We start from the raw sequence: 251,791 nt of genomic DNA, 5'->3' as shown, positions 1-251,791 counted from the left end.
CAAACCTTTGTTGGCAAAGTAATGTCTCTGCTTTTGAATATGCTATCTAGGTTGGTCATAACTTTCCTTCCAAGGAGTAAGCGTCTTTTAATTTCATGGCTGCACAGCAGGTGTCAAAGTTTAGCATGCAAAAACATCACTTATGGTGCCTACCAAAAAGAGAGATTCTTGAACCTCATATGAGAAATATTTTCATACTCTAGGTTCAGAGGAGCTGGAGAACCTGCTTTTTTTAAAAAAAAACAAAAAACCATAGGTGGTTCTAATGCAGGCAGAGTAGGCAGATCTTGCTTTAAGAAACTCTGACCGAGAAGGATCCTGAGATAATCACCTTTTCTTGACCTTTCATGATTTTAAATAATTCAATCATATCTGTTCTCATCAGTACTTTATATCGCATTGTAGGGCTGTGATATAAAATATCACAGACTGGGGAACTTAAACAACAGAAATTTATCTCTAGCACTTGCAAAGGCTGGAAATCACAGATCAAGGTGTCGGCAGGGTTTGTTTCTTCTGAAGCGTCTCACCTTGGCTTGTGGATGCCCATCTTCTTGTGTATCACCACAGTCGTCTGTCTGTGCGTGCAGGTATCTGGTGTCATTCTTGTGTCCCAGTCTCTTCTTTCAAGAACCCCAGTCCTTATACTAGTCATGTTGGATTAGCACCCACCCTAATGACCCCATTTAATTTAATTACCTCTTTAAAGGCCGTCTCCGAATACAGCCAGGTTCAGAAGTACTGAAGGTTATGACTTCAATATGTGAATTTTAGGGGGACAAGAGTCACCCATAACATCCTCCTTCTACTCTTTGGTGGTGGTGGTTTAGTCACTAGGTCGTGTCTGACTCTTGTGACCCCATGGAATATAGCCCACCAGGCTCCCCTGTCCATGGGATTCTCCAGGCAAGAATACTGGAGTGGGTTGCCATTTCCTTCTCCAGGGGATCTCCCTGACACAGGAATCGATCTTAGGTCTCCTGCATTGCAGACAGATTCTTTACAGTGGCTTTATGGGAGGGATGTGGAAACCCTAACCTTGATTATTTCAGCTGGTCCCCTCTTGACTGATTCCAACTTCATTAGACTTATCTTGAAGCTAAGGATATAGAACAAGACATGGTGTTCCAGGTGTAGATATGCCCTGTTTTATTGCCCAGGGTGATTGAGAGGGCTTATCTTTTTAACATTTTTGACCATAGTAGTGTGTTTAGCTTCCAGACAATTCAGTATCTACAATGGATAATTTGGGCTGGCTTCTTCAGGGAACAATTTCAGATGATGCTTATATTTATTTCTTGTATTTCATATTTCCTTTAAGATATATGTTTTGTATTCTCTTGAAAAGTGAAAGGGTTAGTCACTCAGTGGTGTCTGACTCTTTGCAACCCCATGGACTGTAGCGCACCAGGCTCCTCTGTCCATGGGGTTCTCCAGGCAAGAATACTGGAGTGGGTTGCCATTTCCTCCTCCAGGGGATCTTCCCAAACCAGGAATCAAGCCTGGGTCTGTATTCTCTCACCCTACATATAATACTTCCCTCTGGCCTACATTTTTTTCTCCGCCATATTTCAACTTACTGATGCAGCCTCCTGAGATGTTTCTGTAGGTTATTTCCACAATACCACAGGCAGACAGATGTGTAAAGGCTCTGAACAACTGTAACAAGAGGATTGGGATGACCAGTTCTTCAGGACAGAAGATCTGTAGAAAGCAGGGACTTTCTTCAAAGATTAACTAGCTTCCAGTCCCCTCTCTAACTACCTTAGAGCTGGCTTTATCAAAACACAAACATAAATTGAGAATTTTACAACCTTTCTATATAGTACAGCCCAACAGGGGAAAAAGGAAAACATAGAGACCCCACCCTATAGCCACAGGAGTTATAGTTTCAAAACTCACATTTGAACCACAAGAGGATGATCCTTTGAAAGAGAAGTATGACATCTTACATTTCCAGGAGTCTCCAGACATATTAAAATGATTTAACCATGACACCCAAGAAGGTTTAATTCCATCCATCTGGTCCACATGCACACAGCAAATTAGGTTATAACCAAGGAGGGGCTCCCTTGGGCTGAAGAATCCTTCTGGGCCCTCTCTTTTTCCTGGTGGCAATTAAAAAACATTTCAGCTACCTGTGCCAGTTTCTGCACTAAAGCTTCACTGAACTATTTCTCTCTAGGGTAAACCCAACCAGCAGCTCATAAACATTCAATGACTTGACAAAGGCCCCCCCACACACACACATCACTAGGCACAGTTGCAACCTAGAAATTAGCCCCTAAGACAGTCATGCATTCTGAGCATTGTCAGATTTAACTTCAGACAAAAAGGGAGATACATACGTATCGTGAAAAAGAAAGCGAAGCTTGAAAGGGTTAGTCGCTCAGTGATGTCTGACTCTTTGCGACCCCATGGACTGTAGCCTGACAGGCTGCTCTGTCCATAGGATTTCCCAGACAAGGATAGGAGTGGGTTGCCATGCCCTTTTCCAGAGGATCTTCCAAACCCAGGGATCGAAGCTGGGTCTCCTGCATTGCAGGCAGATTCTTTACCATCTGAGCTACCAGGGAAGCCTGGCACACATATATCTGCTGCTGCTGCTGCTGCTAAGTCACATCAGTTGTGTCCGACTCTGTGCAACCCCATAGACAGCAGCCCATCAGGCTCCCCGTCCCTGAAATTCTCCAGGCCAAAAATAAATATGAAATATACCGTATATAATTTTTCTTCTATATTAGTATCCATAATCATTTTACATGAAGTATGTTAGGGCTTGTAACCTTAACATTTTTTAGATAAGTCTTGACAGCAGCCTTATTTAAGCCATTTCAGCAACTCTTTTTATTAACAAGATTGACTTTAAACGATACTGTGAAGTAAACAATTCTCTTTTCCTTCCTATGTCCCTCTCCTCTTCGACGAATTTCCTTTTCCCCTCTTGATACTGAAACGGTCCCTAGTTTCCAGGGGGCACTGAAGACCCCATCTAAGAACCCCACCCCCAACAGACAACACTCTAAGCTAGAACCTATTTTCTCACCTATCCAACATTGCATTTCAGCCCTGTCTTTCTTGCCTAGTGGGGTAAACTAATCCCTGCTGAGTTGCTAATGGCTGAAACCCACATTCCCTCTTCCTAAAAGTATTAACGTTTTAAAAAGGACTTCCTAATGAGGTGGATGAAACTGGAGCCTATTATACAGAGTGAAGTAAGCCAGAAAGAAAAACATCAATACAGTATACTAACGCATATATATGGAATTTAGAAAGATGGTAATGATAATCCTGTATACGAGACAGCAAAAGAGACACTGATGTATAGAACAGTCTTTTGAAGGACTCTGTGGGAGAGGGAGAGGGTGGGATGATTTGGGAGAATGGCATTGAAATATGTATAATATCATATATGAAACGAGTCGCCAGTCCAGATTCGATGCACGATACTGGATGCTTGGGGCTGGTGTACTGGGACAACCCAGAGGGATGGTATGGGGAGGGAGGAGGGAGGAGGGTTCAGGATGGGGAACACATGTATGCCTGTGGTGGATTCATTTCTATATATGGCAGAACCAATACAATATTGTAAAGTTTAAAAATAAAATAAAATTAAAAATAAATAAATAAATAAAAAGGACTTCCTTAAAAGCATTTCTATTGGTAGATTCCCAGGTACTATTGTGGAGAAGTACTCCTGTAAGATATTTTGGAGAGTCTATTTCAGCAAGTTCCTAGCTGACAGAAGCTATAACACCATGTAGTACCCGTAAGAATAAGACAAATCCAAATTTAAAATTGGCTTTTCCTAACATAACTGAAATAACTTGATATTCATGATTATGTTACAGTAGTAATAATAGTTGACATTTATTAATCACTTTCAACACTGCCAGCCTGTTCTCAGTGCTTGCTTTCCAGGCATCAACTCATTCATTCTTCACAAAGACCTTATAAGGACCATATTGTCACCCACATTTTCAGTTCAGCTCAGTGGCTCAGTTGTGTCCGACTCTTTGCAACTCCATGGACTGCAGCAGTCCAGACCTCCCTGTCCATCACCAACTCCCGGAGTTTATTCAAACTCATGTCCATCGAGTTGGTGATGCCATCCAACCATCTCATCCTCTGTCATCCCCTTCTCCTCCTGCCTCAATCTTTCCCAACATCAGGTTCTTTTCAAATGAGTCAGTTCTTCGCATTAGGTGGCCAAAGTATTGGAGTTTCAGCTGCAACATCAGTCCTTCCACTGAATATTCAGGACTGATTTCCTTTAGGATGGACTGGTTAGATCTCCTTGCTATCCAAGGGCGAGTCTCCTCCAACGCCACAGTTCAAAAGCATCAACTCTTTGGCACTCAGCTTTCTTTATAGTCCAACTCTCACAACCATACGTGGCTACTGGAAAAACCATAGCTTTGACAAGATGGATCTTTGTTGGCAAAGTAATGTCTCTGCTTTTTAATATGCTGTCTAGGTTGGTCATAACTTTTTTTCCAAAGAGCAAGCGTCTTTTAATTTTATGGTTGCAGTCACCATCTGCAGGGATTTTGGAGCCCCCAAAAATAAAGCCACTGTTTCCCCATCTATTTCCCATGAAGTGATGGGACCAGATGCCATGATCTTCGTTTTCTGAATGTTGAGTTTTAAGCCAACTTTTTCACTCTCCCCTTCCACTTTCATCAAGAGGCTCTTTAGTTCTTCTTTACTTTCTGCCCTAAGGGTGGTGTCTTCTGTGTATCTGAGGTTATTGATATTTCTCCAGGCAATCTTGATTCCAGCTTGTGCTTCCTCCAGCCCAGCATTTCTCATGATGTACTCTGCATATAAGTTAAATAAGCAGGGTAACAATATACAGCCTTGATGTACTTCTTTTCCTATTTGGAACCAGTCTGTTGTTCCATGTCCACTTCTAACTGTTGCTTCCTGACCTGCATACAGATTTCTCAAGAGGCAGGTCAGGTGGTCTGGTATTCCCATCTCTTTCAGAATTTTCCATAGTTTGTTGTGATCCACACAGTCAAAGGCTTTGGCATAGTCAATAAAGCAGAAGTAGATGTTTTTCTGGAACTCTCTTGCTTTTTCAATGATCCAGCAGATGTTGGCAATTGATTTCTGGTTCCTCTGCGTTTTCTAAATCCAGCTTGAACATCTGGAAGTTCACGGTTCAAGTACTGTTGAAGCCTGGCTTGGAGAATTTTCAGCATTACTTTGCCAGCATGTGAGATGAGATCAATTGTGCAGTAGTTTGAGCATTCCAAAGGCATTGCCTTTCTTTAGGATTGGAATGAAAACTGAACTTTTCCAGTCCTGTGGCCACTGCTGAGTTTTCCAAATTTGCATATTGGAAATTGTGGCATATTGAGTGCAGGACTTTCACAGAATCATCTTTTAGGATTTGAAATAGCTCAACTGGAATTTCATGACCTCCACTAACTTTGTTTGTAACCATGCTTCCTAAGGCCCACTTGACTTCACATTCCAGGATGTCTGGCACTAGGTTAGTGATCACACCATCGTGATTATCTGGGTCATGAAGATCTTTTTTGTACAGTTCTTCTGTGTATTCTTGCCACCTCTTCTTAATATCTTCTTCTTCTGTTAGGTCCATACCATTTTTGTCCTTTATTGTGCCCATCTTTGCATGAAATTTTCCCTTGGTATCTCTAATTTTCTTGAAGAGATCTCTAGTCTTTCCCATTCTAGTGTTTTCTTCTATTTCTTTGCATTGATCACTGAGGAAGGCTTTCATATCTCTCCTTGCTATTCTTTGAAACTTTGCACTCAAATGGGTATATCTTTCCTTTTCTCCTTTGCCTTTCACTTCTCTTCTTTTCACAGCTGTTTGTAAGGCCTCCTCAGATAACCATTTTGCCTTTTTGCATTTCTTTTTCTTGGTGTTGGTTTTGATCATTGCCTCCTGTACAATGTCACGCTGGAGCGACTATGAGGAGATACCCCATAGCCAAGGGCAGAGAAGTGAAGCCCCAGCAAGATGGTAGGTGCTGGAGCAGTGGCTGTATGGCGCTGGAGTGACTTTGAGGAGATACCCCATGTTCGAGGGCAAAGGAGAAGCCCCAGCAAGATGGGAGGAGGGGTGAAATTGCATTTAGAATCAAACCCCATACCCACCAGAGATGCTCAGAGGGCTCAAAAATACCTTGTGCATACCAGGACCCAGAGATCCCACAGAGACTGAGACAGAACTGTGTTTAAGTGTCTCCTGAGGAGGTCCGGGTCAGCAGTGGCCTGCTGCAGGGACAGGGGCTCTGGGTGCAGCAGACCTGGGTATGGCATAAGCCCTCTTGGAGGAGGTTGCCATTAACCCCACAATAGAGCTGCCAGAACTTACACAGGACTAGGGAAACAGACTCTTGGAGGGCACAAACAGAACCATGTGCACACCAGGACCCAGGAAAAAGGAGCAGTGACCCCACAAGAGAGTGACCCAGACTTGCCCATGAGTGTCCGGGAGTCTCTGGGGAGGCGGAGGTCAGCAGTGGCCTGCTGCACGGTCGGGGGCACTGAATGCAGCAGTGCATCATGGGACCTTTTGAAGGAGGTCCCCATTATCCTCATTACCTCCACCATAGTTTGGCCTCAGGTCAAACAACAGGGAGGGAACACAGCTCTGCCCATCAACAGAAAATTGGATTAAAGATTTACCGAGCATGGCCCTGCCCATCAGAACAAGATCCAGTTTCCCCCTCAGTCAGTCTCTCCCATCAGGGAGCTTCCATAAGCCTCTTATCTTTCTCCATCAGAGGGCAGACAGACTGAAAACCACAATCACAGAAAACTAACCAATCTGATCACATGGACCACAGCCTTGTCTAACTCAGTGAAACTATGAGCCATGCAGTGTAGGGCCACCCAAGACGGACGGGTCATGGTGGAGAGTTCTGACAAAGCGTGGTCCACTGGAGGAGGGAATGGCAAGCCACTTCAGTATTCTTGCTTGAGAACCCCATGAACACTCACGTTTTACAGGTGGGGAAATTAAGCATTCGGTCCCAGGTCACTTAGGCAGCAAATGGGGGGGGTTGCAACTCAATTCCCAGTTCTCAGACTCCATTGCCTTGACCACACACTACAGTGCCTCTCTAGGAGAGGCTGGTAGAAAAGTTGTTCTCCACCGAGAGTGTGAGAGAAAGAGAGACAGTGACAGGAAGTTTCAGAAGATGCTACACTTCTCTAGCCTCATCTCTTATCATTCCCTTCTCACACCTTCCCCTCCCTCATAGTGTGGCCACACCAAAGTGCTCACCATCTTGAAAGAATGCACTGTGCAGCTTCACACATACAAACTCATGCATTTTTTTTTGTTAGTTTGCTTGTTTGTTTATGCTTTTCCCTTCTCTGTGTCTTTCTGATCCTATTCATCCCTTGTGGTCCAGCTAAAATATCAAAGGATCCATGACCCCATCCCCACCCCCAGAATTCATTCTCCCTCTGTGTCCATTCTTATATCCCAGTGCCTATCATATTGTAACAGGCTAGGATATTTTATATTTTAGGTTGTCTGTTGAGAATAGAGGTTCCGTATCACCTGTCTCGTTACTTTTTTTCCAATGTCTAGCTTATTGTCTTATATTTGGCAGGAAAAATTTTTTTGAATTCAATGTTTATTTAATCTATTCAGACTGAATCATTTCATTTTTTTAGGTTAACTGGATATCTTGAATGGTGACATCATTATCATCCTCACCCAAACCATAGCCAGAAGAAATAAATGTTGCTAATACTTCATCTTAAGATGTGTTTCAACTTTTAAAAATGATTGTTTCAGTGACTAGAAGCACCTCAGGTGAATCACTAATTGTACAAAATAATATTGCCCCTTTTAATATTAATATCTTCCTCCATTCTCAAGCTGTTCCCTACTCCCAATCAATCCTGGAAGATGTGGTTGTACTATTTTTCTTAAAGTGAAAGTGAAAGTCGCTCAGCCATGTCTGACTCTATGGAACCCCGTGGACTATACAGTCCATGGGATTCTCCAGGCCAGAATACTGGAGTGGGGAGCCTTTCTCTTCTCCAGGGGATCTTCCCAACCCAGGGGTCGAACCCAGGTCTCCCGCATTGCAGGTGGATTCTTTACCAGCTGAGCCACAAGGGAAGTCCATTTTTCTTAAAGTTCCATTTTTAACATTTTATTTTCCTGCTCAAGTTTTGCCATTGTTTTTCCATGTCCTAGCAAACCAAGGGTGAATGTCTCTGGTTTACTTCAGGACCTTACATTCCAATTTCTCACTTGTTATCTCGGAGCCTATCAACCAATGGCCATGCATGCTGCTGTGTCTCAGTGGGGTTCCCGCAGCAGAACCTAGTACTCTAGGGTAGCAGACTGATGACCTCCATTTTCAATGAGGGCCACGAAATTAAAGACTGGCAAACATTGTCAAATTCTACTTCAGTTCTCATTTACTTCCCAAACAGCCTCCTCTCCCTTTAAACAAACTCATTCCATACCTTTGCTTTGGCTGTTCCCGTACCTGGAACATCATCCTTCTTTCTCTCTGACCATCTTTTTACAACCACTGGAAGCCCATCTTCTTGTCCAGAGTCCCTTGGCACTCCAGAGTCACTCCTCTGGATAACTACTGCGTTGATAGAGAACGAACACAGTTTTGATTTCCTGATTTGCTCTCACACATCCCTTCTGCATGCTTGTTGACGTGAGTAGCCACAACTAACTGCCTGGTTCTGAGCCTGCAGTACAAGGTGATCTTGACATATCAACTGAACACATTGAGAAATTCTGGTCCACAGTTTCAGGGTACCCCACTCAAACTGCAGAAGTCCCATCTCCTCCTCCTCACGTCTTTATCTGCTGGCCCTTCAGCAACTTGATCCTTTCAATCACCCTGTCCTTCCAAGCTCCATCCCCCAGTTTAAAGCTAAATCTTACTTCACTCTGTAGCCTCTCAGAAAAGTTAGCTCTTTTCAGGATTGTGGATTCCCCTTCGTTTCCAGACAAAACTGCTATCCATAAATTCCAGCTTGGCAGTTTCCCTAGACTATGTCCACAATATTTCCCAGCACTGACTTATTTCTGGAAAGAGTACCCTGACTAACTGCTTTGAACTCACTTCTTCTCCCTTTGCTCTGCTCTCATTTTTATCCTCAAGAGACACTATGAAATCTCATATCTCAAGCTTTCTTTCACAATTCCCTGTCCTGCCACTGTCAACAGACTCTGAGCTTGGCTGGAAGCTTTTAATTCACAAGTATCCTGTGTTTCTGGGTTTCTCCACAAATATAAAAAGAAAACCAAACAACAAACCACTGCAGCATCTTTGTTTTGGTGTCGGGATGGTGAAACTCAGTGACGTTTGATAAGGAAGAGAAATTTCCCTTTTCTTGTGGAAAAGGAACACAGGATAATTCCACTTATGAACAGAGGAAAGAAGGTGTGAAGAAGTTACACGGCTTGTTCATCCCAGAGTGTATCACAAACAGAACTGCTATGGTCTTAAGGTGACCAGTACCTCCCAGTTTACCCAGGACTTTCATCATTCTAGCACTCAAAGCCCCACAGCCCAGGAAACTACTCAGTCTTGGCAAATAGTTGGTGATCCTCTATGGCATCTGGGTCCTCATGCAGCCCCTAAGCCAGGTTGCAGAGGTCCAGCTTCCCCATGCAACCCACCTTTCCTCTGCCACCCCTGCTCCTGGACAACTTGATACGTTAAAAGTCAACAAGCTTTCAGAGTTGATAGTGTGTTTAGGGTTTCCTCTAACGTGTATCATCTGTCCTTTATCTAGGTTAAATTTCCCCTCTTATCCAAGCCTTCAGCAGTGCAGCTTGGCTCTTTCCAAAGTTTTCAACAGCTTAAATCATAGAAGGTTGGAGCAGAAATCTCCACCCTGCTCCTTTTCAAACTGTGTGTTTAAGGATGATTTTTCATCTTGAGGACTGAGCCTGTTGCCTGAGACTCTCTTGTAATGAAAACCATGCCATTTTGCATTTCCCCAGTGCCATATGGTCAACAGAGAGCTCTCCCTGTCTCTGTCTCTCTCTCACACACACAGACACACACACCTTGCTGGGTATTACTGATAACCCCCTGAGGTAGGCAGGTACTTACTGGTTGAAAGAGGTAAGAAGGGTAAGGAAAGAATTTCTTTACAACTGGTTTTCTTTTGAAGTGTCTTCAAGAAACAGTTTATAAAACATGCTTTCAAAGGCTTTGTTTCTTTTAATTTCTGTCTTCAAAGCATAAACTGAAGTGGAGATCTGAATTATTAGGAATCAGCTGCTGGTAGCCACACAGCCTGGAGAAACTCCTGAGTGGGGCTGGGGGGATCCCAGCTTCTCCCTCCCAGCCATCCCAGGTCCTGCAGGGAGAGAGGGTCCCACTCAGGAAGGGCCCACCCTCCATCACCCCACATTCTGGCAGGCCCTGCCTCCCTACTTTCTCTCACCCAGAATATTATTTCTATGGGGAAATGCTCATGTACATTCTCTTGAAATAGAACCTGATTGTCAATTGGGAACCATCAACAGAGTCCCTCATCCCTTGGTTTACTATTATAAGGTCTTCTAGGCACAAGCTCCTGTTTCAAGAACTGTGAATTAAACAAGCCTTCAGGCGAGACTTCCCTGCTGATCCAGAGGTTGAGAATCTGCCTTCCAATGCAGGAGACTCGGGTTCCCTGGTCAGGGATCTAAGACCCCACATGCTGCCGGGCACCTAAATGGGGGTTCCTGCAGCTACTGGGCTCACAGATTCTGGAGCCAGTGCTCCATAACTAGGGAAAGCCCTCGCCCTGGGGTGAAGACCCAGCAGAGCCCAAAGAAAAACAGAAACAAAGGAAACCACAACAAGGCTGTGGGCAAAGGGTGAGGCTAGAAACACTGCCTCTTAACGTGTGGGACTTTGAAAGTCTGCAGCCTTTCACGGTGTTGTAGTTCTATAGTTTAAGCTCTTACATGAGGTTTTGGTAATGTTTCAGCACTCCACGTCATGTTGAACTGAATGACTTTCTTTCAAAAACGTACCTGCTCTATTTCAGTGTTTTTAAATGTGCCTATCATCAGAATCATCTGCAGGTCTTTTTAATTTGAGACTTTAGTGTATATAATCATCTTCTGGTGAGTCTGTTAAAATGCAGATTCCCGGGCCTCCTCCCTGAGATTCGGATTCAGGGGGTCTGGGGCAGGGCCTGGGGATCTTCAGAGTTAAAAAGCTCCTTCAGGTGATCTGAGGCAGGTGCTCTGAAGAGTGCTATAGCCTTACTATTTCCTGTGTGGGCTGCCAACGTCGGTGTCACCTGGGATGGATTAGAAATGCAAACTCTCAGGCAGCACCCTGGTCTTCTGCAGCAGGATCTGCATTTTAATAAGATCCCCAGGTGGCTTGTGTGTACATAAGGTCTGATAAGCAGTGCCCTACAATACAACTAACACCATCGCATCAACCCAAAATCTGAAAGCAAGTGAGAGCTATCAGTGAACAACCTGCAACAAGCCTTCTTTTCCATGGGGGCCTTTAATGTGTACTCAACAAATATTCATCGGACTGATATGTTTTCATGGAAGAGGGACCACGGAAGTCTCATTGTGCAAACTACCTTGCGTTGCCACAATCCTGAATAAGCCAGAAGTCTAGATAAGGGTTAAAAGTATACAAACGTGATCATTTAATATATTTTGGGAAGCCCCCATTAACCAATGGGTATTTACTTATTAGGTGTTTTCCAGTGCCCAGAATTTTGCTTCTCCCATTCTATTTGGGAGAAAGAAAGATAATACAGGGAAGACTTATAGAAGATAATGAAATGCCTTGCTGCTGTGTATGTGGGCATTCGATGTTGGCAATTGGAGTTCTAAGAAAGGGGAAGATACTGACTGGAGGAATCAGTAGAGCCTCCATGGAGGAGGAGTGAGCAGGTTGGTAAAGTGTGGTGGGTGTTATGGAAGCTGACAGGAGGCCTTCCCAAGAAGGAGAGAGAGCAAAGAGAGTAAAACTTAAAATGAGCCTGACTTGTCTGAGAGACAGAGAAATAAACAGTCCTATTGTGGCAAAAGTTTAAGGGCAATGAAGAACAGAAAACAAAAAGGTTATGTAGGATGAAACTAAGGGCTTCCCAGGTGGCAGTAGTGGTAAAGAATCCAACTGCCAACGCAGGAGACACAAGAGACACAGGTTCGATCCTTGGGTCGAGAATATCCCCTGGAGGAGGGCATGGCAACCTACTCCAGTATTCTTGCCTGGAGAATCCCATAGACAGAGGAGCCTGGTGAGCTACAGTCCACAGGATCACAAAGAGTCAGACACGACTGAAGTGACAGCATATTGTATTATTAGGATGAAACTAAATTGTAGGTGTATGAAGGTCAGAAGTAGAATTGCTACAGCATGTGTTTGGACAATGCTTATTTTTCTCAATCCATTCTCTCTTTCTTCTTGATAAAATTTTTTAAAAATTGTAGTATAGTTGACTAAGGGCTTCCCTGGTGGCTCAGAGGTAAAGAACCCACCTGCCAACGCAGGAGATGTGGGTTCAATCCCTGGGTCAAAGATCCCTTGAAGAAAGAAATAGCAACTCACTCCAGTTTTCTTGCCTGGGAAATCCCATGGACAAAGGAGCTTTGTGGGCTACCGTCCACGGGGTTGCAAGAGTAGGAAACAACTGAGCAACCAAACAATAACAATAGATGACTAAGGGGATTTTTTAAAGTTGGTTACATAGCCAACCAAGACAAAGACTACACATCCCAGCCTCCTTTACAGAGCAGTGTGATCATATGACTTTTTGTCCAATGAGATATAAACAAAAGCGTATGTGTCAGCTGTGACCTCTCTAAGTACTTTTAAAGGATGGGGGCACACCCTTTATGACATCTTCCACTTTCTCGGTAACTAAAGAGGGATGAGGATAACTGGAGCTCAAGTAACCATTTTGGACCGGAAAGTGAAACTCACAAGCTAACGTGAACAAACAGGGACACAGGGGGAGTCTGGGTCCCTAAAGAGCAGACCATGCTAACCCCAGGCTGCTGTCCTCTGGTCTCTTTAATATGAGGAAGATGTAATTTTATATCTTCCTTAAGTCACTAACATTATATTTTGGCTTTTCTGTCACACACAGACAAACCTAATTCAAATTCATAAAACATGTAATTGAAAGCCAAAAATGCAAGCACTTATGCATCAGGCGCCATCCTTGTTCCAGGTCACCAGCCCTCTGACCCTAACAGATTATTACCTAATCTCCCCAAGCCTTTGTCTTCTCACACGTAAAATAGGGAAAACATTTCTCAAGGGTGGTTGTGAGGAGCAAATTAGATTAACTATATAAAGTATCTAGTGCAGAGCTGGTGTATAGCACACTCTTAATAACTGTACTCCTTCTAATTATATACAGGGACATAGCAACAGATCACTATGGGACACAGTGGATGTAGAAATTCAGAGGTTGTCTGTATCTAGAAGATTCGCATGGCAGTAGTGGGCTTCATGTTTGCAAGGTGGATAGACTAAAAGCAGGAAAATGCTTCAGATGTACCCTATGGCATTAGCAGTGGAAAAGAAGCAGATATTTAATGAGCCCTTTTTCTGTCCCGGGCACATTCTAGGAGTTAAAATTACAATGAAAAACAAAACCACACATCTTCTTAACACTCACAGAGTTTACAGCCCGGGAGTCAGACATTAAACTATAATGATTAATCGTATGACCATGTTAGTACTATGGAGGAAAGAAGGAGAATGTTCTGAGAGCTTGTGTTAGAAACACTTAGAGTGATAGGATTCCACTGAGATATGAAGGATGAACCTGAGTTAACTAAGTGAAAGGAACAGAAGGTACAGCCCCTGCAGGGAATTGAAAGGCAAAGGCCCCGAGATGGAAAGGAGCAGGATATGTTCTCATAAATAAGATAAAACCAGTGTACCTGAAGTAGAGAGCCCACAGGGAGCCCAGTATGAGACGAGCTGAAGAGGAAGGCAGGAGACAGGTCCTTCAGGACCTTGGAGACCATCATAAAGGGTTCTGTCCTAAAGAAGATTGGCTGCCGGCCATCCTAGGATGACGAACCATACCAATTTGTCTGGGACTGAGGGATATGAGACTTTCAGTGCTAAAACTAGCACATTTCTGGGCAAACCAAGGGGCTGGTCACCTTAGTGATCTAATTTTTTTCTAAAGACTACAGTCTGGCTGCCATGTGGAAAACCGAGTGTAGGAGTTCAGGAATGGAATTAGGATAATAGTCAGGACATGGTGAGAGGTTGGAAATGCTATTTCCAAGACCACATGAATTAACTCAAATATAGCGATGGTATCTGGACTCCCAATCCCACATAGGAACTACTTTGACTGTATTCGTCTAAGCACTGAAGTACTAGGGTAGACCCAAGAGGACATCACCTTAGCCAAAGTACAAACTATCTGGTCTAATCCTTGGTTTCAAGAATTATGGCTAATTAGCCTGCTACCTTTAGGCAAAGATCATTTAAATCACATTAGACCAAAGTGTTCCCCAAGGAAAACAATCTTGTTTTGTTTTGTTTTGTTTTTTTAATAGCCCAACAATTACACCTAATTGCAAAAGAAAGCAGGAATTCTTTCACCTCTTTCGAAATACTTTTCCTCCTGCTAGAAAGTGGTACAGTATTTACCAGGAGCTACTGATCTAGGTTTTATTGGTATGAGAACTGTGTTTTTGATAATATTTTCAAAGAATCATTTGCTTCTCTCTTGTTTCTTAACCCATGTTTCTAAACTGTTGTGGCAATTTTTAAAAAATTTTACTGGAACACAGCTCCTCCCACCCTACCTGATTATATTTTGTCTGTAGTTGCTTTCATGCTATAATTGCAGAGTTAAGTGGTTGTTTTTTATTATTTATTTACTTTTGACCACACCATGTGGCTTTCAGGATCTTAGTTCCCTGACTGGGATTAAACCCCAGCTCCTGGCATTGGAAGCTGAGTCCTAAACACTAGACCACCAGGGAATTCCCAGGGAATTATTATTATTGTTAATTATTATTATATAATTCACAGACAATTATTATAATCGTCACTGTAGTTTAATGATAATTTTAACATTCTTTGCAAAATGTTCTACCTTTTTAGTAGGAATAGCAAACAGTATGTATAACTTAATTACTGCCTCTTTTTTGCACCATAAAACTAATCAATAGCTTAGGAAATGAAAGATTAGGATTCTGAGCCAAGCAAACAATGATGAAAAAAGCTTGATGTTGTAGAATCAAAATTTGCACTTAAATATAGATATGGTTTTTTTTTTCCATTTATATTTAATTTAAAGTTTCTAAAAACCTGCAAGAACTCAAAGGTCCGTCTAGTCAAGGCTATGGTTTTTCCGGTGGTCATGTATGGATGTGAGAGTTGGACTGTGAAGAAAGCTGAGTGCCAAAGAACTGATGTTTTTGAACTGTGGTGTTGGAGAAGACTCTTGAGAGTCCCTTGGACTGCAAGGAGATCCAACCAGTCCATCCTAAAGGAGATCAGTCCTGGGTGTTCACTGGAAGGACTGATGCTAAAGCTGAAACTCCAATACTTTGGCCACCTCATTTGAAGAGTTGACTCATTGGAAAAGACCCTGATGCAGGGAGGGATTGGGGGCAGGAGAAGAAGGGGACGACAGAGGATGAGATTGTTGGATGGCATCACCGACTCGAAGGACATGAGTCTGAGTAAACTCTGGGAGTTGGTGATGGACAGGGAGGCCTGCTGCTACTGCTGCTAAGTCACTTCAGTCGTGCCTGGCATGCTGCAATTCATGGGGTCGCAAAGAGTCGGACACAACTGAGCGACTGAACTGAAACTAGAACTGGACACCTATGCTGCTGCTGCTGCTGTTAAGTCGCTTCAGTCGTGTCCAACTCTGTGTGAACCCATAGATGGCAGCCCACCAGGCTCCCCAATCCGTGGGATTCTTCAGGCAAGAACACTGGAGTGGGTTTTACACCTATAATGTATATAAATATTTTCTTTGCAAAGTAACAATTAGCATATCTTAATATTATTATTAATATGGGGCTTCCCAGGTGGTCCAGTGGTAAAGAATCTGCCTGCCAATGCAGGATACTCAAGAGACGAGGATTCAATTCCTGGGTCAGGAAGATCTGCTGGAGGAGGAAATGGCAACCCACTCCTGTATTCTAGCCTGGAGAATTCCATGGACAGAGGAGCCTGGCAGGCTACAGTCATTATTAAATTATACTCTGCAATATTTAACACTGTTAAATTAATTTCATTGTAAAAACATTGAAAATAATGTTAATAAAATAATTCTGAAAATCTTATAGCAGTAACCAGGATGAGTTTGGATGATTTGGGGTTCAAATGCATGTGTAGCAATCTCTCTACCTATGACTATATATCTGTAAAGCTGTTTTACAAATACATGTGCATATATATGGCACCCCACTCCAGTACTTTTGCCTAGAAAATCCCATGGATGGAGGAGTCTGGTAGGCTGCAGTCCATGGGGTTGCTAGAGTCGGACACGACTGAGCAACTTCACTTTCACTTTTCACTTTCATGCAACGGAGAAGGAAATGGCAATCCACTTCAGTGTTCTTGCCTGGAGAATCCCAGGGACGGGAAGCCTGATGGGCTGCCATCTATGGGGTCGCACAGAGTCGGACACGACTGAAGTGACGCAGCAGCAGCAGCATATATATATATGTATATTATTGCCATCCTAATGGGTGTGAAGCGGTACCTCATTGTAGTTTGGATTTGTATTTTTCTGGCAGTTAATGATGTTGAGTATCTTTTCATGTGCTTATTGGCCATTTGTAAATTTTCTTTAGAGAAATAACTATTCAGATGCTTTGTCCTTTTTTAATTGTGTTATCTTTTTACTTTTAAGTTGTGAAAGTAATTTATATATTCTAAATACAAGTCCTGTATCAGATATGTGAGTTGCAAATATTTTATTTCATTTTATGGGTTTCCTTTTTCCTTTTATATTTTTGCAGGATCTTAGTTCCCAAACTAAGGATTGAACCTGGGCCTTGGCAGTGAAAGTGCCAAGTCCTAGTCTCTGGACCACCAGGGAAGTCCCTCTTTGTACTTTCTTCATGATGGAGCACAGACATTTTTTATTTTGATGATATCTACTTTTTCTTTTGTATGTTGTGCATTTGGTGTCATATCTAAGAAACCATCGCTTAATCCAAGATCACAAAGACTTATACCTTTGTTTTGTTCTAAGAGTTTAAGTTTTAGGTGCTAAATTTTTACTTAATTTTTGTGTGGGGTAGAGGTCCAACTTAATTCTTTCACATGTAGCTACTCAGTTATCCCAGGCTATTCTTTCTCCATTGGATGGTCATGCACCCCCGTCAAATCAACTGACCTTAAATGTGAGTGTGTACTTCTGGACTCTCAGTTCTGTCCATTGATCGTATGTCTCTACTTATGCCACTACTGTGCTGTATTATTTACTGTAGTTTTCTAGTAAATTTTGAAATTGGGAATTGTGAATACATTATCTTTGCTCTTTTTTTTTTTTCAAGATTGTTTTGGCTACTCTGGGTCCTATGAATTTTCGAATCAGCATGTTGATTTCTGCAAAGAAGCCAGCTAAGGTTTTGATAAGGATTGTGCTGCGTCTGTAGAGCCCTGGGAAGTATTGCCACCTAAACCATATTGTCTGTTTATTTGTTTAGGTCTGTTTTCATTTCTTGAACAATATTTTGTAGTTTTCAGAGAATAGATTTTGCGTTTCTCATATTAAATTTATTCCTAATTATTTAATTCCTCTTGATAATGTTGTAAATAGAATTGATTTCCTGATTTCATTTTCAGATTTTTCATTGCAATTATATAGAAAGTTGTTTTTGTATTTAATTGTATCCTACAACCTTAGTTATTAATTGGTCATAATAGTTTTTTAAAGTGGATTCCTTAGGATTTTCTACACATGAAGTCATGTCATCTGCCAACTGAAGGTTCTTAAAGACTGCAGCAATCGCACTGTGGTAGGGCTGGGCTGGGGGTGGTTATTCAACCCCTCCAAAATAGTGATGCTTTTGCTGAGGGTTTCTCCTCTTTCTAGCTAGAAAGGATGAGTTTCTTAATAACAAAATGAAAGTCGCTCACTTGTGTCCAACTCTTTGCAACCCCATGGACCATACAGTCCATGGAATTCTTCAGGCCAGAATACTGGAGTGGGTAGCCTTTCCCTTCTGCAGGGGATCTTCCCAACCCATGAATCGAACCCAGGTATCCCACATTACAGGCGAATTCTTTAGCAGCTGAGCCACAAGGGAAGCAACAAAATGCACTACTAATTCTTTACACATTATATCTCAACTAGATGCAGCTGAAAAATTCCAGTTTTGCTTTGTACCCCAAGGCTTGCACTTATCAACCTACATAAATATATAAGCTCCTGATTCCAAAATAGTGTCAGCAATGGTCTCTTTCATTCAGAATTCAGTATGGCTTAATGGAAACATCTCAGCCTCTGGAACTGGAAGACTGGTTTCCAGTCCAGCTCTGTCCATATTAGCAGTGAGACTAATGTCTGCCTACCTCACTTCACATGGTTATTGTTGAGAGTCCAGTGAGCTACTTCATCATGCTTCCTTCTGCAAGCTGGCTGCTTCCTCTGCAGAGGACTGAGCCTCAGAGGGGTGGCAGTGCCTGAGACCAGAGGAGGCAGAACCAACTGAGCTGTACCTTGGGGAAATGCCTACTTCTTTTTAGTCCTTTCTTTTTCCAACATTTATTTTGTGTCAGTCTCTTTATTTTTTCAGTCTCCAGACACAAGTGTGCATGCATATGTACACCACAAATTGGTTAAGCATTATACACAAATTTTTATAGCTTGCTTTTCACATAAACTATTTTATGACTATTAAGCATTCCTATTTATAAAAAAAAATTTATTGGGGTATAATTGATTTATAAAAATGCAAAATGGCTGTCTGGGGAGGCCTTACAAATAGCTCTGAAAAGAAGAGAAGTGAAAAGCAAAGGAGAAAAGGAAAGATAGAAGCATCTGAATGCAGAGTTCCAAAGAATAGCAAGAAGAGATAAGAAAGCCTTCCTCAGTGATCAATGCAAAGAAACAGAGGAAAACAACAGAATAGGAAAGACTAGAGATCTCTTTAGGAAAATTAGAGATACCAAGGGAACATTTCATGCAAAGATGGGCTCGATAAAGGACAGAAATGGTATGGACGTAACAGAAGCAGAACATATTAAGAAGAGGTGGCAAGAATACACAGAAGAACTGTACAAAAAAGATCTGCATGACCAAGATAATCATGATGGTATGATCACTCACCTAGAGCCAGACATCCTGGAATGTGAAGTCAAGTGAGCCTTAGAAAGCATCACTATGAACAAAGCTAGTGGAGGTGATGGAATTCCAGTTGAGCTATTTCAAATCCTGAAAGATAATGCTGTGAAAGTGCTGCACTCAATATGCCAGCAAATTTGGAAAACTCAGCAGTGGCCATAGGACTGGAAAAGGTCAGTTTTCATTCCAATCCCAAAGAAAGGCAATGCCAAAGAATGCTCAAACTACCGCATAATTGCTCTCATCTCACATGCTAGTAAAGTAATGCTCAAAATTCTCCAAGCCAGGCTTCAGTAATACGTGAACCATGAACTTCCAGATGTTCAAGCTGGTTTTGGAAAAGGCAGAGGAACCAGAGATCAAATTGCCAACATCCGCTGGATCATGGAAAAAGCAAGAGAGTTTCAGAAAAGCATCTATTTCTGCTTTATTGATTATGCCAAAGCCTTTGACTGTGTGGATCACAATAAAATGTGGAAAATTCTTCAAGAAATGGGAATACCAGACCACGTGACCTGCCTCTTGAGAAACCTATATGCAGGTCAGGAAGCAACAGTTAGAACTGGACATGGAACAACAGACTGGTTCCAAATAGGAAAAGGAGTACGTCAAGACTATATATTGTCACCCTGCTTATTTAACTTATATGCAGAGTACATCATGAGAAATGCTGGGCTGGAAGAAGCACAAGCTGCAATCAAGATTGCCAGGAGAAATATCAATAACCTCAGATATGCAGATGACACCACCCTTATGGCAGAAAGTGAAGAGGAACTAAAGAGCCTCTTGATGAAAGTGAAAGAGGAGAGTGAAAAGGTTGGCATAAAGCTCAACATTCAGAAAACGAAGATCATGGCATCTGGTCCCATCACTTCATGGGAAATAGATGGGGAAACAGTGGAAATAGTGGCTGGCTTTATTTTTTGGACTCCAAAATCACTGCAGATGGTGACTACAGCCATGAAATTAAAAGACACTTACTCCTTGGAAGAAAAGTTATAATCAACCTAGACAGCATATTAAAAAGCAGAGACATTAATTTGTCAACAAAGGTCCGTCTAGTCAAAGCTATGGTTTTTCCAGTGGTCATGCATGGATGTGAGAGTTGGACTATAAAGAAAACTGAGCACCAAAGAATTGATGCTTTTGAACTATGGTGTTGGAGAAGACTCTTGAGAGTCCCTTGGACTGCAAGGAGATCCAACCAGTCCATTCTAAAGGAGATCAGTCCTGGGTGTTCATTGGAAGGACTGATGTTGAAGCTGAAACTGCAATACTTTGGCCACCTGATGGGAAGTGCATTTGAAAAGACCCTGATGCTGGGAAAGATTGAGGGCGGGAGGAGAAGGGGACGGCAGAGGATGAGATGGTTGGATGGCATCACCAACTCAATGGACATGGGTTTGGGTAGGTTCTGGAAGTTGGTGATGGACAGAGAGGCCTGGCATGCTGCGGTTCATGGGGTCGCAAAAAGTCGGACACGACTAAGCAACTAAACTGAACTGAACTAACCAATGAACTATCACTAATGTTTTACCTTATTACTTACATTTCCATGAAAAATCTCTAACATTCTGTCTCACTGTATTAACACCTACTTCATCAATGACTGTATAATTCTCCTGGCATTCCTTCATGCATGCGTTCTTTCTACAAATAGTTCGAAAACTAAGAAATAATGTGATTTATGTCTTAAGGAAGCTAGCATTTATTGGATATCAGCTTTATGTCAGCTACTACTACAGCTTTATGTAGCTACTACTACTCACAACAACTAGAGAGGAATGTTTTTCTTACCAACATTTTACAGACAATGAAAATGAATTAAATAACTTAATTGACACCAAACCACTAACATGTGATAAAACTTAGATTTAATCCTACATCTGACTAAATATTCTTTTCAAGGTGCTACTATGCTGGGCCCATAACCCAGAGGTCGATGGATCATAACCATCCTCTGCTAGTTTCAGCTTTAGGGCTTCCCTGGTGGCTCAGACGGTAAAGCATCTGCCTACAATGTGGGAAACCTGGGTTCTATCCCTGGATTGGGAAGATCCTCTGGAGAAGGAGATGGCACCCCACTCCAGTACTCTTGCCTGGAAAATCCCATGGATGGAGGAGCATGGAAGGCTACAGTCCATGGGGTCACAAAGAGTCGGACACGACTGAGTGAATTCACTTGACTATAAAATTGCAATGGTAAAGATAGAGCAATCCAAATTAAGTTAACAGATTTGAGAAAGCCTCTCAAAATTGAAGGTGAGACTTCAGGTCAAATGAAAGAATTACTTTACAAAATGGGTAGGAAACTTGAGGAACTTTTACTTCCTCGGGGCCCTTTAGGAGAAAACCAGAAGCTTCATGATAGATTCCTTTAAAAACTTAGACAATACAGTTGTCTTTTTTCTCTCCTTGTCCCACCCACCCTTCTTCCTTTCCATTTGTTACTATTATTTTTTAAAATTTTGAATTAAAATAATGTGAGGAAAAATATAAATACAAGTTAATGCAAAAATAGCAAGCTATATGTAATACTGAGCAACTTAGTATTGTCACTAAATACGACTTCAGGTTCTAGCATTTCAAACAAACATTTGTCATGCATGATGTTTAAATATACATTTCAAATATATTTATTTTAATGACAGCAGAATATGAATATGCCAAATGATATAAATTTTTACAAGTTATTTATGTATCCTAATGAAAAACATTCGGGTTAATAATGGGTTATTAGGGAAGTTAAGATTGATTAGAAAATGCCTTCAGGTCCCATTTGTTTATTTTTGTTTTTATTTCCATTATTCTGGGAAATGGATTGAAAAAGATGTTGCTGAGATTTATGTCAGAGAGTGTTCAGCCTACTTAAACTCAAAAGCTTTTACACAGCAAAGGAAACAATAAATAAAATGAAAAGACAACACACAGATTAGGAGAAGATATTTGCAAATGATGTGACCAATGAGGGATTAGTCTCCAAAATTTACAAGCAGCTTATGACATTTACCAAAATCAAAACAAACAGCCCACTCAAAAAAAATAGGCAGAAGATCTGAACAGACATTTCTCCAAAGAAGACATACAGATGGGCAATAGGCACATGAAAAGATGTTCAACATTACTAGTCATTAGAGCAATGAAAACCAAACCTACAATAAGATGTCACCTCACACTGGTCAGAATGGCTATTGTCCAAAAATCTGCAAACAACAAATGCTGGAGAGGATGGAAGACAAGGGAATGCTCTTACACTTTTGGTGGGACTGTAAATTGGTATAGCCACTATGGAGAACAGTATGGAGTTTTCTTTAAAAAACTAAAAATAGAGCTACCATATGACCCTGCAATCCCACTCCTGCACATATACCTGGAGAAAAACATGATCTGAAAGGGTACATGCATCGCAATGTTCATTGCAGCGCTGTTTACAATAGTCAAGACATGGAAGCAACCTAAATGTCCATTACCAGAAAGTGAAGTTGCTCAGTTGTGTCTGACTCTTTGCGACCCCATGGACTATAGCCTGTCACGCTCCTCTGTCCATGGGATTTTCCAGGTAAGGATACTGGAGAGGGTTGCCATGCCCTCCTCCAGGGGATCTTCCTAACTCAGGAATCGAACCTGTGTCTCTTACGTCGCCTGCATTAGCAGGTGAGTTCTTTACCACTAGCGCCACCAGACCCCATGGACTGTAACTGGCCAGGTTCCTATGTCCATGAAATTCTTTCCAGGCAAGAATATTGGAGTGGGAAGATCCTTCTCCAGGGGATATTCCTGACCCAGTGATCAAACCTGGGTCTCCCTGATTGTAGGCAGATTCTTTACCAACTGAGCCACCAGGGAAGTCCCAATCAGCTGTGTGTTCTTGCTTAGTTACTCAGTCATGTCCAACTCTTTGAGACCTCCATGGAATGTAGCCTGCCAGCCTCTTCTGTCAGTGGGATTCTCCAGGCAAGAATACTAGAGTGGGCTGCTGTTCTCTCCTCCAGGGGATTTTCCTGAGCCAGGGATTGAACACAGGTCTCCTGCATTGCAGGTGGATTTTTTACCCTCTGAGCTACAAAGGAAGCCCTACCTCAATACAAAATAAAAAGTTTAAAGTTTGGGAGAAAAATAGAAAATGACTTTAACTTGAAATTAGCATTTTGAATAAAGTCCTCAAGTCAGAAGACAAAGGATGCCTGGCATTTGGTGTTAGGAAGAACCTTTGGCTTGAGTCTTAAGATCTTAAAGGTGTCTCAAATTAGACACTATTTCAAAAATACCTATGTATTAAGAAAAAGAGACAAATGTTGAAGTGAATGGTATGTTAAGGATGAATATTATATGTCTTCTTACGTGTACATACTATCTTTTTTATTTAATTATTAACAAACTTTTTTTAGAGCAAGTTTCAATTTCCAGCAAAATTGAGCAGAAAGTAGAGAGTTCCCATATAACCCTTATCCTACACATGCCCAGTCTTTCACACTGAATTTTTAATCATGAATTGGTGTTGAATTTTGTGAAATTTTTTTCTGCATCTATTTACATGTTCATATGATTTTTCTTTTTTGAACGGCTGATGTGATATATTAATTGATTTTTCAAATGTTGATCCATCCTTGCCTACCAAGGATGAATCTGTCTCAGTCATGATACATAAATCTTTTTGTACACTGTTGGATTCAATTTGTTGATGAGTTTTCATCTATGTTCATGGCAGATATTGGTCTATGATTTTCTTGTACTATCTTTGACTTGTTTTTATAGTAAAGTAATACTGGCCTCATAGAATGAGTTTAGAATATTTCATTGACTTCTATCTGTTGGAATAAATTGCAAAGAATTGGTATAATTTCTTCTTTAAATGTTGGATAAAATTCCCCAATGAACTCAGCTGGGCCTGGTGCTTTCTTGTTTTAGAAAGTTGTTAATGATTGATTCAATTTCTTTAATGGCTGTAGGCCTATTCACATGGTCCATTTCTTTCTGTGTGAGTTTTGGCAGATGGTCTTTAAAGGAATTGGTTCATTTCATCCAGGATGAGATGGCTGGATGGCATCGACTCAGTGAACTTGAGTTTGAGCAAACTCTGGGAGGTAGTCAAGGACAGGGAAGGCTGGCGTGGGGTTACAAAGAGTTAGACGTGACTGAGCGACTGAAGAACAACAAGCCGCTAGCACTTAGCCTAAATCAGCCATTCCCAACCTTTTTTGGCACGAGGGACCAGTTTCATGGAAGAAGACAATTTTTCCATGGAGTGGGGGAAGGGAAGATTCAAGCACATTATATTCATGGTACACTTTATTTCTATTCTTACATCAGCTCCACCTCAAATCAACAGGCATTAGATCCCAGAGGTTGGGCATCCCTGATCTAGACATTAGAGAGCTCTATGCTGTCTTTGGACATCTGAAGAACATCATCTGATGATTGGAACTGACCACTGAAGGCAAATCGGAGAACTCTTGATCAGCGACAGGCCCAGCTCCCTGTGTTTCTGCTGGATCCAGGCCTGGCTGGTTGGCCCCAGAGAATATACAGTCATTAAAGGTGACTCTAGAGCCCCAACCCAGAAGGACTCCAAGAAACTGTTTTTTGTCTCCTGTCCACTCTGGGATGGAAGGTAGTTCAGTTAAATTGATGAAACATGGGAGAGAGGAACAAGGGAGCTCTGGGCACAGAAGCATGTCCTCTTAGTAAGGACTTGCAGCATCTCTCCTGGGTTTGTGATCCTAATGCAGGATCAGAAGCAGAGGCTGATGGGAAGGACTCCCCTGGAGGGTGCCACCACTAGGCCCGGGGCTTATTCTACCTCAGAGGTCAGAAGGGAACAGAGCAGGCTTGGGGGAATGTAGCATGCTGGACATTTATTCTTGATTCTTTGCTGCATGCGAGCTCTCTGGAAGAGACCTGATATTTGTGAGTACATCGGGCACTTACCTCACAACGTCCTCCAGGCAGCTGCCTCTAAATTCATTCTTTCTCCAAGAGGATAGCTTTTACTTTCTCAGCAGAGGCAGGCTCCTCTAAGGAAATGCTTGCAATACCTGGGGGGTCGGGGAGGGCTTAGTACACTAGCTTACCTGGCCATCTCCTCAGGGGCACAGCTATCCATCGGGAGAGATACAATGCATAATGGTCTGAGGTGGATTGATGAGTAAAAGTGAGAACACATCTGAGACTCTGAGCCAAGATGAGACTCTGATTCATAGTTTTGCCCCAGGCTCCCTCTGTAACCTTATGTAGCCCTCTCTCCCATTCCCTTCTGTGGTAGTTTGAATTACATCCACTCATCCTCTGACCCTCCACCCTTCAGCTGGTGATGGGAGCTTGATCCTCATTTTCTCGATTAGGAGCCAGAGTTACTGACACCTGCTAATAGACAGAATACGGCAGAAGGATCTGAGTTACTTCTGAGACTGAGTCATGTGACTTTCATTTGGCCACTGTGTCTTGGATCACTGGCTCTGGGGGAAGACAGCTGCCATGTCATGAGGTCCATGTGGCATGGGATGGAGACCTCCTGCCAATGGTTGTGTGAGTTCAGCCATCTTAGAAGTGGGTCCTCCAACCCCAGTCAAGCCTTAAAATGGCTGCCACCCATGCCAACTTCCTAACTGCAATTTCATGGGATCCCTTGAGCAGAACTATCAACTGTTCAGTTGCTCTTGAAATCCTGACCTAAAGAAATTGAGATGATACACATTTGCTGTTTTAAACCACTAAATTTTGTGGTCATTCGTTATGCAGCAATAGGCAACTATTAAACTTCCAATGGATCTCAATCAGCTGTTTCAGGCCAAGAAAATTCAATGGCTCTTAGTATGGAAGGACCCAGCAAACAAAGGTTATTAAGACTAATTTCTATTTTATGGGCTTCCTTAGTGGCTCAGATGGTAAAGAATCTGCCTGCAATGCAGGAGACCCAGGTTCGATCCTTGGGTTGGGAAGATCCCTTGACGGAAACTGTATTTTATAGGTAGAGAAATGAGGCCAGATCTGGAATAGGACTAAAGTGCTTTGTTTTGTTTAATTTTGCCTACTTGAATAATGGTTTTAAACTTCAGCATATAAAGTCATATGTTGGAATACACAAATTCATGCAAAGCACTGGGTGGGAAATAGTACACTTTTTCCATCTACTCTGATCCCAGAGAGGTGGCTTTTAGGCTCACTGGTCTTGACATCCATGCTTGAAAAAGAAGTGGACAATCTGGCTTGAACAACAACAAAATTTTGAAAATGAAAGCACTATCCTGGTTAAAGTGCCATCTAGACACAGAATCCTGGGGTGACTTTGGGCTGGTTTATTTCTGGACCAAAGAAGGATTGCTCAGTCAGGGAAGTCAGCCAGTGGGGCAGTCAGTGAACAGATCTGAAAGGCCCTTGCACCATTTTAGAAACATCTGTGAGGACAAAGCGTATCACCTGCCATTTTAGTAAACAAAGGATGTTGCACCCTAAAGCTGTCACCCACTGCAGGGCTCCTGACAATGTACCCATGGGGATTCAAGATGGAGAAAAACAGGATACTGGCCCTAAAATAGTTTAGGTGCATATTGAAGTAATGATTTCAGTCAGCCCAAACTCTAGCATCTTCCCAAACATGGAAAAGTACTAAAATCATTCATTTGAGATACGTTTTGTGATTAGCAGTAATCAACTCATATATACCCTGGCTCTTCCATTACCTCTTTGGATGAGTCCCTCAGAGCTGAAAGGCTGTCTCCCAGGCTTAAGTCCTCAGAATAAAACATAATGTTCAATTTTCACATTGTGCTTCTTTTTTTTTCAGTTGACATCTGCTTACCTAACCTTGTTTAGCTCGTGATAATTTTGGCTAAGTGCCTATCAGTGGTGGTGCTGTAATTGGGGCTGTATTTCTACTGTAAGGTGTCCCAGTTACCGTTCCCAGAAAGAGGCTGTAAGGCTGTGGACCCAGGACCCCAGGTGGATTGGCATTTCACTCCTCGAATGGCTTCTGCTCTGCTCAATTAGACTTGTGCGCCTCTGTGTTATACCTGCCCTTCCTAACCCCCTGGGGGACGCCAGCAGACGCTTGTTTGAACTGGATTATAGATTACACAGATCCCGAGGTTAAGGTTCTTAGTCAGACTGGTTGTTAACATTTATTTTTGTACCTCCAGGATTTAGCACAGGGCCATGGGGCTTCCTAGGTGGCTCAGTGGTTAAAAAAAAAAAAAAAAAATCCATCTGCCAATGCAAGTGACATGGGTTGTATCCCTGGGTGGGGAAGGTCGCCTGGAATAGAAAATAGCAAGCTGCCCCAGTATTCTTGCCTAGAAAATTCCATGGACAGTGAAGCCTGGTGGGCTACAGTCTATGGGCTCACAAAGAGTTGGACACGATTGGGTGACTAAACAAACAACAAGAAACAAACTGGCTCAAAAACACCTGAATGAATGAATGAACGGACAAAATGATGACTCCCCCTCCCTGGGATGGTGACACCCCAAAGGCAGGCCAGTCTGGCAAGTGTGATGCCTTTCCTGTTCTTTGCAGACTAGATGTACCAGTCAGAGAGCCTTAGTTCTTCACTCAGAGCACAAGGATCTTTACAGATTTTCTTTCCTGTGCTTTGTCCTTTTTAAATGCAAACTGCAACACTAGGTTTCACAGAGGCAGAGGATTCTTACCCTGAATCACTTTATTATAGTTAAGTACTACCTTGGTGCTGCTTCCTGGCCGCACAGGACCCAGATGGGCTCCGGGGTTTACTTCCTGTCAGAGACCTCCCAGGAAAATCTGATATCTTCATCCCCAGTGTGGGCACTCTTAGCCAGGCTCAGCTGACAAAGGCACCTCAGTCCTCCCTTTCCTAACCAAAGTCTCCAGTTGACAGTCCCCACTCCCCTCCTCAGCCCCAGGAGAACTCATTCTGTGTTGGGTTATGCTAACATATTTATCAAATAAGATTCTTGCTTTGTATACCCAGAAGCCTCTCCTTTTTTTTTTTTAATCTTTACTGGGCTTTACATATCCTTGCTCTGATTTATTGATTGTAATTTTATTTCTCCTCCAGGGTTTTCTCACTGCCTACTTGATGGCGCCCCCAAAATAGCATGTGAGGTGGACTTCCCTTTTTTTTTTTTAACATTTTGACTTTTCTTAATTAATTGATTAGCTAATTAGTTAATTTTGCTTCACTGGGTCTTCATCGCTTTGTATGGGATCGCGCAGGTTTCTCGTTGCAGCGGCCTCTCTTGTTGCCTAGCACAGGCTCCAGGCACACGGCTTCTGTAGTTGCTGCCCATGGCTCAGTAGTTGTGGCTCACGGGCTCAGTTGCTCCTTGGCAAACGCAATCCTGCCAGACCAGGGATCAAACCCATGTCACTCACATTGGCAGGCGGATTCTTATCCGGTGTGTCACCAGAGAAGTCCTGATCTTCCCTTTAAGTGCTCATGGGCACGGCCGAGGCTACAATGTCAACAGTGAGTCACTTCTTTTTTAAAAATTGCATTTTTCCCAGCTTTATTGAGGTGTAACTGACACATAACATTGGGTAAGTTTAAGGTATACAGCGATGATTTAATACATGTACTTACTGCAAAATAATTATTACAGTAAGATTAATTAGTACATCCATCAACTCACGTAGGTACCATTTTGTCATGGTGGTGGTGGCTGTGGTAAGAACGGTTAAGATCTAGTCTGTTAGGATGAGATGGTTGGATGGCGTCACCGACTCGATGGACATGAATTTGAGCAAGCTCTGGGAGTTGGTGATGGACAGGGAAGCCTTGGCGTCCATGGGGTTGCAAAGAGTCAGACACGACTGAGCGACTGAACTGAACTGAACTGAACTGACTCTCTTAGCGACTTTCATGTATATAAATTACAGGGGGGTTTTTTGTTTTGTTTTTGCTTCGAGGAGCCAGCTTTGCAGACTGGACACGTGGAACTCTCAGGGTTTAGGTGCCGGCAGAGCTACATAAACAGAGGAGCCTGGTGGGCTACAGTCCATGGTGTAGCAAGAGAGTCTGATGCAACTTAGTGACTAGACAACAACAGCAAGAGCTCCATCAGAGTCCGAGATGAGGTCACAGTCACAAAGGTCCCTTGAGTCCCCACCGGCTTCGTGGTCCCTCGCTCTTGTTTCCAGCACTCAGTCCCGCCATGACTCGCACATGGAACCACCTCCATGGTGCCACAGCATCCTAAGGCCAGGATCCTTGACACCACCAGATACTTGTGGACACTTTCCTGAGTTTCCTAAGGGCAACCCATTGAACATCCAGGAATATGACCATTCTCCCATCACCATCCATCTCTTCCTAAGTCCCAACTCGTCCTCAGAGAGTCCTGTCCAGACAGAACCTAAAGTCTTTCCCGGACCAGTGTGGGATCTGGCAGCTCATTTGGCCCAGTGTGTATATACCGGTGTGTATATCTGGCATCCCTCACAAAGCTCCTTAGAGCCGGGTTCATAAGATAGTGTTGTTAACTATAGTCACCAAGCTGTCCATTTGATCCCCAGAAGTTATTCTAACTGGAAGTTTGTACCCTTTGACCAACATCTCTCCTTATCTTCCATCTCCAAACCTCTGGCAACTACCATTCTTTTCTGTTTCTATGAGTTCAGCTCTTTTAGATTCCACATGTAAGTAAGAACATACAGTATTTATCTTTCTCTGACTTATTTCACTAAGCGTAATGCCCTCTAGGCACATCCATTTTGTTGAAGATTTCAAAAGTTCATTCCTTTTTTATGGGTAAATTGTTTTTAAAAAAATTTTATATTGGAGTATAGTTGATTTACAAAGTTATGTTAGTTTCAGGTGTACAGCAAAGTGATTCAGTTATGCATATATATATATTATTGTTCAGTTTCTTTCTCCACAAGGTTATTTCAGAATATTGAGTAGAGTTCTCTGTACTATACAGAAGGCCCTTATTGATTGTGTGTGTATATTTGGAGAAGGCGATACTCTTGCCTGGAAAATCCCATGGGTGGCGGAGCCTGGTAGGGTGCAGTCCATGGGGTAGCTAAGAGTCGGACACGACTGACCAACTTCACTTTCACTTTTCACTTTCATGCATTGGAGAAGGAAATGGCATCCCACTTGCCTGGAGAATCCCAGGGATGGGGGAGCCTGGTTGGCTTCCATCTATGGGATTGCACAGAGTCGGATGCGACTGAAGCGACTTAGTAGCAGCAGCAGCAGTGTGTATATTGGAGAAGGCAATGGCACCCCACTCCAGTACTCTTGCCTGGAAAATCCCATGGACAGAGGAGCCTGGTAGGCTACAGTCCATGGGGTCGCAAAGAGTCGGATACAGCTGAGCAACTTCACTTTTACTTTTCACTTTCATGCATTGGAGAAGGAAATAGCAACCCACTGCAGTGTTCTTGCCTGGAGAATCCCAGGGACGGGGGAGCCTGGTGGGGTGCCATCTATGGGGTCGCACAGAGTCGGACACAACTGAAGCGACTTAGCAGCAGCAGCAGTGTGTATATGTTGGGCTTCCCAGGTGGCACTAGTGGTATGGAAACTGCCTGCTACTGCAGGAGACGTAAGAGATGCAGGTTCGATCCCTGGGTTGGGAAGATGCCCTGGAGGAGAGCATGGCAACCCACTCCAGTTTTCTTGACTGGAGGATCTCATGGACAAAGGAGCCTGGCAGGTCACAGTCCATGGGGTCACAAAGAGTTGGACACGACTGAAGCAACTGAGCAAGCACACACACGGTGTATACATGTTAATCCCAACCTCCTAATTTATGCCATCCCTCTCCTTGACATTTCCCCTTTGGTAACCATAAATTTGTTTTCCATATCTGTGAGTTTGTTTCTGTTTTATAAATAATTCATTTTTTTTTTTAGATTTCACATATCCACCTTTTTCTGATATTATATGTTATTCATCTTTCTCTGTCTGATTTACTCCACTTAATATGATAATCTCTAGATCTATCCATGTTGCTTCAAAGGGCATTATTTCATTCTTTTTATGGCTGAGCAGTATTCCATTGTGTGTATGTGTGTGTGTGTGTATATATACCACATCTTCTTTTTCCAGTCGTCTGTTAATGGGTACTTAGGCTGCTTCCATATCTTGCCTATTGTAAAAATAATGCTATGAACATTCAAGTGCCAGTGTATTTTTCATTAGTGTTTTCATTTTCTTCTGGAATATACCCAAGGGTAGAATTGTTAGATTATATGGTAGTCCCATTTTCAGTTTTTTGAGGAATCTCCATACTGTTTTCCCCAATGGCTGCACCAATTTACATTCTTGCCAGCTGTCTGCAAGGGTTCTCTTTTCTCCACATCTCCTCCAACATTTGTTATTTCCGTCTTTCTGATGATAGTCATTCTGACAAGTGTGATGTATTATCTCATTGTGGCTTTGATTGGCATGTCTCTGATGATTAGCTGGTCATCTGAATATCTTCTGCTCATTTTTTAATTGGTTGTTTGGGTTTTTTTATATTGGGTTGTATGAGCTGTTTATATATTTTGGATGTTAACTCTTTGTTGGTCATATCATTTGCAACTATTTCCTCCTGTTCAATAGGTGATCATTTTGTTTTGTCAGTGGCTTCCTTCTTGTACAAAAGCTTTTAAGTTTAACTAGGTTCCATTTGTTTATTTTTGCTTTTGTTTCCTTTGCCTTAAAGTATTGATACAAAAAAATATTACTACAATTTATGTTACAGAGTATGCTGCCTATGTTTTCCTCTAAGAGTTTTATAGTATCCAGTCTTACACATATTGAGTTTAATCCATATTGAGTTTATTTTTGTATATGGTGTGAGAAAATGTTCTAATTTATTCTTTTGCATGTAGCTGTCGGGTTTCCCAGTACCACTTATTGAAGAGACGGTCTTTTCTCCATTATACATTCTTGCTTCATTAACCATAAGTATGTGGGTTTATTTCTTAGCTCTCTACTCTGTTCCATGTATCTGTGTGTCTGTTTTTGTGCCACTACCATAAAGTTTTGATTATCGCAGCTTTGTAGGATAGTCTGAGTTTAGGGAGCTTGATACCTCCAGGTCTGTCCTTTCTCAAGACTGTTTTGGCTACTCAGGCTCTTCTGTGTTTCCACACAATTTTTTGAAATATGTGTTCTACATCTGTGGAAAATGCCATTGGTATTTTGGTAGGGATTATTCTGAATTGGTAGATTGACTTCGGCAGTAGTAGCAGGATCGTTTTCACAACGTTCATTCTTCCAATCCATGAACACAGTATATGTTGCCATCTCTTTATGTTGTCTTCTATTTCTTTCTTCAATGTCTTATAGTTTCCTGAGAATAGGTCTTTTACCTCCTTAAGTTAACTTATTTAATTCCTAAAATAATTCTGTGAGGAGGTAGCAAAGTCTCCTTGGCTCTGTTGCCCCCTGTATTAACTTGCCAGGGATTCTGGCGGCTGGAAGTCCGAGACTGAAGTGTTGGCAGGCTTGTCTCTTTCTGAGGCCTGTGAAGAAAACATCTGTCCCAAGCCTCTCTCACTGGCTTGGCTTTTCCCTGTGTCTCTTCACATTTCGTCCCTCTATTTAAGTCTGCTGCTGCTGCTAAGTCGCTTCAGTCGTGTCCAACTCTGTGCAACCCCATGGACTGCAGCCCACCAGGCTCCTCCATCCCTGGGATTCTCCAGGCAAGAACACTGGAGTGGGTTGCCATTTCCTTCTCCAATGCATGAAAGTGAAAAGTGAAAGTGAAGTTGCTCAGTCGTGTCTGACTTAGCAAACCCATGGTCTGTCTGTCCAAATTTCCCATTTGAAAATGACTCCAGTCTTACTGGATATGGGCCCACCCTATTGACCTCATTTTAACTTGATTGCCTAAAAAAAGCCCTATCTTCAAATAAGGTCACATTCTGAGGTACTGGGGGTTATGGCTTCAACACAAGGATGGGGGGGCACAGCTCAACCCATAGCAATCCCCCAATTACTGAACTGTAGGCTTCATAAGAAAGAGACACTCAAGCTGGTGCTGGCTGCCTCAGTGAGGTGGAGTCAGGGGACAGGCTATGCTATGCACAAGTCACTCACAATTCATAAACCCACTTACTGGGATCATCATCCAGGAGTGAAGGCTTCTATCTAACTCACTTATCAAAAACAATACAAACAAAAAAAACAGGACCCAAATGGAGTCACTTGTGCTGAACGCACATCACCAAAGTAAAACTCAGTACCTATCTAATTGCAGGTTCAGTCCATCTGCAATTTCCTGGTCAGCAGTAGTATGGAAATCCACCCAATAGACCCTTTCCATCCCCAAAGAAAGATGTGGTAATTGTTATTTCTTTTCCCTGCCCAAATCTACCTATAAAAACCTTCTATTTGGTATGATCTTTAGTGTTCCTTTCTAATTACTGGATGGGCTGCTATCCAATTCATGAATCCTTGGATAAAGCCAATAGGGTTCTTAAATTTACTCAATGAATGTTTGCTTTTTAACACACTGAAAAGTCAAATATTTTGATTTTTTAAAGAGATACCAAAAGATCTAGATTGAATTAGACTTTGATTCCAGGATCAGCCACCTCTTTAACTCTTAATGACCCTGGGAAGTCCTGTAGGTTCATTTTAAGAGTAAGCAAGGCCTGGGCCAGCTTGTAAAGCAACCTCTGAGAAACTGAGCAGAAAGAACAAGAAAGAAAAGCTATATTAGGAAGGATGTGAACTCAAGGAGAAGGAAGTAGAGTGTTGGAGGAAAAAGGAAGTGAAAAGGAGGTCAGAAAGCTGCAAACAGCCTCCAAACACCTGAGATTTAAATTGCAGCCTTCACTGGAGATCAAAGTAACATATGCAAATATGTTTTCAAAGGTTAAAAGTGTTATGCGATTGTGGAGTGTTATTTTCTAAGGCAGAAATACCAAAGCATTGTACCCTTTGGAAACTGGTACTCTGTGTTTTCTGGCCAACTACTATCTAGTCTTTCCTTGACTTAATTTTTTAGCCACAAATAAATCATAACTCTTCTGTTAGTCACCAGCATCCATCTTCAGTGCTTTGAGGAGGTTTGTGTTATAATCAGGAAACGTGAAAAACTTCCAGGTCACATTAACCTCTGAGCCAACTTAACTGGGAGTGTCAGCTTGGAACACTTGTGTTCCTCCTATTGTTGTTTCAGTCACTAAGTTGTGTTCAACTCTTTTGCAACTGCATGGACTATAGCCAGCCAGGCTCCCCTGTCCATGGGATTTCCCAGGCAAGAACAGTGGAGTGGGTTGCCATTTCCTTCTTCAGGCCCCTTCCTCCTGAGGTCCTGGCAAACTCTTATTATAGAAGGCAAGAGAGGTGGAATAAATGTCCCTGGCTCTCAGATCTCATATTTTGCTCCTGGTGAATAATAATTCAGCTGTTTTCCAGAGCCTTCCAACCGCTGATTCTCAAAGTTACCCAACGCCAACCTCAAATGGACCCAAGAAAGCAAGTCTTTCCTTTAGTCCTTTCAGACAAACTATTTACAAATACGTACACTCAGGTTTTCATGTACATCTAAGACCTACTCTCTAGTAGCTTGAAAAGTGAATTATTAAAAGATAATCTAATTTGGAATTCATAACCCAAAATCAATGAGATACCAGTTCTTATTGAGGATTTCTAATTTCTGAGTTAGCATCTCATCATCTCATCTCTTGAAGCCTGGCTTTCAGGGAAAGCTCTGATGGAGACTTGTCCGCGCCTGACCATCTCTGGACCAGTGCTTTGTCATTAGCCTACTGCTTATATTGTCACATTTGGGTCAAGGTCTTCAATTGTTGTCATTCTTGCTTTAATTATAATGTACTGTTAACTTAGTTTCATCATTATCATGTTAATTGTGATTTGTTTGGTTAGCCTTGAAGCAATTATTGTCGCATATTTGCTTCAACTACATGTTTTGGCCTCTAATTTTCTAATAATTACACCTAAAAACAATTATGCATTGCTATTTGAATATGAATCATGTATGCCCTGATTGCTAAAGCACATTGACACTTAATTCCCCAAAATATACTTCACAGTGGCCCCTCAATAGTATCCCTGAATTATTGTACCATTGGTATGTGAGAAAGAATGGGGTCGACTGGCTATGGTCTATTTTGCCCAGCCTAGAGTGGAAAGAGAAGGTTGAAAACCACTGTCTTAGCCTTGAAGAATGAACAATTGAATATACAGCACATTTTGCAAACAGCTTACAAATGGCACGTGCAAACTCATTTCCCTTGATCAATGCCTGGAAAATAAATATCCACGCTTACCTTCTTTCACTCCCTACTCAGCTGCAGCCTCACCGTGGGTGTAGCAGAAAGTAATGGCGACTGACTTATCAGGCGGCCAGGCATCCGTAAGGAATGGTAGTGGGCGGGGCTGTTCCCAGCAAAGGTTTCAGGGCAACTGTAAATACGAGTGGGCAGAGTCACAAACAAAACCGAGTTCTGCAAACTGATCGAAGCTTGCAGCTTTAGGTTTCTGTTCAGGGTTGTGATAAGGGTGGGTTGTACCTTAGTAAATGGCAGTGACCATGAAAGCCCAAATGGACTTTGGAAGACTGGGCATTAATTCACAAACTGAAGCAACCCTCAGAGGTGGGTCTGGATTGACCTTGGGCACAACTGTGGTCTCTCCTCTCCTGTGGATCCCGCAGAATTTTATTTGTATCTCTTTTGTATCCTTGTTTTCTGTCTTTTTTAAAGTGGTTTGTAAAGGTCTCATTTTCTTGCAGACTTTATTTCTTTGAGGGTAGGACCAGGTTTTACCCATCTTTAGGAGAAGGCGATGGCACCCCACTCCAGAACTCTTGCCTGGAAAATCCCATGGACGGAGGAGCCTGGTAGGCTGCAGTCCATGGAGTTGCTAAGAGTCGGACATGACTGAATGACATCACTTTCACTTTTCACTTTCATGCATTGGAGAAGGAAATGGCAACCCACTCCAGTGTTCTTTCCTGGGTAATCCCAGGGATGGAGGGCTGCTGTCTATGGGGTCGCACAGAGTTGGACATGACTGAAGCGACTTAGCAGCAGCAGGAGGCAATTTGGCAGAGTGCCAGGAGTGGAGTTGGGGGATCAGCCTACTTTTAGGATTGTCTCTATTCTAGTATCCAAAATCACTGCAGATGGTGATTGCAGCCATGAAATTAAAAGACGCTTACTCCTTGGAAGGAAAGTTATGACCAACCTAGATAGCATATTCAAAAGCAGAGACATTACTTTGCCAACAAAGGTTTGTCTAGTCAAGGCTATGGTTTTTCCAGTAGTCATGTATGGATATGAGAGTTGGACTGTGAAGAAAGTTGAGTGCCGAAGAATTGATAGTTTTAAACTGTGGTGTTGGAGAAGACTCTTGAGAGTCCCTTGGAATGCAAGGAGATCCAACCAGTCCATTCTAAAGGAGATCAGTTCTGGGTGTTCTTTGGAAGGAATGATGCTAAAGCTGAAACTCCAGTACTTTGGCCACCTCATGCAAAGAGTTGACTCATTGGAAAAGACTCTGATGCTGGGAAAGATTGGGAGCAGGAGGAGAGGGGGATTACAGAGGATGAGATGGCTGGATGACATCACTGACTCGATGGACGTGAGTCTGAGTGAACTCCAGGAGTCGGTGATGGACAGGGAGGCCTGGCGTGGTGCAATTCACGGGGTCGAAAAGAGTCAGACACGACTGAGCGACTGAACTGAACTGGACTACAAGGAGGTCCAAACAGTCCATCCTAAAGGAGATCAGTCCTGGATGTTCATTGGAAGGACTGATGCTAAAGCTGAAACTCCAATACTTTGGCCACCTCATGCGAAGAGTTGACTCATTGGAAAAGACTCTGATGCTGGGAGGGATTGGGGGCAGGAGGAGAAGGGGACGGCAGAGGATGAAATGGCTGGATGGCATCACCGATTCGATAGACATGAGCTTGAGTGAACTCCGGGAGTTGGTGATGGACAGGGAGGCCTGGCGTGCTGCGATTCATGGGATCGAAAAGAGTCAGACACGACTGAGTGACTGAACTGAACTGAACTGAAGTATTGAAAACCCAATTAAAGCTTACATAAAAAAAAAACAAGCAAACAAAAACAAAACAAAAAACCAAAACAAAATGTTGATACATAGTGGTATTATTAGTTTACATTATGTCTTAATCCAAAGACTATGTGACTTTCAAGTCTCTCTTTCATAAACAGAAGGATGGGTGGAGAGCTGGACATGTAGAAATGGAGATACATATCTCAATTTCTCTCTTTATTTCATACACACATTCAATTCTGCTTCTTTCTGTAATTGTTCTCATGTTTTCCTACAACACGCTTCCTCCATACAAGTGGTAGTAATGCTCGTCGATAGTTTATTTCATTTCTGCTTAGCAATCCACAGGGAAAAAGGACTTCTCTTTCCCTGATCAGAATAGACAAGTCCAAGGAAGTCTCTGATTGGCCAGATCTGAGTTGCAAGCCTACCCCAGGGAGGGGATATAGGTTTTGTGAAGGACAGTCCCACCAGAACATTCTGGTAGAGTGGAGAGAGGAAATTCCCTTGAGCAAAGGGTATTTTGTAAATACTGTCACCAAAAATAAGGATTTGGGTGGTGGGGATGGGGATGGAGCTGAATCTGGGCAGACGAAATAGCAACTGTCCATTTCTATCAATAGGATGCTGTATATAAGGGGACAGTGCTTTGTACTAATATTAAACTGAACCATCCACTTCTTCCTTCTTCTGGCAGCTCTCAGTCCCTCTGTTCTTGGAACCTCCTACTTCCTTCCTTAAATATCCTTGTCCAAGCCACACCCAAAGTCACTTCTGAGGCTGTTGGGGAACTGAAGCTGAAAGGGGTTGAAAGGACCCTGCCCTGCTTGACTCTCTCCAGGAGAAGGAGAGAAAAGATGCTTGCCATCTAGAATAGAAGGAAGGTTCACAGGGAGATCAGAAAGCTGTAGTAGAAAAAGAAAGCTAGACCCCGAGGCTATGATCAGGCCTGTTCTCTCAGCACTTAGGAGCTGAACACAGCATGTCCCATTAGAACTGGTGGCAGGGTTCAGGGAGGTGCCATTCAACTGCCAGGTAGGGCATCTTCTCTCTGTCCTCTTCTCCCTCCCCTTCTCTTTTTTCTCTGCTCTGCTGCTTCCACATTTTTTAGAGAACTCCAGTAGTTCCTGCCTTTGCTGGAGGCTCAGCGGGAGGAATGCTACCATCCAGAGCTGAGGCGTTATAGCAGGAAGCAGAGAGTGGTTTAAACTCAGGCCCCAGTGAGGCCTATAGGTGGGGGCATAGCTGGTTTCAGTCCAGTAACCTGCTCCATGGGACTTTTCTTGGAGTTCAAAGTAAAGAAGATACCAGCGGAGGAGGAGGTGGTTGACAGACCAGGGTCCTGGGCCCATAGCAAGTGTGGCCCTGGCAATGGATTCAGTGCCAGTGGGGATCTGGATTGGGGTGGGGGCATGGGGGACGACTACACAGGCATGGGGGTTTGTGCTGAGTCCTTGTTTGTTGTTGTTTTTATATAATTTTAGGCTTCCCTGGTGACTCAGACAGTAAAGCATCTGCCTGCGATGCAGGAGACCTGGGTTCAACCCCTGTGTCAGGAAGATCCCCTGGAGAAGGAAATGGCAACCCACTCCAGTACTCTTGCCTGGAAAATTCCATGGACTGAGGAGCCTGGAAGGCTACAGTCCATGGGGTGGCAAAGAGTCGGACGAGACTGAACGACTTCCCTTTCTTTATTTTCTCTCTTTATATAATTTTATTTATTTACTGGTTTTGGCTGTGCTGGGTTTCCTTGCTGTGCACGGGCTTTCTTAGCTGTGGTGAATGGGGGCTACCTGGTGCACGGGCTTCTCACTGGGGTGGCTCCTCTTGTTGTGGAGCATGGACTCTAGGGCGAGGCCTTCCGTAGTTACGGCACACGGGCTCAGTAGCTGTGGCTCCTGGGCCCTAATGTTAGGGGAAGCACACTGACCGAAACCGTCCACCCTGACCAGGCACCATAGTAACCATTTGACGGGAAGTTTTACGACAGGAAGTCCTGGTAAGGAACACCAAACCAATAAGCCACCACCCACCGGAAGAATTGGGGAAAGGTCAAACAGAGACACCACATGTCCGACCACCTCCCAGACTCCTTCTTGCTGGCATCCATCTTGGCTGAACAAGGCGTGCACCGCCAGGATGGATTCTGAGTCAGAATGATGGGCTAAAGACAACCCAGAAACTAATCCCAAACACCATAAAACTGCGAGCCATGTGGCGGAGCTGTTCTCCTGGGTTCCCTTACCCTACTGCTCTCCACCTGGGCGCCCTTTCCAATAAAATCTCTTGCTTTGTCAGCACATGTGTCTCCTCGGACAATTCATTTCCAAGTGTCAGACAAGAGCCCAGTTTGGGGCCCTGGAAGGGGTTCCCCTTCCTGCAACACTGGAGCACAGGCTCAGTAGTCGTGGCACATGGGCTTAGTTGCTCCGAGCCATGTGGGATCTTCCTGTGTCTCCTGAACTAGAAGGTGGATTCTTTACCACTGAGCCACTGAGGAAGCCCCCCTTGTTTGTCTTTTCGTTTTGCCATTGAAAGCATATTCCAGGAAAATCGGAGGTATGGGGACTTCCCTGGTGACCCAGTAGTTAAGACTTGTTGCTTCCAATGCAACACTGCAGGCTTCGTCCCTGGTGAGGGAACTAAGATCCCACACACTATGCGGTGCTGCCAAGAAAATGTAAAAAAAGAAGAAGACTGGAGGCACAGAGAGAAGGGAGTAATATGTGGTTTCTGAAGTTCTTGGCCTTGGCTGGGGGCAAAGTGGCACAAGAGGTTAGGCACAGGAGAAGTTCAATGATTGAAGTTTAAAAACCATCTTGAAGGGCACTTTTGATGTACAGGAAAGAGAATGGGATGTGGAATCAGAAAATCTGAACTTAAAGCCTGATTCAATTCCTCATTCTCTGTGTGATCTTGGGCAGGTTACGTTGCTCCTCTGGGCCTCCGTTTCCTCATCAGAAAAAATCAAGACAATAATACTTCACAGGGTGCAAAAGGATGTCGTCAAGATGAAAAAACCCAAATACTGTCAATACGCCATTCCACTTTTCTGGGTCTACTACCTTCTCCAGGAAGCAACAGAGTGTAATTGTTAAGAGTTCAGTCTCTGAAATTTGACAGAACTGGGTTCAAGCCCCCATTCTCAATTACAAATAGATATTTATATATGAAATGGTGAGATGTCTGGGATTTGCTTCAAAATAGTGCAGGAAGGGGAGAGTCAGTGAGGGTGCTATGAAGCAAGATTGGCCATGAGTTGATATTGGCTGAAACTGGGTGATGGCTACATGGGGAGACCTGGGTATCCATGGACACGTGGATACATCTGCCTACCTTATGTATACAGGAAGTCCTCACTTTGCATGGTTCTGATATGCATGGATTGTAGTTACCATGGTTTAGTTAGGTAACACCAATCTCCCCACAACACAACTCAACTTTCAGTTGCCACAGGATATTAAGGAAGTTGTTACACAAAGTACACACTTTGGTCACAAATCACTGCATAAACACAGATGTGCCTATCATCAGTGACTTACCACACCAGTTCTTTCACATTCTGTCTCTGCTGTTGGTAACTGCCCATCGGTTAAGGTTTACACACAGACAGAAAGCTTGTGCTGAGTTGCCCCCTTATCTCCTAGCAATAAACCTACGTGGCATTTTGCAAAGATAGATAATCGAAAGAGGGAATCAGCCAATAGAAATGACAATGCACTAAAGAAATGAAGCGTGATAACACTGAATACAGGTGAACTTGTAGATAAATAGCCAACCATGGGGAGGTCAGCCTTGCCGCCATTCAAGACTGTGGATGCAGTCAGAGGATTCAGTGAAGGCAAAGTAGGAAAAACAGTGGTTGTGACGAAAAGATGATGATATTCCAGAGGAAATGACTCTGGGAAAAATCCTCACATTGAAGATACTCTTGGAAGAGTTTCGCAACATGGAAAGCTCAAAGGACCAAGTGCTGGAAGCTGATCTACCCTTAGAAAGAGCATGACAATTCACCAAGGCAGAGAAAAGGTGCTCAGCTGCTGTGTGACATGAAGGCAAGCAGCGTTCAAACTATTCTGCATCTTTTTCTTACAAACAAATAAGCACTTTTTTTTTAATGTTTTATTTTTATTTTATTATAAATTTATTTATTTTAATTGGAGGCTAATTACAATATTGTTTTTAATGTTTTAAATAACAATGTACTAAATAAATATTAGCTTTACTCTTTTTTTATCTCCCTATATATTTACAACTGACAGTAAGAGAAATTTTAAAGTTTTGACAAAAATGTTTAAAGTCACAAAATGATTATAATTTTTCATTGTTATTAAAATTGCATTGTGTGGTTTCAGCTTACATTTTTACAGTCCTGTGCTACTGTGAAAGTTTTCCATTTTGTTATTTTCAATACTGAATAGTTTTTTTTCTAATCCCCACTCAACCGCTTTCTTATGAAAATTATTTAATCTTCCCATGTCTCAGTTTCCTCATCTGTCACATGAGAGTAACAATAGCATCCATTTTGCTAGACTGTTATGAAGATTTAACAAGTTGATACGTGTCAAGTACTCAGCAGAGTGAATGACATAAATAAAGATTCCGTGAACAGTGGCTGTTATATTTGTAGACCTGGACCAGAGAGAGATAGAAGGCCCTGAGAGGTTACAGAGTATCAGAGTATCATTGCCTTCTGCCACACAGAAGGATTTCAGCACAACTTTTTCTCAAGGAGCCTCTAATTACTTTTTTATAATTAGTTTTATTTTATTGTCGGAGTATAATTGCTTTACAATGCCGTCTTAGTGCCTGCTGTACATCAAAGTGAATCGGCTGTATGTATACATATATCCTTTCCTCTTGAGTGGAGCCTCCAGTTCTGAATAATGACACAGTGATATATCTCAGTGTCTGTCCCTTTTTTTTTTTCCACTATTACCACCCTACTCCTGCTCCACAGGAGCCTTTTTAGAATCTACTCCCACTATGAAAAATTAATAGCATGCGTTAGTTGCTCAGTCCTGTCCGACTCTTTACGACCCCCTGGACAGTAGCCCGCCAGGCTCCTCTCTCCATGGAATTCTCCAGGCAAGAATACTGGAGTGGGGAGCCCTTTCCTTCTCCAGGGCATCACTCAGACTCAGGGATCGAACCCAGGTCTCCTGCATTGCAGTCCGAACCACCAGGAAGTCCATTAATAGCATAGCAGATACACTGTATATTCATGTGTTTATGGACTATATGCATACTTGTGTTTTACACAGAAAAGGAATAAAGTCCCACCCCAATCAATATTTTACTCTCTTGGGAGGATATCATTGCTATTGAGAATGCATGATGTATTACAGATGGAGACGTAGCAGACATGTTGATTGGCTATGCAAGGTCCTTCTTGCCATCTTCGTCTTCCTACCTCTAACCCCTGTCCCATCCTCCACCCTCTGCTTTCTCCTTTCTAAGGGAGCCCTAACACTTAATTTATTTATTTATGGTAATCCACTGTCACAGATGGGGTCGTGTACTTCATTAAGCCAGTTAGGTAACCCTGTTCTCTTTGCTAGTGATTTCACTAGTGATTGGTTAGGAATGGGTGTGTGAAACAGTTCTGGGCAAGACGTGAGGACGAATCTGACAGGTGACTTTGGGGAGAGGTTTCTTCATGACTAAAAATGGACACACCAGAAGAGAGGGCCTGACTTTTCCCCTTGGGTGTTGGCAGGTCTAGATGTGTTACCACCTCTAGATCTTAAACTCTGAAAGGTAGCTTTTCATCTTCCAAATGAGTTAGCTTAAGAACCCAACTGACGTGCTTTAGATACACAATGAATGGAAATAACCGAGGTTCTTGATGAGATAGAGTTGCTGAACTAATCAATCCTGGAGCTGCCCTACCTTGAAACTTGTTGTTATATGGGATAATACTCACACTTTTTCTTATTGCTTTGGCTTGCTGAGCTGCTTGTAGTCAGAAGGTAATGTTGGGGGTGGGGGGAAAGCTATGACAACAAAATACTTTAGAAAAAATATATTACTAAAAAGTCAAGGTATCTGTATAAATTGAGGATCACTGCATTTGGAGATGAGGACTGGAAACACATTTCTGAATAACCTCATCTATATTCATAGCTCCAGCACCCAGACCCCTGAATTATCTGGGTTTGAATCCTATTCATCTATTGATCACATGGATGGCCTTGGTAAGTTACTCTTTTGAATGTCAGTTGCCTTCTTAGTAAAATCAAGACAAGAACATCTGTACTAGATTGTGAGAATCAAAAGAAATAATATCAACAAAGTGTTTAGAACCGGTCTGACAAATATATAATATTTAATATATAAATAATATATAATAAAATAAAATATATATGTAATATATATGCGGGCTTCCCTGGTGGCTCAGACAGTAAAGAATCTGCCTGCAATGTAGGAGACCCGAGTTCAATCCCTGGGTTGGGAAGATCCCCTGGAGAAGGGAATGGCGACCCACTCTAATGTTCTTGCCTGGAGAATACCATGGACAGAGGAGCCTGCCAAGCTACAGTCCACGGAGTCGCAAAGAGTTGGGCATAACTGAGAAACTTACACACACACACACACACATATATGTAATAAAATGTACCTCTTACTTTCATTTCTTTTATACTAATGGCTTCCAACACAACCTCTCCATCCCTGTCTGGTCCCAAATTTTCTCCAGATATTTTTACTTGATTGTTTCAATGTACTATGACTCTAACTAACTTCCTGCCTCCTTCCTCTAAACCACACTTGCCTTCCTACGTTCTGGATCCAACACCCTTCACCTACACGAATTTCTACTTCAGCATCCTTAGAAAATGCATCTCTGCAAAGCCAGCTCCCTGATAGCTCAGGTGTTATCAGGATAAATGGTCTCCTCTAGTCTCCCATTGCACTTTGTGTCTCTCATATCATTTTTCATTATGAGTAGATAATAATCCTGCCTTCCCAAAATGTAAGCTCCTTGCAGATGGAGACTGTAATAGAAAGATGGCACAGCATCCTTTCTGCCATTCCCTAACTGCGTCCCTATTTTTAATCAAGCATTTACTCTCTGGTCCATTAGCTTAGGGGAAAGATGACCCCCCACCCTCTAGCTAAAGAGAGAGACTTGTATTGCCTAGTTGTAATCCTATCCTGCTTAGGCCTGGGTTTTAGAACCAGTCAGTGCCTGACATTTCTTTCCATATGGGGATTGGTTTTGAAAGGAGCATGTGACCTGATCTCACCACTGGAAAATAAGGTGAATTTTGCTAGGTAATTCTGGGAAAAAAGGGTCTATGCTTTTAAAAGCGAACCTTCATAAAAGCTGTCCCTTCTTTCATAAGTCCTGGTATCTAGAAAAGTCATTTGTCACAATGGGGGAAGACAATCTGAAGAGGAGCCCCTTGCATAGAGTGGAGGTGACTTGGGAGCCACTGAATAATTCAACCCCAAAGCCTGCCCTACCTCTCAACTTCCATTTGCATAATCCAAAAAAAATGCTTATTAAATTGGGGTGACTTGTAACAGGAAGAGTCCTAACTGATACAGGGACTCTGTCTTCAACTTTGTATCCACTGGAGTATCTGTCACATGGCAGGCATTCAGTAAATGCTTGTGTGTTGGATAAACCCGTGATATGCTGGCTCTCTGGATTTTGCCCACAGAGCAATTTTCTCCACACAAGTCCCCATCAGCTCCCCTCCTTGTCTGAACTTTTGGTAGGAGTAAGTTATTTTCTAAAACTAAACAAAGCGTCCTGGGGTGACAGGAATGTTCATGTCCACCAGTCAAGTTCTCTCTTGGAGATTTCCTGAAGGAACACAGGCGAATCTGAACTCACTGACTCTCATTTTTCTAGACTTTGGACTTCTACCTTTAGATGGCAATTGTAGTTATCATTTCAACATACTTATATGAAAGGTTAAGCTTATTACTTCCTGGCTATAACCCTGCTGCTGCTGCTGCTAAGTCGCTTCAGTCGTGTCCGAGTCTGTGCGACCCCATAGACGGCAGCCCACCAGGCTCCGCCGTCCCCGGGATTCTCCAGGCAAGAACGCTGGAGTGGGTTGCCATGTCCTTCTCCAGTGCATGCAAGTGAAAAGGGAAAGTGAAGTCGCTCAGTCGTGTCTGACTCTTAGTGACCCCATGGACTCTGGAGTCACATAATTTAATCAATAAGCTCTCTATAAACCACATTTTTAGGATGGATTATTATTATTATGTATTCAATCACCAAATAATTGAGATACACATTTCCGTAGAATGATAAAATTTCTGTTTTCTGTTATTTTCTCATTTCTAGATGTATATTATTAACAGTTCTGTTGTCAGTGAGTAGTATTTCTTGATTTGCATGTTTATCCTGTGTCTAATTTCCTCCTGTTCCCATCACTTACTGTTTTAAATGGTACTCCCTATCTTAGGGACGGCAAATGGGCCAGAGATCGGCACTGACCCTCAAGCAGACATCCATGGGTTCCCAGAACCTAAGAGATGGTCTTACCTGAGAGGACCATCCGACCGCACTGCTTTGTGCTGTGCTTGGCCAACTAGGTGAATCATCTCTCAGAGATTCTGAGTGGGAACCATAGATGGAGAGGGATACATAATGAGGAATGGAAAAACCTTAAGCTCAACCACATTAAAGTTAAGTACCTCTGTTCACCAAAAGACCAGATAAACAGTGGAAAGATAAGCCATAAAATGAGAGAAAATATTTGCAACATTATGTAAGTGATTGTTACAAAGAAGAATTCTTAAAAATTAACATGAAAGAGATAGACAACCCAACAGCTCTATGGAAAAGTTTTGGTGCCCCTTTAATGGACACCAAAGGGAAAATCCAAATGGCCAATAAACAGTATGCCAAAATATTCAACCTCATGTGAATGAGGCTGAAGGCCCAAGTGTGACTGAAGCCCCAATAAGACACCATTGAACATCCAACAGATCAGCAGATCAGTTAAAATATCTGAAAGTAACTGAGACTTCCCTGGTGGTCCAGTGATTAAGAATCTGCCTTGCAATGCAGGGGACATGGGTTCGATCCCTGGTGGGGAACTAAGATCCCACATGTCTTGGAACAACTGAGAACATGCGCCACAACTGCTGAACCCACATGCCACAACTAGAGAGCCCAAGGGCCGCAAGGCAAGTCCCGCCCACATGACGCAAGGGAGATTCTGCCTGCTGCAACTAAGACCCAACACAGCCAAATAAAGAAATAAGTGAAATTTTAAAAATATCTTAAACTAACAAATATAGACAAGCGTATGAAACAAAGGGAACACAAATACAGTGCGGGAGGGAGTATAACTGTACAACTACTTTGAGAGAGTTTGGTACTATTGAGTACTATATGACTCATCAACTGCACGCCTAAGAATGTACCCCAGAGAAATCTGTCCACATGTGCACCAAGAAACATGTAAAAGAATGTTCCAAACATAATAGCAAAAAACAAGAGACAATCTAAATAGCTACCAATGATAGAATGGAGAAATAAATTATGGCATATTCTTACAACGAAACACTACGGGGCAATGAAAATGAATGAGCAATGGCCAAGCTGGCAGGAAGTGGTAAAAGAGTATGGAAGAGATGTGGCCATTTTCCTTCAAGGCTGATGCCTTTGTCTTCTAGGAGCTTCTTCTTTATCTATTCTCCTCTCTCATAACATCTGAACTTTGGATTGAGTTTTGGGGTAAGCCCTCTTTGGAGCTAAGCAGATTTCATAGTCAGCTTCCTGCTGGTGCAGACATTAGGGACCAAGGGTTGCTTTATGCCTTCAACACTTGACTCTAGGAGGCTTCTCTTTTTTTTGGCAACGCTTATAAAACTGAGAAGGTTTTGGTCAGTTCCACAAGCCAGTCACCATTCCCAAGTTCTTCTCTGAACGTAGTTCTTCAAGCAGCTTTATTTCTTTGCTTCCTTGGTCAATAAGTGCTTTTCTCTCTCATTTTAATGATGGCTTCCTCAAGTCCAGGGCTTCCCAGGTGGCTCGGTAACAAAGAATCCACCTGCCAATACAGGAGACACAGGAGACTCGAGTTCAGTCCTTGGATTGGGAAGATCCCCTGCAGGAGGAAATGGCAACCCACTTGCCTGGAAAATCCCACGGACAGAGGAGCCTGTCGGGCTACAGCCCATGAAGTCTCAGAGTCAGACTTGACTGAGCACACACATAGGCACCTTGAGTCCATCTGAAACAACAGGCTGCATTACAAACCCTTAAACCCTCAGTCTCATCTTTGGCACAGTCCTGGCGTTTGGTTTGGCTGAGAAGTTTTAATGAGCCTTTGAAAAATGCTTTGAACAACTACAATTTTCTCTTCTTGTTTTGAGTAAAGAAGCAACTGACTTTTCTAACTCTGTAACAATCCACAATTCTGGTCATACTCGGTAATCTGGCCACTTCTTGCCTGCACTTGTAATATCTTACAGGAAGGAGCAACTGGTACGTGTTGACAATGGAATTTTACACAGTTACTTCCTCTGGAATTAGGGGCTTAGTAGGAGAGTGGTCTGTCCTTCAAAGTATCGCAGATGACAATCTTGTCAAATATTTTTGCCTCTGCATACAAGGACACTGGCTTTCCAGTAAAGAATGTCAGTTTTCTTATCTCTTAACCACTGAGACAATGACATGTATTTTGAATTTTTATAATGGCAATACCATGCTTTTGGAATCAATTTCTGTATTACTTAGAGTAAGGCTATAGATGAGTAACAGAGAGACCCCTCAATAATCCCATATGTTTAAGAAGACCGAAGCTTAGTTCTTTTTCAATTAACAGTCCAGGTTGGTTCTGCCTCACGTGATCACTCAGGGATCCAACTTCACTCCATTTTGTTGCTCCTCCATTCCCGAGGCCTTGATACAATCTGCTTAATCAAGGTTGCGTCATTGCCTTGTCAGGGTCTTGGTGAGTGAGAAGGGAGAGGAGACTGGGGAGGAGACAGACCCAGGTCTTAAGGTGCAGGCCTGGCATGGCACACAGCACTTCTGCTCACATTCCTTTGGAAGACATTTAACGGTTGGCCGTATCCAACTCCAAGGAAGGCTGGGAGACATGACAAGAATAAAGGTAAGAACAGAGCTGGGTGGACCATTAAGGTTATTTTACCCCCAAATTTTCAGTCTCAAGCCTTCAACTTAGTTTGCAGCTCTGGAAATAGATTGAGACTCAGGATACTGGTGACAAAACCAGAGCTTCATAGAAGTCCAAAAATACCAGAAGTCCTCCTTTCATGTTTAATACCTATGAAAAAGCCATGTAATTTCATAAGCATCTGGCTAATGCCGTGGAGCCCTGAAATCTTAAACAACATTTAGCAGGCCAGATAAAGTAAAAAAAAAACAAATTGTGCAGGTCTCATTATTACTAGTTTCACATCTATAAAATTTCATAGATATGTTCTTCAATAAAAAAAGAATATGAAGATGATGAAGGAGAGAGAAAAAGGAAGAAAGAAAGACAAACTCAGAGGAATGAATAAAGAAGATGTGATACATATATACAGTGGAATATTACTCAGCCATCAAAGTGAAGTCGCTCAGTTGTGTCCGACTCTTTGCGACCCCACGGACTGCAGCCTACCAGGCTCCTCCCTCCATGGGATTCTCCAGGCAAAAGTACTGGAGTGGGTTGCCATTTCCTTCTCCAGGGGATCTTCCTGACCCAGGGAACAAACCCTGGTCTCCCACATTCCAGGCAGACGTTTTAACCTCTGAGCCACCAGGGAAGCCCATAAAACAAAACTGTGCCATTTGCAGAGATGTGGATGGACCTAGAGACTCATACAGAGTGAAGTAAGTCAGAAAGAGAAAAACACATATCATATAATATTGCTTATATGTGGAATCTAGAAAATGATACAGATGAACTTATTTGCAAAGCAGAAATAGAGACAGAGACATAGAGAACAAACATATGAATATGAAGGATGGCAGGGGTGTAGGATGAATTGGGAGGTTGGGATTGACATATACAAACTACTATGTATAAAACAGATAATTAATGAGGACTTACAAAATTGAAAATTAAAAAATAAAAAAGAATGTGACTTCCATCTCACAGAAAAAAAAGAGACAAACCCAGCACCACACTTGCCATAAAATAAGCACTTAAATCTCAGCTCTTGTCCCTTGTGAGCTTCTTTTCAGAGTATTCGTCTCCTGGGGATGTCCTGGCTCACTTTATAAAAAGATGATGTGATCCAGGACAGTGGAGGGAGCTGATGCAGCCCAGAGACCCTAGAGCTCAGAGATCAATACCATGAGGCCGTGGCGGCCAAGAGAACACATGAAGGGCCCCTCACCAAGACCTCTCCTGGCTGTCAAGCCCCTTCTCACCCCTGTCCTCTCTAGCCTCATTGACTGTCTGCTCCAATCCCATCTTGTTAGGCCACTCTCTCTGCCTTAGCGTGGAAAGAAAATGCAGCTTACAGTAAAGCCTACAAGGGCTTACAGCAGTGGGGGGCAAAGGCAGGGCATGCATGGCCTGGGGGGAGCTCACCCACCTCGCTCTGCGCACACGCTGCCCAACTGGCAGGGACGGTCTGATCTCCTAGCAGCCACTCAGGTTCCTGATTGCTCCATTTAGGTGAGCTCGAAAGTGCAGAAAGGTGATGTGATAGATTTGCCCCCAAGTTTCAGTAGGATTAGTAAACAGATGCCTCTATTGCTAAATATCTGAGTAAAGTCCTGTATGGGTTGCTTAAGCCAAAGTTCACTCAAGTTGACTCTAAAGCCCTTTGTTGGACTATGTCCACAGTGAGGAGGTGGCCGGCCACGTGGAAAGGAGGGGACAGAAGTAGATGGTGTTGGCATCTGAGAAATTTCCACTGGAGAATAGGCACTCAGATTATTGTTTTGTGCTCTGTAAAATAGATGCAGCACACACATGCACCGTGAATCAACACACCAACTATTTGCAAACCCTTGTGCCAGTTATGAGAAGGAAAGGGGGAAGAAAACCTTCGCTTTACAGTCCTTCAGGTGGACAAAGAGAAAAAGAACCAGGGAGGACAAAAATGGTCCTAAAACAAACACCATTAGCGAAGTAAAACATAGCATATTTGGTATGTCAGAATGGAGAAAGAAAGAAATGCCGATGATTTGATGATTCACGTATTCAGTCATTCACTCCACGAACATTTAGGAAATACTATCTCCGTGACATCCATTATGATAGCAGCTAGAGACACAAGAATCAGGTAGGACACAGACCCTGCCCACACAGGTAGAAGTGGGAGCCAAGTTGCTAAGTAAACGAAAGCCCAGGTATGTCATCAGAGCTTTCGTAGACATGGGTACTAGGGTCAGGGTGATTCTAATCAGGTGGGGAGTCTGTGGGCAGAGGTCAAGAGGAGACTTTCGAGAAGCGGTGTCTGGGGTGGCCAGAGCGACAGTTGTGACGGGTGAGGGGCAGCAGCATGTGGAGGGCAGGCTCGGGGCCGGGGTGGCAGGGCAGCCGTGTCTGCGTCCATCGGTCTGTGTCCATCGACACCTGGGAAGCAACGTTATGGGAAAGGTGCATGTTCTAGGGACAACGTGATAATGGCAACTACCGAACCTCATGAACGAGTTGGACTGCTGCTGGGAGACCCCTGCCCTCAGCAGGCAGCTGGTTATCAGCCTGCTGACACCTAAGTGGCACCGGAGCCACCTTGACGAAGCAAAGAGCCAGCTGCCCCACTAAACCTCCTTTGAGGAAATGTTACCCTAAAATTGCCACTCTGGAGCAAACAGAAAGCAGCTGAAGGGCCCCAAGGATGCACTCTGGAGGTATACAAAGCTAAGTTCAAGGGCCTCCCTGGGGGTCCAGTGGCTAAGACTCTGTGCTCCCGATGCAGGGGGCCCGGATTTGATCCCTGGTCAGGGAACTAGATCTCATATGCCCCAACCAGGAGTTCTCACGCTGCAACTGAAGACCCCGCGTGCCACAACTGAGACCTGGTGCGGTCAAGTAAACCAGTGAACAAACAAGCAAACACAAAGTTAAAAGCCTGGCTCTTTTTTTTTTTTTGGCAATTTCGGGATCTTAGTTCCCTGACCGGGGATTGAACCCTTGCCGCTTGCAGTGGAAGCGCAGAATCCTAACCACTGGCCTGAGGAATAATTCCCAGAAGCCTGGCTCCCTATTTAACAAATGGACAAAACACCTGCATTAGTAAGAACTTATTAGTTGTCAATAATATACACTCAAGCTGCTGCTGCTGCTAAGTCGCTTCAGTCATGTCTGACTCTGTGCAACCCCATAGATGGCAGCCCACCAGGCTCCCCCATCCCCGGGATTCTCCAGGCAAGAACACTGGAGTGGGTTGCCATTTCCTTCTCCAATGCATGAATGTGAAAAGTGAAAGTGAAGTCGCTCAGTCGTGTCCGACTCTTCGCAACCCCATGGACTGCAGCCTACCAGGCTCCTCCCTCCATGGGATTTTCCAGGCAAGAGTACTGGAGTGGGGTGCCATTGCCTTCTCCGAGACACTGAAGCTAGGATAAGTGAAAAAGGTCAATGTACCATAAAGATATAAGGCTGTCTCTTAACACCAGAGGGTGGCAAGGCATCCAGGTCCCAGGAAGACCACACCTGATGAGTGGCTGCCCACCAGGGACCACGCTCTCTGCTGCTCTCTGGGCAACTGCGTTCTCTGTCTGTCTGCCTGTCCGCCCCTCCCCTTCTCTTAACACAGCAGAACATGGTCGCCCACAGTGGCCTTCCTTCCCATCTCACAGCTCCCACTTCATGGAAAGCCTGGACTCTGCGGATACAGTTCCAGATGCCTGGGGGAGGGTTCTGACTCGGCAAAGTCCAGGAGTGCAGTCAAGCTACACAGATGGCTGCTAGGAGCCAGCGCTGGGGCAAGCGGTGAGGGTTCCTGTGAGCTGGGCAGGCTCCCCAGAGGAGATCAGCCTTAGTTCTTCAGGGCCCCTGAACCCTGAAGATAATAGTCATGGCCTCACCTGGTCATCAAACAAATGTGATGAGTTAATACGTGTAAAGAAATGGCCACACAGTATGTCCTTAGTAAATGGAGGTGATTATAATTATCATAATTTTCAATAAAGATAGCATGTGATCTATTTTTAGGAAAACCCAATCCAGGAGGCTGGCATGCAGCTTCTTTCCTCCACCAAAGACGTTCACATTAACACAAAGATGGGGGGCAAGGCCTCTCTTCCTTGGCCTCAGCCCCCATCCCTCTCATTTCTCATATCATAGTCACAGCCTAAAGCTCCCATCCCCACTTCCCCCACAAGCTTTCTAGGCTATTACAAATCAATCATTTACTCTTTGGGCCCTTGCCACTCCCACTGGTAATGGCTGTGTTTAGGAGTGTTAAGTTTATACGGTGATTGTATATCTTTCTTCTTTATTAAACTTTAAAGCCTTAGGTTGAGAGACCAATGTCCTGAATACCGAGGACATTGCCATGCATCTAGCGTTCACTTGGTAATATTTATTGATTCATGATGTTTTCACATCAAAGGCAATATCCATTTATGGACCCATGAAAGGAATCTCAAGAGCTCATGTATTTCAGGCCACTGCCTTCAGGTAAGGTAAGGTTTAAATGTCTGTGTGTTTAATTCCCTCTCCTGTAGGCCTGCTGCTGCTGCTGTTGAGTCGCTTCAGTCGTGTCCGACTCTGTGCGACCCCAGAGACGGCAGCCCACCAGGCTCCCCCTCCCTGGGACTCTTCAGGCAAGAACACTGGAATGGGTTGCCAGCCTATACCCACACAACTCGGGGTTTGGAAAGGGCCTGGTGGGTCTAGTTCATGCATCTTCTCAAAGCAGGATGTGGGCCTCTGGCCTCCACATGGAGAGCTTACCTTAGCCATCCTAGAGGCTCACTCCAGCTCTAACTTTTATAGTCTAGGGAGTTATTCGTATGAAAAATCTCAAATCTACCTCTGTGTCAATTCCAGTCAATGTTCCTAACTCTGTTTATGGGTCGCCAAAGAGTCAGACACGACTTAGCAACTAGACAACAACAAAAGCAGAACTGACGGGTCTGCAACGGGCCTGGGACTTCACCCTTTGCTGCAGTGCTGCAATAAAGCCTCCTTGAGCAAGAAAATAAAAAGAAACAATAAGGGATTAAAAATAACTGCTGTGCATATAGGAAGTCGGGGAAAATTCTGGACAAAAGAGAAGACTAAAAAGCCTAACAGCCACTTCTGAAGAGCCAGGAGCAACAACAGGGGGTTGGGAGCAAAAGCAGGGTACTGCGCCTGCCCCTGCACACAGCACCACAGTGGGGTGGGCAAACCACCTAAGCCACCCCTCCAGTCTGATCCCTGAACACATTCTTACCCTCACCCCATGTAAGGAACCAGTTCACCCAGGCTTGGGGAGCAAGCAAGCAAGGGGACGTGTTGTTTGTTCTTGATCCCTCTGCTGTAGCAGGGACCCTGATAAAGCCTTTCCCGAATTTCTTGTTCAGCCTCTGATCAGTTTCTGTTGATTAAGGAGATCAAGAACCCTGGTCAATAACACCCCTCCCCCATGGCAGCCTTCCTCACACACAGAGTATTGGCCTGGTTCATTCTCTCGTGTCCCCTCTGAGCCTCTTCCCTTCCACCCAGTGTCCTTACATCCATCTTCACCAGAGAAGGTTTACAGACACTTGGTCAGCCCTTTGGCACGTTGATATGCTGTGTTTCTCTTTGCTTCCCTTTCTGGGGGTTCAAAACCCAGTGCATAATCCTCATTGTGGTCTAATGGCTGGGGGATTGGGACTAGAACTTTGCTCCAGATTTAGCTATTCTGATTTTTTTAAGACTGTGTGAATCTGAGCTAGGTTTTTCTTCTGGGGGTAGAACCATCACCATGTTGGCTCATATTAATATTGAAATCATCATATTGTTTCAAAAAATGGAAATTACTTTTAAAAAAATAATATACACTCATCATGGAAAATTCAGGGAAACAAACAAGCAAAACAGGAAGGGAATAACAACAATATTGTAACCCTTCCCTTTAAAAGATAACTATTGTTTACATTTGGGGATATATTCTTCTAGACATCACTTTCTATGCATAAACACACACACACAAAGTTTTACAAATACACACACTTAGTTTTACAAAAGTGGGATTGAGTGATAAATTAAAGATGGTTGCTAAGTCTTTGCTATTCTTCTCATTGAAAGGTGGGGTCTATTTCCTCTCCCCTGCTTCTGGGTTGGGTCTGCAGCTGGTTCTAAAGGTTAGAATATAGGGAAGTAACACAAGGTAATTTCCAAGGCTGGGCCTAAAGAGATCTCAGTTTCTGCCTTCATCTCTTGGAAGACTCTTCTTGGGGGCCAACCATCATACCATGAAGCATGGCAGCCCCTTGGGGAACTGAAACTGGTGTCTGAGAACGCACAGTTGGTTTTCAAACCTAGCTGTCATCAGAATCATATGGAGGGCTATTAGAATGGAGATTCATGGGCCCCATTTTCAAAGATTCTATTATGCCAGCAGGTGTCAATGATCAACTATTGAGAATGAGGTCATTTTGGTCCTTCCAGTTATCCCAGAGTCCCAGTCAGTACCAAGGGATAGAATCCACAGGATCATAAAAAGTAATAACTTGTCATTTTAAATCATTAAGTTCGGGGGTAGTTTGTTGCAACAGCAATAGGTAGCTGAAACAATTACATATAATGACACCAAATGGAAACACGGTGTTTCCTGTGTGCTGGGGACAGTCATACATTCTTCATACATGTTAGTTCACAGATCCTTACAATAAACAATCCTATGAAGTAAATACTATGATTACGTATTATTGTCCCTGTTTTACAGATAAGGAAACTGAGACACAGGGAAATAAGACACTTGCTCAGGGCTACACACTGAGTAATTGATGGTGCTGGGATTTGAATACACAGAGTCCATCAGGTTCCAGAGTCTGTGCTCTAAACCACGATATCCCACTGCCTCTCTGCTGCTTCCTATCATTTAACCTTTTCAGTGTCAATAAATATCAATCTACAAAGTCATACTTAAGGAGTCACATGTTGAAATCCTGAGTCGATTATCCAAAGTATTAGCAATCTCTCCTAGTTTTGAAATTCTCTTTATTGGATATATATCCTATTAAAAATTGTCAAGTTGTTGATAAAATGTGTTGAGTAGAACAAAGATTAGTAGGAATCCCCTTGAACCCACCTGAGAGCTCCATCCAGAGGGACATCATTTAGTAATAATTTTAAGTACAGATTATTCTACAATGTGGAATCTACCCAGGGCTCTGTTATCTTAGCCACTGGTCCTCAAGCACAGGCTGGGAGACAGACTACATAGAAATTGGGTAGGCACCTGTTAAAATACAGATTCTTAGGCTTTGCTCCAGCCACTCCAGTAACTGAATCTTTGAAGATGCGGCCCAGGAATCTGCATTCTATTAGCCCTCCATATAATTCTGATGACTGCTAGGTATAGGAAGCACTGATTTAATCTCCATTTCTCCTCATCTGTATTAATAGCTCTGTCAAATCCCACACCGTATTTCATGTACACTAAGCCTATGGGAATTTTCTAGTTGTCCTTTGAGAGGTGTCCTAACTCTGTTCTTACCAGATACAAGATTTTCTCTCTGGACAGTTTTCATTTCTAAAATGAGGACGTTGGATTAATTTTCATAGTGGACGCTGTGGTATACCCACACATCTTTCTTCAAGACTAAGTCACTCCTTCCCTCAACCGTTGGGCCGATTGACAGTTCACAGGTGGCCCAAGACCACATCTCCCCCAGAAGCATAGCCTGTATCCAGCAAGGAGCTGATGAGGAAGTGTGAAGACCCAGTCCCCCTGTCCTCAAGGTGAGCCAGTTCTGAAAAACCATCCCATAGGGTTGACCTGAGACATTTATTACATCTGCATCACAGTTCAATTCATCTGCCATTTCTACTCCCTCCAGTTACCCACTGGGAGAAGGAAATGGCAACCCACTCCAGTATTCTTGCCTAGAGAATCCAGTAGACAGAGGAGCCTGGTGGGCTGCTGTCCATAGAGGCACACAGAGTCGGACATGACTGAGCGACTTCACTTTCACTTTTCACTTTCATGTATTGGAGAAGGAAATGGCAACCCATGCCAGTATTCTTGCCTGGAGAATCTCAGGGACAGAGGAGCCTGGTGGGCTGCTGTCTATGGGGTCACACGGAGTCGGACACGACTGAAGTGACTTAGCAGCAGCAGCAGCCAGTGACCCATAGGTGTGGGTGCCAAGGGCACTCAGCAAACTTCCTGCCTACAACCTCCATCTTGGTCAGTTTCCTGAGGGACTGATTGCCACAATGACCTCCCGTTCCCAATTCAGAATGAAGTGACGGTGCAGACTCAAGACCCTTTCAACCATCCTGGGCTCTCTGTTAAGCTCAAGAAAAGCCTTCTCCTTGTCATACTCCTCCCATTCCTTCTCCATTTATGGAACAAACCTTCACTGTACTCCTACGACATGCCAGGCCCTGAGTTCAGAGACTTGCCCATGTCTCCAGCAATGGACAGAGAGCAAGCACTTAGGAGCTGAATGACTCCTCTGTCTTTTTGCCATTTGTCAACACTGTGCTCTTTCCCAGGCTATAGGACCAGCCCTCTTCCTGCTCTGAACATGACCCAGTGGGCCTTTTTATTGCCCTGATTGTGGTTGGCAGAGCCCTTCTTTGTAGGGGCTTTAGGCTTTCTGACATCATTCTCATGAGTTTATGTCTGTCTTTGAATTCCCCGTCTTAGATTTTGAGTTTATTCTCCCACCTCTAGTAGCCAGGCTGGGCAAGGACCAACATACGTGCTTCATTCATTCAGGACACTAACGCCTATTTTACGCTTACTAGGCTTGCAGTTGCGGAGAAGGCACTGGCACCCCACTCCAGTACTCTTGCCTGGAAAATCCATGGACAGAGGAGCCTGGTGGGCTGCAGTCCATGGGGTCACTAAGAGTCAGACACGACTCAACGACTTCACTTTCACTTTTCACTTTCATGCATTGGAGAAGGAAATGGCAACCCACTCCAGTGTTCTTGCCTGGAGAATCCCAGGGACGGGGGAGCCTGGTGGGCTGCCGTCTATGGGGTCACACAGAGTAGGACACGACTGAAGCGACAGCAGCAGCAGGCTTGCAGTGGAAAATCTAGGGGAAGTGAACTTAAGCCTTTCCAGAAGCGCTGAGGCAGAAGGGATTCGAGTTCAAATTTTCATCCTCAGGCAACATTGGATTGAATCAGCCACATTTACTGTTGCCACCCCTGTCTTGTCAACACCAGCCCCCGAGGCACCCTTCAGCAGCATCCGCACTCCCTTCATGGATTTCCAGCCTCCCACCTTCTGTTCTGCACACTTCCCACTCCCTTCGCTGTCTATCATTTTCATTTTTCACTTGAGTCACAGTCATAGTTTACTTGAGTCATAACGCATCTTTTCCAGGGATCACCATATTTTACTCTTTTTCTCATATCGTATTGCGACATAAAAAGTTTGCCCAATGGACTTTACGAAAACAAAGGACTCTTTCAGCTCTTTACAATCACATCGTGGCTCAAGGGCTCTTCGGATATAACAATCAAGCCCAAGAACAGAAAGGAATCAAGCCTATCATTCTTAGTGTATAAATGAGGAAACCAAGAAGCAGTGAAGTCAAGCAGCTTTCCAAAGGTCACACAGCAGTAACTGTCAGAACAGGAAAAATGGCACCTTCATTCAGCAAGGAAAGAATCCATGAATATTATATTTTAGGAAGGGCTCTGCCTGTCAGACGTGCTAATTTCTGTATATTACCTAAGACTACTATTCAGTTCAGTCGCTCACTCGTGTCCGACTCTTTGCGACCAGATGAATCGCAGCACGCCAGGCCTCCCTGTCCATCACCAACTCCCGGAGTTCACTCAGACTCACATCCATCGAGTCAGTGATGCCATCCAGCCATCTCATCCTCTTCGTCCCCTTCTCCTTCTGCCCCCAATCCCTCCCACCATCAGAGTCTTTTCCAATGAGTCAACTCTTCACATGAGGTGGCCAAAGTACTGGAGTTTCAGCTTTAGCATCATTCCTTCCAAAGAAATCCCAGGGCTGATCTCCTTCAGAATGGACTGGTTGGATCTCCTTGCAGTCCAAGGGACTCTCAAGAGTCTTCTCCAACACCACGGGGTTGGCCAAAAAGCTCAATTGGGTATGGAAAAACCCAAATGAGCTTTTTGGCCAACCCAGTTGCCCAATTACTGACAGAAGTAGACATATCCTTATTAGTTAGGCCTCTTTTACTCCTCCTTAGGGGTCAAGACCAAGCCCTTGGTGCCCCGTTTGACTAGATCAGGACCAGAAGAGTCCAGGTCCCAGTCCACTTGGTTCCAGAATTTACAAGTTGTCTGGCCTTAAAAACACCATTTAACAGCTGTATCCCTGGACTGCTGGGTTCCCAAGTGGCGCTCGAGGTAAAGAACCCACCTCCCAATGCAGAAGACCCAGGAGATGCCGGTTTGATCCCTGGGTTGGGAAGATCCCCTGGTGAAGTGGCAACCCACTCCAGTATTCTTGTCTGGAGAATCCCATGGACAGAGGAGCCTGGTGGATGACAGTCCATGGGGTCACAAAGGGTCGGACACAACTGAAGCGACTTAGCCACACGCACATATCCTTGGATGACCGCCTTGCCTTGCTCCCACAGTTGTGGGGCTGCTGCTGCATCGCTTCAGTCGTGTCCGACTTTGTGCGACCCCATAGACAGCAGCCCACCAGGCTCCTCCGTCCCTGGGAGTCTCCAGGCAAGAACACTGGAGTGGCTTGCCATTTCCTTCTCCAATGCATGAAAGTGAAAGGTGAAAGTGAAGTCCCTCAGTCGTGTCTGACTCTTAGCAATCCCATGGACTGCAGCCTACCAGGCTCCTCCATCCATGGGATTTTCCAGGCAAGAGTACTAGAGTGGGGTGCCATTGTCTTCTCCAGTTGTGGGGCATCAGGCAAGATAAAGGGACAGGGAGCCCTTTGCCCCAGGAGGAGCTGTTCTCTTTCCTGCTCACTGGAATCCTCCACGGAACTCAAAATTGAGGTGGGGGTTCGCAGGGGGAAGAGATGGGGGGGTGGAGGGGAACAGGGGCGAATGAGGGTGGGACCTGGTTTCTGGAAAGCTGTTTTTTTTTTTATAAGCTTCTCAGGTGATTCTGATATACAGTCAAGTGGGGAAGCCACTGACAAAGTATAAAAGACAAGTAGAAGAGGGAAAATCAATTCTACTGTTAGCTAATAAGATGTCTTAGATTATCTGCACATTTTAAATTCTGTTTAGAGTTGATTAGGCTTCCCTGGTGACTCAGATGGTAAAGAATCTCCCTGCAATGCAGGAGACCTGGGTTTTATCTTTGGGTCAGGAAGATCCCCTGGAGAAGTGAATGGCAACCCACTTCAGTATTCTTGTCTGGGAAACCCCATAGATAGAGGATCCTGGTGGGCTACAGTCCATGGGGTTGCAAAGAATCAGACATGATTTAGCCATTAAATAACAACAACACACATTCTTGAGGTGATTTTGTAGAGTCATTAAAAAGGGGAAGTGTTAATCATGCCTGGTAAGGAGGAGAAAAGATACAGCGAATGTGAAATGAATGGGCTTCCCAGGTGTCACAGCGGTAAAGAATCCATCTGCCAGTGAAAGAGATGCAGGAGACTTGGGTTTGATTTCTGCATTGGGAACTTTCCCTGGAGGAGGAAATGGCAACCCACTCCCGTATTCTTGCCTGGAAAATTCCATGGACAGAGGCGCCCATGGCTACAGTCCATGGGTTGCAAAGATTCAGACACGACTGAGTAACTAACAGAGTTGATAACTAATTGCCTGCCTTTTTCAGGTTATTCAAAACCCTAATCTCAGGTCCCTTTCCTCCTAGAAAAGATGTCTATTACTTCAGAGACATTCCTCTTACCTTGCAGTCTACACACACACACACACACACACACACACACACACACCATGACTCATCTCCACCAGCCTCCATTCTGAAGTCAGATTCTAAGTCATGTCTTTTATCCTTTGATCTCTGAGTAATCACTCTGGACCCAGTCTGTTCTTTCAGGTCCAGGAAAGCAATCTGATTAGGTTCTGGAAAATGGTCTCACAGTAGCCCCAATCTCCACAGCGTGCTCTGTAAACCAGGCCCCTGATGTACTGCTTGGGAGAGGACGAGAGTCCTAGTTCTCCTTTTTAAGTAATTCTGTGGCCTTGAGCAAACCGCTCAATCTCTTAGGTCTCTGAGTTGATTGTTATTATCTGCTCATAACCTTTTACAAGCTAATATTTCCCTCCTTGTACAAGTGGAGAGTAAGCAGAAACTTGCCGCAGTGGCCTTCACGTTAAAGGAAATGGGTAGGAATGAGAAGCATAGATGTGAAGAGCATTTCATTCAGTCCCTGAGACGCCAAGGTTACTCCTGTCTGCCCAGCACCTGCTTCCTCTCTCGTGGGGGCCGAGCTGCCTTCCTTGGGGGACCTGCTTCTTTCCCCCTCCATACACTAATAAGAGCACCCTGGCCCATTCCTCCGGGGCCCCAGGGGTGGACATGTGACCCCAGCGTAACCATAACAAGAGCCTACTCATCCAGCCACAGCAGTTGGTATGGGGATTCATCTAATGACCAATCTAAAACAAAGCAACCAATGAACAAAAAAGCCAGGGATTTTTCCAAATAAAGCTGGTGGGGTAACTCTCTCCTTTCTTGTCAACCTGCTGTATAACTGCAACACCAGAGCTACCGCATGAGAAGGCTGAGAGGGTGAGGCCACCGTGCAGAGAGGTGAGGCTGTGAGAGACAGACATGGAAACAAGGAAAGAGAGCCTGGGGTCAAGTTCCCTCTGATTGCCCTGGCTGTTTTCCTTCGGATTCTTTGAGCTATCCCGAGCTTTCCACCCCTCTCCAAAGCCTCAAGATTTCTTTTTTCACTTAAGACAGCTTGTTTTAGAGTTTCTGTCACTTGCAACCCAGAGTCTTAATGAACAGAAGTATTCTGTCAGCTTCCTTCTCTACATTACCTTGTTTGTTTTTTTAAAAGATTTTTTGATATGGACCATTTTTAAAGTCTTTCTTGAATTTGTTACAATACTGCCTCTGTTTTACATTCTGTTTTTTCGGCTGAGAAGCATATGGAATCTTAGTTTCCTGACCAGGGGTTGAACCCCCAACCCCCTGCATTGGAAGGCAAAGTCTTAACCACTGGATGGCCAGGCAAGTCCCAACATATGCTTTTTTGAAACTTCAAAAATGTGAGGCTCTGTGTATCTGTGAGCTGAGTGTGTTCCTGTCTTTTCTAGACCAGAGTCGGAAGCTTCAGTGGTGACCTTGGATACACCGGGGACTGTATTTCCCAGCATCCCCTTGCCTGTTTGATTCTAGAGAGAGTTGGCCAAAAGCGAGGTTGTGTGAGCTGCGGGAGGCAGCTGTGAAGCAGTAGCCACTACACTCCCAAGGCCACTGGTGGCTGGAGCTCATGAGGGGGCACAGGTGCAGCCAGGCTCAGGTGTGTCCCTGCCCTTCCCCACTCCTCTGTGACCCCCACCACACACCATGAGATGCTTCGTCGCCAACTCACAGAGGCGGTAACTACGAAGAGCCAACATCCTCCAAAGATTCTGCACCAGCCCCTTGGTGGCCCCAGGCCAGCAGCCAGACTCGCCTTGTTCTTTCTTGTGAGCTCTGCTTTGCTCACACACACCAGGGCTGGTGAATGACTGTTCGGTGATTCTCCGCTCAGATCTTTCCTTATCCAATTCCTCCCACAACTGTGTCTGATCTGACTGTTATAGTAAATTCCTTATTCCATAATACTCATAGTGGTTCTGCTTCCATAACTTAACCCTGACTAAGACAAATGTCGCCGGGTGAACCGTAGGAAGCTTCCTGCCTCCTTTGTTTCACACCCACACTCAGTCCTCCTATCTCCACTGTGCTGCTCCCCGCTGGCCACTCATCTTTCCCCACCTCCATGTGTTCATGGGAAAATCTGATCCTAGTCCTGCTCATCTTACTGCTGTGTTCTTTGCTGTCTCAAGCTACTCTGGCCTCTGGCTTCCGCCTGCTTCACTTTTACATGATTTCCTACTCTCCAGTCCAATCACAAGACTGTCTGGCAGGCAGCCTAGAGATTTGACACGGACTGGCACCTGTGAAGGCGAATGTTGGGACATGCTGCCCAGAGCCTCTCACTCCTGATTTCCATTTAGGAAATGTCATTAGAGAAGGAAATAAATACTCTCCAAGATGACTTATTGGGCACTGTGTGTTGCTTACAGTAGAGGCCAAAGAAACATCTTAAAAATGAATTAACAGCAAAACTATATGATACAAGAATTGTCAAGGAATATTTTAAAAATCAACATGGTATGCTGTTGACTCATTGGGCACTGCATGTATGGGCTTGAAATTTCCACTGGGACAGGCTTAAGATCTCTGCCAGCTTGTGATAATGGTTCACAAGCTAGAGCTATTCATCTCAGCCTGGCCATTGCTCAATGTGTGACCTTGGCTGAGTCAGCTGGTGTCTCTAGGACCAGTCTAGGCTGGTCTGTATGGATTAGTGAAGTACACAGAGAAAGATTTAAAAATCATGGTATCTTGGGCTTGGAAGCACTCTTACTCTTTTCATTCAGATGATTTTGAGGCTTTCTTTTCTGAGAAAATGAAGCAATCATTGCTTCCTAACTTCATTCTCTTTACCTGAACAGTTTCTTTAGTCATACTTTCTCTTCCCTTTTCATTTTAGAAAAATAAATACAGTTTTTGGGGGGTTAAACGTCCCACTTACAATCTTGATTCCCTCTTCTGTTGTGGGCTTAAGACTCTTGCCTCCTTAATTATCCTCTTCTTATCTTGCATCTTCCTCATTTCTGTTCTACCCACTCAATCCACTGAGAGGTCAAAGTTAAAAACACAAAAAGCAACAAAAATCCATTTCATTAGTCCTTCAAGCTCTCCTTCCACCGCTCGGCAAATGCGTGGAAACAGTAATAAATGCTGCTGCCTTCAGCGTGTGCTCAGTTGCTTCAGTCGTGATTTGACTCTGCCTTCGTTACCTCATCCTTAAATTCTTACAATTCTAATTTTGCCCTGGACTGTTTGTTGTGAGTAAGGTACTTCTAGGACTCCAACCTCTCATCCGGTGTTCTAGGCAAGGCAGTTGAGCCATGCTTCCTTCCTAAAGTGATATTACCAGTTTTCCAGAAGGACTAACTTGCAGTCGTCTGCCTGCTCTATGCTTTGCTGTGGTGCCGTATGCTCTAGCGACTTGCAGCCTGGCTTTGACCTCTGTATCAGTCTATGTCTTCAGGATTTTAGGGATATATGAATTCTTCAAGGTCCTTTTCCTTGTCCTAAGTGATTCTTTAAATATCCCTATTTCTCCTAATACTGTTGCTTTGTAAGAACTGAAAGAGAGCCTTGGAAATTAGACTACAGGTTTACGCAGGATGCTTATTGGGCTGTACAATATTCAGTACGATTGTTGCACACTTCATATTCTCGATGCTGTCTTTTTTGCTCATAATGACAGTATACTTTTCCGGTTCTCCTGTTCTTCTCTAACCACTGCTTCTTTAGTCGTTGGTTTTTTTTCCTACCACCCCTTGTAGGTGTTCTTTGATGGTTCTTGGCTTTCTTTTTGGCCTCTCATATGGCATTGGCTTCCCAGTGGCACAGTGGTAAAGAATCCACCTGTCCATGCAGGAGATGCAAGACATGTGGGTTTGATCCCTGGGTTGGGAAGATCCCCTGGAGGAGGAAATGGCAACCCACTTCAGTATTCTTGCCTGGAAAATTCCACAGAGAGTGGAGCCTGGAGGGCTACAATCCATGGTATTGCAAAGAGTCAAATATGACTGAGTGACGAGCATGTGCACACACACACACATATCAGGCTTGGAAGCAACGTGAGGAGTCAACCCTAATTCAGGCAACTGACCCTTGCTTGTCTCCATCAACCCACTGACTTTACTTGGCCCCTCCCTCCGCGGGGCCCTGTGCTGTGTACCGCTTGTCCCATCACTGCAGCCTGAAGCTGGGAGTGGTGACTCAGGCCTCTGTTGGGACTCTGCCAAGAGCTGGGACAAGTGTCTAACAATATGATTTTCTCCAGACTTGCTGCTGCTGCTAAGTCGCTTCAGTCGTGTCCGACTCTGTGCGACCCCATAGATGGCAGCCCACCAGGCTCCCCGGTCCCTGGGATCCTCCAGGTAAGAACACTAGAGTGGGTTGCCATTTCCTTCTCCAATGCATGAAAGTGAAAAGTGAAAGTGAAGTCGCTCAGTCGTGTCTGACTCCTAGCGACCCCATGGACTGCAGCCTTCCAGGCTCCTCCGTCCATGGGATTTTCCAGACAAGAGTACCAGAGTGGGGTGCCAAACAGAGTTAGGCACCCTAAATTGTTTCGAATTATGATGTGTCTTTTGGTGTTTTTTAAAAATGGAATTTCATTTATTCATTCTTTTGTTTCATTTTTGGGTCACACCTTACAAAACAGCATGTGAAATCTTAGTTCCCTGATCAAGGATCAAACCTGCGCCTCCTGCATTGGACGGGCAGAGTCTAAACAACTGGACTTCCAGGGAAGTCCCCGGCACACTAAATTTTTAAAAGGACACTGCTGCCCAGTTTGACAAAAGACATGGATAGTGGGGACGATTGAGAGAACTGGGGACTTGCAAGAGGAAGGATATATTGCAAACAAGAATCCATCAAGCCGGTACTGGGCATCTGCTACGTGCTCCATACTTTCTCTGTGTTGACATTTAATCCTCACAGCAACTCTGTGAGGTCGTTGTATTTTCTCCAATTTACAAATGAAGGAATTGAGACCCAGTAATCTCCAGGAATGAGCCTTGAGTTGCACAACGAGTAAGTGGCAGACTGGGGATGCCAGACACTGTGGGGCACACTCTGACCTCTGCTCTTTTTCTATGTATAATCCTATACCTCTCTACCCGTCTCTCAGTCATGCTTGATTAAGTGGCTTTTCTAATTTCCTAGTCAGAAGAACACTGGCCCCTGGTGGTCCAGTGGCTAAGACTTTGCACTCCCAATGCAGGGGGCCCAGGTTCAGTCCCTGGTCAGGGAACTAGATTCCACACGCTGCAACAAAGAGTTCACGTGCTGCAGTGAAGATCTGCAGGCCACAACTAAGACCCAAGGCAGTCAAATAAAAATAATTAAAAAAAATTTTTTAAAGAATTGACAGTATTATTTTCTTTAAAAAGGAAGGAAATTGGAAGCCAACACATCATATTTTATCACCTATTATCCCATATCATGTGTCACGTCATGTCACATCACATCAGTGTTTGGTTAGGTGAATTTATGATTAAACAATGAAGGTTTCTTTCAGTCACACAGATTTAGTTATTCTCACCTCTTCCTTTTGTTGCCCACATACATTTCCCAGGTATATAACTCCTCTGGGTATTTGAGCTGGTTGGATTTTGCCAGGCCATTAAAATCAAGGGCAGGTGTCCTGACCAGGTAAATCAGGTAAGCAGAGGTCTTCACTTGAAGTTGCTTTGACAAGGATTTTTTGGTTTTTCTACACATCACACCTGTCCTACATTGGTCTTCAGAACCTCCTGGAGCACCATGGGCTAAATCGGAAAATGACCTGCCCTGGTTGGTTAGTAGCAAAGCCTGCCCCAGAGGCTAAGTTCCTGGATGCCCACTCCCATGTTTAAATGCTTCTTTCATGTATATACAGGATGCATCTTTATCCATGCCTAGTGCTGACTTCCAGAGCAGGGTTGGGGGCTTCACCCACCCTCTCTTCACCTCCACCAGCACCCCATGCCTGCACACATTCACCTCCTTCTTTCTCAGGAATAGCTGAGGTTTTCCCAGTTCAGTTAAAGTCTTGTGCAAACACAGCAAGCAGGTTCCCACGCCCACCCCTTTCAACCATCAGGGACCCTCTGACCTTTCTGAGCGGAAGCCCTGGAGCCACCAGCCCAGGGGCCTATCTCTTCCAGGAGCCATCATCTGTGTGTGTGTGTGTTTTGTTTTGTTTTGGTAGATTCTCCCTTCCTACTGTCAGAGCCATGTTTAAGCATAAGTTTTCCACTCCAGAATGACCAGCTTGCTAAGGTGAGTTTGTTCTTCATAGACACAGGGTGTCTGGCTGTTTTGCCAAAGTTGCCGACCAGAGGCAGCAACAGTGGATCCAGGTGTGACCCAGATGACTTTTCTGCTGTACAGATTGTAGAAGCAAAGGTGGTGATGACGTTTCCATTGCCTGGAGACCTGGCCTCATCCTGCTGCTGCTGCTAAGTCGCTTCAGTCGTGTCTGACTCTGTGCGACCCCATAGAGCCCACCAGGGTCCCCCGTCCCTGGGATTCTCCAGGCAAGAACACTGGAGTGGCTTGCCATTTCCTTCTCCAATGCATGAAAGTGAAAAGTGAAAGTGAAGTCGCTCAGTTGTGTCCAACTCTTAGCGACCCCATGGACTGCAGCCCACCAGGCTCCTCCATCCATGGGATTTTCCAGGCAAGAGTACTGGAGTGGGGTGCCATTGCCTTCTCTGGTCCTCATCCTACAGATAAAAAGTGAACTGAGCTATGCTCAGGCCAAGTCTTCACTTCTTATGCCAGGGGTGTGGAAGTTAACAGCCACTTCTCCCCGGAAGCCACAAATAGGCTGGGCTCCGTCCAGCAGGGAAATTTCACCCAAGTGAGAACACCCGAGGGACACAACCGGCCGCCAACCGTGACCAAATGAACTCTCCTGCGGGAGCCTGGCATACGCTCCCCTCCCACAGGGCTTGTTGATTGCTCAGGCTTTTTACAATCCTCAAGCCCTGTTCCAAGGAGCTTTTGTGGTTTAAATCAATGTGCTTCTGGGAATAAGTGCCCTTATTATTCCTTGCCGTGCTCTTCTACCACTGTGACATAATACCCTTTGTGCTGCTAAACAGTAACAGTCCTTCCAGGAACCTCTAAAAGCTTTCTAATTAGGACCCACAACCACACAACAGACAGAAACTGAAGACCAGAGATAGTGACGATAAAGCTTCGCCTTGGTCACAGAGGAGCCCAGCCCAGGTCTGACAGCTCCTTGGAGGCTGTAGGGTCTAGGTGAGGCCACTAGTCTAGGAAGGGCATCCCTGTGACGGTGGCTGCAGAATTCTTAGGCTGCCAGAGTGCTGCATCCTTTGCAGTATCGCTTAGAGTCACCTAAGCAGCTGAGTGATTCAGTTGAGGACCAGAAATGTCCAGCACTGGTTTTGCTTGAATTTATGATTAGTTCTCAGTGGCTAGGCTCCTAGGACCAGAAGCTATAGTTAGGCTACGTCATTAGAAACTGAATTCTGCATTAAGTAATTCAGCTTGGTTGACTGCCGACTGTGTGCTGGGCACCATGCTGGACAGCAGGCATGCGAAGATAAACTCCCAGTCCTCCTGCTAGTTGTTCACAGTCTAGACAGAAGAGAGGACAGCTATGTAAGCAGGGAGGTATATATAAGTAAGCAGAGAGTAGCCCAGAAGAAGGCTAGGGTAGCGCCCAGCCCTGTGGGACTTTCCAAGCTTCTTGGAAAGGAACACTTTCGAGCCGGGTAAGTCTTCAGAGGTGGACTGAGCTTGCTAAGCAGAACCAAGGGGAAAACAGCATCACACACTGAGTGCCAAGTGCTGACAAGGGCCTGGAGGTGTGAAATGCCTTGGGGTTCAGGGAACAATAAGAAGGTCAACAGCAGCAGCCATGGTTATCTCACTGTTCTTTCTCCCTTCTATTTTTATAGCCGAAATGCTATCCCTTTTTATTCTCAGTATCTCATTTTGGATGTTAAAAAACGGAACGTTGGGTTGTTTTGTTTTGTCTTGGCATATTGCTTTAACCCTCCACTTCTCCTTAGGGCACTACAGATCCCTCTGAACACTGGGCAATGTTCAGAGAAAGAAAAGTACAAAGATGAGTATTTCACTGCATTGAGAATGTAAGGGCAGCTCAGGGAACCTTGGGCAGGAACTCAGCTGGGCTGTTCTTTTTTATTGTCGGTACTTATAGCAAAAAAAAACATAGTCTTGGATGACCCCCAAGGTTACTTACCACAGGTCCAGCCATCTGAAGGGAGTCTGTGGTCCAGAGCCCACAGGGTAGAAGCTGTAGATGAAAGCAGATGGGGGCAGGAGGCCACAGGAAAACACGAGCTGGCAGAAACCTCACAGGTGACCCGCAGAGGAGTGACGGCACCGGCGCGGGACTTGGCAAGACAGGTCTGCCCGCCGCTGGCTCCGGAGCCAGGCTGGATCGGAGCAGTGAGAACCCACGGCCGCCTCCGTGTCCTCTCCTAGCCTGTGTCTTCCGCGGCATCTTCCGTTGCCCCCTCCGCCCCCAGGGTCTTTCTTTCAGGCAGCGCTTTACACACGAGCTCAGTCTATTGGGACAATGCGGTGGACCGCTCAAGTCTCACCTCGGTGGCACCTCAGTACCTTGACCCTGTGTACGGGCAAGGATCAAGCCAACACACGTGACCACCACCGACCAAAGCTTCCTTAGAGCCAGGATACTCCCTCTGCAGTGCTTTGCATATAAGGGGTACTCAGTCAGACCTGCAAAGAGGAAGGCAGAGGGAGAGAAAGGGAAGGAGTGAAGAAGGTGGACAGGGAAGGAGTTGGCTGGCAACGGTGAAACCCAAATCCCCCAGAGCAACAACACATTCCAAATTCTGATCAACAGAAGGCTGGTGCTGGAGGAGAGTGGAGGTGTCTAAAGACAGATGAATGGTCCTTTTATTTTTTTTTCTGTTTTCTTTCTAGTGAGTCTAGGCTCTGGTTCCATACCCCTGCCTCAGATCAGAGCCTGAGCTGCACTCCAAGCCCTCACCAGGCCCCTGCAACGCCAGTGGGTTGTGCTCCTACCTTGACACTGCGCTTGCCTACATGCCTTGTCTCTGGGGTGAACACTGAGTCAGCAGGCAGAGTAGTCAGGATTGCCCCATGCAGGGATGTGAACCAGGGCTGGAGGCCGGAGGGTAGTCAAGAGGGGTGGGACTGTGAAGGGAGCCGTCATCCTCATCAATAGGGCACGGTCACATTGGCCCCTATCTGTCCACCTTTATGCCGGCCCCGAGGGCCAGGCAGCCTAACTGTTCCCCACAAGGCTGAACACGATACAGGACACGGGGGAGATCTGTGCCTGGCTGGAGAGCCAGCACACTCAGGGACGGACAGGGGTGTCAGTGATGCAGAAGGGTATTCAGGTGGTGGGAAAGTATGAACAGTCATGATGGTGAGAGTGTGCAAACCAAGCTCGTGGGAGGCCCAGGAAGCTAATTTTATTACAGGCCAGGATATACATGGAAGTATGGCAAGAGGTGAGGCCTGGCTGCCTGGCTGGGGTCTCACCATGGAGAGTCTTCTCAGATATATTGAGGGGCTTCCCTGGTGGCTCAGTGGTAAAAAATCTGCCTGCTAAGAAAAAGATGTGGGTTCGATCCCAGGGTGGAGAAGATCCCCTGGAGAAGGAAATGGCAACCCACTCCAGAATTCTTGCCTGGAGAATTCCATGGACAGAGGAGCCTGGTGGGCTACAGTCCATGGGTTTGCAGAGTCGGACACAACCTAGAGACTGAGCACAAAGCCTGAGGAATCTGGGCTATTTAGGGAAGCCAATGGGAATAAAGATTTTGGAGCAGATGGGTGAACTGGGAAGCAGTGGGAAGTAAGGATGACTCAGAGGAGGCAGACCCTAGCAGCAGGAAAAACAGGAAGTGAAAGTGATATTCCAGGAAGATTCAAGGAGGCTGTGAACTAGGACAATGGTAATGGAAACAGGAGGGAGGGAACACCGTGAAGCATAGTCTCCCCTCTTCTCTTCCCTCCTAGACACACATCTCACATGAACACACAGAGACACACTTAGGAGGTGAGAGAAAACAACCTCTTTACCATCCCTCTCCTCTCCGCTGTCAAGCCCGCCCCGTCCCCATCCTCTCCCCCAACTTTCTCCCACTTCTCCTATTCTGTTCCCTTGATCCCATGCTGGACAGTGGCCAGAGGCATTTGCTCAAAGAACAGAAAGAGTCATGAGGGGGTTATTTATATCTGCAGCCACGCCTGAGCCCTCTGTCCGGAGGGCATGTGCTGGTGGGGAGTTGGGCCACACCTCAGGTCCCCCAGGCAGAACCTTCACAACCCCCCGGGAGTCTGCCTCTTGTAAGAGATCCCGCTGATGGAGTGGGACCATCACCCTGCCTCCAGTGAGGCTGTTGGCTGGACAGGATAGTCCAAATGCTTTCTTTAGTATTTATTTTCACAGTTCATCAAGTTCTTCTTTATACCCAACCTAAACATCTTCCTGCTATTTTATCCATAAATCTCCTAGCTTCATGTTGCATGTTTGTGGGTGATGATAAACTCTCGAAAACCTTGTGAGTAGGGAAGTCTGGGTCGGGTGGGAGGTATCTGGTGAATTATGGGGTTTATGCCCAATAGTTGGTTGGGAAGAACTCAATCTGGATATAAGCCCATTTATTTTGCAATCACTAAATAAGTCTGAATGACAGAGAAGCCGGAGACACGTCTCCAATTTTTTCCCTCCCCCAGGGGCTCAAGGTTTGTGTTGACAGAGAAGCCTGACAGGTGTAAATGTCTTCAAGTCCTCCCACATGAAAAGTATAAATTCATCTTGAGTCTGAGAAATTTTAGTCCCTTTAAGTCCTCATCATCTTTAAGGCAGAAATGTTTTGAAACCTGTTTTTATAAGGCTGACGTTTCTTTCCCTGGTATTCTCAAGGCCGCCAGGCAACACCAGCCACTCCATCATAAATGCAGAAGCCAACCAACATTTGGTGGGCCTTCCAGCAGCTGGTTTTGTCCCTGTATTATTTATTACCATTAGTCTTCATAACTCTTCAACTGGTAAGTATTAATCCCATTTCACAGATGAAGAAGCCACGGCTCAAAGAGATGTTATGAGAGTCAACAGACACAGGATAGCCAGGGGGCTGATGTGGGGCATGGAACAGTGGAGAGAGCTGTGTGTTCCCATTAATGGGACATGCTAACTTTAGTCACTGTTTGGTCATGTTCATGCCAGCCCCGAGGGTCAGGCAGGAGAACATACACGAGACTGGGTTTGATCCTGGTCACAGACGGGAGGCAGAGAGAGCACCAGGTCTGGCTGGAGGAATCAGGGCTGGGATTTCTGCTGGGTCTGAAGGGGCGAATGGGTTTTTCAAAGTGGTGTAGTTGAGGTCAGGGAGAATGCATTTTGATTTAAGTTTTTTCCCCATGACCAAGGTTTTGGGGAGCTTTCCATCCCCTCCAACACAGAGAACTGAAGCAGGAGGTTAAGACTGCCATGAGAGGCTTAGTTGGGATGTAAGGAAAGGCTTACATCCTTTCTTGACAAATCCAGAACTTGGAAGATGGTTAGTTAGATGCCAAGAGAAGACACTCAGGCTGAGCGAGCTTTCCCAAAGTCCACACAGGAAAGAGCAGTGACTCTGACCTGGATGGTCGTGTCTGAACACCTTCTCTCCCCCTGCACTGGAGAAAATGACCGACCACCGAGGAAGCGCAGGCCCATCCAACATAATCAAGGCCAGAGTGGGTTTCCCGCCACCTCCCCTCCCACGGTCTGTGCAGAAAGAAGGAGTGGCATGGCCGTGAACCCAGGGAGGTTGTCCATGATTGTATTCCCAGTTCCTGCTGCCCTGTATGTGTTCAATCAACATTTGGTGACTAAATAAAAGGTCCCATTTCCAAAACTGTTTGTCTTTGTTGGCTGTGTCTTTCGCATAGATTGGGAAATCTGAGTTCATGAACTCCAGCTCAGAGAAATGGACAAATGTTGCTGGCTGAGCTGCAGGGCCCTGTGAAATCAGCTGAGTTACCTTGGAGCTCAGGACGAAAGAAAAAGTGCTTTCTGTCAGCTAACCTGGTCAGTGTGAGAGACGGCAGGGGGAGATGGGGCTTGGGACAGACACCATGAGCCGTGAGCCCTCTCCTGTGCAAAGGGCCCTCAAGGAGATTCCAAACGCACTCACTCCCTGAGAGACAATTCAAGGCAGGGCTAATACGCTCGGGAGCATCCCCAGGGGCCACTGTAACCGCTAAGTAGGATAGAGCTGATCTTGCTTAAGTGATTCTGCGATTACAGTCATTTCTCCCTAATGCCCTGATACCTTGAAAAATGTGCTATTCAGGGGTTCATGTCCTCCATCCGCTTGGCCAGAAGCAGCAGGTTTCTGCAACAGGAGACAGTTTTTAATTCTGAGTATAAGCTCCTGTCTCCTCGAGGCTAAATATTAACTTCACACTTTAGGGGTGTATCTTTGTTCTAATTCTTTTGTTCCTCTGGCAGAATTCCAAGTAGCAGGTACCCAACTGTCTCTGATGACGTCAAAAAGAGGCTCCCTGAGGAGGAAGGGACACTGCATTCCAAGTGCTGGAATAGGAGAAAATGACAGATGAAGGTCAGTTTCTAATTACCTAAGAGCCTGCCCTGTTACATGTAAGGGAGGGTGCTATTAGATTTTCAGAACTGCCTTTTTTGTGCTCTCTCTACCGCTTTTATAATGGCCTCTCCACATTTTCTAAAAATAGGCCTTTTCTGTCAAATGCGTCTACAAGTTGCTTGAGCATTCTGTCAGATTTTTGCATTTCCCACTCCGGTTCAGGGCCTGGCATTGTCAGGATCACCCAGTGAAGCCCCCTCTCCAACTAGCGCTTCTACAGTAGGCTTTTCATCTACTTCTCTGGTCAAGTGGGGAGGGGGCTGGGGAGATTTCAGAACTAAGCCTGCTGATCATAGGACCTGCTGCTTTTGCTGGGGGTGGGGGTGGGAGGGCAACGCAAGGATGGGGGACCCAGTGTTAACAATTCACCATCACTTCGCTCCTCTCCTCAGGGCGAGACGACACGTCAACAGAAGGCATCACTGGCCTTGCTGCTTCCACTGGGCGGGACAGGGTGAGAGCGGTGGACATGGAGGCAGCCCAGCTGCCTTTCACCTTCCATGATCTTGGGAAACAGGAAAATTAAACAGATACCTTCTCATAACTCCTCAGTCTAACTCAGTTCTATTTTACTTGTCACAGTCTTCTAAATAGTTTTCCTTAAAATACAAATAATCTGCAAATTGTTGTTTAGTCTCTAAGTTACGTTGGACTTTCTGCAATTTCATGGACTGTAGCCCGCCAGGCTCCTCTGTCCATAGGATTCTTCAGGCAAGAGTACTGGAGCGGGTTGCCATGCCCTCCTCCAGGGGATCTTCCTCACCCAGGGATGGAACCCGCATCTCCTGCATTGGCAGGCGACTTTACCACTGAGCCACCAGGGATGCTGCAAATAAGCTTCACAAAAACCCACAAACGAAATCTCCAGAGAAAACCAAAAGGTAGAAGTGTTTCTTCTCTGCTTATAATCTGACTTTGAGGGACTGGGTAGATGTTCATCTTCCTGATTGTTTCATTTTATATTATCTCATCTTTATAATTTTACTAAAAAAATTATCTGGAAACAACAATAAAAATATTTTTAGTCTCAGCCTGCCAGCTAAGTATCAGTAGACAAAAGCTAGACTCACAGTCATGATCTGTAAAGAAAACAATCCCCAAAATCATTTTACCAAGGCTGGACCTAAATAATAAGCAAGGAGGACAATTATTGCACAACAAACATAACTGTGCAGGAGAGAACTAGGAGACGTGAGCGAGTACACAGGATAAGGGAAAAGACACATACTGAAAAAACGTTTTGCAAATATAGACTTGGAAAAAAAATAAATTCACATTCAGCATTCTCAATTGTAATGTGAAAATCAATGACTCCACATCTTGGTAGGTTAAGAGAAAAAAGCCACGACTTGGTTTAAATTTCAGTGACAACTAAAGAGCAATTTGCTCATAGAATGAGTAGACTGGGAGATATGGTGGATATCCACAGGGCAGTGGACTAATGCTAGTTAAGCCAATAAAACACACACACAGCCCAGGTCTTTGTGTTCTTGCCCAAGAAATGGAAAGGAAGACCATAACCTGCTGGAGTGCTGTTGGTCGGAAATCTAAGCCAATTCACCCGACTTTTGGACTTCTCAGTACTCCCATCATACTTTTAATGTTGGTGACTGATAAAGGCTAAATTCAAGGGCACATTATAGAAAACAGGGCTGGGTGGTTGAGCAACAGTGTTGTGTTATCAGAAGCAAAGCAAACACACAAACCCCCAATGCCTTTCTCGTCATCCACACGCTTCCACTTTGAAAAAGCTTTGGTTCATCAGAGAATCCCAATGTAGACGCCATATCCAGAAACTTTGCTGTTTTTCAGTTGCTCAGTTGTGTCCAACTCTTTGCGACCCCAAGGCCTGCAGCACCCCAGGCTTCCATCCTTCACCATCTACCGGAGCTTGCTCAAACTCATGTCCATTGAGTTGGTCATTTCTTCCCTTACTACTCTTGCACTGTCCAATTCTAAAGGCAGTAGCCACATGAGGCTATTTAAGTTTAACTGAATTAAAAGTAATAAATGATTCAGTTACTCTAGGCTTAACAGCTCTATGTGGCTAGTGACTATATTGGATAGGGCAGACTTGGCACACTTCCATCATCACAGAAAGTTCTGTAGGACAGCACTGCATATACTCTGTACACCCAGTGACAGGGCCTCCTTATTCTTAATATACTACTGGCATGTATCAACAGAGAAAGATCAAGTAACCTACCCAAGGATCCATGGCAAGTAAGTCTTTAGAATTTAAACTGGTATCTCTGGGACCCTACACTGAGGATCTTATTTGGCTGTTCTTCTCTGAACTATATACTTCAGTGTGAAAAGAGGTTGATAGCCTCCAGTTGCAAATTACCTGCTACCTTGGTTGGTTTGAGCAAGAAAGTCACATCACAAGATCTCCCAGTTTAAGCTGGACTACAAAAGTACTTTAATTTCTAAATAACCCATATACTATTGCTATCAACATTAAAGACAATCAGTATTGTTGGAAAGTACTTCATAATTTTCTTTATATACTTTAATATGTAAAAAATCTTTTCTTTTTCTGGGTTTCATTGCATGGCTTATAGGACCCTAGTTCCCCAAACAGGCCCTTGGCAATAAAAGCACAGAGTCCTAACCACTGGATTGCTAGAGAATTCCCTTTCTTTAAATATTTTAATAGTACTTAACAGCAGTGTAGTAGACGAAGATAGTAGATTGTCCCTTGGACTGCAAGGAGATCAAACCAGTCAATCCTATAGGAAATCAACCGTAAATATTCACTGAAAGGACTGAAGCTGAAGCTAAGCTCCAATACTTTGGCCACCAAATTTGAGGAGCCAACTCACTGGAAAAGACCCTGGTGCTGGCAAAGACTGAAGGAAAAAGGAGAAGTGGACAGGAGAGGATGAGATAGTTGAATAGCATCATCGACTCAATGAACTTGAATATGAGCAAACTCCAAGAATGAAGGACGGGGAAGCCTGGCGTGCTGCAGTCCATGGCGTCGCAAAGAGTCAGAGGCAACCCAGCGACTGAACAAGTAAATAGAAATTTCATTTTGTTTAGGCCAACATTTTGTTCTTAATCAATGTACCTGAATTGAATATGAGGGAAGATAGCTTAAAACATGTTTACTAGCAGAGGAAATGTAACTTTAACTTTGAATAAATAAAATACTAAAGAAAAGCTATGACAAACCTAGACAGTGTAATAAAAAGCAGAGACATTACTTTGCCAACAAAGGTCTGTATAGTCAAAGCTATGGTTTTCCAGTAGTCATGTATGGATGTGAGAACTGGACCAGAAAGAAGGCTGAGCGCTAAAGAATTGATGCTTTTGAAGGGTGGTGTTGGAGAAGACGGGAGAAGGCAATGGCACCCCACTCCAGTACTCTTGCCTGGAAAATCCCATGGATGGAGGAGCCTGGTGGGCTGCAGTCCATGGGGTCGCTAAGAGTCAGGCAGGACTGAGCGACTTCACTTTCACTTTTCACTTTCATGCACTGGAGAAGGAAATGGCAACCCACTCCGGTGTTCTTGCCTGGAGAATCCCAGGGACGGGGGAGCCTGGTTGGCTGCCGTCTATGGGGTCGCACGGAGTCGGACACGACTGAAGTGACTTAGCAGTAGTAGCAGCAGTTGGAGAAGACTCTTGAGAGTCCCTTGGACTGCAAGGAGATCCAACCAGTCCATCCTAAAGGAGATCAGTCCTGAATATTCATTGGAAGGACTGATGCTGAAGCTGAAGCTCCAATACTTTTGCCACCTGATATGGAGAACTGACTCATTGGAAAAGACCCTGATGCTGAAAAAAGACTGAACGCAAGAGGAGAAGGGGATGACAGAGGACGAGATGGCTGATGGCATCACTGACTCGATGGGCATGGGTTTGGGCAAGCGCTGGGAGATGGTGAAAAACAGGGAAGCCTGGCGTACTGCAGTCCATGGGGTCACAGTGTTGGACACAATTGAGTAACTAAAACAACAATATATCTGCTTACTATGTGTGAAGCACGTACTAACACTTTGTATATGTTAATTTTGTATTAAAAAAATTTTTTTTTGTACTTTGGCCATGTGGTGTGTGTAGCATGTGGCATGGTTCCCTGACCAGGTATTGGAACCCAGATCTTCGCAGTAAAAGCACTTAATCCTAACATGACTGAAGCGACTTAGCAGCAGCAGCAGCAGCAGCCCACCAGAAGCGAAGTGAAGTGAAGTCGCTCAGTCGTGTCCGACTCTTTGCGACCCCATGGACTGTAGCCTATCATGCTCATCCATCCATGGGATTTTCCAGGCAAGAGTACTGGAGTGGGTTGCCATTTCCTTGCTGCTGCTGCTGCTAAGTCGCTTCAGTCGTGTCCAACTCTGTGCGACCCCATAGACGGCAGCCCACTAGGCTCCTCTGTCCCTGGGATTCTCCAGGCAAGAACACTGGAGTGGGTTGCCATTTCCTTCTCCAATGCATGAAAGTGAAAAGTGAAAGTGAAGTCACTCAGTCGTGCCCGACTCTTAGCGACCCCATGGACTGGAGCCTACCAGGCTCCTCCATCCATGGGATTTCCAGACAAGAGTACTGGAGTGGGTTGCCATTTCCTTGGGAACCCCCTAATTCTGTATTAACTAACTTACTCCTCACACCTAACCCACAAAGCATTATTATGCTTCCCTATTTGGGGAATAAGGAAACCGAGGTACAGAGAGATTGAGTAGCTTGTTTGAGGCCACCAATCTAGATAAGAGCTAGAATTTGGAACTAGACAGATTGGCTCTAGAGGTTGGGCTCTTAGCCAGCAGGTTACATTGCAAAGTCACTAAACACAGAAAAACCAGTCCTGCCTTCCTAGATCAGTTGGCCAGTGCCCTATGTTACTCTTAACAGGGAACATGTTCACTTCTTAACCAGCATGTTTATCTTTCCACAATTTTCTGCATCTCTCCTTGAGTATTCTCTTTCATTTATTAGTGTAGTGTTGAAATTATAAACCGTTTCCTTTTACCTTAAATATCTGTTTAACAGTTGATGCCAAAAATGCAGTAGATACTATACCAAACGTAAAATCGAAGTGTCCCAAATCTGATTCTAACAGACATAAAATAGCCTCTTTTTCTGCTTCACAGAGTTACTTTTTACTCCAAACTATTTAGATTTGTTTTTATTTTAGTAATTCCTTTCCAATTGTGCCAGCAACCCTATAGTACACCAAATCAATGCATTCATAACTACAGCTATCAAAAGACTATCTTTCAAGAACATAAAATACAGGAATTGGGCAAATTGGTTTACAAAATTTGCTTCTTTTCTGGACAATTCTGCCTCAAAATGGTATCAGAAATGTGAAAGTTTCATTTTGTAAAGTTTCATTCTAAAAATAGCCACTTAAAAAAAAAAAAGATTTTCCCCAATTTAAGGAACATTTTTTGGTCTTTAGTTTTTTAGATAACTGAACTCTAGACTGGAGTCACAGAGAAGGCAATGGCACCCCACTCTAGTACTCTTGCCTGGAAAATCCCATGGATGGAGGAGCCTGGAAGGCTGCAGTCCATGGAGTCGCTGAGGGTGGGACATGACTGAGCAACTTCACTTTCACTTTTTACTTTCATGCATTGGAGAAGGAAATGGCAACCCACTCCAGTGTTCTTGCCTGGAGAATCCCAGGGACGGGGGAGCCTGGTGGGCTGCCGTCTATGGGGTCACACAGAGTTGGACACGACTGAAGTGACTTAGCAGCAGCAGCAGCAGACTGGAGTCAAGAGGTCCCCTCTAATCCAGTCATTTTACAGACAAGGACACTGAAGTCTAGAGAAATGACATGACTTGCCCAGGCCACTGGGCTCACTCACCAGTGCTCACAGGGGAACCCAGGCTCCACCACACCGGATAGACGGCCGAGCGGTTCCGCACCCACCCCCACTCTCTTCCGCTAAGTCTCCAGGCGTGCGTTCCGAGGCGCTGTCACACCTGTGCACTGTGTGCATCGGGGCTGCATCTAAAGCACGTCAGGCACATCGGACACGGTGGATTTACACACATTTTATGACAACGCCCAGGCCACTGGCAGAAGTGCTGTGCTGGGACAACTGCTCATGAAGCCAAGAGATCTTAGAGGGACCCGAGTTACCTGACAATCAGTTTCACCAGCTCCATGCGCACCGCCCCCCACCCCCCACGCACATTACACATACACACAAATCCCGTAAATTCATTCTTTCCTTTAAACTCTACCCCTCCTTTAAGCCAACATCAACTTTAAAGAGAAAAAGGCAAGACGAGCAAAGAAATTTGAGAGATTTATTTTAAAAGAAAACTCCCAGGAATGTGCCCTGCGCTTCATCTTGGGAGCAGCTTCTGGCCCAAGTGCCCATATCAGCAATGTCTGCAATCTTCTGATCCCTGATGTCTAGAAATCATGATCCCAAAGCACTGACTGATCCCAAATCAGGAAGGAACAGTTAAATGACATCTAGGACACCGTGCTCAGACAAGAAAGTCTATTATTATTACTTTTATAATGGTTTTCAACCAGTATTGAAACAGAAAAAAAAGGGGTTTTCTGGCCTAACCAAAAACATCTATTCCCTGAGCATTCCAAGTCACTGAGGTTGTATTATAAAGAGACTGCAATTTCTAGACAATCAAGTCTAGCATTACCTAACTTGCCAAGAAGAACTTAACCAATCAAAGGAAAGGATCTGCCCTCCTAATTTAAAATATTAAGATACTAAATGTGGGTGATTTTTTCACTCTAAGAAACAAACAAAAAGTCTGTACTATATATAATCACACACATATTAGAAAAAACAAATTATTAATTTCCAATCTTTCTATCTAATTTTTAGCTGCTGTTTGGGTCAATTAAATGCTAAAACAATAAATTAAGATTGCTTTAGCAGGGAAAAGATAGGTAAATAGTTGAAATAATACAGCAGGATGTTTCAATGCTGCCAGACCAGTCACGCCCAGAACCCACAAGACCAGATGTTTCAGGGGACACTTTCAATTCCAACCAACTAGGGGAGGACTCTGTTTCTATACCCTGAGTAAACCCAGCACCTACTGATCAGAACTAGGATTTCCCAAGGCCCAGCTCAGAATTAGAGGTCTATGTCAGGCAGCAAGTGATATATTTTGGTAGAAAAGCAGTCAAATTTAGTAATTCAATGATCCCAATATGGGACTTTTCCTGAAAGAAAAAGAAAAGGCTCAGCCACAATAAACGCAATCATAGCAAAACAACAAAAGTGTTAAAGATGAGATGAAGGGCTTGGTGGGAGAAGAAGTCAGGAAAAAATAAAAATCTTTCTGGTTAGGACCCCAATTATTTCTCAAACTAAATTTTTAAGAAAAAAATTTTTTCCCCAAGAATGTTACATTACAGAAACCGATGAATAAATGGATTCCGCATTCTAACGTTCATATCTTAATCCGTAAGAAAAAGCAAACTATCTTCGCCCAAGCGATCCGTCCCCGGGAAGCCCGCAGTGCGCGGCTGCGTGGCTAAAACCGCGTGTAGGCATTTCGCTGCTGCTGCTGCTGCAGCGGCTGCTGGGCCTGCTGCTGCTGCAGGCGGATCTGCTGGGAGTAGGGGTCCTCCAGGGACTTCACAAATATGGTAGTGCGGGGACCAGTCTTCCACACGATACCGTTGGCGTCTTTCACAGAAGATTCCACCGTGATGTTGTGCGTGCCAAGAATGGCGAAGTTCAGCAGAAACTGAGTACTGAAGTAATCGTTATGAGGCTCAACCCGCTGCTCCATCTCATTGGTCATATTGTCAATGGGTATCTGGAATGAAAACATTGTTAAATGAGAGCAACAGCTGACATGCATAGAGGGGCATGCTCTGAGCCAGCCCTGGTGATAAGAGAATACTGTTTAACCCTTGCAAACAACCAAGAGGTAGGTATTAATACGATCCATGCTTCATGAATGAGGAAACTGAGGCAGGGAGGTTGAGTAACTTCTCCAAGGTCACACAGCTAACGAGTGGGGCAGCGGGCATCTGAACCCCGGCAGGCTGACTCCAGGGCCTCCACGCTCCATCATCAGGCGACAATGCCTCCTCCCTGTCCTTGAGCAGAAGGGGCTGCCTCTACCTTCTCACTCTCTACCTTCTCACGCTGGCCGTCTGTTTTGTGACGGAGTTCAGAACATGCCACCCCAAGTAGGCTGCTGAGGCAGTTAAGGGTACTTGAAAAACAACAGATACAGAAAGGGCTTTCTGACCTGCCCCAAACACTCCTTTTTTTAACCTAAAACACACGTCAAATTCTCCATGAGAAAGGGAACCTCCCTGCACGGGGAACAGAAGACCATCCTTAGCACCAGAGCCTGGGAATCACTGAAACAGAGCTGCATAAACCAGCCTCTGAAGAGAACCCTCACCTTCCACGGTCTCACTGCACTGTCCCAAGACATCTCCCTGCCTTACAGTCTCCTTGACTTACTGCCTCTAGCCCCAAACCCCTCTGTCTTGTCATTTTGTCAAAAATATTTTGTTTTTGTGTCTAAAAAAAGGCATTTAAGTTTTCTGTCCTGGTCACTTCTTTGGTCTTCATTCTTCTGTGAAGACGCCCACATATATGTAAAATGCTAATAAAACTGGCGTGCTTTTCTCCTGTTAATCTGCCTTCATGTCAATTCAATCTTAGGCCCAGCTGGAGACCCTGAGGGTAAAAGAGAAAGTTCTCTTCCCCATACACTTGCTCGATTAACCCCAACCCAATTTCCATCTTTCTTTACCCTGTGAAGAGATATTCTAAAGAAAGAGGATGCAAACATCTTTTTCAGGGAGTTTAAAATCTAGAAGACAGAAGAACAACATAATGCTGAGTAAATATATAGTTTCTCCAAATCCTAGCTAGTAGTGATTCCTCCTTTAACAAATTGACTCTGTTTTATTTTTCAAGATTTTTTTTTTTTGGTGTGGACCATTTTTAAAGTCTTTAATTTGTTACAATATTGCTTCTGTTTTATGTTTTGGGTTTTTGGCCCTAAGATATGTGAGATCTTAGCTTCCTGACTAGGGATCGAACCTGCACTCCCTGCTCTAGAAGGTGAAATCTTACCCACTGGACTCCTAGGGAAGTCCCAACAAATCAGTGTCTTGTTCAGACTATCAGTATAATATATTATGAAACATATTGATTACTATATTATGAACACATTGGTTCACTCATTTAGCTAGATATTCAAACCTCTGTCCTTCACAGAACAGAATAACACCTGTGGATGTACCCTTATCTGTACCCAAGATGAAGTATGTCAAGAGTGACATTAATTCTAAGAATGTATATAGAGGTAATCAGAATGAATATTTGACCTGATTTCTCTATGTTTCTGTTGTATGATTAATTATATAAATGTGCCCTGAAGCTTTGGGTCTCTGCAGGCAGTTATCATGAGGTCAGTTTTCCAAAGACACTGATGTTACATTAATGAAATGAAGTTGACAACCAATTCAAGATCTTAGAGTTATCGGTAAGTCCTTTTTTGTTTTTTATTTGCACATTCAAATTATGTAGGATGTTTATTTCCCTAAAGAATATGTCCACCAAACAAGAACTTCCTTAAAAGGACCAGAAATAGGCCTAGGAGGCAACCTGATCCCTCTAAATGGATGATGCATTTTAAGCTGCAACCTCACTACAAGTAACATTACAAAGCAATCATGTACCACCTGGCTTGTTAACATCAGCTTCTTGACTTTCAGCAATGTCTCTTGAGAGGAAAGTCAACAATGAAAAGACACCTCGATTTAAATGTATGTTTTTTTAAAAACAGAAATCACCACTGTTCTTTCAAACTCAAAATGAGCAAAGAGCTGCAGACAAGGATAAGCTAACTCTGTAAATTCTCATTATGATCTTCTGTGAGTAACAACAGAGATCACTGCAACATAAGAGAATTGTACTAAAAACACAATAAATGATTTTTTCCTTATTCTCCACACATCTACTGAGTGGCCACATAAGGTGCTGCGTTTTATGCCATGGAAGTCAAGAGAGAGAGAGGGAATGAAGATGGAGGCTTCTCAGGGTGGGCACAGAGCCCTCAGAAAGAGAGTCACCAAAGTAAGGAAAGCAGTGATGGCTTACACCAGACCTTCCCGTGGCTGTTTTTACATCTTTACTGATACCCCATTTGCCTTGCTCTGGACCTCAGCTCACGGACGCAGACAAATAAACCCATTTGGGCATTTAAACAACTTTGTTCACACAACTGTGCACGTGTTCCCTTGTTCCACTTACGATGAATAAATCTCCAAGCAACTGGCAAGAGATGTCTATAAAGACAGAACATTTTACATTTGGAACGTTGGTGTCTCATGGGCACAGATTCAGAATCTTAGCTTTGACTAACAAAGTAAGCATGATTTTGGCTAATCTACCTCATGATTTCTCAAAGCAGCACATTCCTAGGTCTAAATCCTTAACAAGAGGTTTTACTTCATCTGATCATTGCATATCAATATAGTAATTTTTTTTTTGAACATGCTAAAATTTACTTAAAGGAAAAACAAACAGATGTGTTCTTTTGGGGTCAAAGGGTTAGGGAGAAGTTATTCCCCACTCCTGATGCTTCCCTCCATGTGGAGGGACCTTTCATTAGATGAACAGTACCTGTGTCTAGGGGAGAAGGTGAACACTACCGATTGGTAGGTTGTGGGGTGGGGGCTGGACTTGGGGTGCTAAGCACCTTCTCCCTCCCTTCTCCTTTGGGCTTCAGGGTACTGCTCCTCCCAGTTTCACAGGGGCAGGCTCTTGTGTGTACTGGTGGAGGCTGGTAACATGAAAGTGAAAGTGAACTCGCTCAGTCGTGTCCGACTCTGTGCGACCCCATAGACAGCAGCCCACCAGGATCCTCTGTCCATGGGATTTTCCAGGCAAGAGTACTGGAGTGGGGTGCCATTGCCTTCTCCAGTGGTGGAGGCTGGTGGGAGAACGCAATTCAGAGCTACAAGGCTAGGCAGTCCTTGCTGCCAGGAACTGAGCTAGGTTCCTCCAGCTCTAACAGGGGTGACACTCCACTGCCTGGATGCTTTGTCTGTCAACTGGTTCAGGCAGGGAAAAGAGAAGTGTTGCTGATTAGCTCCCTCACACCACAATACGTGCTTTTAACTTACGTCCATCTGTGTCCTTTGGAAGGTGAAGTACTGTCTGCTTAACCATGGAAAACTTCCATCAGTGAGTTGATAAAACCCGCATCACAGCTCTGCCTCTTTTCTACATTACCTTGTAGTCCTGCCCGGATTTACTCTGCAGCGTGGAGGACACGTTCAGACAGACAGACTGAATTCTGCGGAAGAGTCCGGGTTTAGACCCGTGCTGGACGACCCCCTCTACCTTCAGCGCCAGCTGCTGGTTATTCTGGACCGCGATGGGCTCTGCAGGGTTCCGGGGGGACGGTGACAGGGCAAGCTGGAAAGCCAACACCAAAATGAATGCTCACAACCGAAAGCAAGCTTCCTTCCAACAAACACACCTGTGCCATTCGCTGATCACAGATTAAAATGGTATTTGCACACAGAGACACACATCCCCCTTTAATGACCTGACTGCTGGGACGACCAGACAGTTGTACCTTTAAAGTCTACGGTTCCTTATCCCCAGCACCTTTTTTAAAATACCAATTTTTGTTTATTTGAATTTACCCCCAACAGAGGGGAACAGAGGATTAGAGAACAGTAAGGGCCCTTCTCTCCCAATTTCTGAGGTGGGGCACTTCTTTGACAATGAACCAACTCCAGCAGGGAAACGCACTATGGAAATTTTCATGTCCAGTTGCTCTCTTTGGCCTTAGGTAATTTTAAATAGACTAAATTCAAATGCAAATGACTCCAAAATTCTAGGATTACATACACCACCAAGTCACCATGGTATAAAAGTCAATTTCCCCCCTCCAAAAAAAAAGTCAATTTCCAATGAAATTTTTTTTAAGCCAAAGACATTTTTAACCTCACTAGTTTTTCTTTCAAAAACATATTAAGAATCCTAAATACACTTTAATTATAGAAAGCTCAAATCTCACTTAAATAAAATGAGGGAAGAAATTGGATCTTTTTGATAATGTTGTTGAGCCACTAAACTAATCAACCCTGGAGACATGGTGCCTTTAGGACTTCTTATCTAGATAATCAATTTTCCTTATTATTCATGTCATTCTGAAATGGAATGTTCTATCATGTGCAGTCAAAAACATTCAAACGGATCCAAAAGTACGCTGAAGACATTTATTGATATGGATAATCCAGGGAATCTCTTCAAAGCGACAATTCCCCTCTTTCCCAACAATTTCATTTTTTGAATCAAAACAGCTTTTAAATTTTGAGTGGCTTAACTACTCACTGACCAGCTCCTCAAAACTTGTTATTCACAGACAAAAATGCTTTGGAGGTAGGGCTGGTAATGTTTCACTGGACCTGATTCATTCTAAGTTGGGTCTGAACAGGCTGATTAGACATGGATTCAGCTCAAGATCCTTGTGGGCTACTATGATGAATACCACTCAAATCATTCTTGAAGACAGGTCAGAACTCCAGGTACCCAAATGCCTATCACACTGCATTGGGTGCTGTCAGGTAAGAAAGGAGAGAAGGTTTAACTCCTAAATCAGTTGATGAAGGAAAGGCTTACAACTGAAGAGTGTAAGTTTTATCTAAACCAAAGGTAAGATCCTGAAACAGAGTTCTGCCCCCTGTCATCTTCAGAAAAAAGTATTAAACTACATTAAACCTGAGTGTTCTTCCTATATTACCTTGATGCTGGTAGACTGAAGTTTCTGGAAAAAATATCTCTGAAATGAAAGAGGAACTTTCAGCAGAGAGATGATGGCATTGCAGAGGCAAGCTGTATGCTGGGGGAAAAAAAAGAAAAATGAAGTGAAAATAAATTTCCAAAGTTCATCAATGAATAGTTACTTTCAGGAAGAAGTTTAAAAACTTCAAATGTTCATGATTATTACAAAAGTACACACCAAGCAAGTTAACACAGATAACACTTAGGAACTCATACATCTGTCAAATCACTCCTGCTGAGGTCAGAGATTTACAGCCCTTGGGCCCACCCCACAGGTACGTAGTTGCAGGTAACTGTCAACGTGCCAGTCTGGAGATGTGAAATCACATCTCATATCCCATGGTATGATAACCACATGGCATGGTTAGTAACCTGCTAGGAGGACTAGTCCATCTCCAATACTCTCTTCATTGCAAACCCAATACTTTTCAGCCTTTGGATTTTTCTGACATTTCTGCGGCACCTGATAATGGTCCTCTTCCATGAAATGCCCCTTCACGGCCCCTGCCCTCACTTTTTCTGCCTGCTCCCTTCTCCCATCTTCTGCCCTAAGATTCTCTTCTTTTGCTTGTTCCTTCAGTGTTGACACGTCAGTCCTTTTGTCTTCTCGGTCCACTTGTTCTTCACAGGCAATTTTCTTCACTCCCGGGACATGAAAAATCTCTATGTCATGACAACTTTCATGCATTGCAGTCTATCTCCTTCTGACACCAGACCTATTATCCAACTGTCTAGGTTTGACAGGTTTACAAACAAAACCTTCACCTCTCCCACTGTCCCTCTGTATTCTGTCTCAGTAAAGTATCAACCACTTGTGCACATGGTCTTCTAAGCTGGAAACCCAGAAGTCATGTCTGCATCCTCTCACATCTGATTTAAAGTAAACAAAACAAAACCAAGCCTTGAAAATATTACACCTGAATAATCTTTATGTATCTGTTCTTCTCATTCTTACTCCCATTTTATCAGTGTGGCCCTTACTTTGGATTACTGCAAAAGTCTTGTAACCACCCTTCTTCTAATTCCATGCCCTCCAGGCCATGACCTGTTCTGTTTATATGGAGCCATAATGTACAGTCTTTAGCTTAACCACTTCTCTCCCACCCCCATGTAAAATTCCTAAAGAGGGCCCCCACTGCCTAGGGGATAAGGTCCAAACTCCTGAAGACTGTGTTCAGAGCCTTCTGTCATCTGGCCTCTGCCCACCACCTCTCTAGTCCCGAGCCTGGACATTATACTGCAGCAGTAACACACTGTTCCCAGGAGACATCATGCTATTTTCTGCCTCTGCTTTAGAACATATCGTCTTCTGCCTCGCATTCTCCACACTTCCTTACCTGCCTGGAAAACCCACATGCAAGCGCATCTTCTCTCTGGCTCGCACCTCACCTGTTTTCCCCACCCTTCAGCGGGAATTCCTCTCCTTTTTGTGCCGCAGCTCTACTCTGCACAGAGCTCCATCACTGCACAGGAACTGTATTTGCTTACAGAATCTTTCTTTCTTATCAGACTATGGACAACTTGAGGGAAGATCCTCTTTGTCATTTTTCTATTCTTAGGATTCAATAAATAGTTGTTGAACTGAATTTTGGGTTCAGAAAGTACCAAATCTATAAAAGACAATTTGGAAAGGGAATCAAGATTTAGTAACCACTCCTTTTATGCTGGGCCAGACAATGTGATAGGCATTAGGCATAATCTCACTTAAACTTCACAAAAACTCTATGAGGTAGGTATTTTTCCACATCACAGAATAGGATATTAGAAATGTGCCTCAAATCATGATCTGCTGATTGGCAGCAGTAGAACTTGACCCGAGGGGTCTTCTCTTACATTGCACACCTACTGAGCAGAAAATTCCCATTTCTTCCATTATATTCAGTGGATTCAAATGTATCAAACTCAAGTTACTGTGTGGCATTTATTTAACTTCTTAGGGTGGAGCTTAGAGGAAATACGAAAATATTTTAACCAATGTCTCACACAAATATGTCTATTTCCTACAAAGATTATCTTTACAACCTTCCTTAGCAACCAATTTCAGTATCAAACAGCTACCTATGTCATTTCAATTCAGCACATACGTACTGACAATCTAATGTGGAAAGCAGTGTGTAAAGCAGAGTCTCTAACCTTGATATCTAATCTGACTCTTTAAAGACACATCCTGTCAATTTTTTCTAAAACACTTGATGAATGACGAGTTCAGAATGAGGAGAGCAGGAGACAGAAGAGAGCTGCAGGGAATATCAGCACCCAGTGTGGGCAGCGCAAGGGATGCCTCCAGGGTGTGAATTTCAAAGGCAGCGCTGCGGGCTGAATGTGCTGCTGTGTCCAGACCCACATGCTGAAGCCCTAACTCCTAATGTGCTGATATCTGAGGGTGAGCCTTTGGGAAGTCATTAAGTTTCGATGAGGACATAAGGGTGGGGTCCCCGTGACAGGAGAAGAGAAAAAGACATCAGAGCCTCCTCTCCCTCCAATTCCTGAGGACACAGCGAGAAAGCAGCTGGCAGGCTAGCAAGAGAGCCCTACCACGAAACAAGCTGGTTGGCACCCTGATTCTGGACTTCTCAGCCTGCAGAACTCTGAGAAAATGGCCATTGCTAAGCTACTATGTCTATTTTTTTTATAGGAACCTGAGTTGAATATGACATTGGAGAAATGGCCAGACAGGGAAGAGGAAATCTGGGTAAGAGTGTCAAGTGTCTTCTGTGATTGGAAAGTCAGGAGATAAAGAGCAGGTGCTCAACAGAACCAAAGGCACCAGAGATTCAGCAGGCTAAGTGGCCAGGTGTACTAAAGGACAGCACGGGCATCGCCTGGCAGGAGCTGATCTACTGACAGTCAGACAATAAGCCCAGTTCTTTCTGTTTTAATTGGCCAGTGGTTTTTAACCCTCGTGTCATGATAGAATCACCTGGGAGCTTTTACAAATACTAATGTCTGGGCCTCACAGAGATTCAAAGATAACTGGTTTGTGGTGGGGCCTGGATATTGATGTATTTTTTAAAAAGCTTCCAGAGTGATTCTAGAGTGTAGCCAAGGTTGAGAACAACTGCAATCTCAGTTAAACAGTTTAAAAAGGGGGAAAAATAGTTTCATCTGCATTCTGGTAGAGCAGATTTGACATGTTTGTGTGACTACGTAGCCACTACAGATGTGTTAAGTAGCAGCTTTCACAGATTACCATCCTCACAACTACCATGCCGCAAGTACTGTACTAACCCTGTTACAAAACAGGCACAGAGACGTTAACGTGCTGAAGTCACAACACAGTAAGTGCCAGAGACAGACAAAAACTCACTTCCACATAATAACACCTCAATGAAACCAATGCGACTTGCCATGTAAGAAACAGGGGTGTATTTCCGATTGAGAGATTCCACCTCCTCCAAGACATGATTATATACAGACATCATTCTTCTCTCATATTCACTATCAGCATGGGCTGCTCCTGTAGACCCATATTCCTGGAAACTGAAGTCAAAAATAGTATCAATGAATCAACGAAAACAGTAATTTAATGTCAAAATGTGTCAGGTACTTTCCACACACTCATTTAATCTTTAAAATAATGAAGTAGACACTGTTATTTTCATTTCACAGATGAGAAAACTGAGGCTTGGAGACGTGAAGTAATTTGCCTTCAGTCACAATAAGTGACAAGCTGGAATGCAAATCCAGACCTGATTTCAAATTATACAAGTCTTAATCACTTTGGTTGTTAGCTAGATGAAAAATGTTTAATTAAAAATTGTTCCTGCCATGAGGTGAAACAGACAAAAGATATCTGAAAAGGTAACTATCAATAATGCCAGCAGACAAGGGCCAAATAAGCAATAAAGATATGCAAGTCATCAGATTATGGAAGGAGTTGAGGAATGTCATAGAAGACATTAATCTTGGACAAATCACTACACAAGTAGCAAGGATAAGATGTGAAGAGATGAAAAGTGTGGAGGGTATTCACAGCAGGGAAAATGGCATGAAGCCAAAGCAAGCAGGTGAAATGCTCAAGAATGGTCAGCAGAGAGCTACCATATGGAACATGCTGGAAAAAGTTTGATCCAGATTTCTTCAATTTTCTCTCTACTGCCTCAAACCCAAAGATATTTTTTGAAGTATTTCTAAATGGGAAGAGGTGGCAAAACTGCATTCTAACTAAACTTCAACAGGGCTATTAGAAAATGCAATACAGGTAACTTAACTATGTTGTGTTAATACTACTCTTATCACTCCCTTATTATCCTTTTAATGCCTACTATGCGCAAGGTACTTCAGCTAGGTACTTTATAGAGGTTTTTCACTTCACCAGCACAACCACTCTTAAGAGACAGGCATCATTACTTACCTACAGTTTATGCCTAAGAGGCTCAGGGAGATGAAATCACATGTCTATATTCATACAGCTAGGAGTGAGTCATAAGGGATTTACTCACTCCTAGCTGTAAGCGCATGAGTATCTGGCTGGCTCCTAAGCTTTGTTCCCTACTCTGTACTACCTCTTAAGTTGCATTAAGACAAGAACCAAACCTCATTTATATGATGAACTTTAAGGAAAACTACACCACACAATAAAGCATGATGATTTTAAAGTCTTTGACAAAGTGACCTAATAAAAGGGTAAAAAACCAGAATCCATTGTTCCACCTTCAATACAAAAGGAGTATTCCTTTACTTAAAAATAAATTTTACTAAGATATGTTACAAAATCACAAAAATGCACCTTTCCTAGTCAGAACCCCAGTAACCACTGCAGATGGTGACTGCAGCCATGAAATTAAAAGATGCTTGCTCCTTCGAAGAAAAGCTATGACCAACCCAGACAGCACATTAAAAAGCAGAGACATTACTTTGCTGACAAAGGTCCATCTAGTCAAGGCTATGGTTCTTCCAGTCATGTATGGATGTGCGAGTTTGACTATAAAGAAAGCTGAGTCCCGAAGAATTGATGCTCTTGAACTGTGGTGTTGGAGAAGACTCTTGCGAGTCCCTTGGACTGCAAGGAGATCCAACCAGTCCATCCTAAAGGAGATCAGTCCTGGGTATTCATTGGAAGGACTGATGCTAAAGCTGAAACTCCAATACTTTGTCCACCTGATGCAAAGAACTGACTCATTGGAAAAGACCCTGATGCTGGGAAAGATTGAGGGCAGGAGGAGAAGGGGACGACAGAGGATGAGATAGTTGGAAGGCATCACCAACTCAATGGACGTTAAGTCTGAGCAAGCTCTAGGAGTTGGTGATGGACAGGGAGGCCTGGCGTGCTGCAGTACATGGGGTTGCAAAGAGTTGGACGTGACTGAGTGACTGAACTGACTAAATATTCCACTGTATGGATATACTACAATTTATTTGCTCACTCGTTTGTTGACATATTTGGCTCCTTCCAATTTTTGTTGTTATAAATAAAGCTGCTAAGAAAATTTGTGTATAGGTCTCTGTAAAAATGTTTTTCTCTTAAGTAAGCAGGCATAGAACTGGTGGTCATATGGTAACTGCCAAACAGTTTTCAAAGTGGCTGAATCATTTTGTAGTCCCAACAATGTATGAATTCAAGCTCTTACAACTAATTAATACTTGGCATTAGAGGGCTTTTTAACTTTAGCTGTTCTAGCAGGTATTTATCTTACTGTGATTTTAATTTGCATTTTCCTGATATTTAATGATACTAAGCATCTTGTCATGTGCTTATTGGACATTAATATGTCTTCTTTTGTGAAGTGTCTCTTCAAATCTCTTGTCAAGAGCTTTTCTGGTGGCCCAGGGCTAAAGAATCCACCTGCCAGTTCAGGAGACACAGCTTCGATCCCTGATCCAGGAAGATCCCACAGGTCGTGGAGCAACTAAGCCTATGCCCCACAATTACTGAGCCTGTGCTCTAGAGCCCAGGAGACGCAACTACTGAAGCCCGAGCACCCTACAGCCTGTGCTCTGCAACAAGACGAGCCTCCTCAATGAGAAGCCCACACACCACAACTAGAGAGGACCCCTGCTTGCCCCAACTAGAGAAAAGCCTGAGCAGCACCGAGAACCCAGCACAGCTAAATAAATAAGTAAATCTAAAAAAAAATCTTGTCAATTCTTAAAAATTGGGTTATCTTGAGTTGTATGGTTTCCTTAATATTCTGAACACAAGAACTCTGACAGAATATGTTTGAGAATATTTTCACCCTGCAACCTATCTTTTCATTTTCTTAGTGGCATCTTTCAAAGAGCAGAAGTTTAAATTTTTAAATCCAATTAAACATATTTTTCTTGATGGTAACTGCTATTTGTGTCCTTGCTGACCTCAAGGTCATGGAGATTTTCTCTCATGCAGTATTCTAAAAAGTTTGGAATGAATCAGGTAAGTGGGAAAAAAACAGCCAAGTGGCCTAGTCTGAGAGTAGACAGGACTTCAAAACAGAAGGCCAGGATTTTGATACTGCCTAGAAAAAAAATGGTTAAGTCAATGCTTTAGGATAGAGAAATTTTAAATGCTTTGTTTAAATAGCCAAGACAGGGAAACAATCTAAATGTCTATCGACAGAAGAATGGATAAAGATGCAGTATATATACAATGGAATACTACTCAGCCGTTAAATAGAATGAAATAATGCCATCTGCAGCAACATGGATGGACCTGAAGAGTGTCACACTGAGTGAAGTAAGTCAGACAGAGAAGGAGTATTATCATATGATATCCATTATATGTGGAATCTAAAAAGAAATGATACAAATGAACTTATAAAACAGAAAGAGACTCACAGACTTAGAAAACAAACTTATGGTTGCCGGGGGTGGGGGGGAAGGCATAGTTAGGGAGTTTGGGAAGGTCATGTACACACTGCTGTCTTCAAAACGGATAAGCAACAAAGACCTACTGCATAGCACATGGAATTGTACTCAGTGTTATGCGCCAGCAGTTGTGACATGCTGGATGGAAGCGGGGTGTGGGGGAGAACGGATACATGTATATGTATGGCTGAGTCCCTTTGCTGTTCACCTGGAACTACCATAACATTGTTCATCAGCTATAACCCAATACAAGATAAAAAGTTAAAGTTCAAAAAATAAATAAATGAATATCATAATAGACATCCTTTTGTAAAAAAATAATAATTAAAAAAATAGAATGCTTCATTGATAATATACTGAGAAGTAGGGGACATGGGTTCGATCCCTGGTTGAGGAACTAAGATTCCACTTGCTGCAGAGCAACTCAGCCTGCACGTCACAACTGCTGAGCCTGCGAGCTCCAGAGTCCACGTGCCACGAGAGATGCCCAAGGGCCACGACTGCTGAGCCTGCATGCCCAACCAGAGAGTCCAGGCACCACAACAAAAGATCCCACAGGATGCAACAAAGATACTGCACACTACAATGAAGGCCTGAAAGCCAAATAAATTGTAAATAAAAAATGAAAGCCTTGAAAAAAAATACCTTGCTGATTCTGGGTCCAAAATGAGGGCTTCAATTGCATGAGATATCAGTAAACAGCTCTGCTGCTGTCTGAATTATGTTAAGGTTATACATTATACGTGATAATAGAGAAATGTACTACAGACTTTACATTTGAATATTAAATAAGGCAAGATGAAAATCACCATATTCTTGGTGAAGGTAACTATGTTACTGATTCACACAGTCTGTGGCAGCTTTGTTTTTTTTCCTTTTAAGGGATATATGTTGTCTGTAATAGTTCTAGGAAGGGTGCTTCAGAGGTTCATGTTGGAAAGAGGAACCCAAGCAACAGGCTCTGTGATTCACCCACAAAAGCTCTTTATCTTAGATACAGGTGTTTCACCAATAAAAGTTAAAAACCACCACCACAATAAGGGTCTGTAGAGTGGTTACCCTGGAGATTCCTAGGCTGGGGCTCAAGGGATCTGTTAACCTTCCTGAAATGGTATGCAAACTTTGGGAGGGTATGTGCATATATGCATTTTTCAGGGGAGAGAGTCCATAGCATTTATTAGGTTTTCCATCGGGTAAGGGAAATTGCCATAAATTATTGATGTATAGGTCCCACAACTAAAAATCAATTTATCTCTTTCCTTTTCAAAAAGGATCTAAGGCTGCTAATAAAAAAATATGGAGAACTAAAGATGGCTTAGGGAACAAAAGTGATGACTGAAACAACTGAATATATCATTAATAAAGGTGATGGAATCTAGGGTTGTTAGCTGTGAAGAAAAGAAGGTGAGGCAAGAGAGAAAATGGCTCTCTGGTGGAAAAATGTTTTGTAACTCAAGTGAGCACAAAGACCTCAATACTGATCAGACCTTGGTTTTGGATGCTCTTCTCAAGAGGGAGAAAGACCACCCATCATTGAGTTACCACCTTTTAAACAGCTTGGTTGAAAAAGAAAAGTATAATTATACTGTTCATACTAGATTTCAAAAAAAAAAAAAATCATTACTTACAGTAAATTTGTGGGCTTCCCTGGTGGCTCAACTAGTAAAGAATCCGCCTGCAAAGCGGGAGACCTGGGTTCGATCCCTGGGTTAGGAAGATCCCCTGGAGAAGGGAACGGACACCCACTCCAGTATTCTGGCCTGAAGAATTCCATGGACTATATAGTCCATGGGGTCGCAAAGAGTTGGACATGACTGAGTGACTTTCACATTGTAAATCTGTTATTTAATGTATATTTTAGTTATCTAATATATATTTTACTTAAGCATATCTGAAGTATTTACTCTACATTTAAAAGAATACTTCCGATGAACAAGAAATATCAGGCAAGTTTAGGATACAGTTCTACATTCCTCAGAGTTGCTGAATCAGCATCAAAAGATGCCTGATAAAGATCCCCATATCGGGAAGCAAGGCTTCGGAATTCTTCCATGGACAGCTTCATCTATAAAGAAGGAAAAATATCAATTATGATAAATAAACAAACATGCTATCATTATTGTGTAAATAACACAAAAACTGAAACCTAAGAAAAAATCCTCAATTAAAAAATGCAAAAAATATTTCAACTCTTTTTCATTTTCAATTCACTCAGTTTTATAAACTGTTGAGAATTAACAAAGGTGGCAAATGAAACCACAAATGGGCATAAGATTATAATAATTTACATACCATGTATAGAAACAAAAACCAGTGCATTTTTAGCTTCTTCAAAGTTCTACTAAAATAAATAATAGCTGTGAACATCCCAAAGTTTCTTTAAAATGTATGTCCTTTCTCTTTATATAAATATATAGCACGGAGTGAGGTATCATCAATCATTCTGTCATTTTAATAAGCTTTCATAGCTTGTGTTTTGCAAGACAGATGAGTTTATAAGCATTTGCTGTTGCCTATGAGTCAAACCACTGATTTCTAAATTTCACAGTTTTTTTGATCTCACAACTAACCTCAAAAACTTCTAAAGTGTAAATAAAAACTGAACTGAAAATACAGTTAAGACATGCCTGATTGGAGATGCGACCACACCGCTGGAGGTCATTGCCTAAGGTCATGGCAATAGTCGTGGCGATTGCAGGTGGGGGGCTTGTCTTGAGGCTATTGCAAGTGCAGATAAGTTGAGAGAAGGCTTGTAGAAGGTCAATTCTGAGCTTTACAAATTCACACTGAAAACTTAAAGGATTCAGTGGTGTACTGGCAGCCTGGGGGATTAAAAAAAAAAAAAGATGTATTTAAGACAAAGTAAACATAAAAGGAAGATGGTGAAGGATAAAGTATTTGTCATAGTCTGCGCAAAAGCCCAATAGTTCTAATAGCAATGGATACACACCTGTAACGGGAGGATGTAATACAGAAAGGAAGACACTGTTATTAGTGGCAACTCTGAAAATCTAGGTTCTATCAACCCTGAGGATCCTTCCTTCCTAAATCTGCAAATACCTTACAACACATGGATCAGCTAGACCGTCAGCAGTAAGATACCATATAAAGGATGCTTCATGGACATTAACACTCTCCCCAGATTCCCTTATGACATTCCTACCTTTCTAACCTGAAATTTTCATGCTGGAATCATTTGCAGAATTCTCAAAAGGTGGGAGTGGGGAGAAAAGGAAGGTAAGGCAGGAGAAATATACTGTTAGACAGTCACTGCTTAAAAAGCATGTTGCTGGTAGAGCTGAGGCAAGGGACAGCCAGATTATGTGGGTCCTGCAAACAACAGGCAAAGTTCTGGATTATGTTTTAAATGTGGTTAAAAGGCAGTTTCAACATAACAAACAAAGCATGTTGCCTCATGGCTGCTTTCTTCCATGACTAGTCCAGGTCAACTTTATTTTACTTATTTATTAATTTTTAAAATTTATTTACTTTTGGCTGCATTGGGTCTTCATTGCTGTGCACGGGCTTTCTCTAAGATGTGGCGAGCAGCGGCTACTCTCTAGTGGCGGTGCACAAGCTCCTCGTTGTAGTGGCTGCTGTTGCAGAGCACAGGTTCTAGGGCTCATGGGCGTCAATTGTTGCAGCTCACGGGCTCCAGAGCCCTGGCTCAGGAGTCGTGGTGCACAGGCTTAGTTGCCTCGTGGCATGTGGGATCTTCTCAGACCAGGGATCGAACCTGGTCCCCTGCACTGGCAGGTCGATTCTTAACCACTGGACCACAAGCAAAGTCTCAAGCCCAGATTAATTTTAAAGAGAATTTCTCATTAGACATTTAGAATGGACAGAAAGGCTACCAAGGAATAGGTTATAACACACAAGTTTCAATGAGAATGGAGAAAAATCAGGGATAAGTCTTAAATAGCTGCTGGGCATACACACTGAGGAAACCAGAAGGGAAAGAGACACGTGTACCCCAATGTTCATCGCAGCACTGTTTATAATAGCCAGGACATGGAAGCAACCTAGATGTCCATCAGCAGATGAATGGATAAGAAAGCTGTGGTACATATACACAATGGAGTATTACTCAGCCATTAAAAAGAATACATTTGAATCAGTTCTAATGAGGTGGATGAAACTGGAGCCTATTATACAGAGTGAAGTAAGCCAGAAAGAAAAACACCGATACAGTATACTAACGCATATATATGGAATTTAGAAAGATGGTAACAATAACCCTGTGTACGAGACAGCAAAAGAGACACTGATGTATAGAACAGTCTTATGGACTCTGTGGGAGAAGGAGAGGGTGGGAAGATTTGGGAGAATGGCATTGAAACATGTAAAATATCATGTATGAAACGAGTTGCCAGTCCAGGTTCGATGCACGATACTGGATGCTTGGGGCTGGTGCACTGGGACAACCCAGTCATTTTGGAGCCCAGAAAAATGAAGTCTGACACTGTTTCTGGGACAACCCAGAGGGATGGAATGGGGAGGGAGGAAGGTGGAGGGTTCAGAATGGGGAACACATGTATACCTGTGGCGGATTCATTTTGATATTTGGCAAAACTAATACAATTATGTAAAGTTTAAAAACAAAATAAAATTAAAAAAAAAAACAAACTAGTGACATTTTGGAATAATTCTCAAATTTTGAGGGGAGCTGTCTTGTGCTTTCTTGGATGTTTAGCAGCATCTTTGGCCTTTATCCACTAAATGCTAGTTGTGATAACCATAAATGACCCTAGAATGGAGCTAAAATCATCCCCAGTTTAAAATCAGTGTCCTGGAGAAATCTTTTCATAGGTGCATCAAAATATGTCCAAGAACGTTCATAGCAGTAATGCTTTAGCAGCAAAAAAATGGGAAAAAAAAAAAATTTCCATCAACATTAAAATAAACTGACATATACATCAGTGAAACTGACCTATAACTTTATGGAACAAGATGGATGAATCTTAGGAATATAATTTAGATAACCAAAACGAGTCAGAGAAAAACACATTATTTCTTTGCATATAAAATTCAAAAACAAGCAGCATAAAACAGTACCTTGTTTAAAAACAGAGCATGTTAAAAATGTAAAGATTCAGGATGGTGGTTACCTTTGTAAGGCAGGAAAAGGTACACAAGCATGGAGGGGCACACACGAACTTTACAAGCTATGGTAATGTCCCATTTTCTAAACTGAGTGCTAGTTCAGTTTAGTCGCTCAGTCGTGTCCGACTCTTTGTGACCCCATGAACCGCAGCACGCCAGGCCTCCGTGTCCATTACTAACTCCCGGAGTTCACCCAAACCCATGTCCATCGAGTCAGTGATGCCATCCAACCATCTCATCCTCTGTCATCCCCTTCTCCTCCTGCCCTCAATCTTTCCCAGCATCAGGGTCTTTTCAAATGAGTCAGCTCTTCGCATCAGGCTGCCAAAGTACTGGAGTTTCAGCTTCAACATCAGTCCTTCCAATGAACACCCAGGACTGATCTCCTTTAGGATGGACTGGTTGGATCTCCTTGCAGTCCAAGGGACTCTCAAGAGTCTTCTCCAACACCACAGTTCAAGAGCATCAATTCTTTAGGACTCAGCTTTCTTTATAGTCCAATTCTCACATCCATACAGGACCACTGGAAAAACCATAGCCTGACTAGTCGGACCTTTGTTGACAAAGTAATGTCTTTGCTTTTTAAAATGCTGTCTAGGTGGGTCATAACTTTCCTTCCAAGGAGTAAGCATCTTTTAATTTCATGGCTGCAATCACCATCTGCAGTGATTTTGGAGCCCAGAAAAATAAAGTCGGCCACAGTCTCCACGTTGCCCCATCTATTTGCCATGAGGTGATGGGACCGGATGCCATGATCTTAGTTTTCTGAATGTTGAGCTTTAAGCCAACTTTTTCACTCTCCTCTTTCACTTTCATCAAGAGGCTCTTTAGTTCTTCTTCACTTTCTGCCATAACGGTGGTGTCATCTGCATCATGACACTGTTTCCACTGTTTCCACTGTTTCCCCATCTATTTACCATGAAGTGATGGGACCTGATGCCATGATTTCAGTTTTCTGAATGTTGAGCTTTAAGCCAACTTTTTCACTCTCCACTCTCACTTTCATCAAGAGGCTTTTTAGTTCTTCTTCACTTTCTGCCATAAGGGTGGTGTCATCTGCATATCTGAGGTTATTGATATTTCTCCCGGCAGTCTTGATTCCAGCTTGTGCTTCCTCCAGCCCAGCGTTTCTCATGATGTACTCTGCATATAAGTTTATACTTGGATATTTGATATCTTTATATACCCTACATAATATATAGATATAATACCTATTCAATATTTAATAAAGTAAAAAATAAAGACCCACCATCTGTAGGCAGATTGCTAAAATGGTTCGTCTAATCATGCTTTCCCACTCCCATCCTAGTCTCCACAACTTGTGTAATCTCCCTTAAAATGTGGATAGAACCTGTAACTTGCTTCTAATTAATGGAATATGGAAAAAGTAATAGATTATGAGGATGTAATTTAGGTCCAATGATCTGACTTTATACTCATCAAAAGGGAGATTATTCTGGGTAGATCACTCCTCATCAGCCAAGTCCATTAAAACAGTCTTGAAGGTAAGAGATGTTACTTCCGGCCTTGAGGCTTCCACAAGTCTCACAGCTGTGAGGACATGAATCCTGCCAACAATTACATGAGTTTAGAAGGGGACTCTGCACCCAAATCCCAAACAAGACTGGCCCTGGCTGACGCCTTGACCGCAACTCTGTGACAACACGAGCAGGGCACCCAGTGAAGTCACGCCTGGACTTCTGACTCATGCAAATGGTAAAACAATAAATAATAAATGGGTCCTGTTTTAAGCCACTAAATTTGTGGTAATTTGTTTCACAGCACAGAAAGCTGATACAAACACTTTTTACGAATTTTATTTCTAAGAAGCAAGGTAACTATCATTAACCACTCTACTGGGAAATCAAATACCCAACATTGCTATAGCACCTCCAACAAGCACAGTTTAGTTTGGTTGAAGAAAGTTTAAAAAGCATAATCATCACAGCTGACAACCTCAAATTAGATCATTCATGTGTCAAGGAACAAAAGGGCAATTAGGCTTCCCTGGTCACTCAGCTGGTAAAGAATCCACCTGCAATGCAGGAAACCCCAGTTTGATTGCTGGGTCAGAAAGTTCCCCTAGAGGAGGGATAAGCTACCCACTCCAGTATTCTTGGGCTTCCCTGGTGGCTCAGATATAAAGAATCTGCCTGCAATGTGGGAGACCCGGGTTTGATCCCTGGGTGGGAAAGATCCCCTGGAGGAGGGCATGGCAACCCACTGCTGCATTTCTTGCCTGGAAAATGCCATGGAGAGAAGAGCCTGGTGGGCAACAGTGCATGGGGTGGCAGAGAGTTGGACATGACTGAGCAACTAAGCACATGCTCAAATCATCTCTATTAAAAAGACAGAAAGCTATCATCAAATCCACACTTGTCAAATAAACAAATTTTCTAAAAATCTTAAAAAAAAAAAAAAAAAACTCAAAACCGTGATAGTATAGTATTTATAATCAGAAATGTGAGAAGTTCCAAATGATTGTTAAGGCTTATACTTCCTTCCTGTTGAGACTACTCTCAAGTGAAGAATTATTTCCTGATTCTTTTATCCTCAAAGCAGTGTTTGGCACATAGCAAGTGCTTACAGTTTGCTGAATAAAGGAACTCCATTTCAAAAGATGATTTGAAGATCAATAACCTGCCTTAGGTCACAATGTGTTAATTGCAGAACAGAGGCTAAGACAAGGTTCTTTTGTCTGTCAATTGGCTGCTTTCTTCCTACATAGGAATTCATTTCTTAATTACTGCCAAACCTCATTAAACACACATACCACACAAATCATTAAGACTATTAAGTATTCGATAAGGTTTTTTCCATAATATTAATGCTACCTGCCTCACTATTTTGTTAGCCTGTATCACAGTTCCTATCGTTCACTGTACTAAGTGATTAACAATTTTCTGCTCTACATCTACTAGAAAATGAAATAATTCTACTGACTAGAGCCAGTAACAGTACTTTTAGATTTTCTGAGGTATTTATTAGCCGGATATAGGCAACAACAATCTTTTCCCAGGATAATCAAGGGAAGAGAACCACAGAAGTCAATGCTACCCCTTAAAATGGAGGGGAGCCACTCCTATATTCCTGTTTTAAAACAGTAGTCAATCAATCCCAGCCCCCTAAAATCATTCCTCAAAAGATATGCACCCACAGTTATCTGAACAGTCTGTCTTGTGACATCTGTTTGTTCTCTGTTCTGTTTGCAACACTTCTCTTTGAATGGCCCACTATTAAAAACATTTTAGATTATGTGATAAATATAAAACAGATACCAAAAGTTTTATGGCCCCATCTATATACATATAATTTTTAAAGTCAAGTGACAATACTTTAAACATGCTTAATGGTGATTACACAAACTTTCTACTCTTCAGGGGAAAAAGTCCTTGCATTAATATATAAAATGCACATTTTAGGAAACAGGTACTTACTTAAGGAATAGAACTGGTTTCAAGAAAATGTAAAGGATCTGCTCTCTCTGCACCCCTCTTTCTTTCTTGGCAGGAAAAAAAAATGGAAATGGTAGTAGCTGGCTGATTGTTAATTTGGAATGGGAAGACATCACAGAGGGATAAAAGGTGAGATACTGGCATCCTAGATAATTTCTTCTTTATTTACAAAATAAGAAACTCTAGTAAGTAGCTGCCAGGTATGAGCTGGGGTGGAGGGTTCACATTTGACAGCAGTAGTGATCCAGCTTGGGGTCTTACTCATAGGAGTCTGGAAAGGGGGGATCCCACCTCCAGTTATCCCCCCTGCATGGATTCAGCAATTCTCTTCCCATGTGTACCTGATACTTGATACAAACAAAATGATAAATGTTCATCAATCTAGGAACAGTAAAAAGTGGGGGAGGGGTTAATGATCTACTTCCAGGTCCTATTCATTATTTTAATACTGCCAAATACATGTATATCAGCAAATTTTTCAAGGTTAAAAGAGAATAGCCCCCAAAGAAAAAAGAAACCATTCTCACAAGTCATCATCACCAAAGGAGAATTAAGCGCACTCACTGTTAAGGAAGCAATCCCTTTGTGGTAGAATTTTAAAGACTCAGCAATGCAAGAAAGTGCTGAACTATAATTCTCTTCTTGTAACCCGGTGAGGCACTGTTCTGCATGTGAGAACTCCTTCAAACTATTCAGCCAGAAGTAGAAATGTTCGGAGGCAACCTGAGTCAGCAAACTCTGATAAAGCTCTCTGGCCATGTCATGATTACCCTAAAAAAAGAGTGGGGGGAGGGAGAAATGAGGGGCATGATGAGATTCTTACACTTGAACTGCCTGATGTAGCAGCTAAAAGAGAAATTCAAACCCTGGATAAAGTTTTAGCAATCATTCCTCACATTATATAACTGTGTGAGTCTCGTCAAAGTAGTTCTTCAGAGAAAATATGCTGAGCCGCTTTTATGTAACATAATGCCTGAAGTTCTGTACCAAAACAGTTTCAAAGAGAAAACGAACGGTGTTATCTATAACCCGGGTCTAGAATTCTAGTTCAAGATTTAGAAAGTATACATCCTTATTGTATGTCATTTTTGTATGAGCTATTTAGTGGGGTGGAGAGAAGTCCAGTTAAGTTCCATCAAGTATTACTGTGCCCTCTGGAAATGACTGACGGAGAGGGAGGGATTTGAGGGGGCACGTGAATGCCTGTTAATGCCTGGGGGCGAGGGATGCTCACTGTCCTGCCCAGTATAGGAATGATAAGGTGGGGGAGAAAAAGGGAAGAAAGACGTGGGAAGCTGAAAGGGGAGGACAGAAACATGAGTGGGAAGGAGCTGTGTTTCCGAGAGCACACGGTAAACTGAAGGCGCTGTTAACAACCTACAGCCGGAAGCTCCTATTTCTGGAATTCCCGTGGAATCTCTCCCTAACAATGTATATATTGTTCTCATGTGTATATGTTAAAAATTAGGTCCTTTCCTTCATCATCTTTTAATCCCATGACTAAAAAGTACTTCCACTTTCATCTTTAGTTTTGACTAGGAGGAACAATCGCACAACCTAAAGGTTCGTAATCTGCCCTTTTCACAACCCAGTTCCCGCAAAAGGATAGTACGTACCATTCGGGATGCCTGTCTGGCAATCCGGTAGACAGTCCATCCATTGGAAACGCTTTCAAGCTGCTGCTTTATTACTGCCTTTACTTCAGCAGACAGTGCTTTCTGACTGGCTACAAAAATCACAGTGGCCAAGCTCACCTAACACGGAGCAAGAACAAAGTCAAGGAAACGGTTAACTCTATCCAATGTTAGAGATAACTTTACCCAGAAGGGTGAAAAACTAATTAGAGCCTACTGAAAAAGAACAACATTTGTCTTCCTTTGACACTTACTAAATTTCCACTTTATTCCATTACTCAGAACATTGTGTATAACAGCAAATAATTAGAAACAATGCCCATTAATATGGATAAACTATGATATTAATATAATCACACAAAGAAAAACTATAGAGCAGTGAAATGGATAAACCAGAAATACTCTTATCAATATAGAATCAATATAGATTCACATAAAACAGGCAAAATGCAAAATATTATATGTAGTACGATAACATATAAAGTTAAAACATACAAAAAATCTTGCATATCATGTAGGATATATACTAAGGCAGTAAATATAGAACAATACGTATGGGAATGACAAACACCAGTTTTGGGATAGTGGTTACCTATGCTGACAGGAAGGAAGAAGACACCATCAGGGAGATACACATGTGGGTACAGGTCAACTGTACTAGCAACAGTTTTTTCTTAAACTAAGTGACGGATGCAAGACCTCTCATCATATTATTCCTGATGTGTTTTTGAGTATTTCGTGTCATAATTTAAAGTTGTTTTTAAAATAGTACTAACAAAAAAAAGGGATAAAGAACATTAATTGACAATGCTGCTTCAATGAAAAGCAGACTTGGCTACTTGCTTCTCAGTATTCCAAAGCCAATACATACAAGGATCCACACATACTGTGATAAATGCACGATTTTCACGACCACTGCCACTTAAGACATCAGGGTAGCCTTTCCTGACAGCAAATGAGACGGAGGCGATCTTTTAAATAATGCCCCCTGCAGGACTAAACATAAAATGGGCTTGAGGAAGTAATTTCATTAAGCTTTTTCCCAAGCCATATAATCAGATGACCACAACAATATGGAGAGGCTACTTTGAAGCTTACTTCCAATTTATGCCTATTTAGCATGCAGTCTACTCTCAGCCCTGGAGAACTTTCAAGTAAACATTATTACACAACTTCCAGGCCTTCTGGGTTTTTTCTAAGCATGTACCTTTTCCAATGGCAGGACTGCAATGAAACCCAAACTGGATCCTCAACAGTTAAAGAGGTCCTGGACTGGCAGAGAGGAACTGATTTAATTCCTCTTATGGTCGCTGATATCACTAGGTCATTTTACTTATATTTTTGGAAGAACAAAACAGGGTTTGGTTCATTATTTATTTGCTTTGTAGAAAAGAGGAAAAAAATAAAAACAAACCCTTCAGTTTCATTTTGTCCTTTGTAATAAAACAAAAATATCAGATTGAAGGCTTTGGTTACACTAAGGTGATTTGACAGGACTTAGGAAGAAAGCCGGGGAAGGCAACGGTACCTCACTCCAGTACTCTTGCCTGGAAAATCCCATGGACGGAGGAGCCTGGTAGGCTGCAGTTCATGAGGTTGCTAAGAGTCGGACATGGCTGAGCGACTTCACTTTCACTTTTCACTTTCATGCATTGGAGAAGGAAATGGCAACCCGCTCCAGTGTTCTTGCCTGGAAAACCCTAGGGACGGTGGAGCCTGATGGGCTGCCATCTATGGGGTCGCTCAGAGTCAGACACGACTGAAGCGACTTAGCAGCAGCAGCAGCAGGAAGAAAGTAGTTTTACATGTGAACTAAACAGGGCTTTCTATACCTAAAATGGAAACAGCAAAAAGCTCCAGGTCCCCACCCTATTTTCACTTCAGCATGCTCCTGGTCTTAGCTAATTATTTTAACCTGCTGACCTCCTGGATTACTGATAATCCTCCCTAGACTGGAACCCATTCATCCACAGGAGGTTTGAAAAGTAGCTGTTTACCAGAAGCTCCTGTTGCTTGTCTGTGGCTGATCGTCCGATCACCTTGTAGAGCTCCACGAGGTCACCGAGCATCCCATCGCCCAGCACGGGCAGCTGCATGGCAATGGCGGCCAGGCAGTGGCACATCAGGATGCGGGCAGTGTCCTGAGCGCTGTGCAACTGAGTCAACAAGGTCTCAACCACGGACTGGCTGAGATGGGGCCTGCCCTTGGCCAACTTCACCATACAGTTCAGAGCAATCTGCATATTGAATAGAAAGTGGACTAGTTACATTTAGAAGGTATGAAGTGAAGCTTTAAAGAAAGTAACTCTCTAAAATTACTAGGAAGAATCAAGAAGGTTGTTGGTAGGCACAAAAAATGTACTGTGGTCCCACAGGGATTCTGGGGATCTGCCAATCACACGGTGCCTATTTCCTTCACCACCTCTTGATTATCAGCTTCTGTTTAACAGTACCAGCATCTTTACTATTCATCATTATAACCACATCATACCTTTTCTTAACATGCTAAAGTAAGTCATGATTTTTCTCAAACTATACCTTAAACAAGCTACAGTTCTTACATTCTCCAGTGTCTAACAGCCTTTTACTTCTTTCAGTCCTACTTTTCTTAATTATTTTGTGCCATCAAATATTACTTTTCATGTTTAACTCCAATAATAGTCTCATTTCACCTTAAAATGTTTAACTATCTCTAAGATGACAGCTAGGTGAGTGGATTACCACTAGGGCTTCTAAACTGTATAAACTAATACACACGCACACAGTTACAAGTTGCGCTGCAGTAATTTCATTAGTTCTTTGTGACCTTATCAGTGTTACCCCAGATTATAAACCTTGCAAAAGTACAGGAGCTCTGTCTGTTTAACTTTGCTTTGCATTATCTAAGTGAAAGTGAAGTCGCTCAGTCGTGTCCGACTCTTTGCGACCCCATGGACTGTAGCCTACCAGGCTCCTCTGTCCATGGGATTTTCCAGGCAATAGTACTGGAGTGGATTGCCATTTCCTTCTCCAGGGGATCTTCCCAACCCAGGGATCGAACCTGGTCCTCCCGCATTGTAGACAGATGCTTTTACCGTCTGAGCCACCAGGGAAGTCCTACATTATCTAGGACCATCATAAATATCTATTACAACTTAATAAATACTTTCAACTGATGGCAAAATAGGCCAAAGTCAAATTTTTACTTCATCTGTCTTTTGGAATAACAACAGTCAAAATACTAGCTTTGAAAGTGAAGATCAAGGGCAAATATTTGTTTAAGCCAGAGGTTGACAAACTCTTGCACTTGGACCAAATCCTGCCTGTTTATGCAAATAAAATTTTACCAGAACACAGTCATACCATTAACCCTTCCCTTAAAAAAAAAAAAAAAAAAATACATGTCCATGGCTATTTTTTTCCCTATAATAGCAGAACCGAGTAGCTGTGACAAAAAGTGCATTGTCTGCAAAGCTTAAAATATTTACTATCTGACCCTTTACAGAGAGACTGGCAATCTACACTTCCGGCAATGAAAACAGGCATTATATTAAAATAGCTGGTGTTCACCTTTAAAGTGGCTTGAGCACCTGGGCTATCATCTTGACTACAAAGCACCAGAAGGGATTCCAGGCCAAAGACAGCATCTTGTTCCAGTGCCAAAAGGTCTAGAGGAAAAATACTGTGTTTTTAATGGTCAAGTAGAGAAGATTACATACACACACACAGAATGCACACAGAAGAAAAAACATTCAGGACAAGAAAATACAAAACAGCTTAGCTAAGAAGAATACTAAGAACAGCAAACCATGTATCGACATGGTGTGTGTCAAATTTTCCAAACTAGTCTAACATTATGCAGGTCCATTTTTACCTAGGATGCAACCTTCTCATTGAAGTAGAAATGCTTTCTAGAAATAATCGAGATCCCACTTTATCTTACTAGTGTTTTAAGTCAGATCATAAAGAAATGAACCCTTTATATGTCTCATGTAATACCAGTACTATATCATCTTTTCACTACTTTTGAGCTAAAATTTCTCAAGTTCTGTGTGTGTGTGTGTGTGTGTGTGTGTGTGTGTGTATACATATATATAAAACCACATTTAGGTTAATATTAATATATGTCAGCTTTGAGAATACAGAGCAGTTTTCTGTGTTACGTGGTAGATAATACTTATTACTATGCCAAAAATTGAGTTATTGAAATCAGAATGAACAAACAAATTAAATGCCTTTTGAGTCAGTGTAAGAGCTTGGCAAACAATGTCTGGTGAAGATCAAGGTGCTGGGAAAACAAAGGTACTAGTCACAAGCAGTGCTGAAGCCTAGTGGGGATACGAGGGACTGCTGATCCTTAATAAAGATCAAAATAAGCACTGAAACAGATGAGACATCCCGAGTGCATTCCTGTGTTTGAACACCAGCACGAATTTCTTTAGGTCAAAAGATGTTAAGAATACAATAAAATATATGCAGTATTTTCTATGCACATCCTTCTTGACTATGCAAGTCATTTAATGCTATAGATACCTAGAGATAAATTCCATGACAATTTAATTTACATTGCTCTGTTAATTCATTTGCCCTCCAGGTGAAAACTATTTGTTACTTTAGCCTCTCAATAACTTCATATGCTTTTTCTCCCCTAAATTTTATAGTTTTTTTTTTTTTTAAACAAGTGAACAAACTGATAATCACTGGATTGTTATAAGCAGTCTCTATCCATAGCACCATATGTACAAAGGTAAAGCAACAGGAGGAGATGGGCAGTGCTCCAGAAAACCTTTCAGTTCTGCACTCCCAATCCCAAGGTCCTCATTTTGTTTTCCCAAAGAATTAAGTAGTCTTGAGAAAATCTGCCCTCAGAACATTCAGGAGGAGGTGACTAATAGATAAAAGCACACAGCCTAAAAATAATAAGGGATTAAAAAAAGAAATACAAATAGGACTCTGGTGAAACTCCAATCTAAAAGTTCATACATAATATCAGTCTTGATCAAACTTACCTTTTTCTTGACAAGATACAGTTATATTAGTTAGGACTCTCACTCCATGAGCTGCAATGCCCCTGTTACTATGGTAACAGCACTCTTGGGCTAATTTGACTAAATCAGAGGATCTAGGGGATGAACCCACATTTCCTAAACAACAAAGAAAAGTAGGGAAGATTTAATTAATTTGCACGGTTCAAAAGCAGTTCATTTTATAGGTTCATTTTTTATCATTTTCAAGAGAAAATCTCTAACAATGAACTGCAACAAAATTTTCTACCTCTACCCTATGATCAATATACAAAACCATCCCTTTTTCTCCTGTTCACATACTTAGAATAAGTATATGCTAAGTAGTTGTGTAATGATTAAGATCTAAAATTAACATAATAGTCCCTCCCCAAATCTTAATAAAAATTGACTAAGAAACACAGCAAAATCCAAGATTGTATCTTGGACATTCAAATGAATTCTCATTAAAACAGAATCATTACAGGGCTTCTTGTCAGATAAAAACCTTTCATTCAAGAGAGGAGAGAAAAGAGAAACAAAAATTTTAAGTTTGCTGTTCCCACCTCAATTGCTGGCATATAATTATACTGCAAAAGGTTTATGTAAGAATTTATGATTTTAGAGCTAGCGAGGACTTGGAGATCTTCTGATTCAACACTATTTTTACAGAAGAAATTGAAGTCTAAAGATCTTAAGCATCTTGCCACTGAGGTCATATAAACTTGTTAGTTATGCACCAGCTTTGTGCTTTATACGTTAAGTTCTAGCCTATAGTTAAAAATCACACTTGAAATTCTGTAACATAAGGTTTATGCTGTGAATGTTTTTATTTATAGCAGAGAAGGTCTCAGTTATAGGTGAGTTTAGCATCAAGAAGAATCTGAAGATTAAAGCTAATTCAACTTCTCAGCAGGGTCTTTCATTCCTGTCCTTCTCTGCCCTGTTTATTTTTCCATGATTCCTATCAACTATAACCTTGCCTTTTACACCGAGGGCAATCACACTTTCTGAGGTTTGAAGGGGACACTGTTACTAATAACAACAGGCATAAACCAAGACTACCCCAGGTGGTCTGGGACATATGGTCACTTTACTGATTTCCAGTTTGACATAAAACTACCAGTGTAGGTAAAGCCTCAGTGGTTTTGCAACAGGCAAAACATGTGAAAGATGAACGATGATTTTTTTTCACAAAACAATGGAAATTGTAATTTTCTCCATTCTTTCCCTTGTACATGTAACATGGACAATGACAACTCATCTATAAATTTACAAGTATGTTTTGAACTTGCTTTTCTCTTTTTTTCTCATTGAGATGTCAAAGAAAACTTGGGGGCAAAAACAGGAAAAAAAGTCTCTAAACTCACAAACCAGCATAACCTTTTAATTAGCTTTCTGTATACTTTAAAACATCTTTTCCCCTATGCATACAGTTTTAAAATTCATAATCAGAATAAGTAGATACTGTCAATATTCTGCCTTAAAAATATAATATTTGTGAGCATTTTTCTATGTTAATTGTTTCAGGGATAAAATTATTATTTTTAGCTTTTTTATTTAGAAATAATTTACTAAGATAAATTTACTTGTTTCGAAAAGTTCAACCAATAGTAGGAAAAAGGTAAAAAGTTACTGAGTGAAAAGTCTTCCTCAACCACCTAAGGTTATATTTCTTGCGTATCATTCTAAAGAGTGTACACATTTGTAAGCAAAATCCTTTCTTTTTTCCTGTTTTATACACTGCTGCGCATCCTGCTTTATTTCCCCCAGACATTACGTCATGGAGACTATTCCATGCCATATATTCTTTTTAGTAAGCTGCACTGATTGCTATTGCAGTTATGTATCATCATTTCTTTAATGAGTTCCCTATTGATGGACCTTCTTATGCTACTCCATCTCCAACAATGGACAATATTTTGCTACTACATTAATGATGCTATGAATAACCATGTACATATCATTTCTCAAATGTGAGACTAAATTAGTAGGATAAATTCCAAGAAGTGGGATTTCTCTATGTTTTTCACTTATAATTTTGATGAGTACTTCCAAATTACCTATGCTGAAGTTTAACAATTTACATTCCCACCAGCAGTGAATGAGAGTAGCTCTTGATTAGCCACACCCTTGTCAACACAACATATTATCAAACTTCTGAATCTTTGCCAAACTGATGGATTAGAAAAATATTTCAGTGTTGCTTTAATTTCCATTTTTCTTAGGTATGTGTGATACTGAATATCTTACACGCTTAAAGCCCATTTTGTTAGGGATAATTTAGACACACTAAATTTAAGTCTGTTTTACAAACTGTTTATCTGGTTATACTAAAACTCTTATCAATGAAAATATACTTAAATATTCACTATTAGTTATGGAAATAATCTGACTTTAGAAAATACCTGACATTTATTTCTTGTGAGCACTACCTAGTGTGGTTATTTAAGTCTTTTGCTTAATTCCATATACAAACTACAATTTAACAAAATTCAAACACAAGGACAAAGAAAATATCTAGCTTGTGAAGTGCTTGAATGTTATATCTTGACACACTTACAAAGGTCTTTGGAATTAGAAAGTAAAGAAAAAGAAAGACATCTTGCATCTAGGTCAGTTTAGTATAGCAAAGAATCCCGAGACAGAGCCCTTGGGCTCGGGTGCTTCACAGGTATGTGACCTTGGACACGCCATTGAAACCCTGTGAGCCTCAGATCCCATACCTGTAACTTCTGTGCACGTGCCCCACTGAAAAGGCACTTGTACAGAAGACCTTGTATGGGAGGGTGCCTATAAACTGCAAGATGAAATTAATATTTTGCCTACGGCTGCTCTTTCAGTGTGTGACAGCGGCCAAGGATATTAACTGCAAGCTGGAGAAGACTCCTTAAAGACCCTTGGACAGCAAGGAGATCAAACCAATCAATTTTAATGGAACTTAACCCTGAATACTCATTGGAAGGACTGATGCTGAAGGCGAACCTCCATTATTTTGGTCATCTGATGCGAACAGCCGACTCACTGGAAAAGTCCCTGATGCTGGGAAAGATTGAGGGCAAGAGAAGGGGCAACAGAGCGTGAGATGTTTAAATGGCATCACTGACTCAATGGACACAAGTCTGAGCAAACTCTGGGAGATGGAGTAGGACAAGGAAGCCTGCCGTGCTGCGGTCCAAGGGGTTGCCAAGAGTCAGACACAACTGGGTGACAGAACAACAATAAACTGAGAGTGGCTGATTTATGTAGAAAGAAGAATTCATTGAAAACACAATGAGTATAAGTAGATCATTGATTTTTTTAAATTGCTGATTTAAAAGAAAGGCTGTGATAACCTCTCTCATCTCTTGTAGGCATGCCCCTTTGCAATGTAATTTTCCAATTCCTTGCATCAGCAGGTGTTTATTTCTTCACCTATCTGGGCTTGGCCATGCGACTTGCTTTGGCCAATGAGACATTAAAAAACATGTGCAAGCAAAAGACTAAAAGAGTGCTTATATGTTGGTGGCTTGCCTTCTTTTGGGTGCTGCTAGAATGGAAACCTACTCCAGTATTCTTGCCTAGAAATCCCGTGGACAGAGGAGCCTGGTGGGCTGCTGTGCCTAAGGTCGCAAAGAGTCAGACATGACTTAAGCAACTTAGCATGCAAGCATGCACTGGAGAAGGAAATGGCAACCCACTCCAGTGTTCTTCCCTGGAGGATCCCAGGGACAGAGGAGCCTGGTGGGCTGCCGTCTATGGGATCACATAGTCAGATACGACTGAAGCGGCTTGGCGGCGGCAGCAGAACACTAAGAACGTGATGTCAACAAGCCCAAGCTGGACTGCCAAAGAGTCAGATGGAGGAGAACCATGGTGCCTCAGGTGAAAGTCTTTGCGACCTGTAGCTGGTGAATGAGGCCATCTCAGACCATCCAATCTGGTCAAGATGGCAGACAACTGTGGTTTCAAGCCACAGAGTTTTGATGTATTATGTAGCAATAGATAACTAATACAGAGGTACCTCACACAATTATTGAAAAGGCTGGAAAACTAAGTTCAAAAGATGGATAGGAATAAGCTGAGGCTAGAGACCAACCAAAGGCTACAGCCCAAACCATGCATGGAATTAGCCCAGGGAAGACATGATCACCGCTGTTACTGTTGCTTGCTGCCACGGCTTATGTTGCTGCCAAAGGACCAGATACGGCAAACATCCCTGCTACAGTGCACCCTGGAAACTGGATACTGCTGTGGTCATTGCTGTATCATCAGAATGGATTCTCAGATATCACCACTTCTTGCTGTCACTGCCTCCCAATTTATTCTCCAGTATGAAAATGATTAGTTGAGTCCAGACCGCTGTGTGCACCCTAGATGGCAGGAGCCTTGGCAATAGAGCATCAGGTCTTTATAGCTTCCTACCAAGACCTATATGGTGGGGAATTTCCTTTACCCAATAAGTGAGTTTATATGCTGTGAAGCCATAAGAAAGACAAATGCATAATGCAGTTCCTTAATTAATTCAATTCAGAATAACTAACTACATGCTAGTAAAGTAATGCTCAAAATTCTCCAAGCAAGGCTTCAACAGTACATGAACCCTGAACTTCCAGATGTTCAAACTGGATTTGGAAAAAGCAGAGGACCCAGAGATCAAACTGTCAACATCTGTTGGATCATTGAAAAAGCAAGAGAGTTCCAGAAAAACATCTACTTCTGCTTTATTGACTATTTACAACAAACTGTGGAAAATTCTTAAAGAGACAGGAATATCAGACCACCTGACTTGCCTCTTGAGAAAGATGTATGCAGGTCAGAAAGCAACAGTTAGAACTGGACATGGAACAACAGACTTGTTCCAAATCAGGAAAGGAGCATGTCAAGGCTGTATATTGTCACCCTGCTTACTTAACTTATATGCAGAATACATCATGAGAAACACTGAGCTGGATGAAGCACAAGCTGGAATCAAGATTGTTGGGAGAAATATCAATAACCTCAGATATGCAGATGACACCACCCTTATGGCAGAAAGTGAAGAAGAATGAAAGAGCCTCTTGATGAAAGTGAAAGAGGAGAGTGATAAAGCTGGCTTAAAGCTCAACATTCAGAAAACTAAGCAGAGACTTTACTTTGCCAACAAAGGTCTGTCTAGTCAAGGCTATGGTTTTTCCAGTAGTCATGTATGGATGTGAGAGTTGGACTGTGAAGAAAGCTGAGCACCAAAGAATTGATGATTTTGAACTGTGGTGTTGGAGAAGACTCTTGAGAGTCCCTTGGACTGCAAGGAGATCCAACCAGTCCATTCTAAAGGAGATCAGTCCTGGGTGTTCTTTGGAAGGAATGATGCTAAAGCTGAAACTCCAGTACTTTGGCCACCTCATGCGAAGAGTTGACTCATTGGAAAAGACTCTGATGCTGGGAGGGATTGGGGGCAGGAGGAGAAGGGAATGACAGAGGATGAGATGGCTGGATGGCATCACCGACTCGATGGACATGAGTTTGAGTGAACTCCGGGGGTTGGTGATGGACAGGGAAGCCTGGCGTGCTGCAATTCATGGGGTCGCAAAGAGTCAGACACAACTGAGCAAGTGAACTGAACTGAACTGATGGCATCTGGTCCCATCACTTCATGACAAATAGATGGGGAACCAGAGGAAACAGTGACAGACTTTTATTTTTTGGAGCTCCAAAATCACTGCAGATGGTAACTGCAGCCCTGAAATTAAAAGACACTTGCTCCTTGGAAGAAAAGTTATGACCAACCTAGACAGCATATTAAAAAGAAGAGATATTACTCGGCCAACAAAGTCCATCTAGTCAAAGCAATGGTTTTTCCAGTAGTCGCGTATGGATGTGAGAGTTGGACTATAAAGAACGCTGAATGCCGAAGACTGATGCTTTTGAACTGTGGTACTGGAGAAGACTCTTGAGAGTCCCTTGGACTGCAAGGAGATCCAACCAGTCTATCCTAAAGGAAGTCAGTCCTGAACATTCATTGGAAGGACTGATGCTGATCCAACACTTTGGTCACCTGATGTGAAGAACTGACTGATTGGAAAAGACCCTGATGTTGGGAAAGATTAAAGGCAGGAGGAGAAGGGGACAACAGAGGATGAGATGGTTGGATGGCATTACCGATTCAATGGACATGAATTTGAGTAAACTCTGGGAGTTGGTGGTGGACAGGGAGGCCTGGCATGCTGCAGTCCATGGGCTTGCAAAGAGTTGGACACAAGTGAGCGGCTGAACTGAACTGAACTAGAAAAGGAAGCAATAGAGATCCTACAAAACTTGCATTCAAACAACAAAAACCTTTAAGCTTAAGTGTGTTATATAAGCAAGCTTCTCATGAGGCATTAATAAAGGCATTTTGGAGTTAAATCATTTTGAACAGGCAAGTAGGAAAGCATTATTGAACTGAGGCAAAATTTTATTTTAATCATTTTCCAGAAGGATAACATATGCGTAAAAGGAAGCATATGACATTTGCTTTTAAAATTCACCACCACTTGGCCTTTGAAATATACTTAAATCCAAAGGGCAATTTAAGTCAGAGACATACAAAAGCAAACCAGCTATTTTAAGCACTCTCAAAAATATTATTTCATCCACATAACAATGCAAAAAAGGGCAAATCCAGAAAAACTATAACCTTGAGTTAAGATCAAGGATGCAAGATTTTATTATTTTAGGAATTACTTAAGAAATCATTTTTTAAGAAATTACTAACATGTAACAGTAAGAAACTAAAACCTTTCTTGATTCTAAAGCTTTAAATTGAAATATAAACATGACGCGAATAAAAGATTAATAGCATGTTATCCATATATCATCTTTCTTCTCTTTACCTGAAGCTATGCTGAAGTAATGTTTGACGGCAATGGTCCCTGACAGCGTGGCAAGGACAGACAGCATCCCAAGTTTCAAGCTGTCATAAGGAGTCTGCAGGGCACATTCACAGAGTGCCTGAAATGCAAAAGAGAAAGGAACACAGAAGTTAAAACATTGATATGCCTTAAAACTGTCTACTCATTGTAAATGTTCCAGCTTTCAGAGAAACTGTATCTTTCTTCCACAAGAAAATACTTCAGTCAAACTTGCCACAGCCAAGAGGAACCTAAGGAGACATGTTAGGTAAATATAATGTTGTATCCTAGATGGATCTGGAACAACAGCAACAAAAAAAGACACTGGGTAAAAGCTGAAGGGGTCAGAACAGAGGATGAGCTTTGGTTAATAATAATAATGTTTCAATACTGATTCACTGATTTTTAACAAACCTACCATACTCATGTAAAACATCAATACCTGGGGAAACTGGTTGTGGGTATGTGGGAGTTCTCTGTACTACCTTCTCCATTTTTCTGTAAATCTATACATGTTCGAAAAAATACAGTCTGTTAAAAAAAGTCATGATGAACTTTTTATTAAGGTTATTATCAGTTATGTACTGCTTACTTCTCACAAGCAGAAGTTCCAACATATTTACCTTATCTAAGAGATATGAACATTAGCTGAACATAAATGAATATGTGTGTGTGTGTAGCATTCTATCTAGCTAATAAGTAAGTGGGCTGTCTCTCTGTTCTCCATTTCAGGTCACTTCCTCTACCCCTTACCTAGGTGCTCTGATGCATTACTAGAATCAAGGTGCTAGCTCTTCTCTCACTGCAGTTAACCCTGAATATGTTAGTGACCGTTGGCTAGCATAGTGAGTGTTGGCTCATCCTGGATATTTACTCTTATGACTCTGTAACAATATACATATGGTCAAATAACTGTCCTGTTAAACTAATTCCCATTCTCTCACAAAGTTTCAGAAGATGAACAAAACTGAAAGGCTAGGGAAACAATAAAAAATTAAATTTCACAAAGAGTTAAACAATAATTTTAATATGACCCCAGTAAAAATGTCAATAAAATCTTGGGGGGAGGGGAGAACTTTGATAACCTTTATCTAAAGATCATATGGAAAAATAAAAACGAGAAAATATGCAGAACATTCTGACAAAGTATAATGACAGACAAAACAAGCCTTATCAAACATTAAAATATATGATAAATTTGAAGAAATAAATTTTTCCTATTTCATAGAAACCAAAAGAGAACTGGTCCCAGAAACAGATTCAATTACACAAAGAATTTAATATATGATAATGGTATTTCAAATCAGAGAGACCAGGTAATAAACAGTTCAAGGTCAACTGGCCAGTCACCTGGAAAAAATAAAACTTGATTTTTTTTTCTTTTTTTATGGCAAATCAAAAGAAACTATAAAAGTATGAAGAGTTAACAAGGGAAAAGAAAACATAAAATGATAATTGGCAAAACTGGAAGAAAAATTCATATCATGTAAAGTCAACAAAGGTCCAACAATCTTTATATTAAAGTTCTTACTAATAAATAGGCAAACAAAAAGAAAAATCAGTAGTTCACAGAAAAAATTTATACAAATATTTTAAAATTTCATTCATAATTTGAAATTTTAAATTAAAATTAGAGTTGTTTTTCACCAATCTGATTGGCCAAGATTAAAATTTAATAATCCATAACACTGAAGAGTATGGGGCACAGGCCCCTACCACACCGTTGACAGAAGGTGCATGTGTGTGTGCTCAGCTGCCAAGTCATGTCCAACTGCGTGTGAGCCTATGGACTGTAGCCCACTGGGATTTCCCAGGCAAGAATACTGGACTGGGCTGCCATTTCCTACTCCAGGGGATCTTAATGACCCAGGGATCAAATCCCCATCTCCTGCACTGGCAGCAGTTTCTTTACCACTGAGCCACCTGGGAAGCCCTGATAGAAAGGCAAAGGGTGTAAATCTCATTGACTGGTAACTGGCATTAAATACAAAACATTTTCCAGCACTTAAATTCCTCTTTTGGAAATTTATGTCCACAGAGGCAACCTTTTTTTTCTTTTAAACAAACTAGTCAATGTAGCAATATAAACAGCAGCAGTAAAAATACTGGAAGCAACTCTAACTTCCATTGATGGAGTACTGGGAATAGAGAGAGAGTACTACATAGCTGGTAAAAGAATACAGTAGATCTGTGTGCTAATATGAGATGTTCTCCAAGATAGACTCTTAAGTGATAAAAAATTCTTAACATGATAGAGTATTATTTTCATTTGTACAGAAAAAAGATGGGACATACACATGCTTGCATGTGGATGAAGAAATTCAGGAAGGATGGATACCTAAGAAACTAGTAACAGTGATCAATCACCTCTACAGAGGACACCTGAGGGAAGAGATGGAAGACGCTTATATTTTGCTCACTGTGTACCTATGAACTGCTTTTTTAAAATATATATATCATGTGCATGCAATACTTTTTCAATTGAAAGAAAAACTTAGTTAATAACAGAACACCATCAGCAGCAAACACTACTGTGGAAAGCAAGGAAATGGACTTGAAACACAAAGTAGGTTTTGGTAATGGAAGGGAAGCCAGTCTTGGTGATATAAAGAAGCACTGGGTCAGTAAGGCCAGAATATGAAGTGCTTCTTTGTGGTAAGAGGAGATGTATGCAAAAGGGATAAAGGCTAAGAGAGAGAAATATTGAGTAGGGAAGATTAGGCCAGATTAGAGAGCTTTGAAAGTTAGGCAGAATAATTTAAACAGGATGAGAAAGAAAAAATGAAGCCACTGGAGAGGAATAAAGTCATCTAAAGTGATGGGAAGATTATTCTGGCAATGGTAAACAGAACAAGTTAACAAAGAAAGTTGAGAGCTAAGGAGCCATCCTATAGTTTATGGCAGTAATCCAGTGAATCATTTACTGGTGATGGCCTGAGCTAGAACCCAGTAGCAGGAGTAGAGAACAGAGGATGAATATGAGAGACACTTGGAAGGAGATTGTACATGAGGGAATGAATAAGAAGGATTCAATTATTATTACAACATTTAAAAACTGATGACCAGAGAATGTTGATTCCATTTACAAAGACATAAGAATTTATGTGGATAAATGAATGTTTGCGTAAGAACAGAAAATAGGAGGAGATTTGAAATCCAAAAAGCAATATCCACCGGGCATTTGGAATATGAGATGCAGCAGATTTTTAACTGGAAGACTTGCATTAGAATTCTGGCTCTGCCACTTACCATCTCCGTGATCTGAGCCAATTATTGAAATCTTTGAGTCTCAACTTCTTTGTCTGTAAAATGGGGGTAAAGATTTACACAGAATTTATATATCTCTGGAAAAACATATAAGAAATTAGACACTGGTTGCCACCGGGCAAAGGAGCTGACTGGATGGCAGAAAGGTGGGAAATACTTTACTATATATATAGCCTTTTGCTACTGCTGTGTGCTGTGCTCAGTCATGTCTGACTCTTTGCAACCCCATGGACTGTAGCCTGCCAGGCTCCTCTGTCCGTGAGATTCTCCAGGCAAAAAACTGAATGAGTTGCCATTTTTCCCCAGGGGATCTTGCAGACCCAGGGATCAATCTTGCGTTTCCTGCGTCTCCTACACTGGCAGGTAAATTCTTTATCACTAGCCACCTGGGAAGTCCAGATAGCCTTTTAGAGCATCTGAATTTTGACACATGAGTGTATTGGCATTAAAAGAAAGGAAGTGAAATTTAAAATATAAGGAGGTGACATATATCATCTGTAAGATCAAACAGCTACCAAGAGACAAAAGAGCCCTCACAACCTCTTTAAGCTACTGTGCTGGAGAGCAACTGAGCTCAGGTAAGTGGGCTCAATTGTTAGAGGATGTACCGGCTGAGGTTAAGGGAAGCCCTCAGAGAGGCAGAGAGTAAATGCAAGAAAGCACGTAGACGGAACTCAACTCAAAAACTTCAACTCTGAGGAAAGGGAGCAGTGAAGAATCTCGAGAAGCTGCAGTTCAGAGAGTGGGAAAAGCAAGTGAGGACAGTGAGGCCCAAAGAAGCCAGAGACGGGAGAGGCTGACGGTGTCATACGGACCCAAAGGAAAGAGGGGCAAGGCAGAAAAAGGCTCTGGGTTTAGCATTAAGAAGAACACTGGTGATCTTTTAAGTAACTAAGCAAAGGAGTAAGGGGACAGAATTATATCCAAGTGTGTTACTGACAGAGTAGGGGATGAAGAAATACAAGCAGACAGAGATGCTTTTTTGAAGTTCAAAAGAAAGCTTTTTTTAAAAACGGTGATTGTTATTAGGTAAATTACAGTTATAACTTATTTATTCAAATACTGAGACCACTTCCACTTATCCACTTTTTATTGCCTTAACTGGTTTGCCTTGTACTGTTTGTATCTAGGAATAAAATTCTCAATCAAATAGCCCCAGAGGCTATGTCCTGTATTTACAAAAATTCAAAATTATATATTATGACATGCTCTATGTATAAGAGAACGATTAACCTTTTGGGATAATCAAGAAGGTAAGAGAGACATGTTATGTAAGATGATACTAAAAGTTTTAAAGAACAAAAAATTATCATTTAAAAAATTGAACAAAACATTAGAAAATCTTATTAGAATTATTTACAACGTCATCTTCTAATTAGTGTCACTTTGCACAGTACTGGATTTCTAAAAGGCTCTCTGTAATGACATACTGGTCTTAAAGGTCCAATTAATTCAAAGTAGTAATTAACTGAGCTCATCAAAGCTCCCTAGAGATAGCACATCAGTCATATTTCAATGATAAACTCTGGTAAAGTCTCTGTTTCAAGGATGTTACCTATTAAACATTGTTCTTACCAGGACTGTTATTCATACCAACCAAAAGGAAAAATCTGATTCTTCAAATGAAGGCCCCTTTCTCACACACCACCGCTGTTACTGTCACTGACTATCTGGTCTGGATTTCTCTCTCTCTAGGCTGGTTTAACTCACTGCTCAACTGAGGCTCTGTCCTGATTTACTGTTTTCTGGGTCAGCTCCTAAGTGGGGGCTTCTCCTCTACTCTGGTATGGGACTGGCCACCAGGGATGTGTTCTAGAAAGGCATGGCAGTTTATAATCCTTAAAGAGACATGCCACATGAAAAATACTCTGTGAAGGGGATTAAGAGGTACAAACTTCCAGTCATTAAAAAAAAAAAGTCATGGCATGTGAGGTACAGCATAAGAAATCTGGTGAATATACTACAGTAACCCTGAATGAGGACAAATGGTTATCAGATTTATCGTGATGATCCTTTCATAAAGTATTTAAATGTTGAATCACTGGGATACATTTGAAACTAACATAACATTGCATGTCAACTACACTTCAATTAAAAATGCATGTACTGTGTCAAAGACACTGCTGTCGTTCAGTCGCTCAGTTGTGTCCCACTCTTTGCAACCCTGCGGGCTGCAGCACGCCAGGCTTCCCCGTCCTCCCCTCCCTCCCCATCATATGTGCAGTCCATGGGGTTGCAAAGAGTGGGGCACAACTGAGCAACTAACACTTTCACTCTTCACATGGCAGAGATTAACACAATATTGTAAAGCGAATTACCCTCCAATTAAAAATAAAATTTTTAAAAATCCAAAGAAAAATATAAACATGTGAAAAACTATCTTTGTTCCTATGAAATTATTTTTGACAACCTTAACAAGAATACACTATTCTTGGGCCTTGATTTTAAGCTCTTCCTTCCTTCAGGTTTTTAAAACATTCAGAATGAAGGTACTTCTTTTAAAGCTGGAATATTTGATTACAGGTGGAAATTATAATACCTACCAACACACCAGTAAAAGTAGCCATAGAACAGAATAAATTTGCATTGGAAATACCAAAACTCAAAAATCAAGCTTTTTTGAGAGCTTGGTATTTCAAGAGCTAAGACTGGCTATGAGGAAGAAAAGAAGGAAAGACTGAAGAAAGAAGAGGGAGACCTAGAAGAAAAATAATTATTTTTGGTGACTAAGAGCAAAATTCAAATTTGAAATCAACAAGCTATTACACTGTAAAGATTAAATCATTAGAACATTCTCCTGCTGTATTTTAATATTTTCAAAAAATACACCACACTTTGAAAAAAATGATCGTTTGATCATATCCATTTAATTAAAATCAGGTTTCAGGAAAAAATTCTTTGTGGGAGAGACAAATATTCAAAAATACATATTTTCAATTAAAAACAACTAATGAAAAAAGCCACAAGAAAGAGATAAATCAGAACAAAAAACTCCAGAGAACATGGGGTATACTGAAGAAATACTAGTAAGCTGTGAAATCAACAAAACAGTTAACACTTAAGTGACCATTCGTGTGGTTGTGAAATTCAATGGAAATATTATGAAAAAACTTACTACAAAAAAGAAATTACATAGTATTAAAAAAAAAACAGTAACTGGTATTTACATTCCAGATTATCTTAACACAAAAGAGAAGGGGAGGGAATGAAGGGGAGTAGAAAAGAGTACTTAAGCCTGCCAAAATTTGCAACATATCAACCACCATACTTTTCATTCTGAATAGAGATACACAAGTTCTTACATTAATATATTAAGTATAGAGGTAGGCAGAGTAAGAATAATGTTTAATTACCATGTCAAAGTCTCTTTAATTCACTAGAGAATAAACAAAGAAAACCTGATCAAAATAACAAAGCAAAGTAATGAAACAAAAGACACAAAAAGGACACGTTATAAACAGTCTAAAATAAGAGGAAGGAAGTTACATCAAGAGCTGTAAATAAGTCATGTTATACTACTAAAAAAGATTCAGATTAAGTCCAAAGATGTAAATCTGACTATACAGATTTCATATGGTTTTATACTGAAATAAATGTTAATAATATATAACATCAATACATAATACATATATATTATATAACTATATTATCTAATATATTACATTATATAGAAAATATACCTTCTTTTCAAATTCCATGAACTGTTTATAAAAAGTGACCCTACACTGGGCTGCAAAGAAACTTTAAAAATTAGGAATTAATAATGGACATGAGTTCGAGTAAACTCTGGGAGTTGGTGATGGACAGGGAGGCCTGGCGTGCTGCAGTCCATGGGGTCGCAGAGTCGGACACAACTGAGCGACTGAACTGAACAAGAGGTTAGCAACAACAAAAATTCCATCAACAAATATAAAAAGCTTATCACTTTAAAAACAGAAACTTCCAGTTATAAGAAAAGTAAATACTAGGGGTATAACGCACACCATGGTGACTGCAGCTAGCGCCGCTGCGTGACACACAGGAAAACTGTTAGAGGAAATCCTAAGAGTTACCCTCACAAGCAAAAAAAAAGTTCTTTGTTTTTCTTTTTATCTATATGAGACAATGGATGTAAACCAAAACTAATTCCATTGCCAAAGGGGAAATCAAAACAGCTCTCAAGGAAATTAAAAGAACGAAATGATTTAAAATACAGTCAACCTTCAGTAGCTGCAGGGGTTCCAAGACCCTCTGCGCTGCTGTGGATACCAAAGTCTTCAGATGCTCAAGTCCCTTCTCTAAAGTGGTGTGTTTGCCTGTGCACATCTTCCCATACATTTTACATCATCTTTCGATTACCTACAATACCTAATACAATGTAAATGCTATGTGACTAGTTGCTGGCAAATTTGTAGGTGGCACGTTCAAGTTTTGCTTTTGGGGACTTTCTGGGATTTTTTTTCTTTCATACTTTTGAGTCTGGGGTTGGTTGAATCTGTAGATGTGGAACCTGAGGATATAACCAAAACCATGAGATACCTAGGAATACCATACAGAATATGTGCAAAATTTGTATGCTGAAAACTAAAAACCACTGATGAGAAACAGAGGAAGCTCTACATAAATGGAGAGATGTGCCGTGTTCATAGAAAACTCAGCACTATGAAGATGTCAACTCTCTCCAAATTGATCTGTAGATGCAAATGCCGATCAGAATCCTAGCAGACTTTTTGCAGAAACTGACAAATTGATTCAAGGCAAGGCAAGGAAAGGCAAAAGACCTACAACTTCCAAAATAAAGAAGAAATACAAAGGCTAGAGGACCCACACCACCTGATTTCAAGACATAGATTTCAAGCTACAGAAATCAGAACTGTGTGAACAGATTGGAATCCAGAAATAGATCTATACAGATAAGGTCAACTGATTTTCAACAAAGATGCTGAGGTAACTCAAAGAGAAAGCACAGTCTTTTCAACTAATTGTGCTGGAACACATGGCTATCCAAACACATCTTGATTTCTACCTTGCACCATATGTGATGAAAAGTCAAAGTGTTAGTCACTCAATCGTGTCTGACTCTTTGCGACCCCATGGACTGTAGCCTGCCAGGCTCATCTGTCCATGGAATTCTCCAGGCGAGAATGCTGGAGTGGGTAGCCATTCCCTTCTCCAGGGGACCCAGGGGATATTCCCGACACAGGGAACAAACCCAGGTCTGTTACACTGCACAACAGTCAACTCAAAACGGACTCAGATCAGATCAGTCGCTCAGTCGTGTCCGACTCTTTGCGACCCCATGAATCGCAGCACGCCAGGCCTCCCTGTCCCTCACCAACTCCCGGAGTTCACTCAGACTCACGTCCATCGAGTCAGTGATGCATATGAAACTTAAAACTATAAAATTTCTAGAAGAGAATATATGATAAAATCTTTGTGACTTTGGGTTAGGTAAAGACTTCCTAGATAAAACTCAAAAATAAATCCCCCAAAGGAATGAAAAATGATAAATTAGATTTCATGAAAACAAAAATCTTCAAAAAATACTTATTATATTAGAGATCCAGTTACAAAGGTGAAAACTTTAGGAGATGGATGATTGTGATAGTTGCACAAAAGTGTGAATGTACTTAGTGCCACTGAACTGTACAGTTAAATTCAGTTAAAATAGTAGGTTTTATATTATGTGACTTTTACCACAATAAAAAAATTTAAAAGGCACTGCATTAAAGGCACATACTGGCAGGAAATATTTGCAAAATATACATCTGATAAAGAATTTGTATCTAGAACATAGAGAGAACTCAGAAACAAGAAGAAAACTTTAAAAAAAAAAAAAAAGCATAAAAGATTAGAATACGCGCTTCACCAAAGAAGAGATCTGGTGATGACAAACCTAAAAGGTTGAACACGCTTGTCACTAGGGAAATGCAAATTAAAACCACAGTGGGATAGCACTACACAATTATTCAAAAGGCACAACTACAGAACCATACAATAGAAAGTGCAAGCAAGGATACAGAACCGCAACTCAGACACTGCCGGTGACTACGCCAAATGGTACAGCTATTCCAGGAAACAATTTGGCAGTTTCTTACAAAGTTAAACATACATTTACCACATAACCTGGAAATTCTACTTCTAGGTATATACTCAAATAATGTCCTATAAAGGTCTGTACGACAGGAATTTTATTTATAATAGAAAAAAAAAAACCTGGAAACAGTTTAAATGTCCATCAAGTTGTGAACAGATAAACTGTGGTTCATATACTGGGATACTGCTGCTGCTGCTAAGTTGCTTCAGTCGTGTCTGACTCTGTGTGACCCCACAGACAGCAGCTCACCAGGCTCCCTGGTCCCTGGGATTCTCCAGGCAAGAACACTGGAGTGGGCAGTAAAAAGGAATGAACTAACTATTCACGTAACAATATGGATGAATGATGTTAAGCATTATGCTAGGCCAAAGAAACCATACCCCAAAGGCTACATATTATATAAATCCATTTAGATTTTGGAAAGGCAAACTCACAGGGCTAGAAATCTGGTCAGTGGGAGTCAGGAGTTAGGCAAAAAACTGACTACAGAGGGGCCTGAAGAAACTTTTTGGAGTGACCTGAAAAATGTTCTGCATCACAACTGTGGTGGTGGGTAGACAACTGTATAGATTTATCGAAACTCAAACTGCATATCTAGAACTGGATACCTGGACAAGTTTCAGGGAGTAAATGACACCACAGTAAATCTGACTTTAAAAGTGTACTTCACGTTAATGGCAAAGGGAACACTAAAAGTTGCAATTTATGGAATGTGGCCAACCTGCACTGAGATGAAAATTAATAGCCTTAAGTGCTTCCATTATTAAACAGAAGAATAAAAATAAATGCACCAACCACTTGAAGCGTAAGAAAGCCATGCTGCTGACAAGTTTAATAAAGAAAAGGGAAACATAAACACAATAGTTAGAATAAAACAAAGATAAAATTTTAAATATAGACATACTACAAATTATAAAGGTTCTCCTTTTGTTGATACTAATGAATCTGCAAAAAAAATTACATGAAAAAAAATTATCAAGACTGATTCAAGAAGAGCTAGAAAACCTCAACAGGGTAACAACCATGTAAGGAATAGGAAATATTCTCAAAATGCTATCCCTGGAAGAAGGCCCAGGTTCAGACCGATTTATGACCCTTATAAAGCTATACCCTCAAGACAGAAAATTTTTATGTCAAAGCTCTTATCCATTTCAGAGCATGGAAAGGGCAACTATTTACACTGCATTTAGATTTTATTTACAGCTACTTACATAGTATTTACATTATATTAGGTATTATAAGTAATCTAGAGATTAAAGGTATATAGGAGGATATACATAGGTATATGCAAAAACTGCTTCATTTTATACAAAGAACTTGAGCATCTGAGGACTTTGGTATCCAGTAGGGAGTACTAGACCCAATCCCCTAATGCCATCAAGGAACATGGGAATAGCAATGAAAGGAAAAAAACATGCAGCCACATGGACGAATCTCATCAGTACAATGTTGAGCAAAAGCAGTAAACACAAAACTAAACAGTGTATTTTTAGGGAGGCATAGATGGTAAAACTATGAAGAGCAAAAAGTGACTATCACAAAAGTCAAGAGTGGTTTCCTTTGGGCGGTATTAAGGCTCTGATCAGGGAGAAGCATGTGAGAAGAGGAAGCAGGGTCCTGTGATTTTTGCAGTGTTCTATTTCTAACTGATGGGGACTACATGGGCTCTGACTTACAATTATTATTTAAACTATTAAATATACATTCTACAAGTGTGTGTGTGATTTATTCACAATAAGGAAAGAAATGAGATGGAATAATACAGTGCTTTCACTGGGTCTGGTTCCCTAAAGTGGCCGAGCACATTCTCTTCCTGTTTAGTAGGAAAAAAGCACCAGAGGACAGAGCTCTCTTAATTAAATTCTTAATTAAGCCCTCTTAAGAAGCTCTCTTAACCATATTAAGTCTCTCTGAATCCTAATTTGCTCATCTATTAAGTGCAAATACTAATAACTGTCCTCATCTCTTGGGATATTTGCAACTATCGATCATAATATATTAAAACATGTTTGGCTTAGATGCTCAGTTGTGTCTGACTTTTTGCGGCCTCATGGACTGTAGCCCGCCAGGCGTTTCTGTCCATGGGATTTTCCAGGCAAAAATACTGGAGTGGGTTGCCATTTCCTCCTTGGGGGGATCTTCCCAACCCAGGGATCGGACCCAGGTCTCCTGCATTGCAGGCGGATTCTTTACCAGCTGAGCCAGCAGGGAAGCCCAGGAATACTGAAGTGGGTAGCCATCCCTTCTCCAAAGGGATCTTCCCGACCCAGGGATTGAACCATCGTCTCTTATGTCTCCTGCACTGGCAGGCAGGTTCTGTACCACAAGCGCCACCTGGGAAGCCCACTGAGACATGTTTGCTGCTGCTAAGTCGTGTCAGTCGTGTCCGACTCTGTGCAACCCCATAGACGGCAGCCTGCAGCCCACCAGGCTTCCCTGTCCCTGGGATTCTCCAGGCAAGAACACTGGAGTGGGTTGCAATTTCCTTCTCCAATTCATGAAAGTGAAAAGTGAAAGTGAAGTCGCTCAGTCATGTCCGACTCCTAGTGACCCCATGGACTGCAGCCCACCAGGCTCCTCCGTCCATGGGATTTTCCAGGCAAGAGTACTGGAGTGGGTTGCCATTGCCTTCTCCGAGACATGTTTAGAAAATTGCAAAAAACAAACAAACAAAAAAAAGAGCAGCTCAGTTTTCATAATCTGAAATTCAGTGGTTTTTGTTACCCTGTAGCTATGATGATACCAAGAAATAATAAAATCCATGAAAATAAAGATTGAATTTAACAATTTTCCATTTCACTTTAAGCAGTATTTTTTAAAAAGTGGTGCATTATCAGTAATGGGTGAAAAAAAAAAAAGGGCTCTACCTTGAGAAAAATATTAAACATCAATGTAACCTAAGAAATGCTATAAAAGATGTAACATTAAAAGTCTAAAGATTGAGATCTTCTCTTGTATTAACAAAAGATAACTTAAGACTGTCTTTTCCTCTGTGTGAAAAGGAGAAATAAGCTTTACCTCTTCTCTAATAAATCATAGCCAGCACCAAAACTATTCTCCCTAAACTGAGTAAAGGAGACAGGAATAAAATAAACAACTTAACAGGGCTTCTCAACTAGCCATGGTGCTGCTATGGGACAATTAGAAAAGAAACTAAGAGATAAGTCTAATGAACTACAACAAATCTAAACATTAAAGGATATGAGCTTTTCAGTAACTAGGTAGTATCCCTGTATGGCGACACACCACAACTAGACTATGGTCATTTTCAAATACATGGAAAAAATGACTGCCTTGCATAAGAGGAACTAATAGTGTTATAGCTCAATTACACATCAAAAGCAAGAAAACAAACAAACATGCAGACTCAGTCAGAAAAAAAGATTTGTGGTTACCAGAGGCAGAGGGCAGTTGGATGAAGGCAGTCAAAGGCACAAACTTTCATTTATAAGATAGGTAAGTACTAGGGATATGATGTACAACATGGTTAATATAATTAACACTGTTGTAAGTTATATATGAAATTAGTTAAGAAAGTAAATCTAAAAAATTTTTTCTTTAATTTTGTGTCTATATGAGATAGACACAAATGGATGTTCACTAAACTTACTGAGATAATCACTTTACAATGTTCTAAGTTAAATCGTTCTGCTATATACCTTAAACTTACACAGTGCTGTGTGTCAATTATATTTCAATAAAACTGGGAAAAAAGTAAAGGGAAAATAATAAAGAATTTTTATATATTTACTTGGCCAGTTTTAACTTCTGCCATAAATATCAACAATACTCTTAGAAATCTTCTATATTCAAACACTTAAGATGACAAAAATAACACAAAAATGTAAAGTGAAATGTAATATGACAACATCATATTATTTTTCTATATAAAATAATGATGCTTGAAGTTCTACATACCTGAATGTTTTCTCTACTCCAAGTATGTGGTGTTTTATTGGCAAGTAATTTCAGATCTTGAATAGCAAGTCTCTTTACTGCTTTCCTAGGGTCATTCTTCAAATACTGCAATAAAAGCTGAATCTATAAAGGAAAGAAGTCACTCCATGAGTGACACCATCACTGACATTATCGTTAGGGATGCACTGTAGTTTCGTGAAACTTTCAGATTTGAGATAGGGCTCATTTCAAATTACAGCCCTGTCATTTATTCGCTATGTACCCATGTTCGGGCCTTTCTCCTCTTGTATAAAAATATACCTTCACTTAACTTGCAAGGTTCTAGCACAAGACCTGGCCTTAAGCACTCAACTCTTCCTTTTTCCACCCACCAACTCTATGCTCTGCCACGTACTCTCACCTCCACCTCATTTAATTTTTATAAGACTCCCAAGAATCAGCACTGAGAATACAACTCAAATCTTCCTCCCTACCACACCAACTCTATGCTGTGCTCTGTACCCTCACCGCCACCTCTTTTTTCACAAGACTCCCAAGAATCAATACTGTGAATACAAAGAGGGAAAAGAACAAGCAAAAGGAAATTAAACTGTGATCTTTCAAAGAAAGGGATCTCAATACTATCAAAACTTATGGGTTACTTACTTATTTTTTTTTAGCATATTAATACTTAAAAGGCAAGTTTACTGAAGAAAAAGGAAGTTTAAAGGAAACTGAAATTACCTGCTTAGGCGTATCAACCAGAGATGAAGCTGCAAGCAGAGTGAAAGTGTGCAGAGAGACAATCACCATTCTGGTGGAAGGATAGGCGGTGACCAGCTGCTGTAGCAGCTGACGCGCGCTGGACGCCAAGATGGCGTCGTGGTGCATGTGCTGCAGGATGGGGATCAACTTCAGCTTCAAGTCTACTGGCGTGGCTAGACCTGCACATGGGAAGAACGCTTAGAGATTTCTGACCCTCATCCTGGATAATACCTCACATTCAAAAGGGCTGATTCCATTAGCAAAATGACTATTTAAAAGCAAATAGCACACTCAATGGTTAGTCGCTCAGTCATGTCTGATTCTTTGCAATCCCAAGGACTGTAGCCCACGAGACTCCTCTGTCTATAGGATTTCTCCCGACAAGAATACTGGAGTGGGTTGCCATTCCCTTTTCCAGGGGATCTTCCTGACCCAGGGATAGAACCCACTGGAGTGGGCCCTCCAGTATTGCCATGCCCTCTGCCAGGGGATCTTCCCAACCTAGGGGCTGAACTCAGGTCTCCTGCAGTGCAGGCGGATTTTCTACTGCCTGAGCCACCAGGGAAGCCTGCCCTGATTCCTACCCTGTGCTCTTCTCCCTTTCTCTCTGTACCTCCTGAGAGTGAAAGTGAAAGTGGCTCAGTGGTGTCCCAACTCTTTGCGACTCCATTGACTATACAGTCAGTGGAATTCTCCAGGCCAGACTACTGGAGTGGGTAGCCTTTCCCTTCTCCAGGGGATCTTCCCAACCCAGAGATCCAACCCAGGTCTCCGACACTGCAGGCGGATTCTTTACCAGCTGAGCCATAAGGGAAGCCCAAGAATACTGGAGTCGGTAGCCTATCCCTTCTCCAGGGGATCTTCCTGACCCAGGAATTGAACCAGGGTCTCCTGCATTGCAGGTGGATTATTTACCAACTAAGCTATCAGGGAAATCCTATACCTCCTAATTCCTGTTTATATACTTTAATTTTGTGTAGATAAAACTAAAGGAACAAAAACACATTGCAGGTGAATTCTTTACCACCTGAGCCACCAGGAAGTCCACGTAGTACACTAGTATTATGTTTAAATTTATATTATGCTTATATAGTATGCTTATGTAATACTATATTAGAGGTAATCAAGTTCAATACTTTTTTCCAAAAGTACTTATCTTGATTTGGGGGTGATTATTAAATTACAGGCTGATAGTAGAAAATATCCTTAAAAGGCACAGTAGAAAGCAGTCATATTTGCTGCCTCTTTCTTCCCACAGCATACCAAAACATATACATATTCATGAACATATATACACATGCATATACACAAACTCAATGGTGATAACCTGTTATATTTACAATTTTAATTATCTCCTTCAACACTAAGTCAAGATCAGGATGTGAACAGACTATGTATGGAGCAGTTGCAAAGTTCTCTGAACTTTGTGTAGCATTGCCTTTCTTTACAGCATCCACAGCTGGAATTTCATTGAGAACTGATTCCAAAGCATCTTTTCTTGTCAACACTGGAACTAAATAAACAGAAAGTCTTTGCTTCTACAGCATGGCTTAACAGTGATAGTAAACAAAACACTTTCAATCATAATGTCCTACTTATATGCCAAAAGCTAATTTATCTCTGCTGATGAGTGCTTTTTGCCACAGTGAATAACTGTTAGTGTGGATACATGACATTTCAACATCCAACAGTGGCTTACACCAACTGACTCCCTTACTGTTTGGCCGCTCTTCAAATTTAGCCAAAGCAGAGCACCCCCAGGAGATGGGAGAGAGAAGAATGTCAGAGTATTTACTTCCTGGTTTTCTCTGTGCAGGGTCAGATCAGGCCTGTGTTATGGCTGTTTTGATCCTTAAGTTACTGAATGCATTTGCAAGACCATTCTATCTTTGAACTCTTTCTCAATGGCTTTTGCTTTTTCACTCTTCCTGGTTTTTGTCCTTCCTCTGGCTGTCCTTTCTCAATCTCTTTGTATTCTCCTCTTTTATCCACACTTTAATTTCTGATATTCCTTGGGGTTGCTAATAAATTATCTTCTTCTCCTATGTACTTTCCCTGAGTGAGCTGATATAATCCCATGGCTTCTGCAATCAGCTATTTGCTTTTAAAGACTGCATCCCCTCTCATTCCTACCCCCTGAATTTCAGATGCATATGTCCCATTACCTTCTGGTCATCACCAATGGGATATCTCAGAAGTACTTTATGCTTAACAGGGCCCAAAGAGAATTTCTGATATTTACTATGAAACTGCCTGTGCAAAACTTTCCCCATTTCAAAATATGACAACCCCATCATCACAGCTTCTCAGACCCTGGAGTCTTTCCTGATTCTCTTATTTCTCTCACATTCACAACCAAATTTATTAACAAATCTTGTTGGTTTCTATCTTCAAAATATAAACCAAATCTGACAGTCTTTCCACCTCCACTGCTGTCATACTGGTTCATTTCTACCACTATCTCCTGACCGGATCATTGTAAAGTTTCCTAAGTATTGTCTCTACTTAAGAGCTTCCCCACAGCAGACTCCTGTCTCATATCCCTCCCTTCTCCTCTGCAAGCCTATTCTCAGTCCAGCAGTCAGAGGATTCATTGTGTTTACAGACACCTTTACTGAAGGTTTTGTTGTTGTTTAATTGCTAAGTCATGTTTAGGGAGACTCAAAATTTTACTTCGCAAAAACACAAGCAGCTTAAAATTTAAGGATATTTATTCCTCAAACTCACCTGCCACTTCTGTATGTTGGGCTCCAATCTTCCTCTACCTTGCCCCCATTTCTATGCTGTGCTTAGTTGCTCAGTTATGTCTAACTCTTTGCGACTCCATAGACTTTAGCCCGCTAGCCTCCTCTGTCCAAGGAGATTCTCCAGGCAAGAATACTGGAGTGGGCCCTCCACTATTGCCATGCCCTCTGCCAAGGGATCTTCCCAACCTGGGGACTGAACCCAGGTCTCCCACACTGCAGGTGGATTCTCTACCATCTGAGCCACCAGGGAAGCCCACCCCCATTCCTACCCCATTGCTTTTCTCCCTTTCTCTCTGTACCTCCTAATTCCTATTTATTTACTTTAATTTTGTATAGATAAAACTAAAGAAACAAAAATGAATCTTAAATATGTACAGTAATAGATTTCTATATATGCCTGTATCTATATTCATATATACACACCACTCAAGTTATACAGAATCCTCCAGCATCCTAGGAGGCTTACCTGTATAGCTTTCATCAACTCCCTTGCTATCTACCCTGTCTGTGCGGAGAGCCCCAGCAGATGGGAAGTTCAGGTCAGGTCAGGGTATTTATTCCTTGGCTCCTCTACAGGGTCACATCAAGTCGCATCCCCCTGAAGGTCAGTATTCCAAAGTGGCCTTCTGGATGTGACTCCAGGTTCTGATAAGCACTCCCTCCCCTGCAGCTCAGACAGTGCAGGACAACATCATCTTCTCTAGTTTACTCTGCCCACATCTTTGTAAATGGCTCCTTCATTAAACCCTATTTGAATTACTGCAATTCAAGTGTGACATGTTTCCTGCTGAGATGCTGTCTGATACAGCAGGTGTTCAGCAAAAACCTGCTCAATGCATGAGTGATGCTGCTTCTAATGAGAGCTTTCTGCAGGGCAGAAATTTTCTGCCTTTTTCTGGAGGTAGAGGGGGAAGACAAAGGAATAAAGGGAAACCGGAGAGAGCTCAATCACTATATCTTGGTCTCCAACTAAGTGATCTTACTATGGCTCCATTTCCTTTTCCATAAAAGAAGAGTATTACCTATTCAAGTCTGCCAAATTACACAATACAAAGACACACCATTTAGAAAAATACAAAAGAAGTCGTGTTCTCTAGAGTTGTGCAATGCTGTAACCCCAGAGCTTACTTTTATGACTATTATGAGAGTAAATGGGATAATACATGGGAAGCACAGTATGGAAGATGAGATTAGAATAAGGCTTTGTAGGCTACAGTAAGCAATTTGGATTTGGGTTTAGTCGCAGTTGGAAGATACTGGAGGCATATTAGCAGAGTGAAGAGAGTCCCTGAGTTTTCCCCCAGGTCAGAATATTTTCCCCCTAAAAATATGCATTTCTTACTCAAGTATCACTTGATCAGAAGTCTTCCTTGATCAAAAGATATAAAACAGAAACATCTCCCCTTCCATCCTGCCATGGACTCTAGGGACTATCCTTACCTCACCTTTCTTCCATAGCACCTGGTATGTCATAAATTGGCTCATCTATTGCTACCACCCCTTCCACCATTAGAATGCAGGTTACCCGAGGGCAAGGACTCTGCTTTGTGTAGTATTGCATCCTAAGCTCCTAGAATAGTTCTGACATTTAGAAGACACTTAATAAACATTATTTGGATGAATAAATGAATGAATAGTGACTAGCACACAGTAAGTAATTAATGAATGTTAGCAGCTATTTTTAGTATAAATACCATTAAGTCACTTCGTAACACCAAATGAAGAATACATACCTTGAATCATTTCACTGATTTTGTTACAGATTCCTACAGCAAAATCCCTTAGGAAAGAGAAAACAGTATAATCTTTAAAACCAAAAAAATTAAATTTGCTTAAGTCTTCTAAGGACTTATATAGAACACAGTGAGCTCAGGAGAAATGCAATATTCCAATCATAACTAATATTCCTAAGGTCAGGTGCTGGGGATGGGGAAAGAAATGCAACCAAAACCAAAACTCCACAAAGCAAGTGGGCTTATGCCAACACTGTCCCCACATGATCTTCAAGGAAAGATGCTCTGATTTATGAGTACTGTTGCAATTTCATTACTGAATGACATTGTCTGAAATACTCAAGGTCACTATCTCAGTCTACAGTGTTTTAGGACACACTTTTAATTAAGAAAAGCTTTTGACACGCAAGCTAATCATTTATATAAACAATAAAATACACAATAAAATAATAAAATAAAACAATATACAATAAAACAATAAAATATAAACAATAAAATAAAATAAAATATTCTGAATTTTAGAAAAACAGAGTAAGTATGAAGTAGTAGAAACGCAGTGGGAAATATGGGTAGAGCCAAATTATTTAAAAGTGGCCATTTTTAGATTAAAGACCTAAATGTAAGACCAGATACCATAAAACTCCTAGAGGAAAACAGGCAGAATGCTCTTTGACATAAATTGCAGTAATATCTTTTTGGAGCTGTCTGCCAGCAAGATGGAAATAAAAACAAAAATAAACAATGAGACCTAATTAAACATAAAAGCTTTTGCACAGCAGAGGAGACCATAAGCAAAACACAAAGACAACCTACAGAATGGGAGAAAACACAAACGATGCAACTGACAACAGATAAACCTTCAAAATACACAAGCAGCTCATACAGCTCAATATCGAAAAACAAAAAACTCAATAAAAAAAAGTGGGCAGAACATCTAAATAGACATTTCTCCAAAGAAGAAAGAAGACATACAGATGGCCAAAAGGCACATGAAAAGATGCCCCTCATCACTAATTATTAGAAGTGCAAAGCAAAACTATAATACAATGAGGTATCACCCCACACCAGTCAGAACAGCCATTTATCAAAAAGTCTACAAATAATAAATTCTGGAGAAGGTGTGGAGGAAAGGGAACCCACCTACGAGGTTAGTGGGAAGGTAAACTGGTGCAGCTACTCTGGAAACCAGTACGGAGGTTCCCTAAAAAACTAAAACCAGAGCTACCGTATGATCCTGCGATCCCCGCACTGGGCACACACTCGGAGAAAAACATAATTTGAACAGATACATGCACCTCAGTGTTGACTGCGGCACTATTTACAATAGCCAAGCCATGGAAGCAACCTAAACATCCATCAAGAGATGAATGGACGAAGAAGACGTGGTATATACATACAATGGAACATAACTCAGCCACAAAAAGAAGAAATAATACCATGTGCAGCAACATGGATGAACCCAGAGATTATCATACCCAATGAAATAAGCCAGATTAGGAAAGACAAACATCTTATGATATCCCTTATACGTGGAATCAAAAAAAAAATGATAGAAATGAACTTATTTACAAAACAGAGATAGACCCACAGATATAGAAAACAGATTTGTAGTCACCAAGGGAAAGGGGGGGAGGAGGGATAAATTAGAAGTTAGGGATTAATATACACACACCACTAAATATAAACTAGACAACCAATAGGACCTACTATACAGCACAGGGAACTATGTTCAATATTTTATAATAACCTATATGGGAAAAGAATATAAAAAAGATATATATATAAAAATTTATATATATATAAAAATTGAATACTCTGCTGTATACCTAAAAATAACATTGTTAAATATACTTCAATTAAAATAAATAAAAAATTTTAAAAGTAGCCATTTTCAAAATATTATATATCTGAAAAGTATTTTCTAAGGTGTTGCTTTTGAGTCTGTTGTAACTGAAATAACACTGAATGTTGCAAAAGTTATCAGTAACATGAATGCTTGGGATAAAACTATATAATATGTAAGGAAAGATGATACAGGTAACATGATCAAACTTGGTTCTTTCAGTCATGATTCATGACACATAAGGCATGAAATACTTTCACTCTGCAGTTCAATGGATGTCTATATAAAATATTTTCTGCCATTAAGATATTATTTTAACATTCTCTGACAAAATAAAAAGCACATATAAATTACACAGCGGCTGTCTGCAGGGTAAGCACCACGCAATCCTTAGAGTTATGAGATGAACTAGCCATTTTTTCATGAAACTCCATAACTATTCAGAAATGGCTATTTGCAGATATCTTCTAAAAAGATAAATAAAGCAAGCATGTAACTTAAAGAACAATAACTGGGTAAATTTTTTGCCAATCATAGCTTCTAAACAAAAACTAGCACTTCAGAAAACTTGTATCTGTCACCATGAGCTTGACAGCTTAATACTTAAAGCCTTTCCTGATGAGATCAGTGGTGATAACAACAAATATGATCCTTTGATATTTAACAACAAATTTGATATTTTACAATGGAAAGGGCCAACATCTGGTAGACCTGCATTAACAGAGTGAACCAATATTTCCCAAAAGACCAATGTCTAAGTTATAAAACCACACATAGGTAAGGGATGCCAACAGATTTCAATGTAATAGTACATGTTCACTGATATGGTTTTAGAGTTCACATTGCAACTAACTTTTATGAACCAACAATTTTCTGGTTCTGTTAGAGATCAAGGAAAAATATCCATAATTACCTACAAATCTTTAAAAATACTCCTCTCTTTTTCAACTATGTATCTGTGTGAGGCTGGCATTTTTTCGTATACTTTAACCAAAACAACACATTGCAAAAGAAATGGTAAATGCAGAACCAGATGTGACAATCCAGCTCGACATTAAAGAGATTTGTCAAAATGTAAAAAACAACGTCCCTCTTCCCACAAAATTGATTTTTGTTTTGGAAAAATATTTTCATAAAGATATTTTTGTGTCAACACATTAGGAATTTGTTATTCTTTAAATGAATTAATAATATATTTTAAGTTTAGGCATTTTCATCTCTAATACAGTAAATACCAATCGATGTAATCTATATAAACAAAAAAAGCTCTTTGAGGACGTCAATAATGCCAAAGAGTGTAAAGAGATTCTGATACCAAATAGTTTGAAAATTACTGCTCTGATATCAGCCTTATATTCAGTAAGAAAAAGTAAGCTCTAAATGTCTTTTGGGTACAAGGCAAGAGGTGTATTAGGTATCTATAGATGACCTGTTCAATTTCAGAGCGCTCTTGTATTTGTTATTCCTTCTGCTTGGAATATCCTTCCTCCAGATGGCTGCCTCTTCTTCAGGACTGTTTCAGCTCAAATGCCACCTCTTCTGGGAGGCTATCCCCGATCACTCTACCTAAGGAGCTTACTTAGGTCATCATCGTAATGATAAAACTACTTTATTTTTCTGTAACATTAATGAGCAGCTGAAACTATTGTGGGTTTACATAGCAACAGAGCATTCATCTTTTCCACTCCTGTATGCCTGGTGCTTGGAATAGAGTTTGGACATAATGGATATTCACTAAGTATGTCTTAACTAACTAAATAATAACTTTTTTAAAAAATGCAAAGTTTAAAAATTTGTTACGGGCCTCTAGGGTCAATCAACTGCAAATTTGAAGCCTGGAGTTTTCCTTTTTTTTGGTCTAATAATATTTTTAAAACTCTTAATGTCAGCATTAAAAACACGTTAAGAATATATAGTCTCATTCGCTGAGACTGAAGAATAATCTGATTCTCCAGCTTCCTCCCACCCCAAGTGCACATCTGACAACACCGGTCGCACGTTCCTGCACCATCACTGTCAGCTGGTACCCAGGAGCAGTTACCCTTTCCGATGCTGTGCACAGTCCAGTCCACCAGTGACCACTAGAGGTCACCACTCTGCTTGACAATGCCTCCAGGTTCCTGAAGTCATTGGGGTTTGCAATTCCTCCTCTGGGACTCGCTCTTAACAATTAAAACCTTTCTGGTGGCACAGCGGTCAAGAATCCGCCTGCCAATGCAGGAAATGCAAAAGAAACAGGTTCAATCCCTGGGTCAGGAAAATCCCTTAGAGAAGGAACTGGCAACCTGCTCCAGTATTCTTGCCTGGAAAATTTCATGGACAGAAGAGCCTGGCGGGCTATAGTCCATGGGGTCACAAAGAGCTGGCCACAACTGAGCAAGCACACCCTCAGAACAAGTTACCTGTGGTTATGGTAGCAGACAGGTAGAAACAGGATTAAATCAATTTTTAAAGCTTTTTTTTGGTCAACTACTCTAAGATCCCAAACTAATAAAGATAGTAAGATAAAAATCCATCTGTACTGGTTGAGATATCTGATCTCAAACCAGGTCATCATTTCTGAGGGAAGTGCATGCATTTGTGTATGTGTGCGTGGTTGTTCAGTCGTGTCTGACTCTTTGTGACCCCATGGATTGCAGCCCACCAGGCTCCTCTGTCCATGGAACTTCCCATGGTAAATGCTAATCTGGAAAAGGTGTATTTTCTTGATTTTCACTCTCTAATACATTCTGCTAAGTACTTCAGACTTAACTATTGCACTAATTTGGTATGTTTAAACGTCACAAATCACAAGTATACCATATTGAAGCCTGGTATATTAAAAACTGCTTCTATATAAACTGTTAAATGTTTACTGGTCATCAATTCTATAAATGAAGAATCATGTTGTTCCTATGTTCAGATCAGATCAGTCGCTCAGTCGTGTCCGACTCTTTGCGACCCCATGAATCACAGCACGCCAGGCCTCCCGGTCCATCACCAACTCCCGGAGTTCACCCAGACTCACGTCCATCGAGTCAGCGATGCCATCCAGCCATCTCATCCTCTGTCGTCCCCTTCTCCTCCTGCCCCCAATCCCTCCCAGCATCAGAGTCTTTTCCAGTGAGTCAACTCTTCACATGAGGTGGCCAAAGTACTGGAGTTTCAGCTTTGGCATCATTCCTTCCAAAGAAATCCCAGGGCTAATCTTCAGAATGGACTGGTTGGATCTCCTTGCAGTCCAAGGGACTCTCAAGAGTCTTCTCCAACACCACAGTTCAAAAGCATCAATTCTGCAGCACTCAGCCTTCTTCACAGTCCAACTCTCACATCCATACATGACCACAGGAAAAACCATAGCCTTCACTATGTTACTTAGTCTTAACCTTTTCCAAGATAGATCAGAAATTCCACAGCTGATAAAATTAGCTTCTGATAATAACACATGAGAAAAACTGAGACAAAAATGATTTTCGTAAGCACATTCTAATACTAAACCACAAATTTATCATCTATATTTAGAAAACTATTTTTAGAGCTACTCCAAGGACACACTTAATTGGACAGATTTAAAGTACTCACACCTTGACAGTGTGATAAATATTCATCAGATATAACTCTTAACCAATAAAAGTAATTTTTAAAAAGTTCTTGCAATACCCATGACTCTCAGTAAGAAAAAAAATGCCAATTTTCAAAAGCACAAATAGGGATCATCTTTACTTAGATATTTCTCTTCCTCAATTACTGTCACACCTACTACTTTCAATCAGTAAATAAAGACTACACAGTTTACGTTCTCTAATCTCCTTTTCCAATGAATAATCCTGGAATTCTGAAGGTTTGATAAGAGCAGTTGAAGAGATGAATGAGCATATAATTAAACTATAAAGATCGTTGCTGCTGCTAAGTTGCTTCAGTCGTGTCCGACTCTGTGCGACCCCATAGACGGCAGCCCACCAGGCTCCCCTGTCCCTGGGATTCTCCAGGAAAGAACACTGGAGTGGGTTGCCATTTCCTTCTCCAATGCAGGAAAGTGAAAAGTGAAAGTGAAGTCGCTCAGCCGTGTCCGACTCTTCGCGACCCCATGGACTGCAGCCTACCAGGCTCCTCCGTCCATGGGATTTTCCAGGCAAGAGTACTGGAGTGGGGTGCCATTGCCTTCTCCTAACTATTTCAAGTCTTATCCAAATTTAGCAGAGGCTCTTAATATAAATGCTATTTTTACATTAAAAAATTCATTAGTCACCTGATTATAAAACCAAAATTTGCTCCTAGCAGGATATTCAGAAATTTGTAAAAAAGAAAATAAAAATAAGATAATATCTTCACTCAGAGACAATATTTCAATACATATCCTAAATACTTGCTTTTCAAATAAATCTGTAATATCATATAACCTATTATGTAACCTGTTTTCAAATATATTTCTAAAATAAATCAGTTATAAAAGCTGACATAGTATTTCACTGTATAATCCTATTTATCTTACTGGCACACTCGTTGGAATTTGTTACTAATTTTTTTTGTTATTATAACCCTATAACTAGCATCCTTGCAAGTAAGTATGAGTACACACTGATGATTCCTTAGGATAAATTCTTATAAGTGGATTTTCTAGGTCCAAGGGATGTACAAAATACATATTACCAAAATGCCCTCCAGAAAGCAGTGTTATTTTCACATCATCAGTCAGTAAAAGAAATAGTATTATTTTTTAGAGAGGATAATCCAGTAAGTCAAACACATTAATAAAACTATGGCCAATGTTTCATCAAAAAATAATATATATATGGAGAGAGAAATACTATTTTATAAGATAATAGATTATGATACCCCTAAGAAGTTAAAATTGGTTTCAATTCCAGTTATTATCTCTGTCAAACTGCAGACTTGAGAAGATAGTAAGAAAAGAATAACTCAGTATTAGGACAGTATAGGTTTGGGGAAGACACCTCAATGGACAAAGCTTCTGCTTCCCAATGAAGCCTTCCCCAACTATTCTAATCTCAGGCTGATCCTGTCCTTCTGGGAACTTTAATTTCATTTACAGTTAATGCCAACATCTGTACTTAACTCTTCTGTTTTATGGATTAAGTCCTGTTTTCCCAACATGATAGAAACACCCTTGGAAAATACATCTTGCCGTTTACATTTTTCTATATCCCTTAGTGTTTACATATATAAATGAGCTATTCTTTCAAAACCTCTTCTTGGGGAGCCAAACTATAAAAGGCCTAGACTTACTTCGACTGTGCAGAGAAGTTAGCGGCAGCAAAAACAGCAGCTTCAACTTCTACATTATCATGTGAATCCAGACTCTGCCGAATACTATGATGAGCATTCTTCCTCTCAGGAATTATTGATGCCAGACTTCCCAACATCCTACGCAAACAGAGAAACCCAAAAAGAATGGAAATACAGTAAGTTCAAGGTCAGAAATGGAAGAAACAGGCAAAGCTTACCAAAACTAAAGTTTGTAGGCCAGTCCATAAATCTCAGGTTAATGACATATCAATTTTAGAAATTAGTGACTCAAATTCTGTAAACATTTTTCCATACTTCAACATGTAAGAAAAATTAACATGGTTAATTTAACACAAGCAAAAATTTAAAAAAAAATCACCTTGAAGTACATGCCAAGTACCAAAGAGAGTCCAGGAAAACAAACTTTTGAATTATTAAAGCATCAAAATGCCAATTTTCCAATGTTGTATAAAGAAGTCCATTTTAGCAAAGTATTAAGAGTCCAATATTTTTACTATTAAGCAAACCCACAAAGTAAAAATGTAAGACTTCCCAGTCTTTTTTCCACATCAGTAATTACTTGTATCATGATTTTCAAATCTCTCAACATCAGGAGAAGCAGAGGATGTCCCCTGGAGCTCATATCAGAATAGAGAAAGGTATAGATTAGGAAAGTGAATTTCAAAAATCCAAAGTTTACACATACTAATTTCATAGATGACAGACCTAAAAAGAGGATATGGTTCAAGCTGGTTTTAAGGCTTACGAAATGAAATTCTACCAAAATTTTTTTAATGCCAAGAAAGAAAAGGAAATGCTGAAGAAACTAAGGTGGTTGTACCTGGCATTCTCCAAGGAGTCGAGATATAAATTATCATATATAAAAATGAGCACATAACCAAAAATGAATACAGAAAACGGACATGAAACAGGAAGAACAAGGTCAGAAAGGTAAAAGTTCAAAATAAGCATGAGGCTTCCCTGGTGGCTCAGAGGTTAAAGCGTCTGCCTGCAGTGCGTGAGACCCAGGTTCAATCCCTGGGTTGGGAAGATCCCCTGGAAAAGGAAATGGCAACCCACTCCAGTATTCTTGCCTGGGAAATCCCATGGATGGAGGAGCTTGGTAGGCTACAGTCCACGGGGGTCACAAAGAGTCGGACATGACTGAGCAACTTCACTTTCTTTCTTTCTTTCAAACCATACTTACATTTGAGTTAACAGATCAGAACATCTACCTACAAAAGGAGTGTCTGAAACATAAGTTACCAAAACTGTATCACAGACGGTTAGCTCTAAAGCATTTACAGATTGGGATGGTTACCATATTTTCTCATTGACTCTTACTAGGAAAAACAAAAATGAATTCTTAATATTCAGAATAACAGAAGTAAATGTACGGCCTTTTGGGGGTATAGAAATACAACTCAAACAATCTTGTGGTGACTCAGTGGCGTAACAGAATATACCGGAGTGTGATGGCTCTTGCAACAGGGTCATTACTATGAATCACAGAGAAAATTCTCTTCACAAACTCATCCACATTTAGGATCTTCTCCAAATGCTTCTCACTTTGTTGGGTAACTTTAAGAACACAAAGCCTCAGGAAATTGTTTCTAGGAAGAACCACAGATAAAATGAATTAGACCACTTTAGGAAAGTAATATTTAATTAGGAATCAAAGCAACACAAATGATATTAATAAATTTTAGCAACAGGCCAATGTTTTTCAATCTTAACATTCTGTTTTACCACAGAAACAGTCAAAAGTCTGTACAGTCATCCTGTGATATCCTCAGTGTGCAGGGGAACTGATTCCAGGACGAGCCCCCCACCAAACCCAAATCCTTGGAGACTGAACTCCCTTCTGTAAAATGGCACAGTGCCTGCGCATCCTTTCACATAGTTTAAATCATCTCTAGATTACTTATAATACCTAATACAATGCAAACGCTATGTAAACAAGTATAAGTACAATGTAACTAGTGGCCAGTGGGTGGCAAGTTCAAGTTTTGCTTTTTGGAACTTTCTGGAATTATCTTCCCACATATTTTTGACCCATGGTTGGTAGAACCGATGGATGCAGAACCCTGAGATGAGCACTAAGCATAAGCAGTTAGCAGAGCCTGCAGCCCTACAGGAAGGCACCCAAACAGCCGTAATGTAGAGAGAAGCCTGGGAGCCAAACTCAATCTCCTCAATCCTACTAGAACCAAGAAGATGGTCTTCCTTCTCTCAAGCTAATTCTACAGCTTCTTTTCTGCAAGTCTGATTAGGTGTGTGTGTAAACACACGAGTATATGGAGAATGGTGGAAAGAAGTGGGAGAGGGAATGGCATAGAGAAAGAACAGGTATATATTCAGGCTTTGCTTACATGTTTCAGGCACTTCACAGTTCTCATGTAACATGTAATCTCATGTTATAAAAATAAATTGTTAAATCAGAAACTTCTCAAAATGAACTGCACAAAGCCACAGATATTTCCAAAATACACAATTATATATCAAGGTTGTCTTTCATTTTGAATTATCCTGTCCCCCAAAGAAATAAGTACTCTCTGCCTTATACTCTTTACTTTGGCTCAAAATGCTATTAAATTTCACACTAAAATTTGTTGTGAATTTCCATGTGTGTCCACTAAAATGGTAAAAAACCATCATGTGGAAGTCCTAAAAGGCAAAAAGAATACACACTATAATATAAAACAAAGAAATGTGAACAAAGTGCTTTAGGGCACCAAGGGCTTAAAAAGACTTACCCAACTCTGAAAACATCAGCTAACTTTAGGAATGCAGAATTGATGAGAATGGGGAATGGATACTTCTGAAAGAGCCTGGGAAAGCGGACAACTGCTTCACACTGTTCACCAAGCTTGCCAGATCTTAGACCTATGGAAACCATTAAAAGGAAAGAACAGATTAGAAATTTTTGACTATAGTAAGGCAAAAACAACAAATACCAACATAGTATTACAGACTAAAATTATTTACACAGTAAAATTACAATCATTCTTAACAATTAGATAAAGTACAACAGTAGCTCGTTATGTTTTCAAAAATAAAAACGACACATGAAATAGTAATTTTGGCAAGTGCCACCTTCTTAAGATATAATGAAAGAGAAACTTTTTTTTTAAAAGGTTGACTTGATAGAATATTTGGGGCCACAAGTAAATTTCAACAAATATGCAAGGACTGAAATCATATTATGTATGTTCTCTATTACAACACAATGGAATTAAATTAAAAATCAGTAAGAGAAAAATATTTTAAAATGTTCAAATATACTGGAAATTAAGCAACACAGTTATTTAAAAAACCCAATAAGATGAATCATTGAAAGAATTATAAGTATAAAAGAAGAAATCAGAAGAGAAATTTAAAAGAGGAAAAAAAGAAAGAAACTAAATCCTTAATTTGCACCATATACAAAAATTAATTCAAAATGAACCACAGACGTAAGAGTAAGACCTAAATTATGAAGCACATAGAATAAAGGAAGAAATCTTTGTATGCTTGTATTATGCAAATAATTCTTAGATAAAACACAAAAAGTGGGCTTTTTAGACTAAAAGATTAAAAAATGATAAGTTAAAAGTTCATAAAAATTTAAAACTTATGCTGTTCAAAATATACTTTTCTGAGAATAAAAAAACATGCCACATACTGGAAGAGATATTTATAGAACATGTATCTGATAAAGGACTTCATCCATAGTTCTTTTTTTGTTGTTGTTCTTCAATTTTATTTTATTTTTAAACTTTACATAATTCTATTAGTTTTGCCAAATATCAAAATGAATCCGCCACAGGTATACATGTGCTCCCCATCCTGAACCCTCCTCCCTCCTCCCTCCCCATTCCATCCCTCTGGGTCGTCCCAGTGCACCAGCCCCAAGCATCCAGTATCGTGCATCGAACCTGGACTGGCAACTCGTTTCATACATGATATTTTACATGTTTCAATGCCATTCTCCCAAATCTTCCCACTCTCTCCCTCTCCCACAGAGTCCATAAGACTGTTCTATACATCAGTGTCTCTTTTGCTGTCTCGTACACAGGGTTACTGTTACCATCTTTCTAAATTCCATATATATGCGTTAGTATACTGTATTGGTGTTTTTCTTTCTGGCTTACTTCACTCTGTATAATAGGCTCCAGTTTCATCCACCTCATTAGAACTGATTCAAATGTATTCTTTTTAATAGCTGAGTAGTACTCCATTGTGTATATGTACCACTGCTTTCTTATCCATTCATCTGCTGATGGACATCTAGGTTGCTTCCATGTCCTGGCTATTATAAACAGTGCTGCGATGAACATTGGGGTACACGTGTCTCTTTCCCTTCTGGTTTCCTCAGTGTGTACGCCCAGCAGTGGGATTGCTGGATCATAAGGCAGTTCTATTTCCAGTTTTTTAAGGAATCTCCACACTGTTCTCCATAGTGGCTGTACTAGTTTGCATTCCCACCAACAGTGTAAGAGGGTTCCCTTTTCTCCACACCCTCTCCAGCATTTATTACTTGTAGACTTTTGGATCGCAGCCATTCTGACTGGTGTGAAATGGTACCTCATAGTGGTTTTGATTTGCATTTCTCTGATAATGAGTGATGTTGAGCATCTTTTCATGTGTTTGTTAGCCATCTGTATGTCTTCTTTGGAGAAATGTCTATTTAGTTCTTTGGCCCATTTTTTGATTGGGTCATTTATTTTTCTGGAGTTGAGCTGGAGGAGTTGCTTGTATATTCTCGAGATTAGTTGTTTGTCAGTTGCTTCATTTGCTATTATCTTCTCCCATTCTGAAGGCTGTCTTTTCACCTTGCTAATAGTTTCCTTTGATGTGCAGAAGCTTTTAAGGTTAATTAGGTCCCATTTGTTTATTTTTGCTTTTATTTCCAATATTCTGGGAGGTGGGTCATAGAGGATCCTGCTGTGATGTATGTCAGAGAGTGTTTTGCCTATGTTCTCCTCTAGGAGTTTTATAGTTTCTGGTCTTACGTTTAGAACTTTAATCCATTTTGAGTTTATTTTTGTGTATGGTGTTAGAAAGTGTTCTAGTTTCATTCTTTTACAAGTGGTTGACCAGATTTCCCAGCACCACTTGTTAAAGAGATTCTCTTTAATCCATTGTATATTCTTGCCTCCTTTGTCAAAGATAAGGTGTGCATATGTGCGTGGATTTATCTCTGGGCTTTCATTTTGTTCCATTGATCTATATTTCTGTCTTTGTGCCAGTACCATACTGTCTTGATAACTGTGGCTTTGTAGTAGAGCCTGAAGTCAGGTAGGTTGATTCCTCCAGTTCCATTCTTCTTTCTCAAGATCGCTTTGGCTATTCGAGGTTTTTTGTATTTCCATACAAATTGTGAAATTATTTGTTCTAGCTCTGTGAAGAATGCTGTTGGTAGCTTGATAGGGATTGCACTGAATCTATAGATTGCTTTGGGTAGTATACTCATTTTCACTATATTGATTCTTCCAATCCATGAACATGGTATATTTTTCAATCTGTTAGTGTCCTCTTTGATTTCTTTCACCAGTGTTTTATAGTTTTCTATATATAGGTCTTTAGTTTCTTTAGGTAGATATATTCCTAAGTATTTTATTCTTTCCGTTGCAATGGTGAATGGAATTGTTTCCTTAATTTCTCTTTCTGTTTTCTCATTATTAGTGTATAGGAATGCAAGGGATTTCTGGGTGTTGATTTTATAGCCTGCAACTTTACTATAGTCATTGATTAGTTCTAGTAATTTTCTGGTGGAGTCTTTAGGGTTTTCTATGTAGAGGATCATGTCATCTGCAGTGAGAGCTTTACTTCTTCTTTTCCAATTTGGATTCCTTTTATTTCTTTTTCTGCTCTGATTGCTGTGGCCAAAACTTCCAAAACTATGTTGAATAGTAATGGTGAAAGTGGGCACCCTTGTCTTGTTCCTGACTTTAGAGGAAATGCTTTCAATTTTTCACCATTGAGGATAATGTTTGCTGTGGGTTTGTCATATATAGCTTTTATTATGTTGAGGTATGTTCCTTCTATTCCTGCTTTCTGGAGAGTTTTTATCATAAATGGATGTTGAATTTTGTCAAAGGCTTTCTCTGCATCTATTGAGATAATCATATGGTTTTTATTTTTCAATTTGTTAATGTGGTGTATTACATTGATTGATTTGCGGATATTGAAGAATCCTTGCATCCCTGGGATAAAGCCCACTTGGTCATGGTGTATGATCTTTTTAATGTGTTGTTGGATTCTGATTGCTAGAATTTTGTTAAGGATTTTTGCATCTATGTTCATCAGTGATATTGGCCTGTAGTTTTCTTTTTTTGTGGGATCTTTGTCAGGTTTTGGTATTAGGGTGATGGTGGCCTCATAGAATGAGTTTGGAAGTTTACCATCCTCTGCAATTTTCTGGAAGAGTTTGAGCAGGATAGGTGTTAGCTCTTCTCTAAATTTTTGGTAGAATTCAGCTGTGAAGCCGTCTGGACCTGGGCTTTTGTTTGCTGGAAGATTTTGGATTACAGTTTCAATTTCTGTGCTTGTGATGGGTCTGTTAAGATTTTCTATTTCTTCCTGGTCGAGTTTTGGAAAGTTGTACTTTTCTAAGAATTTGTCCATTTCTTCCACATTGTCCATTTTATTGGCATATAATTGTTGATAGTACTCTCTTATGATCCTTTGTATTTCTGTGTTGTCTGTTGTGATCTCTCCATTTTCATTTCTAATTTTATTGATTTGATTTTTCTCCCTTTGTTTCTTGATGAGTCTGGCTAATGGTTTGTCAATTTTATTTATCCTTTCAAAGAACCAGCTTTTGGCTTTGTTGGTTTTTGCTATGGTCTCTTTTGTTTCTTTTGCATTTATTTCTGCTCTAAGTTTTAAGATTTCTTTCCTTCTACTAACCCTGGGGTTCTTCATTTCTTCCTTTTCTAGTTGCTTTAGGTGTAGAGTTAGGTTATTTATTTGACTTTTTTCTTGTTTCTTGAGGTGTGCCTGTATTGCTATGAACTTTCCCCTTAGGACTGCTTTTACCGTGTCCCACAGGTTTTGGGTTGTTGTGTTTTCATTTTCATTCGTTTCTATGCAAATTTTGATTTCTTTTTTGATTTCTTCTGTGATTTGCTGGTTATTCAGCAGCGTGTTGTTCAGCCTCCATATGTTGGAATTTTTAATAGTTTTTCTCTTGTAATTGAGATCTAATCTTACTGCATTGTGGTCAGAAAAGATGCTTGGAATGATTTCTATTTTTTTGAATTTACCAAGGCTAGCTTTATGGCCCAGGATGTGATCTATCCTGGAGAAGGTTCCATGTGCGCTTGAGAAAAAGGTGAAATTCATTGTTTTGGGATGAAATGTCCTATAGATATCAATTAGGTCTAACTGGTCTATTGTATCATTTAAAGTTTGTGTTTCCTTGTTAATTTTCTGTTTAGTTGATCTATCCATAGGTGTGAGTGGGGTATTAAAGTCTCCCACTATTATTGTGTTGTTGTTAATTTCTCCTTTCATACTTGTTAGCATTTGTCTTACATACTGCGGTGCTCCCGTGTTGGGTGCATATATATTTATAATTGTTATATCTTCTTCTTGGATTGATCCTTTGATCATTATGTAGTGACCAGCTTTGTCTCTTTTCACAGTCTTTGTTTTAAAGTCTATTTTATCTGATATGAGTATTGCTACTCCTGCTTTCTTTTGGTCCCTATTTGCATGGAAAATCTTTTTCCAGCCCTTCACTTTCAGTCTGTATGTGTCCCCTGTTTTGAGGTGGGTCTCTTGTAGACAACATATGTAGGGGTCTTGTTTTTGTATCCATTCAGCCAGTCTTTGTCTTTTGGTTGGGGCATTCAACCCATTTACATTTAAGGTAATTACTGATAAGTATGATCCCGTTGCCATTTACTTTATTGTTTTGGGTTCGAATTTATACACCATTTTTGTGTTTCCTGTCTAGAGAATATCCTTTAGTATTTGTTGGAGAGCTGGTTGGTGGTGCAGAATTCTCTCAGCTTTTGCTTGTCTGAAAAGCTTTTGATTTCTCCTTCATACTTGAACGAGATCCTTGCTGGGTACAATAATCTGGGCTGTAGGTTATTTTCTTTCATCATTTTAAGTATGTCTTGCCATTCCCTCCTGGCTTGAAGAGTTTCTATTGAAAGGTCAGCTGTTATCCTTATGGGTATTCCCTTGTGTGTTATTTGTTGTTTTTCCCTTGCTGCTTTTAATATTTGTTCTTTGTGTTTGATCTTTGTTAATTTGATTAATATGTGTCTTTTTAAGTATGTCTTACCATTCCCTCCTGGCTTGAAGAGTTTCTATTGAAAGGTCAGCTGTTATCCTCATGGGTATTCCCTTGTGTGTTATTTGTTGTTTTTCCCTTGTTGCTTTTAATATTTGTTCTTTGTGTTTGATCTTTGTTAATTTGATTAATATGTGTCTTGGGGTGTTTTGCCTTGGGTTTATCCTGTTTGGGACTCTCTGGGTTTCTTGGATTTGGGTGATTATTTCCTTCCCCATTTTAGGGAAGTTTTCAACTATTATCTCCTCAAGTATTTTCTCATGGTCTTTCTTTTTGTCTTCTTCTTCTGGGACCCCTATGATTCGAATGTTGTAGCGTTTAATATTGTCCTGGAGGTCTCTGACATTGTCCTCATTTCTTTTAATTCGTTTTTCTTTTATCCTCTCTGATTCATTTATTTCTACCATTCTATCTTCTAATTCACTAATCCTATCTTCTGCCTCTGTTATTCTACTATTTGTTGCCTCCAGAGTGTTTTTAATTTCACTTATTGCATTATTCATTATATATTGACTCTTTTTTATTTCTTCTAAGTCCTTGTTAAACCTTTCTTGCATCTTCTCAATCCTTGCCTCCAGGCTATTTATCTGTGATTCCATTTTAATTTCAAGATTTTGGATCAATTTCACTATCATTATTCGGAATTCTTTATCAGGTAGATTCCCTATCTCTTCCTCTTTTGTTTGGTTTGGTGGGCATTTATCCTGTTCCTTTATCTGCTGGCTATTCCTCTGTCTCTTCATCTTGTTTAAATTGCTGAGTTTGGGGTGTCCTTTCTGTATTCTGGCAGTTTGTGGAGTTCTCTTTATTGTGGCATTTCCTCACTGTGTGTGGGTTTGTACAGGTGGCTTGTCAAGGTTTCCTGGTTAGGGAAGCTTGTGTCGATGTTCTGGTGGATGGAGCTGTATTTCTTCTCTCTCCTTTCCAAGAGTTGGGTTGCTTTTCTGGGTGCCTGATGTCCTCTGCCGGCATTCAGAAGTTGTTTTGTGGAATTTACTCGACGTTTAAATGCTCTTTTGATGAATTTGTGGGGGAGAAAGTGTTCTCCCCGTCCTACTCCTCCGCCATCTTGGCTCCTCCCTCCTCATCCATAGTTCTTATGTCTCTAGAAAACTCAGTTTTTTAAATGGGCAAGATATGAAGAGAAATTTCATTAAAAGGGAAATATGGATGGCAAATATAAGCACATGAACAGATGCTCATCATTATTAGTCATCCAGGAACTATAAATTAAAAACAACAGTAAGATACCACTACACATCTACTAGAATGGCAAAAAATTCCCAGTCCATCAACTGGTGAATGAATAAACAAACTGTGGTACCTCCATACTACAGTCTCCTACTCAGCGTTCAAGAAACTAAGATCATGGGATCCGGTCCCATCACTTCATAGCAAATAGATAGGGAAAAAAATACAGACTTCATTTTCTTGGGCTCCAAAATCTCTGTGGGCAGTGACTGCAGCCATGAAATTAAAAGATGTTTGCTCCTTGGAAGAAAAGCTATGACAAACCTAGCTGCTGCTGCTGCTGCTGCTAAGTCGCTTCAGTCGTGTCCGACTCTGTGCGACCCCATAGACGGCAGCCCACCAGGCTCCCCCGTCCCTGGGATTCTCCAGGCAAGAACACTGGAGTGGGTTGCCATTTCCTTCACCAATGCATGAAAGTGAAAAGTGAAAGGGAAGTCGCTCAGTCGTGTCCGACTCTTCGTGATCCCATGGACTGCAGCCCACCAGGCTCCTCCATCCATGGGACTTTCCAGGCAAGAGAACTGGAGTGGGGTGCCATTGACAAACCTAGACAGCATATTAAAAAACAGAGACATCATTTTGCCAACAAAGGTCCATCTAGTCAAAGCTATGGTTTTTCTAGCAGTCGTGTACAGATGTGAGAGTTGGACCATATGCAAGGCTGAATACCGAAGAATTGATGATTTCAGATTGCAGTGCTAGAGAGGACTCTTGAGAGTTCCTTGGACAGCAAGATCAAACCAGTCAATCCTAAAGGAAATCAACCCTGAATATTCATTGGAAGGACTGATGCTGAAGCTGAAGCTCTAATACTTTGGTCACCTGATGCGAAGAGCCGACTCACTGGAAAAGACCCTGATGCTGGGAAAGATTGAGGGCAGGAGGAGAAGGAGGCAACAGAGGATGAGAAGGTTGGATGGCATCACCGACTCAATGGACATTAGTTTGAGCAAGCTCCAGGAGATAGTGAAGTTCAGGGAAGCCTGGGGTGCTATGGTCCATGGGGTCAGGAAGAGTCAGACACAACTTAATGACAGAACAGCAGCAGCAAAAAAAAAGGAACCCGTTACTGATGCGACAACATGGGCGGATCTCAAAATCACCGTGCTAAATGAAAGAAGTCAGACCCAAAAGACTACTGCATGACTATATATTATATGACATTCTGGAAAAGGCAAAACTATGAAGACAGAAAGTGGAAAACGGCTGCCGAAAGCTAAAGAAAGACTGACCACAAAGGGGCACGATGAAGTTCTGGGGGTGAAACATTCCAGGCAGTGGCTTCATGACTACTTACATTTGGTAACTTTTTTACACACAAATTATGCCTCAATGAATGATTCCTTTTTTTCTTTTGGCTGCACTGCTTATGGGATCTTAATTCCCAGACCAGGGATTGAACCCAGGCCCTCAACAGTGAAACCGTGGAGCCCTAAATGCTGGACCACCAGGGAATTCCCTCAATGAATTTGATTTTTCAAAAATTCAACAAACAGTTAATGTTCAATCCTTAAAAAAAATCCATTAAGAATGAATGTCCTGATATGAAATTAATAGTATCACCTCAAATAATTCTTTTATTATTTTGCCACTTATAAAATGCTGATTATATCTGCACAAGAATAAGTGCCCAAGAATACCTCTGTTCAGTAAAGTTTGCTCATTGTTTAAAAATGACAAAGGAAATATCTGGGGTTAAAACAAGGAATGTCGCTCGCCATTCAGTCCTATGAGGAATGAGTCACTGACCTACAGTACACCCTGAAAGGAATTCAGTTTAAAGAACCAGATGAGGCACTCTGTGTTTTAAGGAAAACAGGCCAAACATGCCCTTAGGCAGTTATATTTCAGGGGGAAAAAATTTATCAACCTGGAGTCCTGCATTTTCCCACACTTAGAAAAGCACTGAAGTCATTAACTGAGATGTGTGTTCCTTGAGACTGTCAGTAACCTACCGAGATATCTGCCGGCTTGCACATACTCCTTAGTCAAAATTGCACGATACACTGACCTCTCCCCCTACGTCTTCAGAGCGATTTCTCAAAGCTTTCTGGAAAGCTGTCTCCAGGGCTATAGTCCTCAGTGAGACATTGACTGAAACTGAACTCACCGCTCTTACACTGTGCGGCTGATTCCCAGTGGACAGAGGGCTCTTTCCTGGGTGCCTCTTTGTCTCATTGTGGAAGACTTACAAAGTAAATGTGCACATGCAATTTCTACAACTTACTAATGACTCAAGTTCTGTAGGCACACTCAGGTTAGTTATCTGGTACTTGGAACGTATTTCCTCATAGGAAAAAAATAGCACCATCAGTACTTAACAGTAATCTGATGGCTGCTTATAATAAAAGTTCCTAAGGGAAAATTAATCCAAAATTAATTTCTGAGATATTCAGAACATATCCCTTCTTTGTCTGCTCCCCTCTCCCTACACACCTCACTCACCAACTTCCATACACACAAGAACTGCCACTGGGAGCTCTTGGAGTCTTCTTCCCATTAAATGCACTAAGTGCCAATAGAGACCTTCTGGGTGACTAGCAATGGCTCCTGACGCCTTGAAAAGGCGGTCAAGGGACACAAAGCCAGGACAGTGAAGTGAAAGAAAGGCAAGCCTCAAGACAGAGGTGAAGGCACAGAAGGGAGAGACGTGTGCTTGTGTACATGTGCCGGGGGAACCCAGAGCAACTGGGTTTCCTTCCTTCTCTCTCTCTCCCTGTTAGAGTGATGCACATGACAGCAAAGTTCTGTTTGTAATAAATTAACCTTAGTTGGGATGAAAAAGGGAAAGAAGGAAGTAGTCTAGGTACAAGGAGTCTCCTCAACAGAATATGATCCACTTTACCTTCCCTTTAAAACTGAATCTCAGACCAATTTATTTAAACGGATTCAAAATGTACCAAAGATAATTTTGCATCTGCCAGAGAAATATTCTGATTTCTCTAGTGTGGTCAATTTTTATTCAAGATAGACATTTATTCCTATAACAGAGCCTTGGGTACATGAGCTAAAGAACAGTAAATGTCTTGTTTATTTTCTGATATGAGAGTCTTAGGAGAGAGGAAATGAGAAGGTAGGGTGCAAAAGAGAGAAGCGTATTCAGTTCAGTTCAGTTCAGTCGCTCAATCGTGTCCGACTCTTTGCAACCCCATGAACCGCAGCACGCCAGGCTGCCCTGTCCATCACCAACTCCCGGAGTTCACCCAAACTCATGTCCATTGATGTCGGTGATGCCATCCAACCATCTCATCCTCTAATGTCCCCTTCTCCTCCTGCCCTCAATCTTTCCCAGCATCAGGGTCTTTTCCAATGTGTCAGCTCTTCACATCAGGTGGCCAAAGTAAAGGAGTTTCAGCTTCAACATCAGTCCTTCCAAAGAACACCCAGGACTGATCTCCTTTAGGATGGACTGGTTGGATCTCCTTGCAGTCCAAGGGACTCTCAAGAGTCTTCTCCAGCACCACAGTTCAAAAGCATCAATTCTTCAGCGCTCAGCCTTCTTCACAGTCCAACTCTCACATCCATACATGACCACAGGAAAAACCATAGCCTTGACTAGACAAACCTTTGTTGACAATGTCTCTACTTTTTACTATGCTGTCTAGGTGGGTTATAACTTTCCTGCCAAGGAGCAAGTGTCTTTTCATTTCATGGCTGCAATCACCATCTGCAGTGATTTTGGAGCCCCCAAAAATAAAGTCAGCCACTGTTTCCCCATCTATTTGCCATGAAATGATGGGACCAGATGCCATGATCTGTTTTCTGAATACTGAGCTTTAAGCCAACTTTTTCACTCTCCTCTTTCACTTTCATTAAGAGGTTCTTTAGTTCTTCTTCACTTTCTGCCATAAGGGTGGTGTCATCTGCATAGCTGAGGTTAAGAAGTGCATTAAGGCCTATGATATAGCAACATTCCTGTGGTAGGAGACAGATGAACCTCTGGGCCCGACAGCTGGTGTTTGTTAAGTGGAATAAAATTGAAGCTTTCTTCTCATCCAGACACCCCAAGGACAAAGCTAGTGGCAAAAGCTGAGCTCTGCTAAAGTAGAGAGATAAGGTCCCCATTCCTGAGGTCAGGGAAGACTTCCCTATCTATACATGCACAGGAAGGCTTCTTGGGGGTCAAAAAGGGAAGGCCCTGCCACCCCCCCGCACCCTCCACAGTAAGCGTGGAGATGTAACCACAGGCCTGTGTGGTGGGATTCATCATAACAAAAAGTTGTGCACCCATCTTGGAGAGGGTCCTAGGACCAGTCAGGCATAAAGAAACAAGATAATTAGCCAAATGCAAGCAAAGATCCAGAAGGACTGTCCTATGTAAGTGATTAAACCACATTCTTTCTGCGCTCCTCATTCAGGATGCCCGCCCTCCTCCCCTGGTGTGTGTCTCTGCCTAGCTTCTGGTTTACTGCGCTCCTCCTCATTAGACAGGACACCCAAACCCTTTTGCTCAGGGTATGTAATTCTGCCTTGCTTCTATCTTAAACTGTTTCTGTGTGCTCCGCCACCTGTTATGCTGTGTCTCTAATAAAAACTTTTACCTGTTTTCATGGTTTTTGCCTCCTGAAAACATTCTTGCTTTCAATCGGGGGAAAGAGCCAAGGCCATTTTGTTTCTAGCCTCCAGTCTCTGGCGGTCTACTGGTCAGGATTCCTATTTTCCATCCAGGCTACCCAGGTTCCAACCCTGGAGAAGGGAGCAAAGACCTCTCTTCTGAGCCGCTCACTGCTCTCCCCAGGAGATCATTCCTAGCCTGGGACAGTGTGGTATCCAGCTTGCTTGCTCCAGGCCAATTTTAACTCCAGGATAAGCCAAGCACCTGAAAACCGGGGCTCAGCACAATCAGATCCTACTCTTAGAGGGGTTTAAGAGAGGTTATTCACTTTACTTCTGATGCTAGCTACAACAAATCTGAGGGGAAATGCCCTGATCAAAAGACCTAAGTGTGATCATAAGAATGCTCCTGTGAAGACCTACTGTGGACAGATGTGATTGCCTTTTACTGTATTTTACCTTTTATTCTCCCGCCAAAGAAACAGAGTTCTCTTCCCTTCCAATGCCTGGAGATAAACAGTGCTTAACTTAGTCACAACACACAGGGAGACTAGGAAGAACTAAAGCAAGTTGTGTGTAAACAGCTTATTTAATTAAAATTCATTTGGCAGCAGTGAAATTTCTCCTATTTCTTACTTAAAACGTGCAGAACATTTTGCTAGGCCAATGGTTTATCAGCTCTGGTTCAGCATCAGAAACATTTTTGAAAATTTTCAAAAATGTCTATGCACAGTACTCTTGCCTGGAAAATCCCACGGACAGAGGAGCCTGGTAGGCTGCAGTCCATGGGGTCACTAAGAGTCAGACTCGATTGAGCGACTTCACTTTCACTTTTCACTTTCATGCATTGGAGAAGGAAATGGCAACCCACTCCAGTGTTCTTGCCTGGAGAATCCCAGGGAGGGGGAGCCTGGTGGGCTGCCGTCTATGGGGTCGTACCGAGTCGGACATGCCTGAAGCAACTTAGCAGCAGCAGCAGCAGCAGCAGCAGGGTTCCTCCCCAAACCTAGCAAATCTCCAGGGTGGGGACCCAGGCAGCCATGAGGCTGCTTTGAAAAGAAAGGCAAGTAGATCCTCAAGCTAGTCTTTGCCATGTATCTTATTTGACTTAAAACTATTAATAGTAGATCCCTGAATCTGGCCCTCAGAATAATTTTATGATACAATGTTTTTTAAGGTTTTGAATGCACTGTCAAATTTTAAAAAATGAAATGAGATTTCATATAAAACCCAGGATTTGGGCTTTTTCTGAAAATTTAAAAGATCTGAAATGTCACTGAAGAAGCTGAGAGTCATGACAATAGAAACATCGTAGTATTGCAGGTCTGTGTTGAAAGCCAGTTAGGGTTTGTATCATTTCTGATAATAGCCACAAACATACCAAGTCGTATGACTTTCTCCAGCAATTTTGGCTGCCTTTGGCATCACTACAAACAAAGCTAGTGGAGGTGATGGAATTCCAGTTGAGCTATTCCAAATCCTGAAAGATGCTGCTGTGAAAGTGCTGCACTCAATATGCCAGCAAATTTGGAAAACTCAGCAGTGGCCGCAGGACTGGAAAAGGTCAGTTTTCATTCCAATCCCAAAGAAAGGCAATGCCAAAGAATGCTCAAACTACTGCACAATTGCACTCATCTCACATGCTAGTAAAGTAATACTCAATATTCTCCAAGCCAGGCTTCAGCAATACGTGAACCGTGAACTTCCTGATGTTCAAGCTGGTTTTAGAAAGAGAAGAGGAACCAGAGATCAAATTGCCAACATCCGCTGGATCATGGAAAAAGCAAGAGAGTTCCAGAAAAACATCTGTTTCTGCTTTACTGACTATGCCAAAGCCTTTGACTGTGTGGATCACAATAAACTGTGGAAAATTCTGAAAGAGATGGGAATACCAGACCATCTGATCTGCCTCTTGAGAAATTTGTATGCAGGTCAGGAAGCAACAGCTAGAACTGGACATGGAACAACAGACTGGTTCCAAATAGGAAAAGGAGTACATCAAGGCTGTATATTGTCACCCTGTTTATTTAACTTATATGCAGAGTACATCATGAGAAACGCTGGGCTGGAAGAAACACAAGCTGGAATCAAGATTGCTGGGAGAAATATCATAACCTCAGATATGCAGATGACACCACCCTTATGGCAGAAAGTGAAGAGGAACTCAAAAGCCTCTTGATGAAAGTGAAAGTGGAGAGTGAAAAAGTTGGCTTAAAGCTCAACATTCAAAAAACGAAGATCATGGCATCCGGTCCCATCACTTCATGGGAAATAGATGGGGAAACAGTGGAAACAGTGTCAGACTTTATTTTTCTGGGCTCCAAAATCACTGCAGATGGTGACTGCAGCCATGAAATTAAAAGACACTTACTCCTTGGAAGGAAAGTTATAACCAACCTAGATAGCATATTCAAAAGCAGAGACATCACTTTGCCAACAAAGGTTCGTCTAGTCAAGGCTATGGTTTTTCCTGTGGTCATGTATGGATGTGAGAGTTGGACCGTGAAGAAGGCTGAGTGCCGAAGAATTGATGCTTTTGAAATGTGGCGTTGGAGAAGACTCTTGAGAGTCCCTTGGACTGCAAGGAGATCCAACCAGTCCATTCTGAAGGAGATCAGCCCTGGGATTTCTTTGGAAGGAATGATGCTAAAGCTGAAACTCCAGTACTTTGGCCACCTCATGTGAAGAGTTGACTCACTGGAAAAGACTCTGATGCTGGGAGGGATTGGGGGCAGGAGGAGACTTGGACAACAGAGGATGAGATGGCTGGATGGCATCACTGACTCGATGGACATGAGTCTCAGTGAACTCCGGGAGTTGGTGATGGACAGGGAGGCCTGGCGTGCTGCAGTTCATGGGGTCACAAAGAGTCGGACACGACTGAGCGACTGGTCTGATCTGATCTGGGCACATGTGACTAGAATAGAATCTTGGATGAAAATTTAAAGCACTGGTAAGAAGTTAATGAAATGAAGGACCAGGAAATATAAGCTGGATAAAAATGCCAAGGGGCTGAAATGTAAGCGAAGCAGACAGATGAGTTTTCTGAGGTCTGCATGAAAAAAGACAACAATGAGAACAGCAGTTAATCATGAAGATGATGATGATGCATGTTAAATGCTCATTCTGTGTTAGACAACCTAATCAACATTTTACACATATTAAACTCTCACTATATATGGACCTAACAGAACCAGAAGATATTAAGAAGAGATGGCAAGAATACACAGAAGAACTGTACAAAAAAGATCTTCAGGACCCAGATAATCACGATGGTGTGATCACTGACTAGAGCCAGACATCCTGGAATGTGAAGTCAAGTGGGCCTTAGAAAGCATCACTACGAACAAAGCTAGTGGAGGTGATAGAATTCCAGTTGAACTATTCCAAATCCTGAAAGACGATGCTGTGAAGTGCTGCACTCAATATGCCAGCAAATTTGGAAAACTCAGCAGTGGCCACAGGACTGGAAAAGGTCAGTTTTCATTCCAATCCCAAAGAAAGGCAATGCCAAAGAATGCTCAAACTACTGCACAATTGCACTCATCTCACATGCTAGTAAAGTAATACTCAATATTCTCCAAGCCAGGCTTCAGCAATATGTGAACCGTGACCTTCCTGATGTTCAAGCTGGTTTTAGAAAAGGCAGAGGAACCAGAGATCAAATTGCCAACATCCGCTGGATCATGGAAAAAGCAAGAGAGTTCCAGAAAAACATCTATTTCTGCCTTATTGACTATGCCAAAGCCTTTGACTGTGTGGATCACAATAAACTGTGGAAAATTCTGAAAGAGATGGGAATACCAGACCACCTAACCTGCCTCTTGAGAAATCTGTATGCAGGTCAGGAAGCAACAGTTAGAACTGGACATGGAACAACAGACTGGTTCCAAATAGGAAAAGGAGTGTGTCAACGCTGTATATTATCACCCTGTTTATTTAACTTAAATGCAGAGTACATCATGAGAAACACTGGGCTGGAAGAAGCACAAGCTGGAATCAAGATTGCCAGGAGAAATATCAATAACCTCAGATATGCAGATGACACCACCCTTATGGCAGAAAGTGAAGAGGAACTCAAAAGCCTCTTGATGAAAGTGAAAGTGGAGAGTGAAAAAGTTGGCTTAAAGCTCAACATTCAAAAAACAAAGATCATGGCATCCGGTCCCATCACTTCATGGGAAATAGATGGGGAAACAGTGGAAATAATGTCAGACTTTATTTTTCTGGGCTCCAAAATCACTGCAGATGGTGACTGCAGCCATGAAATTAAAAGACGCTTACTCCTTGGAAGGAAAGTTATAACCAACCTAGACAGCATATTCAAAAGCAGAGACATTACTTTGCCAACAAAGGTTTGTCTAGTCAAGGCTATGGTTTTTCCTGTGGTCATGTATGGATGTGAGAGTTGGACTGTGAAGAAGGCTGAGCGCCGAAGAATTGATGCTTTTGAACTGTGGCGTTGGAGAAGACTCTTGAGAATCCCTTGGACTGCAAGGAGGTCCAACCAGTCCATTCTGAAGGAGATCAGCCCTGGGATTTCTTTGGAAGGAATGATGCTAAAGCTGAAACTCCAGTATTCTGGCCACCTCATGTGAAGAGTTGACTCACTGGAAAAGACTCTGATGCTGGGAGGGATTGGGGGCAAGAGGAGAAGGGGACGACAGAGGATGAGATGGCTGGATGGCATCACTGACTTGATGGATGTGAGTCTGAGTGAACTCCGGGAGTTGGTGAGGGACACGGAGGCCTGGCGTGCTGTGATTCATGGGGTTGCAAAGAGTCGGACATGACTGAGCGACTGATCTGATCTGATCTGATACTAATAGAAGTTAGATATTGTTCAGTAATTCCCGTTTTAAAAATACACAGATAAAGAATAGGTAAGCAGCCTGCCTAAGAAAAACAGCTAATATGTGGTAGAGACAGAACTCAAATCCTAGCAATCTGGTCCTAATTATTATGTTAAAATGCATTTCCAGCAAGCAACTAGAGGATAAAGGTTAAAACTAAAGAAGAGATTGCAATGGGATTTCAGAGTAGTACACTTCTGAAGGATGACAAATTCCAAGGAACTGAAGAGAAATAATATAAACTATGGTAAACTTGGGATTTATTAATCAAGTTTTTAAAACAGCATACATTTCTAGGTAGCCTGTATCAGTCAGAGTTCTTAGCTGCAAGCAACAGAAGCTAACTCTGATTAGGCAGGAAGTGAGTTTTGACCGAGGGTTTATTCAAGTAATAAACAGTTTCAAGGCTGAACTCTTAAGAATACTTATCTCCACCCTACCAAACTGATTAGATGACTAAAACTTTTGTTGCTGGGAAGCACCAAATGCTAGAATTAGCACTCCTGTCATCTAGGAATGTTGTAGCCCTCGCTGCTGCCTGGGCAGGAAACTGCCAGTGTACTCTTCAACTCTGCCTTCCTGTGTCTCTAAATCACAGAGCTTGGAGGAAGTTTGGCTGGCAAAGCCTAGTTCACATCCTGCGCTCTTGAAAGGGAAACTAGGAAAGTGAGCTTTTGCTTGCACCTCAATGAGACAGGCTTGTGATGTGGGCCACTCCTCAAGCATAGGAGAATGTTCATAAGACACTAAGGGACCACCAATACGTCTAGTATCCACTACAAAGAACACTGCCAATACAAACTGTAATGAGAGTACACATTATTGTACACATTTGCTTTAGCTAAGGCGTAAGGATGATTCAAAATGAAACCGTAACATCCTAACATCTTAAACCATAACATCTTAAACTCTATTCCCTAAAAATGAAGGGAGGGAAGAAATAAAAACACAAGCATGCACCACACATAATACCAAGGCCATCCCACAACCCACAGCTTAATAAACTGATCATGGTAACATCTCAGTAAATTATATTTAAAAAGCAAGAATAAAAAACTGATGTATATATGATAGTCAACAAAGCATCCTTCCCCCAAATTTCAGAAACTGTCTATAAATATACATGGTAAGAAGGTATGTAATATTGTGCAATATGCACAAAGAATACTGATTTAGAATCATATACAAATTAATGTTATGAACACCAACTTTCAGGATATTCAATAACTTATTTTGTAAGCTACAAGATAACAGCTCTTCAGTTCAGTTCAATCGCTCAGTCATGTCCGACTCTTTGCAACCCCATAAATCGCAGCACACCAGGCCTCCCTGTCCATCACCAACTCCAGGAGTTCACTCAGACTCACATCCATCAAGTCAGCGATGCCATCCAGCCATCTCATCCTCTGTCGTCCCCTTCTCCTCTTGCCCCCAATCCCTCCCAGCATCAGAGTCTTTTCCAGTGAGTCAACTCTTCACATGAGGTGGCCAAAGTACTGGAGTTTCAGCTTTAGCATCATTCCTTCCAAAGAAATCCCAGGGCTGATCTCCTTCAGAATGGACTGGCTGGACCTCCTTGCAGTCCAAGGGACTCTCAAGAGTCTTCTCCAACGCCACATTTCAAAAGCATCAATTCTTCGGCACTCAGCCTTCTTCACAGTCCAACTCTCACATCCATACATGACCACAGGAAAAACCATAGCCTTGATTAGACGAACCTTTGTTGGCAAAGTGATGTCTCTGCTTTTGAATGTGCTATCTAGGTTGGTTATAACTTTCCTTCCAAGGAGTAAGTGTCTTTTCATTTCATGGCTGCAGTCACCATCTGCAGTGATTTTGGAGCCCAGAAAAATAAAGTCTGACACTATTTCCACTGTTTCCCCATCTATTTCCCATGAAGTGATGGGACCGGATGCCATGATCTTCGTTTTCTGAATGTTGAGCTTTAAGCCAACTTTTTCACTCTCCACTTTCACTTTCATCAAGAGGCTTTTGAGTTCCTCTTCACTTTCTGCCATAAGGGTGGTGTCATCTGCATATATGAGCTTATTGATATTTCTCCCGGCAATCTTGATTCCAGCTTGTGCTTCTTCCAGCCCAGTGTTTCTCATGATGTACTCTGCATTTAAGTTAAATAAACAGGGTGATAATATACAGCGTTGACACACTCCTTTTCCTATTTGGAACCAGTCTGTTGTTCCATGTCCAGTTCTAACTGTTGCTTCCTGACCTGCATACAGATTTCTCAAGAGGCAGGTTAGGTGGTCTGGTATTCCCATCTCTTTCAGAATTTTCCACAGTTTATTGTGATCCACACAGTCAAAGGCTTTGGCATAGTCAATAAAGCAGAAATAGATGTTTTTCTGGAACTCTCTTGCTTTTTCCATGATCCAGCGGATGTTGGCAATTTGATCTCTGGTTCCTCTGCCTTTTCTAAAACCAGCTTGAACATCAGGAAGTTCACGGTTCACGTATTGCTGAAGCCTGGCTTGGAGAATTTTGAGTATTACTTTACTAGCACGTGAGATGAGAGCAATAGCCACACATAAAAATGAATCTGTGGATTTCAATAAGAACCAAAGAAGGGTCTTGAATTTTTGTATCAGTTCTCACAGCTGGCCAAGGGATCACTGGCTTTAAGAAACAGTCCATTACAATGCTTGTTTTTATGTGACTTTCAGTTAACAGTCTGACCTTCACCTCAATTCTATTATACATGATCTTAGAGGTCCATGGGCTTCCCAGATGGCTCAGTGGGAAAGAATCCACCTGTAATGCAGGAGATGGATTGGATCCCTTGGTCGGGAAGATGTCCTGGAGTAGGAAATGGCAACTCACTCCACTATTCTTGCTTGGAAAATTCAGTGGACAGAGGAAGGTCACCAAGAGTCAGACACGACTGAGCACACATGTGCCAACGCCAAGAGGTCCACCTCTCAACACTATCAAACCAAGTTTGGTCTGGTAGTACAGATTCTTAAAGAGAAAGATTTTGACTCAGTGTGGATCACATGTCAATTTCTGAATCACTTATGGCACGGAATTAAGTCACTTGGTACAATCTTGGCTGCAGAGATCTCCCTCTTTGGAAGGGGATATGAGGATACTTGCAAGGCCTCACATTTATTTATCATGCCAACTACATCTGTGCCAATACGGACAGTGTAAAAGCAACCTGTGCTCTTCTTCAGTCTGGTAATTCAGATGGAAAAATAAGGGAGACAAGATAGTTGTCCTGATTTACGGCATACTTCATTACTTTGCCAACAAAGGTTCATCTAGTCAAGGCTATGGTTTTTCCTGTGGTCATGTATGGATGTGAGAGTTGGACTGTGAAGAAGGCTGAGCGCCGAAGAATTGATGCTTTTGAACTGTGGTGTTGGAGAAGACTCTTGAAAGTCCCTTGGACTGCAAGGAGATCCAACCAGTCCATTCTGAAGGAGATCAGCCCTGGGATTTCTTTGGAAGGAATGATGCTAAAGCTGAAACTCCTTTACTTTGGCCACCTCATGTGAAGAGCTGACTCATTGGAAAAGACTCTGATGCTGGGAGGGATTGGGGGCAAGAGGAGAAGGGGACGACAGAGGATGAGATGGCTGGATGGCATCACTGACTTGATGGATGTGAGTCTGAGTGAACTCTGGGAGTTGGTGAGGGACAGGGAGGCCTGGCGTGCTGTGATTCATGGGGTTGCAAAGAGTTGGACACGACTGAGCGACTGATCTGATCCGATCTGATCTATTTCATTATCAATTTCTTCATTGAACATACCGTCAAGTTTTCCATGCAGCATTAAGCTCACCAGCACCTCGGATAGCAACTCCAACCCCTGCATGTCCTCCTTTCTCATTGCCCAGGCACAGGAAAGGGAAACTGCTCTCTTCTCCATTGCTCTTTGATCTCATCCCTCCCAAGACCAACCTCACAGAAAGCAGGCATGCTGAGTGGTGTCTTCTACAGTAGCTTCTCCTTTCCACCCAGGGTGGAGATCTTGCATACCATTTTCCTAAATCATCGTGACACTTCCCATCAGCTGACTTAAAAATCTTTAGACTGACAATTTTTAGTGAAAAAGTTACACTAACTGAATAAATTATGTGAGGTATGTCCTTTATAATGCCTGTACTATAGAAATGATATGCTGTATTATGAAATGTCCAATATACATAAGTTGTACTTGATTTAACAGTTAACTCTGTTTGCTTTGTCTTCATAACTCAGGCAGCATGGTTATCAGCTTAAAACTTTAAAAAGGGGAAGGCAGAAAGACCTCTACATAGGAGTGAAGGTGATCCTCAAAAATGTAAACCAATCCATGTCAGTCCTCCACTTAAAAACTTTCATTGTCTTCTCAATGTACTTTGCATAAAATCCAAACTTCTTGTCCTAACAAGGCCATATTTAATCTAGTCCTGTCTGATTCCTTAGGTGAGCTTCTTTTTTTTCTATAGGTAAGAAGTAGATTTATTCAAAGAGAAACAGACTCCATAGATATAGTGTGGGCCACTACAGAGGGTGAGTGCTGTGGTCTTGAAATGTGGCCATGGTTAGTTCTTCTGGGCCAGACAATTTCATAGGCTAATGAATGGGAGGATTAGTCTAACTATTTGCGGGGAGGGGAGGAGATTTCCAGGAATTGGGCCACTGCCCACCTTTTGGTCTTTAAAAAAAAAAAAATTTATTTATTTTTAATTGAAAGATAATTGCTTTACAATACTGGTTTGATTTCTGCCATACATTAACATGAATTAGCCATAGTCTATATCCCCTCCTTCTTGAACCTCCCTCCCTCAGGTGAGGTTCTTAAAGCTGTTTTGTTCACTAATACAGCTCCAAGTTTAAGTGCCTAACACAATGCAGGTGATTAGTAAATATTTGTTAAATGAATTAATGACTATTGTCCTGTGTTACTAACTACATCCTAAACAAACGGACTTCAGTCAGCTTTAAAAGAGCATCCATTTATTTCTAGAGAGATCAGAAATAAATACCTTACTGCCATGCTTGCTCAAAATGCTTAGAACAAAGTGCAACAGTCATAACCATATAACAGGTTATCAGTTCAGTTCAGTTCAGTCGCTCAGTTGTGTCCGACTCCTTGCAACACATGAATCGCAGCATGCCAGGCCTCCCTGTCCATCACCAACTCCCGGAGTTCACTCAAACTCATATCCATCGAGTCAGTGATGCCGTCCAGCCATCTCATTCTCTGTTGTCCCCTTCTCCTCCTGCCCTCAATCCCTCCCAGCATCAGGGTCTTTTCCAATGGTAATATTTCCCAAGTGGGTTTCTTGACACTCATGCTACAGATACTTGTTTATAATGGAGTTCAAGTATCACATCTGTATATCTAACTGCCTACCCAACATCTCCATTTGTATGTCTAAGAGATAGCTCAAATTCAATAGTCCCACAATGATCTGATTTTCATCCACTCGGTAAACAACAATATATACTTCCAATAACTCTGACCAAAAAAAACCAAGAAACCTCTGAGTTTCTCCTGACCTCTTATTCTCACATCCTCAACTAATTCATTAGCCAATCTTGTTGGCCCTACCTCAAAATACATACATAATCTCAGCACTTCACACAGCTTCGCTGTAACCTGGCCCAAGCCCCTATTCTCTTCTCCCTGGATTATTACAACCACCTCCTCTCTACAGCAGTAGCCCCACTGGTATCTGTGGAGCATCCATGCATTCAGGCAACCCCAGACCAACTTCCACCTGTAAAATACTGGGTTGGTCAAAAAGTTACTTTGCGTTCTTCCGTAAGATGTTATGGAATGGAATACCATCTTACATCACCCAAGGCGCTGCTGGGAGGATTAAACATGATCTAGGACCAACACCTGGTTTACAGGTAAACACTCAATAGCCATCTATACATTTCTTACAGGTGTAAAATATTCCTATTTCAACTTCTGGGAAGGAAACATTGTGTTACATTTTTTTCTTACCACAACTGCAAGTTTTTAGGAATTAAAGAATTCTAGATCTCTCTCTTCAGAGTCCCATCCCAATTCTGTTCTACACTACTGTACTGCTCTGCTGTCATTATGGGATGAGCCCACCCAGACCACAGTGTAGAAAATCTCTGTAGAATTAGTAGAAATATTAGATATGTAGACCTGCAACTCTTATTGGGGAATAGGGAAGGAATTAACAGAATGGGGAGGAAAAGGTTATGCAGTGTTTAAAAAACACATCTGATATTATGATTTTCTGTTTCAGAAGGAAAAAGCCCTATAGTTTTCCTTAAGAGAAAGCAAAGCTCAACATCATTTTCTTGGATGATGGACTTGCACTACTGTGACTCAACGGAAGGAATATCTCATTGGAGTGTTATGACACTTTCATGTTGATCAAAAGAAGTTAAACGTTTGTTTGTTTGTTTTTAGGTCTGAGAAACTCTTATCTGGACCAACTGCACTTTAAATGTCTACAGGGTAAAAAAAAATTTAAGTCCCAGAAAAGTTAACATAGTGTCCAAGTCAGAGGGCTGAGAAATGGCTCCAAATGGACTTAAAAATCCTTCTAACTTCTGCTGCTAAGTCTCTTCAGTCATGTCCGACTCTGTGCAACCCCATAGACGGCAGCCCACCAGGCTCCCGCATCCCTGGGATTCTCCAGGCAAGAACACTGGAGTGGGTTGCCATTTCCTTCTCCAATGTGTGAAAGTAAAAAGTGAAAGTGAAGTCGCTCAGTCGTGTCCGACTCTTAGCAACCCCATGGACTGCAGCCTACCAGGCTCCTCTGTCCATGGGATTTTCCAGGCAAGAGTACTGGAGTGAGCTGCCACTGCCTTCTAACCTCTAGTCCAGTTCTTAATATATTACCCACTGGCTACAGTTAATCAAAAATTAACTGTATACCAAGTGATGTTTCCCCCATTCAATAAAAATAACAAGTACACTGAAACAAAAGAGTCATTGTAATACTTTGAGTTCTCTACCAAGAAATACCTGCCCTTGCCTTCCAAATCCCTATCTAAAAGATAAGGCAAATCTCTTCTGCATTTAATAAGGACTTTTTTGCATACCATTATATCACTTAATATTTACAACAATCTTGCCAGCTCAGTGGTATTTTACTCATTTTGCAGAGAAAAAAAAACAAGATTAGGTTTGGTTAAGTGACATGTCCATGATCATAAAACTAGTGAAATTAGAATTCAACTCAAGTCTCTCCAAAGCTTCTACTACTTCACCAAGCCTGTCCCGTCCCTCCACTGCCCTAAGGAAATAGAACTCATCTGCAGAGAATGTGTGTGAAAGTCGCTCCATTGTATCCGACTCTGCAACCCCAAGGACTATACACTCCAGGGAATTCTCCAGGCCAGAATAGTGGAACAAGTAGCCTTTCCCATCACGGGATCTTCCCAACCCAGGGATCGAGTCCAAGTATCCCGCATTGTAGGCGGATTCTTTACCAGCTGAGCCTCAAAGGGAGCCCAATTAAATAATAACTAAGACTTTATTTTACCGGTTTTTAAGATGACTCTCCGTTTCAGAGATGTTAATATGTGAAAAAATATGTATCTTAATGGATGAAATAGGATATATGTCGTCTCACTTACTGTGTTTTTAGGACTTAATTGTAGTTTCTAAGTAACATTACTTCATCTCTATCGATAGGCTTCAAATATCCCCTTTAAAACTACCAAATATAGGAAATATAGTTAGAAAATCATCAATCATACACAAGCTCCCAAGTAAGTCCGGATTCTCTAATCTTTCCATTGATCTGACCCTGCCCTTAAAGTACACTGCTTTAATTACACTAAGCTTGAGCCACAAGCGAAGCCCAAGAATACTAGCGTGGGTAGCCTATCCCTTCTCCAGCGGATCTTCCGGACCCAGGAATCGAACCCTGCATTGCAGGCAGATTCTTTACCCAGCTGAGCTATGAGGGAAGCAGAGAATGAGTAGGGGCTATGCTTTTCGGATGTCTTGGCCCTATTTGTGACCTGCCTAGTAACCGGGAGGTAAGAATTACAGAAATCAAATGAATCGCTGTAAAGTCGGTGCAAGATGCAGCAGTCTTGGTGAAGACCTGGTCTCAACTGCACATACTGAAAAATAATTTCATAATTTCAATACAGCACTTTTAGAAACTGCGTGGAAAATCGCGGGGCTGTGCCCTCAAGTGGTCCAAACGAGCCTTTCGCAGGAGCTCTCTACTTTTTCAGCTGTACAAGGCCAATCTAGCAACGCTGCCGTTTTCTGCCAACCTCCCAAAGCCCCGAAAAGCCCTGGGCTCACCAAAGGCAAAGGCGCCCGACCCCGCCCATGCCCAGGAAGCACCGCGCATGCGCCTTCCCAGCTTCTCGCGCGGCTACCACCGCCTGGTGGCGCCACTTCCCCCCACATACGTTTCACCCGCGCAGCCCGCTCTTTCGAAATACCTTTGTCTAACTCCATAAGGGCAGAGTTAGCATCCAGCTCCTGTTCGCCATAGCCGGCATCTGCCAGAAAAGACTTAGTTGAATTTGACGCCATGACCCATACAGTTACTCGAATAGCCTATTCATAGAGATTGCAAACTCGGCCCCACTACCGCCATCTTCTTCCACCACCTTCTCGCGGATTTTTCCTCCGCGCTCTGTCAAGCCGTGTTACGCATGCGCCCTGGGCTCCCCGCCGTTCGCCAGCGCCCCTGCGGCCCCCCGCGCAGGCGCTCAGGGAGCTCTGGAACGCTAGGTTCCCGCGGCTGGGCGAGAAGGAGGCGGGGCTTCGAAGGGGGAAGTGACTCGTACGCGCCCGGACGCCGCGGCAAGAGCCAATCAGAGGGCGTGACGTCAGTTTGGCGGGGAGTTTGGTGACCGGGGCTTACAGTGGCGGGAGTTGGAGGCAATAGCTAGTCGTGGTCTAAGGGGCGCAGGATACAGTTTCCGCTGAATCTGGAGGCATTTCCACGGCTTTTTCCTTAGTTGAGCGTTTTCCTCCGTCCCAGATGCTCTTCAATTCGGTGCTCCGCCAGCCCCAGTTTGGCGTCCCGAGAAATGGTGAGTAACGGCCCTAACCGCTGTCTTTTGCCGGCGGGATTCACCTCCCCCAGAACAACTCTTCGGACCAATGCCGATTTCAGTTCAGTTTCCCAGCCGCCGAGTTCTCCCCCAGCCAGAATAAGTTCGTACTAGCTAGGAATACTGAAGAAAGCCGCACTTGCGTGCCCTCGAGATACTTTTCGTCGTAATCGAGGCTTTTTTTTAGTCGTGTAGGCTGAGGGAGGGAGGGACGTTGAGTTAACTGACCTCCATTACGGTTTATGTCTGTTTTGCACGTTAACTGGAAAACGCGTGCATTTTAGTGTGTGTGGCTTTCTGAACGAACAGCTGTGTGAGATCGTCAAGGCTCGTACTCATTGATTAATTCATTCATTTGTAGTGGAAACAGTGAGCCCTACCGTTTGCTATATACACCAGAGAATAGGATCGGCTCTTAAAAAGAACTCAGTCAGGCAGAGAGAACAGAACATCTGCTTCTAGCATGGTCAGAATTTTTTCTTCCTGATTAATTCAAGGGTATGAAAATTCGTAGTGATACAGTGAAAAATGCCCGTAAGCACATTTCCCACAAATGACCACTATTAATAGATTGAAGTATTTTATTCCAAAATGTTTTTCAATGCCAGAAGTAGGAAGTATTGTTATTTGTGGAAGTGGGATTAAAGTGTTTTATCTCTTTACTTTTACCATAGAACTTGGAAATACTTCATGTTAGTATATAGGCTTCCAATTTATTCTTTCCAGTTCTTGAAGTTCCTTAGGTTAAAACATTGGCAATAAGAATTTTGACCTTTAGGTTTTAGTGTCATCAACCTGACACTTTCTGGTAAGTTTTTGATAAGGGGGTTACCACCCAAACTAAGCTTGGCCGCAAATGAAATCTCATTCATTTAAAGATGAACAAGGTCTTTTTCCTCTTGAAACCGTGTGGAAAACAAAAAGAAAATGTGAGAAGTGAGCTTTTTATATTTAAGGCATAGGTCTTGAAAAAAGATATTGAGAAGACTGGGGAGTAGCTCCTCAACTTCCTTCCTCCAATATAAAATTCTACCATCCTTATCTCTTAGACAGTCTTTTAAATTATATTCTAAAAGCCTCTCCTTTCTGTCTCTGCTGCAACCTTGCTTTACTAACTTCTGTATCCTTGGTGTCATGAATGTCAGTATAGCGTGGAAGTTAAGAGCTCTGTCTTGCTGATTAATTTCACCTCCACTCCTTACTTGTCTGTGTGACCTGGATCAAGCTAGGTAGTCTTTCTTTTGAAACAGATTCTTCTCTTAACTCTACATTCTGTCAACTTTCTTTTTATCTCTGATTCATAAATATTTTTCCGGGAAGGGTAAATTTTCCCCTCTACCCTGATTGAGTATGTATGGCTGGACTAATAAATTAGACACGAGAGATTAGCAGGAGAAAAACAAATTTTAATTCATGTGCATGGAGATCTCATAGAAATGGTACCTAAGAAGTGGCCAAAGCAGGCAGCTTTTATACTTTTCAGACCAAAAAAAAGGCAATAAATTTGTGAGGAATTGACAGGACAAAGAAACTTAAGTTTGGGCTATGTAATTAGTAAGGAATCTAAGCAGAGTTTGGGCTTGAGGTAGTAAATTAAAAGAAGTTACAAGGTTTGTTTACACAGGCTTCTTGGCTCTGAATTTCCTCTCTGTCGGATAAGGGTGACCTTCTACCTCCAGTTGCAAGGAGTGCACCTTTCATAGGAGAGATTTATTTCCTGCTTTTCAGGGAGACAGGAAGGTCAGGGTTTCCTTCTTGCATCAGCTGCTTCCCAAGCAACTTCAATTCAAAATAATCAATATGCTGTTATGGTATGTTTTGAGACAGCCCACACCAAGCCCCCAAATACTCATTCATTGTTTTGTGTTTAGGCACTGAAATTCATTCATTGTTATATATCATGCACCAAACTTTGTAGGACCATCTTTCTTCTTTCATGATCTATCCTAGGCCCCTTTTCTGTTTCTACCAACTCCCATGGGTTATCATAGCTGTAACCAGGATTTCTTCCACTACTACCTGCAACCTTCTATCTATGAGAGGTGTATAAGCATCTTCATCCAGGTGGTCAGTCCCAGAAACATCTCAAATTCATGTACCAAAACCAAACTCACTTTTTCCCCTAACCTGCTATATTACCTACTTTAGGAAATTGTCTCATTGTTTTAAACTGGTCTTCACAGTCAGAAACCTGGACGTCAATCAGAATTCCTCCATTTTCCTCAAGATACCCTTTCAGAGAAGTTCCCTTAAAATCTCCTGATTTTGCCTCTTCACATATTTTGGATCTATATTATGTTTACAATTCTGTTTCCCTCAATTGGGCCTTTATACCTTCTTGTCTGGACTATAACAAGTCTCTTGAATGGCCTCTTAGTTTCCCTCTTTCCAGTTTACTTCCCATATTGCTGCCAATGATCTTTCTAAAATGAAAGCTGATTACTCTTCTGTGTATTTTTAAATTGATCTTGAAGTTTTCTTCAAAAGTTTAAACAGATGCAAAGGATATATCATTTCTGACCATATTGTGTTTACCTTCTTAAATGAAAATGCTGCATCAGTCTTTAAACTATGTCTAATACACTATAAATATTATAGTAATGATTTAATAGTCACATCAACCATTTTTTAAAGTATGAACTGCTAGATATTCTACATAGTTTTTTTTTCCCTTGAATATATTTCCACTTTATTTTTCCCACAGATTTATCCTAATGTAATTTGACTTTAAGCTTGAAAAGTCATTTTTTTGATCACCCTATCTTACTCTGTAAAAAACTGTATGTTAATATCATTTTAAAACAGAGGCTTTTAAGGACTGCCTTTCTGTCTGTAGATGGATATTTGTGAACTCTACAACATAACTAATTATTGTATTCATATTATTCTCTTAGTGGTCTTCAATGGCTTGTTTACAATGATATCTGGCCTTAAGGTAATGCCCCCAGGAGTAATGACTAAATCTGAGTTTAATTTCTTTGCCTCCTTTGTATTCCTTCAGGTTATTTCTGTGAACCTGCAGAACTAGATTTGTGTGAGATTATATCAGGCTAAAATGTCTTCTCCAAAGGACATTTTTTATATCACCAAAAGTAAGAATTGAGAGTACTCTAAAATATGCATGAATTTCTTAATTATTTAGACTGTTCTGTAGATTGTAGCTTCATTGTTTCCTCCAATGCTTATATATTTGGTTCTCAATAACTGTATACTAAATGAATGTTTTATGTATTTAAAATATGTTAACCTACACAGCAAAATGGTAAAACAAAACCTTGTAGATGGTTTACTATTTTAGGACCATAGAACACATCGGGTCTCTGACCCAAGCAGAGTAAGCTTTCCCTCCACTCTGAATTTCTTCCTCTTTCATATATTCAGTGAGCACTTACTCTCCTTTCAAAACTTGTGTTTGATTTCACCTTCTTTAAAGACTTCCAGACCCTACCTACTACTACTATTCAGGGCTTAAAATTGCTGTGATAAACTTTAAGATACTATGACTTGTTACCGTTAACGTTTTAGAGTCCTAGAATTTCAGTGCTGGAAAGGAAAAAGAGAGTGTAAGAACTAATATTTACTTGTGAATATGTTAGTGACATGAACCTAACAGAAGCAGAAGATATTAAGAGGTGGCAAGAATACACAGAACTATACCAAAAAGATCTTCATGACTCAGATAATCACAATGGTGTGATCACCCACCTAGAGCCAGACATTGTGGAATGCGAAGTCAAGTGGGCCTTAGGAAGCATCGCTACAAACAACGCTAGTGGAGGTGATGGAATTCCAGTTGAGCTGTTTCAAATCCTAAAAGGTGATGCTGTGAAAGTGCTGCACTCAATATGCCAGTAAAGTTGGAAAACTCAGCAGTGGCCACAGGACTGGAAAAGGTCAGTTTTCATTCCAGTCTCAAAGAAAGGCAACGCCAAAGAATGCTCAACTACCGCACAATTACACTCATCTCACACGCTAGCAAAGTAATGCTCAAAATTCTCCAAGCCAGGCTTCAACAGTACGTGAACTTCCAGATGCTCAAGCTAAATTTCGAAAAGGCATAGGAACCAGAGATCAAACTGCCAACATCCATTGGATCATCGAAAAAGCAAAAGAGTTACAGAAAAACATCTGCTTTATTGACTATGCCAAAGGCTTTGACTGTGTGGATCACAACAGACTGGAAAGTTCTTAAAGAGATGGGAATACCAGACCATCTGACCTGCCTCCTGAGAAATCTGTATGCAGGTCAAGAAGCAACAGAACTGGACATGGATCAACAGGCTGGTTCCAAATTGGGAAAGGAGTACGTCAAGGCTGCATATTGTCACCCTGCTTATTTAACTTATATGCAGAGTATATCATGAGAAACGCTGGACTGGATGAAGCACAAGCTGGAATCAAGATTGCCGAGAGAAATATCAATAAGCTCAGATACACAGGTGACACACTACCCTTATGACAGAAAGCGAAGAAGAACTACAGAGCCTCTTGATGAAAGTGAAAAGAGGAGAGTGAAAAACCTGGCTTAAAACTCAGTATTGAAAAAACTAAGATCATGGCATCTGGTCCCATCACTTCATGGCAAATTGATGGGGAAACAGTGACAGACTTTATTTTTGGGGGCTCCAAAATCACTGCAGGTGGTGACTGCAGCCATGAAATTAAAAGATGCTTGCTTCTTGGAAAAAAAGTTATGATCAACCTAGACAGCATATTCAAAAGCAGAGACATTACTTTGCCAACAAAGATCCGTTTAGTCAAGGCTATGGTTTTTCCAGTGGTCATGTATGGATGTGAGAGTTGGACTGTGAAGAAAGCTGAGCACCGAAGAATTGATGCTTTTGAACTGTGGTGTTGGAGAAGACTCTTGAGAGTCCCTTGGACTGCAAGGAGATCCAACCAGTCCATCCTAAAGGAGATCAGTCCTGAATATTCATTGGAAGGACTGATGCTGAAGCTGACACTCCATTATTTTGGCCACCTGACGTGAAGAGCTGACTCATTGGAAAAGATCCTGATGCTGGGAAAGATTGAAGGCAGGAAGAGAATGGGCCTGACAGAGGGTGAGATGGTTGGAAGGTATCACCAACTCAATGGACATGAGTTTGAGTAAACTCCAGGAGATGATGATGGATGGGCAGGGAGGCTTGGTGTGCTGCAGTGCATGGGGTCTCAAAGAGTCAGACACAACCAAGCGACTGAACTGAACTGATGTTAGTGGCTACAGTAGGTGCATTGACGTTGTGGGTTGGCCAAAAAGTTCATTCTGATTTTTCCACACCACCTTACCAGAAACCTGAACGAACTTTTTGGCCAACCTCATACGTTATTTCCTTTGACTCCGACCATTGGATTATGTGTGATGTTGCTAGTAACTTAAGTTTGCAGTAATGATTTAGAACTCTAAAAACATAGAATTTTACTTGATAAGAATGACTGGGTAATCTTTGTGGTTATTTTTTGTGGTTGTCACCAAAGGATGGGGGAAGGAGTAACATACAAAGGCCGCTGGTGTCTTGCCATCTTAAATACGTTAGCAAGAGTCTTCATTCAAGATGGTAAGCCCAAAGCTCTATCTCACCAGAAGTTGAGAAGTGCTCTTTCATTTTTCCCTTAGGACCACTTAGGAAAATACCTGAAACTGTATTCCAGAGGGCCATGGATAGTGAATAGATCTATAGTAAAGTATATGAAACTTTTAAAAGTTAATTTTTGCCTCTGCATTTGTTAGAAGTACTGAAATGTGATGATATATTAGAATCTATAAGGAGTTTTGTCTTCCTTTAGGATGGTCTTCACAGTACCCGCTACAGTCCCTGCTCACTGGCTATCAGTGCAACTATAATGATGAGCATACTTCTTATGGAGAAACAGGAACCCCAGTTCCTCCTTTTGGATGCACCTTCTCTTCCGGTAAGAGAATTACTGAATAATCGAGGCTTGGTCAGAAATGATCTGGTTCACTCTTTAGAGGGAAAATATCCTAGGCTGTCTCTCTTTTAACAAAAAGTAAATTAGATGGTAGAGTTTTTCTAATATCTCCTTTCTTCTCTTCTCATTTATAAAATATACTTTTCTTAATCTCTGTGCATAATTATATATTTCTGCTAAAGCATAAGATTCTTATAGCATCATTTTTAGTTTGTTTGTTTTTATCTGATATCAGGAAAGGGTTACAGAGGTTCAGCCATCATGTTGATCTCATTGAATCTATCTCTTTTGCAGTGCATTGGGGAACATATTCACAGAAGTAGAAGTGCTTGTCCCTGCTGCTAAAAGTTTAAGAGAGGAAAAGTAAAAAGTTGAGGAAAAGGGATATTAATTTAATAGGGTTAGCCTGCTGGAGGCCTATGTCATGTTCGCCCCCTCTTTTTTTTTTTTTTTTTTTTTTGCCATTGGCCAGTACCACTCTTGTTTTGTTCAGGTATCACTCTTGATTCAGCTCCCCTTTAAATAAGAGATTATCTGAAGATTGGTATTTTTTAGTCACTTACTAAATTAGACATTATGGCAAATTTTAAGCCATCTTTAACTCAGAAAAACCTCTACTATACCAGATGCTATATGGGCAGAATCGTCTTGCCTCTTTCCAAATAGGTTCTTTGTGTTTACCTTGTATTTTTCAATTAATCGGTATTGTGTTGTTTATATATATATATAGCTTTAAACTCGGCTTTAACATTTATTCTTACTCTTTATTTTATTCTTTATTTCTTACGTAGCTCCCAATATGGAGCATATACTAGCAGTTGCCAATGAAGAAGGCTTTGTTAGGTTATATAACACAGAATCACAAACCAGTAGAAAGAAGTGCATCAAAGGTAAGTCAAGATCTAAAATATTTGTTTTAATATTTTTAATTCATAAAGCCTCAAGGAAATTAGGCTTCTGGCATAGCTCAGTTGGTAAAGAATTTGCCTGAAATGCAGGAGACCTGGGTTCAATTCCTGGTTGGGAAGATCCCCTGGAGAAGGAAATGGCAACCCACTCCAGTATTCTTGCCTGGAGAATCCCATGGACAGAGGAGCCTGGCAGGCTACAGTCCAAGGGGTTGCAAGAGTCAGACACGACTTAGCAACTAACCCACCACCACAAGGAAATTACTATTTGAATAAACTCTCAGTGATACTCACTTCTGATTAAGTTTGTTTAGGGATCAGACTGAAAGTAAATGGTGGGCTGCCTTTCTGTCAATAACTGCAGCAAAATCTTTACTGGGAGTTAAGAAAAGTACATTTTAGGATTAAAAACAATTTTTCTTTTAAAAAGTTAAATTTTTTTATACTTAATGTGGGGAAACATTGCTTCAAAATACTTATATTGAACAAGTATCTTTTATGCATAAGGCAAAGTTCTGCTGACCTTAAAGAGATGACACCACCCTTGTGGCAGAAAGTGAAGAGGAACTCAAAAGCCTCTTGATGAAAGTGAAAGAGGAGAGTGGAAAAGTTGGCTTAAAGCTCAGTATTCGGAAAACTTAGATCATGGCATCTGGTCCCATCACTTCATGGGAAATAGATGGGGAAACAGTGGAAACAGTGTCAGGCTTTATTTTTGGGGGCTCCAAAATCACTGCAGATGGTGACTGCAGCCATGAAATTAAAAGACGCTTACACCTTGGAAGGAAAGTTATGACCAACCTAGATAGCATATTGAAAAGCAGAGACATTACTTTGCCAACAAAGGTCCATCTAGTCAAGGCTCTGGTTTTTCCAGTGGTCATGTATGGATGTGAGAGTTGGACTGTGAAGAAAGCTGAGCACCGAAGAATTGATGCTTTTGAACTGTGGTGTTGGAGAAGACTCTTGAGAGTCCCTTGGACTGCAAGGAGATCCAACCAGTCCATTCTAAAGGAGATCAGTCCTGTGTGTTCTTTGGAAGGAATGATGCTAAAGCTGAAACTCCAGTACTTTGACCACCTCATGCAAAGAGTTGACTCATTGGAAAAGACTCTGATGCTGGGAGGGATTGGGGGCAGGACGAGAAGGGGACGACAGAGGATGAGATGGCTGGATGGGATCACCGACTCGATGGATGTGAATTTGAGTGAACTCCTGGAGTTGGTGATGGACAGGGAGGCCTGCCGTGCTGGAATTCATGGGGTCGCAAAGAGTCGGACACGACTGAGCAACTGAACTTAACTGAACTTGGGAAAGACTAGAGATCTCTTCAAGAAAATTGGAGATATCAAGAGAACATCTCATGCAAGGATGGACATGATAAAGGACAGACATTGTGAGGACCTAATGGAAGCAGAAGAAATTAAGAAGTGGCAAGAATGCACAGAACTATACAAAATCACTGCACATGGTGATTGCATCCATGAAATTAAAAGACACTTACTCCTTGAAAGTTATGACCAACCTAGACAGCATATTAAAAGGCAGAGACATTACTTTGCCAATAAAGGTCTGTCTAGTCAAGGCTATGGTTTTTCCAGTGGTCATGTATGGATATGAGAGTTGGACTGGGAAGAAAGCTGAGCACCGAAGAATTGATGCTTTTGAAGTGGGGTGTTGGAGAAGACTCTTGAGAGTCCCTTGGACTGCAAGGAGATCCAACCAGTCCATCCTAAAGGAGATCAGTCCTGAATATTCATTGGAAGGACTGATGTTGAAGCTGAAACTCCAATACTTTGGGCACCTGATGCGAAGAGCTGACTCATTGGAAAAGACCCTGATGCTGGGAAAGATTGAGGGCACGAGGAGAAGGGGACGACAGAGGATGAGATGGTTGGATGGCATCACCGACTCGATGGACATGAGTTTGGGTGAACTTCGGGAGTTGGTGATGGGCAGGGAGGCCTGGCGTGCTGTGGATCATGGAGTCGCAAAGAGTCGGACACGACTGAGTGACTGAACTGAATACAAAAAGGTCTTAATAACCCAGATAATCACAGTGGTATGGTCACTCACCTGGAGCTGGACTTCTGGAGTGTGAAGTCAAGTGGACCTTAGGAAGCATCACTGTGAATAAAGCTAGTGGACGTGACAGAATTCCAGCTGAGCTATTTCAAATTCTAAAAGATGATGCTGTTAAAGTGCTACACTCAGTGTGTTAGCAAATTTGGAAAACTTAGCAGTGGCCACAGGACTGGAAAAGGTCATTTTCCATTTCAATTGCTAAGAAGGTCAGTGCTAAAGAATGTTCAAATTACCGTACAACTGTGCTCATTTTACATGCTAGCAAGGTTATGCTCAAAATCCTTCCAGGTAGGCTTCAGCAGTACATGAACTGAAAACTTACAGAGGTACTAGCTGTGTTCAGAAAAGTCAGAGGAACCAGAGAACAAATTGCCAACATTGGTTGGATTATGGAAAAAGCAAGGAAGTTCCAGTAAAACATCTACTTCTGCTTCATTGACTATGTTAAAGCTTTTGACTTGTGGATCACAACAAACTGGAAAATTCTAAGAGATAGGAGTACTAGACCAGTTACCAGACCAGGAGGTAAGACCTGACTGATTCAAAATTGGGGCAGGAGTATGACAAGGCTGTATATTGTTACCCTGCTTATTTTACTTATGTGTGGAGTGCATCATGTGAAATGCCATGCTAGATAAATCACAAGCTGCAATCAAGATTGCCAGGAGAATAGCAACAACCTCAGAGATGCAGATGATACCACTCTGATGGCAGAAAGTGAAGAGGAACTAAAGAGCCTCTTGATAAGGGTGAAAGAGGAGAGTGACAAAGCTGGCTTAAAACTCAATATTCTAAAAACTAAGATTGTGGCATCCAGTCCTACCACTTCATGGCAAATAGAAAAAGTGGAAGGAGTGATAGATTTTCTTTCCTTGGATTCTAGAATCACTGCAGACAGTGACTGCAGCCATGAAATTAAAAGATGCTTATTCCTTGGAAGGAAAGCTGTGACCAACCTAGACAGCATATTAAAAAGCAGAGACATCACTTTGCTGACAAAGGTCCATATAATCAAAGCTATGGTTTTACCAGTAGTCATGTATGGATGTGAGAGTTGGACCATAAAGAAAGCTGAGCCAAAGAACTGATGCTTTCAGATTGTGGTGCTGAAGAAGACTCTTGAGAGTACCTTGGACTGCAGGGAGATGAAACCAGTCAATCCTAAAGAAAATCAACCCTGAATATTCATTGGAAGGCCTGTTGCTGAAACTGAAACTTCAATCGTTTGGCCACCTGATGCGAAGAGCCAACTCATTGGAAAACACCCTGATGCTAGGAAAGATTGAGAGCAAGAGGAGAAGAGGGTGGCAGAGGATGAAGTGGTTAGATAGCATCAGTGAGTGAATGGACATGAATTTGAGCATGGGAACTCCGGGAAATAGTGGAAAACAGAGGAGCCTGGCATGCTACAGTCTGTGGGAATGCAGGGTCAGATATGACTTAGTAACTGAACAGCAACAACGGCAAAGTCAGGTGTTGGGAAAAAACTCAAAGAAAAAAGGCTTTAGATGATGTAGATGAAATACAAAGAAAACACCGTAGGGGGTTCAGAAAGCTCTCATCTAGTAAAGAAGGTGAGGGAAATTTTTCATGAAGGATGGGACATTTAAGGTGGACTGTGGTATTTTAGACCAGTGGAGGTGGAATTGGACACTCCAAGTAGAGGGAAAAGCATTCGCAAAGGCCTCAAGATAGGAAAGCGTCAGAAGTAGTGTGGATAGAGGGAGAAATGCAGTTTGATTGGAATAAGGTACATAGAGAACAATGAAAGATACGGCCAACGTGAGCAGAACTCTGAATGTCAAACTAAAGTACTTTAGACTCCTTTCAGAGAGCATGATGAAGATTTTTTAGAATGTTTCACAAATACTCTGTTTTAGAGAATATATCCCCTCATGGAAAGCAATTTGATATCAAATGGTAGTTTTATGAGGTAGTGAAGGGAATGCATAATGTGTGTGAATCCACAAATTCTCTTTGGCCCATGGACCTTACTGTACTGACCACTGATCTTTTTACTACAGTTTTCAAGCCATTTAAATTGTTGGTATGGCTACCACAGAACATTGTTAGACATTTCACATTCACCGTTTTCTTCATTTAGAATGGATGGCTCACTGGAATGCTGTTTTTGACCTGGCCTGGGTCCCTGGTGAATTTAAGCTTGTAAGTGACTTTCATTTTGTGGGGAACCTGGGTAAATACTGGTAAAGGGTTGTTTTATTAAACCATGATACCTTATTTTTGAAAGGTTACAGCAGCAGGTGATCAGACAGCCAAATTTTGGGATGTAAATGCTGGTGAGCTGATCGGAACTTGCAAAGGTCATCAGTGTAGCCTCAAGTCAGTTGCCTTTTCTAAGTTTGAGAAAGGTAAGTATGTGCTTATCCTCTTTCATGTCCTTAACCTCTTTCATGGTGAAGTAATAAGCTGCAGTTGTTTGTACCTATCAGATTTGCACCTTTCCCTACATAGATGATGGAGATTCTTAAGATGACCTGGAAACCTCAATGAAATCAAGTTGGATTTTAGTCCTGTTCTAATGGATGTTGCCTCTAACTTGTCCCTAAAAGTCAAGCATCTTCAGATAATTTCTTTCTATAATCTTACAGATGAGATAAAAATTTGCAAATAGCCATGATACTTCTGTTTTCAGCTATTACTCAAAATTAATCTTTCTACATTTATTTAACTATTATAATGGGGAAGGAAGGTTTAAGGAGCGCTGTAATACAGAATAGTACTATAGTAGCTAGGGAAAAACTTAGCAGGGGTGTCTGAATTAGCTCTTAATTTCTGTTTGTTTGTTTGTTTGTTTTTCCATTTGTTTCTCACTAAATGAGAGTGAGACAACAAACTTTCACCTCAAAGAAGTGGCTGATCCATCTGACTTCAGTCTCATAATAATAGAAATAAACATTATAGTCTCCTTTATCATTAAAAAATATTCTGTTTTTTAAAGGAATATTTTCCTTTATTCACCTGAGCACTCAGGAGTACTAAACCAAGTTGTGAAACTGGTTTGAACTTTAAAAAAAAAATCAGTTGCTATTGAGACTGGAACCATGAGGGGAAATATATGACATAGTTTTTATATCTGCCTAACTTTTCCCTAGCACATCTATTTTGTACAGTTATATATGCTTCTAGTTTACTACACTTGTGTCAGAGATCATTCTGAGTTTATGAAAATAATTTAAGGTCATGAAAATATATTAATTCTTAAGGTAAATTTGTTTCAGTTCAGTTCAGTCTCTCAGTCATGTCCAACTCTTTGCAACCCCATGAACCGCAGCACGCCAGGTCTCCCTGTCCATCACCAACTCCCAGAGTCCACCCAAACCCATGTCCATTGAGTCGGTGATGCCATCCAACCATCTCATCCCCTGTCGCCCCCTTCTCTTGCCCTCAATCTTTCCCAGCATCAGGGTCTTTTCCAATGAGTCAGCTCTTTGCATCAGTTGCCTAAAGTATTGGAGTTTCAGCTTCAACATCAGTCCTTCCAGTGAACACCCAGGACTGATCTCCTTTAGGATGGACTGGTTGGATCTCCTTGCAGTCCAAGGGACTCTCAAGAGTCTTCTCCAACACTACAGTTCAAAAGCATCAATTCTTCTGCGCTCAGCTTTCTTTCTAGTCCAACTCTCACATCCGTACATGACCACTGGAAAAACCATAGCCTTAACTAGATGGGCCTTTGTTGACAAAGTAATGTCCCTGCTTTTTAATATGCTGTCTAGGTTGGTCATGGCACCCCATTCCCGTACTCTCGCCTGGAAAATCTCATGGATGGAGGAGCCTGGTGGGCTACAGTCCATGGGGTCGCTAATAGTCGGACACGACTGAACAACTTCACTTTCACTTTTCACTTTCATGCATTGGAGAAGGAAACGGCAACCCACTCCAGTATTCTTGCCTGGAGAATCCCAGGGATGGGGGAGCCTGGTGGGCTGCCATCTATGGGGTTGCACAGAGTCGGACATGACTGAAACGACTTAGCAGCAGCAGCAGCAGATTGGTCATAACTTTCCTTCCAAGGAGTGAGCGTCTTTTAATTTCATGGCTGCAGTCACCATCTGCAGTGATTTTGGAGCCCCCAAAAATAAAGTCTTCCACTGTTTCCCCATCTATTTGCCATGAAGTGATGGAACCAGATGCCGTGATCTTAGTTACAAACAGAGAAGGAAAACACCATTATCATTCAGTCCCTTTGCTTAATTTTGAAAACTCTGTGCATTGAATCTATGCTAGTGAGGTCTCGTAGAGAAAGCACAAACCTTATCTTGGCTCCCAGTAGTCCACAGTTGCCCCAGTATGAATTAGTCTGGTGGGACACTGCCCCCAGGGCCATCTAGTTTGATTGCTAAAACACAGATTTTAACCCCTTCTCCTTCAGCCAAGTGTTCTTGTGCAGGGCATACTTTTACTACCATACATAGAAGACCTCATGTTTTATTGTGATTTCTGCCTCTAAATTCTTAGGCAAAGTCATTTTTATCTCCCTGAATGTTCATTTAGTGAGATAAATATCCTCTTTAACTTACAAAACCATTTTTGTTGTTGTTCAGTCGCTCAGTCATGTCTGACTCTTTGCGACCCCATGGACTGCAGCATGCCAAGCTTCTATCTTCTGGAGTTTGCTCAAACTCATGTGCATTGAGTCAGTGATTCCATCCAACCATCTCATCCCCTGTTGCCCCCTTCTCTTGCCCTCAGTCTTTCCCAACATCAGGGTTTTTTCCAATGAGTTGGCTCTTCACATCAGGTGGCCAAAGTATTACTTTCAGCATCGGTCCTTCCACTGAATATTCAATGTTGATTTCCTTTAGGATTGAATGGTTTGATCTCCTTATGAGCATAAAAATGAGGTGTGATATGCATGCACAAAACAACAGCAACAAATGAAAAAAGCAAAACTGAGGAGCATATAAATGCTTGGTGGATTTTCTTGGTTTTTGAGCGGTTGTAGTCAACGTGATAGAAAAGATCATGATAAGTTCTTTCAGCCCTACATGAGCAGGATACAAATAACCCTGTTAGGACATAGTTATATTAATACTAGTGTAATTTGCCTTTCCTAAATATCTACCACCTTAAAACCCAGAAAATATTTTCATTTCTAATTGTCAGTTACTCCCAGATGTGTTTTTCTGTGGTCCAAGGGGTGCTGGAACTACTAGTGGGTAATTAAAAGTAATTACAAATATATTTCTATTACCCCTCGTACATTATCTTTGAATTTGTACCTTCTTTCTCATTCTTCATTCTCCAATTTAAGACCAGTCTTTCTTCTATGGTACTGGGGTCTCAACCCTGACTCATTGGTCACCTGGAAAGGTTTTTGGTTTGTTTTTTTATTGAAGTTTACAATGTTGTGTTAATTTCTGCTGTATAACAATGTGACTCAGTTACACACATTAGGGAGCTTTTTTAAAATACCAATTAAGTGTGACTCTCTTGGAGGTGGGCCAGGCATCTGTTTTGTTAAAATTCCTCAAGGGATTCCAGCATGCTGCTCATGATGAGAAGCGTTCTTGATCCTCCCCCAAGACCTTATGCCATCACTTATGTCTCCACAGTTTTCCTTTTCTTGGCTCTTCCTAGGAAAAATGCAAGCATATCTGTGGCCTGTCCCTAAAAGAACATCTTATCACCCTGTCTTATCACCCTTTCTTATTTCCTTGTCTCTTCTAAGTTTCTTAAGAGTAATCAAAATCGGGTTAAATGTCCTCATCTCAATTTAGTTCAGTTTGGTTCTGTTTTCCATTCCCAGCTCTCTTCCTGAAATCAGCCTGCTTTCTACTTGGTCAACATTTGGTACATTTGGCCTTTTATTTTAAACCTCATGAGAATTTTTTTCTTCCTTGGAACCTGTGATATCACTGCCTCTGGTTCTCAGTATTTCTGTGTATCCCCTAAGTACTTTTGTGAACTCTTGCTTCTTCATCTAACTTGAAGTGTTGAACGGCATGGCCCAAAATTTGGTATTTGCCCATGTTTTCCTTTCAGTCTGTACCTTCTCCCTGGACAGTCTCATCTATTCCAAATTTGTTTTTTGCTCTACTTAAATTGAACCAGATTATATTTCCAACTTTCACTTTTCTGCTAGGACTTCAAGTTCAGCATATCTGAAACTGAACTCATGATTTACCCCAATCTGGGAAGTTTTCTGCCATTATTTTTTGAAATATTTTTCTGCCCTGTTTTTTCTCCTAGAACTCCACAATTACTCATGTACTAGACTTTTTGAAATTGTCCCATTAATCCTTGAAGCTTTATTCATCTTTTTCCATTTTCTTAAATGAGATATAATTAACACACCATAAAATTCACCCATTTAATGTGTATGTTTCAGTGATTTTTAATTTTTTTTTATAGAGGTCAGTCATCACCACAGTCCAAGTTTAGAACAAGTTCAGCAGCCCAAAAAGAAAACAGAGCCATTAACAGTACTTTCTGTCTTCCCCAGCCTTACACAGCCTTCTTTCTTTCTGTCTCTCTTTCTGTCTCTATAGATTTGCCTATTATGCCTTCATGTAAATGGAACCGTACAATACGTTGTTGGCTTCTTTTACTTAGCATAATGTTCAGTCTTAGTTTTCACTCTTCCTCAGATGGAATGATTTCTGTTGATTTGTCTTCAAGTTCATAGACTTTTTCCTCTGTTCCCTCCATTCTGCTCTTAGGCCCATCCAGTGAATTTTATCATTTCAGAAGTTGTGGGTGGTGGTTCTAAAATCGGTATTTGTTTTTGGTAAGTTCTGTTTGTTTCTCTGATGAAATTTCTCATCTTTCTCATTGATTGTCTATTTATTTCACTTGACATAGTTATATCTATTTTACAACAGGACCTGATAAATCAGTATCTGGGTCGTTTTGAGGTTGACCTCTGTTGATTTCTTTTCTCTTGAGAATGACTCATTTTCCTGGCTCTTTATATGGTAAATAATTTAAGATTGTACCCTGTGCGTTGGGAATGGTATGTTGGACTCTGGATTCTGTTATGTTGTTCAGAAAAGAGTTGGTGCACAATTGTACTCATCTCACACGCTAGTAAAGTGATGCTTAAAATTCTACAAGCCAGGCTTCAGCTATATGTGAACCATGAACTTCCAGATGTTCAAGCTGGTTTTAGAAAGAGAAGAGGAACCAGGGATCAAATTGCCAGCATCCGCTGGATCATCGAAAAAGCAAGAGAGTTCCAGAAAAACATCTATTTCTGCTTTATTGTCTATGCCAAAGCCTTTGACTGTGTGGATCACAATAAACTGAAAATTCTGAAAGAGATGGGAATACCAGACCACCTGACCCACCTCTTGAGAAACTTATATGCAGGTCAGGAAGCAACAGTTAGAACTGGACATGGAACAACAGACTGGTTCCAAATAGGAAAAGGAGTCCGTCAAGGCTGTATTTTGTCACCCTACTTATTTAACTTCTAGGCAGAGTACATCATGAGAAATGCTGGGCTGGAAGAAGCACAAGCTGGAATCAAGATTGCCAGGAGAAGCATCAATAACCTCAGATATGCAGATGACACCACCCTTATGGCAGAAAGTGAAGAGGAACTAAAGAGCTTCTTGATGAAAGTGAAAGAGGAGAGTGAAAAAGTTGGCTTAAAACTCAGCATTCAGAAAACTAAGATCATGGCATCCGGTCACATCACTTCATGGCAAATGGATGGGGAAACAGTGGCTGACTTTATTTTTGGGGGCTCCAAAATTACTACAGATGGTGACTGTAGCCATGAAATTAAGATGCTTACTCCTTGGAAAGAAAGTTATGACCAACCTAGACAGCATATTAAAAAGCAGAGACATTACTTGGTTAACAAAGGTCCAGCAAGTCAAGGCTGTGGTTTTTCCAGTGGTCATGTATGGATGTGAGAGTTGGACTTATAAAGAAAGCTGAGCGCAGAAGAATTGATGCTTTTGAACTGTGGTGTTGGAGAAGACTCTTGAGAGTCCCTTGGACTGCAAGGAAATCCAACCAATCCATCCTAAAGGAGATCAGTCCTGGGTGTTCGTTGGAAGGACTGATGTTGAAGCTGAAACTCCAATATTTTGGCCACCTGATGCAAAGAGCTGACTCATTTGAAAAGACCCTGATGCCGAGAAAGATTGAGGGCAGGAGGAGAAGGGGGCGACAGAGGATGAGATGGTTGGATGGCATCACCGACTCAATGGACATGGGTTTGGGTGGACTCCGGGAGTTGATGATGGACAGGGAGGCCTGGCGTGCTGCGGTTCATGGGGTTGCAGAGTCAGACACAACTGAGCGACTGGATTGATTGATTTCAAACTGCATGGTCAAACCTCTAGGAAAGCAGTTAGTTCAGAAGATCAGATCTCAGTTTAGTTCTTACTGCTCATACATACACGGTTCAGGAGTCAGCCAGAGACTTGCACTAAGTATAAACACAGTATTAGGGTTTCCCACTCTCTCCCCTCTCCAGGGTTCCCTGCTTCTTACACCTCGCGTTGCCCCACTCTCCTTTTCCTAATTCCTCTAGCTCAAAAGGTGGTCTTTGTATTGGCACTTTAGCTTCCTGGTCCTGATGGTACAACACTGGCTGCCCTCAAGGTAAAACCACAAAAAACCAGTAACTTAGCCTAGGCCAGTCACTTGCTTCAGCAGTTGACTTCCTTCAAAAGTTGTGTTTTTGTTCAGTGTCTGTAGGGCCCTCAAGTAGTTTTTGTATTTTGACCTGAGCGCTTACCAAATTAATCTGTCTACATTGGCTGCAAATTAATGCATGTGGATTAACTTGGTAAGTGCTCACTCATACAGGAAGCATAATTTTTTTGGTTTAATTTTTAAAGAGGAAAGCATGTGACAGATAAATTGGAGTTCCTCCTGTGTTTCTTCCTCCAATGTCACTGCCCTTCTTCCATCTCCAGAGGCAACTCCTTTCACAAATTTTATATTGATCTAGTTTATAATTTTATACCGAGAATATAGCTTGGAAATTCAGAGTATGGGCTGCAGGTACATACTGCCAAAAATAATCTTTGCAAGTTACTTATCCTCCCTATGCTTTAATTTGCTCATCTATAAAATGGGGATAATAATTCTCACTGAGGTGTTCCCTAAAAAAAGTCATCTATAAAAAAGGATAGTGTCTAGAACTTAGTAAGGACTCAGTATATTTTGGTTATTGCTTATTTATTATTATTCTTACTACAACTTTATAATATAGTATTTCATGTGGCTTTAGGAAAACTTAGAGGTTTATTCTATCAAGTTTTTGCTCAATGTAAGCATTTTGAGTTCTAATACTTTCCCTTCACAGCTTTGTTTTCTTATTTGTGTTGAGCTGTATATTTTATCATTTTAGTCTCCAGTGCCAATTACAGTACCTAGCATATAATAGATACCCTTGGAACTTTATTAATAAATTGAAATATATGTATCATTAACTGGTTTTGTTAACTTCTTGATAAACTATTTATATGTCTACAGCTGTCTTCTGTACAGGGGGTAGAGATGGCAACATTATGGTCTGGGATACCAGGTGCAACAAAAAAGGTAATCTAGTTCCATTTTAATTTTGACATATGTGGTATTGCTCCATAATAATTTTGAAAGAATTGATGATTTTACATGTTTACCACCAGGGGGCACAGGTTCATAATCCCTAATTCTTCTCTGGTTCTCAGGTTCTTAGTGATTTCTTCAAGTATTATCCTCCATATTTACCTTATGAACTATAATGCCATTTATCTAAATTATTAATGGGATTGCAATTATTAGTACATGATCTTTCATTTTAATTTTAAAAATTTGAGGACTTGAAAGAATTGGATTAAATTAAATTTAATTATACTCACATTGCCCCCTAATGCCATTAAGCAGAAAGCAATGATCATCTCAGAGAAAGAAACGGCAACCTACTCCAGTATTTTGTCTGGGAAAGCCCATGGACAGAGATGCCTGATGGGCTAGAGTACATGGAGTCGCAAAAAGAGTCAGATATGACTTAGCAACTGAACAACAACAAATGATCGTCTCCCTGCTTACATCATTAAAAAAAAAATTATTTGTAATAGACTATTTTTTAGAGCAGCTTTAGATACACAGCAAAACTGAGCAGAATGTACAGAGTTCTCTGTATGGCTATACCCGCTGTCCTCACAGTCTCTCCCCCCGTCAACATCCTGCCCCAGAGCTGGACATTTGTTACAGCTGGTGAGCCCACTGATACACCATTATCACCCAGTGTCCATCTTATTTATCTAACATTATGGTTCACTGTTGGCATTACACATGCTCTTGGTTTTGACAGATGTATAACTGGCATGTGTGTGCCATTACAGTATCATATGGAGTAGTTTCTCTGCCGTAAAAATCCTCTGTGCTCCACCTAGTCATTGTACCCTCTCTCCTAAACTCTGCCTATCACTGATCTTTTACACTATCTCCATGGTGTTGCCTTTATCAGAATGGCATATGATTGGAACCCTAGAGTATATATAGTCTTTCAGATTGCCTTTTCTCACCTAGTAATACATCTTTAAGGTCTGTTCATGACTTGGTAGCTCATTTTCTTTTTTTTTAGTATGGAATGATATATCATTGTCTACTTATACCACACTTTTATTCATACATTCGCCTACTGAAGGATATCTTGGTTGCTTCCAGATTTGGGCAATTAAGAATAAAGCTGCTATAAATATCCATGTGCTTATTTCCTTTTTATATATTATAATCTCACACAAGAGATTATAGTACAGTGACCCTGCTGGCTTCTAATTTTACTAATTTAAAACAATATAATTTTGAGATCTTATATATAAATGTTACATTCAGCATGGGAATAAATTTCTGAAACCTAAACCAATTATGTTCTGAAAAAAATATTTTTCAGATGGATTTTACAGGCAAGTGAACCAAATCAGTGGAGCTCATAATACCTTAGACAAGCAAACCCCTTCAAAACCTAAGAAGAAACAGAATTCCAAAGGGCTTGCTCCTTCTGTGGTAAGGTTTTATAGCTGTGTACATGTGTGCAGATCTTGACAGCATCATAGAGTCTCATTTGGGGAATTTGTTGGGCATAAAATGAGAGTGATTCAGTTAGTGAATGAGAGTCTTTATTTCCTCTTGATATCAGTGGTTTATTGTTTAATACTCATTCAGTACCTACAGTCCTGATTCTCAAACTCTAGGGTGCAGCGGAGTCACTTGGGAAATACGTTAAAAATTCAGTTTCCTGAAACTCATCGCTAGAGACCTCCATGCATGCACATCATCTAAACTCATTAGGAAAGGGAGATGTGTGGTTTAAAAAGCATATTAAGTGCCATGGTGCCATATTCTGTAGGGCAAAGGAATCCCTGTTGTTGTTTTCATAAAACAAACTACAGAACAGATGTGAGGTTTTTTATGTGTTTTTTTTTTTTTAAACATACTTGGCAAAAGATTTCAAAATATTTTGAAAAACATTGGGAAAAATATAAGCACCTCTTTAGCATTTTACAGTCAAAGTTCAAACAGTGCCCATAATATAGCTTTTTTCCTTAAAAAAAAAAAAAAAAAGAAAGAAATTATCAGTGTTTCTTAATTTATTTTTCTAGTATTCCTGTTCTGTAGGGTCTAAGTTAATATTTTGGGGATGTGTGGTTGCTAAAACATTAGGACTTAAATTACATTGGCATGAATGGAAACTGACAGGGTTAGTATGTAGTCTTTGGAGGCCAGATGAAGTTAAAAATGAGTAACTTTTCAGACATTTCATCAGATTCTGGGGCCAAGAAAACTTAACATCAATTAGGAGGTAAAATTCCACTAGCTCCTTTAGATTTTTCAGAGCATGTAACCATCTTTTATCTGTAATTCTTAAGACACTCCTATATGATAATCTGGAAAGATATCAACATTTTACAGATGAAACATGCACAAGTTAAATGAGTTTCCTAAGGATACACAGTAGGAATGATTTTAAGTATAGCCAGTAGACTTAGGTACTAAAATACTGTGTTAATCACCAGTTTTTTTCTTGAATGCAAGTCAAAATGTTCATAGTATGATATAAATTGATGTTTAGGTCATTTTCTTGCTAAAATTACTTCTTTGTCTACAGTATATGTTTGACTGCTATTGCAGGGGAAAGATTTAGTCTAGTTCAATTTAGGGGATAAAGGCATCATTTTTAGCGCCTTGGTCTCTTAATAGTGAAGATTGTTATACCCCAAATAGGATTTCCTTCTTCTTTTTCTTCCTTGTGCTATTAGGATTTCCAGCAGAGTGTTACTGTGGTCCTCTTTCAAGATGAGAACACATTGGTCTCAGCAGGAGCCGTGGATGGGTAAGAAGAGTCTTTATTGGTTCTTTTGATGAGCTATCTTTCATGAACTGTGATAGAGAAGTCACCTAGTCCCAATGTAATTTAATGTGTGTGCTTTTAAATTTCAACGTAGTACCCAGCTGAGAAGAACTCTAGATCACACTGAAAAATATCTAGTTATTAGAACTCTTGCTCAAATAATTAAAGGAGACAATTGTCACAGTTAGCACGTTGTCTAGCACTTAGGAGCAGCGTTGGCGCCTGCTGCTGCTGCAGTTACAGAGAAGCTTGATGGTAACTTGCTCGTGTGAGCCGCATAATTTAGTCAGTGGTTTCCCATTATACTTAAAAGATATGTTTATATTTTACTGTAGTCTGTTGTGTGTAAGATAGCATTGTGTCTAAAAATGTCAATGTACAGATCTTAATTTAAAAATATTTTATTGCTGGGAAATGCCAAAACAATTACAATGGTAACATCACAGATCACTATAGCAAAAATAATAATGATGAAAAATGGAAGCATTAGGAGAACTACTGAAATGTGACATAGAGACATGAAATGAGAAGATGCTGTTGGAAAAATGGCACCTCTAGACTTACCACAACCTTCAATTTGTGAAAAAATGGAATATCTGCAAAGCACAGTGAAACGAGATATGCCTATATTTTGGGTTTTATCTTCTCTAGTTCAGTAGTATCCTAAAAGACAGAACCTGATTCTGGGCATGTAACTGGCATTTCAGGGAGTACTCTAACTAGATTGATGTTAAGGCCTAAGGACTTACACATACTTTCCATCCATGATTGGTCTGAATTTTGGGCTTCCATATAAGTTTGTGATACTTCTTGATTTTTTACTTTGTTGAAATTTAAGTTCATTGAGTACAGGGGCTCCTTCTTTTTAAAATATTCTTTGCCCTCTTTTTGCCCATTATATCTCCCAAGATATCCCTCCCTTCAAAAATTTTAATTTAAAAATATAATGGCTTAATAAACTAAGGTTTCTGTTGTGTCCTCTAAACACTAAAACTCTTCTGTGGACCAAATTCTCAGGCACAAATGAAGGATTATCTAAAGATTATTAGTTATATTTGTAAATGGCTTTCTTTGTGAAAGCTTTCTTTCCAAGGAATACTGCCCTTTTATAACCAAGCTTGTGTTTTCAAGTTGTCTACAAAGTAGATCTCGAAAATTAGGAAAATTATCCCAATAGATGAAATGTAAAAATACTCTATTTCACAGGAAAGTTTGTTTAGACTAGATTTCTTAAAGAGTTAATGTATAGAGATACAACCATAAGGACACAGTTTAGTACTTAATGATGTCAAAGGTTACATGTGGAATGTTAAAGGCTTAGGAAGTGTGTGTTGTTTTTTTTTCTGAAAACAATGAAACAATTGACTATCAGCACTCAACCTTCATCTTCCTTTTCCGCTCTCTTCAAGTAAACTCAGGGAAACCCATCTGTGGGTCAGAACACATCTGTTTCCGTTCTGCTAGAATTGTTAGCCTGACATTGGAGACGAGGGTATGAGATAGTTCAGTCTGTTTCCCAATGAAATATCCTCACCGTAGCTGGTTGATGTGCCAGAGGAATTAGATTAAAAGTCATTTCACATTCAAACGTAGTTGAAACTGATTGGTGTTGGAAAAGGACTACAAAATAACTTTTTTCACCTTGATTTTTAGCATAATCAAAATATGGGATTTACGTAAGAATTATACTGCTTATCGACAGGAACCCATAGCATCCAAGTATTTCCTGTACCCAGGTAGCAGCACTCGAAAACTAGGTAAGCCTGATTCATTCTGTAGGACTCTTTTGTAGGGCTTTTTTGGATATATAAGTTTTGTCAAAATTTTAAAATAAATATCAAACTAGTTTTCAGCAACTGTTATTCTCAGCTGACTTGAGAAACTAGTATATGAAAGTATCTTTTTGAAGTTACAAAAACTTAGAAGAATAATTTTGGTTTGTAGAAATCTGGGGGAATCAGAATTCTGATGATACTTCTTATGAAATGATCTAAAAAGATCATTTTCACCTCTGATCTACTCTGTCATCAGCCCTTGCTAACTCAAATTCCTTTTTCCAGGATACTCAAGTCTGATTTTGGATTCTACTGGCTCCACTTTATTTGCTAACTGCACAGATGACAACATCTACATGTTCAATATGACTGGATTAAAGACTTCTCCAGGTAGGGTCTTAGTCATTCAGATTCTTTCCTAAAAATAATACGGGTTTTTTTCATTAATGATAATTTAATGTTGTTTGTGTTTTTTGTACTGAATTTATGAAGACATAAAGGGGCTTTGGGGTCTTTGATTAGCTCCACTGATGTTTTAATTCATAGGTGTACTTACCTTGTGATGATTTCACAAGTAAACAGAATCCTGCTCCATGTGGTGGCTTAATTTTAATAGTAAGTCTTTCCCGAAATTATGCCCCTTCCACTCCAGTACTCTTGCCTGGAAAATCCCATGGACGGAGGAGCCTGGTAGCCTGCAGTCCATAAGGTCGCTAAGAGTTGGACACAACTGAGCAACTTCACTTTGACTTTTCACTTTCATTCATTGGAGAAGGAAATGGCAACCCACTCCAGTACTCCTGCCTGGAAAATCCCATGGACGGAGGAGCCTGGAAGGCTGCAGTCCATGGGGTCGCTGAGGGTCGGACATGACTGAGCGACTTGACTTTGACTTTTCACTTTCATTCATTGGAGAAGGAAATGGCAACCCACTCCAGTATTCTTGGCTAGAAAACCCCAGGGATGGGGGAGCCTGGTGGGCTGCCGTCTATGGGGTCGCACAGAGTCGGCATGACTGAAGCGACTTAGCAGCAGCAGCAGCAGCAGCAGATATACTTAAGATTATTTCAATATTTGTGGGATAGAGAAGGCGGTTCTGTTCGCTTTTGTCCTGTGTGTGGGTTATTTGTTAAAGTTAGGGGGCTTAGTTTTAAGCCCTCAAAATAGTTCCTACCTACCTCAGCCTTCTCGTTAATGTTGGACAGAGGCTGTTTTATCTCTGCATGTTTTTCCTAATCTCATTTTTTTTCTCTTTAAGAAAATTATAAGTGGAATATATAAAGCTAATAAATGACATTTTAAAAAATTAGTTTCTCAAGCATACTCTCAAGAGTTAGAGTTACATCATCTTGAGGACATTATCAGTTGTTTAAGCAAGCTACATACTTGTAACCTACCTACTTATTTCTCATATATAACTGTCAGAAAAAGACTTTGAATTCTATAACCAATCCCTAGAGCTACCCAGCTCCCACTAAAGTAAGATGCATTGATAAAAAAGAAATCTTGAAATAGTGCAGAATTTAGCTGGGCATTTACAGAAGTTTCCTAAGACTGACCCCAAGCCATTATTAGGACTTCAATACCTATGACAGTATCATACGTGGCATTTTTAATGCCCTGCGTTAGGTCTGATGTTGTCTAAACAAGAGTAAGAATGTAAACAACAAAAGGAAAGAGGTTTTATAACTTTGCTTGCTGTCTCCTTGATTGAAATTAGAACTTGAACAACTCCTGGTTTATTTAACCATATAAAACAAACTTCAAAATTTTTCCCTAGAAGATGAAAGCCTAATTATATTATCAGATGTCCAAGATCATTTTGTTATGTGTGACACCAAAAGGGGCCTTAAATTTAGTTGTTCTTCTGCCATCAAACAAATATGCCCAAGGCCACTTAACTAATTTAGTAACCTTTCCTCTGTACTCCTGAAATTGTTTGATTGGCTCTCATATATAGATAGGTAGTTAGGTAGGCAGATAGGTATGTTCCTTAGAAATTGACAGATGTGTGTGTGAGAGAGAAAGAGAGATCTAGTAATTGCTTGTCTTTTTCAAAATTTGAGGTCCTGAAGTCAGTACTTGATCTTCTATACCTTTAGTTCACAGCACTTTATTATACTAAGTGATGTTTATAAGGACAACTCTGAAGCATCTTCAGTTCCGTTCAGATCAGTTGCTCAGTCGTTTCCGACTCTTTGCAACCCCATGAATCGCAGCACATCAGGCCTCTGTGTCCATCACCAACTCCCAGAGTTCACTCAAACTCATGTCCATTGAGTCCGTGATGCCATCCAGCCATCTTATCCTGTGTCATCCCCTTCACCTCCTGCCAACAATCCCTCCGAGCATCAGGGTCTTTTCCAATGAGTCAGCTCTTTGCATCAGGTGGCCAAAGTATTGGAGTTTCAGCTTTAGCATCAGTCCTTCCAGTGAACACCCAGGACTGATCTCCTTTAGGATGGACTGGTTGGATCTCCTTGCAGTCCAAGGGACTCTCAAGAATCTTCTCCAACACCACACTTTAAAAGCATCAATTCTTTGGTGCTCAGCTTTTTTCATAGTCCAACTCTCACATCCATACATGACCACTGGAAAAACCATAGCCTTGACCACACAGACCTTTGTTGGCAAAGTAACGTCTCTGCTTTTGAATATGCTATCTAGGTTGGTCATAACTTTCCTTCCAAGGAGAAATCATCTATTAATTTATGGCTGCAATCACCATCTGCAGTGATTTTGAAGCCCAAAAAAATAGTCAGCCACTGTTTCCACTGTTTCCCCATCTATTTCCCATGAAGTGGTGGGACCAGATGCCATGATCTTAGTTTTCTGAATGTTGAGCTTTAAGCCGACTTCTTCACTCTCCTCTTTCATTTTCATCAAGAGGCTTTTTAGTTCCTCTTCACTTTCTGCCATAAGGGTGGTGTCATCTGCATATCTGAGGTTATTGATATTTCTGCCGGCTATCTTGATTCCAGCTTGTGCTTCTTCCAGCCCAGCGTTTCTCATGATGTACTCTGCATAGAAGTTAAATAAGCAGGGTGACAATATACAGCCTTGATGTACTCCTTTTCCTATTTGGAACCAGTCTGTTGTTCCATGTCCACTTCTGTTGCTTCCTGACCTGCATACAAATTTCTCAAGAGGCAGGTCAGGTGGTCTGGTATTCCCATCTCTTTCAGAATTTTCCACAGTTTATTGTGATCCACACAAGTCAAAGGCTTTGGCATAGTCAATAAAGCAGAAATAGATGTTTTTCTGGAACTCTCTTACTTTTTCGATGATCCAGCAGATGTTGGCAATTGAAGCATCTTAATGAAGCATTTTAAGAGCCCAAATTGTCAACTATTAAACTAATTAAAGCCAATATAGGTTTAGAAGGATTTTTTTTTATAAACTTTATGTTGGCTTTCTTAGACCAGCAGAGGGCAATAAATACTTAAGAGTTTAGTGGAAAATTTGGTCTATAGTTTTCCATTCATAGCTAAGAGCTAAGAAAGATGAACAATTATAGTTTTGGAATTGTATTCAGAATAAAGGATCCTGTTTATTTTGTGAGGATTTATCTGTCATAGTAACTCTATAATACATGTATCTGAATTGATTCATGTCTTGCTTAACTTTAACAGTTGCAGTATTTGATGTGGCAGTGTATTTGACATGCAGGGTTTTTCTTGAAGAGCTTTAAATACAAAGTTTGTTTTTTAATCCAAGTTTTTATTCTAGCAAAAGGAAGAGGTTTTTGTGAGTAGTTATAGAAAGCTGTTAGTTGAGTTCAGTTCAGTCTTCAGTTGTGTCCGGCTCTTTGCAACTCCGTGAACCGCAGCACGCTGGGCCTCCCTGTCCATCACCAACTCCCGGAGCCCACCCAAACCCATGTCATTGAGTCACTGATGCCATCCAACCATCTCATCCTCTGTCATGCCCTTCTCCTCCTGCCCTCAATCTTTCCCAACCTCAGGGTCTTTTCAAATGAGTCAGCACTTCACCTCAGGTGCCCAAAATATTGGAGTTTCAGCTTCAACATCAGTCCTTCCAATAATAATTCTTTTTTCCCCCTCCGTTAGAAGATTGCAGTGAAGTATTTTTTCCTTCCTGAATGTATCCCTAAATTTTCCAATGACCGAGATGTTTTTTCTTTAATTTCCTAGTAGAGTTCTGATGCCTGAGGCCTCAGGTTTTGGTCTCCTTAGGATGGAATTAAGGAGATTCCTAGATTGGATAGTGAGAAGTCTAAACCTAACCTAGTTGGAGTATCTTACATATGAATATATAGTTTACCTCATTGGCCACTTCTACTCTTCAGCCTACTTAAAGTCAAGTTTAAAGGTTACCGCATCTCAGGTAGACTATCCATAAATCTTAACTCTCCTTTCACTGATTTTTACCTATTCATACAATAAATGTTTGAAGATTTCCTCTGTAAAGCATTATAAAGTCTGAAGTCTAGAGAAGAAAGAAAAAGATATTTGTGAAATACATCCTTAAGAGGTTTGAAGTTAATTTAAGAGGAAGAAAGACCAATGTTTAATGCAATGGAAAAAACCTAGCCTGGGGTGGAAAGAGAGGGTCTGACAAAGGCATTTTTACTAAAGGATTGGACACTGACTCTGTTCTTCCTTTGAGAATATTTTTTGTCACTTTCTTCTCAATAGCTAACTCCATACCAAGTATTTGGGCTTAGATCATGAGATTGGGTCTAATATAAAGCCTTTTCCTAGGATTTCCTTTCTTTTTCTGCCACTGTCCAGTTCTTTTTTAATTGCTGACTTACTTGACCATCTGCTTCATTAGTCAATACATTAATAAAACTTATTAGGGTATGTATACTGTCTGCATTTATTTGAACACTGGAAATAAAAAGAAGTAATTTGATTTTTTTCCTTCTGGCAGTGGCTGTCTTCAGTGGACATCAGAACTCTACCTTTTATGTTAAATCCAGTATTAGTCCAGATGACCAGTTTTTAGTCAGTGGCTCAAGTGATGAAGCTGCCTACATCTGGAAGGTAAGTTACCAAACTTTAGCCTTTCTATATCAGATGTTAAGTAAAAATTGCTTTTTGCCTCTTAATACAGCTGAAACTTCACCCTGACTGTGACAGAATATATCACACTTTCACTGTACGCTTCTCAGAAATCTAAATCCATATCCTCCAGCAGATTTACAGATTATGAGGAAGTTGAGGATTCAGAAGACTGAAAAGACTCTTAAATACTTTGTCCTGCTTCCTGGAAAAACATGCTGTACTGCCTTACTGCCCTGTGTTTTCAGACTCTCATAAAATTTGGTACAGTAACAGAGTACAGTATTTGAATCCTACACCCCGGTCACCCATAGAACCTTGCACAAAACACTCATTCAAAAATATTCATGTAATAATTGTATTTTTTTACTCTCCTCTAAGTGGGTAGTTGTTAGGTTATTAAAATAGATGTGGCTGCTTTGTCAGTTTTGTATTTCTTTAATAGCATTTTTTATTCATTTTACAGATTCCCCATTTCTGTTACACAAATTTATAATTTTTTGTTTTTTCATTTTAAATAGTGGTTCTAAAGCAGCTACTATAGGCTAAGAAATTTAAAGCTATTCATTTGAAGTCAAGAGGAGAAAATTGAAATACAAGTAGCATTTCCTAACCACTGGAAAATGGCTCTTGTGGAATAATTAATTATATAAATGTCTGAGTTCAAAGAAAAAGACCATTAAGGTGTTTTCCTAGGGCTAGAAATCATTATCTTCTGGATTGCCCTATAGTTTCATAAATGTCATAGACATTGGTGAAATAAATGATCAAAGTCTATTGATTTTAGATTTTAGAATCATAGTGACTGAAACTTCATAGACCTGTAGCTTCAATATTATTAAATCCCTTTTCAGGAGACAGTTGTGTCATCTTTAGTCCTGCCAACTTCTAGGAAGTCATACCTTTAATGCAGGACAAGGGTAGATCCTGTCAGATATGAGGAATAATTCTTCAGCTTAATTTCAACTAGTCCTGAGGGAGGAACTAAAAAATGATCAAATGTAACACTACCTTCTCAAAAGCTTTAGTAACAATAACCTTGATAATCACAGGGTGGAGATATTGTTCTATCCAAGATGCTTTTTTGTTGACCTTGCCTCTTTTTCTTCACACATACCTACTGTATTTTTAAATAAAAATTTTCTTATAAAATATATACTTGAGACCCTCATCTTATGATAAGAGTTTTACATAACTTCTTGTCTATAAAATTCTTCTTACTTGAGCTTTAAACTTTATGTGACTAGCACTGATGTTTCTGTTTCATAATCTGGTCTTATGCTGCATATTTATTATCTTTTGGTTTTTCCTTCCCTCACTATCTTACCTACATTCCTTTTTCTGCTTTGGTTCCCAACTTAGCTAGAGGATTTTATTCCTACCAAGGTCAGTATCTTTTAAATTTTTTTTCTTGAAAATAAAACTGCAGACATACCAAAAAGCATTAATAAAGGATTATGCAAAAAACAACTTAGGCACTGATCATATTTTAAAATCAGTTTTTTAATTATATAGTTACGTGTGTGTGTGTGTATGTATAGTTTATTGCCAATACTTTTGTTTGTTTTCTGGCTTTGTTTTCTTTTTTTTTTTTTTATTGCCAATTTCTAAAGTTCCTCTTAGCTCTGATACAAAAGATTGCTTGTTTTTTTTTGTTGTTGTTCCAGAAAATCTGGGTTGAGGGATGCTTCCTCTCCTTAAAGACAAGCAGAAAAGATACTTAGCTGTTCATTAGTAACACATTTTCAAACATCCAGTCAGTGGGTATCACACACATGGGTGACCCTTTCTGAATTCTAGGCTGGGTCACATGTCAGTGCTGAGTGATGTGGTTCAGACATGATGTTCTCCTGCCTGTCCACACATAACTCAGTGTGCAGGTTCTGATATTTGAGATCTTGGCAAACTTACTGCTCCTAAAATGAATTTGCCTGGTGAGGTGGCTCAATTTTCCTTTTCCATGGTAAGAAAAGAGGGGTGGGATGTAGTGTGTAATTTAAAAACAGTTACACACAAGCTGAGTAGTCAGGCCATTAGGTCAGAATTCTCTCAGGTATAAGGATTTTCCTATGCCAAAAAAGCCCATGGGCACAAGAAAATGGGGTGAAAGAATGAAGGTTTAGATCTCAGGGCAGAAGAGAATGAATAGCCTTCCCGTCCTAATTACTGCCCAGCAAAAAGGAGATGTGATTTAGTTAGGCTTTCTGACACTGAAGCCCAAGAGTAAAAAGATTTTAATATTATGTTTTTTTCTTGTTTAATTCCCTACCCCTTGTCCTGCCCTAACCCCTGCCCCCCCTTCCCTGGTTCATTTCTGATAGAGCCACTGAATAGTATTGAAGTGGTTATAAATAAACTGGTTTGGCACCGTCATTCTACCGCTGACTGGCGAAACACTGAGCCTGACACTTTAGGAAGTGTAAATGATCTCATGGCAGAAATGAAGATTAGGTTTGGTCTCTTAACGGGGCAGAGTAAGGAGGTTTTTTGAGGAAAGGTGCTGATCTTTTTTGCCTGTTCAAGTATACAAAGTGTTTTATGAGGTCTGTACTTTAGGACCAGTTGCTTCTAAAGGTACCTTCATTGTTCTGCGAGTTTTACGTTAGGAATTTCTCCTGCCTTGAGTTAAGCCTTTATTCTGTAACAACTAAAATTTGTAAGAGAAGACAATTTTTTTGTGTTTTGACCTTTCCCAGAATGCATAGATGTAAATGTCCCTTGGACTTAATAGTCCCCTCTTCCTATTTAAAAGTAGAGGGAGGTTTTCAAAAGTGAAATCATGTCATTATGATAACATTTTTATTATAATTATTACAATGAATATTATAATGAAGTGACAATAAATAAAAACATATTTGAATAAGAATCAAAGATTTAAGTCACCTGAATTTCATTAGAAGAAATTAATCTTCTTTGGAGTAGTCACCCAGTATACTTTACCATACTAGGATAGTCCTCAACTGTGAAAACACTTGTTACTAACGTTCATAAAGACTTGTTGGACATAAGCTCTCATTCCAGTCTACAGCATGCCCTTCCCTCAACTTTTTCTTTAAAATTGAGATAGAATTTGAATACTGTAAAATTCACCATTGTGGTCATTTTAAAGTGTGCAGTTCAGTGATTTTTTTTTTTTTTTTTTTTTTTTTTTGTATAATCACAGTATTGTGCAGCCATCCCATCTCATTCCCAGACATTTTTATCACTCCCAAAAGAAACCCCATAACCTTTAGGAGTCACTCCATTCCTCCCTTCCGGCAACGGGTAACCTGCATTCTGTCTCTGTAGATATGCCTATTCTGAACGTTTCCTATAAATGGAATTATATATAGACATGATCTTTTATATCTGGCTTTGCTTTCATAAAATTTATCCTTTTTGTTATATATATCAGTACTTCATTCCTCTTTATGGAGGAATATTCCATTGGATGTTTAGACCGTATTTGTCTATTTATCGGTTGATGAACATTTAAACTTTTCCACTTTTTGGCTTTTTTAAGAAATTATTCGTCTATTTATATATTTGGCTGTATCCGGTCTTGGTTGCAGCATGCGGGATCGTTTGTTGCATCTCACAGACTTCTCTCCAGTGAGTGTGGTGTGTGGACTTGGTTGTCCTTCAGCATGTGGGATATTAGTTTCCCCCCAAGGAGGAAACCGATGTCCCCTGCAGTGGAAGGTGGATTCTTAACCACTGGGCCACCAGAGAAGTCCCCACTTTTTTGGCTTTATGAACAGAGCTACTATGAACATTCATGTAAAAAGTTTTGTTTGAACATGTCTTTAATTCTCCTGGGAGTGTATACCCGAGTAGAATTGCTAGGTCATATGGTAACCAATTCTATGTTTTTAACTTTTTAGAAACCCTCCCCTCACTTTTAATGCTATGTAAGATACCTAGTTCATGGCAATCACTCAATAAATGCTGACTTTTATTGTTACTATTTTTATTCCTGCCTTATTATAAAATTATAAAAAATTTTCCAACAGGTCTATCTTTTGGGTTTTTTTTTTTTCCCTCTTAAATCCTATAGATAAATGCAGAAATGTACATACATTCTATTGGTGGACATTTTTTTTCTTGACATTTATTTTAATCTTCGATATAGACACTCGGGTTCTCCTCGGTGTATATGTAATGCCTAGGAGACTGAGGAAGGGACAGTACCATGAGATGATGAGCTAGAAGCAACAAGCAAGTAAATACATGGAGCAAAATAATACGTTGTTACCCGGGAGGGTCAGAAGGACATAGGATTTCCTCTTTTAATTTGCTGTTACCCATCCTCCTTGGGTCTTGGGTAAAGATAAACTTTATAGGCTGGGACCATTGAGAATTTCTGTGACTGTTGAGATCATTAGAGTCTATCTTGAAAGTCTTTTCTAAAATATGCCACCTTGTGAGAGAATAAGTTCTGTGGGATTGTAGGAGAAGGTAGCCAGTGAGATCCTTTTAGAGCTCAAAGAAAAGCCTCCTTTTCTGGTACACTTTAATTAATCCAGCAAGGCAAATAAGATTCTGCTCTTTGTCTTTGGCTTTTTGAATCATTACATATGTGCCATTTAACCAAGGAGAGGAATAGTAATAATTGATTTGGATACCTTATGAATCAGTATGTCGAATCTCTTAACTACAGTCTGAGGAGTCCATTAAGTTACTTAGTCATTGTTCCAAATATTCTTCCCAGAGTGCCGCCTCCTTCTTCATACGAATGAGCAATGATTAAGAGTCTCAGGTAAATGAGAAGAGAATAATTTCTCTTTTTCAAACACGTATGCTAATAATAGCTACGTGGGTCTGTCTCTTTGTGTTGTGCTGATTAATGCCCATGGCCTCTGACAGGGATTGACAGCTCTTGAATGAGACAGCTGTCAAACGCCTATCACTAATAGCATCCAGTGAGGAAGAAAATATCATTCTTAGTCACCTGTGTAGTACTGCACAATGTGACCCTTCTTTTGTACATTAAAATGTGACAATACTTAACTTGAAAATTCAGTTTCTTCAAGCAAATGAACTGAAAATAAAATTTCAGATAATTTTTTTTTTCCAAAAAAATACCAAAGTGCCATGTAGAATATAGCTTTTCCCCTTTCAAAATGAAGGAGTATAACTTTGGGCTTTCATAGAAGTCAGTGAGTTCTTTTGGAAGAAAGACTATCCCCTTGTCCCAAGAGATCTGCTAACATTTCTTAAGTACCTTCAGGATTTGGTTAAGTGCAGTGTTCCTGGAAGTAGCTGACTAGGGAAGATCTAAAATTTAGTCTAGGTTCCACTTGAAGTGTTATACCTAGCTGCTGAAACTCACCCTTTCAGTCTTGAATTTTAATCAAAATATGTATAACTACGACAAAGGATGAGATGGCTGGATGGCATCACTGACTCGATGGACATGAGTTTGAGTGAACTCTGGGAGTTGGTGATGGACAGGGAGGCCTGGCGTGCTGCGATTCATGGGGTTGCAAAGAGTCGGACATGACTGAGCGACTGAACTGAACTGAAGTAGTCCTGATTTGAAATAAGAGCTGTCCTGGTATCTTACCTCATACTGTTTACTTATTTTGGCTGTTTTCCTTCTATTTTCTCAGATTAATGACAGAAATACTTTCACTGCCCATTGGGCCTCTTGTTCTGACCTATAACTAGGCATGTCTAGGGATTTTTGGTAACAACTCTACAGCTGTCTAAGGTACAAGTATGGATAAATTTGAAGCCGCTGTCTGCAGACCTAACACTGCCCTGCTGACTTGTTTGTTTTTGATGGTGTAATAGGTCTCCATGCCCTGGCATCCTCCCACTGTGCTCCTGGGTCATTCTCAAGAGGTCACATCTGTGTGCTGGTGTCCATCAGACTTCACAAAGGTTTGTAAGCAAATCTCTGTAGCTGGTTTAAAAGATCACAGATTTGTAGATTTTCCCAATACAGACTTTTATGTTTAAATAAACATTTAAAGATCTAGAGGCCATTCAGGATCTATATCATCATTAATCACACATTCTGTTTTTTCCTACTAAGTGTATTTCTTGGTTCTTTAGAGTCATTCCTTTCCTAAACATAGAATTTAAGTTTTTAACGTTAGTAAAATTTCATCTTAAAATTAAGGTGAAAAGAAAATCTAAAGTGAAGAAAACTAGTGTTTCTGACTTTGTATGTATTTTTAATGTGTGTTAAAAGTAACATCTTGACTGTTCTTCACAGACCAGTTTGGGTTCTCACATGCCTGAAAATGCTTACTGTGAAGTCTTAAAATGTTTGGCTATCTGTGACTTAACTATGGAAGAAGTAACTCTAAACTGTTATAGACACTTTGAAAAGAAGAAAATATACTCACTTTAAAATAATTTTTTAATAGTGATACTTTAAACAAATTTTAAAAACCCAAAAGGCAGAAATCCCAGAAACAATAAATTCCACATATATATAGGGATTTCATGTAATAGTGTCCCCAATTCCACTCACTCTCCCAGCCCCCCACCTTTGGTCTCTGGGTTATTTTGGATTTACCGGAAATGTTCCTTCTGTGGAGACCTCCATTTTGTCTATTATGTTTTAAAGGTTTGTTGCCTATTGTGCCTATCTGTTTTTCTATCTTCTAGAATCTTCTCATGGTCTTATCTACTCAGGACATCCCTGCTGGCTTTCAAGTACTACTATGGATTTGCTTTTATTTCTATATCCCTGTATAGCCATTTCTGTGATGAGCTCATGATAGCTCAATCATTTTTTTTTTAAATCATTGCTTTAATCACCAATAATTACATCCCAGTGACATTTTCGCTCTAAGTTTCCATGTGATTTCCAGTGAAATAGCTGCTTTTAATGAGGAATTTTATATCTTCATAGAACTTGAAGATGAATTTTTTCAAATTACTCAGTTAATCATATCATTTTTCTCCATCCATTGTATATTGTCCTTATCTCTATGCACAGAAAAGACTCAAAGGAAGTAGTAGCAGGGCTGTTTTCCCATATTCATTTAACGACCACCTTTTCAAAAGGGTCTTTAAAATAATTTTGTCCCTACCCTACAATTAGGAATGTAAAATACCCACTTTAAAGAAAAAAGGTTTAGACTTTGAAACTGAAAAAACTTGGATTTAAATTCTAGCTCTGAGCTGGGAGAACGGGGTAGTTAGGCAGTTAGGGAAGGTCATGTGCACAGTGCTATATTCAAAATGGATAACCAGCAAGGACCTACTGTATAGCACATGGAACTCTGATCACTGTCATGTGGCAGCCTGGACGGGAAGGGAGTTTGGGGGAGAATGGATACATGTATACGTATGGCTGAGTCCCTTCACTGTTCACCTGAAACTGTCACAACGTTGTTAATCGGCTATACCCCAATACAAGATAAAAAGTTTAAAATTTGAAAAATAAATAAATTCTAGCTCTGCCACTGAATTGTGGTGACCTTGGGCAAATAACTTTATTCTTGTTTTGTAGATGAGGTTATTTGAGTGTCAGGCTTTTTTAAATAAGATAATGTTAATTTTAGGACACTCAGACTTAATAGTTGCTCTGTAAGTAACAACTAGATAATAGACTATGGAACAACGGGGGATCCCAGGCATCTCTTTGAGTGGTTAAATATGTGTGTCTTCTTTTGGCCTCCCAGTAAGGAAAGGAAAAAGCTGCCAGCCTCTTGGGGGCCAAGACTTAAGAGAACGTGTGTTCTTTTTTTCTCTCTCTCTTTAGTTACTGAAATAGAGAAATTATATAAACAAATGCTAGGGAACAGCTCTGGTACCAGTGGCCATTTGCCACAAGCTCTTCAAGCTGGACTTTCTCTGCCATAAAAGGCTTGGGACCAAGATCAGGAACGGTCAGATATTTTTAAAGGGGCAAAGGTTATTTTTAACTTCTTTCAGGCTAGTGAACTTGTTTTCCCAGATTGCTCCTTTACCTATCTGAAAAAGAATCTTAGGGAATCGTTTCATTCTACTTGTCACAGCATACTAGAGTCATGGGCTAAGTCAGATCTTGGGAGTGATCCCATTACTTGGAATAAGCCAGAACTTGAAGAATTCTGAAGAAAGTCATATAAATTGAATGTCAGTGACATAACACTGATCGATCACGTAAGAGAAAAACGACGTCTTAATTATGTATGTTTTGTAGTTATACAGAAGGTGATAATGATTTCCCCAACTTCTTGAAAATAAAATGACATGAACCTGCTTTTATAGTAGAGCTTTAGGTTAGCTGAGAAATCACTGGTTACAAAAGTCATACCCACAGAGTGTCTATAAAGAAGAAACTAAAGGATCCACTTCTTTGGAAATCTGGAATGATTTCTGAAAGCAAGGAATGAAAGTATCTGACCTTTTAGGTAGCATTTTCTATATCAGAAAGAATAATTGTCTAGTCATGAGCCCTTAAAGACATGTCTACTTTTTACTTTGTTGTGAATCTTTGATTGAAAGTTACTAACTCCCTTTCTGGTTCTCTGTAGATTGCTACTTGCTCTGATGACAATACACTGAAAGTCTGGCGCTTGAACAGAGATTTAGAGGAGAAATCAGGAGGAGATAAACTCTCCATAGTGGGATGGGCCTCTCAGAAGAAGAGAGAGGCGAAAGCTGACCTTGGTAAGGATCCCATGCATTTTTCTAAGTTTTTTATGTTTTTATTGGTTTAGTTCTGCAGTACAGAATGATGAGCTACATTTGATCTTATTTTAGTATGATTTTGAAGGAAAACACCATCTTACTGACATTTTTTTTATATTTATTTTCTGAACACTGTTTATTATCTACACAAGGCACTGGAATACAGTGTAGATTTATTTCTTTAAATATTTGTTGAACATCTACTGTGTTTTAAGCACTATTCTGATTTGCTGTGGATTCTGCAGTAATCAAAAGAATCAAGAATCAGAAATGAAGCTTACATATTAGTTTGAGTCAGTAAACAAGTTAAATAAAATTTGCTTGTTAGGTAGTAATACATGGATTAGGGAAAAAGGAAAGCAGGAATGCGAGAATAACAGCATGCTGTTAAAATTTTAAATTAGGTGCCCACAGAAACCTCAATGAAAAGATGGTGCTTGAGTACAGAACGTGCAGTAGTAAAGTAGTAAGTCATGGTGGTGTGTTTGAGAACGTTTCTGGCAGACAAAACAGCAAACGCAAAGCCCCTGAAGCCGGAGCAGACCTGGCATGTTTTGTGTTCCTCAAAGAGGCAAATGTAGCTGTAATCCCTGTGGCTAAAGAGAGGACAGGAAATAGTAGTGGAAAATAAGGTTCTTGTACAATTTTGGCTTTTATTTTGATAGACAAAAAACTGTTGGACGGTTTTGAATAGAGAAGTATACGATCTGACTTTCCTTTGTCATTCTAACTTCTGTGTTGAAAACAAATTGTAAGGGGATCAGGGTAAAACTGGAAGTTAATTTAAAAACTTACTGAAGTAACCTAGGAAACAATGGTGGTGACTTGGACCAGAGAGGTAGCAGACGATACAACTTTTAAAAGTCTTCAAATTCCGGATATATTTACATGATGGAGACAACAGAAGGTTCTTTGGGATCAGATATGGGATATGAGGGAGAGTTATCAAGGATAACATCAGAGTTCTTGGTTGAGAAGCTAGGATGGAGTAACCATTAACCTCTATAGGAATCACTGCAGGAGGAGCAGTTTAAGGGAGGGAACAACTGGATATGTTGTTTGATACGATTATTAGATATCTAAATGGAGATGTCAAAGAGGTGGTTAGATATTTGATTCTGCAGTTGAGGGCTAGAGTTGTAAATTTGGGATTTATTGTCATATAGGTAAAAGGTAGCTATATATGGAAAAGAGAATAAGTCTGGGGTCTGAGCCTTGGAGCATCCTAATATAAGTTCGGAGAGGTGAAGCAGCAAGTACAACCAGAGAAGCAAGAGAAAAACAGAATATTGTATAAAGTAAGTAAAGGGAAGAGGGATGAATTTGGTTGAATGTTTTTGGCATGCCAAGTAAGATGAGGGCTAAAAACTGACCTTTGGATTTGGCAGTACAGGGGTTATTTAGCAACCTTGGTGGGGGCAGCTTTTGGTGGTGTGTCAGTGGCCTGGTTAGTGTTGTTCAGGAGGACAGAAAGAGAGGAGGCTCTTTCAAGGAATCTTGCTAGAAAGCAAAGGAGACCAGTGAAATGGTAGAGGACGAAGCAATGTTGAAGTTTGTTTTTAGTGAGAATATAGCATTTTGTATGTGATTAGAAGGATCCTCTAGTCCAGGAGAAAACTGATGCAGGGAAATTTGCTGGAGCAGTTTCCTTAACTGAGGGGATGATCTCAAATATACAAGATGAAGAGCAGGCCTATGTCAGGGGTGTGGATTATTCATCCATAGTGATGAGAAGGCAGAAATAGAGGCACGGTGAAGGTAGATGGATAAGTGGGAAGGTCAGAACTTGTGGAAGTTTTCGTTTTCTTAGTGATATTGGAATCAGGATCATCAACTGATTAAGAATAAGGATTAGAGGAAGAGGTGATAGAGATTTGACGAAAGAAAAGAAAGTCTGAAATAGTCACATAGAAAATAGAAGAGCAAATAGACCAGGGAAATATGATTGTTGAGCGAAGAATCAACCTGAGGCTACTACTCCTTCATTGAAAATGAGCAGTCGGTATGGTTGTGTGTCTGCTGCACAGGTACAGGCAGACTGTAGGTGGAAAAGTTGGTTTTAATCAGGGATGTGGTTTAAATCCACAAGTATGAAGTGAGTGGAGGGCCAAGGGAGTTGAGGACAGATATACTATCAGAGTTTAACTGGGTAAAGAGGGAAGTGAGGATATAATTGGGCTGAGGGTAGAAGTGGTAGGGTCAGTGAACTGAGCGGCCCCTGGGCATGAAGAGCTGATGGCACTGGAGTGCTGAAGAGAACTGGGAAAATAGGTGGTGGTTGAAATTGAGATAGTGGAGGATTTTAGTAGTAATGGAGGCACTGGTAATAATAAGGCCAAGGAATAAGAGAGTGAAAGGACAAGGCTATTGTAGAAGAAGAAGGTCAAGAAAATGAGAAAACAGGATATTGAAAAGATTATGAATGTAGGTTTTGACTGAACTGACGGGTGGAATTAAAGAGAGTGACAGGGAATCGAGAACAAAAATCTAAGCACTGAGCCAGCCAAAGGGAAACCAAATGTTATCAATAGATAGTCATAAGCTTGAAATTCAAGCTTAGAACTTATGTCAGCCGTCAAGGCCTAAGGTATTGAGGATTTGAGGGTGAGAATATATGCTCATTTTTCTATTGACTTGTTTAGTCTTTTATAAGATACCTCAAGCGTAACTAAACTCCAGAGGAGTCTTTCACTCTAAGTCTACCTCTATAAAGTGTTTAATTTTGGTTTCTGCTTTCTTTAAAAAAAATTTTTTTTTAAGTGTTGATACTTTTAACAAGTCAACTAACTCTACAGGGCTACATAAGGTAAATAGCATTCTCTAGATACCCTACCATAGTTCCCTTTTCCCAGGGTGACAACTTCAAATCTTTTAGCTAATTCTTTGATACTTATTCCTATATCTCTAAGTAATATTTGTGCATTTCTATCTCTTATGGGATTTTTTGTTGTTGCGTCAGCATTATCTATTGACATCTTACTCTGTGAGATGAGCACTTAGCTCTTTCCTATGTTCCCATGATTACCAAACCTCTGCACACTCAACATTCCCCTAGCTTCCCAACATAGGGTCATAATTTTGGTTAGATCGAGAGTTACTACTATCATTGTATTTTCTATTCATAATTTAGCTAAGTGGTAACTAGTTGTTTCTTTTTATTTCCTATACTTTTTTTTCCCCTTGAGACTTAAAAAAAAAGTCAAGATATATTCGCATACCACATATTTACCTGTTTGTACAGGCCAGTGTTCTTCAGTATATTCAGAGTTGGGCAGTCAACATAATCTAATTCTAGTCTCTTTTCAAGACCCAAAATAAGGGTTCCAGTGTCTCCATAACCTTGCTGACACTTGTTATTATTTCTTTTTTTAAATTATAGCCATCTTACTGACTGTGCAGTGGTATCCCACTGTGGTTGTGATTTGTACTAATATTTTCATGATGGCTTATGATGTTGAATATCTTTTCATGTGCCTATTGGCCATTTTTAAATTTTCTTTGGAAAAGTGCCTATGCAAATAAATCCTTTGCCCATATTTTAATTGGGTTATTTGTCTATTGTTTTTATTGTTGAGTTTTATATATTCTGGATATAAGTCCCTTGTCATATAATGATTTTAAATATTTTATCTTATTCTGTAAGTTGTTTTTTCATTTTCTTGATGATGTCCTTTGGCACACAATGTTCTAATTTTGATGAAGACCTGTTTATCTGTTTTTTTCTTTTTGTAATTTGTGCTTTTGATGTTGTATCTAAGAAATCATTGCCTAATCCAAAGTCACAGAGATTTAGGTCTGTATTTTCTTGTAGGAGTGTTTTAGTTTTGGGGCTGCTGTTGATTTTGTGTTTATTTTTGTGTATAGTATGAGGTAGGTAAGGGTCCAAATTCTTTTGCATGTGGATAGCCCACGTTCTCAGTATCATTTTTCAAAGAGACTATTCTTTACCCCATTGAATTTTTTCAGCACTCTTGTCAAAAATCAATTGACCATAAATGTAAGGATTCGTTTCTGGAGTCTCAGTTCCATTCCTTTGATCTGTAAGTCTGTCCTTATGCTGTTTCCACATTGTCTCGATTACTGTACCTTGTAGTAGGTTTTAAAAATCAGAGATTCTGAGCCCTCCAATTGTCTTTTAAATTTTAAGGTTGTTTGGACTATTCTGGGTCTTACATTTCTATACAAACTTTAGGACGAGCTTGTCAATTTCTGCAGAAATAATCAGCTGGAATTCTGTTAGGGATTGCATTGAATCTATAGATCAGTTTTGGGAGTATTGCCATCTTAACAGTATTTTCTTCTGATTCATGAACATGGGATGTCTTTCTGCTGCCTTGTCTTTTAATTTTGCTTCCTAATTTTGAAAAAAATAAAAGAATTATATAAGGGAAAAAGTCATCAGCCTTCCCAACACTCATACACAATTTTAGTTAACATTTTGACTTATTTTTTAGATTTTACCCCTTTATCCATAGAGATTTTTTTGTTAACAGAATCATGCTACGTATACATTTGGATTTCTTGAAGATTTTTTCACTAAACATGATATTCTAAGCACTTTCCTTGTTACCTTTTTAGCAAAACATTTAAATGTTCCATAGTTTACCTAGCTCTTCTCTTGTAGTTAAACGTTTTATTTCCAGTGTTTTGTGGGGGGGTGGGGGAATGGTTTTTTCTAAATTTAGGATCTTCATTTCCCATTAAAATAGATTCCCAGAGGTGAAATCTCTGTGTTAATGACTATAAACATTTTTGAAGAAAAATATGTTGTCTTTTAACTAGGTATTTCTAGGTATTAATTATTCTTAGTTTTGGAAACTAAGTCACAAAAAAGTTACATATGTTGACCAAACTTGTACCATATTAATAACATTTAGCCATTATTAAGTATTAGCATAGTTGTTCTAAAGACCTATTTGTATTATCTCATTTATTAGTAATTCCCCAAACAACCAAACCTGAAGCTCAAGGAACTTAGATTTGCTTAAAGTCACACAGCTGTGAAGTTATAATAGAACCAATTCAGACTCTTGCAGTCTGATTCTAAAGCTCATGCCTATAGTACTACCTCCTTTAGAACCCAGCACAAGAGTTTAGATGAAGACTGGTCCAGGAATTAGACCTAGATTTCTGTTTCTGGGTAATGCTAGAGTTACTCTGAAGAGCAGGAAAGCAACAACTTGACACAGGGACCAAAGGCTGGTGCACTAGCCATTCAGCCCTTGACGCCAATTCCCAGCGACAGATCGGCTGTTGCTAATCACACTGCCATTTTGAAAATTATGTTCCTCTGCTTGCCCAAGCTTCTAATTGCCACCCCAACCCTTCACTGCTGTCCTGGATTGCCTGTCTTCTCTTTTGGCCCTTTAAACTTACTAACTAGCAGGCTTTGAATTGCAACACACAGCCCCATTCCCTTCTGTCCTACTTTTCCCAGTCAGCACCTGCTCCATTACTTGCTATTCTTTTACTGTTTCAGCCAGCAATCTCAGCACTGTCAGGCCAAGGGGTTCTCTATCCTGTCTGTGCATCAGAAGCACTTGTGGAGCTTTTAAACAATTTGTATGCCTCCAGAAATTGTTAAGTAGGCCTAGAGTAGAGACCGAGTACATGTATTATCATAAAGCTCCAAATGAGTCCAATATGCAGCCAGACTGAGAACCTCTGGTCTAGGTATCACTGAGTGAAAAGATGATTATCTTAAAAAGAAGGAAATGTTAGCTGTTCTATCTCAAGTGCTTGCTGTAGACTTAAAGTCAAACACAGTACTTACAGAATCTGTTCTTTGATGGCTGGAACTTGACCCTCATCCCTGTCAGCAGTAATGAAATTTAACAAACATTGTTTAATAATTCCTTGCTAGGAACTACAGCAACACTAGACCTAAAAATGAGTAAATCATTATCACTTGCCCTCTGGATGCTCGTAGTCTAATCCAGGAGGCAGCTACAAAAACTATAGTATATTGTAAACATTTCAGCCAGCTTTGTAAACAAAAGGGTTTGAGAACTTGCTTCCTGTGGGAGAGGAAGAAAGAAGTTTGTGAAATCTGCACAAAGGAGTTAATAACACTGTCATCAGAGCCTGGAAAAGAAGGGGTGGACTTGGCAAGAAAACCACGTGAACAGCGAGATGTGACAGTGCACACAGCTTGTTCAGGAAGCTGCGCGTGGTCTCCTGTAACAGGATCCTCAGGGCAGAGCCCCTGATCAGACTGAGAAGGTAGGGGGAGGCCAGATGGCAAACCTTCTAAAGAAAGGAGCTCCAAATGGACTGATGATCAGTGAACTCTATAATTCCTCAAAGGAACCTACTTTCATGAAGCTTTTAGGGCAGTAGCCCAGTCTGTGCCACCATGTCATCAGATATCATGCAGCACTTAGGGTCCATAGGAGTGCTGCACTTAGTAGATGAAGTACTAAAGGCATGCTGTGTTTTAAGTCTAAAGGTCAATGTAGTGACTCATATACAGCTGTTAAAAAGACTGTATTGCATCTAAGTGTACTTCTATGAAGAGGTGTAAAGAGAAGATAAGATGTTCAGAGAAGAGAAGATTGCAGAATGTGTATGTGTGTGTAATCTGTTTTTAAGTGTGATATACATATACCTTTGTGAGTGCTAATAGGTACATAGAAAATAGTGGAATACACAGCAGCATGAGAGTGAAATGAGATGGTTGAAAAGAAGACCTTTTGCTTGTTAACTTATTCCCCTCTGTAGCTGTTCAGAGAAGGAAGGAAAGAAAAAGAGAAGAAAATTGGATGATAACATCCTGAAGAGGATACAGCTTTTCACATATCAGATTTTCCATTGGCCTTTAGTAGACACTTCAGATTTCTGCCACTGAAGTGTCAGAAACATATATTTGGTTTGTCCCTGGCCCAACTTTTCCTTCTCCCTGAATCCTGCCTTAGAATCTGCATGTTGTAAGACCCGTGGTGTTTTAGGACTTTCTGCCCTAAACATACTCTTCAGCTCAATTTAATGGAACTGATAACTGTAGGGGCTGTGCATTGACTGTGGACCTGCATTGAGGAGTGAAGCAAATGAAAGCTTCTTTTCTCCGGAAGTAGTAACAGTACTCAGGCTCTAGAAACATGAGTGTGAGAGCCATCACCAAACGCTGCATGCTGCTGCTGCTAAGTCACTTCAGTCGTGTCTGACTCTGTGCGACCCAGTAGACGGCAGCCCACCAGGCTCCCCCGTCCCTGGGATTCTCCAGGCAAGAATACTGGAGTGGGTTGCCATTTCCTTCTCCAATGCATGAAAGTGAAAAGTGAAAGTGAAGTCGCTCAGTCGTGTCCACCCCTCAGCGACCCCATGGACTTCAGCCTTCCAGGCTCCTCTGTCCATGGGATTTTCCAGGCAAGAGTACTGGAGTGGGGTGCCATTGCCTTCTCCGAAACACTGCATGGACTGGTCCTAATCATTAACTCCCCTTCTATAGCTTGTTATGATGACATGGGGCTTTCCAGTGATGATCTTTGTTGAAGCTGTATCACTTTGTCTCTAAACATACCGCTGATGAGAAAAGTTTAGACAAAAGTCAGTTTGTAGAACTTCTCTGTCTCAAGGATAGGCTGTTTGAGTAGGGAAAAGCAGAAGGTAAAATGTAGAGGAAAACTAACTGACCAGAGTTAGGACTTGTATTTATTTGCATATAAATACAACTAAGTAGTTAAACTGAATTAAACATCAGAGTTGTAGTACTGGGTAACTGAGAAATAAATGCCTTTTCCTTGTTATCTGAAGACTGGAACCCTTTTTCAGAAATCTGGAAAGCTCAGGAGAGTGAGAAAATACCTTGTCTGTGTCGGGTCCTCAGGAGGAAGAAACACGAGGTTTATGCGAGTTTGCCTGAAGTACTGGTCCTGGCCTAGAGACAAGGGGCAGGACAGATGGAGCAGAGTGCTCCCCACAGTGTGATTCGTTTTGCATCACATTTTGGAAACGTTCTTTGCCATTGTTTGCCTGTGGAAAATCATAAATTGTATATTAAGGTGGAAGGCACAGGAGGCCTGATAACCTTAACAAGTAATTGATGGTATTAACTTTTGTGGAGATTAAAAGCTATCTCCATTTAACAGATGTGGAAACAGGCCGAAGAGGTGAACAGTTGTACCCAGGTGACATAGTAAGCGATTATGCTGGATTGGAGACCTGTGCACTCCTGACGTGCGGTGCCTCTCTGGCCCATCACTGCTTAGAAGCATCACAGAAATACTAAGAGCAGCACTACTTAGGGAAAACAAAGTGTCGTTAACAACCCTGATGTCTTACTGTTACCTTAGAATACTTTGTAGCTGTTAGAAATGGTACAGATCTGTGTTACTGTGGGAAATGTTCATGATACATTAAGAAGCAGGTTACTAAGTATCTTGTACATCTTGGTCCCATTTTTATATAGAAAAGCTTGAGAGATACCATATGCATAAGTATAAAAAATGGTTCACCTGGATGCTTTTAAATTTTTCTTTTTCTGTTATTTTCTAGACTTTTACAAGCATATGTTTTACAACAGGGTGTCTTAGGGGCTGGCAGTTAGGAAATGGGAAGAATCAAATGATTTATGTGATCCACACTGGGAAGTCAGCCCCTGGATGATTAAGTTAGCTATTGATATAATTTTCTTTGATGAGAACCCCGGGATATTCTGCAGCTTTCACCTCTGATTTTTGTGACCTCTTTGGTTTCTCAGTGGCAGTGCCCAGCAGTCAGAGCACTCCGGCCAAAGCACCCAGAGCAAAGAGCAGTCCGTGCACCTCCTCCCCGTCGTCGGCAGCCTGTGCTCCAAGCTGCGCCGGGGACCTGCCCCTCCCTTCAAATACACCTACGTTCTCTCTTAAGACCCCTCCTGCCAAGGCCCGGTCTCCCATCAGCAGAAGAGGCTCTGTGTCCTCTGTCTCTCCCAAGCCACCCTCATCGTTCAAGATGTCCATTAGAAACTGGATGACCCGAACGGCTTCCTTATCACCACCCGTCACTCCACCTGCTTCCGAAACCAAGATCACGTCTCCCAGAAAAGCCCTCATACCTGTGAGCCTGAAATCATCCCAGGCAGTGGCTTGCTCTGAGTCTAGAAATCGAGTAAAGAGGAGGCTAGACTCCAGTTGTCTGGAGAACGTGAAACAAAAGTGTGTAAAGAGTTGCAGCTGTGTGACTGAACTTGATGACCCCGTTGAAAAGCTTCATTTGGATCTGTGCTGCCTTGCTGGTGCCCAGGAAGACCTTGGGAAGGACTCGCTAGGTCCTACCAAACCAAGCAAGATCGAAGGAGCTAGTATGAGTGTCTCTGAGCCTCCTTCTCCTGCCAGTCCTTATGCTTCAGAAGGCTGTGGAACGCTACCTCTTCCTTTGGGATCTTGTGGAGAAGGCTCTGAAGTGGTAGGCAAAGAGAATAGCTCCCCAGAGAATAAAAACTGGTTGTTGGCCATGGCAGCCAAACGGAAGGCGGAGAATTCATCTCCACGAAGTCCATCGTCCCAGACCCCCAATCCCAGGAGACAGAGCGGAAAGACTTCTCCAGGCCCGGTAAGTTGGCAGCGATAGAAAATGCATTTCCTAACTTGGCCAGGGCAGGCACAGATGCCTTCTCAGAAGTCAGAATGCTTTTTTTTTTAAGTAAATCTTTTTATTCCTAGGATCACCAGGTTTAGTACATAAAAATATAGGACAAATATTGCATGGGACATATTTATACTAAAAATTTTTCATACTGCAATGTTATTTGTTTGAATTTCAAATGTAACTGCACGTGTCCTATATTTTCTTTGGCAATCCTATTTACTCCAATTAAAATCCCTTCTGTCAAAGTCCGTACCCCTCAGCCCTTTTGCCCAATTCTTTAAAGCATTCTTCGTCCTCTAGGATATCAATTCAAAAAAACTTCCTTCTTTGTTTGACATTATTCCCTCCCACAACCCCTTGCTTTTTAAAAATCTGCCTCACCACCCCCCAGCTCCTGCAACCTCTTTTTATAGATTTCCCTCCCCTTTTTATAGAGAAAGCTATAATTCATGGACAAGTTGCCAACATCCACAAATAGATTTTGAATTTGTAATTACAGCTTATGATTATTTAAAATAAAGCAAAATTAAGATACTTACAAAGCAGTTTTAAGTGCAGAATCCTTCTAGAGTTATATGATTTTTTTCCAATCTTTTATGATCATCTTGCTCACACTGGTATTTTTGGCAACTCACCTGTATCTCCCTTTTTTTTAAACATTCATCTTAATTTTACCTATCTTTTCATTAAACTTAGATAATTTCAAAAACAGATATTGCTGGCAGAAGTACCTTTGTGAACCTTGAAAAGCAAGTGACTCATAATAATGGAGGCAGAAGTAGCTGTGAGCATTGGTTGAGCACCAGTCAAAGAGAATAGAAAGCTTCTGCTACTCAGGTTGCAAGTTAAGGATGGAGGCAGGTTAAGGAAGTTTCTCCCGTAGCTCTTTCAGTGTTAGGGAGAAGGTGGAAGAATGAAACCTGATCCAGGTATCATGACCAGTAAGATCTGCCCTTATAAAGGGCAGAGATTGGATAACCTTAGGCCAGTACTAATTTAACAAATATTCATAACCCCCTCCTACTGTCAATAAGCCTATCCCCTAATTTTAGGAAAGATAAACTAGAAATATTTTAAAGATTACTTCAAACACAAACTCCAAGGCCTTGCTATAGAGTATAAAGGGGAAAAAAAGGCTCTAAGGAGTCTGTCTTCTCTCAGAATTCGCACTGTAGGTAATCTTTGCCCCTAGCCAAAATTCCTATTTTTTTCCAAGGGAGCTGGTCTGAGTTCTGTGTTAGCAGAAAAACAATTTCAATAAAAAATTATTTTCATGAATGTGTACATCTTAAGGGCATTTTAAAAAATAGTCTGCTCATCTAAAATATTTCTGGCTTTATAATTTCAAGCTTTTGAAGCTAAAGTTTCTTTAAAACATTTTTTTTTATGTACATGTTGATAAAGACTTCAGAAAAGGGTAGTATCTGCCATTTTTTTTTTTTTTTAATATCTGCCATTTGAAATACCTATCTCGTTTGTAAATTTGTAAGGCTTATTTATTCATTTATATCAAAGGATGGTAATTGTAACCTCTTTGGTTCCTATTATGAGGCTTAACTGGTACATATTTTCCATTCACATGAAAAATCTGTTTTCTTTTCATGCATGTTGCCTTCAGTTTTTCTATATTTGGTACAAATCAACCAAAAGAGACATTGCCATCAAGTAATTGAGACTGAAATCTGGCTACATAAGCAAATTTCCAGGCATCCTAACTTAAAATACCCATAGTGATAACTTGCTGAGGTAATAGCTGAACTTTATCTTAGAAGATCTCTGAAATCTGAACTTTCTTCTTCTAGGTCACCATTACTCCCAGCTCCATGCGGAAAATCTGTACATACTTCCATAGAAAGTCCCAAGATGACTTCTGTAGTCCAGAACAGTCAACAGAATTATAGATTCTCATCTGAGTGAGTTAACTGAAGCTTGACTCATTAAAACAAGATAAAAAATTCAAGAATGACTCTAACTCTGGTTTTAAGAAAGCTACTATTTCTTCATTTTTAGTGAAAATCGTTTCGACTCCAGAGTTTACCTAGTCTGGTTCCACTGCCATAGTGTATGTGCAGCTTCCTCAGAATGAATGCTTTGTTTAAATTTCATGAAGTTAGTTTGCCACTCTGTAACATTTTGAATGATGCATCTTAAATGATGCATTTTAAATTATGCATCTCCTATACAGTAGTGACATCCCAGTTTGTAGAGGCAAAAAACCCAATAAGTCTTGTCTCTTCCTGCTCTGAGACCTGCGCGGCTGAACGCCTCTGCAGGCCACAGCAGGAGGCCTGTCTGTGAAGGCTGACTGCCAAACGGGACCCTGGGTCTCTGCTGCCTCTAACACAGTAATACAGTTTCACATAAAATATATAACCTTTTCACTACGTTTTTGTGGATTTTTTTTAAGTATGTGGTTAAATACAATTTTTAAGATAAGTACATTTATATTGATTCAGTGTTAAAATACAATCTAAGTTAAAATTATCTTTATTTTAAAAACAGCGATAAATGTCAACTTGTTGGCTAAACTAGAACACTAGCAACGTTTGTCTTTTCTCCCCCCAAATATATATCCCGTATATGATCTGAGGTTTTCAATTTTTACTAAGCAATCTACTGCGTTTCCAACCCAACTTCATGTTATGATTTTTGACATTTCCTGGAGGAAGATGTTTATAAAATCAGTAGTCATACACTGAAGCTGGGGTTTGAATTTAGTCTTTGGTTTTTTAGGGGCTGCTACTTAAAAAAAAAAAAGCTATCAAATTTTAAGAAAAAGTATTGATTTCTTATTGATATTTTTATAAAAGTGTAGGTAGTTACTATACTGAAAATCCAGAACCTAAAAATTAAATCTTTGGTTTAACTTGATCTTTTGGATTCTCTTCATATACTAAAAAGCAGTGATTGTCTAGTAGAGCCCTGAGCCAAAAAGTCATGGAATTTTCTCTATAGATATTTAACATAGAGTATATAGACGACTCTCAGTTAATAATGTGCAAAATATCTTGACTATCTCTTACCTTAACAGTTATGTATCAATAAGCTTGAAATGAACCATTGTTTTCTATTTTAGCCCTTTGTAACCTCATAGAAACAAGCTTCATGTATTTTCTATGTACTATGTCCTTAGAAGGGAGTCCCCTTCCACTCATGAAACTTGATTCATTTTATCCATTTCCCTAAGGACTGTGTAGACTTTATTCATATATTCTGTCATTTTAAAATGTATTCTTAATTATAACTCTATAATTCCTTTGATTCTTGTAAATTAAGCTGTATCTGCAAAAACTACATAGGTCAATTAAGCATGGATTCTCCTGGTTTTATCCAAGGAGAAAGGTAAATAAAAGGCCACAGAAATGCTGTTTTTGAAACAAAGTATGGCGTAGCATTAACTGAATATTTAAGAACTCTAGTTATATTTGATGTTTGATTTTTGAGTGTTCAACTATGGGAAGGTGTTATTTATGACCAGTGCCTGCCGATAACGCTGTCTCTCTTGATTTGAAAGCCTGTGACCCATGAAGAAGAGAACTAAAGTAGATGATTTTCTTCTTTGTGTCTCTGCTCATCTCCTGACAGCTCTGCTGAGTGAAATTGGGGATAAATATGGCTGTCAGAAACTGCTGAGGGTCTAATGGGTGTAACATTCCCACTTGGAAAACTAGTACTTCAAATAGGTGCTGAAGGTCAATGAGCTAAGGTAATGAGCTAATAATTATCCCTGCTTGTGTCCCTGTCAGACTTTGAGCTGCTTCTGAATAAAAAGCCTTTTACCTGATCTGATGTTCTTTCCTGAGCTTTTGCATTAACCTAGAAGCAGTCTGTCTACACAAAAGAACTATAGTAGTAATCAAGAATCCCTTCTACTTGTTCATTGAATAAAATTTGTTTATTCCCAAGGACATGATCTATCTAGCTCAGGCTGAAAGAAGTTTTAATACCTATTGCTTCATCAGACCCTGAGCGTTTAAGATGGCTTGGATTACTTAATAAACGAGGGTGGAGTGATGTAGTTCTTTTTCTAAAGTATTTCCAGCCCAAGCTTTTCTATTTGAATACACTCCAAGCAGTGTTACTACAAAGCTGTGTTAGAGTTTCCTTTTGGCTGTTTCAACCCGGGCTCTTAATTTACTTTGGGGAGGGTTGACTAATTAGTCCTTTAAAATGCCTCTTAATCTAGGCTACACTTTTAATTGGTGATAAAACCATGTGTAGCTGCCTCCAGGGTTGCAGAAGGCAGATTCAACCCACCATCCTTATCCCCAGCCTTATTGACTTAAAACTTTAAGACTTTTTTTGGGACACCCTGAATAGGAGGCATTTTTTAAAACCTCAACTGTCCAGTATGGATGTCTAGAGATAACTTTGAGAGACAGAGCGAGGAATAGGGCTTCTCCGATGGCTCAGGGGGTAAAGAATCTGCCTGCAGTGCAGGAGACACAGGAGATATAGGTTCAATCCCAGTCAGGAGATCCCCTAGAGAAGGAAATGGTAATCTGCTCCAATATTCTTTCCTGGAAAACCCCATGGACAGAGGAGCCTGGCAGGCTGCATTCCAAAGGGTCTCAAAGAACCGGACATGACAAAGCACGCAGGCACGTCGTGCTCTTGTACAGGTCACACATAGCAGTTTCACGTGTTTTTTGAGAACCTGTTGTAGCAGACACACTGCCCTTAGGTCTGTTTTTCTGCTACTCCTAGTCCCTCCCTAGAGGGACTGGACTTCCTCTCACACTGTTCTTAAAGCAAAGGCCCAGCAGCCTCACAAAGAGAATCGGTTCCACAGCTAGATGGTGGGGGCATCATCTTACAGAGGTGCTTCGGAAGAGACCCTGGGAGAGGGTGTCAACTGAGGGGAGGGTGTCGACTGAGTTGCGTCCTCCTTGGGGCCGTGTAGCACAGCTCTGCTTCGTCGTTCTATGAAGGGCCGTGTCCTGACCCAGCTGAGCATCACACCGCTTCCCACACATGTCTTCAGAGGAGATTCTCTGCCTGCCCTCGGTTTGGGTCATGCCACATCACAGATTAACCGGTTACTCATTAAATTCTTAGGAGTTGTGGGAGAACCAGTATTATGCATGAGCTCTTCAGAGGTTGCTTGGAAGTTACAGGCAGGCCAAACACAGCGTTTTGTTGGATGTGAAATGAATCAAATACTTCATTAGATCCAATGCCAAGAATACATGCCCAGCTTGTTATAAGGGACCCACTTTATCATTTAAAGTGGTGGGGAAAACCTGTTTTTATTTCTGAGCTACGTTTGAGGGCATGCTGCAAAGTGTAAAGGTCATTAAACAATGATGTAAGGTGAATTCAGCCTTTAAAAACATTGCTGGGCAGCGAGTTGGGATCAGTATGCCTGCAGCAGATAGGTACAACACAGATGAGAGCTGTTACATTATTGAAGCACAGGCTTCTTCCATCCCCAAAGCTCCTCCCTCCCACTTCCCTGCTAAGCCAGGAAAGAGGACTTCAAGGATATATAACCAGGTTCTTTATTTTGAATTTCAAAGGTTTAATACTCCCATTTATACCCAATTTCTCTTTAATTTCCTTAACTTGCTACATGCCCTTTCCTGTTTTGACATTCTAAATAGTTCAAGCCATTTTGTAGAATATGAATAGCACATTTCAAATGCCTTTGATTGGAAGGTATTCAATTCAGCCAACACTTATTTATCATCACCTGAGTGCCAAGCCCTGTGTGAGGCACCTGGCCTGCAGAGTTCTTGCCTTTACTTTTAAGTTGTCACAGGAGTCACTTTAGCTGTGGCGCTTCAATAGGCCAAAGCCAGCATTTGAGGGACACAGGCAGATACCAGATTTTCAAGTCCTATGAATGAAGTTGTGAGCAGCTACAATGTAGCAAGTGCTGGCTAGATGTGGACTTCCCGGCAGCAGCTTCATTCACCGGCCACTTAAACTATCTTTAACTTTTCATGAGGATAGCAGGAAATGCTATCCTCATGAATGTTTTTGTTTCAAGTGTTTTGTTTTTATCTGATGACATTTTAAAAATATTTATTTGGCTGTGCCAGGTCTTAGTTATAGCATATGGGATCTAGTTTCCTGACCAGAATTGAACCCAGACCTCCTGCATTCAGAATGTGGAGTCTTAACCACTGGACTTTCGGGGAAGTCCCCTCATGCATGTTTCATATATTCTTTACAACCTTGTTAAATAACAGTTAAAAACATGATCTCTAGGCTAAGCTGCCCAGCTTTGGTTTCCAACCTTAGCTGTGTGACCTTGGACAAGTTCCTTAACCTCTCTGAATCAGTTTCCATGGGCTGTGTGGTTATCGTAAGTGCAGCTCCTAGGACAGCGCCTAATAGCACATAATAGCTTGAGTTTATTGAATGATTACTGTTAGCTGTTCCCATAAGGTAGGGAGGGCAGGGGTTAACTATTTTTGATAAACGGATAGACAGGTTTAAGTAACTTCAGTCATTTCTGACTCATTCCTATTCCACTACAGTTGTAAGTCTCAAAGTTACGGGAACCAAATCAGAATCGCCTGGGAAGCTTTAAAAAAAAATGTCTCCTGGGTCTCCTAGTCTTAGCATTTTTCAAAAGGAGCAAAGAGGACTCTGGGGGGGAAAATTTCCATTTCCCCACATATTTGAGATTCATAACTCACCAGGTATACATGAAAAATACAAGGTTATTTCCTGTACTGGCTCAGCCACAGTTTGAAGAGGCTATCATTTGCAGATCTGTATCCTGAACTCAGCTGAAGACATTGCTCACACCAGGCCCACTCTCCCATTTCCTGAAGGCTGCCTCATTTTTGCTACATTGTGTAAGATGTGTTCACCTTTAGGGAGGAAGCTGCTCCTGGTCCGCTCTTAGAGCCAAGTCGTAATCGCTTGTTCCCCTATTGTGTTCCCTGGCCGGTGAGAGAGGAGGTGAAGCTCAAAATAGGCCATTCTGCTCTGTCAGTCCCTCTGATTTTGTAAGAAAGGTAGTCGCTGAACATCCGGCTGAGGAGTATGCTATAACTCTAGATTCTTTTCCCTCGTTTTAATGAGATTCTTCCCTGGGTTCTTTTTCGAGGCCAGTGGTACTTAACTGCCATTATCACATCAGTGCCCAAGTGCCAGCCATGAAGGGTTGACCCTTCGGTGGACAAACTCAGCACAGGTTCAGTTGGCACCCAGGTACCAGACTGTGCTGCCGCTGTTGCTGTTCAGGACCCTGGTTTCCAGTTTACGAGAACTTTCTCCTAGTAGGAGCTGGCATCTCCCTCTCTGTAAAACAGTCCTCCACGCCGGACCCCTTCATGGGTTTTTGCTAAAGTTATCAATTTGGATGAAGATATTAAGAGTTTTGAAGTCAGAGTCTAAAAGTAATTATACAAATGGACCCTTCCTTAATATATTACTAGATAATAAATGTTACTGAAACAGCAAACCATAAATAAACCATCTGGCCTTGCTATATTGACATGAAGTTAGCAAATACTGTCATACATCACTTGATAATCATTCAATACCAGCCTTTGCCTCTTTAATTTCTCTTCCACCTTTTTCCCCATCACCTATGGTGTACTCAAACACAACTTTCCAAGAGTTATTTGAAAAGCATTATAGGATTTATTAAGTGTAACAAATAAAAAAGGTACAGAAACTTAATTAAAATCCAGTAGGCATTGTTGCTCCTTATAATAGGTTAACATTTGGCCCAACACTTAATGTCAAGTTGGAAATGCTATTGCCATAAAAACCTTATTGAATTTTTGTAGCTTTATGTGGAAGTTAAGATTCTGCGTCCAGAAACCAATGAGTTGACTAGCAGACAAGTTGAAATGAATATTAGTAACTTTCAGTGGAGAAGACGATGTGCATAATAAACATTTCTCAGCTCCCTAATTAGGTAGTGAAGTATTGGCCTTTAAGTGTTGCAGCTATAATTAAGTATTTGGTTTTGGAAAACTACCTCCTAAAACCAAGAAATGTCAGTGACAAAGTGTAGAATTCTACATAGAGTGCCTGCAGGACTAGGAGAACTAGAATGTGGTTTTTTGATGATTAGGAATGGTTTCTATCCCAGCCAATTCTTCTGTTCAGTAAATTACACACAGAGGATGCTGTTAAGAGCGGCTTGTTAACTTGAGTTATCCTGTGGTGTCCTCATGCCTTCCTGTTTACTTTGACAGCATTTCACTGTTGCGTGTTATTTTGACCAGCTGAATAGTAGATGAAGCCAGGGTTGTGAGTTTGATTCCCAGCTGGGCCTATTCACTTCACTCTGTTCTGTGGCCACAGGCAGCGAGCATGTCACAGGCTTCCCCTAGCCAGCCACCCCACGGAGGGGGCTGGATAGTGTTGAGGCTCAGGATAAACAGACTCAAGAGTCTGTATCCTCAGTGCACACATCCTGAAGGCATTCTGAATTCTGGTCTTTCCTCAGTTCTCCCTATCTGAAGAACCAAGTTTATAGACTTCTTTTAATCAAACTTATAGACTATTTCATGCAATACACACATAAGTGACTATAATTGTTATCCACATTTTGACAGATCCACATTTAGGCAGAAGCTAAAGCACAAAAGTTCAGTAACTCGCCCAAGGACACCACAGCCAACAAGTAGCAGCTTGTAGACTGGGCTGACTCAAACGCCCACAGTACTAATTCCTGTATTATAATGCCTCACAGGAAAAAGCCATATGCTCTCCATTTTGTGCAAATTTGCAAGAGAACTCTCAAAATACTCCAAAGACATTTCCTACTTGAGTAATTGAAAAATGACTCCTTGAGAGAGGAAACCATTGTTTACTACAGGAGGAAGGTGACACTCAAGTCGAGAAGCTTGAACCACTGCTGATAACGTGGCAAGAACACAAGAAGACTGACGACAGGATCAAAGCTGGAACAACAGGAGCAGAGGCGCAGAAGTTAAAATTCTCGGGGAAAGGAAAAGTGGAGTACGACTTGCCCACCCGTATAAGGGGGAGAATGAAGGAGGATCCACGTAGCCCAGGAACCAAGAGCTCCACCCCTGTGTCCAAGGGAAGCCCGTGCAGTGAGCCCATGTGCAGCGGTGTTCACAGCAGCATCGTTGATACTGGAAACAACCCGAATGTCCATTCACAGTAGGATGGATAAACTAGGATATGCATAACGGAAGACTAACTATAAAAAGCACGAACTATCTATACATCACACTGTGAATGAATGTTAGAATGTTGACCAAAAGAACAAAGGAATGCATACAGTACGATTCCTTTCAAATCAAGTGTTAAAAAAACAGGCGTTACTGAACTAGTATTTGAGGCCTATACATACGGATGGTAAAAGGCAAAACAAAAATATGACTATTAAAGTAAGACAGCAGTTCCCTCTGGAGGGTTGTGCTTGGTATAAGTAAAACGGCGGGGAGTGGGGCAGCTTCTGATTACGGCAAGGTTCTATCCTTTGCTCTTGGTGGTGACATGCGTGTTTGCTCTAGGATTATACATTGCATTCATGTTTCATGTACTGTGTACATATTTTATGATTTACAATGTTTAAAGGAATGAAAATGAGAGAGTTCTCTAGAGAAGACAGGCAGGAGGTGGGGAGGAGGAAGTTCTGGATAGACTGGAAAATAACAGTTACACAAAGGGAATGAGCTACCAGGGGAGCCTGGGAGACCTTCTCGATACTTTCTAAGGAAAAAGGAAAATCCTGTGCTCCCCCGAGGCAGAAGGATGAAAAGAGTTGCTTCTACAGGTGCTGTGAGGATCCAGTATATTCGTTCACTTTACTAGAAAAGAACTGAGACTTCAGCAAACAGTGCAGTGGTTCAGACATGGGGCTGGAGTTTTCATAACGGACTGAGCCCAGAGTTAGAATCCAGCAGCACTGCAGCCTTTAGCTGCCTGAAGACTCATGCTATACACATTTCTTCCTTTCTCCTTCCTCCTCATCTTCTGTTTTCTTACTTTTCCCACAGTCGGTCATCAAATTAAGACAGAACTGGGTCGTAGAAGTCAAATTCTTAGTTTAAAGATGTAGAAACTGGCCTGGGAAAGTGAACCAATTTGACCAGCATCACAAAACTAGGTGGTGGCAGCACCCGTTCTGCCCTCCCACTGTTTGCACGCCAGTCCTTCCCATCTATTAGCCCGTCCCCTGAATGCTTGACTGTCCCGCCTCTGTTCGAGGCGTTTCCTCTGACTGGAATAGTTTTCACCCCTTATGCCTGCCTTTAATATCCTCTTTTTTAAGGTCCAGTTCAAACACTTTTCTCTATACTTCTAAGAGAAGTATATACTTTTATGGGAAGCATTTATAGATGTTCATAATTACGCCTGCCTTCCACTGAACCCCCAGCACCTTTTTTAAACACTAGTGCTTATCACATTTATCTTAGAGTTATTTCCATATTTCGCCACTAGATTATGCCCTCCTAGATTCAAACTGGACTCCCTCATTCCTGACTGCCCAGTGGTGTGCCAGAGCTGACTCGTGAAAACCAAGTATTAAATATTCAAGAATTTTGTGAGCTGGTTGTTAAAATGGTAGCCTGAATCACTGGTGAGAGTATTTACACCATGGAAGAGACAAAAGCTACAAATCAGGGCCCTTTTTTTCCCCAGAGAGACAGCACATCAAGGCATATTTCCCATCACCACTACCACCAACCCTCATGCTTGCTATAGTGCCCAGCAGAGCACTTGCAAAAAGCATGAGGAAGAAAGGGAACCAGTGGAAGCACAGACCAAAACGTGAAGAGAATTCCGAAAGTGTCTGCTCAGGAGCCCCGAGAAGAGAATTCTTTGCGAACTGGGTCATTGACTGCTGTAGAGAAGTTGATGGTAAGGCCAGCAAGTCTTTGTCCTTCTCCAGAGCTATCCCAGTAGCATCACAGGGATGAAAGGTGGCTGGGATGGGAAAAACAGGAGTGGTTAGAAAAGCAGCAGTCAAGGTAGGTTCCTCTCAAGAGAACTTAGTCTTTCTCCTAGTAAATAGCTATTTGCTGAGCACCTAGGGCTTCCCAGGTGACGCTTGTGGTAAAGAACCTACCTGCCAATGCAGGAGACACAAGAGATGCGGGTTTGATCCCTGGGTCGGGAAGATCCCCTAGAGGAGGGCACGGCAACCCATTCCAGTAAAATTGCCTGGAGAATCCCATGGACAGAGAAGCCTGGAGGGCTGCAGTCCATGGGGTTGCAAAGAGTCGGACACAACTGAAGCGGCTTAGCACATACTACGTGTCAGGCTTTGCACTAAACAGAAGTGACAAAGACCTGTCCTCAAGCTGCTCCCAGTCTCCTAGGGCAGACGAGAACGGACAACGATGTGCTAAGGTCTCTGCTGAAGGCATGATGGATGGGGGCGCCGGGGCACATCCAGCCGAGCCTGGACATCCAGGGAAAGTTTTATTCAGAAGCTGATGCTGAGCCCTGGAGAAGAAAAAATTTCCAGATGGTAAATGAAAAAAGAGCATTCCTCATAAAGGAAATAGCAAAATAACATCAACAGCGGTCTGAGGGTGTGAGGAAGAGTGCCTGTTGGGGGAACTCAAGGAATTCCAGTTTCCTTAGCGCTGGAGCAGAGGGAATGTGTCCAGAACAGCAGGAGATGAGGCTGTGGGGGCAGGCAGGGGGCAGGGCGTGAAGGCCCCTACTGCGCCACTAGTTTGGACTCAGAGGCACAGCCCCTGAGTGACTAGGCGGGAGACAAGCACGAGCTGGTTTTTCTTTTAGAAAGATGATTCTGGAAGCAGCTGGTAAAGAATCTGCCTGCAATGCGGGAGACCTGGGTGCGATCCCTGGGTTGGGAAGATTCCCTGGAGAAGGGAAAGGCTACCCACTCCAGTATTCTGGCCTGGAGAATTCCATGGACTGTATAAGTCCATGGGGTCGCAAAGAGGACTTAGCGACTTTCACTTTCACTTTTCTGGTGGCAGAGTGGAAGGTAAATTGGGAAGTCGACCCCGTTAGGAGGTGATGCAGTAATCTCAGCAGTAGGAGGAATGGGCCTGAAAGAAGCAATGGCAGTGTGAGTGAGAGGAGAGTGCCGATTTGAGAGAAGCTCCCGAGACAGCAGACTGGTGATTTTCTAAGTGGATAAACGAGAGAAGGAATCGAATGAATCCCAGGATCTGACACTGGCAACTGGTGGATGGTATATCATTTGGGGGGAAAGGATACAGTAGAAAGGACAGGATTATGGGAAAAGACTATTTTCCCTGTAAACCCCTGATGAATAGTATCAAATAGAGATGCCCTACAGAAGTTCCAGAGAGCAGTCTGGGCTGGAAAGAATTTAAAGAGTATAAGGTGTGAAAAGAATAGTTAATGTGGAGCTTTAGAGAGGAGAGGGCTTCCCAGGTGGCGCTAGTGGTAAAGAACTCTCCTGCCAGTGCAGGAGACATGAGACGTGGGTTCAATCCCTGGGTCAGGAAGATTCCCTGAAGGAAGGCATGGCTACCCACTCCAGTATTCTTGCCTGGAGAGTCCCATGGACAGAGCAGCCTGGCGGGCCACAGTCCATGGCATCGCAGAGTCAGACAGTGCTGAAGCGACTTAGCACTAGCAGCAGAGAGGAGATGGACAGGGAGAACGTGTCAAGCCGTGGTTCTCAAGCTTGGGTGAACACTCCACCAGTTTTTTAATTCGGGAGATCTGAGGTGGGGCCTGAAAAGCTGTACCTTGAACAAGAGGCCAGGTTGATGGTACTGGTCTGGGGACCATGCTTATTTGTGTGGAGAGAAGCCCCCATTTCAGGATGAGTAGAGAAAAGCAAGCTTCCCTGGTGGCTCAGATGGTAAAGAATCTGCCTGCAATGTGGGAGACCCAGGTTGGATCCCTGGGTCGGGAAGATGCCCTGGAGAAGGAAATGGCAACCCACTCCGGTGTTCTTGCCTGGAGAATCCCAGGGACAGAGGAGCCTGGCACGCTGCAGTCCATGGGGTCACAGAGTCCGACACGACTGAGCAACTAACACGGAGAAAGAATAGCTGTCAGGAGAGACTGAGAGGGAGCCGTTTTAGGAAGAGGTGATTCAAGATACAGTTTCAAGGAGTAAAACTGAACAATGTTGGGCAAGATGAAGTGCAAATAATGCCAATTGCATTGAACAATTTAGAGGGTAATACTGGAGTTGGGTGGCCATATCAGGGAGGAGACGGAAGGTAGCAAACACGGTTTCCTTTTCCGAGGGGTTTGGCTGAGAAGGGAAGAGAGAGGGTCCGGACCCTGGGCGCAGGGGCAGGGTCGTAGTCAGGACGAGATCTGCGGAATGGAAAGAATGAGTGCATGTATGGGCCAGGAGAAAGGAGGCAGGAAAGAGGGAGAGTTCAAAGACGGGAATGGGGATAACTATGGAGGCAGGAAGGAAGAGGATCCAGAACACAGGGAGCTTTGCCTTGAGGAGGAAGAGCCCTCCCTGTGAGGCCAGAGGGGCCTTCGGGATGCCAGGAAAGGCCAGAAGAATCTAGGGGGAGAGTTTTGAAGGCTAGATGTGCCTGGAGGAGGTTTGTAATGTTTGTAAGCCAACAGCAAGGGGCCGGCCCAGAGGCAAGGGCCCATGCTCTGGCTCAGGGTCCCGGCAATGGAGTCTTAGGAGGGATGGCATCAGGAACAGAGACAGACAAGGATGTCATTTAGGAAGTGCCCAGAGATGCCGCTGCAGTCACCACAGTGTACGTATAATCTTGAAAAAATAAAAATAATTCAATATGAAAAATGTGAGTCACTATGTTATAAACCCGAAACTTATCTAATATTGTACATCAACTATACTTCAACCTTTTAAAAGTTTTAAAAAATAAATAAAAATATTTTCCAGCAATCATAGGATGTTAGTTAGATAAATTAAGATATGAAAAGTGAAAGTGAAGTCGCTCAGTCATGTCCAACTCTTTACGACCCCATGAACTGTAGCCTACCAGGCTCCTCCGTCCATGGATTTCCCAGGCAAAAGTACTGGAGTGGGTTGCCATTTCCTTCTCCAGGGGATCTTCCTGACCCAGGGATCAAACCTGGTTCTCCTGCATTGTAGGCAGACACTTTACCATCTGAGCCACCAGGGAAGACTCAAGATAGAAAAGGAAAGATGCTATTATAATGACAGGAAAAAAGATAGGAAATGATATAAATTACCAAATAGTAGATGTAACATCTAATTTTGCTTTTAAGGGTGTAAGTGAATTTAAATATTTGTAAAGGTAATGTAGTAGCAGTAGTAGTCGGCACTGGAGAGTGGACTCACAAGCGATTGACTTATTTTCCAGATCTTTTTATAAGCATTCCAAAATTTTTTAATCTTTTAATTTTAAAAATTATTTGATTTAAAAAATTTTTAAGTTATTTTGCAATATACTTTTTAGTTGAATCTAGGGAGGAAAAGAGTTACTTGTTTCTCAGAAGCAAAAGGAAAAGAAAAAATAATGGGCAAAAATACAGAGATTTGTAGTTTTTTTTCTAGGATAACTAATTACATAACAAACATCTTTGGGTGTATGCAAAAACATTTCCTATAGAATCTTTTATAGAGAATATTTTAAAATATATCAGGACTTCCATGGCAGTCCATTGGTTAAGACTTCACTTTCTAACACAAGGGGTGAGGGTCCAGTCCCTGGCCAGGGACCTAAAATCCCCCAAGCCTCATGGCCAAAAAACCAAAACATAAAACAGAAGCAAGATTGTAATGAATTCAATAAAAACTTTAAAAATGGTCCACATCAAAAAACAGATAAATAAAATGTATGTAGTATAATGTTATAGAACTTATATGTAGAATACATATACACATTTCCACTACTTCTTCTTTATGAAAGATTCCTGGAGATGGAATTACTGTGACAACGGGACTGGAAAGCAATAAGCTCCCTGCCTTAAAAGTGCCAACTGACTTTTGAGAATGTGGTTCTGTAAATGAGAGATTTTTGATAGAGATATAAGGACATTGAAGAAGTTCACCCAGAAGGAAAGTTTCAGAGTACGGAGAATGAAGAAACAAAGTGGGTGTGGGAAGAGAGGGAAAGGGACCAATATGTGCCTATTTGTGACCCAGTCTATGCTAGGCTCTTTGATAAATACAACCCTACAAGGGGAGTGTTGTTATTCCCATTTTACAGATAAACTGAACCTCTGAGTTTAAACCATTTGCCCATGAAAGCTAGTGAGTAATGAGGAGAGGTCCAAGTGCTGACCTCCGGAAGCTCGTGTGGGTGCTGATTCAGTCAGACATAGGCAGAGCATGGAAGAATACCCCAACATTCCAACAGATGCTCACTGGAACTCCCACAGCGATGCCTTTGGTCTCTGGTTCCCCCCTGACCAAGAATGATAGCATCAGAATTGAAGTATTCATACCTCCAATTAGGAGTAAACAAGGGATGATTTATAAGACTGTTGACTGCTGGAGGAGCTCTGATGAAAGTCAACAGACTGTTCCCAGAGTTTGCAATCATCTTATGATGAGACATAAGATAATGTTTCACCCAGATTCCTTAATCTTGACTCTACCACTTGGTAATTCTGTGACATTATGCAATTTACTTAATCCCTCTGAGCCTATTTCTTCATCAAAAAAATTACAGAAGTATTAACAGTAATTCTCTCATTGTCATCAGAGAAGTCAATGAGTTGGATTGTGTAAAGTCCTCAAATTAAGGGCCAGACAGGTAATAAGTTTCTGCTTCTTTTTAATTTATTTTTAATTGAAGGATAATTGCTTTATAATATTGTTTTGGTTTCTGCCATATATCAATAGGATTCATGTTGATATATGGCATATATATATCATACCATAGTAGACATATGGCCCCTCCTGAACCTTCCTCCCACCTCCCACACCATCTTTTCCAACTGCTCTGAGGGGCCAAAATTCCTACCTTGGAGAGTGAAGAGTAGAGGAGAGAGTCAGACACATGTGGTCTTTTTTTTAAAAAGTATTTTATTGAAGTATAGTTAAAATGTTGGGTTAGTTTTCTGCTGTACAGCAAAGTGATTCAGATATATATAAAATTCTTTTTCATATTCTTTTCCATTATGGTTTATTCCAGGATATTGAATATAGTTCTCTGTGCTATATAATAGGACCTTGCTGTTTATCCATTCTATATTATAATAGTTTGCATCTGCTGATCCCAAACTCCCAAACCACCCCGTCCCCCTTGACAGCCAGAAGTCTGTTCTTAATATCTGTAAGTCTGTCTGTTTCACAGACAAGTTCATTTGAAGACACATGTGGTCCTTTTGTTGCTATTGACTGCCTATTACTATTTATTTATTAATAAATATTCAGCATGTATTTCTTAAGAACATGAATTCCTTTACATGACCGCAGTATAATTATCATACTCAAGAAATTTGACATTGATATAGTAAAGTAAATACAGACCCTTAAAAGGAATGGTTTTTTGAGGGCTCAGACATCACAGAAAGCTTGTAAATTTCCAGGAGAGCTCAACAATATGGGAATAGAGGCAAAGACAGCTGAGTTAGGGATTACCTGAGATGGGGAGTCAGCCGAGAAGGACCCAGAGAAGAATAAAGAATGCAAGATCAGCGAGCAGCCTGGAGACAGCAGGCCAAGGGGTCCAGGCTAGGAATGGAAGAAACAAGAGTTTCTGAGAAGGGTGAACAGGTGAGGAACGAAATACCCCCACAGGCAGAAAGCGTTTGATAGGTCATGTGCAGAGTAGGTTGTGAGAATTTGCGATGCCATGGGCCATTCTGATGCCATGTCCAGGTTATGTTCATCACAGTGGGAGAGTGCTGGAGATCCATAGACAACTGAATGGGGTGGCCAGGGAGATGGGACGGTCTGCTCTGGAGAGGACCAGAGAACAGGGCAGACCATGTTTTCACTGGGAGAAGAAGATGGAAAACGTGTATGTGGAAAAGATGATGGAAGTGAGGAAGTGTGTTCACCGGCTAACTGCAAGGAAACACCTTCAAAGGCCTAGGAACTCCGTGAAGCTCCGTCTTGTGATACGATTGCTGCCCGACAGGAAGTGAATGTGGGAGACCAGGACATGGCCCCCCACAGCCCAGCCTGGGCCCCCAGCTCCAGGACAGGACCTGCCGGAGGAAAAGGCCGGGGCTCCCGGGTCAGCACACCCAGCCTATTTCGGAACATTCAGGCTGCTGAGTAATGGCCCCAGAGGAAATGCCAGCGTCTCACAGGGCACAAGGGGAAAGTGAGAACTCGGGCTTGGCACCTTATTTTGGGAGCTGTCGTCAAAAGCCCAGCCCTGCGGTTCGTGTGCCTGACACTCCACTACAGCTCTCACAGGGAGTCGGAATGACCAGCCCTGCTCACACAGGTGCCCAGAGAGACAGACCCTGCAAGAAAAGAAGAGCTCTGTGGTTTCCCTGAAGATAGCAAATTCTGAGTGCTTACTTCCTCAAGGAGAATCAACAGTCAGTCCAGTTGGACAACTAGGCAGTGAAGCCTGTTATTTCTCCCTGCGCACGTTCTTTAAAATGACTGCAAGATGACCATGACATGCGGGATACCTACAGACACTCTGCTCCAAACCTGAGAAGTCGAGGTGTGTAGTTTTGAGTTAGAGTGAATTCGAGTTTGTTTCCAAAGATAGGAATGCCACCCTCACTCTCCCAGCCAGTCCCCTCTGCTGGCTAGGGTTAATGCTCAGTCTAACGTGGAGACAATCACATATACACAAGGGTCAAATCTCTGACCCCAGAGTACCCAGAGCTAACTGGCCCTGAGAGCCTCTGGGACAAACCTTTGCATTAGTTGCTTCTGAATGCAAGACTCCACAGACTGCCCTGGGGACACTCGTGGCTCTGTGATAGTTCAATTCAGTTCAGTTGCTCAGTCGTCTCCAACTCTTTCTAACCCTGTGGACTGCAGCACACCAGGCTTCTCTGTCCATTACCAACTCCCAAAGCTTGCTCAATCACATGTCCATCGAGTCAGTGATGCCATCCAACCATCTCGTCCTCTATCGTTTCCTTCTCCTAACTTCAATCTTTCCCAGCATCAGGGTCTTTTCCAATGAGTCAGTTCTTCTCATCAAGTGGCCAAAGTATTGGAGTTTCAGCTTTCAGCATCAGTCCTTCCAATGAATATTCAGGATTGATTTCCTTCAGGATGGACTGGTTTGATCTCTCTGAAGTCCAAGGGACTCTCAAGAGTCTTCTCCAACACCACAGTTCAAAATCATCAATTCTTCAGCATTCAGCTTTCTTTATGGTCCAACTCTCACATCCTTATGTGACTACTCCAAAAACCATAGCTTTGACTAGACAGACCTTTGTCAACAAAGTAATATCTCTGCTTTTTAATATGCTGTCTAGGTTTGTCATAGTTTTTCTTCCAAGGAGCAAGCATCTTTTAATTTCATGGCTGCAGTCACCATCTGCAGGGATTTTGGAGCCTAAAAAAGTAAAGTCTGTCACTGTTTCCATTGTTTCTCCATCTACTTGCCATGAAGTGATGGGACCAGATGCCATGATCTTCATTTTTTTAATGTTGAGTTTTAAGCCAGGTTTTTCAATCTTCTCTTTCACTTTCATCAAGAGGCTCTTTAGTTCCTCTTCACTTTCTGCCATATGGGTGGTGTCATCTGCCTATCAGGTTATTGATATTTCTCCCAGCAATCTTGATTCCAGCTTGTGCTTCATACAGCCTGGCATTTTGCATGATGTACTCTACATATAAGTTAAATAAGCAGGATGACAATATACAGCCTTGACGTACTCCTTTCCCGATTTTGAACCAGTCCGTTGTTCCATGTCCAGTTCTAACTGTTGCTTCTTGACCTGCATACAGATTTCTCAGGAGGCAGGTCAGGTGGTCTGGTATTCTCATATCTTGAAGAATTTTCCACAGTTTGTTGTGATCCACACAGCCAAAGGCTTTGGCATAGACAATAAAGCAGAAGTAGATGTATTTCTGGGACTCTCTTGCTTTTTCAATAATCCAACAAATGTTGGCAATTTGATCTCTGGTTTCTGAATACGGCTTGAACATCTGGAAGTTCTCTGTTCATGTATGATAATAGGTCTGGTTAATTCTCAAGCTCCCTTAAGTCTATTAGGGGTTCCAAGTCTAGATCTGAGGTGAATCTCCTATCTCGACTTCCTGTATACCTCCTCCTTTTCTTAAAAAGTAACCTCTCTTAATTATTTGGGACTTCTTCTTAGGAATTCAAATTCTCTCTTCTTAAATAGCCCTATGAACTAAAGTAATTGGGGTCCAACAGGGTTGAGTGGTTTGCGTGGAATCGTGTGAACCCTAGGGGACTTCCCTGGTGGTCTAGTGGGTAAGACTCCGCCCTCCCAACACAGGCGGCCCAGGTTCGATCCCTGGACAGGGAACTAGATCCACCTGCTGCAGCTAAGAGTTTGCTAGCTGCACCTAAACATCTCGCCTACTACAACAAAGATTGGAGATCCCAAGTGTCGCAACTAAGACCCAACGCACCCAAATAAACACATAAATGATAAAGAGAAAGAACTCTGCAGCACAGCTGTGATTGAGGCTCAGTGGGGTCCCTGCCTCTTTCCGTTGGCCCACCTCCGCCTGCTTGCCTCTGGTTGGTGCCAGTCTAAAAACCAAACCACGGATGGTTACAGGCATAGGCTCCTTCTCTGCGACTGCCACTTGTCTTTCTGGGACAGTCTTGGACATCACTGCATCAGGTAGAAGATTATAAATACCCTAGCAAACCTGACACGTACCTTTCGGTGATAACCCCTGCTGGGTGAAATTCTACCCGGCTCTAATATCATTGTCCTGTAGTCATGGCTTCTGATGGGTTTTTTTTCTGTCATTCATCTGTCAGTGACTCCCCTGTAGTGAGAATGACTGTCTTGTGCACAGAAGACATGACCTCTATTCTGAATTTCATTAGTTTTCTGTGGCTACAGCCAGGACTTAATTCATTTATCAGATTAAATGCAATAGTGTTGGGAGCATAAGTTTCTACACTTGTTCTCTGAAAAGTTCAAGGATTTCTTAACTGGGGATTATCCACATTTGGGGGAATCTTTGAAATCCAGAGACACACACTACAGAGAAATTCACAAGATACTTATATACAAAATGTTGCATGGTTGTGGGTCTGCAGGTTCATAGACCTTATGAAGCCCATTGATGAGCCTCAGGGGCTCTGCAGATCTGTGTTTAAGGATGCCTGGCTCAAGCTACTGCAGAGCAGTTGAGCTCCAGCCCAACAGTAGTGGAACAGGGTTCATGGATTTAGTCCCTCTGTGGGTGAGTTGACTTTGCACACAGAAGCTCTTATCTCAGAACCGCAGAATAATCTCAAAAGTTCAGACCTGGAAAGAGGCTTAGTATGTGCTTAGTTCAACCTCCTCTTTTTATAGATTAAAAAGGAAAAGAAAAGCACAGAGAAAATTAGTCATTTACTTGAGGTCACATGGTAATTACAGGGCTAGGACTAGAGCCCAGGCCACACCACATAATACCAAGTGAATGGCTTTAAATGGTGAATCAGGGATATAATTTTGCATATGATGGAAAGCACATGATTATAGGCTCCTCATTTTTAAACACACGAACTGAGATAGGCAGCCAATATTTACTTAGTGTCTATCATACATCTGTTCATTTATTCAGTTATCAAAAAAATATGTATCTAATGTACACTAAGTGCCAGGCACTATGCAAGGTACTATTTACCATCAGGGTCAAGCTTCCCTTAACATAGTATTAACAGACACACAGACACACAAAATTGGTGCCAACATCCCCTTCTTACAATGTTGTATTTTTTTTTCATGGCACACAGATATCAATTCAGATGCAGTCCACACTCAGGGATTCCACTGGTCATGGCTTCAAAGTCTTTTTCCTATCATGAACTGAGTTGGAGGGAGGTGATCTAAATGTAGGCAGAACTAGCTCTTTTTCATGCTGAGCAAACACTCTGATTAGGAGCTTGTTATAGTTTAGTTTATACTTTTTAAAATTTTAATTTTATTTAGGTATAATAGACATAAAATGTAAGATATTTAAAATGTACATCATGGTGATTGAGAGATATATATGTGTGTGTATATATATATATATATATATATATATACACACACACACACACACTGAAATGATTGCCCCCTCAATCTAGCTAATTAACTCATCACCTCACATATATCAGTTTTTTTTTAATGTAACATTTAAGTTATATTCTCTTAGCAAATTTCAGTTTTACAATACAGTATTATCAACTACAGTGATCATATTTTATATTAGATCCTGTGCTATGCTTAGTCTCTCCGTCATATCCAATTCTTTGCGACTGCATGGTTCAGTTCAGTTCAGTCGTCGAGTCGTGTCTGACGCTTTGCGACCCCATGAACCACAGCATGCCTCCATGTCCATCACCAACTCCCAGAGTCCACCCAAACTCATGCCCATCAAGTCGGTGATGCCATCCAACCAACTCATCCTCTGTCATCCCCTTCTCCTCCTGCCCTCAATCTTTCCCAGCATCAGGGTCTTTTCAGATGAGTCAGCTCTTTGCATCAGGTGGCCAAAGTATTGGAGTTTCAGCTTCAACATCAGTCCTTCCAGGACTGATCTCCTTTAGAATGGACTGGTTGGATCTCCTTGCAGTCCAAGGGACTCTCAAGAGTCTTCTCCAACACCACAGGTCAAAAGCATCAATTCTTCGGCGCTCAGCTTTCTTTATAGTCCAACTCTCACATCCACACATTACTACTGGAAACACCATAGCCTTGACTAGACGGACCTTTGTTGGCAAAGTAATATCTCTGCTTTTGAATATGCTGTCTAGGTTGGTCATAACTTTCCTTCCAAGGAGTAAGCGTCTTCTAATTTCATGGCTGCAGTCACCATCTGCAATGATTTTGGAGCCCAGAAAAATAAAGTCAGCCACTGTTTCCACTGTTTCCCCATCTATTTACCATGAAGTAATGGGACCAGATGCCATCACCTTAGTTTTCTGAATGTTGAGGTTTAAGCTAACTTTTTCACTCTCCTCTTTCACTTTTATCAAGAGGCTCTTTAGTTCTTCTTCACTTTCTGCCATAAAGGTGGTGTTATCTGCATGTCTGAGGTTATTGCGACTACATGGACTGTAGCCCAAAAGGCTCCTCTGTCCATGGGATTCTCCAGGCAAGATTATTAGAGTGGGTTGCCATGCCCTCCTAGAGGTGGCTCTTTCCAATCCAGGGATCACACTCAGGTCTACCATGTTGCAGGCAGATTCTTTACCTTCTGAGCCACCAGGGAAGCCCAAGAATACTGGAGTGGGTAGCCTCTCCCTTCTCCAGAGGATCTTCCTGACCCAGCAATTGAACCAGAGATTCTTTACCAGCTGAGCTACCAGGGAAGCCCACATTAGATCCTAAGACCTTCTTAATCTTATAGTTGAAACTTCGTGCCCCTTTATCAGTCTCTCCTTGTTCTCTCACTTTTCAGACCCTGGCAACCACTTTTCTACTCAATTTCTCTACATCTCATTTTGTTTTTAAGAGTCCATATGTAAATGGTAACACAGAGTATTTGTTTTACTCTGTCTGGCTTATTTCACTTAGCATAATGCCCTCAAAGTCCCTCCACTTTGTTGCAAATGACAGGATTTCCTTCTTTCTTGTGGCTCAGTAATATTCCATTGTATATGTGTGTCACGTCTTCTTTATTCATTCCTCTGTAGATGGATACTTAGCTTGTTTCCATATCTTGGCCATTGTGAATAATGCATGCAAATATCTCTTCAAGAGCCTGTTTTCATTTCTTCTGGATATATACTCTGAAATGGGATTGCTGGATCCTGGATCCTGTAGTAGTTGTATTTTTAAATTTTTGAGGAACCCCTATATTGTTTTCCATACTGGCCGCACCAATTTGTATTCCCACTAAGAGTGTACAGAGGTTCCCTTTTCTCCATATTCTCCCCAAAACTTGCCATCTTGTCTTTTTGATGATAGCCATTCAACAGTATTGGTATGAGGTGATATCATCTTGTGGTTTTGATTTGCATTTCCCTGATAATTAGTGATACAAAGCATGTTTTTATTAACAGATACCTGTTGGCCATCTGTATGTCTTCTTTGGAAAAATTGTCTATTCAGTTCCTCTGCCCATCTTTTGATTGGATTGTTTGGGGATGGGTTGGCATCAATTGAGATGATGGTGTGTTATTAATATTATTTTTTCACTCATTCTATTAATGTGGTGCTTTGATTATTAATTTTTTTTCTTTTCTTTTTTTTTGCTGTGCTGGATTTTCATTGCTGTGCTTGGATTTTCTCTAGTTGTGGCGAGTGGGGACTACTCTTCACTGCAGTACATGGGCTTCTCATTGTGGTGGCTTCTCTTGTTGCAGAGCATGGGCTCTAGGCGGGCGGGCTCAGTAGTTGTGGCTCACGGGCTTTGTTCCCTCATGGCATGTGGGATCTTCCCAGACCAGGGATTGAACCCATGTCCCCTGCATTGGCAGGTGGATTGTCAACCACTGGACCACCAGGGGAGTCCCTGTTTGGTTTTTAGCTACTGAGTTTTGTGAGTTCTTTTTTTGGATTGTGATATTATGATGTATAAGAAATATATATTTGCTTATTCAGAAGGCCAAGATATATTTCTCATATATATTTTGTCTTCATGTACAGTTCCTGGCTCACAACTCTCAAAACCCTTGGGATTTCCTAAGTGTTGAGAGTGATAAAGGTGCTTTTTGTTATGTGAAAGAGGTAACTTTCAGAAGCACCTAAGGGTGGGGACTGGTGGCCAGGTAAACCAACCCTGTGACTACAGGACCCTTCTTCTCCACACCCTGATTTCCAGAAAGGAGAGAGCTGTTTGAGGTTCAATCAAACACCATTGGCCAATGATTGAGTCAATCATGTCTATGAGGATGGCTTTTTGGTCCTTTTTGGAGCTTCCACGTTGGGGAACCAGAATGCATCCATGTGCCACCATATCGGGCACCACATTCCGTGTGGACAGAAGCGCCTTTGTTCAGGACCTTGCCCTGTGTATCTCTGCATTTGGCTATTGATTCATAATCTTTATTGCCCCTTCATAATAAATTGGTAATCTAGTGAGTAAACAGGTTTTCCTGAGTTCTGTGAGCCATTCTAGCAAATTAATCAAGCCCAGGAGGCAGTCGTGGGAACTTCTTATTTTAGCCAGTAGGTCGGAAGAACAAATGACAGCTGACGTGGAGGACGGCTGTCTTGTCGGACTGAGCTCTTTGCCTGTGGTTTCTGATTCTATCTACATGCAGATAGTGTCAGAATTGAGTTGCATTTTTGGACACATTGCTTGTTGGTGCGGGGAAGCCTACCACATACATTGGAACTGGGTCCACGAGGAACTCTTTGCAGGATATTTACCCCTTAACAGATGTATGAATTGCAAGTATTTCCTCCTATCTCACAGGTTGCCTTTCATTTTGTTGATGATTTCCTTTGCTATGCAGATGTTTTTTAGTTTGATGTAGTCATGTAGTCCCACTGGTTTATTTTGCTTTTGGTGTTATATCCAAAAAATCATTGCCAAGAGTGATGTCAAGGGGCTTACCCTTTATGTTTCATCTAGGAGTGTTATGGTTTCAAGTCTTATGTTTAAGTCCATAATCTGTTTTAAGTAGATTTTTGTGTATGGTGTAAGATAGGAGTCCAGTTTCATTCTTTTGCGAGTGTCTGCCTAGTTTTCCCAATTATTTCCCATTTATTGAGACTATCATTTCCCCATTATATATTCTTGGTTTCTTTGTCAAAAATTAATTAGCCATATATGCATGGGTTTATTTCTGGGCTGTCTATTCTGTCTCCGTGGTCTTTGTTTTTAGTTTTATACCAATATTGTACTGTTTTGATTACTATAGAATCATAATATAATTTGAAGTCAGGGTGTATGATACTTCCAGCTTTGTTCTTTCTCAAGATAGCTTTGGCTATTCGGAATTTTAGAATTCTAGAATTTTACAAACATTAGAATTGTTTGTTCTAGTCCTGTGAAAACTGCCATTGGAATTTTGATAGGGATTGCATTGAATCTGTAGTTTGCATTAGATTGTATAGATATTTTAATAATATTAATTCTTCCAATCCATGAGCACAGAATATTTTTCCATTTATTTATGTCTTCTTTAGTTTCTTTCTTCAATGTGTTATAATTTTCAGTGTACAGATCTTTCACCTCCTTAGTTAAATTTTTTCCTAGGTACTTTATTCTCTTGATGCAATTATACATGAGATTGTTTTCTTAATATCTCTTTCTGATAGTTCATATTAGTGTATAGAAATGTAACTGATTTTTGTACATTGATTTTGTGTCTTACAACTTTACTGAATTTGATTATTAGTGTTAACAATCTTTGGTGGCATTTTTACGGTTGTCTACACATAATAGCATGACATCTACATAGAGGGACAATTTTACTTCTTCCTTTTTGATTTGGAGGTTTTTTATTTCTTTGTCTTGCCTAATTCTTCTGGCTAGGCCTTCCAGTACCATGTTAAATAAAAGTAGTGGGAGTGGGCATCCATTTTGTTTCTGATCTTAAGGGGAAAGCTTGTAGCTTTTCACCATTAAGTGTAATATTATTTGTGAGCTTGTCATATATGGCCTTTATTACTTTGAGGTAAGTTCCCCAATGCCCAGTTTGTTGAGAAGTGAAGTGGTTCAGCCATGTGCGAGCAATCCCATGGTGCAGCTTACCAAGCTCCTCTGTCCATGGAATTTTCCAGGCAAGAATACTGGAGTGGGTTGCCATTTCCTTCTCCAGGAGAACTTCCTGCCCTGGGGATCGAACCCAGGTCTCCCACATGACTGGGGAGCCACTGAGCCACCAGGGAAGCCCAAGTCTGTTGAGGGCTTAGTTAATCTTTACCATAACATGGCAAAGAGGTGCTTTTATTATCTCCATCTTAATGATCAGGAAACTGAAGCTTAGAAGCTCGAGTAACTTCCCCAATGTTTGCAAGTGGTAAAGCCAAAACTAAGCGTTGCAGTCTGGTCCCCACACAGCTCCTTCTAAGAGCCAAAGTAGCAGGAAGCCAAGGGGAAGCAAGCTGTGTGACTCCTCCAGCCTCCAGCGTGCTGAGAGAGTCATTCTGTGGTCTCTGTTATTCATTCGACCACGATGCTACTGCATCTCATGATACATTGTCCTATGTATGTGGGTTATTGTTTTTTATTTTTAAAGATTTATTTAATTATTTTTGTCCATTTATTTGGCTGTGTTGCATCATGCAAGATCTTTCATTGCATTTCATGGACTCCAGTTGTGGTTTACGGGCTCCAGAGCGTGAGGGCTGAGTAGTCGTGGTGCATGGGCTTAGTTGCTCTGAGGCATGTGGGATCTTGGACCAAGACCGAGGATCGAACCTGCGTCCCCTGCACTGAAAGGTAGATTCTTAACCACTGGACCACCAGGAAAGTCCCTGGGTTATTTTTTAAAACTACATTGTGAGCACCTTGAGGATAGAGATCGTGTTCCACCATAGCACTGCACACATGCCAAGCAAATAGTTTGGTAAGTCCTATCCACTGGGGCTCAAAATTCCCTGAGGGTAGACCTTAGGTATAGAATTTCATAAAACTACATCTTAAAGATCTCCTAGGCTTCCAAGTCTCATTTAAGAGTTGAAGAAACTGGGGCCTAAAAAGTGGAATCAAAGCTAGTCTCAACCCTTTCTTCAGGGCAGGGCCATCCTAAAGTATCCTCTCCTCCTACCCCCACCAGCCTTGTGAGCAGTGCTGAAACTCTGTGTGTAATTATCCAATAGATGTTAAGACCTTGGGATCCAATGACCATAAGACAATAAAACTCTGATGTCATTGCTGGTCAGTCAGGTTTGTAACTGGAACTGAAGGAACCTAGCGATCATATTGTTTAGTTGTAGGGGAAGTAACAGGCCCAGAGATGGCGAGGGACCTAGTACTCATCAGCTGGCCGAGGGTAATCAATTAAATGGCACTTCCATGCCCAGAGGGAGCTAAGACACAGGAGACATGTGTGGCCTTTCCCTGGCTGGAGTGTGTATGTCTAGGTGGGAGTGGGGTTGCTCTCTCCCCAAGTGTGGCCGGCTTAGGGAACACTGCCCACGCTTCAGCAGGTCTATCAGCAACTCGCCGCTGTGTTCACCCGCTCTCCTCCGTTCTCCAAACAGTAGACGCCACCCCTGAGGCCTGGGCGCAAGCTGCAACCTAAATCCACCACTCTTTCTGTCCTCCTCCACCAGCCCTTCCCTTCTCAGCACCACCTCTGGCCCAGCGAGCAAGTTAGGACTGTCACACATGCACAGATTATAACCTGGCTGCCCTGTTTCTCCTCCACGGGTAAAAAACCCAGAGTGGAGGGACAGAAGCATCTCCACTCTGTATCACTCTCTGCAGAAGCCAAGGGCCAGAGGAAGCCGTTGCTTCCTTGAAGGCAGTGTGGGCACCAGACTGTCGAGTTAATTGAAGCATTAAAGAAAGCTGCGTTGTCCTCACTAGACTTGGACAGTGACCTCCTCAGGGGTCGAACCCTGTCCCTCCCGTGCACTCACAAGCACAGTACGGATCAAAGAACAGCACTTTCTGAAAACTGAAAGGGATAGTTCCCAACAAGCTGCTGAGACAGTGCAGGGAGGCTGAGCTCCACGCGGGCAATCAGTCAGGCTGTCCCAAGGGCAGGAAGTTTGGAAGGTGAACTGCAGGGATGCTCACTCTGTGGAGACAGAGGACCCCTCCCCCAAGCTGTGCTTCCACTGAGAGCTGGGAGCTGGTTATCCCCATCCCCCAGGACTGCAAACAGGGGAGGGGAAAGATTCTCACCTCTTCTTGATGGCTAAGTCCAACACCTGAAGAACTGATCTCTCTACCTCCTTGTCTGCACTCAAGACCCCAAACACCACTGAGGAAAGTCTCACCATCAGGCAGATGGCTCGTGCTCGTGTCCGACTCTTTGTGACCCCGTGGATGGTAGCTGGCCAGGCTCCTCTGTCCATGGGGATTCTCCAAGCAAGAATACTGGAGTGGGTTGCCATGCCCTCCTCCAGGGGATATTCCTGACCCAGAGATCGAACCCACATCTATCTTGCATCTTCTGCATTGACTGGCAGGTTCTTTACCACTATGCTAACTGGGAAGCCCCCAGGCAGATGGGTTCCATTGTAACAGAGGATCATCTACCCCGCATGCACCAAAGCGTGGTTGACAATTTTACTGGATTTCTGGGTCAGTTCACATTCCTATCAACACTGTTCCAAACCTTCTCCACTCCCCTGAGTGCCCTCACCTCCACCCTCCCTTTCCTCAGAAGTCATCATCTTCCAGTTACTCCTCTTTTGTGTTGAAATTGTTAATCACTCTGGCGTGTCCAACTCTGCAACCCCATGGACTGTAACCCGCCAGGCTCCTCTGTCCATGGAATTCTCCAGGCAAGAACACTGGAGTGGGGAGCTATTCCCTTCTCTAGGGGATCTTCTCAACTCAGGAATCAAACCTGCATCTCCTGCATTGCAGGCGAATTTTTTTTACCATCTGAGCCACCAGGGAAGCCTGCCAAATGTTTCAGCCTACCTAGACTTCCCTTCCTTCTTGCTCCCCATTATGCTGGAAGAGTTTTCCTGTCTACTCTCTAACCAAGAGCCATCCCACCACTTGTGTATTATATCCCATTCTCCTCCACCTTCCTACAGTGAATCTTATCTGTAATCTAGCCAATCTTTCTGTTGCATATTTAGTCTCTTCCTCTGTACTCGGTCCGTCTCATACTTATTTTTTTTTTTTAATGTATTTATTTAGCCGCACCAGGTCTTACTTGCAGCATGTAGGATATTTTAGCTGAGACATACGAACTCTTAGTTGTGGCATGTGGGATCTAGTTCCCCGATCAGTGATTGAGCTTGGGCCCCTGCCCTGAGAGCGAGGAGTCTTAGCCACTGGACTACCAGGGAAGTCCCCTTCTCGTGGTTATTCAAACAAACTCATATCTCTTATTAAAAAAGAGACTAACATACATCTTTCTCCATCTGCGGCCTTCTTTCTCTATTCCTGTACACAATCTAATTCCTCCCTTTAACGTTCAGTACCTCCAATCTGACTTTCACTGTTATTACTCTCCTGAAGCATCTTTTTCAATGGTCATCAGGGATATTCATGATTAAGACTGGTCATTTTTCAGTCCTCATCTTGCCTCTTCAGCATTTGACTCTGTTGAGTGGTTATACAGGACCATTCTCTCTCTTAAAAAAAAAAAAAAACTTCCCTTATCCTCCACGATACAACAGTCTCCTTGTTTGATTTCTCTGTCTTTAACCACCTTGCTCAATCTCCTTTACAAACTTATCCTTCTCTACCTAGCCATTCATGGTTAGAGTTCAAGGCATTAAGTTCTCTTTAAGTCTCTTATTCTAAAGTGCTTTTGCACACTACACTGAACTGCCTTGTGAAAATGTTAAAATCAGCTTTTTATTATAAACATCTTCCCATATCTGCAAAATTATTTTAGTGGGCATATATTATGCATGTACTACAACTTATTTACTCAATCTCCTACTGTTAGTCATGTGTATGCACGCTAAGTCACTTCAGTCGTGTCCGACTCTGCATCCCTATAGACTGTAGTCTGCCAGGCTTTTCTGTCCATGGGAATCTCCAGGCAAGAATACTGGAGTGGGTTGCCATTTCCTACTCCAAGGGAATCTTCCTGATCCAGGAATCGAACCCAGGGTCAATCGAACCCTGTGTCTCCCATGTCTCCTGCATTGGCAGGCAGGTTCTTTACCACTAGCACCACCTGGGAAGCCCATTGTCGGGTCATGTGGTCCTTTCTAATACTTCTACCTTTATAAGTAGCACTGTGACAATCACCTTTATATGACTCTCCTTGCATGTGATTAGATGAGAGATGCTAATATGAATTACTACTATCCAGTCAGTAAGAAACTGCTATATGGAAACTGGGAATTTGGGGAAAATGTACACTTCATTTTTGAGGTCAGGAGCATGGAGGAAGCTATCTAGGTAACCCACAGAGCAGTACTGTGAAGGACAGACTCTTAGGCAGAAAAAAACCCGGCTTGGTCAAGTGTGTGTGTGTATATATATATATATATATATATATATATATATATCTGCTCTTTCCCTATTCTTCCAAGTTTTCAACTTGGAAGTTACCACCTCAGATGAAAAGAGGTCTGGCCTGATGTGTCAGGCCCAAACTTGGATGGCTGCAGGACAAATACGTCAGCAAAAGTCAGTGCCAGAAAGGCAGCACGAGTGTGCGACAGCAGACAGGATGGGGCATGGCCTCGAGAGCGAGAGAGAATTGTGGGGAAAGGAAGAGTTGGCACAGAAAACGTGGGCTCTTCATCTCCCCAAATATTTCCTATCAGAGAGCCCCAGGGCCCAGTCCTGGACTTCCACCTGCTCTGTCCGTCCTTCCTTCATGATCTCACCCAGACCCACGGCTTTGAGTATTAACACTATCCGTACAGAGACGATCCCCAACTTTACACCTCTAGCCTGACCACCAGTCTAAACACATGACCTGTGCATCCAGATGAAAAGCTGACATCCCCACTTGGATGTCTAACAGGCAGCTCACATTTAACACATAAAGCTTAACTCCTAGCTTCACCTCCTCGCCTCCCCGGCTAAATCTGATTTCAACTCAGGTAATAGCAATATCACTCTTGCAGTTTCAAACCACAAATTTCATTCGTTTATTTATTTTTAATTTTTTCTGTGCTGGGTCTTTATTGGGCCCACGGGCTCTCTTTAGCTGAGGAGCACAGGCTCTAGAGCCCTCGGCCTCAGTAGCCGCAGTGTGTGGCCTCCCTAAATGTGGTGTGTGGGCCTAGCTGTCCTGCGACATGTGGGATCCTAGTTCCCTGACCAGCGTTAGAACCCATACAGGTCCATCACATTAGAAGGCAGATTCTTCCCCTCTGGACCACCAGGAAAGTCCTCGGGCCAGAAACTTGAAGTCATCCTTGACATCTTCTTTCTCTCACAACCTGCATCCAACTCATAATCAAATCCTGTTGGCCTGATCTTCAAAAACAGATTCAGGTTTGCCTTCATCCACGAAAAATGGGACTTAACTATCTCTCTATAAACAATGGAAAAACTGGATCAAAGATATGGAACAACTATTTCCAGACATTGGATCAGAGGCAAGACGGGACTGTGATCCCTCAGGGAAGGGAAGCAAATGAGATGAGTCCTCAATCGTGGAGGCGGAGGCAATTTTCAGATTGCATGGCCCCCAATACAGAACCATTTTTCAAGGACAAGAACCAGCCACTTGTGGGAAGCTGATTACATTGGTTCTTCTTCACCATGGAAGAGAAACAGTTTATGTTGACTGGGATTAAAACATATTTCATTTACTCTGGGAAAAAGCCGTTCTCCCAGAATTAGAGTACCTGTGACATACGATGGGTAATTACCATTTTAACTCACTCCTTTTCACAAGTTTTCAACTACATCCGTACAGAAAAATGTCTCTGGAAGAACAGTTAAGTCCTAACGGAAGTCAATATCAAAATGTTATTTGCTTTCTTCCTCATTTTATAGAAAGATACTTATTCTCTGTCAAACAAGAAAACAGTGGACTTTTGGGAATACAGTGGACTTCTGTATTCCCAAATGCCCTGCATTAGTTCATTCGACAAACATCTGATGAGTGTCTGCTATATATCAGGCAAAGAATACTAAGAACAGGGGGATCAATGGGCAAACAAGCTCCAAAGCAGGCACTAATCTACTAGACTACCCAAAATCAAGGACCAAGTTTCATTTCAGACACCTGATGGTAATTTTTTAGGGGTGTGCATTCAAGCTATCAGTTTAATTTGCATATTAAATAAGTCCAATTATAAGATCACTTAAGATTTATATTAGTTTATTATTACCAATATTTAATATTATTAGCTATTATTATTTAGTTTCAATTCAAGAAGAATAAAAAGAAGAAAAACTAAATAGTATGTTTATTTGATATTAGAATAACAGCATATAGAAATTTTTGAAGTTTGTATCTATATAATAAAGTATACTTTTTAAATGTCTAACTTAAATAACCCAGTCTCCCGCATTGCAGGCAGACTCTTTACCGTCTGAGCCACCAGGGAAGCCCCAACTTAAGAAACATATTTCATTAACTCCAAGTGGATCCTGGACTTATTTATAAAATGTAAAGGTATAAAATGCTTTAAGGAAAAGAAAACAGAGGAGAAAGTCTTTGAGATCTAGGGCTAGGCAATGAGTTCTAAGAATTGACCCCGAAAGCTTGATCCATATAAGGAGAAGGTGATAAATCTGACCTCACTAAAATTAAGAGCTTCTGCTTGATAAAAGACTGTGAAAAGGATGAAAAAGAAGCTATCGGGAGAAAATGTTTGCAAAGCATATACCTATCAATGGACCAGTATCCAAAATACATAAAGAACCCTTAAAGCGCAATAGTAAAAAAAAAAAGTCCAGTTAGAAAATGAACAAAAGATATAGACATTTCACTAAAGATATAGAGATGGAAAATAAACACATGGCCAAAAAGTTCTATAGCATTAGCCATTAAAGAAAAATAAAGTAAAACCACAATGAGATGTCACTACACATTTACTAAAATAAGTAATTGTGACATCAAATGCTGGTGCTAATGTAGAAAAACTGGCTCCCTCACATTGCTGGCGGGAACGTAAAATGGTATAGTGGCACTGGAAAACAGCTTGGCAGGTTTGTTGTTATTGTTTTTAATAAAACTGAACATAAAATTGCCTTATGACCCAGCAATTGAGCTCTTGGGCATTAATTCCAGAGAAATGAAAACTTCTGTTCACACGAAAACCTATACACAAATGTTCATAGTTGCTTTATTCATGACAGCCAAAGGAAAAAAAATGGAAACAGTCCAGCTGTCCTTCAATGCTTGAAAAGTTAAACAAACTGGTACATTCATACCGTAGAATACTCAGCAATAGAAAAGAATGAGCTATTGGTGAACGCAACAACTTGGATGACTCTTCAGGGAAGTATACTGAGTGGAAAAAGCCAATTCTAAAAGGTTATGCTTTGAATGATTCCATTTATTAAGGTATTTTGAGGGACTTCCCTGGCAATCCAGTGGTTAAGGTTTCACCTTCCAGTACGGGGGATGCAGGTTCCCTTCTTGGTCAGGGAGTTAAGATCCCTTGACCGCATGCTTGACGGCCAGAAAAACCAAAGCATTAAAAAAAAAAAAAAAAGCAAAATTCAATAAAGACTTTAAAAATGGTCCACATCGAAAAATCTTTTTAAAAAATTTAGAGATGATGAAACATGGAGAACAGATGAACGGTTGTCAGAGGGTAGGGATTGGGGAAAAGAGAGGGAGAAGCAACAGTCAAGACAGGGAATCCTGTGGGGCTGGAACTGGTTTGTATCTTGACTGCGGAGGTGGATAAACAAACCTACACACATGATACAATTGTATAGAACAAAGCACATTCACACAGACTCACAGACACAGAAAGACGGAGAGGCAAAATTGGAGCAATCTGAATTGTAACGGGTTTCCCTGGTGGCTCAGGTGGTAAAGAATCCGCCTGCAACACGGGAGACCTGGGTTTGATCCCTGGATCGGGAAGATCCCCTGGAGAAGGGCATGGCAACCCACTCCAGTATTCTTGCCTGGAGAATTCCATGGACAGAGGAGCCTGGTGGGCTACGGTCCATGGGGTCACAAAGACTCAGACATGACTGAGCGACTAACACACTGATCTGTAATCGTGTCTGTCTCCCAGCTGCGGCATTGTACTATCTTTGCAAGATGCTACCCTTGGGGGGGACACTGGGTAAAGAGTACATTGGATCTCTCTGGAATTGTTTTTTACAACTGCATATGCATGTATAATTATCAAATAAAGGTTTAATTTTAAAACGACATCTTCCTGGTTGATATTCTAGGTTTGGATGGGCTTTTTCTGCCAGGAGAGCCTGAGCCAACACCACAATCCAAAGGCTTGTTAGAGTGTTAGATCCACGGACACGGGACTGAGTGTAAACTTGCTTTGGAATCTGGGCCTCACTCTTCAGCAAAGGTGGGAGTGGGTACATGACCTGGTATCCCCTAGTCCTAGCTCACATCCAGAAGCTGATAGTGGTAAAGTGGCTGTTTAATGATGCAGCTGAGACACCAACTTGGAGCTGATACCACCCTAATCAACCACCATTATATTCTGCTATGAAGACTGATGCTGAAGCTAAAGCTCCAATACTTTGGCCACTTGATGTGAAGAGCTGACTCATTGGAAAAGACCCTGATGTTGGGAAGGGTTGAGGGCAGGAGGAGAAGCGGGTGACAGAGGATGAGACGGTTGGATGGCATCACTGACTCAATGGACATGAATCTGAGCAATCATTCACTCATTCACTATCTGAGGGATAGAGAAGGACAGGGAAGCTTGGTGTGCTGCAGTCCGTGGAGCAAAGAATTGGACACAACTTAGCAACCGAACAACAATGATATATACTACTGTGTCCCCAATAGATGCAACACATACATCCAGGAACCATGGTAGACCTGGACATGGTAGACTCCAGTGACCTTGTGGAATTTCTACATCCAGTCCCTGCAACTTCAGGCTCTATGTATGGGTCTAGAGGCCCTGATTCCCATAGGGAGAATGCTTCCTCCAGGAGGGGGCACAGCAGGTGTTCCAGTAAGTTGTAAGCCATGGCTGCTGCCTGGTAACTGCAAGCTCCTCATGCTAAGAGACCAGCAGACAGTAAACGCATCACCAGGCTGGCCGAGGTGATTGACCCTGATGATCAGAAGGCTGTGTTAAACTATGGAGACAGGGAGGAATACCTCTGGCATTCCTGTAATCCACTGGAGCATCTCCTGATAGTCCTCCTTCCGATCATAAAGGTATATGGAAAAGTGTAGCAGCCTTGATCTGAGGAAGACATGGTAACCCACTGCTCACATCCCTTGGGGATGAGGGTCTGGGTCACACCACTTGGAACAGCAGAGGTGCCAGCTGAGGGTGAGGGCACCCTGGAGTGGGCAGTACAGGAGGGAGATGCTGCGTATTCGTTATGGTCTCAGGACTGCAGTACTGGGGGCAGGGGTGGGGGCGGGGGTGACTCATTCATCTTGCTAAACTTCCTTAAGTTCCCCCAGGGGAACAGACCAGCCAGAATCCAGGAGAAGCTCTTCCCCGATGGAGTGGATTTGAATGTGACAGGAGGTGGGTGTGTAACAGACAGTCCAGGTCCCCCTTCAGGACTGAGACTTGCATTCCCTCAGCGTCCAGGAGTGTTGCCTATGATGGCTCATGGCTGTGTCCCTCTCTGATCAGCGCTGTCAGCTGAAAGGAGCTTCCTTGGCTTATTTCTGCACACCCTCGCTGGGGGAGCCCACAACCAAAGACCTGTCAATGTGGGGCTACAAATCCTTACTCAGTGCTTCAGTATGGGGTATCTCTATCCAAGAACCATCTCAAAATTAACTTGTTCAAAACCAAACTTAAAAAAAAAAAAAAAAGGAAACCAAACTTTTTTTTTTTAATGTTAAGAAGTGGATTTATTTAGAGAGAAGCACACTCCACAGACAGAGTATTGGCCATCTCAGAAGGCTAAAGTGGCCAGCAACCAAACTCTTGGACTCCTCTTAAAACATGTCCATTTCTCCATTTCAGTAAATGCCAATCACATGCCTCCAGTTGTCCAGTCCAAAACCTTGGAATTTTGACTTCGCTCTGTTTTCCCGAACATCTAATATACCAGCAAATCTTGTTGGCCATACCTTTGTGGCCACAATTTGACCAGTTCTCAGCACTACCACTGCTAACCGTCTGCTCCAACTCCCTATCATCTCTCACCGCAACACAGCACAGCCTCCTAACTGGCCCCCCGCCTCTGTGCCTGTCCCTTTCCTCTCTTCCATGCAAGCGGACAAAATGATCATCATGTCTCTAACAAATTCTCCGAGAGGCTTCTTATCACACCCGGACTACAAGTTAAAACCTTTACAACAGCCTGTACCAACTGTCTGACCTCCAGTCCAGCCACCCCACCCCTCCCTCTGCCTGCTCCATCCTCTGTTCTATGCTGTTCCTCAAGCCCGCCGGGGATGCTCCTGCCACGGGGCCTTTGTACTTGCCTCTCCCCTGCCTGGAATGCTGTTCCCCGAGATAGCCACACCCCTCACTTTCTTGGGGCTCCACTCCGATATCACCTCATCCAGCACATGTTTCCTGTCCATCTTACACGGAACAGCAAAACACCATCCCCACCTTATCACCACCCCGATCTCCCAACCCTCCTTGTTTGGTCCTTACCAACTGACATCAATTTGTTTGTTTGTTTGTTTGTTTGTTTATCTACCTGCCTCCTTTAGAAAGAAAGCCACATGAGAAAGGGAACTTTGTCATTTGTTTACTGCGCCATCTCTCTAGTTTCTATAACGGGGCTTGGAATATAGTACCTACTCAAAAAATATATATTTGTTGGATGAACCAATCAAGTTTCGGGGACTTTACAATTTAGGCTTTCACACTACCCACCCCCTGCACTCCCGAATAACTACATCCTGAAATGCAGACACACCAGGACCACCATGGGAGCACCAGACATCATGTGCAACACACCCTCTCAGTGACCCAATACACACCTCAAGTGGAAGTGCCTCTCAGATGTGAATTCACTGTCCTGAACCATCTGGATCACAATGAGACTCAAAGATTCCAGAAGAAGGAAGAGACTTGAGCCTGCAAGAGTTCCTTTAGTTGGTACTTAGCCACAGTGGGAAGGGGGTGTTCATGAGGCATGATACTTTTAGGGGCTCACAAAAATATTTTAGCTGTAATTCCTTTTAGAATCAAAAGAGAATCAGAAGAGAGATGAGCATAATAATAATTAATATTTGATAATAAATCCAGCTTGGATTATTATATCAACAGTCATGAGATGGAATTTTTTAATATTTTCTTATGGAGGAAACAACCCAGAAAGGTGGAAGGGACCCACAAAAGCCACAGTGTGGCCCTGCCTGACACAGCACACCTTTAAAGCTCTGGCTAATGTCAAGAGCCAGACGACAGAGGATGAGACGGTTGGATGGCATCACCGACTCGATAGGCATGAGTTTGAGCAAGCTCTGGGAGTTGGTGATGGACAGGGAAGCCTGGTGCGCTACAGTCCATGGGGTCACAAAGAGTTGGACACGACTGAGCAACTAAACTGAACTGAATGGAACTGAATATCAAGAGCCAGCAGGAAAGGGAGACGGAGGGGAACTGACATTCAGCAGGCTTTCTCATTGGGTTGTCACCCCAATCCATCTTTTCAGCCCTATGCTATCAAAGGGGAAACTGAAGCCCTGAACAGTGAAGTGATTTCACCTGTTGCCATCAAGGCAGTAAATAGCCGGGCTTCCCTTGTGGTCCACTGGTTAAGAGTCAGCCTTGCAATTCAGGGAACAATTCGATCCCTGATCTGAGACGATCCCACGTGCTGCAGGGGCAACTAAGCCTGTGTACCACGACTACCGAAGCCCTGTACTCTGCTGCAAGAGAATCCACCGTAATGAGAAGCCCACGCACCGCAACTAGAGAGTAGGCCCTACTTGCCACAACTAGAGAACGCCCGGGCACAGCAGCAAAGATCCAGCACAGCCAAAGATGAAGATAAATAAATAAAAATAAATTCTTTTTAAAAAGTGAAAAAGACAGTCAACAGCTCGGTTCTGAGCCTAGGACAGTGGAGACCCAGCCCAGGGCTCCGTAACCCCTGCAGCTCCC

The 251,791-nt window shown here is 41.5% G+C and overlaps 2 protein-coding genes across 2 annotated transcripts; one reads left to right on the top strand and one right to left on the bottom strand.

Moving 5' to 3' along the window:
- Positions 1–79,005: 79,005 nt before the first annotated feature.
- Positions 79,006–167,528, bottom strand: INTS7 (integrator complex subunit 7). Its single transcript, XM_055583023.1, has 20 exons — positions 167,242–167,528; positions 142,641–142,770; positions 141,351–141,497; positions 139,885–140,022; positions 132,816–132,862; positions 128,315–128,514; positions 127,592–127,714; positions 114,313–114,430; positions 107,486–107,620; positions 106,047–106,144; positions 104,495–104,734; positions 102,480–102,617; positions 101,428–101,634; positions 94,933–95,127; positions 94,267–94,370; positions 92,951–93,019; positions 88,870–89,002; positions 85,482–85,580; positions 83,960–84,145; positions 79,006–80,510 (listed from the first exon to the last, which is right to left on the bottom strand). The coding sequence occupies exons 1-20, from the start codon at positions 167,333–167,335 to the stop codon at positions 80,223–80,225; spliced, it is 2,889 nt and encodes a 962-aa protein (XP_055438998.1). The 5' UTR covers positions 167,336–167,528; the 3' UTR covers positions 79,006–80,222.
- A 109-nt stretch (positions 167,529–167,637) lies between these two features.
- DTL (denticleless E3 ubiquitin protein ligase homolog) lies at positions 167,638–217,880 on the top strand. The gene is made up of 15 exons (XM_055583024.1): positions 167,638–167,841; positions 173,650–173,775; positions 174,585–174,683; positions 178,891–178,952; positions 179,038–179,158; positions 186,249–186,314; positions 187,654–187,766; positions 189,020–189,093; positions 190,765–190,868; positions 191,172–191,276; positions 195,783–195,895; positions 201,689–201,778; positions 204,373–204,508; positions 213,228–214,060; positions 215,899–217,880. Exons 1-15 carry the CDS (start codon positions 167,790–167,792, stop codon positions 215,995–215,997), a joined length of 2,193 nt encoding a protein of 730 aa, XP_055438999.1. The 5' UTR covers positions 167,638–167,789; the 3' UTR covers positions 215,998–217,880.
- Positions 217,881–251,791: the final 33,911 nt, after the last annotated feature.

Source organism: Bubalus kerabau, chromosome 5 (genome assembly GCF_029407905.1).
Source record: "Bubalus kerabau isolate K-KA32 ecotype Philippines breed swamp buffalo chromosome 5, PCC_UOA_SB_1v2, whole genome shotgun sequence".
Taxonomy (NCBI): Eukaryota; Metazoa; Chordata; class Mammalia; order Artiodactyla; family Bovidae; genus Bubalus; species Bubalus kerabau.
Note: the sequence above shows the minus strand (reverse complement) of the source record. Positions and strands in the feature narration are given on the sequence as shown.

Excerpts from the sequence above, each read along its gene's own strand:
- INTS7 (XM_055583023.1), bottom strand. The coding sequence starts at position 167,335 with ATGGCGTCAAATTCAACTAAGTCTTTTCTGGCAGATGCCGGCTATGGC. Across the intron at positions 85,581-88,869 it reads ACACCCCTGTTTCTTACATG|CATACAGCTTGCCTCTGCAA; the intron begins GCAAGTCGCATT and ends TTTTTCCCCCAG. Across the intron at positions 84,146-85,481 it reads TTCAGTCTACCAGCATCAAG|CTTGCCCTGTCACCGTCCCC; the intron begins GTAATATAGGAA and ends TTGGCTTTCCAG.
- DTL (XM_055583024.1), top strand. The coding sequence starts at position 167,790 with ATGCTCTTCAATTCGGTGCTCCGCCAGCCCCAGTTTGGCGTCCCGAGA. Across the intron at positions 167,842-173,649 it reads GTTTGGCGTCCCGAGAAATG|GATGGTCTTCACAGTACCCG; the intron begins GTGAGTAACGGC and ends GTCTTCCTTTAG. Across the intron at positions 195,896-201,688 it reads AAGCTGCCTACATCTGGAAG|GTCTCCATGCCCTGGCATCC; the intron begins GTAAGTTACCAA and ends ATGGTGTAATAG.